Raw genomic sequence first — 226,660 nt, 5'->3', positions numbered from 1 at the left:
CCAGGAGGGGGCAGGAGGCTGACAATCCATCCAGGCTGAAGGAATTTTTGGAAAGCTTTGCTTGCCACTCCCTTGGAATTCTGGAATAAATCCCCTGAAGCCTGAGCTGGGAATGTTGAAGACTGTTCTCCAAGAAGGAATCACCATCCTGTCTTCTGTGGCTACAATCAGGACCAGCAACTCCTTGGGAATTGGTTAAATGAGGGAATTTTGCTGAATTTTCCTCCCAGGGAAAGAAATCTCACCTAAATCCTTCAAGGAATGATCCTGCAATATCCACAGAGTTTCTGCCCCCCAGTTACTGCCCAAATGAAACCCCAAGAGTACTCAGGGGATAAAATGATGCATCTCCATGGAAAAGTCCCCAGAAAGGTTTTTTGGTGTTGGGAATGAGCAGAGCACAGCCCTGATGCACTCCAGCAATATCCATAAATAACATGATGCAAACTGAAGTAAGAAGATAATCTGTTGGATTAAAGTTATCCAAATGATTGTGGATGCAAACAGAACGTGTCTGCAATGTGAATGCTGAATTTTAACAGCTGGGCCTCAATCTAACACTGCAGACCATCTGTGAAATCCATATCCCAGCAAAACCACACCCACATGTTGGATGGGAGAGAAAAATTTACATCTTTGGGCCTCAAAATTAGAGATGTTTCACAGAGAAATTATTAAAATGTGTTGTTTAGAGTCATTCTAATGAAGATATTATATTCTTTTTGCCTCATGTTGTCTTTCCAGGCAGGCTGCACTGCCAGTCCAGGACACTGAGCTGTTTTTTGATGGAAATAATTCAAAAATCAGCAGGTTGCTCCATGTGCATAAATAATTCAGGATGGTTTTCCTCATCTGTTCTCCACAAAGTCTGCAGCCCTGCTGTCTCCTGAATGATGGAATCACAGAATCATGGAATGGTTTGGGTGGGAAGGGATCTGAAAGCTCATCCAGTTCAAACTCTGACACCGCCCAGCACCCCCAGTTCCTCCAACCTGGCCTTGGACACTTCCAGGGATGGAGCAGCCCCAAATTCTCTGGGAATTCCATCCCAGCCCCAAATTCTCTGGGAATTCCATCCCAGCCCTCCCCACCCTCAGAGGGAGGAATTTCTTCCTCATTTCTCTGCATTTACTGGAGTAGCATCCATCCAAACCAAGCTGCTCCAGCACCAAATCTCAGCTGGGCAGCACCTCCCCTTTAATTCAATATTTTCTCTTCTCCCTCCTTCCCCAAGAACAGGTATTTCACAGTTTTTAACTCCAGACTAACTTTTTTGGTGAGGATTCTCAGGGTCTGGAGGTTATTTCAGCCAATTTCCAACAGCAGAAAAGCAAAGCTGCAGCACTCAGCACTCTTCCCATGCATTAATTGGGAAGATGTGGTGAGATGAGGACAAAACCCAGATTTTACTCAGGAAAACCTGTAAATTTACCTGGAAGTCTGGGTGAAAACCAAAGAATGTTTCTCTCAGTGTCCCACACAAAATCACCCTGTACTGTGAGCAATAAAGCCACAACAGAAACACAAGGTGAGCTTTGGCTGAACCTCAGGAACAACCTCCCATATTTTGGTATCATGGAATTCTTCATGAGGTGGGTTTGGGGGAAATTTCAGTCTTTGGAAAGAGATTTTTCCTTTTCTTTCATGATTAGAATTCTACAGCCAGCCTGTAGGTTCTGAACAAACACTGGCTGAATTTATTGAGATTTTAAAAAAACATTTTTCAAAGAAATTGTCCATGCCAATATCAATTCCTTTTACCCAATCAAGGAATTGTAAACAGGCCTCTCCATTCATCAGACAACAATACAGAACAGAAAACTTAAGACTGAGAATGCCTCAATTTAGTCCAAGGGATTAAATGAAAATTAATTTATGCTTCTAAATAGAGGAATTAAGGTAATTAGTGGGCGACTTCAATTTTTAACCATTTTTAAACTGCTGTTTCTAAAAAAAACATGTGTGAACACAGCAGCTGTAAATTAAAATTTCAGATTCATCAGGCAACACTCTCCCTTCCATTCAGTGCCAAGTTAATGAGGTCACAGCTGAACGCTACAGGGGAGGACAGGGGCAAAGAATTAAAAATAATTGCAATTGTATCCCACTTTTCCACTGGCCACACAGCTGTTATCCACCTCTGAACAGCCAATCCCAAAATCCTCATCAAAACTGAGGACAAACCCAAGCCCCTGACTTGATTTTTTCAGTTAATAATTCACCAGATAAACATTTGCAGGAATTCCCACAGTGCCTTCACTGATTTGTTTCTGCAGCACCCTAAAAGGGTTTTTAAATGCTCTCCAAATAGATTAATGAATATTTTGCCCTCAAAAGTCCAGGATTTTCTCCCTGTTGAGGCTGGGAGTTTGTTCCCAGCTCTCTTCTGTACCAGTTTTGGGGAAAATCTCTGGAACACTCCCAAGTAGGATGAGGCCAAACAATAATGGGATTAATAAGAGGGAGGGGAGGGAAAAAAGAGAAGACAAAAAGATTATGCAACTGCTCTGCAGAGGACAATTCCAAATTCTTTCCCAGTTAAACAGAATAAAGAAAAGCAAATATCTGTGGATGAACCCCTGGGAAACCTTTTTAAAGAGTAAATGACCTAAAAATGTCAGGATACCCTGCAGGTGAGTCTGGAAGGGGGAAATCAGTGGGGTCAGACTACAAAAGCAGGGAAGGCTGCACTGAATCCCTTAAGGAAGATGGCAAAGGCAAGAGCAGAGTGTTTTCTCACAGAATAACTGCAAAACCCCTTTGATGTGTCGATGAAAGTGCCCAAAAGGCCGGGAAATGCAGCGAGGGAAGAGGGGCTGGATGGGGCAGCAGAGTGGGGAGGAGTGTCCGCGCATCCCTTAATGAGCTCAGCTCTTCCCTCTCTGCCGGCTCCCACTGCTTCCCAGCTCAGGGATGAGCACCGACAGCCAGAGATCAAAAAACGCTCCTCGAATCCATCGCAGGGCTCCTTTCTGATGGATCAGCTCCTTTCTGATGGATCGGCTCCCTCCCAGGACATCCCCAAGGCTCGGATCCCTCCCCGGCCGGGCTGCGGCTCTCCCGAGTCCCCTCCGTGACCCTGGAACCTTCCAGGCGGCCACTGCGAAGTGGGAGGGGAGGCAAAGGAGAAATTTTAAAAGCCTGGAAGTTTGTAATTCCCAGACAAAAGCGGCCAGCCTCCCGTGGTGCCGGGGAAAAAAGGGGCCGGTGGAGCCGGAGAATTGTCTTTTTTTGTGATGCCGCTTAATGAAGGTTATTGTGAGGAATGGTTTGCGAAGGAAGAGAAAATGTCTGAGCGCTCTGCAGTGTTTTAACCACGAGATCTGGAGGACAGATTCCCAAATAACTCCTTTTTCTTGGACGTGAGGTAAAGAGGAATTGGATCATCTGTCATTCAAAAAGCCACGGAGAAAAACCTGGAGGCAGAGTGACTTCCCTGTCCTTTAACTCATTTCCATCAAACCTTATCATCTAACACATTTGCAAAACGCTCAGATAAAATGTCACCACCCCAGGATATTTTTGTTTCCTCGCCTTTTTTTTTTCCCCCTTCATTATTGACAACAAGCAGCAAACCTGAAATCCAAGGTCAAACTTTATCACCTCATTATCCTCTGCAGTTCCATCTCCTGTCGCACCTGCACCGTGAGGGTTAAAAAACGGAATAAGGAGGAGAAAATGAATTCTCAGGAGCAGGAATCCAGCACTGGCTCTGCTGATTCTCAAGGACACGCAATTCACCCACTCCCCCACAAAGACAGAAGGCAGATAATTGACAATGTGATTGAGTACCTTATGGAGTGGGAAATATGGAATAAATGCGAGTTTTCCGAGAGAAATGTTAAAAACGTGAGTGATGTTTTCGGAGCTGTGAGGGGGGAGAGGAAAACGAGCGGCTGACCAGAGTTGTCTCCCTGAATGTATAAATTTAGCAAGAAAGATGTTTCTCCTCGCTCAGCGCCACGGACATGACAACTTTTGTCCTACAAATCAAGAAACAGGGAATATAAACAAGTTTACAAATTGAAAGCAACTTTCAGAAGATAAATTTCGGGGTTTCCACGCCGCACAAAGATGAACTACAAGGAGCCTTCCTCCCCTTGTTCAAATTCAAATTAAGCAGCCCTTTGTGCTTCTCTTTTCAAATTTCCTTCCCTGTTTCCATGGGAACCCCCCGGCTGACAAGCCTGGGATGGAGCAGGAGGCCAAGCTCAGCGAGGGGTGTGAAAAGGGGAGGGAGTCAAAGGGCAGAATTTGGCTCGGGAGGACCGAGATGCCAACCTTTGTCCCCCCACAAAGGGGGGGTAACCATAGGAACAACTCGGCGGGACACGGGAGGAGCCGGGGGATGAATCCCGGCCAAAATCGCGAAATGGGAAGAAAATGGGAAAGGTGTTGCTGAAAACACGATGCCAGGACTTGCTGAAGTCTTAAAAAGAAACCAAAATGAAAGAAAACTTGAAGGGTTGAGCATCCAACTTTGTGCTGGTTCTGTGTCCTGTTGATTGCATCAAATTGGGTGATAGAAAATCACAAAGAAACTGGGAAGAAGCGATTCCCAAATCTGACAGAATTTAAAATTCTCCTGTGAAGATGCTGAATAATCCCTTCCACTGAAGGGCTCTGGAGGTGTTTTGTCAATCAGTCTAGGAGCAATGCACCTCATCCATCTACTCCATAAAACCAGAAATAGCTGCTCCATAAAAATATAAATATGGCACCTTCTGATTATTGCACCTTGTAAAAGAGACAGAGGGAGGATGAGCTCTGTAAAACCACTAATGACACAGAAAGGAAAACTTGTTGTGTCTTCAGCAGGAAAAGCAGCAGGTGTTTTATTGAAGATTTAAAAAAAAACCAAAACAAACCAAAGAAACAACAGCAAATTCTTCACGCTGTGCTTGGTTCACGTCACTGCCGGTGATTTGTGTGGAAGCTCTTTTGAATGTCAGTTTGGGGAGAAAATGAATAAATTTGGGGAATATCACCAATATATTCCTGTACTGAACATGGTTCTGGTGCTCCCAGAGTAAGGAGGACATGGAATTGCTGGAGCAGGAATTCCCAGAGAAGCTGTGGCTGCCCCTGGATCCCTGGAAGTGTCCAAGGAAAGGTTGGAAGGTGTCCCAAATCCATAAAAACCATCTCAACTTCCTCTCAACTCACCAGTGTCTCCCAAAACAAAGAAGGAAACTACAGCCAGGCCAGCAAGACAAATATTTCTGACAGCTGCTGAAGTAATTCCAGATTTATTCCTTGTCTTCTCCCTCTGGTGTGATTTTCCCTCTGGAAACTGGAACCAGCATCAGGCACCAGAAAAAGCAGGGAAAAGGCAATTTCCAACACAAAAAGCACATCCCAGCCAAGCCACCCTGCTTTTAAGCAGCCAAACATTATTTATTGCCTATTTTCTGCATTAAAAAATCACACAAAGATGGGAAGGAATATCAGTGACCTCTTAATGGGTGAGAGTGCTAAAAGACAAAACAAAATTCCCAAAACGCTCCAGCACCACGACATTGTCTGGCACCTAAATTGACATTTTCCAAGCCACAACTCGAGTGCTTTGTAATTGAACTGTTGCAAATAAACCCGGGCGTGTTCCACCTTTCCTAATCATTCCTCCTTAAGGCTGCAGCAGCTGCTGCAGAAGGAGCCACAAGGCAGAGCCATCTGCCTCCCTGACCCCGAAAACATCCCCCTGTGAATACATCTTGATTAAGATGTGCAGCATTGACTTTCAACTGAATCTTTACAGAAAAGTCTTTTTATTTTTTTTTTCCCCCTTCCCCTATGTTTGCACTAAGCCATTGAGGCTTAACTCGCTTCTCCCATTTCAGCTGGGATCAGGATTAATCTGGGATTCAGGCAAATATGGACGTGGTGGTGACTGAGTTCATCTCCAGCACTGCTTTGGCATTTTAACAACAGCCCAAAATGGGGTGCTGTTGTTTTATTTTATGGTTGTTATATTTATTGTTGTTTTTTATTTTATTCTCTTTATTCTCTTCTTTTTTTCCTCTCACTGCCACAGTCAGCATTTTAAAAATACTCACGTGGCATTTTGTTCTCATTAACCAACATAAAAGACTAAAAATCATCAGTGTTTCCTAAATTATTCTTCAGGGTTTCTCACACCTGTGATTTTGCTTTAATGTTTGGGCACTGGAGATCTCCAGGCAGGAGTTTGACCCCTTGTGTGCTTTGTGTGTGTGTTTCAGAAGGAAATCTCTTTTTGGTGCTGGTGTTTTCAGGCTGCCCTGTGAAGCTGGGGTGCCTTTCCCAGGTTTCTTGGAGTGCAGGGATTGAAGGAACATTATTTTTATGTTTAGATTTCTCCACCTGATTGTTCCAGTCAGGAAGGATCCAGATCCATCCCACCTGGAAATGCCAGACAGGGACGCCTCCCTCTGTTCCAGGCTGCTCCAACCTGCCCTTGGTCACTTCCAGGGATGGTGCAGCCACAAATTCCCTTGGAATTCCATTCCAGGGCTTTGCCACCCTCACAGGGAGGAATTTCTTCCCAACATCCCACCCAACTCTGGCAGTGGGAAGCCATTCCCTGTGTCCCCTCAGCTTTTGGAATCACCACATCCCCCGAACACAAATCACTGCACACAGCAGCAGCAGCAGCCCAAAATTCCAGAATTTATTCCTGATCATTTTTTTCCTGGGCATGACTTTGTCTGGATGAACTGCTTCCAAAGATTCTTCTTCCCTTTCTTCCTGCAGCCTTCCCCAAGCTCAGAGCAGATCCCTGGAACACACACCCCAGTGTTTTAGCTGAGAGCAAATTATCCCCTCCCGTGGCTGCTCCTCCTCTCCAAACCACCAAAACGATTCCCTGCTCATGGAATTTGCAATATTCCCTCAGATTATCTCAGAGTCCACTGGATTTTCCTGTGAAAGGGATGCAGCTGATGGCTCTAACACGAGGCACTGCTCCCTCGTTTTACAGAATTGTCGGATCCCGCTCGTTTTTGTACGAAACCCGCTCGGGGATGTAACAGCTCTGCTTCTTCCCAGGTTCTTCTTTCCCACCAAGGATTTCACCTCTGCATGACATCCCTGCCCTTTGCAGATCCAGCCTGAAGCAGAGGCTGCTGCATTTCAAACAGATATTCCTAGAGCAGGAATTCCCAAGGATATGATCAGGAATTCCTGGGCTCTGCCAGCACCTCTGCGATTCCGGCTTTGCTTTCACAATAAAACAAATCCAAAAGCTTCACGTGGCTGTTTCCAAGGTAAAAAAATTCCAGCTGGAGATGAGAGAATATAAAATTAATGAAATTGAAGGCTTTAATCAGCTGGTATCCCTGTGATCCTGCACAGCTCCATTGTTCTGAGGGGATCACAATCACATGCACTAACGAGAAAATTAATCCTTGCTGCAAATGAGTGCCTAAGATCAGGCTGCTTACAAAACAGCAGCTGATTAAAACCCCCTTTTCCATCAGCTCTGTGTGCCTCTGCTTCCAGGAGCTTGGGAGGCAGAACTGAGGAATGCAGAAAGCCAAGGAGAAGTGTGAAATTTGGGATATGGTGAACAGGGAAGGCAGAAGAAGAAAAGGAATTAAAGGGGGTAAGAAGTTGAGGATTTCCCACTCTGCGTTCTCCCCACCCTTGGGGATTATGAGGAAGGAAACAGCACTAAATGAGCCACTTAATACCTGACCTACCTCTGCTGGAAAAATTCCTCTTGTCCCAGATGTTGAGACTGGGCTGGGAATAGATATAGCTCTGCCTTCTGTTAATGCCATTTGAAACACACTCTGGTTCTTTTCTAATTTAAAAAAAATGTGAAAAAATGGGCCAGGACTCCAAAGGTGACAAAAATAGAGCTGGCAAGGGCACACAGACCTTGGCAGGTGAGTGGAATTGTCCTCTGTGAGCACCAAAACAGGCAAGAAACCACTAAATCTGAAAAATCAGATGTCCTCAGGTCTGTAGTTGGATATTCTGTGGCAAATTAACTTCTAAATATTCCAAAAATCTGTGCCTGGGGGGTTTATTTATATCAATGCCCAGGTTCCCTGGAGGGATCAGCACACAAATGGACATTGTGCTGCTCTTGCACCTTCTTCCCTCATGCTGCAAACCCCAAGTCAACTTCAGGACAACCCAATTCCTCCATTTCCCCCTTTTCCATCTCCTGGCCAACCCAGCTGCATCCCTGAGTCCCAAGTGCTGCTCTTTTTTTATAGGGAAAATGGGAATGGAAGGCAGAGGAAGAGCCATTATCTCCCTGGCCATATGGTGACTGCATCAGCTCCTTTTTAGAGCCTTTGACCTCCAGTTTAATCCCCAAAGAAAACTCAGATTCAGCCCTCAGCCACGTCTGGCTCCTGTCCTTTAAAGCCTCTTTGATCCCCACCATCATTTGTGGGGTCCTATAAAAACCAGGGTGAGGAAAAAGAAGTGGTGACAGCTGATTTAATTCAAAAAGCTTGGCAATCATCAAATTAAACTGTGACAAAAGCTGTCATTGAATGGTCACAGGCTTCAACAGGCCACCAAATTCCACGTTTTTCTGATCAAAATGTTTGCCCACAACAACTGCACCAAGGCAGAAAAACCTCACTGCTCCCACCATCAGCAAATCCTTCAAGGGCAAAGGAGATATTGAGTGGAAAAAGGGACAGGAGATCATTCTTTGGAGCAATAATAATCCAAAGAGATGGGAAACAAGGTCAGCTCCCTTGGGGGGAGAGGGGTAATGTGACTTTTCCACCAGCCCAGGATTTATGGGACACACGGAGCCGTGGGAGCGGCGCCGTCCCCACGCCGCAGCACCTCGGGAAGATTTGGGAGGGAAAATTGGGGAGGGAGGGTCTGGGAAGGAAGATTTGGGGAGGGAAAATCTGGGGAGGGAAAATCTGGGGAGGGAAAATCTGGGAGGGAGGTTTTGGGAAGGAAGATTTGGGGAAGAAGATTTGGGAGGGAAAATCTGGGGAAGGAAAATCTGGGAGGGAGGTTTTGGGAGGGAAGTTTTGGGAGGGAAGCTTTGGAAAGGAAAATCTGGGGAGGGAAAATCTGGGAGGGAGGTTTTGGGAAGGAAGATTTGGGAGGGAAAATCTGGGTAGGGAGGATTTGGGGAGCGAAGATTTGGCAGGGAAGACCTGGGGAGGGAATATTTGGGGAGGGAAAATTTGGGAGGGAAGATTTGGGAAGGAAGATTTGGGGAGGGAAAATTTGGGAAGGGAATATTTGGGGAGGGGAAAATCTGGGAAGGAAGATTTGGGGAAGGAAGTTTTGGGAGGGAAGCTTTGGAAGGGAAAATCTGGGGAGGGAAGATCTGGGAGGGACGTTTTGGGAAGAAATATTGGGGAGGGAAAATCTGGGGAGGGAAGATTTGGGAATATTTGGGGAGAGAAGATTTGGGGAGGGAAGATTTGGGGAGGGAAGATTTGGAGAGAGAAGATTTGGGGAGGGAAGATTTTGGAAGGAAGATTTGGGAGGGAAAATCTGGGGAGGGAGGTTTTGGGAAGGATGATTTGTGGGGCAAGGATTTGGGAGGGAAGATCTGGGAAGGAACATTTGGGAGGGAAAATCTGGGGAGGGAGGTTTTGGGAAGGACGATTTGGAGGGAAGACTTGGGAAGCGAAGATTTGGGGAGGAATATCTAGGAAGGAATATTTGGGAGCGAAGATTTGAGAGGGAAAATCTGGGGAGGGAAGATTTGGGGAGGGAAGATCTCTGAAGGAATGTTTGGGAGGGAATATTTGGGAGGGAAGAGTTACCAGCAGTGCTAAACCAGCTATTCCTGATGGCCACTGCCGAAAGCAGCCTGTCAGCAGGTCACAGAAAATGTCACAGCCACCTCAGAGCTGGGTGTGACAGCACCACGGGGAAGGAGGAGGGACCCTCAGGAATCCCTGGACAGCTCCCAGCTCTGGACAGCTCATCCCAGAAATTGCACAGGAGCTGGGAAATTCCTGCCCTGGACAGCAGCTCCTCAGCACTGGGGGACTCCCACTCCTTTCAGAACAGCAGAGGCAACATTTCTGTGCAGCAGAGGCGAAATAATTCTCATTTCATTCTCTGCTGGATTGGTGTTTGTCCCCTGCCAAAAGCACCGAGATCCTTCAGGGATATTTGGGAATTGAACAATGCTCCAAGCCCCTGGATGCAGCAGCCCTCCCCCAGCTCTCTTGGATTAAAGCACAGAGCTGAAGGAATTCTCTCTCCCAGGAGTGAGGCAAGGAGCTGATTTCAGCAGCAGAGGGACCCTGATGGATATTCCATATTCAAGAGGCTGAAAAAAGGGAGATTTACAGGGAAAAAATCCTTCCCTGGGAAGGTGGGGAGGCTGTGGAAGAGAATTCCCAGAGGATTTGTGGCTGTCCCATCCCTGGAAGTGTCCAAGGCCAGGCTGGAGCAAGCCTGGAGTAGTGGGAGGTGTGCAGTTGGAACTGGATGAGCTTTCAGATCTCCCTTATTATCCCAAACCTTCCTGGGATTCCCTGATTTTGCTGATTCTCTAACCTGCTGATGTGACTTTAATATTATTATGAAGGAATTACATCAGCTTAAAGTCTGAAAAAGGCAACTTAACTGATTTTTTCAAGAAATAATAATTGAGTTTTTAAGCAATCAGCAGTTTTAGAAGAGAAGTCCACAGAATTTCCTGATGGCAAAACAACAGCTCAACAATAATTCTCATTTTTGCTTCACCTCCACTCTTTGTTTTATTGCACCCTTTTCACTATGAACCAGCTGAATTTTTCTTGGGTTTTCTTCATTTTTTTTATCAGGAACTGCTGTGAAAAAGAGGTTCTGGAAACAAGAGATTTACAGGGCCTTCCCTCCAGTAGACAAAATGAATCCCCCTGATTCTGATTCTGTTTCTGCATTATTTTCTGTTCACAGCAACCAGGGAGGTGACTTGGAAACCAGAGATGTTCCCAGAAAATGCCACAAAGCAACATTAACATTTACCAGCCCAGCATCTGAGAGCTCCACCACGACTGAGTCATGAAATAACACCCAAAAAGCCAAATAATAAAAATATTCCCTCTTCTTAAGCGGATGTTAAAGTTAATAAAGGAATGGGAATGCCTTTATGAAAAGCTGTGAATTTTCTGTCTTTTTTTTTGCTGCTCAAAACTCTGAATTGTGAGAATTCAATCCTGCTAAAGCTTTGTTTTCCTCACAGCATTCACCTTGAGTAAGAAATCGCCCATAATCCATCCCCAGCCTGGAATTACCTCCTTAAATGCTGATTTTATTGGCAAAAAGGGAGTGTTAAACACACCCACACCACCCACGCACCCGTGCTAAGCCTAAGAACGGCTTTGGTGTGAATCGCAGCTTTTTGTGCCCGGTAATTTCTGCTTTTAACTCGACTTTTTGCACCACAGAGGGCAAAGAAGCAACGCTGAGCCCTCCTCAGTTCCCCTCTCGGTGGGAAAAAGCTCCCACAAAAATCGGGATAATTGCACCAGGATTGTTCTGGCTCAGGCTGGAATTATTCCTTTCAGCAAATGGGTTTTAAATAAAAATTACGTTTTTGACAGTTGGCTGAAAGCACGAGTTTAAAGTGCAATAAAAAGGCTGAAAAACGAGCAGGATGTTGGCAAAAATGGGATTTTAAATCAGAAATGGTGTTCACACCCTGGGTGATGTGCCCTGGACAAGAACAAGGCCAGGAAAAAAAGGGAGAGGGGAAGGAAATTCAAATTATCCCAGGAATGAAGCAGCAAAAGTGCAGGAAGGAAGGGCAGCACCTGGAGAAGGGCACTGCAGGGAGAAAGCTGGAATGACTCCACCTGCAGAGGGAAAATTGAGGATTCCAAAAGCTCAGGAGGGTTTGACTGCAGCACAATCCAAAGGGGGATTGAAGGAAAGCAGCAAAAAATGGTTTTAAATAGGTTAGAGGATAAATAAATGAATAAAATCATTAAATTCCAGCATGGTTTGGGTGGGAAGGGGCCTTAAATCCCAGCCCAGCCCAGCCCTGACACCCCCAACATTTCTTTGGGCACTCCCAAGGATCCTCTGGGAATTCCCTTCCACTGCCTCAGAATTTGCCAGAAGCAATTCCACAACAAAATTCTCTCATTTTTCTCCATTTCACAACAAAATTCTCTTTTTTCTCCATTTCACAACAAATTTCTCTCATTTTGCTCAATTTCACAACAACAGTTGCTCCCTTTGCTCTGTTTTACAATAAAATTCTCTAATTTTGCTCCATTTCACAACAAAATTCTCTCCTTTTGCTCAATTTCACAACAAAATTCTCTCATTTTGCTCCATTTCACAACAGAATTCTCTCATTTTGCTCAATTTTACAATAAAATTCTCTCATTTTGCTCCATTTTACAATAAAATTCTCTCATTTTGCTCCATTTTACAATAAAATTCTCTCATTTTGCTCCATTTCACAATAAAATTCTCTCCTTTTGCTCTGTTTTATAATAAAATTCTCTCATTTTGCTCCATTTCACAATAAAATTCTCTCATTTTGCTCCATTTCACAATAAAATTCTCTCATTTTGCTCAATTTCACAATAAAATTCACCCTTTTTGCTCCATTTTACAATAAAATTCTCTCCTTTTGCTCCATTTCCAGGATAATCAGCACCTGCAGACCCATCCAAAGGAGCCTCTGCAATTCAAGCCCAGAGCTCCTCCAAAGAAATGGAAGGGAAAGAATCTCAATTTTTTTCAAAAATCCACCAGATTTCATTTCAAACTCTTCCACAGACAAACCACACAAAGCTAAAGCTTTAAATTATCTAAAAAGAACAATGAAATACAGGTTTTGTGCTGTCAGGAAGATGAAAATAAAACAATTATTCTTTCATTTCTCACACATTTACCCACAAGGGTTCCCAGGTACTTTAAAAAATACAAATAAACCAAACCTGCAAGAACCCCTCATGGAATTGTGAACAGGTTGAGAGCAAGAACTTGATTAATACTCTGAATTTCCATTCATTTGAGTCTCATCACAGAATATCAAGTGAGGAAACTTCATGGGAAGGAAAACAAGACTGAAAAAGTCTTGAATAAATCAGATTTTAGGTGTTTAAAATAACAAGCACACTCAGTGATATTCAATTAGGCAGAATCTGTAGCCATGAAATATTTTGACTATTTAGAATATGATATTTAGAGTTATATTTGAATTATTCATTACCTTGATTTTTTGGATTCTCTTATTAATTATTGGTAAACTAAAGGCTGAAATTAAATACATAAAGAAGCCTTGTATAAATCAGATTTTAGGTGTTTAAAATAACAAGCACACTCAGTGATATTCAATTAGGCAGAACCTGTAGCCATGAAATATTTTGACTATTCAGAATATATTTGGGGTTATATTTCAATTATTCAGTACCTTGATTTTTTGGATTCTCTTATTAATTATTGGTCATCTAAAGGCAGAAATTAAATAGAAAAAGAAGTCTTGAATAAATCAGATTTTAGGTGTTTAAAATAACAAGCACACCCAGTGATATTCAATTAGGCAGAATCTGTAGCCATGAAATATTTTGACTATTTAGAATATGATATTTAGAGTTATATTTGAATTATTCATTACCTTGATTTTTTTCCCCCTTTGGATTCTCTTATTAATTATTGGTCATCTAAAGGCCGAAATTAAATAGATAAAGAAGTCTTGAATAAATCAGATTTTAGGTATTTAAAATAACAAGCACACCCAGAGTATTTCTCACTCAGTGATATTCAATTAGGCATTTTGATTAATTAGAACATGATATTTGGGGTTACATTTGAATTATTCATTGCCTTGATTTTTTTCCCCCACTTTGGATTCTCTAATTAATTATTGGTCATCTAAAGGCCGAAATTAAATATATAAAGAAGCCTTGTATAAATCAGATTTTAGGTGTTTAAAATAACAAGCACACCCAGAGTATTTCTCACTCAGTGATATTCAATTAGGCAGAACCTGTAGCCATGAAATATTTTGACTATTCAGAATATATTTGGGGTTATATTTCAATTATTCAGTACCTTGATTTTTTGGATTCTCTTATTAATTATTGGTCATCTAAAGGCAGAAATTAAATAGAAAAAGAAGTCTTGAATAAATCAGATTTTAGGTGTTTAAAATAACAAGCACACCCAGTGATATTCAATTAGGCAGAATCTGTAGCCATGAAATATTTTGACTATTTAGAATATGATATTTAGAGTTATATTTGAATTATTCATTACCTTGATTTTTTGGATTCTCTTATAAATTATTGGTCATCTACAGGCTGAAATTAAATAGATAAAGAAGTCTTGTATAAATCAGATTTTAGGTGTTTAAAATAACAAGCACACCCAGTGGTATTCAATTAGGCAGAACCTGCAGCCATTGAATATTTTGACTATTCAGAATATGATATTTGGGGTTATATTTGAATTATTCAGTACCTTGATTTTTTGGATTCTCTTATTAATTATCGGTGAACGAAAGTCCAAAATTAAATAGATAAAGATATATTTATGAACATAATAAAGAAATATTAATGAAAACAATGTAAGAAATGAATATGTATTCATGAAGAACAGTTGGGTTTTACCTCCATGGCCAGAGCTGCAGTTTGCTGGTCGTAGTGGTTGAGGAGGTTGGGCATGAAGGTGCTGTTGTAGGGCAGGTCCTGGCACATCCTGAGGATGATGGGCTCACAGGAGAAGAGGCTGTGCCCCCCTGTGGGGAGCACCCAGAGCCCCAAGAGCCCCAGGGAGCAGAGCAGCCAGGCCACAGCCATCCTCCCAGCCCAGCAAAGGGGCCAGCAGATCCTCCAGCTCCTCATGGATCTGAGATTTCCTTCACCAAAATATTTCCAGGCTTTGCTTGAGGTTCCTCCCAACTGGAAGAGTTTCTGTGTTCAACATCCTCAGCTCAATCCAGACAGGTTCCAGAAGAAATCTTCCCCTTTTTTTCCCTTCTCAGTCCTCTGGGGCATGAATTAAAATTTGAAATTTCAACCACATTCCCACACTGTGGAGCCCATGGTGACAGGGCAGCATTCCAGGGGCTTCCTGCTTTTTTCCTGGAAAACCTGGAGCACAAAACACAACAGACAGAAGACACTGAGAAACCTGGCAATAATGAAATTATTACAATATTTTACCTCTCAGTTCCTAAACTGGCAGACAAACTGCTTCAAGTTCTCCTATGAGTTTAAATCCTGATTTTTTTTTTTTTAATTTCTGGAGGAAATGAATGGAAGAATTTGATGGAAGATGGAAGAAAAGCACCCAGAAATGGTGAAGACACGGGGATCACCCTCATTGTGACAGAACATTTTTAGCAAAGCCCACACTTTCAGCTTGGCCACACTGAAACCAGGCTGTTTGTGACTCACCCACCCTGATAGCATCTCGTTCCCTGCACGGCCTCAGAGCTCCTGAGGAATAATTATAAAACAAAAACACAAATCCAGTCACCAGCAGCACCAAGCCCACAAGTCCCAGCTCGCCACTGGCCTGCCCAGGGAGGTTTGGCTACCTGGGCTCAAATGTGGCAACTGAATCTGCTTCTTTTTGTTATTGTTGTTGTCCCAAGCCCATTTTAATTGCACACATCCATCCACAGGTCCACAGAGTACAAAGAAAAGCCCATTTTTAACAACAAATTTGTCTTGCAAGGGTAAAATTTGCAAAATCCAGTCTCTAAGCAGCTGCTGTAAAGTGAATTATGGTTAAAGAAGGAAATTTAGAAAACCCCAAATATTCCATCAATATCCCCAAAAGCAGGCAAGCACGGATCTGACCAGATTCCCAATCTTGAGAGAACAGAGTTTTTCCTCAGAAAAAGTTTTTCCTTTTTGCCTATAGTGAGAGATAGGAAGGATTTAATTACCAGACATGTGCTGCTATGCACATTTTTATTTACACAGGCCCATCTTATGGTCAGAAGAATTAAGATTTTAAAGCCTCAGTGCAGTTTGTGGGTTGGACTGGATAATTTTGAGAGGTTCCTTCCAACCTAAACAATTCTGGGTTTTTCTGGGAGAGGGGAAAGGGTTTGGCTGGAGCTTTTTGGAGACAGGCTGGTTAAAAACAAAGATGCCAAGAGGTGGGGGGGAAAAAAAAGACCAAGCTGCTAAAGATAACCACGTTAAATTGAGTTTATTGACAGCTTTGCTTTCACAGGCTGCTTCTCCCTCTCACAGGGGAAGCCATGGCTGAGGTAGCACTGAAATAAGGGAAAAAATAGAAATAGGAAAAGCTCCAAAGCCAGGAAAAACAAAGCATGAGCCAAACAAAAAAAATAAAAAGGAGGAAAAGAGAACTACCCACACCCCTGAAGTGGTAGAAGCAACAGAGCTCAAATCTCAGCTGGTATTCTGAAGGAAATGGTGCAGGGAAGAGTCAACACACCGAGTTTAAAAAGATCCAAATCAACCACAACATTTAACACATGTTCTGTGTAACCACACCTGGGGGTAGGCCAGTTTCAAGATGATATGAGCTGGAAAAGTTGTGTCCTTCTGAGGGAAAAAATGTCATTTTTCAGACTGACTTTTCAAGATGATATGAGCTGGAAAAGTTGTGTCCTTCTGAGGGAAAAAATGTCATTTTTCAGACTGACTTTTCAAGCTTGAAAAGTTGTGTCCTTCTGATGGAAAAAATGTCATTTTTCAGACTGACTTTTCAAGCTTGAAAATTTGTGTCCTGATTTAAGAAATGTCATTTCTCAGATTGCCTTTTTGGTAATTTGGCAGCTCTGGGAAGAAAGAAGGAGCTGAACTGCTCCATCTGCCAGGGAGCATCCCCAGCCTGGAGCCTTCCTGCACTTCCCAGCTCCTGAGCAGGAGGTCAGGAGTCACAGACAGATAAAACCAAGTCCTGCTCTGTTCTGTGAAGTTCCCTGGCAGAAATATTGGAAATAAATGGTCCCTTCCAACCCAAACCTGTCTGTGATGCCATGATGGACAAGGTGCCTAATCCCCCTTGGAATCCATTCCCTTGGGTTTAACATTTTATTAAAAGTTATCCCCCCAAAAAAATGTTTTTGGAGTTTCTGCATTCACAATTTTCTTTTGCTTCTCCTAAATTAACTCCCAAGGATTTTATTCCCCAATTTGAGTGAGGTGACCTTGCAGAGTGGATGAGGGACTTTTTTTGTTTTTTCTCACTGGAATTGAGGTGTAAAGCAGCAATCTGTAAAAAACCTTCCCAAAAAATGTTCAGAAATAACCTGGGATGAACTGTGCTCACACCAGTTAATGGCTGCACCACAAAAATTGGGCAAATCCAGGTCAGGATGTGGAGTTTTAGGAAGAAGTCCAAGAATGCTCCATAGAAATCATATTAATGACACAGAAAACAGCAGGATGCAAACACATCCACCTCTCCTTTGCCTTCCCCACTACCTCAAGCTGAAGAAAACGTGCAAAAACAAAGATTCAACGAGCCACAAAGCAAAAGAACAAAAAGTTTAAACTATAGAAAAAGCAGAAAAAAAATTCATATTTAAGCTAATCATTCCAGTATCACAAATAAAATGAAGAATGTATTTTTAGGAGGTGGGAAATCACATCAAAATGGACAACCTGGCCCTGGGAAAAGTGCAATAATTCCGGGTGGAATGAAGCAAAAAGAGAAGGATTCCATTGCGAAAGGAGCCCCGGGTTGTGCCAGGCAGCCTATGGATGATCCATTAATTGGTGCAGACAGACGAGTGCTGTAATAAGCAACCCTCGGTGGCAGGAGAGCTCCTCACCACAGATCCAGTTTGTGCACTCTTTGTTAAGCCTCTGCATAGGAGATTTTGCGGTTCTTTTTGTATGTATAGAAAAACAAAACACTTTCGATGACACCGGGGATGAAAAGAGGAGGGGAGGCCTCCCCTCCCACCACAAGCACAGGAAATAAAACGCAGGCAAGAGGAGCAGTTTGTTGCTGTGGTTGTGGATTTTTAGGTGATTTATCAGCAGGAGAAGCCCATCCAATTCTTGCTGGAAAGGATTAATTAAGACGTGCACGGACAATTATCCTCACCAGTGAAAATCACAAGGAGAAAGGGTTGATTCCCACAAGGAGGGTTTTTTAAAAAAAAACCCTAAATTTAAAAGTCCCTCAGGGAGCAATGAGGAAAAAGAAAAAAACTCATCAGGCTTTAGAATGAAAGGATGGGCTTAATTCCAAGTTATCTATCCCAGAAAAATGGGGAGATAAAACAACAAACCAGACTCCTCCTGGAGGAGAGGAAAATGTCCTCTCAGCCATTCCCCACCCAATTCTGACCCTGGAGAAAGGAGAGGAACTCATCCATTGCACTTCCCCAGCCCTTTCCCACCCACAGAAGGAGAATAAATTATTCTCCCAACTCCATTCTAATGAATTACTCAGTGGAAAAGAAACCCCAGCGCTGTTCCACACCGTAATCCCCCACATCCCTTATTTCAATTAGGAGCAAAGAGGGAGGATGGAAAGGCAGAAACAACCCAATCATTTTCCCATGACCTGCATGGAATCATGGAATGGTTCGGTTCGGAGGGGACTTTGAAGCTCATCTAACCCCAAGCCCCGCACCGTGGGCAGGGATGGAGGGACAGGTCTGTCACCTCTCTCCGCGAGTTCCTATTCCATGGGAAGGGCCTGGAGAGGGAAATCCTGCAGCTCCCCGGCACGGGAAAGCAGGCAGGCTGAGCCAGCAGCCCTCAGGAAAGGCACAAGGAACAAGTGCACCGGCGGCACCAGCATCCATCCATCCCCTCCATCGCTGCCGCACGGCCCGGGCGCAGCGGATCCGCGCCCGAGCACCCGCACGGCGAGCCCGGAGGGATCCGGGGAGCGCCCGGACAGCGCCGGCATCGCCCGAGCCCTCAGCGAGGGGCGGCGAGGAACCAGCACCCTCCGAGCCCTCAGCAAAGGGCGGCGAGGAACCAGCACCCTCCGAACCCTCAGCAAAGGGCGGCGAGGAACCAGCACCCTCCGAGCTCTCAGCAAAGGGCGGTGCGGAACCAGCACCCTCCGAGCCCTCAGCGAGGGGCGGTGAGGAACCAGCACCCTCCGAGCCCTCAGCAAAGGGCGGCGAGGAACCAGCACCCTCCGAGCCCTCAGCAAAGGGCGGCGAGGAACCAGCACCCTCCGAGCTCTCAGCAAAGGGCGGTGCGGAACCAGCACCCTCCGAGCCCTCAGCGAGGGGCGGCGAGGAACCAGCACCCTCCGAGCCCTCAGTGAAGGGCGGCGAGGAACCAGCACCCCCGAACCCTCAGCAAAGGGCACTGAGGAACCAGCACCCTCTGAGCCCTCAGCAAAGGGCGGCGAGGAACCAGCGCCCTCCGAGCCCTCAGCAAAGGGCGGTGAGGAACCAGCACCCCCGAGCCCTCAGTGAAGGGCGGTGAGGAACCAGCACCCTCCGAGCCCTCAGCAAAGGGCGGTGAGGAACCAGCACCCTCCGAGCCCTCAGCAAAGGGCGGTGAGGCTCCTGCACCCCCGAGCCCTCAGCAAAGGGCGGTCAGGAACCAGCACCCTCCGAGCCCTCAGCGAAGGGCGGTGAGGAACCAGCACCCTCCGAGCCCTCAGCAAAGGGCGGTGAGGAACCAGCGCCCTCCGAGCCCTCAGCAAAGGGCGGTGAGGCTCCGGCACCCCCGAGCCCCCAACGGAGGGCACTGAGGCTCCGGCATCGCCCGAGCCCTCAGCAAAGAGCGGTGAGGCTCCGGCATCCCCCGAGCCTTCAGTGAAGGGCGGTGAGGCACCGGTACCCCACCCCCGAGCCCTCAGCGGAGGACATTGAGGCTCTGGCATCCCCCGAGCTCCCTGTGAGGGGCGGTGAGGCACCGGCACCCCCGAGCCCTCAGTGAAGGGCGGTGAGGCACCGGCACCTCCGAGCCCTCAGCGGAGGACACTGAGGCTCTGGCATCCCCCGAGCTCCCTGTGAGGGGCGGTGAGGCTCCGGCATCGCCCGAGCCCTCAGCAAAGGGCGGTGAGGCACCCGCATCCCCTCCCCGGGGCCGCCGTGCCGGGTGAGGCACCCGCATCTCTTCCCCAAGGCCGCCGTGCCGCACTACGACACGGGGAGCCCGGGCCAGCATTCCCGGCCTCACGGGGAGCGCAGCCGGCCCGTTCCCGGCGCTCAGGGCCGGCATCCCCCCGTCCTCCACCCGCCCGCCCGCCGAGCGCAGCACCGGCATCCCGCCAGTGCGCTACCGGCCGCAGGGCGCTGCATGGCCGCCCCGCTGCACGGCCGCCGAGCCCCGCGGCCGCCTATCCCCAGGACGGGCAGGACGAGCCCCTGAGGGCGGCGCGGCCCCGCCGTGTCCCCGTTACCTGCGCGGCTCCCGCCGCCCTCACGGTCCCGCGCGCGCCCCTCGGGTGGCGGCGGCGGCGGCGGCAGCGCCCGGCCACGCCCCCATAAGACCACGCCCCCCGCGCCATCGCGCTCCGCCCACTCCTCGCTGCCCAGCCAATCAGAGCGCGTCATGCTGGTTGCTAGGTAGATCCGAACCCCCGGCCTCTCTAACCCCACTGGGGGGCTCTGATTGGCTGGCGCCCCCCGGGGTTGCCGTGGAGACGGGATGCGGACGGGCGGGAGGAAGAGGCGGGATCTGATTGGCTGACGCCGCCCCCCCGGGTTGCCATAGCGACGGGATGCGGAGGGGGGGGAGGAGGAAGAGGAGGAGGCGGCGTCCGCAGGCGGGAGGAGGAAGGTGAGAGGACACGGGGGGACACGGGAGACACGGGAGCCCCGGGAGGGCTTGGGGAGGGGGTGTCGCTGCGGTGAGGCACGAGCGGACACATCCCAGGGGACACTGGGGGTGTCACTGTCATCACGGGGGGACAAGCGCAGCGTGGCACGGCGGGGCGGGGATAGAAAACGCGCTGGGAGGTGGCACAAACTCCGTCGGGAAGGCGGAGGGGATAACGGATTCGGGGTGCGGGGAGGAAGGTGGGAAATGTCAGCGGGAGCTCTGCACAGCGGCGGAGCGGCGGTGTTCCCAATGTTTGATCCCGATGGACGGGACAAGAAGGACACTGAGGGGCTGGAGCGTGTCCAGGGAAGGGAACAGAGCTGGGGAAGGGACTGGAGCACCAGGAGGGGCTGAGGGAGCTGGGAAGGGGCTCAGCCTGGAGAAAAGGAGGCTCAGGGGGGACCTTGTGGCTCTGCACAACTCCTGACAGGAGGGGACAGCCAGGGGAGGGTCGGGCTGTGCTCCCAGGGCACAGGGACAGGAGGAGAGGGAACGGCCTCAGGCTGGGCCAGCGGAGGCTCAGGTTGGACGTTTGGGTGGTCAAGCACTGGAACAGCTGCCCAGGGCAGGGGTGGAATCCCCATCCCTGGAAATGCCCAAAAACCACAAGGATGTGGCACCTGGGGACACGGGTCAGTGCTGGATCAATGCTTGGACTTGCTGATGCACCTCAGAGGTTTTGTTTCTGTGGTCAGAAATCGTTCCTGAAGTGGTTCTGCTCCTGCAGGGGCTGTTTTGAGCAGGGTTAAGCAGAGATTAGCCCAGGTGAAGGAAATTCTTCCAGCATTCCTGGTTAGTGGGATGTGATCATTATGGATTGCTGAACTCTCTTCAATGGAATCCCTTCTTTTAAAAACCATTCTCAAATTCCAGCTTGCACTGGAACCACAGGAGGTGTTTCCAGTGGTTTCCAAGTGAAATTTTCCTGCTCTTGGAAGGCACCATTCCTGTCTCCTGCCCTGTGAAATTTGTGCCTCCTTCATATCCAAATCTCTTGGCTCCTCCCATCCCAACCCTGAACCATTCCGAGGGGCTCTGGCAATTTTGCTCTTTTTAACCCTGTACAAACTCACCAAACTTGGGGTTTTTTTTCCCAAATCTCTTTTGTTTTATATTTTTATTTATATTTACCATACCTGCCTCCTGCTCCTTCATTTCCTTTTCATTTTTTTACAATGAAAATAGATTTTTTTGTTTTTTGGAATTGTGTTTCAATACCTTTTCCTCTTTGGGCAACATTTTCCTGATGTCTATTTGGACTTTTCCCAGGTCCTGAATTTTCAGACAGATTTTTCCCAGATCCTGAAGTTTCAGACTTTTCCCAAATCCTGAACTTTCACACTGACTTTTCCCAGATCCTGAAGTTTCAGAATTTTCCCAGATCCTGAATTTTCATACAGACTTTTCCCAAATCCTGAAGTTTCATTTTTTTCCCAGATTCTGAAGTTTCAGACTTCTCCCAGATCCTGAGGTTTCTGACAGACTTTTCCCAAATCCTGAAATTTCAGACTTTTCCCAGTTTGTGAAGGTTCAGACTTTTCCCAGATCCTGAAGTTTCACACAGACTTTTCCCAAATTACAAAGTTTCAGACTTTTCCCAGTTTGTGAAGTTTTGGACTTTTCCCAGATCCTGAAGTTTCACATTTTTCCCAAACCCTGAAGTTTCAGACTCTTCCCAAATCCTGAAGTTCCAGACTTTTCCCAGATCCTGAGGTTTCACTCAGACTTTTCCCAATCCTGACCTTTCAGACTTATCCCAGATCCTGAAGTTTCAGAGACTTTTCCAGATCCTGAATTTTCACACAGACTTTTCCCAGATCCTGAAGTTTCACATTTTTCCCAAATCCTGAATTTTCACAGACTTTTCCCAAATCTTGAAGTTTCAAACAGACATTTCCCAAATCCTGAACTTTCAGACACATTTTTACCAAATCCTGAACTTTCACACAGACTTGTCCCAGATCCTGAGGTTTTAGACAGACTTTTTCCAGATCCTGAATTTTCACACAGACTTTTCCAGATCCTGAAGTTTCAGACTTTTCCCAAATCCTGAGGTTTCACACAGACTTTTCCCAAATCCTGACTTTTCAGACAGCCTTTTCCCAGATCCTGAATTTTCACACACTTTATCCAAATCCTGAATTTTCACACAGAATTTTCCAGATCCTGATGTTTCAAACTTTTCCAAGATCCTGAAGTTTCACACAGACTTTTCCCAGATTCTAGTTTCAGAATTTTCCCAGATCCTGAGGTTTCACATTTTTCCCAAATCCTGAATTTTCAGACTTTTCCCAGATCCTGAATTTTCACACAGACTTTTCCCAGATCCTGAAGTTTCAGACTTTTCCCAGACCCTGAATTTTCACATTTTTCCCAGACCCTGAAGTTTCACATTTTTCCCAAATCCTGAATTTTCACACAGACTTTTCCAGATTCTGAATTTTCACACAGACTTTTCCCAAATCCTGAAGTTTCACATTTTTCCCAAGCCCTAATATTTCAGACAGATTTTTCCCTAATCCTGAATTTTCAGACTTTTCCTAGATCCTGAATTTTCACATTTTTCCCAAATACTGAATTTTCCCACATCCTTTTCCCAGACCCTGAAGTTTCACACTTTTCCCAGACCCTGAATTTTCACATTTTTCCCAAACCCTGAACTTTCCCACATCCTTTTCCCAGACCCTGATCCCCATTTCTGCCTCTTTAGGCTTTCCCCAGGCTCCAACCCTCAGAGCTGCTTTGGGAACCCAAAATTTGGGATCCCAAATCCCCAGGACCCCAAATCCATCAGGAGAGCTGTCCCAGGGACGTGGGGTTTGTGATTTATGGCCACAGCTGGCCCTGAAAAACAGGACAGGGGTGCCTGGAGCTGTTCTTTGGGCAGCTGAGCAACATTTCTCTTCCCTGGGCACTGGAATTGTAGGGAAACAAAACAGAAAATCCACCCCAAAATCCTCACTTGCACAAGGGAAACCTTGCTTTAAAAACCTTCAGCTTTTTGAAATTTGGAGAGGGAGTTTGGGGTTCAAGGAGCTTTAGCTCATTAAAAAACAAAAAAATCAAATTTTTGTAACAAATTTATTTCCTGAGCATGGAGAGGAAAATGCAACAGATTTTTCTTTGGGGTATTTTTAGGGGTTTTTTGGGTTTTTTTTGGTTGTTTTGTTTTATTTTCTTTTTTTTTTAAATATATTTCTTTGACTCCATAATGACTTAAGAAAGGAAGGAAAAATGAAGCAGAAAATTGTTGTGCCCAGACAAATCCCACAGTGATTTTTGAAGCTGAATCCATTGAAATCATGAGGAATTTTGTCTGGGTCAGGAATAGGGGTTGGGAGTAGCTACAAAACCCTTTTTTTTTGCTTTTTTTTGGGTGGTTTTGATGTGCTTGGGTTCAACCCAGGCTGGTAACACAATATAGGATTTAATTCATGGATTTGCTTTTCTTTTGTCCCAAAAATCCCATTATCCATCCTGCCACTGGGAAGCTTTAAAATGATCTGAGGTATTTAGAGAAAAAAAAAAAAAAGCTGAATAAATTTATGCAGGGAATGGAATTTTTTTTTTAATGTGGTAAAGAAATTATTTGGTTTTCAGGCAGCTTAAGGCTCCAGCCTGGAAATTGGAGAGCTGAGGAATTATCCTGCAGAATCCAAGATGAAGGGGGGAAAAAATCCCTTTTCTTATGTTTGGGCAGGGATTTATGGAGAAATTGCTTTGAACAAAATTCAGATGTTTGGTGTCCCAAAAAGGGGAAATTTTGAGAAATTTTGGTAAATGTCTGATTTTGGGGAGATGTCTGATAGCTCCATATTTCTGGAGATTTGGGTAAATGTGTGATTTAATTGATGTGGAAATTCCTGCAAAAATCACAGAGCTGTTAAGGCTGGAAAAAACCTTTGGGATCATCAAGTCCAACCATCAACCACATCCACATTTTTTGGCTAAACTTCCAGGGTTTGTGATTCCACCTGCTCAAAGAATAATCATTAACAAGGGAAAGACCTTAATTATGAATTAATTATTAATTATTTATTAGTGCACGGAGGTTCTAGTGGGAAATCCCAGAATCCCAGGATGGTTTGGGGCTGGAAAGGGATTTAGGGCTGATCCCATTCCACCCCAGCCACGGGCAGGGACAATTTCCACTCTCCCAGGTCACTCCAAGCCCTTTCCCTCTGTTCCTTGGGCATTTCCAGGACTTTAATCTCATGGATATTGTGGATCCACAAAATAAAAAAGCTTCAGCCTTACCTGATTTTCAATTATTTCTCCATTTTGTGTCACTGATGTGCTACAAAACCATTGGATTCCTTCTGAAAATCATTTTTTTTTCCATGATGGAAAATGGAATGGCACAAGGATAACACCCATTTCTGTTCCATTGGATTCCTTGCTAAAATTCTATTTTTTCCCATGAAAATGAAGGAATGGCACAGGGAGAACATTCACGTTTCTTCCATGAAATCACTGAATTCCTTGTTAAAATTTGATTTTTTCCCATAAAAATGAAGGAAGGGCAGAGGGAGAACATCCATCTTCATCCTATGGAATCACAGAATTCCTTGTTCAAATCATTCTTTTTTCCATAAAAAAACCCAAAACTGCTTTGAAACCACTGCACGTGAAATGCTGTGCAATCATTGGATTCCTTTAAATTATATTTAAATTGTTTTTAAAAATGCTAAAAAATCGTTGAATTCCTTGTTAAAATTCTAATTTTTCCCAAGAAAAACAAGAAATGGCACAGAGATAACGTTCATGTTTCTTCCATGAAATCATTGGATTTCTCATTAAAATTCTATTTTTCACATAAAAACGAAAGAATGGCACAGGGATAACGCCCATCTTTGTTCCACTGCATTCCTTGTTAAAATCTATTTTTTCCAAGAAAACAAAGGAATGGCAGAGGGAAAACCCCCATCTTTGTTCTATGGAATCATTGGATTCCTTAAAATGATATTAAAATTGTTTTTAAAAATGCTACAAAATCGTTGAATTCCTTGTTAAAATTCTAATTTTTCCCATGAAAATGAAGGAACAGCACAGGGATAATGTTCATGGAATCGATGTTGTTTTATGGAATCACTGGATTCTTGTGAAAATCTTTCTTTTCCCCATAGAAATTAAGGAATGCCACAGGCATAACATCCATCTTTGTTCCATTGGATCCCTCACTGAAATTCCATTTTTCCCATAAAAACTAATGAGTGGCACAGGGATAATACCCACCTTTGTTCCATTGGATTCCCTGTTAAAATTCCATTTTTTTCCATGAAAATGAATGAATGGCACAGGGATAACACCCTTCTCTCTTCCATTGGATCCCTCATTAAAATTCTATTTTTTTCCTTGTCAAAATTCTATGTTTTCCAATAAAACCAAAAGAACGGCACAGGGATAACACCTATCTCTGTTCCATTGGATCCCTCACTGAAATTCAATTTTTCCCATAAAACCAAAAGGATGGCACAGGGATAACGCCCACCTGTGTTCCATTGGATCCCTCGTTAAAATTCAATGTTTTTCCATGAAAATGAAGGAATGACAAAGGGATGATACCCACCTGTGTTCCATTGGATCCCTCACTGAAATTCCATTTTTCCCATAAAAACAAAAGAATGGCACAGGGATGATACCCATCTTTTTTCCACTGGATTCTCACTGAAATTTCATTTTTCTCATAAAACCAAAAGAACAGCACAGGGATGATACCCATCTTTGTTCCATTGGATCCCTTGCTAAAATTCAATGTTTTTCCGTGAAAATGAAGGAATGACAAAGGGATGATACCCACCTTTTTTCCATTGGCTCCCTCACTGAAATTCCATTTTTCCCATAAAAAACAATAGAATGGCACAGGGATAACACCCACCTGTGTTCCATTGGATCCCTCACTAAAATTCCATTTTTCCCATGAAACCAAAAGAACAGCACAGGGTTAACACCCCTCTTTTTCCCATTGGATTCTCACAGAAATTCCATTTTCCCCGTAAAGCCAAAAGAACAGCACAGGGATAACACCTATCTCTGTTCCATTGGATCCCTCACTGAAATTCCATTTTTCCCATGAAACCAAATGAACGGCACAGTGATAACACCCCCCTTTGTTCCATTGGCTGAAATTCCTTTTTTCCCCTAAAACCAAAAGAACAGCACAGGGATTTCGCCCCCCTGTGTTCCATTGGATCCCTTGTTAAAATTCCATTTTTGCCAAGAAACCAAAAGAACGGCACAGGGATAATGCCCCTCTTTTTTCCATTGGATTCTCACAGAAATTCCATTTTTCCCCATGAAACCAAAAGAACGGCACAGGGATGATACCCATCTTTTTCCCATTGGATTCTCACAGAAATTCCATTTTTCCCATAAAACCAAAAGGATGGCACAGGGATAACACCCACCTTTTCCCCATTGGATCCTCACAGAAATTCCATTTTCCCCCCTTTTTTTCCCGTTGCAGCCCCGGCAGAGGAGGCCCCGCCCGGCCCATGGCGTTCGCGGCTCCCCGACTCGCGGGCGGCTCCGAGCTCCGCCTGAGCGCCTGGACCCCCCTGCACCACCCGCTCAGGAACGACCAGGCAAGTCCCCAAACCCCAAAATCCCCAGAATTCCAGGAATCCCAAAAATCCTGAGCCCCCTCGAGGATTTATTCCCTCAGGGTCACTTTGGAATGGTCTCAAAATCCGAAATTTCACCAATTCTCAAGCCCGAAAAAATTTAATTTTTCCCCATGGGGGTCATGGAAATGGAATAGGAACATGGAGAGTATGATATATAAAGATATAAAAAATGTAAAATATAAAAATATTTTCAAATATAAAATTAAATCGATATAAAATCTTTATGATATATAAAGCTATAAAAAATCTAAAGTACAAAAATATTTAAAAATATAAAATTAAGTATATATAAAATCTTTATGATAAAGATATAAAAATGTAAAATGCAAAAATATTTTAAAATATAAAATTAAATCTATAGAAAATCTTTATTATATATAAAGATATAAAAAATTTAAAATGCAAAAGTATTTTAAAATATTAAATTAAATCTATATAAAATATTTATGATATATAAAGATGTAAAAAATCTAAAATACAAAACTATTTTAAAATATAAAATTAAATCTATATAAAATATTTATGATATATAAAGATATAAAAAATCTAAAAAAATACACAAAATAGATCCAAAATCTATATAAAATCTTTATGATATATTAAGATATAAAAAATCTAAAATACAAAAATATTTTAAAATTTAAAATTAATCTAAACTAAAATCTATATAAAGTCTTTACGATATATAAAGATGTATAAAAATTTAAATAAAAATATAAAAAATAGATAATAAAACTTAAATCAATATAAATCTTTATGATATATAAAGGTATATAAAATTAAAAATAAAAATATAAGATATATAAATCTAAAATAAAATCTATATAAAATCCTTCTGATATATAAAGATATATAAAATTTAAAAAAATTAAAATTATAAAATAAATCTAAAATAAAATCTATAGATAATCTTTATTATATATAAATATATAACATTTTAAAATATTAAATTATAAAATGAATCTAAAATAAAATCTATATAAAACCTTTATGATCTATAAAGATATTAAAAACCTAAAATAAAAATATTTAAAATTATAAAATAAATCTAAAAAAAGTCTATATAAAATTCTTGTAATATATAAAGATATATAAAATCTAAAATAAAAATATTTTTTTAAAAAAGGAATCTAAAATAACATCTAGATTAAATCTTTGTGATATATAAAGATATATAAAATTAAAAATTAAAAGTATAAACAATATAAAATTAATCTAAAATATAAAATCTTTGTGATATATTAAGATATTTTAAAAATTAAAAATATTAAAATAATCTAAAATAAAACCTATATAAAATCTTTATGATATATAAAGATATATAAAATTTTAAAATATATTAAAATCAAAAATAAATCTAAAATAAAATCTATATCAAATCTTTGTGATATCCAAACCTACATCAAATCCAACAACAACAAAAAGGCAAATTCTGATTTCCCTATTTAAAGCAAAGCAGTATTTGATTGAAGTGCTGCCATTTTGCCAAATAATTTGCTTTTTTTAAAAAAAAAGTGGATTTTTTTTCCTGAAATTCACAAAATTGGGCTTTTTTTTTGTACCAAAAGCCTCCAGTTTCACCCCAGAGTGTGAGTCAAAGGTGGTGACAGGAAATGGAAAAAGAATTTGGAGATATCAGACACACCAATTCCTCCTGATGTAGAAATATATATCAAATAGACACATTTTATATCAAAATTGTATCAAATCATTTTTAAAATCTAACAAAAAAAAGAAAAATTCTGATTTATCCATTTAAATCAAACAAGTTTTTGATTTAAATCCTGCTATTTGCCAAATTAATAGCTTTAAAAAACAAAAAGGTGGATTTTTTTTTGGCTGAAAGTCACAAAAATAATTTTTTTAGGGTGGGGTGGACAACTGTCATCCCTTAAAAAATTAAAATTTCACTTCCTTAATAATTTTCTCATGACAAATCCCTTATACCATAACAAGATGAAGCTTTGTCTCCTGTCTGGATTCAAATTCATTTGATTTTTCCTTTGCTCCCTAATTAAACCCCTCTGACATTGAAATTAATTTGATTTTTCCTTTGCTCCCTAATTAAACCCCTCTGACATTGAAATTAATTTGATTTTTCCCAGCAGCTTTTCCCCTGTGCAAGGACTTTTACCCCACTTCAAGCCAACACTTGAATTTATTTTTATTTCTGATAAACTGAAGAGATTTGAGCTCTTTGAAGTCTTTTTCAACCTGGCAAATCCTCCAGCCTTTGAATCATTTCCTTAAACCCTTCCAGAATTATTTCTGCTGATACAAATCACTGTGTAATAAAGGGTGACCTAACCAGAAATTCTAAAAAAAATTTTAAAAATTAAATTTTCCCACTTTTTTTTGGTTAATCCTCCGCTCTTCAGGCACTTGGATTGAGCTGCAGGAAAACTTTGAGGGATGAATGTCGGATTGTTGAATAATCCAGTGCTTGGGGATGTTCCAGGTGGGGAGGAATGGACAAGAATATCCCAGAAATCAGCAGAAATAATTATTAAAAAATGAAAAAATGAAAAACTGAAGTGGAAAGGCCTTTGGCACACGGGGAACGTGGTGGTGCTGGATTAACGGCGGCACTCAGCCACCTCAGAGGTCTTTTACAACCTTGAAGATTCCCAGAAATTCAGAATAAAAGATATTTCCTTGTTTCTGATCCAGGTTTTAAACCACTGACCTTATTTTTAATATATTTTATATATTTTTATATTTTCCTTATTTTTATATTCCTATGCTGCTTGCTCTGTGGCAAAAAAAAAATTTAAAAATTAAAAAATTAAAAATAGCTGCTCCAAAATGAGCGGTGAGGGTCAGAGTCAGGAGATGTTGTTGGGGTATGAATGAGAATTTCTGGATGGAAGGAATGGGAATTTATGGATGGAAGGAATGGGAATTTATAGATGGAAGGAATGGGAATTGATGGATGGAAGGAATGGGAATTTCTGGATGGAAGGAATGGGAATTGATGGATGGAAGGAATGGGAATTTCTGGATGGAAGGAATGGGAATTTCTGGATGGAAGGGATGGGAATTTATGGATGGAAGGAGTGGGAATTGATGGATGGAAGGAATGGGAATTGATAGATGGAAGGAATGGGAATTGATAGATGGAAGGAATGGGAATTGATAGATGGAAGGAATGGGAATTGATGGATGGAAGGAATGGGAATTGATAGATGGAAGGAATGGGAATTGATAGATGGAAGGAATGGGAATTGATGGATGGAAGGAAAGGGAATTTCTGGATGGAAGGAATGGGAATTGATGGATGGAAGGAATGGGAATTTATAGATGGAAGGAATGGGAATTGATGGATGGAAGGAATAGGAATTGATGGATGGAAGGGATGGAAAAAGCAGGGATGGATGGAAGGGATGGGATGGGATGGGATGGGATGGGATGGGATGGGATGGGATGGGATGGGATGGGATGGGATGGGATGGGATGGGATGGGATGGGATGGGATGGGATGGGATGGGATGGGATGGGATGGGATGTGTGGGAAATGAACTCATCACGACAGGGAGTGAGGGGCAGGAGCGATGGAATTCAGAGCTGATCCCAGGTGGAAATGTCAGAATTCCAGAGCTGGGAATTGATGGTGTCCTAAATTTGCTGCTTGACAAATCTGGGGTAATTCTGGGGGTGCTCCTTTGGTAGCTCCTGTAGATTTCCCTGGATTTTCCAACGGGGTAGGAGTTCACTTAGCACAGAATTCCAGAATGGTTTGGGGTGGGAGAAACATAAATCCCACCTTGTTCCACCCCCTGCCACGGGCAGGGACAATTTCCACGACCCCAGGGTGCTCCAGCCCGGCCTTGGGCACTTCCAGGGATCCAGGAACAGCCAGAACTTCTTTGGGAATTCTCTTCCAGGAATTCCTTCCCCATATCCCATCCATCCCTGCCCTCTGGCAGTGTGCAGCCATTCCCTGTGTCCTGTCCCTCCATCCCTTGTCCCCAGTCCCTCTCCAGCTCTCCTGGAGCCCCTTTAGGCCCTGGAAGGGGCTCTGAGCTCTCCCCTGGATCCTTCTCCTCTCCAGGTGAGCATCCCCAGCTCTCCCAGCCTGGATCCATGGGAATTCTTCTCTCCTGGACACGCAGGGATGGGAGGTGCCACCTCATTAATTCAGAAATTCCATTAATCCCGACTTGGAGGCACCTGCAGGGATTCAATCCCAGCCCAGAGAAGCTGTGGCTGCCCCTGGGTCCCTGGAAGTGTCCAAGGCCCGGCTGGAAAGGGCTGGGAGCAGCCTGGGATGGTGGGAGGGGTCAGGGTTGGAACTGGGTGAGGTTAAAGGTCCCTTCCCACCCAAACCATTCCATGATCCCATGGTCTAAAGGCAGGATCACCACCAGGGACTGGCCAAAGTCAAGGAGGCGGAATCAGGAACCCCCAAATCGTTCAGGGTGACAAAACCAGGGAGGAAATCCCAGACACTCCAGGGTGGGGATGCAGGTGAGGATGAAGCAGCAGCAGGAGATGGAGCTCCCTGCAGACTCCATCTGGGAAGGACTGGAATCTGGGAGAGGATTTGGGCAGGATTCAGGCTCCAGAGGCATTTGCAGCGAAGGATGGAGGGATTTTCCAGCCACTTGAACATCTTTAAACCCCCCCAAGGCATGGATGTGAGGCAGCAGATCCCAAAATCACCCTGGAGTGTCGGAACCCAGGACATTCCTCCGGCTGCCCTGGGTGATTCCCGACCCTGGCAGGGGCTCAGAGACCTTGGCACGGAGTCAAACACATCTGTGCCTTTGATCTTAGCCCATGGAAACAATCACCAGCTTTGTGTGAAGGGTTACAGGCCACAAGGGTTTGAGGAGCATGACAGTGAATTTGTCACAGGGTGAAAAAGTGGAATTTTGGGGTTTTAGAATGGGGGTTCAAGAGGCAAGATGGAGGGACCTGGGCATGTCCTGTCCTTCTTCTTCTTGTCTTCCATCTTCTGCTGTGATGGTGGCACTTCTGGATTGGTTAAGAGTAGAGACAGACTGTCTGACATAGGTGATAGGTTAGTTCTTTAGTCTAAAAAATAACACTGCCCCAAGGGTGGTCAGTGTGCCTCAGCCCGACCTGCCAGACAGACCTCAGCGGGACAGACAGACAATGTCACAGATAAGAGCAAACCAACAACCTCGAGAATGAGAGCCAAGGAATCCTGACTTCTTCTTCTTCTTTGGTCTTGGCTGGGAAAAAGAGACTTTGCAACACCTCAGGGTCACCTCGGCAGCAGAGACCTCGTCACCGGGACACAGCACGGGTGTAGCCCCAAGGCCTTGGAGCAGAGGACATGGGCTTGGTTATTACACCCAATTTGGGCCATTCTGGTGCCAATGAACGCTCCCAAGCGCCTGGAGAGGCAGAACCTTGGGAGAGCCTCAGCTCAGATGTGTCTCCAAGAACGCTGAAAGCAAATCCACGTCTCTCTTTGATCAAAGAGCATAAACAGCTCCCTCCTCCCTGGAATCCTCCAACCCAAATCTCAGATCTCTGACGATTCATCACCTCCTTGGGGCAAATCCTTTTTCCAAGTTCAGCTCGTTAGGTTTGTCGGGTTTTTTGGGGGTTTTTTTTCCCCCCTCCGTTTCGTTTCTCCAACGTCCCTCACGCAAATAAAGCAAATAACAACTGTCAATGTGCAAATAAAAGAAATGTCATTTTCCAGCCCTCAGCAGAGACGCTCCTGCTGGGAGAGACAGAGCTGGAGCTGTCAGCTGCTGCAGCAGACATCAGCACTGCTAATGTCCCTCTCTGCAGGAACCACCTCGGAGCAAGAGCCTGTCTGCAGCTCATAATGATCCAGCGTGTTTTCCCGCTCGCCGTTTAATCGCCGTTTTATAAGCCGGGCTTTTCCCCCCACCCCGCTTCCTCTTTGATCTGTCTGCTGGAAAAATCCCTTCCAGCATTTCCTCACTTCCCAGGTCACCCTCCCCGAGGTTGAAGGAGGGTTTGTGGTGGTGGGGAGCCACGTGTTGGCGCTTTGGGGTGCAGCTCCCCAGGGATAAAGGTCAGGATCAGAAATCCTCCTCTGGGTTTTGATAGGGATCGTCCTCGGTGGGAGCCGTCACTGCAAAGTGGCCGGGGAACAAAGGCTGCTCCTGTCAGCCCCTTCCTGAAGGTTCTGCTGAGTTGGGATTGAATCCATGCAGGATTTCAAGCAGCCAGGATTCATGGAATTTCTGGAATAAAGAGGAGGGAAGTTCAGCTACTGTGGCACCTCCCATCACTGCGTGTTCAGGAGAGAACAATTCCCATGGAGCCAGGCTGGGAGAGCTGGGAATGTTCACCTGGAGAAAAGAAGGACCCACAGAGCCCTTCCAGGAACTTTGGGTGCTCACCTGGAGAAGAGAAGGATCCAGGAAGACCTCAGAGCCATTCCAGGAGCTGGAAATGTTCACCTGGAGAAGAGAAAGACCCTCAGAGCCCTTCCAGCATTCCCTCACTTCCCAGGTCACCCTCCCCGAGGTTGAAGGAGGGTTTGTGGTGGTGGGGAGCCACGTGTTGGCGCTTTGGGGTGCAGCTCCCTAGGGATAAAGGTCAGGATCAGAAATCCTCCTCTGGGTTTTGATAGGGATCGTCCTCGGGGGGAGCCGTCACTGCAAAGTGGCCGGGGAACAAAGGCTGCTCCTGTCAGCCCCTTCCTGAAGGTTCTGCTGAGTTGGGATTGAATCCATGCAGGATTTCAAGCAGCCAGGATTCATGGAATTTCTGGAATAAAGAGGAGGGAGGTTCAGCTACTGAGGCACCTCCCATCACTGCGTGTTCAGGAGAGAAGAATTCCCATGGAGCCAGGCTGGGAGAGCTTGGGGGGCTCTCCCCCCAGGGAGAGCTCAGAGCCCCTTCCAGGAGCTGGAAATGTTCACCTAAAGAAAAGGACCCTCAGAGCCATTCCAGGAGCTGGAAATGTTCATCTAGAGAAAACAAGGACACTCAGAGCCCTTCCAGGGACCCTTCCATGACCTTTGGATGTTCACCTGGAGTAGGATCCAGGGAGAGCTCAGAACCTCTTCCAGGAGCTGGAAATGTTCACCTGGAGAAGAGAAAGACCCACAGAGCCATTCCAGGAGCTTTGGATCTTCACCTGGAGAAGGGAAGGATCCAGGGAGAGCTCAGAGCCCTTCCAGGAGCTGGAAATGTTCACCTGGAGATGAAAAGGTTCCAGGGAGAGCTCAGAGCCTTTCCAGGAGCTGGAAATATTCACCTGGAGAAGGATCCAGGGAGAGCTCAGAGCCCCTTCCAGGAGCTGGAAATGTTCAGCTGGAGAAAAGAAGGATCCTCAGAGCCCTTCCAGGAACCCTTTCAGGAGCTTTGAGTGCTCACCTGGAGAAGGATCCAGGGAGAGCTCAGAACCTCTTCCAGGAGCTGGAAATGTTCACCTGGAGAAAAGAAGGACCCACAGAGCCCTTCCAGGAACTTTGGGTGCTCACCTGGAGAAGAGAAGGATCCAGGGAGAGCTCAGAGCCATTCCAGGAGCTGGAAATGTTCATCTGGAGAGGAGGAGGATCCAGGGAGACCTCAGAGCCCTTCCAGGAGCTGGAAATGTTCACCTGGAGAAGAGAAAGACCCTCAGAGCCCTTCCAGCATTCCCTCACTTCCCAGGTCACCCTCCCCGAGGTTGAAGGAGGGTTTGTGGTGGTGGGGAGCCACGTGTTGGCGCTTTGGGGTGCAGCTCCCCAGGGATAAAGGTCAGGATCAGAAATCCTCCTCTGGGTTTTGATAGGGATCGTCCTCGGTGGGAGCCGTCACTGCAAAGTGGCCGGGGAACAAAGGCTGCTCCTGTCAGCCCCTTCTGAAGGTTCTGCTGAGTTGGGATTGAATCCATGCAGGATTTCAAGCAGCCAGGATTCATGGAATTTCTGGAATAAAGAGGAGAGAAGTTCAGCTACTGCGGCACCTCCCATGACTGCGTGTTCAGGAGAGAAGAATTCCCATGGAGCCAGGCTGGGAGAGCTGGGAATGTTCACCTGGAGAGGAGGAGGATCCAGGGAGAGCTCAGAGCCCCTTCCAGGAGCTGGAAATGTTCACCTGGAGAAGAGAAAGACCCTCAGAGCCATTCCAGGAACCCTTTCAGGAGCTTTGAGTGCTCACCTGGAGAAGGATCCAGGGAGAGCTCAGAACCTCTTCCAGGAGCTGGAAATGTTCACCTGGAGAAAAGAAGGACCCACAGAGCCCTTCCAGGAACATTGGGTGCTCACCTGGAGAAGAGATGGATCCAGGGAGAGCTCAGAGCCATTCCAGGAGCTGGAAATGTTCATCTGGAGAGGAGGAGGATCCAGGGAGAGCTCAGAGCCCTTCCAGGAGCTGGAAATGTTCACCTGGAGAAGAGAAAGACCCTCAGAACACTTCCAGGAGCTTTGGGTGCTCACCTGGACCCTCAGAGCCCTTCCAGGAGCTGGAAATGTTCCCCTGGAGAAGAGAAAGACCCTCAGAGCCCTTCCAGCATTCCCTCACTTCCCAGGTCACCCTCCCCGAGGTTGAAGGAGGGTTTGTGGTGGTGGGGAGCCACGTGTTGGCGCTTTGGGGTGCAGCTCCCCAGGGATAAAGGTCAGGATCAGAAATCCTCCTCTGGGTTTTGATAGGGATCATCCTCGGGGGGAGCCGTCACTGCAAAGTGGCCGGGGAACAAAGGCTGCTCCTGTCAGCCCCTTCCTGAAGGTTCTGCTGAGTTGGGATTGAATCCATGCAGGATTTCAAGCAGCCAGGATTCATGGAATTTCTGGGATAAAGAGGAGGGAGTTCAGCTGCTGAGGCACCTCCCATCACTGCGTGTTCAGGAGAGAAGAATTCCCATGGAGCCAGGCTGGGAGAGTGGGAATGTTCACCTGGAGAGGAGGAGGATCCAGGGAGAGCTCAGAGCCCCTTCCTAGAGCTGGAAATGTTCATCTGGAGAAAAGAAGGACCCTCAGAGCCCTTCCAGGGACCCTTCCAGGAGCTTTGGGTGTTCACCTGGAGAAGAGAAGTTTCCAGGGAGAGCTCAGAGCCCTTCCAGGATCTGGAAATGTTCACCTGGAGAAGATAAAGACCCTCAGAGCCATTCCAGGAGCTGGAAATGTTCATCTGGAGACTAGAAGTACCTTCAGAGCCATTCCAGAGGCTTTGGGTGCTCACCTGGACCCTCAGAGCCCTTCCAGGAGCTGGAAATGTTCACCTGGAGAGAAGAAGGACCCACAGAGCCCTTCTACCAGCATTGGGTGTTCACCTGGAGAAGGGAAGGATCCAGGGAGAACTCAGAGCCCCTTCCTAGAGCTGGAAATGTTCACCTGGAGAAGAGAAAGACCCTCAGAGCCCTTACAGAGGATTTGGGTGCTCACCTGGACCCTCAGAGCCCCTTCCAGCAGCTGAAAATGTTCACCTGGAGAAAAGAAAGACTCTCAGAGCCCTTCCAGGAGCTTTGGGTGTTCACCTGGAGAAGGGAAGGATCCAGGGAGAGCTCAGAGCCCATTCCGGGGTCTAAAGGGCTAAAGGCTGGATCCAGCCCTGGTTTAGGCAGAGAATCAGCCAGGAAAAACCTGGATTATTGGGATCCCTGATCTTCTTGCCATGCTGGTGGTGGATCTCGTGTGCCTTGGAGCTGAGCTGATCCGTTCTGGGGGTTTGATCCTGGAGAAGTTTGGGATTGGGAAGCACAGGGAGCCAGCAGAGCTGCTGGGAGAGCTGGGAATGTTCAGCTGGAGAAGGGAAGGATCCAGGGAGAGCTCAGAGCCTGAATGGGCTCCAGGAGAGCAGGAGAGGGACTGGGAACAGGGGATGGAGGGACAGGACACAGGGAATGGCTCCCACTGGGAAAGGGGAGATTTGGGTGGGATTTTGGGAAGGAATTCCTGGCTGGGAGGGTGGGGAGGCCCTGAGATTTCCCAGAGGGGTTGTGACCTCCTAATCCCTGGATATTTTGTGTCGGAAGGGACCTTAAAGCTCATCCAGTTCCAACCCTGACACCTCCCACTATCCCAAGCTGCTCCAAGCCCCATCCAGCCGGGCCCTGGACACTTCCAGGGATGTGGCATCGGATCCAGGAGGTTCCAGGAGTGCACTGATGATAAATTCCCAACAGGATGGCCAAGGAATGATCAAGGGAAGAGTGCAGGTGGCAGGAGAAGGGATGTGGATTCTTTCCCTCTCCACAGGAAAGGTCGGGAATTCTGGGCCCATTTCTGGGCTCCCCAGTACAAGAAATTCACAGATTTATGGAATAAATCCGTATAAAATATGGAAATATCCAAATAAATAAAAATGGATTGATGGAATAAATCCAGCACAGGAGTTTAGGAATGATGAGGGAAGGGAAGAACCTGAGGCTTAGGGAAGTTCTGGAATTTTGATGCAATAAAATACCCAAAGCTCCTGGACATGTCTGAGCTCTTCCTTTAGCTGATCCTGTCAGGGAGTTTGGATTAAAGATCTCCATAAATTTTTTTTTCCAAAATCATCCATTCAGCAATTCCACTGATATTTTGTCAATTGTTTTTCAAGCTGGATTTTTCTCAGCACGTACTGAGTCCCCTCTAAATACTCAATTTTCTTTTTTTTTTGGTGTGTTTTATAGGTATTTGAAGAAAGAAGAGCCCTGCTTGGAAAATGGGTAAATTTCCTCTTTAAATAAATGTTTGCTACAGGCAGGTTTTGGAAGTGATCAGGAGTTTATCTCATGGGAATGTGAAATTTCTCCTCTTTGGAAAAAGGGATTCACTTTCCCTGATGTGACTGCTCTGCTTTTGAGGAGAGTAAAGCTGTCAGTTCCCTCAGTTCCCACATTCTGTAGGTTTTGAAGTTGGGAAATCATATTCCATCCTTGGAATGAGCTGAAATGAGATTAAAAAAAAACCCAGGAAATGTCTGTGAAGTCTTCAAAGGAGATGCTGGATGTTCAGATGCTTCCATGGCCCGCTGGAGGGTCTTTGAAACCTGTAATAAATGACATTTTATCTACCAAGTACACACAGAGATGGGTTTGGGTTGGAGCTGATTATTCTTTGTGCTCAATAAGTCACTTGTGAATTTTTTTTTTGTATCTCAGATGGTCTTTACAGGCAAATATTTTGATGTTAAGGATTGTTTGTCTTTATAGGAAATAATCTGTCAATAATTTGCTGTGTTTTGATAATAAGGAATTTCAGGGATACCAAGGAAATTAAATAATTGAATGGTTATTGTTCCAAAAACCAGCTTTTAATGGGACAGGCAGCAAGTGGAAAACATAAAACCCATCTCTTGGAAACTGCTGGATGTCTAAAAACGCCAAAATCTGGGAAGAGCCTTCCTCCAGCCACCCTCACCAGTGCCGAGTCATCTCTGCAAAGGTCACATTCCTGATCCATGACCTTGGATCAGCAGCTCTCAGGAGGCTCCTCCAGAGCTGATTTCCTCCTGCCAGCCAGCATTCCAAGGAAGGGAAGCACAAAAGCTGCTCTCAAGTCCCCAGCAAGCCCAGGGCTGTGTGAGAGGAAGAGAAAGCTCAGTGCTCCGGGCTGGATTTTCCACCTTGGCTCCCATGACCTTCTCCAAGTGGTCTCGGGAAATTTGGGCTGAATGGAGCAGCTGGAGCTTGGATTTCCTGGCTGGGATCACACTCAGGGCAGCTGTAAAGGATTTGTTCTGAAAGTGGAAGGCTGTCCTAACTCCTGCTAAGCATTTTCAGCAAGGTCCAGGTGATGGAATGGAAGAGAAATCCTCATTTAATGGTTGGACTCGATGATCCGAGAGCTTTTCCAGCCTTGATGATTCCTGAGTTTTATCTGCAGACAATGCCAGGCTTGGAGGGGGTTTCCTGAATTTTAGAATTTATGGGGTTTTCCTGAATTTTGGAATTTTTTAGGGGGTTTAGAAATCAGGCTGGAAAGGTCTGCAGCCAGATAAGGGTGAGGGAAAAGTGCTGCACGAAAGAGTGACACCAAAAACTTCACTGCTGAGAGAACCTGAGGATGCAGAAGCTCTGCAGAAAAAAATGACTGGGAATGAGGGTGGATCCCAAATTGGACAGAGACTGAAAGTGTCTTAATGAAAAGGGGAATATCCCAAAGGCAGAGGCACTCCCAGTTCTGCTCCCTGCTTTTTGGGAAAGCTGGGAACGAGTCAGAGGAGAGAGCAGGTCCAGAAAACAGGGAGAACATCCCTGTGCTGCAGGGAAGATGGAGAAGAGGCGTGAAAACATATTTTAATGAAACACAGAAGATGTCAAAAAAAGAGGAAGGGAGTGATGTGATCCCTGAGCTCACTTTGGAGAGGGCAGGAGATGCCAGGCTCACAATCTAGACACAAACAAAATCCAGTGCTGCAGAGAATTCCCTGCTGGAACAGCTTGCCTGGGGACTGAGGGTGGAATCTGGAGACTCGTGAGGTTCCAGGAATGGTTCAGGGAGAGCAGATCCTGCCTGGTGAGAGCCAAATCAGTGTCACTCAAATTTTTCCATGGAAAGAACATCCAACCTCCTGGAAAAGCAGAACAGGAAACTCCTGATGTGGCCTTGCCACAGTGGTTTCCCTTGATTTGGTTTTTCCAAATAAAGATTGGATTAAACGTGGGAGGCTCGTTGTTTATTTAATTCTCGCTGATTTTACTTGCACACATCCAGGGATTTACATTTTCATTTTGATTTTTTTTTTTTTGTCCCCTCTGGTGCCACAGGACATCTTTGATGTCTCCCAGGGTGTTGTGGTCCATAAAACACAGGGTGAGAAACAAGGAACGAGGTGACCTGAAGGGATTTAATTTCTGTTTCTGTGCACCTGACAGGAGCCTGCAGGAAAAATCCTTTATTCCCTTTTTCCAGGGAAGAAAGGACAGGAGGAGAGGAAACAGCCTTGGGCTGTGCCAGGGGAGGGTCAGGCTGGACATCAGCAGGAATTTCTCCATGGAAAGGGTGCTCAGGGAGGTTTGGAGTCCCCAGGGAAGGACTGGAGGTGGCACTGGCCTGGGAGGGGTTTTCCAAGCCCAAGGATTCTGTGATTTAAGCTCTTGTTTCTCCTTGTGTCACCTCTCTGCGTGGGGCTGAGCCCTTCCAGGTGAGGGACACTGTTCCCATGTGCTTGGGGCTGTTGGATTATGCTCTTTTCTGACTTAGAGATGAGGAAACTGAGAGGCATTTAAAAACTTTTTATTCTGTTTTCAGTCTCATGTGAAGGGTGAGACGATACAGATGTTATAATTCCTGCCACCACAATCAGAAATTAACTATTTCTTAATTACAATCTATTATATTATTTCTTGGCCTATTAGCTATGCTATGTTGTAAATGTTTTAAAGCTAACCATCCAAAATTACTCTTTGTGAACGCATTTTTCATGGTTTTATTTCTCTAGATAAAAATCCTCTGCCAATCCATCTCCTACAGGAGCCATCTCCGTTCACATTGCAGCAGAGCACAAGAACACTGCCCCAAAATCTGCTGATAATCATTGGTCTTCCTGTGGCAGGATCGTCCCTGGCCTAATTTTCATTTTTACCACCCTATCAAACACATAAACCTGGCATTTTACAGAAAGATTTGGGTGGGAAGGCACCTTAAAGCTCCTCATTCCACACCTTCCACTATCCCAGGTTGATCCAAGCCTCATTTCCAAGAGGAATTTCCTGGGAAGATTTGAGGAAGTGGCCTGGTGACAAGAAGGAGCCACTGCATTGTCCCCTGCCATGGGCTCAGCTCCTGGAGGGACAGACTTGGAGCTTTAATGTCCTTCCAACCCAAACCTTTCTGTGATTCTCCTGGAAAATCTCAGGATTCTTTGTGTGACTGCAGAGGGAAAAGTGAAACCAGACAGATCCTGGGGGGAAGAGTTCCAAACTGCCGAGCAGGAGCTGAGATATTTGGGATTATTTGGGTGGATTCAGGTTTTTTATGGATATCAGGTGCTTTCTCTGCTTCTCACCTTCTCAGCCAGCTCCTGGCTCTCCAAAAAATCCTTTCAGCAGGACTGGGAGAGGGCAGTGGGGAAGGAGGCTGGGAAAATCTCTCTTGAGGTTCTCTTGGTGGGGAGAATTTTGTAAAGTTTGGTGTTGGGATTGAGAGATGAATGGGACTTTGGGGTTTTTTGGGTTTTTAGGTTGTTGTTTATTTTCTTTTATTAACAGCTGAGTACGTTGTTTATACATTAGATTTGGTGTATAAAAGGTACCAAAAAAGTGACAAGGCACACAGGTTAAAGGTCTTTTAAACCTATTTTGTCTAATTAACTTTTAGAATGTATTTTATTTCTGCTTTTCTACAAATAATTATTTGTCTGTTTATGTAATAATTGCATTGCCTTTCTAACTAATCACTTTGTGCTACCAATACTGTAGAAAATGGAGTAGATGAAGAACAAGAAGGAGATCAGACAATGCTTAAAATCTTTTATCTTGTCTTCTATTTACTTCTAGACTAAAAACCTAAACCTCTGAGTTTTTCACCCTGTGATAAACTCTATTACTATCTATTTTACACACTTGTAGATTCTAATTTATCCTGAAGTTTTGGAAGTTTTCTTTATGGACAAATATTCTCTGTGCCCTGGGTTCCTGTGGGTTTTTTATTTGTTTTTTTAAAATTTTTGTTGGGGTTAGGATTGAAAGTATTTGAGACAATGGTTTGTGTTTAGATTTAGGTGTTTATTGTTTTTTATTAGTGTTATACTTTTATTATTGTGAGTTTTGTAGTCTTTTATCAGTAAGGTATAAAATGGTTAACTATTTCTCGTTATAAGCTCTTTTAAGATTCAACCATCTAATTTAGAAATGATACTTAGATTATTTTCCCTTTTAACTCAATAACTGATCCTTCAAAGTCCACATTGCAGATTTTTTTATCTAAATACAAAATACCAACCAAACCCATGAAGAAGAAGGAAGAAGGAGGTAAAGAAGAATAACCTGCTTCCAACCCTAAAACCTCCATCTTGCTTCATTTTTATTTCTATATCCTAAACCCCTAAACTCTAGGTTTTCCACCTTGTGATATTACACACCTCTAACTAACCACACACTCATAATCCCCATTTTATTGATCAATTTTGGAAGAAGAAGGTAAAGAAGAATAATCTGTCTCCACCCTAAAATCTTTATTTCTTTTTCCTAAACCCCTAAACTCTAAGTTTTCCACCTCGTGATATCACACACCTCTAACCAAGTACAGACTCATAATCCCAATTTTATTAATCAATTTTGGAAGAAGCAGGTCAAGAATAACCTGTCTCCACCCTAAAACCTCCAGCTTGCTTCTTTTTTATTTCTATATCCTAAACCCCTAAACTCTAACTTTTCCACCTTGTGATATTACACACATCTAACCAACCACACACTCGTAATCCCAATGAAATTAATCAATTTTGGAAGAAGGTAAAGAAGAATAACCTGTCTCCAACCCTATAACCTCCATCTTGCTTCTTCTTTATTTCTATATCCTAAACCCCTAAACTCTAATTTTCCACCTCATGATATCACACACCTCTAACCAACTACAGACTCATAATCCCAATTTTATTAATCAATTTTGGAAGAAGCAGGTAAAGAATAATCTGTGTCCACCCTAAAACCTCCATCTTGTTTCTTCTTTATTTCTAAACTCTAATTTTCCACCTCGTGATATCACACACCTCTAACCAAGTACACACTCATAATCCCAATTTTACTGATAATTTTTTGAAGCCTTCAGCCAAATGCAGCGTTCTTTTGTGGTTCTGTGCCTCTTAGCACGGGAAGTTTGAAATTCCCAGCATCCAGGCTCCCAACAGGCTCCAACAGGAGGGGAACCTGGTTTGTCTCCTGGGGAATCCATTCCTCATTTTGCAGGCACAGGGATCTGTCCCTCTCCGGTGGGAGCCAGTGAAACCAGCAGCAGAGGGGCCTCTCCCTGATGTCAGGCCGGGTTATTTGTGCGTGTGCACTCATGGATTAATTGCAAACCGATCCAGCACGGCCTGATGTCACCCAGTCCCCGCGGTGACATTGTTCGGGGAAGGCCCCGGCCGGGGGAAAAGCTGCCGGGAGAGGGAAGGAGAAGCGAGGGGAATCCAGTCCGACTGGTTGGGCTGCTGTAACCGCATCCAAGGAAGCAGCCAAATGTGGGATGGGGACTCGTTAATGCTGGAAAAGAGACAAATCGTGCCAATTTAACCCCTTGGCTGCTGCTGCTGGGTGGGGAGGAAATCCATTCGAGCATAGATTTGGAGTGGGGAGGAAGCAGAGGGAAAAAAAATAATCTGCATTTCTAATCTGCCTTTCGAATCCTAATTTCATTCTGGCAGGGAAAAGAAGGGACGGTGGACATTAAACTATTTATTTACCCCTAATAATAAAAATACCCAGTGCTGTGGCACTGGTTGAAATGGAGTTTAAACGCAGATGGAAGGAATTCCCCCACCGGCAGGGCGGGAAGGGTTAAAAAGGAGCAGCTCTTCCGTCTGCTGGGAAGTGAAGCTGGATTTGTTTTGACTGGTTCACTTAATCTCTTGATGTGGAAGAGACTGAGCCAGCTACTCGCTCCTCCCCGGAGCTCACAGAGAAATTTATCGGCGCAAATTGGGGATCGGGGATTGTTTTAACGAGCAGAGGATGGGGCTGGGATCGGGGATGGGCGGCAGAAGTTTTCCCCCTTCGTGTGACAGAGAAAATCTTCCATTTCAAGGGGTTTCAAACCTTTTATTTCAAGCCAAGGGTGAGGAGGGGACAGGCAGAATCTCCTCTGTCCCCCTCTGGAACATCTTTGATTTTCTTCTCAGGGAACATTCCTCAATCCCAAATCCCCAGGTTCCCCTTCAGTTTTCCCTTAATACCCTGCTAAGCATCATTAGAATTGAGAAAGTGATATGAAAAACAGGGATTTAAAAAAAAAGGGAATATTCCTTCATTCACTGTGTCTGAAAAGACAGGGAGCTTTTTCTCTTGGGGTTTTAATCTCTCCAGAATCCCAGGAATGCCAATCCCACACTCTCTCCATCCTGACCTTCCTGAAGGCCTCGAAGAGGTGTTGGTGAGAAGGAGAAGAGCTATTTGCATCCTGGAGTTTGTTCTCCAGCACTGGAATTCATCCAAGGGAAAATAAATAAATAAAGAAGGAGTTCTTCAAAAATGATCAGGAAAGAAAATGCTCCTCAATGACCTTCATCAGCACAGTGCATTTTAAACTATTATTCTGCCAGTCCTCCATTTCAGCATAGATTTGGGGTGGGGAGGAAGCAGAGGGGAAAAAAAATTCTGCATTTCTAATCTGCCTTTTGAATTCTGTTCCTAATTTCATTCTGACAGGGAAAAGAAGGGACACTGGACATTAATCTATTTAATTACCCATAATAATAAAAAGAAGAACATTGGGAGAACTTTTTTTCTTATTTTTCAAAATAGTAAACTTCTATTTCTATTTCTATTTCTATTTCTATTTCTATTTCTATTTCTATTTTGGAGGTCACATTTAACAAAGGACTGAAGGCTCATCCCATTCCACTCCCTGGCATGGCAGGGACACCTTCCCCAATCCCAGGCAGCTCCAGCCTGGCCTTGGACATTCCAGGGATCCAGGGGCAGCCACAGCTTCTCTGGGAATTCCATTCCAGGGCCTTCCCACCACACAAGGAAGGATTTCTCCCTAATACCCCACCTAAACCTCTCCTTTTGGAGTTTAAAACCCTTCACTGTTGGAACTTTGGATATTGAGAATTTTAGATTTTCTGTGCTGACAGGCACCGACCCCCAAGAGAACAACACTACGTTTGACCTGAGGCCATGCAGAAAGCTTCCAAAATTAAACTCTAGAACTGGGATTTATGGGTGTGGAGTTTGAATAGAAGTGTGTAATATCACATGGTAGAAAACTTATAATTTAAAATTTTAGAATATAGTAATATATATAAAGTAAAATGGAGGTTTTAGGGTGGAAACTAATCCTTCTTCACCACCTTCTTCACGGGGTTGGGTGGTATTGTGTAATTAGATGAAAAAGTCTGCATTGCAGGCCACAAGTAGTTACTCATTAAGTTAAAAATAAAAATAATTTAAGTGTAATTTCTTAATTAAATAGTTTATCCTTAAAAAGCCTTGTGGAGGGAGATCTACAACTCCATTTTTAGTTCGTTAAAGCGTAGTGCTGTAGAACTCCCAGTCTGTGAGACAGTAATATAAATAAGAACTAATAAATATCTGAGTCTGAACAAGAAAAAAAAATTTAAATAATTAAAAAAAAATTAAAAAACCCCCCACACTTCCCCTTGTCCCATCTGCACACACTCTGGTAAGACGGGATGAAGTCAAATCCACATTTCCCCTCAGTAAAACCCTCTCCAACCATCCCACCCTTCCCACTGGGAATTCCTGCTGCTCCTGCCCCTGGCCAACCTGTCCCAGGGCTTTTCCTCCCTGCTGCCACCGGGGCTGCAGGTTTGGAGCCAGATTTGAGCCATTTGAGCCATTTGTGGGGACAATTTGAGGCATTTGTGGGGACAATTTAAACCATTTGTGGGTTCGGCCTCCTCCCAGCTGACGGGTCCTTGTGTCACTCCCACCCTGTTTTCCCAGCTCTGCAAAGCTTCCCTGAATTCCTCCCACACGAATTCAATCCTCCTCTTTAGCTACCTGCCATCAGCTGTGGAAAAATCTTCCCGACTCTGCTGCCATTGCAGATTTTTCCTCGTTTGGTTTCCCTCTGCGCCGCTCCTCGTAGCCCGTGCGGGGGGATTGTGAGGGAAAAATACTTCAGAAATTGTGAGGCACTCTGAGATGGCAGCAGTGGGGGCTGTGGAAGCCTCAGGGGAGAAGGAATCAGCAATGGATTCATCACTGGGGCCTGCTCAGATAAATAAGAACCCATCTGAGTCTCCTCTTTTCCGTGAGGGAAGCCAGTCCCAGGAGCGTGAGGGAGTCCTGGCCTAGGCCGTCATGGATCCTTTGAGGGTTAGAAAGTGTCAGAGAAGGAATCAGCAATGAATTCACCATTGGGGCCTGCTCATATGGGGTTTTTTACCTCTTTTCCATGAAGGAAGCCAGTCCCAGGAGCATGAGGGAGTCCTGGCCTAGGCCATCATTGATCCTTTGAGGGTTAGAAAGTGTCACAGAAGGAATCAGCAATGGATTCATCACTGGGGCCTGCTCAGATTGGTAAAAACCCATCTGAGTCTCCTCCTTTCCGTGAGGGAAGCCAGTCCCAGGAGTGTGAGTGAGTCCTGGCCTAGGCTGTCATGGATCCTTTGAGGGTTAGAAAGTGTCAGAGAAGGAATCAGCACTGGATTTATTATTGAGACCTGCTCCTGTAAAAACCCATCTGAGTCTCGTCCTTTCTGTGAGGGAAGCTGAGACTCAGAGCTGGTCCCATGAGAATGAGTTAGTCCTGGCCTAGGCCATCATGGATCCTTTGATGTTTAGGAAGCATCAGGGGAGAAGGAATCAGCAATGGATTCATCACTGGGGCCTGCTCAGATGAATAAAAACCCATCTGAGTCTCCTCCTTTCCGTGAGGGAAGCCAGTCCCAGGAGTGTGAGGGAGTCCTGGCCTAGGCTGTCATGGATCCTTTGAGGGTTAGAATGTGTCAGAGGAGGAATCAGCAATGGATTCATCATTGGGGCCTGCTCAGATGGGGTTTTTTTACCTCTTTTCCATGAAGGAAGCCAGTCCCAGGAGCGTGAGGGAGTCCTGGCCTAGGCCATCATTGATCCTTTGAGGGTTAGAAAGTGTCACAGAAGGAATCAGCAATGGATTCATCACTGGGGCCTGCTCAGATGGGTAAAAGCCCATCTGAGTCTCCTCCTTCCATGAGGGAAACCAAGGCTCGGAGCTGGTCCCAGGAGAATGAGTTAGTCCTGGCCTAGGCCATCCTGGATCCTTTGAGGATTACAAAGTGTCAGAGAAGGAATCAGCAATGGATTCATCACTGCCTGCTCAGATTGGGAAAAGCCCATCTGAGTCTCCTCTTTTCCGTGAGGGAAGCCAGTCCCAGGAACGTGAGGGAGTCCTGGCCCAGGCCATCCTGGATCCTTTGAGGGTTAGAAAGTGTCAGAGAAGGAATCAGCAATGGATTTATTATTGAGACCTGCTCCTGTAAAAACCCATCTGAGTCTTGACCTTTCTGTGAGGGAAGCTGAGACTCAGAGCTGGTCCCAGGAGAATGAGTTAGTCCTGGTCGAGGCCATCATGGATCCTTTGATGTTTAGGAAGCATCAGGGGAGAAGGAATCAGCAATGGATTCATCATTGGGGCCTGCTCAGATGGGGGTTTTTTACCTCTTTTCCATGAAGGAAGCCAGTCCCAGGAGTGTGAGTGAGTCCTGGCCTAGGCCATCATGGATACTTTGAGGGTTAGAAAGTGTCAGAGAAGGAATCAGCAATGGATTCATCACTGGGGCCTGCTCCTGTAAAAACCCATCTGAGTCTCCTCTTTTCTGTGAGGGAAGCTGGTCCCAGGAGCGTGAGGGAGTCCTGACCTAGGCCATCATGGATACTTTGAGGGTTAGAATGTGTCAGAGGAGGAATCAGCAATGGATTCATCATTGGGGCCTGCTCAGATGGGGTTTTTTTACCTCTTTTCCATGAAGGAAGCCAGTCCCAGGAGCGTGAGGGAGTCCTGGCCTAGGCCATCATTGATACTTTGAGGGTTAGAAAGTGTCAGAGAAGGAATCAGCAATGAATTATTGAGGCCTGCTCCTGTAAAAACCCATCTGAATCTCCTCCTTTCCCTGAGGGAAGCTGGTCCCAGGAGCACAAGTTAGTCCTGGCCTAGGCCATCCTGGATCCTTTGAGGATTAGGAATCATTCTGTGGCTTCAGAGTTCCTTTTCATGTAGCCTCTCCGTTTGTTCCCAGCGCTCTGTTCCCTCAGAGTGAGTCACCACAAGCTGCTGCTCCTGTGCTTTCCATCACCTCATTTTATTTTAAGAAGCTGAATTTCTGGTTTCTCTGCACCTGAAACTCCTAATTTTTTTTTTTTTTTCTTTCAGTTTGACAAGTGGACAGATGGCCAGAGGAGGAGGATCCTGGTGGACCTGCTGGAACGCTGCTCCCTGTCCCAGCAGAAATTCTGTGCCCAGCAGCTCCAGCTCCGAGTCCCCACCGAGGCCGTCGATTTTACCACGAGGCTCCCTCGAGTCCTGTCCTTGTACATCTTTTCTTTCCTGGATCCACGGAGCCTCTGTCGATGTGCACAGGTAAAAAAAGGCAGCACCTGCCTGGGCTTCAGAAAGCCAGGATAAAATAGTTAAAAAACAACAAAAAAAAAAAAAAAAGGAAAACTGATTTTTGGTAAAGCCTTAGGTGAATGCTTAGTGATGCTCCTTCCTCAGATCCTAAATTAAGCCAGATTGGCCAAGATTCATGGAACTGATGAGTAATTTTAAATGCTCGGTTCTAAAGCATTTTAAAAGTGGCATTTTCAGCGCTGATTATACCCAGAAAGGAAGCCTGGTACTTCCTAAAAATCACATTGCTCTAAAATACCTTGCACTGTGTGCAGAGCCCTTAATTCTTTGAGAGATTTTGGCTTGTGCTTTTGCAAAGAACACCACTTGATCCTGTACGGAAAACAGACCCTTTAAAATGCCTGAATGTCAAGTGTCGGATGTGGAGAAGCAGAAAATTACAGATGGGCTTTGGAGCAAAATGATTAAGACTCCAAAAATCTGAAATGCTGTGAGATGATGCCCAAAGTGGTTTTAAATTACTAAGTCAGTTTTCAGTGACATTGTTACTGTGCTAATGTAATATTCTGTCTTATTAAGAATATATCATAATCTCAGCATGGCTAAACCTTGCTTTAGTAACTTTCTCTAGCATGCAACTCCAACTCTCCATGACAACAGGTTAGAAAGTTCCTTAGAATCACAGAATATCTTGAGTTGGAAGGGCCCCACATCATGAAAGGTCTAAATGCTTTAATCAAAGGTTTAAATGGAGCATTAACAACACAGAAGAACTCAACTCATTTAAGATTATGTGGGAATGACATCCAAAATCTCAGGATGCTTTAAACCCCAGAGTTTCCAAGTGGCTGGGAACTGATTCACAGGTGAGCTGGCACTGGAAGTACCTGTCAGAGCTGGACCAGCTGTGGATGCTGAAGTGCCTGCGTTTCGGGTGGCTCCTCAACTTCTGCCCCACGCCCTTCGAGCAGGGCGTCTGGAAGAAGCACTACATTGAGATGGTCAGGGAGCTGCGCCTCACCCGGCCCAAGGTACGCCCCCAGCTGCTGCCTTCATCCTCAGCTCCCAGATTTTCCACTTCCTCTACTGCTTTAGTGTCCTACCAGTGCTTTGGTGTCCATTCTTTCACTTCTTTCCTCTGCCTCTGTCGAGGCTGGCATTGAAGCACTCGAGATTTTCGTGTTCAGGCTCAAATGTTTATTTTTTATTATCTGTGTTGCAGTCTCACAAGCAGTGAGTTCTGCAGTGTTTTACTAACAAGGTACAAAATGTCTGGCTGACTTTCTCTACAAGGTCTTTTGAGCTAAACTACCCAGTTAAGAAATGACACCTAAATTATTTTCACTTTTAACCCAATATTCACTCAAATTCCACAATGGGGACTTTTCTGTCACCACCCAAACCCGTGAAGAAGAAGGTGAAGAAGGACCAGCCCACCACCCTAAAACCTCCATCTTGTTTATATATATTTCTATATTCAAAAACCTTAAACTCTAAATTTTCCACCATGTGACATTACACACTTCTGCTCAAACTCCATAATCCCAGTTCTAGCATTCAATTTTGGAAGATTCTCCACAGCCTCAGGTCAAATGTAGTGTTCTCTTGTTGGTCTGTGCCTTCCAGCACAGAAAATTTAAAGTTCTCAGCATCCAGGGCTCCATCAGTGTTTAACTCAATAAAGAGTGTTAGCAAGTTCTCCTCACAGCTTAGTTAAAACAATCCTTTTCCAACCCAAGAACCAAGGTCACCTTTGTAGCTTCAGGCCCCAAAAAGTGTAAATTGATGGGAACAAACAGGCAGGATGTGACTTCGTTACCTGAGGCTGTAATTGAATAATTAACCCCCAATATTCAAATGGCCCAAAACTTATAAAAGTGTGAAAACTCGTGTCCTGTGGGAAATGGATTTGTAGAGAATTCTCAAAGCCTGACAGAAAGCTCACACACCTGTGTGCAAACTTTGAGACAAGAAATGCTGACTTAGAAATACCATGGAACGGGACAGACATGGCTGAGAGAGAAATGGAGCTAGAAACAAGTTTCAAAAGATAACATTACAAATAAGACTAGATCCTTTAGAGAAATAGAACTATGAAAGATGCATTGTGGTGAGACACACTGCTAATGGTAATTTTAGATGATTGGTTTTGAGGTATTTACAGTAAAAGTTGATAGGTTAAGAAAGACTTACAATGTATTTTATTAAGAAATATTCTGATTGTGGTGGTGTGAATTATAACATCTGTATTGTCTCACCCCTCACCTGAGAGTGAAAATAGAATAAAAGTTTTTAAAAGGCCTCTCAGTTGCCCATCCCTGGGTCAGAAAAGGGCTTAATCCAACAGTGACCCATTGTCCATCTTGGGTGTAGCCTTGGCCAGGCCCTTGCACCACTCAAGGTGTATCCTTGGAAGGCCTTTTTAACAAATACTTGTTTATTTCTCTAACTCTTGTTTTATTTCTCTAACTCTTGTTTTATTTCTCTGACTCTGTCTAGCCTCTGTTCTAGGTAGCCTCCCCAGCCATCACACCTCCTCCATAGGTGTTTGTCCCCACTGGGAAAACTGAGGGGGTCTGGCTCCCAGCCCCTCTGCCTCAGGATCTTTTTGGGATCCTCCTGCCCTGAATTCAAAGCTCAGCCCTTTAATTCAAAGCAAAGCCTGGCTTTAAATCAGGCTGTCTGTAGTTGATAGAAAGAAGCTGATGCAGCTCAACAGCAGCTCAGCTCATGGATTATAGGGTTTGGGTGGTGACAAGCCTGGCCAAGGCGCCTCTTTCTGTCCACTGACCCCAATGGAGCCCGCAGAGACCAATTCTGAGTTAATCCCCAACGATTATAACTCTAAATTTATCCCAACCTGACTTTCATCATAGGCTAAAACTCATTTTCCTCTTTCCACCTCTCCAATTAGACTCCTTCCAAGGACGAGTTCATAGTCATCGACGTGCAACCAGTAAAAAGCAACGTCCCAGAGAGGAAACTTTCTGTGCCAGGACTGGGGGCGAGCAGGGGGAGAAAAGAGCTCCGTCCTTGGCGCTCATCCGACAGGAACCCCAGGGACACCATCCGCTACAACTACCTGGACAACCACCACCCCATCGAGCAGGCCAGGCAGGCGTAAGAGTGTCTCACCTCTTCTCCTTTTTCCCTGTGGAACAAGATTTTCCATGTCCTGTTCTGGTTGCAAACCCGTTTCCTGCTCTTTTTGGCTTTTTTTTTGATGGGTTTTGGGCTGAAGCTGTCGCTGCTTTGTGTCCCCTCTGCACAACTTTTGGTGTAATTATATCTCAGTTCTGTTTTCAGAACTGAGTTCAGGGTGGAACTCCTGGGGGATGTTACAGAGCTGGAACAGGAGGAGTCAGGCCAAGGGTTTGTTGGAGAGTTTTTTAAAGCAAGCTGCCAGGCTGAGAGGAATGTGTGGGTTTCGCAGGGGCAGAGGAAGAATGAATTAATTGTGATGAAATGTAATTCTATCTCTCGGAGGATCTCCTGGCTGAGAGAGGCTGGGATGATTGAATTGCAGGGCAGGTGTAAGAGGATGTCAGAGCATGGAAGTGATGAATGGTATTTGTGTCTGCCCTGCCTGGATCCATCACTTCCTGGGCTCCCAGGTTTATCCACATGGGGAAAAAAAAAAAAAAAAAAAGGCATTTCCCTCCCAAAGCAGAGCTTTGCACATGGATCTGTGTTAGAACTGCCACAGGTTTTCCTTTGTCACCTCTGGCATCAGAGATTTTCCCAATCTTAGATCCGGGCTCAGCTTTCTGTTCATTAACAGGCCCAGGGGGAGTGTGGGAGTGACCTGTGGGAAGAGCTCACCCTTTCCTGGTGTAAATCCCTGGAAATGCCACCTCTGACGTTTTCCAGGGGTCACCTCAACCCAGCTGGTGTGAGAAGGGTGAGGCTGCCACTAATCCAAGCCTGGCAAAGAGGCAATGGATCCTCTTGAGCATTCCCTGTTCTCTGTGGGAATCCACGGGCTCACCGCGCCGAGCAGGAGATTCCTCTGGGCCGTGCCAACAAAAACCTTGGGAACTGACAGAGCCAGGACAAAAAGCACCCAGGTTTTGTTTAAATAAATACCAAACAGAGCCAAGATTATCCCTGCACTCAGGAACAATCAGCCCAGGAATTACCCCAGCCAGGGATGGTTTGGCCAAGCACTCTGGGAGCTCTTTCCCAAACCCACCGCTGCTCCGGGCTGTTCCACGGAGCTCCCCGAGCAAAAGCCTTTTATGAATCACGTTTTAATCCGCGTCCCCTGGTCCTTGGATGTTGCACTACTTCAAAGAGCTTCCCAGTTTCCACCTCACCCTCTTTCTGTGGGATGTTTCCCAACTCCAACACCACTTTTGGGTCGCGTTCTTTGAGGTTTTTAAGTGAATATTTTCACCGAACGCTTCCTGCTGCAAACGAACCTGGTATTGTTTTCCAGCTGTGCTCAATGGTTTGGTGCAGCAGCTCGCAGAGGTTTCTGTGAGGTTCAGGATTCTCTTGTGCCATTTCTGTGAGGTTTAGGATTCTCCTGAGCCATAAAAAAAGTGGGACAAGCCTTGTCTGAAGAGTTTAAAACTTGCCTGTCCCAGCGTTGAGCAGTGGAACCAGGTGAGAACAATTCACCTGAAATAATGAAACAGTAAATAATAAATACACTCCCTGTTTGCCTCTCCCAAGTGAGATCCCAGCCCGTCTCCATTTGTGGGGAATGTTTTAATGCCAAGTGTTCCTGCAAATCTGCCATTTATCCTCAATTACAGAGGATTATTTCCAGGAGAGAGAGGAATTCTGTGAGATTTGCCTGTTTATTGAGGATCTGCCTTTAATATCCCTTAAGCTGCAGGTAATTGCTGCTGCTCAGGCTCATCTGTGCTGATTATTCAGCAGCACAGGTGGCACATTTCAGGTGCTGACCCAGCCTCCCACTCCCACAACGACGTCCTGGTGCTTCTTTTCCAGGGACACGTTGCTGTGCCTTCCCCAAAATCCTCCCACTGAGGCTCTGTGTCGTGTTCTCCACCTTTTTGGGAATGGGAATTCAGCTCTTCAGCCGGATCCCTGGAGCAGGGGGACACCACCTTGGGTGTCCCCCAGGTTTTGGTGGGGGTGGCAGGTCACCCTTGTGTCCCTTTGGGGTGCCAAGCCTTGCTTTGGAGCCTCCCAGGAATCCACCCCAACGCAGGCAGCCCCTGCCTGACCAGGGCTCAGCTGGGAAGGCAGAACAGAATCCCGAGATAAAAATCTCCGACCCCGCCGGCGATTCCAGGTTCTCCTTCAGACGAGCCGGATTCCAGGAGCTCAAGGGCAAAACCACCTCTCCTCATGAAAAATGGATGTCAGGAGGAAGGAGATGGCTGTAAAACGAGACCCTGCAACAATAGAAGCGATTTCCCGGGGTTCGCCAAAGGGAATCCGGGAGGGGAAACGGCTTTTGCTGCGGTCTGGAAAGGAACAGGGGTTTCCTTCAGGCCGTGGCAGAAACTCAAAGTGATGGTGGAGAGAAAACCACTGCAGGGAGCTCTTCTAGCCCAGCACCTTGCCTGGGAGCCCCTGAGCCAACAAAACCTTTTTTTCCCATCTGGGTGCCGAGGAAGCTGTGGAGAATTCCTTGTGAATAAACAGGATCACATCAAAGGAATACCTGACGCCACCATCAAAGCGAGGTGTGAGACGAGTCACTGGCTGCTGCCTCGACTCCAGGTTAATCTCCCTAATTCCAGGTTGAATTTTGCAGAATTTGAGAGGTAATCAACCAAAAATAAGTTTTTCCTAGTTCTTGGGCCTGGTTAAAATCCCCTCGGAGCCTGACCTCGCTCTGCAGTTGTTTTCTGGTCCAAAGAGAGGGGAGTTCTCTGCTGTTCATCACATCAAGGTGAAATATTGACATTTAAATGGCAGAGTTCATGGAATTCCACAATGGTTTGGGTGCAAAGAGATATTAAAATTCATCCAGTTCCAACCCTGACACCTCCCACCATCCCAGGCTGCTCCAAGCCCCGTCCAACCTGGCCTTGGACACTTCCAGGGACCCAGGGGTAGCCACAGCTTCTCTGGGAATTCCAGCTCAGCCCCTCCCCACCCTCACAGGGAGGGATTTTTTTCCTAATATTTAATCTAAATCTCTTCTGTTTTAGTTTAAAACTGCTCATGGAAAAAGTCACTTCACTTCTTGTCATCTGTGATGCTGAAGAGTTTTCATCAGTTTCTTGGCTGGCCTTTTTGAGTCATCAGCTGCCTTCTCCCTCCCACAGCAGCACCAAAACAACACTGCTGAGAATTCATTCCTAGCAGGGAACTCATCCTTTTTTAGCAAAAAAAAAAGGGAAATACGGGAAGCAGAAGGAGCTGCAGTCAATTCTCGATTGGGCAGCGCGGTGGAAATGGAGTTCTCTAAGTGGAAACTGCATTCTGCAGGCTGTGAGACCATAATTGGCTCCTTAGCTTTGAAAAACAGATCAATACATTTCCAGACAGCAGCTGGGCAGTGCTCACTGGGGAGAACAACAACACTGGCCCACAGCTGGGGAGCGCCCAAAAAACGGGGTTCATTTGCAATCCGGATGATCACTGAAACCTGGTTTTTGTTTCTGCTGGATTTCTTTGCTGGTTGCTCAGAAAGGCAGGAGTTTGTACCCTAAAAGCTGTGCCCAGGAGCTCAGTGAAAACCCCCCTGAGGGAGTGAAGGAGATGGGACAGAGATCCCCCAGTAAGTTCCCTGGGAGGTTTTGGGTTTAGTTGGGACAGTGTGGGAAAACTTCCCAGCCACTGAGCAGGGAAATTAAGAATAGCAAGGATCAGACGTGCAGCCAAGGGAGTGGTGAGGTGATAGAGAAGAGATACAGACAGGCTTGCATTACAAATTGCCTGGAAGGGGTTATCAAAATCCCTCAATAGAATTATAGCTGTGACTATCAGTGTTGTAATTTATCACAGCCATGATTTCTGGTAGGTCTGGTTTGTTTTCTGCCTGAATTGTCCAAGCAGCTTTTTGCTGTAGACAAAATAAAACAAAAAACAAAACAAAAACAAACCCCTCCAGAGATCAGCAAGGAAGGATTTGCCTCTCTGGGCACAAAGAAGTATTGCATAGGGGAAGTGAAAGATTTTTATCTGAAGCGCGTTAGGAAATTTTTCTGCGGGGCTCTGATCTGCCTACAGAGGCCCAGGAGGGCGTTTCTGTCAGGCCCTGCGCGCTCGCTTCTGCTGGAAGGCATCTGCTGTTTGTGCTGCTGCTTGCCAATAAATCAAAAGATTTGCCTCCCACTTGATCATGAATAATGAATTCCAATTCCAGCGAGCGCTGGAGCCGCGCCAAGGCCGCGGCCTCGTGCCTCAAGACGGGGCCCTGCTCCTTCTCACGACAACGGCTCGGCCAAAACGCCGCGTCCTTCCCCCCTCCCCAGCCTGGGGTAATTTATGGCCGCGGGCTGGCTCTGAAAAACAGTTGCATATTGTCCTGGAGTGTTTACCGACGAGAAAATAATTGCTTTGGGTAATTGTTCTGCTGGGAGCAGGCCCGGCTCGCTCGCGTGAGAAGGACTCGGAGCCGCCCCGTCCTCCCTCGTCCCCTCGTTCCTCTCTCCCTCTTCGTGCTGCTCAAAATCCAGCCCGGGTCCATGTGGGCGTGTGAGAACCAAAAATATTCCTTAAGAGAGGAAAAAGGGGTGAGAAACAGCGAGTTCAGCACTGGGAGTGAGACCTGCTGTCCTTTCTCCTCTCCCTCGCTCATTCCGTTTTCCTGACCTGGAGCTGGGGCTGTGGGGGTGGCCTGACACCGAGATTTGGACACCAGAAGACACCTAAATTTACACTAATAATTTACACTAATAATTTACACTAATAATTTACACTAATAATTTACAATGATATTTTACAATCATATTTAACAATAATATTTGCAGTCACAAGGCCAGGGCTGCCTTCTACCCAAAGGTCACATCATCATTTAGGATGGAAACCATTTTTTTAGGATCACAGAGTCCAACCCTAACCTGGACACTGCCAGCTCCTCCAAAATGATCAGTTCATTCCCAGCTGGAATGTTCTGGATGGAATTTTCTCCCTTGGATTTTTTGTGTTTATAAACAGGTTGTGGTTTTCCTCAGTTTCCTGTTGGAAATAATGCTGGGTTTGACTTTATGCTCCTGGTCTGGGATGAGGGAATACTGAACACGTGCTGGTGGTGGGATCCTGTTTTTCTACAGGATAAAAGCTGCTTTTAGAATCCATTTTCACCCTTTATATCCTTTATAGGTTTTGTATTCCTACTGTGTTTTTTTAGCTGCCCACAGACACTGGGAGAACCCCTCAGAGCTTCTGCTTTAAATTCCCAGATTCCATTTCATGGAATTTGAATGTGGAATGAATGCCTTTGGATAATGAACCTGCCTGAGTGCTTAGAAATAATAATGCCTCAGAGTCTGAATTTTACTCCTGATATTGGAAAAAAAATGTGGCTACTGGCCATATTCCAGTGCAATTCACTTTAATTTTCACAATCTGGAATATTCCTGTTCTGCCAGTTAATTGTGTTGAATTTCATAGCAGCTGCATGTATACCAAAAATATGCAAATACATGTGTAGAATGATTTGGCTACAAAAAGCATCGAATAAACCTTGTTGGAGGGGCAGCCCCAGCCTCTTTTACACTACAGGTCACACAGACTTCACTGAAAACTCCCAAATCGATTCAGCTCAACTTATTTTCTGTGAATTTCCCCAAGGAGCTGTAACAATCTTAGGAAGACTTAGCTTAAATCACTGAGCTTGTGTTTGAGTGCCAGAGTTTATCACAACTTTAAAAAAAAAAAATCAAGTTCCCACCTTCCCCTGAGCCCTGGTGGCTGATTGTGCTCTTTGGGACAAGATAAAAAATGTGTTATCTCAAGCCACGTCTTTTCAGGCGGCAACACCCCAAAGGATTTGACTTTTATCAGCCCCAGGGCAGCAAGTGCACAGCATTTATTGAAATTATTGCGTTCTGCTCTGCAGGAGGAGCAAGGGAGGAGGGCACACCCCGGACCTGAGCAGGCAGGCGGCCGAGAGGAAGAAGAGAGGAGGTCGTGGATCCGCGCAGCTCCGGAAGGTGAAATCCCTGGCAAGTGTCACCAAGGGGGTGATTCCAGGCACCCCCAGGGATGGTGGAGCTCAGGGAAAAATCTGGGCAGGAGGAGGACACCAAACCCAGGAGATTTTCCCTCAGGGAAAAATCTGGGCAGGAGGAGGATGCCAAACCCACCGTGGCTGGCTGCTCCAAGGCTCCAAGGGTAGGAAAGGGACACCACTGTCAGTGCAGAGAGTGACCCTGTAAATTTATTAATTTACTTCTCCTCTAGCCCCAAAAATCCCTTTCCATGCTTTTTACAAAGTGCTGCCACAGTTCTTTCATGACCCCTGCATCTCTTCCCAAAATTTCACGACTTTGGATCGCCGCGGTTCGACGTTCGTTCATTCTGCGCGCCCCGAGCCCGAGCAAAGCTGCCCCAAACCTTCACACTGAGAGCTCTTTGTGCTCAGGGCTGCTAAAATAGGACATCCTCCCATGAAAGGAGCCCAGGGAAGTCATTCCAGAGAGCTCCACGGGTTGTGTGGCTCTGGAAACAAAGGAGTGCCAGGAGAAGGCCGTGCTCAGCAGCGTGTCGGGGTTCTGGGAGCAGACCTGGCATTCCCCGAGCACAGAGGGCAGGGAACGCCTGGGAGCTGGGCTAAAAAGGGGTTACAGAAAAGAGAGGCATTGTCTCCCAGATGGGGAGGCATCCTCCTGACCCAAATACAGCCTTGCGTGCAAGGACATCGATTCTGGCGCTGCCAGAGCACGGAAAATGTCATTACTGAGCCCCTGTCCTGGGGTCTGCACTCCCTGCAGATCAGCGTCCTCACACTGCCAGCCCTTCACTTCTTTCTGCCAGGGTCAGGATTAAATGCTCAAGGTGGCATTTCTTGTTTGGACTCAGAACTTTATTAATTCTTTTCTATTTTACAGTCTCACAAGCAGTGAGTTCTGCAGCACTTCACTAACAAACTGAAAACGGAGCCCTGTCTCTCACTCTACAAAGCCTTTTAAGGATAAACTGTCTAATTAAGGAATGACACCTAAATTAATTCTGCTTTTAACCCAATAACCAACCACCCATGGCCTGCAATGTGGACCTTTTTATCCAATTACACAAAACCACCCCAAACCATGGAGAAGAAGGTGAAGAAGAAGGAGCAGCCTCCACCCTAAACCCTCCATCTTGCTTTTTATATATGACTATATTCTAAATTCCCAAACTCTGTTTTCCACCATGGGATGTGACACAGTTCTATTCAAACTCCCAAATCCCAGTTCTAGAATTTAATTTTGGAAGCTTTCTCCACGGCCTCAGGTCAATGCAGTGTTCTCTTGGGGGGGTCAGTGCCTGGCAGCACAGAAAGTCTGAAATTCTCTCTCTCCAACAGCCCACCACAACCTCCCAATTTCCTATTGTTTTACTACCAGGCCAGAAGTGGAAGGGTCTCAGCTCAGAGTTAAAAAAAAAAAAAAAAGTGAATTTGGTTTCTTTCCCTGGATTTTAGCAAAGTTATGTGATCTTCAAGTTAATTAACCTGCAATCCCAATCAGGAAGCATTTAAGTGATAAAAAAATCAGAGAATCACAGAATTGTTGAAGCTCAAAAACATCTTTAAGATCATCCAGTCCAATCATTCATTCCCTGCCACCACTGATCTCTGTCCCCAAGTGTCACTTCCATAGGATTTTTAATCCCTCCAGGGATGGGGAACTCCACTGGAGCCCTGGGCAGCTGTGCCAGGGCTGGGCAGCCATAAATGAGCACTAAAAACAATAAAATTGAAGTTAAACCAGGCTGATGCATAAGAAAAAAAATATAAATATAATTCTCTAGGAGTAATCCAAAATTAATTTCCATTTCTTATTAAAGGTAGCATTGGGAAACCTGGTTGAAATGAAAGGCCTTTGAAAAGGCTCTTATTTAATCAAGTCTAAATAAAGAAGCTTAATGTGCAAATCTTTCAGCAAATCCTTAGAAGAAGAATAGCCTGGGATGAAAGAATAAATGCCCGAGGCGAGCAAACACCGAGTTCAAATTAAAACGAAAGCCTCAAACAGATCAATGATCCCAGCGCAGAGTGTAGGTGAGAATAAAGAATATTCCAGCCAACAATGAAGATGTAAAAAGGGGTTATTAGCTGGAGCTCCCAGCTCGGGAGGCTCCCCCAAAACAACAATTAACACCTAATTAAGGGGACTTCCACTGGCTCCACGCTTCCACGGGGTGAATGAGCAAACCTGGGAGGGTTCGGAGTTTGTTACTGATCGTGGAGAGCAGAAAATGTGACCAGGCTCGCTCTTCACTGGGAATAAATGAAAGTCAATCGGCCCAATTAGAACAAAGAGTAAATGACAGCGAATGGAGTTAATTAGGTTTCTAATGAAGGGCCGCGTTCTGCACGTGGAACCCCCAGGTCCGTGCAGGGGCAGGGAATTCCTGCCCGCTCTTTATCCAAGGAAAAGCTTTAAGGACGCTCCGAGGGTGCCGCTCCCACCCGGAGCTGCGATTCCCGAGCCCAGCTCCCTCCCCGCGAGTCCTTCCCAGGAAATTCCCGATATTTGACGGGGAAGCTCCAATGGGCGGATCAACGTCAGCTGCTCTGCCGGCTCCAGACACTGCCCCACCCTCACAGCTGCTCCCCAAGTATTTTCAGCCTTCTAAAAGTTATTTTTAGTCCTTAAATAACTTCTTGTTGACAGGATCAGTGGTCCCTGCTTCCCTGCCTGTGTCCTAAGGTAAAAAGATTGTAGGATTTGAAGGCAGGAGTGCATTTTTTTCCCATGGTGTTTTGATGGGGAGTTGATATTCTGAGTGAAAATCCCATTTCTGGGAGGTGGGAAAAGCTGGCAGGAAAATCCGAGATTCCCAGCACACGGTCCTGTGCAATGTATATTTATATTTTATAAACCTTACTCTGAATTTTCTTTATTCATCATAATAATGTTTGCTCTCTATTCTTACTACATAGCTTGGATCAGTAAAAAAAAAACCCCCAAAAAACCAAAACCCAAAAAACCCCCAAGCTGTTCTTTCCCAGAATCTGGGGAATTTGTTTTAATTTTGGGGATTTTTCTCTTGGTTGTTAAGATTTTTTTTCTTGGCTTACTTTTATCCTAAATAAAAGTTAAAATAAACTTCATCTATTACACTTTTGAGTCTTCAAACACTGAGCAAGATGGGGGAAGTGCACAGGGGAGAATTTGGCATTAACATATTAATTGGTGTGGAGAATTAATTTTTGTGGGTTCGGCTTTACTGGCACCAATTTCTAATTGAGTCCTTCTGTCCTTAAGGCACCACAGCACAGCTCAAATAAAGCAAATTATGGCTTTATTTTTTAGGGATATCATTTAGGAATAAAATGTAAAGAATCAATATTTATTGATATTATTTTATGGAATTGATAGAATAGAATTTGGGGATACAATTTATAGAATGTATAGAGTTTCTCAGTGGATTCCAATGTTTTCAGTCCCTCTGAAGCTGTTGGGGATGATTGATTTCTCTCCTCTTCTCTTCTCTTCTCTTCTCTTCTCTTCTCTTCTCTTCTCTTCTCTTCTCTTCTCTTCTCTTCTCTTCTCTTCTCTTCTCTTCTCTTCTCTTCTCTTCTCTTCTCTTCTCTTCTCTCTCCTCCTTTCCCCTTTCCTCCTTTCCCCCTTCCCTTTCCCCCCTTTTCCTTTCCCTTCCCTTCCCATTTCCTTTTCCCCTTTCCTTTTTCCCTTCCTCTTTCCTTTTCCCTTTTCCCTTTCCTCTTTCCCCTTTCCCTTTCCTTTTCCCCTTTTCCCCATTCCCCTCTCTTTCCCCTTTCTCCTTTCCCTTCCCCTTTCCCTTTCCCCCTTCCTCTTTCCTTCCCCTTTCCCCCTTATCCTTCCCCTTCCCCTTTCCCCTTTCCTTTTCCCCTTTTCCCTTTCCTTTCCCCTTTCCCCTCCCCTTTCCCCTTTTCCCCTTTCCCCTTTCCCTTCCCCTTTTCTTTTCCTTTTCCCCTTTCCCCTCCCCTTCCTCTTGCCCCTTTCCCCCTTCTCCTTCCCCTTTCCCTTTCCCCCTTTCCCCTTTCCTTTTCCCCTTTCCCTTCCCCTTTCCCCTTTCCCCCTTCTCCTTTCCCCTTTCCCCCTTCTCCTTTCCCCTTTCCTTTTCCCCTTTCCCTTCCCCTTTCCCCTTTCCCTCTTCTCCTTTCCCCCTTCTCCTTTCCCCTTTTCCCTTTCCCCTTTCCCTTTCCCCTTTTCCCCTTCCCAGCTGTCCCTCTCTACAGATCCCGAGCCCGTTCCGAAGCCCCCGGCCCGTCCCAGCTGGGCCAGCCCTGCCCACGGCGGGGCGCCGCCCGCCAAGGCTCTGGCCCAGAGCCGCCGCTGGAACGCCGGGATCCGCCCGGGACCCGTCCGAGCGCCAAAACCGCGGCACAGAGGGGCTGAGGATGCCACCAGGGGGGACACCGGGTCCCCGTGTGAGTGCCATGCCCTGTCCTCGGGGAGGCTGTTCTGGAGACAGCGCCCAAACCGAGGAATCGTGGAATCTTGGAATGGTTTGGGTGGGAAGGGACCTTAAATCCCATCCAGTTCCACCCCCTGCCATCTTCTGCTGTCCAAGCTCTGTCCAGCCTGGCCTTGGACACTCCGGGGGATCCAGGGGCAGCCACAGCTTCTCTGGGAATTCCAGCCCCTCCCCACTGGCCCAGCCAGGAATTTCTTCCCAAATCCCACCCAAACCTCCCCTTTCCCAGCAGGAAGCCATTCTCTGTGTCTTGTCCCTCCATCCCCTGTCCCAAGCCCCTCTCCAGCTCTCCTGGAGCTGCTCTTGGGGGTGGAGGACAAGGACGTGCTCTGGATGGTGGGAGCCCAGGGAATGCAGAGCACAGGGCTTCCAAAACCAAGGGGGCAGAGTGACCAGATCCCAAACAATCCGATGCCATTTCAGTCTGGGGTTGGCTTTGGAAACTCTTCCTGGTGCATCCCGAAGCTGCTCAGGGTCAGGAGCCTGCTGGGAAAGCCTTTTGGGGTCTCTGGGAAGTCCTGGTGCTTCACCCAGGGGTTGTCACTGTGAGGGTTTCAATCTTAGACCCCTGCTGGCTTTTTGTGCAAAAATGGTGAAGAACCTGGAGGGAGCAAAGGGAAAGAGGATTTTGATGGAAAACTGTTGGGATTTTAGGGTAGACACGGGGCAGAGTGATGGGAAATCCTACAGGTAAATGATTATTGGTGATCCCATCTCGATGGGAGATGATGGAGCATCTCCAGGATCCCTTTGGATCTCCCAAACCTTGCTCATTTAGCAGATCCATGGGGTTAATCTCCACAAGGAGGATCCACAGTGCAAACCAGCGATCCCAAATCCTTGTGACAAGAGAAAGGATCCAAGAAAGAGATCAGGAAAGCTCTGGATTGGGCTGGATTAGGGATTGGATTAAAGGAATTCCTTCACTGGAAGGGTTGTCCAGCCCTGGCACAGCTGCCAGAGCAGGGGTGGAGCCCCCATCCCTGGAGGGATTTAAAATCCATGTGGATGTGGCACTTGGGGACACGGATCCATGGTGGCTGTGGCAATAATTGGACTCAATGGTCTTGGAGAACTTTTCCAACCTTAACAATTCCATGATTCCATGAATGAGGCCTAAGGAAAGCACAAGTAGGAAGCAGAACATAAACACATCCTGGCCATCAAGGCAGCAGGATCAGGCTGGGAAATCCCATTCCCTCATGGGGCTGAAGCCATCCAAGGTTTCCATAAAAAAGGCCCCTGATCCTGGAATCCCACAGCGTGGATAATGGGGAGAAGGTGTTTGAGTCTCTCTGAACTTCTCCATGAGGAGAATCCCAGTGCTGTCAGAGAGGATGTGGGAGAACAGGGGATTCCTGCAGGGATGGGATGTCCCAGGGGATGGGACATGGAGGATACTGGGGCAGGCCAGGATGTGCCAAATCCCATCCCAGCTGCATCCAGGAAAATTAAAACCTGTGGAAGAGGAAGGGGTTAGGAGGGAAAGGATCTGCCCACACCCCTGCTGAGGGGCTGCACCTGGATTAGGGGGGTTTTGCAAGGAAAAATGGTGGTTTGGGGTTTTTTTGTGTCAGAGAGAGACAAATCCTGTCACAATTCCTTCAGTGAGCTCTCCCAGACCTCTGTGAACTCCACCAGGCTCTTCCCAAAGTAAACATCCCAATTTTGGATCCTGCTCCAGCTGGGATTTGCCAGGCGGTGTTTGCAGGTTGTCAGGAAGGGACAGAAAAAGGAAAAATGTTTTGATTGATGATTGTTTTCCCTATAATGAGACCACGAGTGGGAATAACCTTCCCACTCAATCCAGATTTGGAAAGGTATTTGAGGTATTAAACGCCACACAAATCCCAAGGGCTGGCTGAGCACTTAACTGCATTTAAAACCTGAATTCTCTGAGTTCATCTGAATTCTCTAAATTAGTCTGATTTTTACCATTTCTCTCTCATGCAGCACCTCCTCTGTTTGAGGCTCAGCCCTGGCACATTCCTTCATCCAACCAAGGATCTGACACGGAATGAGAGAGGATCCACAGCATCCTTCATCCAAGCAGAACTGAAATTTATCTCCCTGGCACTGGGGAAACCACAGCAAAGTTCCTGCTGGCTTTGGGATCTGAACCTGTTTTCCTGTAGCTGGTGCTACATTCCCTGTTCCTTCTGGATACACCCAGAATTTCCACAATTTTGACCTTGGAGGAGCTTCCTTAGATCCTTGCCAGAGCTGCTGGACCTGATGGGGGATTTCCTGTGGATCATTTGGACATCCTGGAGCACATCCCATGGGAGATCTGGAGACAGAATTCCTTTCTCAGGTTAAAGCAACTCCATCTTTTGCATTGTGACAGCCAGAAGGGAATCAAATCCCACGCTCTGGATTTGCACGTGGATCCACGAGGAGCTGGGATTTAAGAGATTGGGAATCCCACGGTCTCTGTCGTTGGTCTTCTCTGCAACTTGGAGATTGCCAAAAAATGCAACAAAGAGCAGGTTTTGAGAATTAGGGGATTCAAGAGACTTGAATTTACCCCAGAGAGCTGGGACAAAACCAAACCTTTCCACACATCCAGAAGAATCATGGCAAGCACACAAATCCTCAGCATTTATGGACAAAAATCACATTTGAGAGGAAATTCCAACCCCCAGTCACAGAGTCACAGAATTATTAAGGATGGAAAAGACCTTTTAGATCACCAAATCCCTGCCCATTTCCTCAAACCATGTCCACAGGTGCCACATCCGCAGGTTTTCCAGACAGTGGAACGAAGATTCCATTCTTTCCATGAAGAAATTGCTCCTAAAATCCAACCTGGTCCTGCCCTGGTGAAACTCAAGGACCCTTCAGTGTGGGTTAGGAGGAAACTTCTGCTCTGTGAGCAGATTAATCTGTGTCACCTGAGGGTTTCATGGATTTTGGGAACACCATGGCATGCCATGGACTGAGAGCATCCCAGTCATTGATTTTACAGCTCAGTGCATTCCCTCTCCCAGACTTTGGGACTTTTCCCTGGTTTTTCTGGGTGCTTGGAAGGATGAGTTCATCCCAACCAACGTGACAGCCTAAACCCTGACAAATCTGAGCTGCCACCTCCCAGAAAAATCAGCCAGGAACTTGCAGATGGGAATTGCTTCCTGTGTCTTCAGATCTGTTAATTATGCAGGAGAACAGACTGGTGGATTTTAAAGAAGAAAGTGAAATTTTGAGGATTTTAAGTGAGGTGGAACAAACCAAAGCATTCACCAGCATCATTCCCTGGAATAGCAAATCTCTCTTCACCAGCCTTTTTTTAACATTTTTCCTCCCAAAATTCCCTAAACCAGGACAGTAGGAAACTGAGTTAAACCAATTACTCCACGAGTGTTTCCTTGGCTTCATAAATCCAAACTCCTTTTTTTGTTTCCATTAGGCAGCAGTTGAGGGTCAGATCCACTTTCCAAACACGGAAATTATGTCAATAGTTTATCTTTCCCCATCAATATTCCCTGGAATTGTACAATTCCCAGCATCTGAGTGGTCTTGGACAGGCTCTGTGCCTTTACTGGATCTCAAGTGCTCACTGAGCATTTTAAAACTTAAACCTTCTGTGATTTGTGATGTTTTTTTAATTTAGTTTTGTATTTTATTTTAAAAAGTTATAAATCAGAGAAGATTTAAGCTTAAAAATGATGTTGTAAAATAATAAACAGAACTGTCCAGGAGCGTGTTGAGCCAAGTCACTTATCCTTGGAATAGCAGCAGACCTAGAGAAATTAATCAGAATAAAATCAGATGTACTTATGCTGTCTGTAAACATATTTTACATCATTCCTGTGGTCTGCAATTTGAAATGGAGAGGGGAAAAAAAAAAATCTCCATCAGCTGCTCGGGGCCAAACACATCGAGTGCCTGGAGCTGCAGATGGTGCCTGCCCCAGTGCAGAGTTCCCAGATAAGGAATTGCCAAACTGCAGAGCAGGGACCGTGTGCCTTTGGAGATGCGAATTTCCCTGCCCTGCTCGGTCTCCAGGTCCTGCCCGACTGGAACGGCCCCAGCCCGGGATTAAAGGCACCTCTCAGAGCCGCGGGGCCGCTGAAGCAGAGATCAGAATGCCAGCCCGGGGCTACGGCCCCGCTCAGATGTGGGCAGCAAAGCCGAGCAGCCGGGCTCCCTCTGACTGCATCCCAGAACTCCACCTGCACTTCCCGGTGCTCCCTGCCCGAGGAACGGCAGAGTTTGGTACCTCTGTTACCAACGAGGAGCGTGACCAGGCCAGGATTGCAGCAGCAATCAATTTATTAATGAATATGGTGAAGTGTGAGCAACACAGCGCTGGGTGCAGGGGGGAAGTTTTCCCTCCAACCCCACACTGATAGTTGGGGCTCACAGGTATTTATGGGGTGCTCTGAAGCTTTCTCAGCAGTTTTCCTTCCCAATTTTTACCTCACAATTCTATACACTACTGTAATTTAGTCTTCTCAGGATGTACATCCCAAAAGGAGTACCCCAGCTGGTGAGGTCCAGCTTCCAGATGTGGGTCCAACCTTTAATTTCAAGGACTATAAATTTAATGCCAGTGATGTCCAGCTTGCCTTGGTCGAAACTATCAATCATTGAGTTGATGTTCATCTTCCTTTCTCAAGCTGCCTTTTGTTAAGGCCTCGAGATAAGCATGCTTCCTTTTTATATATTCTAAAGCTATAGTTTCAGAGATCCTTACTACAAGCAATATTGTAAAATTATACTTCAAAAGGTTATTATTGCAAAACTCTTTAAGGCAAGCAAGAAAGTTCTTGTCAAAAAGCAACATCTTAAAACTTTAATTCAAATGCTCCTAAATCAACTTAAGACTTATAAAGGTTAATTGTGAACAAAGGATAGGTTCAAAGACCTTCCTCCATGCTTTACTTTCCTCAGTTATTTATTAGAATTCATCTTTATAACTGTCCCACACACATCACAATCACAAATACACAAATACACACCTGTATGTACCTGACACGAAACACAGCTTTGTGTTTCACACTCGGGAGCCAAAATGAAGATTTCCTGATTATTCCGAGCTAAAGAAGCAGAAATTTGGGGGAAGAAAAATGTGTGACTTATGTGGATGGGGGCAGCAGGTGTGAGGATTTTTGGGAATGCCAAGATGGGGGAGAGGTGGGAGATGAGGGAAGCTGAGCTGCTGCTGCTGCCAGGGAAGTGGGAGCAGGAGGAGAGCAAAGCCTCAGCAGCGGTGTTGGGGGGTGAAGGGTTAATGGATGGTTCTGGAAGAGCGTGGAGACCTTGTGGCAAAGGGAGTGCAGCCAGGGAGAGGAAATAAATGCAAGATAAAAAGTTGCTGTAATCAGTGGATGAAGCTGATAAGGAGCAGGGAGCACAGCTCAGCTCCAGGGCTGAGTGAGGAGCTGTTTTTAGGGAGGCACAAGGACGGGGGAATATTTGAAATCCACCCCCTTGTGCCTGCTGGAGGAGGATTTCAACTCCATTTCAACCTGTTCCACCCCGGGATCTGATTTCCAAATGCCCTTGTGCTAACCTCAGGCACAGAGCAGGCTCTGGCTGCCTTCTAAAACTTCCCACCGGGTGGAAAGAGCTCCTGCCTCGTGCCCTTCTCCTCCCTGCAGGCCCTGCAGCCCCCAGCCATGAGAGGGGTACCAAAACCCCTCACAGCAGCCCCTGCATGGGGAGATTCTCCAAGAACGTTTCTGACCATCCCACAAATCCCCACAGCAGCTCATGTGGCCATTACCAGCATCTCCCTTCAGTTTATCTGTAATTTAGGGGGGTTTTCCCCTTGCTGCCTGTTCTCTGCTCCTCCACAGTCCTGTGCTTTCATCCAGGTCCCCACCAGAATCCAGGACTGACCAGGATGCACCAACCAGGGAGGAGATTTGGGGGCTGGTGCCATCAGCAGGGACCTGGCAAACAGCACCAGCCTGCCTGAAGCTCCTTTCCCACATGAAACAACCTCTGCACAAAATCTAAACTCAAATAAAGAATTGCCCAAGAAATAAATCCTCCAGAATCCCAGGCAGATCCCACAGCACCCAACAAGGAAAACGCTCTCAGAACTCCTCTCAGCCCCTGCTGGAAGTGCTGAAGGAGCTGAATCCTGGCCACAAAAAGAAATAAACTCAACCTTGACTGTTCAGCTCAAGTGCCACTGACCATCCCAAGCAACGCTGCAGTGACACGGCGCAACAGCCCAGCTCCAGAAGCACAAAAAGCAAAAGCTCTGATTCATCTCCAGCCCCATTTTCTCCACCTCTCCAACACGTAGGAAATGCAACTCCAGTAACTCCCACAGAACTCCATTTACCAAGCACTTAGAGTGAGTTTTGTTGGTTTTTTTCTTCCAGGCAGCATTTCCTCTGTGCTCACAGGTAGGTTTGTGACCCACCAGAATCCAGGGATTTACCAGGATGCCACCAAGGAGGAGATTTGGGAGATGGCGGCATCAACAAGGACCTGGCAAACAGCAACAACTAAAAAGTTGCCAATTCCCCAACTAAAAAGTTGCCAATTGCCCAAACAAGGGCCGAGGAAATCCCTGTCTCCAGAAGCTTATGTGAGTTTTAGAAATCGCTGGATATTCACAGAAGAATCCCGAGCTGATTTTATAGGATTGATGCAGAATTTGGGATGCAAGAGACCCCAGGAGACCTCTGGTCCAAACTCCTGCTTTAAGCAGGGTCAGATCTGGGATCATCCCAGGCTGCTGAGGGCTTTAGGGCTTCCAAATCCTCCCAAGGGGGAGAGGGCACAACTGCTGCGTGTGGGACATTGTGACACTTTGGGAATTACGGAAAATCCTGAGCTGCAAGGATCATCAAATCCAACTCCTGCACAGACACCCCAAAATCCCTCCCTGGGAGCGTTGTCCTGGGGACTTGGGAATGTCACCATTCCCTCAGGATCCTGTTCAGTTCCCGACCTTTTAGGGAAGATTCCAATAAACCTTTTCCCAATATCCAGCCTCCCCCTCAGCTGTGCTGGGTTTGCATCCAGGGACCCCCTCAGCCTCTTCCCCGCTCAAACACCCCGTTCCCTTTCCCTGCTCCCTCCTCCGTGCACTCCCCAGGAACCCGCGGGTCTCCAGGAGGGATTTTTCTCTTTTTGTCAGAAAAACCCAGCCGGTTTTTCCCTCCTGGAATCGATGTTTTGCTACCACCTAGCGCTGAGGGGGCGCGGCCTGCTCAGGCCCGCCTGGTTCCCCTCAGGGAGGATCCCAGCATCGGCACGAATTTGGGAACTGGGGAAAAACTGGATTTTAATGGGGAAATAGGATGATCCCACTACTGAGAATTTCAGAAATTGTCCCATTTTCAATCGCTTTTTCCCTCCTGGAGTCGATGTTTTGCTATCATCTAGCACTGAGGGCGCGGCCTCCTCAGGCTCTCGTGGTTCCCCCTGAGGGCAGATCGGAGCACCGGCGGGAATTTGGGAACGACACCCCGAGGAAATAGGATGATCCCACTACACGGAAATTCAGAAATTGTCCCATTTTAATAGGTTTTTCTGTCCTGTAGTCGATGTTTTGCTACCACCTAGCGCTGAGGGGGCGCGGCCTCTTCAGGCCGGCGTGGTTCCCCTCAGGGCGGATAACAGCAGCAGCGGGAATTTGGGAACGAGACCCTGGGGAAAACTAGATTTTAACGGGGAAATAGGATGATCCCACTAGTGAGAATTTCAGAAATTGTCCATTTTCAATCGCTTTTCCCCTCCTGGAATCGATGTTTTGCTATCATCTAGCGCTAAGGGCGTGGCCTCCTCAGGCTCTCGTGGTTCCCTCTCAGGGAGGATCCCAGCACCGGCGGGAATTTGGGAACGAGACCCCGGGGAAAAACTGGATTTTAACGGGGAAATAGGATGATCCCACTGCTGAGAATTTCAGAAATTGTCCCATTTTCAATCGTTTTTTCCCTCCTGGAGTCGATGTTTTGCTATCATCTAGCACTGAGGGCGCGGCCTCCTCAGGCTCTCGTGGTTCCCCCTGAGGGCAGATCCCAGCACCGGCGGGAATTTGGGAACGAGACCCCGGGGAAAATTTAAATTTTAACGGAGAAATAGGATGATCCCACTACTGAGAATTTCAGAAATTGTCCCATTTTCAATCGCTCTTTCCCTCCTGGAGTCGATGTTTTGCTGTCATCTAGCACTGAGGGGGCGTAGCCTCAGGCTCTCGCGGTTCCCCCTGAGGGTAGAGCTGAGCACCGGCGGGAATTTGGGAACAAGACCCCGGGGAAAATTTAAATTTTAACGGGGAAATAGGATGATCCCACTATTCGGAATTTCAGAAATTGTCCCATTTTAATAGGTTTTTCTGTCCTGGAGTCGATGTTTTGCTACCACCTAGCGCTCAGGGGGCGCGGCCTGCTCAGGCCCGCGTGGCTCCCCTCAGGGAGGATCCCAGCACCGGCACGAATTTGGGAACGAGACCCCGGGGGAAAACTGGATTTTAATGGGGAAATAGGATGATCCCACTACTCGGAATTTCAAAAATTGTCCCATATTCAATCGCTTTTTCCCTCCTGGAGTTGATGTTTTGCTATCATCTAGCACTGAGGGCACAGCATCCTCAGGCCCGCCCCGTGGTGGATTGGATCACCGGCGGGAATTTGGGAACGAGACCCCGGGAAAAAATTGTATTTTAAAGGGGAAATAGCACGATCCCACTACTGAGAATTTCAGAATTTGTCCATTTTTAATCATCAGTTGTAAGAGCAGCCACCAGGATGGTTTTATACCCTGTGAGTGCTGTGTCCAGGTCCGGGGACAGGAGGAACCTGGAGCAGCTCCAAAAAAGATGGGGAAGGGCCTGGAGCATCTCCCTGTCCAGGAGAGGCTGTTCAGCCTCGAGAGGAGCTGAATGAGAGGGAACCTCATCCCTGGCTATCCCTGGGTGTCCCTGGGTGCAGAGAGGAGCAGCCAGGGCACAGCAATGGCACCAGAGCCACAGGCAGGGAATGTTCCCAGCAATTCCACCTGAACATGAGGAAGAATTTCTGCCCTGGGCAGTGCCCAGCCCTGAGGCTGTGGAGTCTCCTCTCTGGGATATTCCAGAGCCCTCTGGACACATTCCTGTGCTCTGGGATGGCCCTGCTGGGTGGAGCAGGGAGGTGGCACCAATGACCCTCTGCGGTCCCGTCCTGCCCGACCCATCCTGGGGCTCTGAGAATCTGCAAAGCTGGGATTCCCTGGGGATGGGAGCCTGAGACCCTGTGATCACCTGAGTCCGTGACTTCGTGACTTCATGAGTCTGTGATTCCCTGACTTTGTGATTCTGCAATGCCATGATTCTCTGATTCTGAAGTTCTGTGATTTTGTGAGTCTGTGATTCCATGATTCTGTAATTCTTTGATCCTGTAATGCCATGATTCTGATTCTGAAGTTCTGTGATTTTGTGAGTCTGTGATTCCATGATTTTGTGATCCTGTAATGCCATGATTCTCTGATTCTGTAATTTTGTGATTCCATGATTCTGTAATGCCATGATTCTCTGATTCTGTAATTCTATTATTTTTGTGAGTCTGTCCTTCCATGATTCTGTAATTATGTGAGACAGTGATTCCATGATTCTGTAATTATGTGAGACAGTGATTCCATGATTCTGTCATTCTGTAATTCCACGATTCTGTAATTATGTGAGACTGTAATTCCATGATTCTGCCATTCTGTGATTCCATCATTCTGTGAATCTGTTATTCCATGATTCTGTCATTCTGTGACACTGTGAGTCCATGATTCTCTGATTCTTTGAGTCTGTGATTCCATGATTCTCTGATCCTGTGATTCTGTGACTGATTCTGTAGTTCTGTGATTATGTGTGTCTGATATTCTGTGATTCTGAGATTCAGGGAGTCTGTGAATCCGTGATTTTGTGATTCCATGATTTCATGATTCCATGATTCTGTGATTGAGGCTGAGACTCTGTAATTCTGTGACTCCATCACTCCGCAATTCTGAGATTCTGGGACTCCCTGACACTGGGATTCCATGATTCCATCACTCTACAGTTCTGGGAGTCTGTGATTCCATGATTTTGTGATTCTGACTGTGTGACTGTGATTCTGTGATTCCATGATTCCATCACTCTACAGTTCTGGGAGTCTGTGATTCCATGATTTTGTGATTCTGACTGTGTGACTGTGATTCTGTGATTCCATGATTCCATCACTCTACAGTTCTGGGAGTCTGTGATTCCATGATTTTGTGATTCTGACTATGTGACTCTGTGATTCTGTGATTCCATGATTCCATCACTCTGCAGTTCTGGGATTCTGAGAGTCTGTGATTCCATAATTTTGTGATTCTGACTGTGTGACACTGTGATTCTGTGACTCAGATTCTGTGATTCCATGATTCCATCACTCTGCAGTTCTGGGATTCTGAGAGTCTGTGATTCCATAATTTTGTGATTCTGACTCTGTGAGATTCTGTGATTCCATGATTCCATCACTCTTCTCTCTGAGCCAGTGATTCCATGATTTTGTGATACTGAGATTCCGTGATTCCACGATTCCATCATTGTACAATTCTGGGATTCTCAGAGTCTGCGATTCCATGATTTGGTGATTCTGACTCTGTGATTCTGAGATTCCATGATTCCATGACTCCATCACTCTTCTCTCTGAGCCTGTGATTCCATGATTTTGTGATTCTGAGATCCTGTGACTCTGAGATTCCGTGATTCCATCACTCTGCAGTTCTGGGATTCTCTGAGACTTGAGTCCATGATTTTGTGATTGTGACTCTGTGGCTCTTTGATTCTGTGACTCTGAGATTCCGTGATTCCATGATTCCATCACTCTACAATTCTGGGATTATGGGAGTCTGTGAGTCCATGATTTGGTGATTCTGACTCTGTGGCTCTGAGATTCCGTGACTCCTTTATTCCATCTCTCTACAGTTCTGGGATTCTCTGAGGCTGTGATTCTGATTTTGTGATTCTGACTCTGATTCTGAGATTGTGTGACTCTGAGATTCCATGATTCCTTTATTCCATCTCTCTCCAGTTCTGGGATTCTCTGAATCTGTGATTCTGATTTTGTGATTCTGACTCTGTGAGATTCTGTGACTCTGAGATTCCATGATTCCATCACTCTACTCTCTGAGCCTGTGAGTCCATGATTTTGTGATTCTGACTCTTCGGCTCTGTGATTCTGTGACTGAGATTCCGTGATTCCACGATTCCATCATTCTACGGTTCTGGGATTCTCTGAGTCTGTGATTCTCTGATTCTGATTTTGTGACTCTGACTCTCTGATTCTGTGATTCTGTGACTCTGAGATTCCATGATTCCATCACTCCACTCTCTGAGCCTGTGAGTCCATGATTTTGTGATTCTGACTCTTTGGCTCTGTGATTCTGTGACTCAGATTCCATGATTCCACAATTCCATCATTCTACAGTTCTGAGATTCTCAGAGTCTGTGATTCTGTGATTTTATGACTCTGACTGTGACTCTGAGATTCCATCATCCTGTGATTCCACAGTTCCACATTCTGCACTTCTGAGACTCTGGGACTCTGACACTGTGATTCTGTGATTCCATGATTCCATCATTCTGCAGTTCTGGGATTCTCTGAGACTTGAGTCCATGATTTTGTGATTCTGACTCTGTGATTCTGAGATTCTGTGACTCTGAGATTCCGTGATTCCATCACTCTGCAGTTCTGGGATTCTCTGAGCCTGTGAGTCCATGATTTTGTGATTCTGACTCTGTGATTCTGAGATTCTGTCATCCTGTGATGCCACAGATCCATCATTCTGCACTTCTGAGACTCTGGGACTCTCTGACACTGTGATTCCGTAATTCCGTGATTCCATCACTCTGCAGTTCTGGGATTCTCTGAGACTTGAGTCCATGATTTTGTGATTCTGACTCTGTGATTCTGAGATTCTGTCGTCCTGTGATGCCACAGATCCATCATTCTGCACTTCTGAGACTCTGGGACTCTCTGACGCTGTGATTCCGTGATCCTGCGATGCCTTGATTCCCTAATTCCATGATTCCTTGATTGATTCCTTGAAAGATTCCTTGATTGATTCCTTGATCCGCGCGACTCTGCCTTCACCAGACACCACAACTTTCCACAAACACCATCCACCCGAGCATCTCAACGTGGGCGGCCGGGCAGGAGGACCGGGGGACCCCGAAGCCCCTCCCCAAACCCGGGGGGACCCCCAGAACCCCCCAAAACCCGGGATTTTCCCCCCAAACCCGGGATTTTCCCCCAAAAACCCCGGCGGGCCGTCCCCGGTCCCCCTCTCGGTGCGCTCCCGGCGCCCCCTGGTGGCTGCTGGTGGAACGACACCCCTAGTGCTGCCCTACGCTTTACGGCGCTTTCGCGACGGCGCGGGGCGGTGTTGCTTTACGGCAGCGCGGCGGGCCCAGGCCGCGGGATCCGCCGGGATGAAGCAGAAAAGGAAAAACGGGAAAGGTAAAAAAGAAAAGGAAGAGACCTGAGGGGCTGGAGCGTGTCCGGGGGAGGGAATGGAGCCGGGGCACGGGCGGCTGAGGGGGCTGAGCGTGGAGAAAAGGAGCCTCGGGGGGACGTTGTGGCTGTGCAGAACTCCCTGACAGGAGGGGACGGCGTGAGGGGAGACGGCCCCGAGCTGTGCCAGGGGAGGCTTAAATCGGACAACGGGAGGGATTTCCTCCCCTAAAGGGCTCTCCAGGCCCGGCACAGCTGCCCGGCCGAGTCCCCATCCCCGGAGCGATTTAAAATCCCGTGGAGGTGGCGCTCGGGGACACGGGTGGCATTGCTGGGCACGGTTGGACTCCGCGCTCTTTTCCAGCCTGAACCATTGCACGGCTCCGTGGCGGGGATTTCAGGCTGGGTTATGGCGAGCAGGAAAATCTCTGATTTTGCCCTGGTTTTGCCCATTTCCCGGCGCAGGGGAGCCGAGCCAGGCCGAGCTGATGGTGATGACCATCGCCGACATCATCCAGCAGCTCCTGGAGGCTCACGAGCAGGGCAAGGACGTGGATCTCAACAAGTGAGTGCTCGGCGCTGGGCTCACCCTCAGCTCCCGTTTATCACAATAAATTCCTGACAATAAACCCACCAAGACTGGGAAATTCTGGGCTGGGTTCCTACCGAGTCCCAAACGGGAGGGATTGCTGAAAAACTCCAGGAAACTCTCACTGCCTTTTTATTTTTAATTTTTCTATCCCTCACTAGTGCCAAATCCATCAAGGAAAGGAGACATTAATGTAGAAATAATATGAAATCAGATTTTTTAGCAGTGTGTCACACCCAAATTCGTTTACAGAAACTTTATTGTTCTTTGGATTTGTGGAGTAAAAAAATCCTGAATTTGTTCTTTATAGAAATTTCTTCCTCCCTTATTTATGTGGAGTAAGAAAACCTGAATTTCTTCATTATAGAAATTCCTTCCTCCCTTATTTATGTGGAGTAAGAAAACCTGAATTTGTTCTTTATAGAAATTTCTTCCTCCCTTATTTATGTGGAGTAAGAAAACCTGAATTTGTTCTTTATAGAAATTTCTTCCTCCCTTATTTATGTGGAGTAAGAAAATCTGAATTTGTTCTTTACAGAAATTTCTTCCTCACTCCTTTATTTATGTGTAGTAAGAAATCCTGAATTTGTTGCTTACAGAAATTTCTTCCTCCTTTATTTATTTATGTGGAATACGAATTCCTGAATTTGAATTTACAGGAATTTTTTCTTTATTTAAGTGGAGTAAGAAAACCTGAATTTATTCTTCATAGAAATTTCTTCCTCCTTTATTTATGTAGAGCTTTAGAACCTGAATTTGTTGTTTACAGAAATTTTTTCTTCCTTTATTTATATATGTGGAGTAGAAAATCCCAATTTTGTTGTTTGGAGTAAGAAACCCTGAACTTGTTCTTTATAGAAATTCCTTCTTCCTTTACTTATTTGGAGTAATAAAAGCTGAATTTGATGTTTATAGAAATTCCTTTATTTATGTGGAGTAAGAAAACCTGAATTTTTGACTTCCAGAAACTTTTTCCTTCTATATTTATGTGGACTAAAAAACCCTGAATTTGTTTTTTACAGAAATTCATTCTTCCTTTATTTATTTATAGGGAGTAAGAAATCCTGAATTTGTTGTTGACAGAAATTCCTTCTTCCTTTATTTATGAAGAGCAAGAAAACCTGACTTTTCCCCACTTTTGCCCCTTCATTGACATAATTATGAACTTTTCCCTGGAAATTCCTGCCAGGAATTGCCTTGGAGGTGAGCTCAGCTCCAGGCTGGCTGTGTGGGGTTAAACACCTGAATTAATCCCCACCAGGAATTAAACATCAGTCAGGAATTGTGCCTGCAGAGGGGCCAGCAGGAGCCTTGGAGCCTGCACAAAGTCAGGGTAAAACCAAATTTAGGGGGAAAACACAGAAAATAAAATCCAGTGACAAAATAAAAACCAGCTGGGAGTGGATTCTTGGTGTTTCCACTCACACTGCAGCTGCTTGTGTAGTAGAACTGGAGGAGCCTGCCTGGATCTGTGTGGCACAGGTGGAAGGGAGGGCAGGTTTTGGTGGTTTTGGTGATTTTTGGTGATTTTGGGTGTTTCTGGCTGCAGGCTGAAGACCAAAGCCTCAGTGAGGTACGGGCAGTTGATTTTTGGTGTTGATTTGGGAGTTGATTTTTGGTGTTTCCACCCACACTGCAGCTAGTTGTGTAGCAGAACTGGAGGAGCCTGCCTGGATCTCTGTGGCACAGGTGGAAGGGAGGGCAGGTTTTGGTGATTTTAATGATTTTTGGTGATTTTAGGTGATTTTAGGTGATTTTTGGTGATTTTTGGTGATTTTGGGTGTTTCTGGCTGCAGGCTGAAGACCAAACCCTCAGTGAGGTACGGGCAGCTGGGAGTTGATTTTTGCTTTTTTCACCCACACTGCAGCTGCTTGTGTTTAATTCTTCTTCCTGGAGAAATCTGCCAGGATCTGTGTGGCACAGGTGGAAAGGAGGGCAGGTTTTGGTGGTTTTGGTGTTTTTTGGTGATTTTTGGTGATTTTAGGTGTTTTTTGGTGTTTTTTGGTGATTTTGGGTGTTTCTGGTTTCTGACTGAAGACCAAACCCCCAGCCAGGTACAGGCAGCTGGGAGTTGATTTTTGGTTTTTTCACACACACTGCAGCTGCTTGTGTTTAATTCTTCTTCCTGGAGAGCAGAACTGGAGGAGCCTGCCTGGGTCTCTGTGGCACAGGTGGAAAGGAGGGCAGGTTTTGGCAATTTTCATTATTTTAGGTGATTTTTGGTGATTTTGGGTATTTCTGGTTTCAAACTGATGACGAAAACCTCAGCCAGGTATGGGCAGCTGGGAGTTGATTTTTGGTGTTTCCACCCACACTGCAGCTGCTTGTGTGGCACAACATGAAGAGCCTGCCAGGATCTGTGTGGCACAGATGGAAAGGAGGGCAGGTTTTGGTGATTTTTGGTGATTTTGGGTGTTTCTTGTTTCAGACTGAAGACCAAAACCTCAGCCAGGTACAGGCAGCTGGGAGTTGATTTTTGGTGTTTTCACCCACACTGCTGCTGCTTGTGTTTAATTCTTCTTCCTGGAGAGCAGAACTGGAGGAGCCTGCCTGGGTCTCTGTGGCACAGATGGAAAGGAGGGCAGGTTTTGGTGGTTTTCATGATTTTTGGTGATTTTGGGTGTTTCTGGTTTCAGGCTGAAGACCAAACCCTCAGTGAGGTACGGGCAGCTGGGAGTTTCCCCACAGACTGCAGCTGGTTGTGTTTAATTCTTCTGCCTGGAGGAGCCTGCCAGGATCTGTGTGGCACAGGTGGAAAGGAGGGCAGGTTTTCGTGGTTTTCATGATTTTTGGTGATTTTGGGTGTTTCTGGTTTCAGGCTGAAGACCAAACCCTCAGCGAGGTACGCGCAGCTGGGAGTTTCCCCACACACTGCAGCTGGTTGTGTTTAATTCTTATTCCTGGAGGAGCCTGCCAGGATCTGTGTGGCACAGGTGGAAAGGACAGCTGGTTTTGGTGATTCTGGTGTTTTTTGGTGATTTTGGGTGTTTCTGGTTGCAGGCTGAAGACCAAAACCTCAGCCAGGTACGGGCTGCCGGCGCAGCCGCGCCTCGTCGACATCATCGCGGCGGTGCCGCCGCAGTTCCGGAAGGTTCTGCTGCCAAAGCTCAAGGCCAAGCCCATCAGGACGGCCAGTGGGGTGAGAGAAAAGGGATTTCCCCTCCTTCCCCCAACCCCTCCCTGCTCCCAGCCCAACATTTGGGTTTAATCCCCCCCAAAAGCAGTTCCTGGGGTTGCCTTTTTGACACAGGGAGAAATTAGGGGGGAAAGTTCCTTCCTTGGAGGTTTTCCTGTGGTTGCTGCATCCCTGGAAGTGTCCAAGGAAAAGTTGGAGCAGCCTGGGATAGTGGAGGGTGTTGGGATTGGGATTTAAGGTCCTTCCAATCCAAAATATCCTGAGATTCCCTGAGGAGAAAGGGGGATTGTGTCCCAAGTCACTGTGGATCTTTACAGCAGAGCAGTTAATTCAGTTTACTGTAAATCACCTAAATCTTCATATCAGACCCCAGTTTATTCTGAAACCACATAAATCTTCAGATCAGACCCCAATTTATACTGAAACCACCTATTTTTTTATATCAGACCCCAATTTATTCTGAAACCACCTACATTTCCATTTCAGACCCCAATTTATACTAAAACCACCTAATTTTTTATATCAGACCTAATTTTTAATATCAGACCCCAGTTTATACTAAAGCCACCTAAATCTCCATATCAGACCCTAATTTATACTGAAACCACCTAATTCTTGATATCAGACCCCAATTTGTACTGAAACCACCTAATTTTCTATATCAGACCTAATTCTCCATATCAGATCCCAGTTTACAGTAAACCACTTAATTCTCTATATCAGACCCCAAATAATTTATTCATTAATTTATTATTTATTTATATTATGAAACCTGAGAACATCAAATAATATTAAATAATATTTAATAGGATTCATTAAGGATTCCTATTTCCCTCTGCCTTTGTTTTCCCCTTCAAGGCTTAACCCACATCTATTTTATCACAGAACATCCCTAAAACAACCCCACAGATGCCCCCAGCACCCCCAACCCTGCAAGAAACCCCTGAATTTGGGTGATTTTGGGGGTAATTCCTGCAATTTCTCTGGCAGATCGCCGTGGTGGCCGTGATGTGCAAACCCCACCGGTGCCCCCACATCAACTTCACAGGGAACATCTGTGTGTGAGTACGGGCAGGGCCCAGGAACCCCTGGCTCTGCAAACAAAATTCTGTTTGCTGGGATTGTTAGGAACGGGCTTTTGTGATTTCTGAGCTCCTCTGTTTTCCAGTATTTTCTCATTCCATGGTTATGGCCATGGGAAGGTGCCATCAGCTCACATCCCAGGCAGCAGACAAAGAATTCAATGTCACAACTCACTTTAAAATATTTTCACCAATCACACAGAGCAAAATCACACTGACAGTGGTTCTGTCCATTGTTTTACCTTTGGTTAAACAGTGCTTGCTTATTTGGAATCCAGTTCCTGCTTGTGAGCCTTAAGCACAATGCACAGAGCTCCATAATTAAGCTCAAAACTTCCTAAATCTCACCAGATAAACTTTCCTGCAGCTCAGGGAGTTATTCTAGACAAGCATTAATACACAGAGCATTGTTCAATTTGTCCTTTTCTACTTCTTCCATAATTTCTCTGCTGATTTATCTCATGGCTGCTGCTCAGCTCTGATCACAGTTCTGCTGTCTCTGAGGCCTTTTGCAGCTTTCCCAAACCCCTCTGATTTTATGGATCCCCACACTTTGAGCTCTTCTATTTTCCAGCAAATATTTTCACCAATCACACAGAGCAAAATCACACTGACAGTAGCTCTGTCCATTGTTTTACCTTTGGTTAAACAGTGCTTGCTTATTTGGAATCCAGTCCCTGCTTGTGAGCCTTAAAACACAATGCACAGAGCTCCATTATGAACCTCAAAACTTCCTAAATCTCACCAGATAAACTTTCCTGCAGCTCAGGGAGTTATTCTAGACAAGTATTAAAACACAGACCATTGTTCAATTTGTCCTTTTCTACTTCTTCCATAATTTTTCTGCTGATTTATCTCATGGCTGCTGCTCAGCTCTGATCACAGTTCTGCTGTCTCTGAGCCTGCCTTTTGCAGCTTTCCCAAACCCCTCTGATTTTATGGATCCCCACACTTTGAGCTCTTCTATTTTCCAGCAAATATTTTCACCAATCACACAGAGCAAAATTACATTGACAGCAGCCCTGTCCATTGTTTTACCTTTGGTTAAACAGTGCTTGCTTATTTGGAATCCAGTCCCTGCTTGTGAGCCTTAAAGCACAATGCACAGAGCTCCATAATTAAGCTCCAAACTTCCTAAATCTCACCAGATAAACTTTCCTGCAGTTTAGGGAGTTATTCTAGACAAGCATTAATACACAGATCATTGTTCAATTTGTCCTTTTCTACTTTTTACATAATTTTTCTGCTCACCAATCTCATGGCTGCTGCTCAGCTCTGATCACAGTTCTGCTGTCTCTGAGCCTGCCTTTTGCAGCTTTCCCAAACCCCTCTGATTTTATGGATCCCCACAATTCCCCCTTTGGGTTCACCTAAAAGGAAACCTTTGTAACAGTCTCATTTATTGGCTATTTTGCATTTCATAGCTTGACTATTATATTTCTGCTTCTTACTCCAAGCATCTTTTTGCCTGCCCTAAGCCTTGCTGTATTCCAGCCCAGCAATTTTAATGCTGTGAAAGTTTATTCAGTTCAAAGTGCATCAGCCATGCCTGACAAGAATTAAATGGACCTAAATTAAAAACTTCCCTTAGCCAAGGTGCAAAGTTTTATTTTTGGAAGGAATTATCCAACCAGCCTCCACCACCTTCCTTGTTTTGAGCTGTCAAATCTTTCAGCTTTTGTGGGTGGCTGAGGGAATTTCTCCTGGCTGGAATCCCCAGGTGGGGTTTGGGTTTCTCCCAGGGAGAGGGAGCAGCCTCTCCCCATTTTTTAGCCTCTGGAATTTCATTAATTCCCTTTTATCTGCAGTGATATCTCCCTGAATTTTTCATTTTTCCAAACTCTTTCCTCCCTGTTGTCTGGTGAAAGTTTTGGGGCTGAATTATTGTGATGGCTTTAACCAAAATCGATGAGAGGGAGCAGCCTCACGTTGCACCAGGGGAGGTTCAGGTTGGATTTTGGGAACAATTCCTGCCTGGAAAGGGTTTTCCATCCCTGGAGGGACTGCAGATCCCTGGGGATGTGGCACCTGGGGACACAGGGCACTTGGACTGGATGCCCTCAGAACTCCTTCCATCCTTTCTGGGATCCCATCCCCCAAAAGTTCCTTTTCCCAGCCCCCCTGGGTAACCCCAGCCCTGCAGGAGCAGCCACACCTCACCAAAACCTGATTTTTTCACCTTTTCCTCAAGGGAGAAAAGCTCCTCCTTTCATGACCCAAACCCACCCTTCCATATTAGATTCCCACCTCTGTGATTATTAATTTATTATTATTTTCTTAATTAATTTATTATTAATCTTCTTGGCCTCCAGCTGCCAAAATCTCCTGGAATCAGCTCAGTTTTATTCAAATTAAAGAACAAGAGCTTGGCTTACATTAAATTCTCTTCCTCACTTTGGCTCCATTCCCTTGAAATCTGATTTTGGTCATGCTTTTCCATCTTTTCATTTATTTCCAAGCATTCAATCCATGAAATTTTCCAGGTAATTCCTTGTCCAAACCAGCTTGGACTGCACAAACCCTTTACCAGCAAATTAACGTGGGCACGGTGATTTAATCATTAATTTATAATTAATTTTATAACGATGGTGGATGAGCTGGCAGTGAGGAAATAAATCAATTATCAGGGAATAAAATCTCAATTATCCCAAATTGATTGGTGGAGGTGGGAGAATTCCCTGGATGTTCCCTCACCTTTCCTGAATTCATCTCTGGAATATTTTGTTTATCAAACAACACATCCCTAAGCTCAGGAAAAAAAACACAGCTGGGTTTTCTGACCATCAAAATGATAAAATTCCCTAAAATTCTGGAAAAGTGGATGGGTGATATTTCAATTTTACATCTCTTTATGCCAAAATAAATAAATAAATCATATTCTGCATGGAATAAAGTGATGCTCTTGAGAGAATCATGGAAAACAATCAAATTGTGAAATAAATATTTTTTAAAATCAATTAATCTCTGTGTAATTGTTGCCCCAAAACATTATGGCTTCTCCCAAAAATAATGGAATATCCCAAAAATATTTTCATGGATTTTGCTTCCAGAAAATCTCTCTGGGTTATTTCAGTCTGAGCTGGTTTTGGACATCCCATTCTCATTAAAATGAATTTAAATGAATTAAATATTCGGAATTTGGAGTTGAATTTTGAGTTTTTTCTGTTTTTTTACCCTGCAGGTACTGCCCAGGGGGCCCTGACTCAGATTTTGAATATTCCACCCAGTCCTACACAGGATATGAGGTACAGATTTCTTTATTTTTCCCTTTTTTTTTTTTTTGTAATTCCAACATTCCTTAAGCCTGGCTTTGGCTTAGGCTGGGCTTTATTTCTGCAGCTCGCTCCTATTGCAGGAATAAAGCAAAAAAACCCCACAAAAATCAAACCAATAAAACCAAAATCAATTTTCATAAACTTCAGGTTCCAAAGCAGCTCAAAGTTTAGGAGTGAAATTCTTAATTACAGTAATTAATGATAAGTTAAAATTATAAAAATTGTGTAAGGAAGGTCTTCATACACAGATATGCAGAGGTTCCTACAGCATTTAAAAATATATATAAAATTTTGGTTTAAAATCCTCATTAATACCTCTGAAATTAAATTAATTCTCTTTTTTCTACAGTGATAAATTTAAATTTTTATATTTCCAATCTATTTCCTCCCTGTTGTCTGGAGAAAATTTGGGGGCTGAATTCTTGTGACTGATTTTAACCAAAAAACTCAAAAGCTGTGGTAGGAAAATGAGGTCAAATCCACCTGGATTAATTTGGTAAAAATTCCTTTTAAATAGGAATTTTGTCTGTTAACTCAGTGATTTAAATCTTTAAATCCATGAAGGAAATGGGAAATAATCAAGGGAATCCAGGGTACAAAAGGTACTTGAAAATCTCTTTAAAATATTATTAATAAGCTTCCATCAACTGCTGATAAAAAAAAAGAATTTTTATGGATTTTAATGGAAGGAATAAGTTTAATTTAGGAGTATTTGAAACCCAGACTGAGTCTAGGAGATGCTGCCTGAGTAATTTGTAAAAACACTTTGTGGTTTTGGTAACACTTTTGTGACTCACTGCAGAGGTTTTTTAACTAAAAATGGAATAATTTGGGTGGTTTTGGGTCATGTTGTATTTTTTAAAGGATTTTAAAGAGACAAATTAATATTTACAATTTTACAGAGTTTTGGTTTGTGGCTTTGGAGGCTTTGGGTCAATCAGGATTTGAAGTTTTCAGCATTTTGATTTTTTTACACAGTTCTTTTGAGGGGAAAACGTTTCTAAAATGAAATTTTGGGTGTTTTTTCAGCCAACCTCCATGAGGGCCATCCGGGCTCGCTACGATCCCTACCTGCAGACCAGGCACAGAGTGGAGCAGGTACAGCTTCCCCCAGGGTTTGAGATCCAAAAAAATCAGAATTATTTCAATTTCTCGAACTGCTGGGCTTGCAGAAATTAATAAATTCAATTCCCAGAGCGAAATTTATACACATTTTCAATTGTCCAACTCTTATTTCCATGAAAGAATTGCTAAATTTTGAAGTTTCCCTGATTTTTCACAATCATCCCAAAATTCCTTTATTTGGGGCTTTGTGGGAGAGTTGGGTGTGAAAAGTTTCTCAGTCCTGTTCTGCTTTGATCAGTTTTTTCCTTTGTTTCCAAATCCATTGGAATATTCTCCATGAATTCAGTGTTTTCTCCCTCAGGATTCTGAGGAGAGTTTGTTCTAAAGGAGATTCAAGGAATTTTTTTTTTTTTGCTTTTTTGGCCCAATTTAGGTCATTTCAAACTGGAACCCGCAACTCAAATAATTCTGATTTTTCAGGAAAACTCTCTACAATCCCTGCACTGACTTCTTACAGTAAAAAAATTACTTTTGAGGGGTTTTTACAAAAGAAAGTGATTATAAAAAACCTATACAAAACCAATAATACCTCACTCATAAAACAACCAAAAAAACCAAACGCAGCTTGAGAAAAATCGAGGATTACAGAGAATAAATCCCCAACTGATGGTTTTCCCCTGATATTTTTAATTTTTCAGCTGAAGCAGCTGGGCCACAGCGTGGACAAGGTGGAATTTATCGTGATGGGTGGGACTTTCATGGCCCTGCCTGAGGATTACAGAGATTATTTCATCCGCAACCTGCACGACGCCTTGTCGGGTCACACCTCCAACAGCGTGGCAGAGGCTGTCAGGTGGGGAATTGCTCAGTTACTCCCAGTTTAAATTGTTTCATCTTTGAAAACAATGAGGAAAATCCTATTTTATTTTATTTTTTTTTAAAGAGATGTGGTTTTTGGTGATGTGAATATTCCCAGCTCTGCAGACCCCCCTGGAAGCGCAGGAAAATCCCAACTTTTCCCGCTGATTTTTTTTTTTTTGGCATTCCAGGCGGCTCTGTCACGCCTCACCAGCCTGATTTGGGGTTGTGACGAATGCCAGGGCCACGGGATTTGTCCTTTATTTATTCTTTATTTATTGCCTGCAGCTGGGGAGGGGGAGCTGCTCCTGCCTGGGACGTCAGGGATGACTCAGCCCCGAGAGCGTCAGCGCTCCCGGCCCCTTCCAGCCCCAAACCAGCTCCTGGGGTGGCACATTCCCACTGGAACGGCTCAGAAACCTCAGCCTGATCCATCCAGGGGCAGGAAATTCTGAATTTTCAGTGCTTGGTGGAGAGAAAAAAAAAATAAATAGAGGTTTGATTGTTTTGGAGTTGTTAAACCAGCGAGCGTCCCTTGGGTGGGTCCCTGTGCTGCTGTGCGGTTGAGGGTTTTTATTTGTGACATTATCCAGCCCAAGGGAAGTGATTTTAGAGCTGTCACCTCCAAGAGAAATGATTTTAGAGCTGTCACCTCCAAGGGAAGTGGTTTTAGAGTCGTCACCTCCATCAGAAGTGGTTTTTAGAACCAGTCCTTTGTATCTCAAAGCTGCGACTTAATTCGGTTTTTCCTCTGGAGGGCACCAAACACTTCAGCTGCTTTTATTTGCCTTTTTTTTTTTCCCCCTCCCACCTCTCGTCGCTCAAAGACCGAACAAAAAGCACCCTGCTGCTCTTTCCAAGTGGGTTTTATCGAGATAAAATAGCAAACAAGTTGGGCAAAGAGTTTCTGAAGGACACAGCTCCTCAGGGAAGGAGGGTGGTGGTTGCACGTTGTCCATTCAAATTGCTGCTGTGATTCACGGTGTGGGAAGTCCATCTTTTTTTTTTTTTCTGCTGCAGGTGTCTTAGCTGATTTTATTGGGCCTAAAATAATTTTTCAAGCTGCCTGGCCTTTGCTCTGCAGATAATAAGGGAACTATTTCTGCCACAGCAATTTTAAAGCCAAAGTGACTCTGTGGATTCAGAGCTGGGTGACAAAAATCCTGCCCTGGCAGCGTGTGGGTTCCTCAGCAGATAAATAAAGGTTTATATTTTTAACATAAAACTCACTCTGAAGTGCTTGGTAAATGGAGTTCTGTGGGAGTTACTGGAGTTGCATTTCCTACGTGTTGGAGAGGTGGAGAAAATGGGGCTGGAGATGAATCAGAGCTTTTGCTTTTTGTGCTTCTGGAGCTGGGCTGTTGCACCGTGTCACTGCAGCGTTGCTTGGGATGGTCAGTGGCACTTGAGCTGAACAGTCAAGGTTGAGTTTATTTCTTTTTGTGGCCAGGATTCAGCTCCTTCAGCACTTCCAGCAGGGGCTGAGAGGAGTTCTGAGAGCGTTTTCCCTGTTGGGTGCTGTGGGATCTGAATGGGATCTGAATGGGATTCTGGAGGATTTATTTCTTGGACAAATCTTTATTTGAGTTTAGATTTTGTGCAGAGGTTGTTTCATGTGGGAAAGGAGCTTCAGGCAGGCTGGTGCTGTTTGCCAGAGCCTTGCTGATGGCACCAGCCCCCAAATCTCCTCCCTGGTGGCATCCTGGTCAGTCCTGGATTCTGGTGGGGACCTGGATGAAAGCACAGGACTGTGGAGGAGCAGAGAACAGGCAGCAAGGGAAAACCCCCCTAAATTACAGATAAACTGAAGGGAGATGCTGGTAAATGGCCACATGAGCTGCTGTGGGGATTTGTGGGATGGTCAGAAACGTTCTTGGAAAATCTCCCCATGCAGGGGCTGCTGTGAGGGGTTTTGGTACCCCTCTCATGGCTGAGGAGTTCTGAGAGCTTTTCCCTGTTGTGAGCTGTGGGATCTGAATGGGATCTGAATGGAGGATTTATATCTTTGGGCAAATCTTTATTTGAGTTTAGATTTTGTACAGAGATTGCTTCATGTGGCAAAGGAGCTTCAGCCGGGAGAGAGTCACAGGATCCTGGCGTGGTTTGGGTTGGAAGGGACCTTAATTCATCCCTGCACAGAGAGGGACACCCTCCACTCTCCCAGCCTGCTCCAAACCCCAATTTCCCCCCTTTTTTCCCAGTAATTTTGGGTTTTTGTCCCAACCCTGTGCTCTGCTGTCACGCTGACAGCGACCTGAGGGATCACCAATCTGGCACCCTCCTGCCAATGTCATTTTCAATTTTCTTCTTGTGATGCTTCATCTCCATCAGCCCTCTGAGGCTCCTGGTGCCAGCTAATCTGATAAACAGGATGTGATTCCTTTTTATCCACTTCCCAGCACAGCAGCACGGCCGTGGAGGTGGATCCTGTCCCTCACTGGGACAGGGTAAAGAAATTATCCCTCAAACCAGCTTGGATGTCACCTGAAATCTCCTGAAATTCTGGTTTCCTTGCAGATAAATGTGTGAACTCATTGACCAAAAGTGTGATTTTGCAAAGATAAACAGGGAAACTTCCAGAGGGGAGGAAGGAAATGAATTCCCTGGGTTTTAATATTTCTGCAGCACCTCCCTTTTGGGGTAATAAACGCTTCTTTACACCCTTCAGACAGAAATCTTTGCTCGAGGTGCTTGGGTTTGGTTGAGAAATAGCTTGGCCGAGGAGCGGGTAAAGAATTGCAGAGCCAGGGGGGATCTTTGTTTCAGCGTGCTGAGAGGACTGAGAAGTTTTAATTTTTCTGACTGAGAGCACCACTTAAGAATTTCTGGGCCCTTCTGGGTGCCTGTCAAGCCGGGGCTGCGGGCTCGCTGATAAGCTGCCCTTCCTCAGGAGCAGTTGGCAATTATTCAGGATTTTATTCAGGATTTCACAATCGCCAAAGAAGGATTTTTCTCCCCCTGGAGAAACTCATCTTTGCCCGGGAGCAGCTCCCATCAAGGCCCCGAGTGTCGAGTTGATTGCGGCTGCTTTTGCTCTTTGCCGAGGACAATCAGAGCCGGAGAAGGTGTAAAATGCACATGCAAATGAGAATTGCTGCTCCTCTCACCTGACCCGTGAGTCATGAGGGGTGCTGGGCTTATTGAGCTGCCACCACCGTGAGTCACCGCAGCAGCAGCAGCAGCCGGGAGCTGACTCCTAATGAGGGAACAGACCCGAGGAGAGCTTGGGGAAGAGCAGGGAAATCAGGGAGTGCGTCCCTGCTGCTCCTGGGACTGCAGCAGCAGCGCTGGCTTCTCCTCTGAGCCCAGCTGGGAGAGCTCAGAGCCTGAAGGGGCTCCGGGAGAGCTGCAGGGGATGGGGGGACAGGACACAGGGAAAAGAGGCTGAGATGGGGTTTGGGGAGCAATTCCTGGCTGAATAGAATTCCCAGACACTGCCCCTGGATCCCTGGCAGTGTCCAAGGCCAGGCTGGAGCTGCCTGATTGAAAGGAAGGTGCCTGCAGGTGGTTGGAGTTGGATCATCTTGAAGGTCCCCTCCCACCCAAACCATTCCATGATCTTCATGATTTCTGTGATTTCAGTATCTTAAGAGACACGGAAATAATTTAATTTTTTTAATTTTTTGCTTCAAGAGTGTGGTGGGTTCCCTGATGTTTGATAAGGCTGCATGTGACAGAGGGAGGAGATAACCCCCACTCTCTGATGTTCCTGAGAGAGCATCCAGGTGCAGAGCAGGCACAAACACTCCCAGAACAGATCCCAAACTGGGCCATCAGTCCCTTAAAAAGCTCATTTCCCATATGGAATCCCAGAACTCTTGAGGTGTGATTGCTGCCTTTGTTTCCTGGTGGAGCAGCTCCCAGCTCCACCTTTTCCTCGGATTTCCATCGATTGCCTGTGCCAGGAGTCCTTTTGTGTTCCAGCATTATCTGTGTCCTCCCTGAGCTGGGCAGCAGGCAGCAGTTCACCACAATTATCCTGGTGGGGAGGGAACTTTCCTCCAGCCATCCTAAAAGCCGGATTGATTTTTTTGGGAACAGGACAAATCCGAGCTCTGCTGAAAGAGAAGACACAGAGGTTGTAAATAATCAGAATTTAGGAGCTCTTAATTCATTGAGAGAGAACAACAAACCCTGGCAGTTCCTGCAGTGCTTGTTTGGGATGTGGAGCTCCAGATTCCTTTTTAAATCCCAGCTGGAAATCGAAGATCCCAGCAGAAGTGCTGGCTGTGATTATCAGAGGGTGAGGTTTGTGGGAAGATCCTCGTGTAGGGAAGGAAAAACTTGGGGCGTGACAGAGCAGGGAGGTTCTGGAGATCCTCAAATCCCACCTGGATGTGATCCTGCTCCACCTGCTCCAGGCTGGGGGGTCTCCAGAGACCTCTCAAATTCCCACCTGAATTTCAGATATTTCAGCCTCTCTTCTGATGGAAGCTGCAGCAGCTCCAAGAAATGCTGGTGGCTGCAGGCAGAGGGCAGGACTGGGTGGGATATCGGGAGGGAATTCTTGGCTGTCAGGGTGGGGTGGCACGGAATTCCCAGAGAATTTGTGCCTGTTCCTGGATCCCTGGAAGTGTCCAAGGCCAGGTTGGAGCGACCTGGGATAGGGGAAGGGATTGGGGTTGGAACTGGATGAGCTTTAAGGTCCCTTCCCACCCAACCCAGTCTGGAATTTTGTGATTCTGAAGGTTCAGCAACGCCTGAATTTGCTTTTCAATATCGAGGAACAAACCTGCTTTTAAAAAACGGTGCTTTATAAAGTTGAAGTGTGTTCTAAACTACCCAAATAAGACTTCTCGATTTTTTTCTGGGAGACAGGTTCCTGCAGGGCAGTCTGGGTGCTGTATTTTAACCAAAATTCAGCCTTTTTGCTCAGCTTTTAGGATGCTGTGCAATCTGTGGGGTAACAAACAAGCACATCGAGCCTGTGCCTGTATTCCACTGACCCCGGAGTGAGAAATCCTCCTGGCCAGGGGTCGGAGCAAACCCTTTTCACCTCGTGGCTCCTGCAGGCAGCGAAGAAGCCGCCCTGCAATTCCGGAGCTCGTTCCACTAATGTCTCTTAATTGAGCTTCCCGAGTGCTAATTGTGACTCCAGCAGCAAACAAGCCAGGCTTTGAGTCACTCTGCAGTGATTCATGCTGGGGCCATCGAGTGGTTGCTGTTCTCCTTTTATCTACCTTGACCCTCTGCTCCAGGTGATGCTTCCAGAGCGGGCAGCTCCTCACCCTTCATCTGCCGCAGCTCACCCCGGGGTAAATCCGCGGAATTGTGGGCAGGAGAGCGATTTAAGGAGCTCAGTCTCTGCCCGGGGGGAGCGGGAAATTAAAAATTGCCGGTGTTTGACAGTCAGCTCCCACCCCTCACCCTGCCATAATGAGTGGGTGCAGTGACAGGGAGGCTCTTGAAGCTCCAAATTGCCGGGTTCAGCTCTGATTCCAGCAGCAATTTGGGGATGTGGGGACTCACCGGCCCCGTGTCCCCTGCCGTGCCTGGCTCCTGGCAGGAGGAGGGGAGTAGCAGGAGGCAGCAGCGCTGGAAATTGGCGTGGCTGGATCCATCCAGGCTTGTCTGTCAAATCCCTCCGGACATCCAGCAGGCCAGGCAGGAGATAAGTGGCTGTTGTCTTAGTGCCAGATCGTTTACAGCAGAAAATCTGCCCAAATTCCCTTTTGTTCCCAGAGATTTGCAGCCGAGCTCCTAATAATTCTGGAAAAACAGGCAGGTTTTCTTTGTTTCCAGCTTTGCATGTGGTGAGGCACAGATTTCCCAGGGAGGTTGTGGTTGCTCATCTCTGGAAGTGTCCGAGGCCAGGTTGGAGCAGCCTGGGAAGGTGGAAGGTGTTGAGGTTGGGGTGGGATGAGCTTTAAGGTCCCTTCCCACCCAAACCATTCTATATTTGCCATTAAAGCCTGTTTGTCACTGAGTGTTTATTCCTGACTGCCTTCATAGGTCTTGCAGAATTTATGGAGTTTTTTACCCCAAAGCTGTCTGGCCTTTGTTGCTGCTGATTTCCTGCTGCATTTTCCAACTTTTAACTGCTGGAGTTGATGTTATTTGGAAGCTGTCTAAGCAAAAAGTCATTTCATCAGATCCTAATCTCGTGGCAGGGAGCTTTCCATCTTCTTTCCCTCCTCAGCCATGGAATGGGATTGCTTATCCCGTTATCTGCCCTATTGCTGCTCCTGCTGCACGGGGAACATTCCAGTTTGGAATGGAACACATGAGCAAACCAAACCCACACGTTTTTGGCCACGTGTGCTTTTGGGTTTCCCACTGGGGATGCTGGAACCAAACCCATCTCCCTCCAAGGATTCCGAGATGTTTCCTCAGCAATTGGGGCCACCCCAAAATTAGCAATATTTGTAAATTCACCTTTTTATCCCGTGCTGCTGGAAACAGCATCAGCCTTAGCGGTCATGACATTGTCAGAGCTAAATAATGAATTTCCCTGCTTTCTCCTGTAGGTTTTCAGCAAATTACTGCTGAACACCTGCCAGAGGGAATTCTTTGCTCCTTCTTGCTGTGTAATTTGGCAAAGCACAACAAGTTCTCCGGTGACCTGCACTAAAATGTTAATGGTGGGGTGGGATCCGAGCGGCCAGCTGGGCTGGGTGGCTGGAGATGGAGCTTTATTCAGGGCTTGGCCACCTGTGTGAGTGTGAACCTGCCCCGGCGGTGATTAGATGGTTTTCATTCCAATTGTGCCGCTGATCCAGAGGTAATGTCACGAAGAGAGCGGGGTGCTGCGCGTGAATAACATTTTTGGGTTAATTCCCTCATTATTTACGCCATCCTGGGGTTAATCCCTTCCTCATTTACACCACCCTGCAGCCTGCAGGAGCAGCGGCTGTTGCATTCTGGTTTTCCAAGCGGGCACAAACTCAACCATCGCCAATTTCCCCGAGCTGCAGAAGGGTGAGAACGATCCGAAGCGATCATCCCATGCCCTGAAGCGCTGACAGGGGACCCGCACTCCCCTTTTCCAGCAGAGATTGCTTTGCAGCCCGGATGGAAATGAGCTGGTGAAATAGGGAGATGTGGTTTATGGTTCCCTCAGCTGTGCTCTGCTCGCCTCATTGACGCTGTAAACCCGGAGCCGCCGCCTTTCAACGGCGCTAAATTAATTTGAAAGAAAACTCATTTTCTGGTGACATGGTGGGTGCAATCGGCGTGGAAAGAAGGGAAAAAAGGAGGTTTAATTTTCATACTTTTCCAGGGGGGTGTCGAGCAGGGGTTTTGTTGCGGCTTTGGGGAGCGCTGTGCCCGGCGGAGCAGGGGCTGTTTGGTTTGAAATACGCCTGGCAGCCCCGGGAGCCGGCGCTTTTCATGGCTCAGAAGTTGGGCAAGTTGGACGCTCAGAAGCTGTAGATACAGAGCTGAGGGGGGAGTTTGTGCAGCCTCGGTTTGCTCTCCCTCTGTCTGGGCCTTGGGTTGTGCCACGACCTCGTTTTTTAACTCTCTCTGCGGAGACGGTTTGTGCGCGCTCTGAAAATGGGGAAACCCGCGGGAATTTGTTCCTTGGGTAGGAAAATCCTCCCCTTTTCTCTCAGGCAGCTCTGGGGGGAGGTGTGGGTTCAGCTGGCAGGTTCAGAGCTCTGCTCAGATGTTCCTGGTGAGCCCTTACAGGAGGTGCACTCAGAGGATCCCACCCCGAGCCATTTCCACCTCCCCTCTCGTTTCTGGCTCCTTGAGCTCGTGCCAATCTTTGCTTTATGGACGATGCTCCTGTGTCTTCCGGAGTTTGGTTCCATTCTCTTTTCCAGATCATGGAATCATGGAATTAGAAAGGACCTTTAAAGTCATCAAGTCCAGCAGCACTGAATCACATCCCCAAGGTGCCACATCCATGTTTGTGAGCACTTCCAGGCATGGTGACTCCACTAAACCCCAAGGTGCCACATCCATGTTTGTGAGTACTTCCAGGCATGGTGACTCCACTAAACCCCAAAGTGCCACATCCATGTTTGTGAGCACTTCCATGGTGACTCCACTAAACCCCAAGGTGCCACATCCATGTTTGTGAGCACTTCCAGGCATGGTGACTCCACTAAACCCCAAGGTGCCACATCCATGTTTGTGAGCACTTCCAGGCATGGTGACTCCACTAAACCCCAAGGTGCCACATCCATGTTTGTGAGCACTTCCAGGCATGGTGACTCCACCACTGCCCTGGGCAGCTTCTTCCAGCCTTTCTAGGGATGGAATTATTCCTGATGTCCAATCTAACCCACCCCTGGCACAGCTTGGGGCCCTTCCCTGTCCCTTGTTCCTTGGGAGGAGAGGCCAGCAGCCACCATCTCTGCTTTTCCCCACCTCTGGGAAGACACAGGTGATCTTTGGCTGTCTCCTCTCTGTATTTCTGACTAAAATCCAGTTTGTGCCATTTGAGGGGATTTTAGCCATCACAGGGAATATTTCACCTCAGCCCATCCCAGGAAGTTGCTCCTGGGGACAGCACATCGTCCCTGGAGCTGTGAGGGATGGCTGTGCCCGAGGATGATGCAGTTCTGCAGCAGCTAAAAGCTGAAATCATTTTCCAAACAATGACTCAACCACCATTAAAAGTTGAGTAAAACCATAAAATCGGCTTGGCCAGGCCCTTAAAGCTCAGCTCCTTCCAGCCCCGTGCCGTGGAGGAGGAGCTGTCAGCACCTTGGAGCTCTCCGGGAGGGAGCAGACGGGGCTGGGGCAGAGGCACCGGGAGTTCCTGGAGCTGCTGCAGCAAACCCAGGAGCGTTTTTGTGGGGAAAACGAGGATTTGCACATTTTTCACTTTTTTTCCCTCCCTTTATAGGTGAGGGACTTGCTTTGGCAAAGAGATGGAGATGAGCTAAACCCCTCCACTGGCAGTTCTGGCTGATGGCTGCTTTTTATTAGCTCTCTTTATAATTTTATGGATACAATTCCTTCGTTTCCTCAAAGCAGCAATCAAGCTGTTTTCCTTCCTCGAGCTAAATGTTTTCTCTGGTGGAGTCAGCTGGGGACGAGCTCAGTCTCATTTTAGAGGTGGATAAAGAAACTGAAAAGCAAAAGGGGCTGGGCTGGACACTTTGATTTATGCAGCAGCACTTTGGGGGCATTGAGTTTGTGGTGTTTTTCCTCAGGAACAGCTGAGAAGTTGGTTGTTTTTAAGAATATGCAACTTTCCTTAGGCTGCAGTGAGTCGATATCAGAGCTGAAATTGGAGCTGGGTGTTTTGAGATCCGATATCTGATCTGAAATTGGAGCTGGGTTTTTTCAGAGTCCGTGTCAGTCTCACCCAGCTCCATCTCTCTCATCAAGCACAACAAGAAAAAACTCGAATTTCAGGGCGGATTTAATAAAAGAGGTTGTCGTGTCGTTTCTTCCGTAATTTTAGATGTAAGGATTTTATTTTTTTTTATCTTTTTCTTCCTGCATCCTTTGTTAGCCCACGCCTGCCACTCAGTATTGACTATTCCCTGGGAAACTTGTCTTTATAGTTATGACCTAATGGTTGATTGTATTGATTTGGCAACAGGCAGCAGAATGGGTTGTTGGTTTTTTTTTTTTTTCCAAGTTTTTCCTGAAGTAATTGCACGGCAAAGATGAGAAAAATGAAGGACAAATCTTGGGCATCTCCTCATGGAAGTTTTCCACCAGGCTGAGAGTGTCACTGTGGTGAAGAGGTGGCAGAGCTGAGGGAAAGGAGACCAAAATGAAATCTTGACTTGATGCTGCCCAAACCTCCTGCTTTTCAAAGAGACACTTGGGAGTGTTCATGCTGGATTCCTGCACAGGAATGAATCCTTGGATTGCTCTTCCCTGGCAGGGGGGAGGCCCTGGCACGGCTTTCCCACAGAAGCTGTGGCTGCCTCATCCCTAAAAGTGTCCCAGGCCAGGCTGGACAGGGCTTGGAGCACCTGGGACAGTGGAAGGTGCCAGGATGATCTTTAAGGTCCCTTCCAGCCCAGACTGCTCTGTGATTGTGTGATTCTCTGAAATCCCCAAATTGTTCTGGGAAAGGCATTTGGTTCTGTCTGAAACACCAGGGCTCCAAACATCTCCAATTTTCTCTCTTTGTGCTGAGCATTGCTTTGTTCCCAGCTTTCCTTCTGCATCACGAGCCAGAAACTGGTTTGGGAAATCATCCTGCTTGGGGTTGTTATCCCTGACAAAAGGGATTTTTCCCAGTTCAGCTTGGTAGCCTGGCAGGGCTGGTCCTTACCTTTAAAAGGAAATCAGTTTGGAAGTGCTTGGGACAGGGGTGGGTGCTGGGCTTGGCACTGCTGGTTGGGCTTAAAGGGCTTTTCCAAGCTTCAAAAATTCTCAATTGTGTGATTCTGGATCAGGGAGGAGCTGCAGGTTGGCACAGGAAACCTCACCCTTTCAGATCTTCACAGGGCTCTCAAACTCCTGGTCCTCTGAACCATTTCTTCCTTTTTTATGGCTTTGTCACATCTTTCAGGGTGACTTTTTGGCTTCTCCTCTCTGGCTGTCATTGCTCAGTGCTGCTGGTGGGAGTTGAAGGAGATGGGAACTCTGTGGGAGCACCGTGGGAGCAAGGAGAGGAGCTTTGGGGTGTCTGGTTGAAACCATCCCGTGGTTTTTAAGCTTTTCCAGGCTTCAAAAATTCACAATTGTGTGATTCTGGATCAGGGAGGAGCTGCAGGTTTGGCACACAAAACTTCACCCTTTCAGATCTTCACAGGGCTCTCCAACTTTTGGTCCTCTGAACCATCCCCTCCTTTTTTATGGCTTTGTCACATCTCTCAGGGTGACTTTTTGGCTTCTTTTCTTTGGGTGTCATTGCTCAGTGCTGCTGGTGGGAGTTCCAGGAGATGGGAAATCCGAGGGAACACCCTGGGAGCAAGGAGAGGAGCTTTGGGGTGCCTGGTTGAAACCATCCTGTGGTTTTTAAGCTTTTCCAAGCTTCAAAAATTCACAATTGTGTGATTGTGGATCAGGGAGGAGCTGCAGGTTTGGGACAGGAAACCTCACCCTTTCCAGATCTTCACGGGGCTCTCAAACTTCTGGTCCTCTGAACCATCCCCTCTTTTTTATGGCTTTGTCACATCTTTCAGGGTGACTTTTTGGCTTCTCCTCTCACTGTCATTGCTCAGTGCTGCTGGTGGGAGTTCCAGGGGATGGGAAATCTGTGGGAACACCCTGGGAGCAAGGAGAGGAGCTTTGGGGTGTCTGGTTGAAACCATCCTGTGGTTTTTAAGCTTTTCCAGGCTTCAAAAATTCATAATTCTGTGATTGTGGATCAGGGAGGAGCTGCAGGTTTGGCACACAAAACCTCACCCTTTCAGATCTTCACAGGGCTCTCAAACTCCTGGTTCTCTGAACCATCCCCTCCTTTTTTATGGCTTTGTCACATCTTTCAAGGTGACTTTTTGGCTTCTCTCACTGTCATTGCTCAGTGCTGCTGGTGGGAGTTCCAGGAGATGGGAACTCTGTGGGAGCACCCTGGGAGCAAGGAGAGGAGTTTTGGGTGCCTGGTTGAAACCAACCCGTGGTTTCATCCCTGATCTCTTTGTCCCAGCTGGGATGATGAGTGGTGTGCTGGATTTCCCATATCTAAGATGAATTGTTGGGTTTTTTTCCCTGACATTCACATATCGATCAGAGATTTAAACTCTCTGCCTCGTGGTGAAGCAGAGCCTGAGCCCTCCTCACCTGATAAATTGAATATGGGACATTTTACAAGCACCCTGCGTGTTTTCCTCTCCCAGACATATTACAAAATGTGTTTAGCTGATGTGTCAGGGCTCAGTTGTATTTATCAGGACAAGATTTTGTTTTCTTCAGCTGCAAAAACCCCAGAGCCACCTCCCTCTTTACGTAGATGGAGTACAGAGAGGTTCTTGTTCCCATCCTGTGGCAGATGAATTCCTGCCCTCTGGCTACCAGAAATGCTTTCAACAACACATTGGGGCTGGAGCTTTCTCTGAAGCCTTTGACAAATCTCAGGGACTTTGCCTGGATTTCTGAAAACCCTTCACTGGGTTGTTGGAATAAGAGCGGAGGTTTTGCATGCAGAAATTACTGGAAGTTATGAAGAGATGGATGAAATGATCAATTAACCCAGCAGAGGGAGGTCATTAGTGGTACCTCTCTGCTGGAACAGGTTGTTTTGACCTGTTGTGAAAGGGCAGGAGAAAATCAGTTTAGATATAAAGCATTGATTATAAAAGAGATTTTTCCTGTTTTTTTTTTTGACTGAACAACGATCTCCAAGTTGGCTGATGCCACTCAGGAATAGGATTTTAAAGTTTTACTTGGTAACTGTGAGAAACACAGCCCTGGTGCTTGGTGTTAGTTAAAAAACCAGCTCAGTGTGAGGAATTACAGTGATGGGAATAGAGAGAGAGCTGGGAAATGATGTCGTGGAGCTGCCTCATGCACAGCTTGAACCTTGCTCATTTCTTCCCTTTAAAAACCAGGGAGGAGGAAAATGATGCTGTGGAAGCAGGGAAAAGATATTTGAGAGGGATGTAATAGAGATTTATGAGGTCCTGAGTGGCACAGAGAAAAGAAGGATAAATGTTGATTTTTCTCTGACACAACAAGAGCTGTTGGTGAAATGGGAATTAAATCCAAAGGAATAATTTCCATGTTCAGGCTGAGAGTGACCAAACACAATTCTTGGGAGAAATATCCAGTGGGAACTGCCTGATCCTGAAAGACACCACAACCACTAAAAACATCAGGGAGTGCAATTCCAGACTCTGATCTCCCTAAATTTCAGTGTGAGGAATCTGGGACCTCATGTTGCTGCTGGGAGAAACGTGAAGCTGTGATTTCAAAACTGTAATTTGGCTCTGCTCACTGGGAAAAGCAGAGAGCTCACATAAGGGAGGAGGAGATAAGCACTGCCTTGCTTAAATTAGCCTTGTTTGGGTTTTTTTTTCCCCCCTCTAAACATTTATTTTTTTATGGGGGTGGGTAAAAAAAAAAAAGAGCTCACAACTCAGCTCCTGTTCCTGCCACACATTTTCCTTGTTGGAAATATTTCACTCCAGCATATGTTAATTAATCCTGGTGTTTGCAGTCACAGCTGGCTAATAATTTGTTGCTGCAAAAAAAACCAAAAAAAAAAAAAAACCAAACCAACAACAACAAAAAAAACTTCTCCAAATTGCTATTGCCGTGAACTTGATGGATGGGAGCTCAGAAAACACCGCAGGCTCAAAAAACCCAGCAGTGTGAGAAGGTCTTGTCAGGGTGGTTTTTTTTTGTTCAATGTCCTTTTTTTCCTTTTTTTTTTGCTTCCTGAGCAAAGACAGGACCTGCTTGGCTGTGTCTGAGAGCAGGCAGTGATTATGGCTTTTGGGATAATGACGCATTTATCAGCCCAGCATGGCAGGAGCGGAGCGTGGCTCCGGCCTGCTTGTCAGGAGAGGCAGGATCCCTCCAGACCTTGCCCAGAGGTCCTTGATGGAAGCTGTGAGGGAAATAAAAATAAACCAAAGCACTCTTGCCTCTCCAGCAGCCTCTGTTCCTGCTCCTCGTTACAGCCAGGCGGTTAATTAGTCCATGCAAACATCCTGTTTGGATCGGGCCTGAAGTGTGGCTGAGCTGAGCCACTTGGGCTCGTGCTGGGCAATTTTTCCAAGGGTTTTCAGTGGTGGAGCTGTTCCTAGGGATTAAAACTTGGTAAAGACATGAAAAAAGAGAGTAGACAGGTCTGTTTTAGGGTTTTTTTACCTCAGAACGGATTGGGCCTGAAGGGTGTCTGAACTGGGCCACCTGTGCTCGTGCTGGGCCTTTTTATCAGAGGGTTTTTTGGTAATAGAGCCATTCCTTAGGGTTAAAACCTGGTAAAAATACTGAGAAAGAGAAGGAAACGGGTGTGTTTTATGGGTTAAAATGTGATAAAAACATTGAGAAAGGGAAAATAACTGGTGTGTTCTAGGTTTGGTACCTCAGAATGGAGGAGGCCAGAAGTGTGTCTGAACTGAGCCACTTGGGCTCGTGCTGGGCAATTTTTCCAAGGGTTTTCAGTGGTGGAGCCATTCCTAGGGATTAAAACTTGGTAAAGACATGAAACAAGAGAGTAGACAGGTTTGTTTTAGGGTTTTTTACCTCATAATCGATTGGGCCTGAAGTGTCTCTGAACTGAGCAACTTGAGCTCATGCTGGGCCTTTTTTTCTTGGGAGGGATTTTGGGTGGCAGAGCCATTCCTTGGGGTTAAAATCTGGTGAAAACATTGAGAAGGAGAAGGAAAAGGGTGTGTTTTATGGGTTAAAATGTGGTAAAAACATTGTGAAAGAGAAGAGAACTGGTGTGTTGTGGGGTTTTTACCTCAGAATAGATGAGGCCTGAGGTGTGTCTGAACTGAGCCACTTGTGCTCCTGCTGGGCTTTTTTTTTTCAGAGGGTTTTTGAGTGGCAGAGCCATTCCTTGAAGTTAAAAAGTTGTAAAGACATAAAAAAAGAGAGTAAACAGATATGTTTTAGGGGTTTTTTACCTCAGAATGGATTGGGCCTGAAGGGTGTCTGAGCTGAGCCACTTGTGCTCCTGCTGAGCCTTTTTTCTGAGGGGTTTTTGGTTGGCAGAGCCATTCCTTGGGGTTAAAACGTGATAAAAATACTGAGAAAGAGAAGGAAACGGGTGTGTTTTATGGGTTAAAATGTGATAAAAACATTGAGAAAGAGAAGAAAACTGGTGTGGTTTAGGGCTTTTACCTCAGAGTGGATGAGGTCTGAGGTGTGTCTGAACTGAGCCACTTGTGCTCCTGCTGGGCCTTTTTTCAGAGGGGTTTTGGTTGGCAGAGCCATTCCTTGGGGTTAAAACCTGGTAAAAATACTGAGAAAGAGAAGGAAACGGGTGTGTTTTATGGGTTAAAATGTGATAAAAGCATTGAGAAGAAAACTGGTATGGTTTAGGGCTTTTACCTCAGAATGGGTTAGGCCTGAAGTGTCTCTGAGCTGAGCCACTTGTGCTCCTGCTGGGCCTTTTTTTTGAGGGGTTTTTGGTTGGCAGAGCCATTCCTTGGGGTTAAAATGTGATAAAAATACTGAGAAGGAGAAGGAAATGGGTGTGGTTTGCGTTTTTTACCTCAGAATGGGTTAGGCCTGAAGGGTGTCTGAACTGAGCCACTTGTGCTCCTGCTGGGAATTTTTTCCAAGGGTTTTCAGTGGTGGAGCTGTTCCTAGGGATTAAAACTTGGTAAAGACATGAAAAAAGAGATTAAACAGGTCTGTTTTAGGGTTTTTTACCTCAGAATGGATTGGGCCTGAAGGGTGTCTGAACTGGGCCACCTGTGCTCGTGCTGGGCCTTTTTAACAGAGGGTTTTTTGGTAATAGAGCCATTCCTTGGGGTTAAAATGTGGTAAAAATACTGAGAAAGAGAAGGAAACGGGTCTGTTTTATGGGTTTAAATGTGATAAAAACATTGAGAAAGGGAAAATAACTGGTGTGTTCTAGGTTTGGTACCTCAGAATGGATGAGGGCCAAAGTGTGTCTGAACTGAGCCACTTGTGGTCATTTTGGGCCTTTTTTCCACGGGTTTTCACTGGTAGAGCCATTCCTTGGGGTTGAAATGTGGTAAAGACATGAAAAAAGAGATTAAACAGGTATGTTTTAGGGTCTTTTACCTCAGAATGGATTGGGCCTGAAGTGTGTCTGAACTGAGCCACTTCCACTCATTTTTTGCCTTTTTTTCTGATGATTTTTGGGTGGTAGAGCCATTCCTTGGAGGTAAAATATGGTAAAGACATTGAGAAAGAGTAGAAAACTGGCGTGTTGTAGGGTTTTTACCTCAGCAAGAATTCCATAGTGGATTTAAAACTAAGTGACACAGCAGGAGGGAGCAGAATTATCTGTTGGTGGCATCTCATGGAGGAGAAAAAAGTTGTTCTCTCTTATCTTTTAGCAGGCATAGATACTGTTACCTTATCAAAAGTGGAAAATGGTGTTTTAGTCAATAAATGGCTGTATTTTTAGTACCTTTTTTTTCAGGATTTGAAAGCTTGAACCTTGGCTGCTAAGAAACCAAGCTGCTCTGTCGTAGTCCTGGTGCTGGTGATAAAGAAAGCACTGAAATGTTGTAATAAAAATGTTGTAATAAAAAGGGAGCAGCATAAAGTCAAATAATTGGCATTTGAGCTTTGAGAAATGCCTGCTCTGGGCAATCATCAAACCTGCAGCTTTTGAAACGTGTCAGCTGAGTAAGATGCCACCTGCTTTGTCAGAATATTCCCTGATTCTGGGTTTATTCACCGGGAATTGTGGCTGCTGAATGAATTCTCGCTGGCTGTGTTTCACAGGCTGCCCTGTGATAAAGCAGAGTTGGTAAAGATCAAGATCAAGGAGGTAATTTAAGTAATGGGTGAGGAGGATGTGTTATATGAGATCCTCGTGGGTTATAGTGACAGTTTTCCCTTCAGAAACCTGTGGGGTCATTTTGGGCCTTAATTCTGCATTTATGGATGTCACTGAGCAGTGTCACTGTGTGACACCCAGACCTCTGCTGCTGCTGCTGCTCAAGGGCACCAGAAAGGGTTTATTTATGACATCTTCAATCTGTTTGAGGTGCTGGATGGTCCCAATCTTTGCTCTTCCCCAAGTTAGGACCAGGAACTTTCCTGGCCCAGGACTCCTTCAGCTGCTGATTAAAATTCTTGATTTTTCACACCCACCCCTCAAACATTCCAGTCTTTCCACAGGACTCAGGATCTTTTCTAAGGATGTTTCTGTCCTCCCAGAAGGGCATGGAGGGGCTGTGCCATGTCCAGGGAAGGGTTTGGAGCCCCAGGAGGGGCTGAGAGAGCTGGGAATGGGGCTCAGCCTGGAGAAAAGGAGGCTCCAGAAGGAATTTTCCTCTCTGGAATTCCCTGAGAGAAGGGGACAGCCAGGTGGGATCAGGATTTCTCCCAGGGAACAGGGACAGGATGAGAGGGAACAGCCTCAAGCTCTGCCAGGGCAGGTTCAGGTTGGACATTGGGAACAATTCCTGCCTGGAAAGGGCTGTCCAGCCCTGGCAGAGCTGCCCAGGGCAGGAGGGGAGTCCCCATCCCTGGGGGGATTGAAAATCCCTCTGGATGTGGCACTTGGGGACATGGATCAGTGGTGGCCTTGGCAGTGCTGGGGCATGGTGGGACTCCATCATCCTGGAGGTCTTTTCAAACTGAAATGATTAAGTTTGCAAATGTTTGCTGGTTTGTTTTTGTCTGGAGTTTTTTGGGGTTTTGGGATAGGCCAGGGGAGGATGAGCAGCTTCCCCTGCCCAGCTGTGACCACTCACCGTGCTGGATTTGGGTTTGGAGCATCACTTTTTGTGGGAATTGGGATCCACTCCATTACCAACAGCAGTAATTTCAACATCCCCAGAATTTATTCCATCTTTGCCTTGAGGAATCACAAAATCCTGGAATGGTTTGGGCAGGAAGGGACCTTGAAGCCCAGGGACACCTTCCACAGGACCAGCTGGAAGCCCAACCTGGCCTTGGACACTTCCAGGGATGGAGTAGTGCTGGAATGTCCTGCAGACAATTTTTTAGGGTGGCTGAGTTGGTTTAGATCCTTCTTTCCAATTTTTAAGGGCGGCTGAGTTGGTTTAGATAATTCTTTCCAATTTTTTAGGGTGGCTGAGTTGGTTTAGATCCTTCTTTCCAATTTTTTAGGGTGGCTGAGTTGGTTTAGATAATTCTTTCAAGTTTTTTGGGGTGGCTGATTTGGTTTAGATCCTTCTTTCCAATTTTATGGGCTGTATGATTTAATTGAGATCCTTCTTTCCTAAACATTTTCTGGTGATCACTTCACTTCTGCCTTTGAGCCTCTTCTTCTTGCAGCTCCTGCTGCTTCCTGCACCTCTTCCTGCTATTTTTTTTTTTGGCTTTTTGTGTTCTCTGCTTCTCCAAAATCAGAAAGAGGAAGGTTCAAGGTGTGGCGTTCTCAGCGTGAGCCCACCCGCGGTGCTGCCGGCGCCGCCTGGCTCCCGGCCATGCCCATCCCGGCCCGGGATTGGGGATTTGGGATTTGGGATTTGGGAAGCTGCCCCGGCCGGCTGTGAATAATTGAGTCTTTGATCTTCAGGACTCTCAGCTGAGGAGGCTTTTGTCTGGAGAGCAGAGTTTAATGGAGAGGCTTTGTTAACAGAGCTGTTCGTGCCAGCGCTGCGCTGTTTTTTCTCTGAGGGAGAAAGTGTTCGAGACCCCGTGTCTGGTGGAGGAGTAGCTGCCTTGTAGATGTAAAAAAAAATGAGTTTATTGAAGAGGCAGGTTCTGATTCAAAGGTCTGTTCAATGCAGCAGCGTTCTGTGCAAATTCACTCAAGATTTGCCAGTGATTAAAATTAATTATCTCACCTTTATTTCCCTCTATTTCAGACAGTGCTGTAATCACTGACTTCACAAAATCTGCCCGCACAAATCTTTTTAAGGCTTCTGCTGATCTTAATTTGCATGACTTGGCAGCTGCCTCGTTTGCATAATGAACCTCTGTGGTCAGCCTATTATTAAAATTGCCCCTCTCTCATCTCGTGCTGTTCTCTTGTCTGGATTCCTGATTATTCCTGGGATGATGCGGGGGATCCTCAGCAGTGCTGTGGTACAAACACCGAATCATTCTGTATTCCAGGGAAGGAGGAGAAATATTCCGAGGGGTTTGTTGGTGCTTGAGAAGGTAAAATTCATCTCCTGTGGAGCCAGGCTGGGAGAGCTGGGAATGTTCATGTGAAAAAGGATCCAGGGAATCCTCAGAGCACCTTCCTGAGCCTAAAGGGGATCCAGGAGAGCTGGAATTTGGGAAAAGGTTGGAGGGTCAGGACACAGGGATTGGCTTCCCACTGGGAAAGGGGAAATTGGGGTGGGATTTGAGAAGGAATTCCTGGCTGAGATTGAATTCCCAGAGAATCCCTGGGAGTGCCCAAGGAAAGGCTGGAGCACCCTGGGATAGCAGGAGGTGTGGAGATTGGAATGGGATGGGATTGAAGGTCCCTTCCCAGCCAGCCCAGGCTGGAATTCCAGGATCCCATGGGATGGGAAGCCCATGGAAGAGAAGATGGAAGCCCAGGCTGCAGGAGCTGCTCTTCCAGCAGCTTGGATCCTGCAGTGGAGAAATTCTGTGTCCATGGAAAGGGTTGGGGCAGGAGGAGCTGGAAGGTCCCTGAAGGAGGGGAGGGAGGAATTCCCACCCCAAATCCTTCCCTTCCCGACCTTTTCCCAGCACAGGGATGAAGCAAGGAGGGAGAAGTGGGATTTGCACAGGGAAAAAATCCTCTCCAAATTTCAGGGGAAATCCCAACGTAGCTGGGAAAGGGGAGATGGGGTGGGAATTCCTGGCTGGGCTGGAATTCCCAGAGAATCCCTGGGAGTGTCCAAGGAAAGGTTGGAGCACCCTGGGAACGTGGGAGATGTTTGGGTTGGAATGGATGGGATTGAAGGTCCATGAATCCCACCCAGAGCATTCCAGGATTATGAAATTCCACGGTCATGGGGGGGCTCTCAGCTCAGGTCCACCGAGTCTCTCAGGGTTTTCTCTGTCTAATTAGTAAAGTTCAATCAGTAATTCTTCATCAGGTCTCCTGAAGTCCCTCCCTTCAGAGCTCTCTGTGTTCACTTCCCAGATTTTCCTGCTTGGAAAGAGTCAATTCCCTCTTCCCATCACCACAGGATTCCTGCAGGATCTGTGCCTGGAGCTCTGTTGTTTATAAAGATCCCGTGCTGGCAAATCCATCGTGTCCAGTGCCACCATAAATCCCCTGGCTCCTGTTCCTGGGCTCAGGGGGGTGGGCAGAAATCTGGAATATCCCTAAAATCCTGCAGGGGCTCTGCCCCAGAGCAGATGTCAGACACCAACAACGAGCCCGGCGCCGCCCTTCACCCATTCCACGGATTTCCACAGCGGAAAACGATTGTCAGTGACCCCGGTGGTTCCTAATGGGATTCTGCTGTTCCTGCCCCTGGGCCTGTGTTTCAAATCGTGTTCACATCCTCATTTCTCGGGGCTGGCAGCCGCCATCCATCCCAGAGCTGGGATTTATCCCTATAAATCCACGTCCCGCGGTAAACCGCGACAGGATGGAAAAAACATCCGGCGGTTTTTCTAGGAACGGGGCAGCGTTCTATTCTGAGCAGCACCAGAAATCTCTGGAAAAAAATATTTTGGGTTGAAGTCACAGAATCATGAGCTTTCTGTATGATTCAGCAGCCAAATTACCCCTGACTGCATAAATAGTGGGAAATTGGATGGGAATAGGCAAATCATGTCCCAGCTGGATGCGGCTGCGGCGCGGCTGCGGGGCTGGGCGGCTTTTTTTGGTAGCAGAAGGGCACAAAAAGCTGAGAATAGGGGTGGGGATGATGCAAGAATTCCAATTTGGGAGCGAGGATATGGGATCAGAAAAGGATGAGCTTTGAGGGCCCTTCCAACCCAAGCCATCCTGGGATTTTGGGGATAATTAATGGACAGGAGGCAAAACTCCTTGGGTCTGAGTCCCTGATTCCTCAGTGGAAACACAAACTAAAATTGAGGAGAGTCCTGGAGGGAATTTTGTTGGATTGTTGGCAGAGAGATGGACAAGGGGGGAATGGCTTCCCACTGGGAAAGGGGAGATTTGGGAAGGAATTCCTGGCTGGGCTGGAATTCCCAGAGAATCCCTGGGGAGCGTCCAAGGAGAGGTTGGAGCACCCTGGGATTGGGATGGGATTGAAGCTCCATGGATCCCATAATCCCAAAGCATTCCAGGATTCTGGGATCCAGGACACTCAGGATCCATCCCCAGGGATTTTTATGGAATTCAGGGATGGAAAAGGGAAGGGAGACCCTTCCTGGAGTCCTGAATTCCCAGGGAATTCCCAGAATTCCTTCCCAAAGAGGAGCTGGGATGGGGATGGATCCAGTGCCAGGCTGGGAGAGCTGGGAATGGAGGGAATTCCCTGGGAAAGGGGAAATGGGATTTGGGAAGGAATTCCTGGGGTATCCCAGTGATCAAAAAAAAACCCCAAATCCCATAAAACTCCCAATCCCCACCCAAAAAACCTCAGAAAAATAGGAAGGAATTCCTCCCTCTGAGGGTGGGGAGGCCTTGGAGTTGAATTCTCAGGGAATTTGTGGCTGCCCCATCCCTGGAGAGTCCAAGGCCAGCCTGGAGCCACCTGGGATGGTGGAAGGTGCCTGAAACAACCTTCAAGGTCCCTCCCAACCAAACCATTCTGGAATTTTTGGGATTCAAAAGCTTTTTCCCACTGATGAAGGTGTTTTTCCAGTTTTCCTGTGGTTTGTTTTCATTTCTGCTGTTTCAGATCTGACCATGCTTTCAACTGAGAGATCCTCACAATTTGGTTAAAAAAACCCTTAAATCCTTGATGTAAATCCAGATTTTGGAGATGCCCCTGGCCCAGTGTTTCCTGCCCTTCCCAGCTCACTCCTGGCACTGAAAAATGTGAAAATTGAATACAAAACAGTATCAGATCAATTTTTTTTTTAAAGTAAAATATCAAATGTAATTTAGTTGTATAATGCAGCTTTGTGCTGGGTAATAATACCCAGTTCAGCTTTCATGGGCACTCTGTGATAATTCCCTCCAGAAAATGGCAGGTTATGTAAATCCACTAAAGCTTTTAATTCGTGTCCACTTCTGATATTCCTTGTGTTTGGCTTCTAAGCCAATAAAATCCCTGCCTTTGGTGTCAGGTTTTGAATGAAATAGACTTTAACTTTCCTTTTGCAAAGAGGAGAAAATGTTGAATATCCAAGTGAACCTTTTGAATTGAAGAGCGGAGAAAAAACACCAAAAAAAAAAAAAAAAATCAAATTTCACTTTCTTTCTTCTGGAAATGACGGTGATTTAATTCTTTTTATCTCCTTTCTCTATTTCCACCCTGAGTTTTGCTGTTAATAGGAGCAGGTACCTTTTGTCCCAAGTTATCTGAAGACTTTTTTTTTTTGCCTCTTTCACTCCAATTTCTCTTTTTTAATTTTTGCAACTCACGTCTTGCAAAGTGGGTGTTTGGGAGTCTGCTGTTAATGAATCACACTTTGGCAATGTTTTCCCTGACGTGATAAACAATTGGTGCTCTTGGGCTGTCAGATTAGTGAGCCACAAACTTGGAAATGTTTCACATAGTTTTGATTTTATTTTTGTTTTTTAAATGCTTTTTTTGACAGCCTGTCCCCCAAATATCTCTGTATTTATATAGATTTGAACAGTTGGAAGGGAGTTCATATTTTTTTAATGAGTCTGAACCCACTTGGGGATTTTTTTTTGAAGTTTGAAGGATTTTGATTGGGGTTTTTTTTTGGGGGGGGAATTGTGTTGTGTGCTGCTCTGAGAGCTTTATTTCCATTCAAAAATTTCCAGCAGTGTGATGATGAATCTTTACAGACTCCTAATAAAGAGCTGAACTTAGTCATCCTTTCAATTTGGGCATGCAGGTATGGGAATTACATCCCTCTCTTCCTCAAGGTGTCCCCTTTTCCAGCAGCATTTCCTATTCAATGATTAAAAATCATCATTTGGGGCCATTACAGAGACTGATTTCCCCATCAACATCCTGCTCTGGGACTCAGCCAGCTCTCCTCTGCTCTTCCAAAAGAAGTTTCTCCTCTTCCTGCTGTAAATTTGTGCTCCTGGGCTGCAGTTTTGTTACAGAATAAAGTTCAGGCAAAAAAGCTGCAGGGAGTTGATTCCCCTGTGGAAAGGAATTTTCTCCTGGCTGCTGATGGTGGGATCAATTATTTCCTTTTGTAACTTTTGGTTTAGGTTCTTTTTTTTTTTTTCCCTCTCTCACAGATCAGTGACTTCCCATTTGTCATCAGGAGTGGGGTGTTTTACCAGCTGGAGTAATTAGTCTTCCTTAGACCTCCAGTGATAAAGGGCACAAAAAGGAGAAAAAAAATCCAGAAAAAAATTTGGGTTTTGTCAGATTCCCTCAGTGAGGTTGGGAACTGCTCACTGCCAAAGGGATTTGTGGGATTTTTCATGGATATCCTTGTGAATTCCCTCCAGGCTGCCACGGTTCTTTGTGACCCAAAACAACCCCCAGACTGTATTAATTACAACCCTAATTAATTAACACAACCCAGATTGTATTAATGTGTATTTCTGTGCATCGTTTCACTCAGGGATCACCAAAACACCACAGGGAATTTTCACCTTTAATCCTTAAAAACCCTCACCTGGAAAATGCCAGAAACCCTTCCTGAGTTCACTTAGAACCCAAAACTGGTGGATTTTACCCAAGGATGGGATTTTTCCGTGCAGGAGAGGAGTAAAGGATAAATTTAACTTTTATTCCTTAAAATTCCTCACCTGGATGACACCAGAAGCTCCTCCTAAGTTCACTTAGAACCCAAAACTGGTGGATTTTACCCAAGGATGGGATTTTTACTTGCAGGAGAGGAATAAAGGTTATATTTTAACCTTTAATCCTTCAAAGGATGCCAGAAACTCTTCTCTGGTTCACTTAGAACCCAAAACTGGTAAATTTTAACCAGGGATGGGACTTTTCTCTACAGGTACTTGGAAAGGAATAAATGTGGAATTTTAACCTTTAATCCTTAATCAACCCTCACTTGGAAGATACCAGAAACTCTTCCTGAGTTCACTTAAAACCCAAAACTGGTGGATTTTAACCAGGGATGGGATTTTTCCATGCAGGAGAGGAGTAAATGTTAAATTCAACCTTTAATCCTTAAAATTCTTCACCTGGAAGACACCAGAAGCTCCTCCCAAGTTCACTTAAAACCCAAAACTGGTGGATTTTACCCAAGGATGGGATTTTTACTTGCAGGTGAGGAATAAAGGTTATATTTTAACCTTTAATCCTTCAAAGGATGCCAGAAACTCTTCTCTACTTCACTTAAAACCCAAAACTGGTAAATTTTAACCAGGGATGGGATTTTTCTCTACAGGTACTTGGAAAGGAATAAATGTGAAATTTTAACCTTTAATCCTTAATAAACCCTCACTTGGAAGACGCCAGAAATTCTTCTCCAGTTCACTTAGAACCCAAAACTGCTGGAATTTAACCAGGGATGGGATTTTTCCATGCAGGAGAGGAGTAAATGTTAAATTTTAACCTTTAATCCTTAAAAACCCTCACTTGGAAGATGCCAGAAACCCTTCCTGAGTTCACTCACAACCCAGAACTGCTGGAATTTACCCAGGGATGGATTTTCCCTGCAGGTACTCGGAGAGGAGCCTGACCAAGTGCGTGGGGATCACCATCGAGACGCGGCCGGACTATTGCCTGCGGCCGCACCTGAGCGCCATGCTGGCCTACGGCTGCACCCGCCTGGAGATCGGCGTGCAGAGCGTCTACGAGGACGTGGCCAGGGACACCAACAGGTATGGGGGACAGCAGGGCTGGGACAACATCCCAGGGACACCAGCAGGGCAGGGACACCAGCAGGGCAGGGGGGCCATCCCAGGGACACCAACAGGGCAGGGGCTCCATCCCAGGGACACCAGCAGGGCTGGGACAACATCCCAGGGACACCAGCAGGGCAGGGACACCAGCAGGGCAGGGACACCAGCAGGGCAGGGACAACATCCCAGGGACACCAACAGGTCAGGGGGGCCAGCCCAGGGACACCAGCAGGGCAGGGACAACATCCCAGGGACACCAGCAGGGCAGGGACACCAGCAGGGCAGGGACACCAGCAGGGACACCATCCCAGGGACACCAACAGGTCGGGGGGGCCATCCCAGGGACACCAACAGGGCAGGGACACCAGCAGGGCAGGGACACCAGCAGGGCAGGGGGGCCATCCCAGGGACACCATCCCAGGGACACCAACAGGGCAGGGGCTCCATCCCAGGGACACCAGCAGGGCTGGGACAACATCCCAGGGACACCAACAGGGCAGGGACACCAGCAGGGCAGGGACACCAGCAGGGCAGGGACAACATCCCAGGGACACCAACAGGGCAGGGACACCAACAGGGCAGGGACACCAGCAGGGCAGGGACACCAGCAGGGCAGGGACAACATCCCAGGGACACCAACAGGGCAGGGACACCAACAGGGCAGGGACAACATCCCAGGGACACCAACAGGTCAGGGGGGCCATCCCAAGGACGCCATCCCAGGGACACCAACAGGGCAGGGACACCCTCCTAGGGACACCAGCAGGGCAGGGACACCGTACCAGGGCCACCAGCAGGGCAGGGACACCATTACAGATCAGAGACACCATTCCAGGGAATCCCAACTGGCCAGGGACACCAACAGGTCAGGGACTCCATTCCAGTGACACCAACAGGTCAGGGACACCATTCTAGCTGTCCTGGGACACCATTCCATGTCAGGGACACCATCCCAGGTCAGGGACACCATTCCAGGGAATCCCAGCTGGCCAGGGACACCAGCAGGTCAGGGACACCATTCTAGCTGTCCTGGGACACCATTCCAGGTCAGGGACACCATTCCAAGAAATCCCAGCGGGCCTGGTTGGGATGGGCCCCAGTCCCAGCTCCTTCCATCTCAGAGATTGATCCAAGTCCTGTCCAGACTTTCCTTGGACACTCCCAGGGATTCTCTGGGAATTCCAGCCCAGCCAGGAATTCCCACCCCATCTCCCCCTTCCCAGCTATGTTGGGATTTCTCCTGAAATTTGGAGAGGATTTTTCCCCTGTGCAAATCCCACTTCTCCCTCCTTGCTTCATCCCTGTGCTGGGAAAAGGTCGGGAAGGGAAGGATTTGGGGTGGGAATTCCTCCCTCCCCTCCTTCAGGGACCTTCCAGCTCCTCCTGCCCCAACCCTTTCCATGGACACAGAATTTCTCCACTGCAGGATCCAAGCTGCTGGAAGAGCAGCTCCTGCAGCCTGGGCTTCCATCTTGTCTTCCATGGGCTTCCCATCCCATGGGATCCTGGAATTCCAGCCTGGGCTGGCTGGGAAGGGACCTTCAATCCCATCCCATTCCAATCTCCACAGCTCCTGCTATCCCAGGGTGCTCCAGCCTTTCCTTGGGCACTCCCAGGGATTCTCTGGGAATTCAGTCTCAGCCAGGAATTCCTTCCCAATCCCACCCAATCTCCCCTTTCCCAGTGGAAGCCATTCCCTGTGTCCTGGCCCTCCATCTGTTTTCCCAAGTCCCTCTCCAGCTCTCCTTCCCCTCAGGAAAAGGCTCCAAGGATTCCCTGGATCCTTCCCTGCTCCAGTTGGGCATTCCCAGCTCTCCCAGCCTGGCATTGGATCCATTCCCACCCCAGCTCCTCTCTGGGAAGGAATTTCAGGAATTCTGTGGGACCTGGGGATTCCAGGAAGGGTCTCCCTTCCCTTTTCCATCCTGGAATTCCATAACAATCCCTGGGGATGGATCCTGAGTGTCCTGGATCCCAGGAATGGTTTGGGATTATGGGATCCATGAACCCTCAATCCCATCCCAAAGTCCCAGGGTGATCCAAACCCACCCTGGGACACTTCCAGGCCTCCAAGGATTTGTGGGAATCCCATCTCAGCCAGGAATTCTTTCCCAGTTCCCCCAACCCCAAGCTCCCCTTTCCCAGTGGGAATCCATCCCCTGGCTCCATCCTTCCATCCTGTCCCAATTCCCAGCTCTCCTGCAGCCCCTTTAGGCTCAGGATGGGGCTCCAAGGATTCCCTGGATCCTTCTGGATTCCTTCAGCTCCTCTTTCCTTGGCTCATTCCCATTGCACAGAAAATTCTGGAACATTTCATTTATTTCCTTGTCAAAAGAAATGAACCCCAGCCCCTTCCCAGCCTCCTTTGTGGGCAAAAATGGAATTTTGTGGGTTCCTTTCCTCAGCAGGAGAAAATGGAATTGTGATGTTTTAGTTGGGACTCAAATCCTTTCCTTGTGTTGTACATTTGGTTTTTTTAATGTGTTTTTCCCCTGTTTTGTCCAACTCTTTTTTTTAATGTATCTCTTCTTTCCCTTTTATAGTCTTTATTTTTAATGTATTCATTCTTCTCTGTGTTTCACACTTTTTTTTCAATGTTTCCATTCTTCCCCTGCATTGTCCACCTCTTTTTGGTTTTATTTATTCATTCTTTCCCTGTGCTGAACACCTCTGTTCCTAATGACACCATAAATAAATTCAATTTTGGGAGGTAAAACCCAGGGATACCCCGCAATTCCCACATAAATCACAATTCACAACCTTTATTTTTGGGCTGTTTTCCACCTTTTTCCCTCCTCCAGGTGCCTTTTTGGGACAGGAGAGGTGACACTGGCCAGGAGTGCCCGTTGAGAGATTCCCCAAAGTCATTCCAGGCACGCAGAATCCTTGGGGATTGCAAAAAAAAAACATTTCCAGGAGGAAATATAATTCATTCCTTGTCACTTTAGCCCAAAAAAACCATTGTGCTCTGTAGGAAAATGTGAGATATTTTCTTCACCCCATCCCCCAAATAAATAATTTATTTATTTCAAGCCTGATAATTCTGAGATTTAAAGAAAAAAAGCTTTTTTTCATAAATCACAGGCAGAGAGATGCTGGCTCCATGGGCAAATCCCATTTCTGTCCATTCCCCCCTCAAAGGCACCAAAGCAAAGCTGAAAACTTTGGGGGCATTTTCTGCTCAGAGACCCCAAGCAGGAATCCCAAAGGAATTGGGATCTGGATGGTCCCAAAAGCTGAGAAAATCCATTTATTGAGGATTTCAAACTCCTGTTGCCAGGTGGTTCCCTCCTCTGGACAGGGCAGGGTCTCACTCTGAATTATTACAATTTATCCATTTAACAATGAATTCCTCATCAGCTCTTAAACCCCCTTTCCCCCCCTAAAAATCCATTTTTAAATCTTAAAATAATTCTCTTTTCCACCTCAAATTGGATTTTTCAAGGCTTTTCCCAGAGCTCCTTGCTCTGAATTTTAGAATTCCTAAAAGGCTCCTCAACTTTTTGGAGCAGTGACTTGAAATCCACTTTAAGAAAAAAAAGGTGATTCATGTTTTTTTTTTTTTCTCCTCTGTTGAAACGACCTCGTTTTGCTTCTGTTGTGCTTTGTGTGTGTGTGGGGGGATGTTGTTTTTTTGGGCTTGAAACTTTTTAATATTTCCCTGGTAGCAAAATGTCAGATTACAACCAATTAGGGTAACAGTTTGGAAATTACTTTCTATTATGTTCCATAAGTCATTAGTGAGGTTTCTGAGTGCTTGCAGTGGCTGTGAGGCAGAAAAATATTCAAGAACAGAGCTAGGCATCAAATAATCAAGTTATTGATGCAGCTCAAATTCCACTTCTAATAAGAAAATAATTTTTATTTATGAAGCAAAGCTCCTGTTTGCTCCCCTCAGGCTACTCAAGGTCTTGAGTGATGCTGTCCTTGAAGAGTCTCAGAAAAACACTGTAATACTCCTGAAAAAAAAATCAGAAATAAAGCTGGGTTTAAAGCTGCACAGGGGGGCTGAATCTTCTGGCAGAGAGAGGAAAAGATCCTTTAAAAGATATATAAAATAAAATTAATTCAGGGTAAATGAACACAGGGGTGGCCAAAGGGAGGTGGATTTTTTTATCCAGAGGGATTTGGAGGAGGGGGAAAAAGAAAATCACCTGCAGAGTTCATCTGGGTGCCAGGAATTCCAGGAGTTGGGAGGAATTAGGATTGGAATTGGAAATGGAAATGGAATTGGAATTGGAAATGGAATTGGAAATGGCAATGGAATTAGGAATTGGAATTGGAATTGGAATTAGGAAGTGGAATTGGAATTAGGAACTGGAATTGGAAATGGCAATGGAATTAGGAATTGGAATTGGAATTGGAATTAGGAAGTGGAATTGGAATTAGGAACTGGAATTGGAAATGGCAATGGAAATGGAATTGGAAATGGCAATGGAATTAGGAATTGGAATTGGAAATGGAATTGGATTTGGAATTAGGAACTGGAAATGGAAATGGCAATGGAAATGGAATTGGAATTGGAAATGGAATTGGAAATGGCAATGGAATTGGAAGTGGAATTGGAATTAGGAACTGGGATTGGAAATGGAAATAGAATTGGAATTCAAAATGGAAATGGAAATGGAATTAGGAATTGGAATTGGAATTCAAATTGGAGTTGGAAATTGAATTGGAATTAGGAATTGGAATTGGAATTGGAATTGGAAATGGAAACAGAATTGGAAATGGAATTCCAATAGGGAGGAACTGGAATTGGAGGAGTTGGAACTGGAATTGGAGTTGGAGTTGGAACTGGGAGGAACTGGAATTCCAGGAGTTGGGAGGAATTGGAATTGGAATTGGAAATGGAAACTGAATTGGAAATGGAATTCCAATAGGGAGGAACTGGAATTGGAGTTGGAATTGGAATTGGAGTTGGAGTTGGAACTGGGAGGAACTGGAATTCCAGGAGTTAGGAGGAATTAGAATTGGAAATGGAAATGGAATTGGAATTGGAAATGGAATTCCAGTAGGGAGGAATTGGGAGGAACTGGAATTCCAGGAGCTGGGAGGAAAACCGGGATGGGAGGGGATGGAAGTGCCCTGGAATGTCCAGGAATGTGGCAGAGTCAGGATTTTGTGGGAAGATTTTTCTCCTGTGCTGGGAATCTCCTGATGGGAGACCCAGAGGTAGAAGGAAAAAGGGATTTTCTCCAGAACTGTGGGAAATTCGCCCTTTTTTGGGGCTCCAAATCCCCCCAGGATTTGCTCCTGCAGGTGTGGGGTTTGGGTTGGTGGCAGTGTGGCAGAACCTGGAACCCTCCTGGAATCCCAAAATTTGGGGAGTTCATGGAGTTCATGTTTCTCCAGAAGGGATTTTCAGGTTGGCTGCTTTTCCTTGTTCCCATCCCTTCTCCTCTCCTGCTGTTTTCATTGTTGTATTTATGTTTTTATTCCTGTTTTTTTCTGAGGGACCCCAACCTGCATTTCCAGCCTGGATTTCCATCCTGGATTTCCAACCTGCATTTCCAGCAGCTCTCCCAAATTTCTCCCTCTGTCTGCAAAACCCAGAGCAGCTCCTTTCCTGCAGAATTACCAATAATTTCAGTGCTCACCAAACCCCCTTTAGGCTCAGTTTTACCTCCAGCCACAGCCCAGACTCAGCCTCCCAAGGGGATGATCCCAGCTGGACACAGGAATGGCTTCTCCTGCTTTTCCTGCTTTTCCTGCTTTTCCTGACCCTTCTTCCCTCTCTCCCCAGGGGTCACACAGTGAAGGCTGTCTGTGAGTCCTTCCACCTGGCCAAGGATGCTGGTTTCAAGGTGGTGGCCCACATGATGCCAGACTTGCCCAACATGGGGCTGGAAAGGGACATGGATCAGTTTTATGTGAGTATTTAAAAAAAAAAAAAAAACATCAATTCCCACTTTTTTCCCCATGGAAAACTCCCTGCTCCATTACCAGATTTGTTTCTAAAGGGCAAACAATTTAAAAATATTTTTTTTTTAAAAAAAAAAGAAGGTGGAAAAAAAAAAAAAAAGAGATTTGTTGAACTACTTCATCCAGAAAATTATATCCCTGTCTCATGCAAGCCTGAGTCACTGGGGTCCCTGTGGGAAACAGCTCTTCCCAAATTTACTGAGGCTCCTGCTTTTTTCCAAGGTGCTTTTCCCTCTTGGATTTAGAGTAAAAACACAATTCCAAGTTGAAAAAATCCTCTCTGGAAGGTAATTAATTGCAAATTAATTACAAAATTAGAGAGTGTGTGTGTGTTACAAAGCGTTTTGGCTCGGCGCTGTTCAGTTTCTTTGTCAATGATGTAGAAGGAAATATAAAATTATTCCTGGGGAAAATTGGAATGAGAGGAATAAAGAGCAAATAGTGAGCAGTGCAATGATTTAACCACTTTGGTAGATTTTCAGGTTTTGTATTTTTTTTCTTATCTGAGTCAAAATTGGATGGTTTTTTTTTAAAATAGTGCAGAAATTGGAGTCGTGCTGGAGGAATCCCAGGGGAAGGTTGGGCTGGGTGCTGTCTGGCACTAAAAAATATCAGTGTAATGAAATATATTGATTAAAAATACAGGCAGAAAGCAAAAAAAAAAAAGCACTTCTGGAATAAAAAAAACCTGGAAAATGCAGCTGTACAGGGCAGGAAGGGGATCCTGAAAGCTGGGGCAGGAACCTTTTTTTGAGGGATTTTGTGCAGAATTCCTTGAGTTTCTCCTAAATAAAATGTCTGGATTTTTGGCCAAGGTGAGAGACTGGAAATGATGAGCATAAAATTCCAAATTTCTGCTCCAGGAATTATTTATATTATTTATATTAATTATCCCGCTCCTGGATGATTTTTTTTTTTTTTTGCCATGCTCTGGGAATTGGAGTGTGGACATGAACACAGAATTTTCTTGTAATTCTTTGTGATTCAGAACCCAGCAAAAACCTTGAATCCTTCTTCCCTTGACATCTCATGGAATTGCAGCTGGAATTCTGTGGGATTGGTCTGGAATTTGTGGTGAAAAAATGAAAATAATGACCAAAAAAATGGGAAAAGCCAATCTTGGGCAGGATCAAACAAAGAGGAGACCAAAATCCGAGGTGGAAAACTGAGGAGGGAGGAATGACTTCAATTTTTTTTTGTAATTAATTTAATAATAATTATCCTTTGCTGCTTATTGGTGATGAGTGGTTAAAGAACTTCTGCTCTTGGAATTGCTCCTGGTTCCAAATTTCACTGCAGGAAATCTGGGAATCTGTTGGGAAGGTTGAATTTCTGGGCTGTGATGGGAAGGATGGTGCCATTCTGAGTTCCATTTGTGCACTAATGACAATTTTCCCAGAAATTGGAGAGGCAGGAGGGGAAGATTTTGGAATTGGGGGACGAGGATGAGGCTGGAATTGGGAGAGGAGGAATTTAAAATAAAGGTGGGGAGAAGAGTTGAGGATAGAAAAGGAACAGAAGGAAGAAAGGTCATTACCCCTTTCTCATCTTCATTTAAATGCTTTATAATTCATTTTTTAAATTAATACCAGAGAATAAAACACCAAACCAAACTGATTGATTTGTTTCCCAGAGCGCTGGTGAACATAAACCCAGATAAATTCCTGGAATTCCTTTATCCCCAAGGATTCAGTCTCTCTTTCCTGCCTTAAAATTTTATATCCTTGTTTTGAGTTGATAAAACTCAAAAAACTCAAAAGAGTCAGAGCCTCTGTACGTGTTGGGCTGTGTAAATGTTACCCCAGGCTGGTGAATATTTGAACATTTCTGCTGCAGAAATTAACGAGGATCCGAGTGCAGGGGACTTCTTAAAGTCATGGAATGGTTTGGGATGGGATTTGTGGGCCTTCAGTCCCAGCCCAGGGACACTTCCCACCGTCCCAGGCTGCTCCAGCCTTTCCTTGGGCACTCCCAGGGATTTTCTGGGATTTTCAGCCCAGCCAGGAATTCCTTCCCAAATCCCATTTCCCCTTTCCCAGGGAATTCCCTCCATTCCCAGCTCTCCCACCCTGGCATTGGATCCATCCCCATCCCAGCTCCTCTCTGGGAAGGAATTTCGGGATCCAGGGGCTTCCCTGGGAATTCAGGACTTCCTGGGAAGGTCTCCCTTCCCTTTTCCATCCCTGAATTCCATAAAAACCCCTGGGGATGGATCCTGAGTGTCCTGGATCCCAGAATACCGGAATTGTTTGGGATTATGGGATCCACAAACCCTCAATCCCATTCCAATCCCACCATCCCAGGGCGCTCCAACCTTTCCTTGGACACTCCCAGGGATCCAGGAGCAGCCACAGCTTTTCTGGAAATTCCATCCCAGCCTCTTCCCACCCTCCCAGCCAGAAATTCCTTCCCAATCCCACCCCAGTCTCCCCTTTCCCAGTGAGAGCCATTCCCTCCATCTCTTATCCCAAGTCCCTCTCCAGCTCTCCTTCCCCTCAGGAAAAGGCTCCAAGGATTCCCTGGATCCTTCCCTGCTCCAGTTGGACATTCCCAGCTCTCCCAGCCTGGCATTGGATCCATCCCCATCCCAGCTCCTCTTTGGGAAGGAATTTTGGGATCCAGGGGCTTCCCTGGGAACTGGGGACTCCAGGCAGGGTCTCCCTTCCCTTTCCCATCCCTGAATTCCATAAAAATCCTGGGGGATGGATCCTGAGTGTCCTGGATCCCAGAATCCTGGAATGGTTTGGGATGGGATCCATGGACCTTCAATCCCATCCCATTCCCGCCCCAACACCTTCCCTGATCCCAGATTGCTCCAACCTTTCCTTGGACACTTCAGGGATCCAGGGATTCTCTGGGAATTCCAGCCCAGCCAGGAATTCCTTCCCAAATCTCCCCTTTCCCAGTGGGAGCCATTCCCTGTCCCCAGTCCCTCTCCAGCTCTCCCAGAGCCCCTTCAGGCTCTGAGCTCTCCCTGGATCTTCCCCTCTTCAGGTGAACATTCCCAGCCCTCCATTTTTTGTCATTTTGGGGGGACAATCCCAGGTCTTTCCAGGGATCTTTATAAATCTTTTGAGGTAGTTCTAATTAACTTTGGACAAAATAATTTCATTTTTTGTGAGCCCTCCCCCTCTCCAGCCACTTCCAGCTCAGCACAAAGTCGGACACAAAGGAGCCAGCTTGACTTTAGAAGTTGTGAGCACCTTCAGCACCAGTTGAAATAATGATAATAAATCCAGGGGCTTCTCCTGGGAGGGGAATAACTGCTGATGGTGCTGACCTTGGCCAGGGAACGCCGGGCAGGTGATTACGGCGCGGCAGAGCGAACGTCCCCTCTGTCCCTGCTGCCCGATCGATGGCCGGCCCCTGCTGCTGCTGCTGCTGCTGCTGCTCCCAGCACGGCCTGGCCCCTGCTCGGGGCTCGGGGTGGGAGAGCAGCTGCTGCCTGCATCCACAGTCCTTCAGAATGCTCTCATGGCTGAGGGTGGATGTGTCGTCTGTAGGTTTTTTGTTAATTATTTTTGCACTGAGAGGACCTTGATTGCATCCCTGTGGATTGCATCCCTGTGGGTTTCATCCCTGTGGGTTCCATCCCTGTGGGTTCCATCCCTGTGGATTGCATCCCTGTGGATTGCATCCCTGTGGGTTCCATCCCTGTGGAATCCATCCCTGTGGGTTCCATCCCTGTGGAATCCATCCCTGTGGGTTCCATCCCTGTGGAATCCATCCCTGTGGGTTACATCCCTGTGGGTTACATCCCTGTGGATTTTATCCCTGTGGGTTCCATCCCTGTGGATTGCATCCCTGTGAGTTCCATCCCTGTGGGTTCCATCCCTGTGGATTTCATCCCTGTGGAATCCATCCCTGTGGGTTCCATCCCTGTGGTTTCCATCCCTGTGGTTTCCATCCCTGTGGATTTTATCCCTGTGGGTTCCATCCCTGTGGTTTCCATCCCTGTGGATTGCATCCCTGTGGATTCTATTCCTGTGAGTTCCATCCCTGTGGGTTCCATCCCTGTGGATTTTATCCCTGTGGGTTCCATCCCTGTGGGTTCCATCCCTGTGGATTTTATCCCTGTGGGTTCCATCCCTGTGGTTTCCATCCCTGTGGATTCCATCCCTGTGGGTTCCATCCCTGGAAGTGTCCCAGGCCAGCTTGGAGAGGGCTTGGAGCAAGCTGGGATAGTGGAAAGTGTCCCTGCCCGTAGGAATGGGATGAGCTTTAAGGTCCCTTCCAACCCGAATAATTCTGGGATTTTTTTGCACTGAGAGGTTGTGGGTTCCACCCCTGTGGATCCCATCCCTGTGGGTTCCACCCCTGGGATTCCATCCCTGGGATTCCATCCCTGTGGAATCCATCCCTGTGGATTGCATTCCTGTGGTTTCCATCCCTGTGGATTCCATCCCTGTGGATTCCATCCCTGTGGTTTCCATCCCTGTGGATTGCATCCCTGTGGATCCCATCCCTGTGGTTTCCAGTCCTGTGGGTTCCATCCCTGTGGATTCCAGCCCTGGAAGTGTCCCAGGCCAGGTTGGACAGGGCTTGGAGCAAGCTGGGATAGTGGAAAGTGTCCCTGCCCGTAGGAATGGGATGAGCTTTAAGGTCCCTTCCAACCCGAATAATTCTGGGATTTTTTTGCACTGAGAGGTTGTGGGTTCCACCCCTGGGATTCCATCCCTGTGGATTCCATCCCTGTGGATTGCATTCCTGTGGTTTCCATCCCTGTGGATTGCATCCCTGTGGATTCCATCCCTGTGGATTGCATCCCTGTGGATTCCATCCCTGTGGTTTCCATCCCTGTGGATTGCATCCCTGTGGATTCCATCCCTGTGGTTTCCATCCCTGTGGATTGCATCCCTGTGGATCCCATCCCTGTGGGTTCCACCCCTGGGATTCCATCCCTGTGGGTTCCATCCCTGGAAGTGTCCCAGGCCAGGTTGGACAGGGTTTGGAGCAAGCTGGGATAGTGGAAAGTGTCCCTGCCCATGGGAATGGGATGAGTTTTAAGCTTTAAGAATCCCAGGTAATTCTGGAATTCTCTAATTCCACGATTTTCCACAGAAAGTGCCTTTTTCTCTGCCTCCACTGCAAAATTTCAGTTCCCTTTCTCTCTCTGATCCTGTGTCCCACTTCCACTCTGTTTTTTCTTCCCTCTTCCCCTTGCTTTTTGATCTTTTTATATCCTTGGAGGATTTCCTTCCTCCTCCAGGTCTTCCCCACCCCATTCCACACACCGGGAGAACGCCACGGGGCGGCAGGGAACGCGCTCCAGAAAACCTCAATGACCACAAACCCCCCAGAAAAACCAAAAACAAACCCTCCCAAAAGCAGACAAAGCCCAGCAGAGCCTCACCAGGCAGGTGGTCAGAGAAAATAATTAGAAAAACGGGCAGGATAAATCAAGGGCTCAGCGGGAATAATGGAATTGTCACCGGAGCGGGCGCCTCATCTCGGCTCCACCCCGGGGAGGGATGAGGCTGCTCTGGGGGGGAAATGCTTGGGAGGATCCATGAATCACATTTGGCAAGCAGAACTTGGGATTGGAGCAAAAATTAAAAAAGAAAAAAAATCCAAAATTTTGGGAGGCTGGAGAATTCCTGAGGTGTTAAATGCTGGCTCGGTAGAAATGGGAGAATCAAAGATTTGGCTGCTCTGGGGTGAATATTCCTAATAATGCTGAAAAATATGTATATATCTGTTATTTATAATATATTTTATACATTAATATATATTTATACATTATAAATAACAGATTTATTAATTGGGACAATATTGCTGTGCCTGCCTTAATTTTATTTTTATGGGATTTGCTTGAGCGTGGTTTATTGGTGCTTTTCCTCCTGGCTTTGAGCCCATCTCAGACAAACCCCTCAGAGGTGAAATAAATCTGGGAGAAAGGAAAAACAGGGAAGAGAGGCAGAAAATTGGGAGTTTGGAATGTCACAGGAGGGGGTGGATGTTGCCCAGAACCATCAGATAGAAAAAAAAGTTCTTTTTTTTTTCCTTGAGGAAATCCCATGTGTCCATCTAAAGCCTCACATAAATAAATAAATAAATAAATAAATAAATAAATAAATAAATAAATAAATAAAATTTAAATGAATAGTCAAATATAAAAAATAAATTAAATTATGAGGGCAAAACCACAGGCAGGGCCATTTCATGAGGACAAGTATTTAGCTAAGGAGATTTTTTTTTTTATTCCCATCTGCAGAGCCTCTCCTGTGTTCTTTAAATAAAACACAATCACTGAATGAGTTCAGCCTGAAAATTCCTTCTCTTAGTCATGTGTCAAGATGGGATTTTTATATATTTTTTTTTTCTGGAGGAATTGCAAAATAAGCAATTTCCCAGAAATGAGCTAATTTTAGTGCCAGGCCTGATGCATCTGGGATCCGAGTGATGCAGAGACCTCCTTGTGTTGAACAGGAGGGGGAGAATGAGAGGGAAATTATCTGAGGGGAAAAAATAACATTAAATTATCTGAGGGAAAAAATAACATTAAATAATCTGAGGGAAAAAATAATATTAAATAATCTGAGGGGAAAAAATAGGGTAAAATAATCTGAGGGTGAAATAATCTGAGGGGAAAAATTAAAGGTGAAATAATCTGAGGGAATAATTATGGTGAAATGATCTGAGGGGGAAAATGAGAGGGAAATGATTTGAGGAGAAAAATGATTGAAAAATAATATGATTGAAAATAATATTATAAAATAAAATAATAAATTATTGAAGTAATTTGAGAGGAAAATGAGGGGGAAATAATCTGAGGGGGTAAGAATCTGAGAGGAAAATGAGGGTGAAATAATCTGAGGGAAAAAATTAAAGGTGAAATAATCTGAGGAAATAATTGTGGTGAAATGATCTGAGGGGGAAAATGAGAGTGAAATGATTTGAGGAGAAAAATTATTCAAATAATATGATTGAAAATAATATTATAAAATAATAAAATATTGAAATAATTTGAGAGGAAAATGAGGGGGGAATAATATGAGGGAAAATGAGGCTGAAATAATCTGAGGGGAAAAATAAAGGTGAAATAATTTGAGAGGAAAATGAGGGTGAAGTAATCTGAAGGGAATAATTATGGTGAAATGATTTGAGGGGGAAAATGAGGATTAGATAATCTGAGGGGGGAAAATGAGGGTGGAATAATCTCAGGGTGAAAATTTAAGGTGAAATAAACTCAGGGGGAAAATGATGGTGAAATAATCTGAGGGAATAATTATGGTGAAATTATCAGGGGGAAAATGAGGATTAAATAATCTGAGGGAAAATGAGAGTGAAATAATTTGAGGAGAAAAAACAGGGTGGAATAATCTCAGGGGGAAATGAGAGTGAAATAATCTGAGGGAATAATTATGGTGACATGATTTGAGGGGAAAAATGAGGATGAAATCATCTGAGGGAAAATGAGGATGAAATAATCTGAAGGTGAAATAATCTGAGGGATTAATTTTGATGAAATTAACTGAGGGGAAAATAATCTGGGAAAAATGAGGGGGAAATAATCTGTGGGAAAATGAGGATGGAATAATAGGAGGAGGAAAATGAGGGTGAAATAATTGTCCTTTCTTTTTCCAAAGTGGGTGACGTTACCTCCAAACATTTCCAGCTGTAAATAAGATCTTGCTTTTCCTGAGGGCTCTGGTTTTTCTCAAGGAGATGAAATCCATAATGAAACTAAAATATTGCACCTCTATCAGGAGCTTTTAATAACTGTAATAAAAGACAGTTCAAGTGCTGATCTGCATTGATTTTTGCTCCTCTGGGGAGACAGTTCCCTGTGTTTTTAAATATAGCTCCAGAGTGTTTAGTGAGGTAAACGATTTTCCTTTCACTTCCCTCTAAACATCTCACTGAAAAGCTGTGATTTGCAGGTGGTTTTATGTCTGAAAATGTGGCTTTTTCCCTTTTTTTTTTTTCCTTTTTTTCCTTTTTTTTTTTTTTTTTGTGGGTGTTTAACACTCAGTCCTGCAGTTCCTCAAGCTTCTCCTGGAATCTCAGGAAATATTCCTGCTCAGAAGCTGCCTCAATTCAGAAACATTTATGGTGCTGTGAGCTGTGACCAAGGCTGGGGTAATTTTTATGTTAATGAGGGTGGTGGTAGCAAGGAAGAGGCTATTTCTGGAAACTCTTTTCACACCTAATTGCTCTCATATTTCTGTGGGTAAATCACCCACTCCTGCAGAATTGTGGGCTCAGGAACTTTGAGGGTTGAGCTTAAATCAGGAGAGGCCAAGGATGGGGTTTTGGTAGCAGAGAGATCTTTTTGTGTTGCACAGAAGCAGAAAAATTTGGGATGTTGTGGGAGAAGGGGCTGGGATTGTTCACCTGGAGAAGGGAATGATCCAGGGAATCCTTGGAGTTGCTTCTAGAGCCTCAAGGGGCTCCAGGAGAGCTGGAATTTGGGAAGGGCTGGAGAAGCCAGGGAGTGGCTCCAAAGGGGAAATTGAGGAGGAATTCCCAGAGGAGCTGTGGCTGCCCCTGGATCCCTGGGAATGTCCAGCCTGGACAAAGTGTTGGGCTTGGAAGGGGATCATCTTTCAAATCCCTTCCCACCCAATCCATTCCACCATTCCACCATCTGGAAAACTCTGTGGCCGTGTGGGAAATTCTGCCTTTATTCTGCTCTCAGACTGCCGCCTTTGTCCCTGAAAATCAGGATTTCTTTCCCCTCACAAACCAGCAGAGTTAGGAAAATGCCAATCACTGCCTGCCTGCAGCCTCCCATTCACAAAAAGCTCCTGCTCAGTGAGAAGGAGCAGCTCAGGCCCTTTTCCCACCTGAGCCAGGGATGATTTCTGCACTTTGCAGCCCCCACGCCCCGTGGGTTGCTCAGGCTCATTCAGCCACTCTCTGTTCTGGGGCTTTTTACACCAGAAAAAGCCAGAATTTCTTTCTTTCTTCCTTCCTTTCTTTTTTGATTTTTTTTTTTTTTCCATTCACAAATTGTTTTCTGGGGTTTTTTTTGGTTTTTTATTTTTTCACTGAGGCCCCTTGCTGCTGAAGTCAATGACGAACATATGGCTGGCAAAAATAAAGAAATAAAAGGATGGAAAGTGCAAATTTTCCAGGCATTTAGGCAAAGACAGCATCACTCAGTAAAATACCTATTTTAGTACAGATCACCATCAACTACCGAGTGGAGAAACCACAAGAGCTAAATTAGATTTTTGAGGGCTTAATTGTTGCTTTTGTGTGGGTTTGTATTCTTATTTTTGAATTCAAAAAGCAGAATGGTTTTGCTGTCAGCATTTGGGGGGGCTGAGTGAGATTGGGGTTGTTTTTAATCCAAACCAGGATGGAGTCGCTGTGGATTTTTTTGGGGGGGAGAGGAGACTTTTGAGGGATCCACACTGTTTGAGACAATGAAAAATGCTTTATTTCCTGTGCTGAGCCCAAGGGGAATGCTGACCCTCCTAGAAAGGGGAAAAAAAAAAGCCAGGAGATGAAAGCAAAGGTGGGAGTTGGGAGCAGATTGATGGAGGAATTCCCCCGGGTGTCTCGGGGATGGATGGAGGCGGGCTCGGAGCACCTGCAGATGGGGCAGCTCCGGGCGCTGAGCGCAATCTGGACAGCTCTGCCTGCACCTCCAAGGTCAGCCTGCTCCTGCTCCAGGAATTTTCCAAGTGTCTCTCCTGGTTATTTCATCTCCAGCTCTCCTGGGTTGTGTCCCAGCAGGGCCAGGATCTCCTGGTTTGGGAGAGGAGAACTCCCCGGCGGGGTGGGATCCCGATATTCCAGGGGGGATCAACCCTGGAAGGGCAGGGATGGGAGGCAGGAGCGTCTCTGCTCAGTGTTTGCTGGGTTTAATATGGAAAATGTTCCTGCTGCAGCTGGAGTTGGTGGGGATTCACCTTGGAGCTTGGAAAAGCTCCCTTCGACCTGGGGGTTTGAGGGTTTGGGGGCTGCTGGGGAAGGGAGGGGATGGAAAAGCTTCCAAGGTTCTTCATACAGCAGGGAATCTGCTCTTCTTACCCAAAATATTTCAAAATGTGGGAAATTCTGGAACAATCTGAGGTGTTTTAGGTGCTGGTGACCCTCAGTCACTTCTTCTGTCACTTCTTCTTTGGCTTGGTGGTTTCCCTGACAGGAAATTCCAGGCACTGGAAGGGTTTTGTTGTCAGGCCGTGGATGGCCAGGAAAGCTGCAGCAATTCCCTGGAGTGTTGTCCTCCCTCCCTCCCTTGGTCATGGAATAGTTCACAGGAGATGGAAATTTTTGGATCTTTGGGAGTTCCTCCCCTCAGTCCCATCCATGGGAGGTTTTGCTGTGAGTGCAGATGTTGAGAGGAAACGATTTGGGATTGTTCAGGTTGGAAAAACCCCTAGGGATTGAAATCCCTCCAGGGATGGGGATTTCACCAGGGATCCACATCCCCCAAATCCACATGGATTGAAATCCTGAATCCATGAGCCCTCAAATCCACATGAATGTGAAATCCCTCTGGGGATGGGGACTCCACCACGGATCCACATCCTCCCGGATCCACATGGACTCTAAATCCTGGATCCACATCCCCTCAAATCCACATGGACTTAAATCCTGGATCCACATCCCCCCAGATCCACATGGATTGAAATCCTGAATCCATGAGCCCCCAAATCCACATGGATTGAAATCCTGAATCCATGAGCCCCCAAATCCACATGGACTTAAATCCTGGATCCATGAGCCCCCAAATCCACATGGATTTAAATCCTGGATCCATGTCCCCCCAAATCCACATGGATTTAAATCCTGGATCCATGTCCCCCCAAATCCACATGGATTTAAATCCTGGATCCATGTCCCCCCAAATCCACATGGATTGAAATCCTGGATCCATGAGCCCCCAAATTCACATGGATTTAAATCCCTCCAGGGTTGGGGACTCCATCATGGATCCACATCCTCCAAATCCATGTAGACCTAAGTCCTGGATCCACATCTCCTCAAATCCACATGGACTTAAATCCTGGATCCACATCCCCCCAAATCCACATGGATTTAAATCCCTGCAGGAATGGGGACTCCACCATGGCCCACATTCCTCCAAATCCATGTCGGTTTTCAATCCTCCAGGGATGGAGACTCCATCACAGATCCACACCCCCCCAAATCCAGGTGGACTTAAATCCTGGATCCTCATCTCCTCAAATCTACATGGACTTAAATCCTGGATCCACGTCCCCCCAAATTCACATGGACTTAAATCCTGGATCCATGTCCCCCCAAATTCACATGGATTTAAAATTTCTGCAGGGATCGGGACTCCACCACGGATCCACATCCCCCAGATCCACATGGATGTGAAATCCTTCCAGGGATGTGGACTCCACCACTGCCCAGGGCTGGAAAACCCTTTCCAAGCAGGAATTATTCCTGATATCCAACGTGAACCTCCCCACGTGTAGCACGATGCTTTTTCCCCTCTTGTATCGCACTCCTGGAGGGAATTTTAACAGAAACACTGGAATGGACAGGAAGGCTTGCTCTTTGAGCATGGAACTAAAGATAAAATGGTACAAAACCAACCTCCCACCTTCAGATAAATCTGCCAGGTGAACCCTCTGTTGTGAAAGTCCGAGGTCGCATCCTTGAGAGGTCCCGGAGTGTAAAATGTCCATTTCCATTTCCAGCCCGGCAGGTGCCGAGCGCTGCCCCAGGCCCTGGGTGTTCCCGGGCTGCTCCAAAGGCACGGCAAAGGCACCCTGGAATCTGCATTTCTCGGTCACTGGGCCATTGTCTGCGCCGCTGAATGCAGATCCTATCGTTAGGGTTTTAATTAGCCCGGCATTGACGGGGAAATGCAAATGGGGCCGGGAAAATGGAGCCGCCTTTTGGAGGCACGAGCTGCTGTTAATGCACGTAATTAAAGCGCTAAGTGATTGTTCCTTCCCCGCGGAGCCGCCAGTGTCACTCAAGGCTGGAGCTTTCAAGTGCTATAAATAATCCAGCTGATGGAGATAAGGGATGGAGTATGGAGAGCTCAGATAATGCTCGTCTTATTCACAATTTGAATTTAATCATCTCCTTTCAGGCGGGGGCTGCAGCGTTGAAGGAGCGGGTTGAGGGGCACAGTCCATCTCCAGTGGCCGTTCTGGTCATTCAGAAATAGGTTTTTGGTGACCTTTAGTCTGAGCAAATCCCGGCGTTTTAGTAAATTGCTTTCAGAAATTGCTGCTTTTATCCCCTAACCGGTATCTCCTCCAGCAGTTGGGCACCTGGAGAGCGAGGAGATTAAAGGTGGCCAGTGAATCTTGGGGCTGTGAAATGTTCCAGTGGAATCCCATGAAATCACCTTGCTTTTCTCCTTTTGGTGAGCTGCAGCTTTCTGGGTTTTGGTTTTGTTTTTTTTTTTTTTTAAGCAGATTTCTCATTCATTGCTTGCCCAGCGTGGTCAGGAAAATCCGATTAAAACCTCCAGGGTGGAATCTTTGAATTTTGGCTGATGCTGAATTTGGGGGTGGGGCCGTGGGGATCCCAGATCCTCAGACCTTTCCCGTGGGTCGGGGTTTTTCTGACTTAAAAGGTTTTTGCACAAGCACTGGAAAGGGAAAATACTGAAATTCAGGGTGTCATCTCCTGAGTCCATCTCCTGTCCCCTCCTTGGAATGAAAGGATCTTCCCCAAAACAAACTGTTCCACGATTCTGGGGTTGTATTCTGATTTAACAGAACCTTTGGTTTCCTCTAATCCCAATTCAACAATTGCAATGTCACTGAAAGCTTTTGGTGGGAGTTGGGAAAAAAAACTTCCATGGTTATTATTTACTGTGAAAAAATCCTCAGGTTTTGTCTAATTGAGGAATGTTGTGGGGAAATTATATTTTAAGGTATGGAGGGGTCCATATGAACCTCCAGGTTTGAGTTTCAGCTGATCTGACCTTTATTAACTTTATTTAAATTTAAATTTTTACTTTAATTAAATTGCAGTAATCTCTCATATCCTGCCCATTGGCCAGACCCCCAAATTTACATTTACCTTCAGTAAATCTTAATTATCTAAAACTGTTAAATGCCTCAAGGGGAGAAAACCCCAAGGAGGATTGATTTAGCAGCTTTGAATTTGGAATATTCTCTGTCCTCTGGGATTCAGAAATTTGGGATCTGCCCTCCCTGGGTCATCTTTAACCTCTCCCTGTGGAGCAGCCATGGATTAGCCCTGACTCAGCCTGGAGCTGATGGAAAACCTCCAGAGCTGCCATGGATGGTGGCCTCTGGAACAAATATTTTCAGGATTCAATTTGTCTTGGCAGGAAACAGCTCCAGAGGGTTTTTATCAGCCCCAGACACCTTTAAAGGTGTCTAATTAAAAAAAAAAACAAACCAACCACAAGAAAAGGCTACAATTGCTCCTAAAGCTTGGCACGTGTTGGCATTTTCTCCTTCCTTTGTTTCAGGAGGAACTGAATCAAAAGCAGTTTGTGAATGGGGAAAGGTGGAGCCTCGAAATGTTGGGATTTGCAGGGAAAAGGGGCTGGGGAGGAGCAGCACTGCCACTGGAATTAATTACTTGGGGATCAGCTCAGGAGAGTTCTGAGGAATTAACAGGGGAATCTGTGGGTTTGTAAAGGCCAGAATGATCAGCTGGGTGCGTGTTCAAACGTCAGAGGTGCACAGCAGTGAAGGGACAGAATCCAGGCTGGGGTGAGCTGGGCTTTGTGGGAATGTTGGTGAATCATTCCCACTTTGGGATGACAGGGAATATTCACCCAGGCCCTGCCTGGAGTCTCTCACTGACCCCATCCTCACCCAGACTCCTCCATCCTCCCCTGCCTCAGTGCCAGAGCACTCAGCCCGCTCACATCTCCGTCCTTCTCCTCATTTTCCATCAACCACCCACAAAAAGGGGAATTCAGCCCCTTTGGGGCTGGCTGAGGGCAGCCAGGATCATTTTCCTGGCCCTTTGGGAGTTGAGTTTTCCTCTCTTTGCATCTGGGGCTCGCTCAGAAGGAACTGAATTGACCCAGAAATCCAGCAGAAGCCTTGGAGTTACCCCTGGATCCCTGGGGGTGTCCAAGGCCAGGCTGGACGGGGCTGGGAGCAGCCTGGGATGGTGGGAGGTGTTGGGCTGGGATGGGATGAGCTCTGAGGTCCCTTCCCACCCCAACCACTCTGATCCCACTGACTGTCCTTGCTCCAGACCTTCTTTTGTCTCCCAGGCTGTGTCTGAGGGCTGAGCTGCCTGGAAAACCCAATTCCATTTTCCATCTCTGTTCCCTGGAGCTGCAGAGGAGCCTGGATGCTCCAGGCTGGGTCCAGCCCTGGTTTGGGCAGGGAATCAGCCAGGAAAAACCTGGATTATTGGGATCCCTGATCTTCTTGCCGTGCTGGTATGGGATCTCGTGTGCCTTGGAGCTGAGCTGATCCGTTCTGGGGGTTTGATCCTGGAGAAGTTTGGGATTGGGAAGCACAGGGAGCCAGCAGAGCTGCTGGGAGAGCTGGGAATGTTCAGCTGGAGAAGGGAAGGATCCAGGGAGAGCTCAGAGCCTGAAGGGGCTCCAGGAGAGCTGGAGAGGGACTGGGGACAGGGGATGGAGGGGCAGGACACAGGGAATGGCTCCCACTGGGAAAGGGGAGATTTAGATGGGATATGGGGAAGGAATTCCTGGCTGGGCTGGAATTCCCAGAGAATCCCTGGATCCCTCAAAGTGTCCCAGGAAAGGTTGGAGCAATCTGGGATCAGGGAAGGTGTCAGGGTTGGGATGGGATGGGATTGCAGGTCCATGGATCCCATCCCAAACCATTCCAGGATTCTGGGATCCAGGACACTCAGGATTCATCCCCAGGGATTTTTATGGAATTCAGGGATGGAAAAGGGAAGGGAGACCCTGCCTGGAGTCCTGAATTCCCAGGGAAGCCTCTTGATCCCGATATTCTTTCCCAGAGAGGAGCTGGGATGGGGATGGATGCAATGCCAGGCTGGGAGAGCTGGGATGGGATTGGATCTTGGGAAGGAATTCCTGGCTGGGCTGGAATTCCCAGAGAACTCCTGCATCTCCCTGGCAGTGTCCAGGGAAAGGTTGGAGCACCCTGGGATAGTGAGAGGTGTTTGGGTTGGAATGGGGTGGGATTGAAGGTCCCTTCCCACCCAAACCATTCCATGGTTCCATGATTCCATGACAATTCATGACAATTCATCCCAGCACAGCCCTGGAGCAGCAGCTGGGGAGCCACAGCAGCCATTGACTCACCTGATCCTCCAACTGGGAATTCTATTCCTGCAGGAATGCTCTGCTGGAGAGGGATCAAGTGAGCAACCAGCAATAAATCCAGGCTCAAAGCCAGGATCAGATCTGGTGCCCTGAGGCCGTGTCCTCGCTGAAATCACTTTAATCCTTTCTTGGTTCAGGGTGCCCTGCCTGGCTCCTGGTTTCACTTCTCCTTTAAATCCATTTCATCCTTTCTTGGTTCAGGGTGCCCTGCCTGGCTCCTGGTTTCACTTCTCCTTTAAATCCATTTCATCCTTTCTTGGTTCAGGGTGCCCTGCCTGGCTCCTGGTTTCACTTCTCCTTTGTTGGAATGATTTAATTTTAATCGTCAATTGTGACATTTAATCTGAGAAAAACCCAGCCTGGGTGCTTGGTGTGGGACTCAGGCAGGGAAATCAGGGCCACATTTCATCCTGCTGTTCTCAGGGCTCACTCAGAGTGGAAGGTAACACAGAGAAACAGAACAAATCTGGTTTTCTCCATTGCTGCTCCAGAGCTGTGTGTCCCAGACACGTTGATGAATCCCAGACCGCGGCGTGCCGAGATGGAGGATCAGCACGCTCATCCCTTTTGTTCTAATTCCTGGGACATTAAATGGTGCAAGATCCGTGGGATTCCCACTGGAAAACACAAGGAAAGCACAGATTTGACTCGTTCTGTTGTGTGGCTCTTTGTTCCTCCTGTGGCTTCCTCTTCAAATCCAGAACAGACTTTTCCTTTCCAGAAACACCGTAAACCCATAAATCCTCACAGCTCACCCTAAGCCGGGAATTCTCAGTATTCCCAAATTTACAACCACAAAACCCCTCTGGAAACGAGTCCAGCCAAGGCTCCCAGCCCTAGGGAATGTTTGCTTTGCTCTTTATTTTTGACTTTTTGTGCCTCTTTTTGATCCAACTTGTTGGGGAAGAGACAGGAAAGCCTTAGCACAGGATGGTAATGGAATGATTCTTACAGGCTGTGTGTAAATGCTGTAGGATTTGTATTGTACTAGATTGGGTAGTGGGAATTAGAACTTTCAGCACAGAAGAAAATTTATTGTATTTTAATGGGAACCTCGACCTCTTATTCTTATCCTCTCATCCTCTCTCTCATCCTCTTTACCACGCTCTTGCCTTGTCTCTCTCTCTTTCCCACTCTCTTTACCCCTCTCTCTCTCTTTCCCACTCTCTCTATTTCTCTCTCTCTCTCTCTCTTTCCCACTCTCTTTACTTCTCTCTCTCTCTTTCCCACTCTCTCTGTTTCTCTCTCTCTCTTTCTCACTCTCTTTACCTCTCTCTCTCTCTTTCCCACTCTCTTTCCCTCTCCCAGGCCTGCTCCAGCAGTGGCTGGCAGCTCCCAGCAGGTCCCTGCACCCCGGCCCTTTGCAGTACACCCCAAGTTCCCCGCCCTGGCTGCGCAGATCTCTCCTCTCCATCCTTCCCTGTTGGGGAAGATGAGACAGGAAAGCCTTATAAATACGATTCCCTGGCGAAAGATTTTGAGAATATAGAAACAAAAGCGGGATTGAAATGAAAGCAAGCTCTGAGATCCCTGAGTTACTGAACAAGGGGAGACAATGGTGTGGCCACTGAAGGTGATCCCCTTTGGATGGAACAACACCCTCTGCTTGCAGACAGCTCCAAGGGGCAGAGCAGACCCCACTGGCTTGGCAGAAGGGGCCCAAAGAGGAGATTTTAGGGTTTAAAATGGAACACAGGATGGTAATGGAATGATTCTTACAGGCTGTATGTAAATGCTATAGGATTTGTATCTTGTACTAGATTGGGTAGTGAGAATTAGAACATTCAGCACAGAAGAAAATTTATTGTATTTTAATGGGAACCTTGACCTCTTATTCTTATCCTCTCATCCTCTCTCTCATCTTCTTTACCACGCTCTTGCCTTCTCTCTCTCTCTTTCCCACTCTCTTTACCTCTCTCTCCCTCTTTCCCTCTCTCTGTGTTTCTCTCTCTCTCTTTCTCTCTTTCCCACTCTCTTTCCCTCTCTCTCTCTCTTTCCCACTCTCTTTACTTCTTTCTCATCCTCTTTACCATGCTATTGCCTTGTCTCTCTCTTTCCCACTCTCTCTATTTCTCCCTCTCTCTTTCCTACTCTCTTTACTTCTCTCTCTCTTTCCCACTCTCTCTATTTCTCTCTTTCTCTCTTTCCCTCTCCCAGGCCTGCTCCAGCAGTGGCTGGCAGCTCCCAGCAGGTCCCTGCACCCCGGCCCTTTGCAGTACCCCCCAGGTTCCCTGCCCTGGCTGCGCAGATCTCTCCTCTCCATCCTTCCCGGCCGTCCTGCCCCCGTCTCTCCCCGCCCTGGCTGCACAGATCTCTCCTCTCCATCCTTCCCGGCCGTCCTGCCCCCATCTCTCCTTCACAACTCTTTTTTTCTGTTTGTTTCCCAGGAGTTTTTTGAGAACCCGGCGTTCCGGCCCGACGGGATGAAGCTGTACCCGACGCTGGTGATCCGCGGCACCGGGCTCTACGAGCTCTGGAAGAGCGGCAGATACCGGAGCTACCCCCCCAGCGCCCTGGTGGACCTGGTGGCGCGGATCCTGGCGCTGGTGCCACCCTGGACGCGCGTCTACCGCGTCCAGAGGTAATTCCCGCTGCCCCGGCAGGGATGTGGCTTCCATTCCTCCATTACGGCCTTCGTTAGCGCCCAGCCTTAATTGATAATTAAGTGAAGATATTGGAGCTGTTCCCCCTCTGTGCGGCTGGGAAAGGCCAAGCGGGATGGGGAGGTGGGAAATTGGGAAAGGCATGGAAAATTCCAGGGACAGCTCCCAGGGCTGGGAGGATCCTGAGGGATAATGGTGGATCCTGTGGTGGGTGATGAATGGGATGGATCCTGTGGTGGGTAATTAATGGGATCGATCCCACGGTGGGTAATGAATGGGATGGATCCCGTGGTGGATAATTAATGGGATGGATCCTGTGGTGGGTAATTAATGGGATGGATCCTGTGGTGGGTAATTAATGGGATCGATCCCACGGTGGGGATAATGAATGGGATGGATCCCGTGGTGGGTAATGAATGGGATGGATCCCGTGGTGGGTAATTAATGGGATGGATCCTGTGGTGGGTAATTAATGGGATCGATCTCACGGTGGGGATAATGAATGGGATGGATCCCGTGGTGGATAATTAATGGGATGGATAATGAATGGGATGGATCCCGTGGTGGATAATGAATGGGATGGATCCTGTGGTGGGTAATGAATGGGATGGATCCCGTGGTGGATAATTAATGGGATGGATAATGAATGGGATGGATCCCGTGGTGGATAATGAATGGGATGGATCCCGTGGTGGGTAATTAATGGGATGGATCCTGTGGTGGGTAATTAATGGGATGGATCCCGTGGTGGGTAATTAATGGGATGGATCCCGTGGTGGGTAATTAATGGGATGGATCCCTTGGTGGGTGATGAATGGGATAGATTCTGTGGTGGATAATGAATGGGATGGATCCCGTGGTGGGTAATTAATGGGATGGATACCGTGGTGGGTAATTAATGGGATGAATGCCATAATGGATAATTGGATGCATCCCAGGTTAGATAATGGGATGGATCCCATGATGGATAATGGGATATATCCCATGATGGACGATGGGTGAATCCCATGATGGATAATTAATTGGGTGGATCCCTTGATGAATAATTAATTGGATGGATCTCATGATGGATAATGGGATGGATCCCATGGTGGATAATGGGCGGATTCCATTATGGATAATTAATTGGATGGATCCCATGATGGATAATGGGATGGATCCCCTGATGGATAATGGGCAGATCCCATTATGGATAATTAATTGGATGGATCCCATGGTGGATAACTATTGGGATGGATCCCATTGTGGATTATTATTTGGATGGATCCCCTGATGGGTAATTGGGTGGATCCCGTGGTGGATCATTAATTGGGTGGATCTCATGATGGATAATGGTTGGATCTCATGCTGGATAATGAGTGGATCCCATGATGGATAATTAATTGAATGGATTCTGTGATGGATAATGGGTGGATCCCATGTTGGATAATTAATTGAATGGATTCTGTGATGGATAATGGGTGGATCCCATGATGGATAATTGGGTGTGTCCCCTGATGGCTAATTAGCTGGATGGATTTAATGATGGATAATGGGATGGATCCCATGATGGATAATTGGATTGATCTTATGGTGGATAATTAATTGGGTGAATCCATGATAGATACTGGGTGGATCCCCTGATGGATAATTAGCTGCATGGATTTAATGATGGATAATGGGATGGATCCCATGGTCTGTAGTTAATGGGATGAATCCCATTATGAATAATTAATGGGATGGATCCCATGGTGGATAATGGGTGGATCCCACAATAGATAATTAATTGGATAGATCCTGTGATGGATAATTGGATGGATTTCATGGTTGCTAATTGGATGGATGCCATGCTGGATAATGGGTGGATCCCGTGATGGATAATTAACGGAATGGATTCTGTGGTGGATAATTAATTGGGTGGATCCCATGATAGATAATTAATTGGATGGATCCTGTGATGGATAATTAATTGGGTGGATCCCATGATGGATAATTAATGGGCTGGATTCTGTGATGGATAATTGGGTGGATTTAATGATCCTCTCCCAGGATTCCTCACCTGCCTGGACTCTTTTCCTTGATTTTTCCCTGGAATTGTGGCAGGGTGGGGATGAGCAGAGGGAATTTGCAGAGGAGGAATCAGCTGAAGGCGAGAAACACTGGGGGAAAAAAGTCAGGATTTAGGGATAAAAGTGGAGCTTCTAAATTATTTAAAAATTAATTTTAGCTCAAAATTCTGTTGATTTTCAAGGATAAAGTGAAAGGGCTGGGAAGCATCGTTGGGAAAGAGGCAGGAAGTGAGAATGGGGGATGCTGGGATGAGAGGGAGTTCAGGGAAGTTGGAGATCCAGAATGAGGGGAAATCCAGGGAAGTTTGAGATCTGGAATAAGAGGGAGTCCAGGGAAATTGGAGATCCAGAATGAGAGGGAATCCAGGGAAGTTGGAGATCTGGAATGAGAGGGAATCCACGGAAGTTGGAGATCCAGAATGAGGGGAAACCCAGGGAATTTGGAGATCTGGAATGTGAGGGAATTCCAGGGAAGTTGGAGATCCAGAATGAGGGGAAATCCAGGGAAGTTGGAGATCCAGAATGAGAGGGAATTCCAGGGAAGTTGGAGATCCAGAAAGAGAGAGAATCCAGGAAGTTGGAGATCTGGAATGAGAGGGAATCCAGGGAATTTGAAGATCCGGAATGAGAGGGAATTCAGGAAGTTGGAGATCCAGAATGAGAGGGAATTCCAGGGAATTTGACATCTGGAATGAGAGGGAATCCAGGGAAGTTGGAGATCCAGAATGAGAGGGAATTCCAGGGAAGTTGGAGATCTGGAATGAGAGGGAATTCAGGAAGTTTGAGACCCGGAATGAGAGAGAATTCCAGGGAATTTGACATCTGGAATGAGAGATGGGATGAGAGGGAATCCTCCCACATTACTGTGGAGGTGGAGAATGACAGGAGGAGCATCACTCACCTCCAAGGGTTTCATTTTTCCTTGGATTTCGGTGTTTTTACGGATCTCCCTCTCACTCTGATGATGGGGAGGTGGAAAACCGAGGAAATCAAATCCTTCCCTGGGAATGGCACAGAACTGAGAGCCAGACCCAGAATTTCCCTGGAACTTCCAATCAGCTGCTCCACAAGAAAGCCAAGGAATGGGAATGTTGGGAAACACTTCCCAAATGTTGGGAAAACAGGAGATGAAACGAAGCTGGCTGCCAGAGGCTCCTTGGCTTTACCAGGGGCAGCGTTTGCCCCCTGTATCCTGAATTTATTTGGCATTTTAACCAGTCCCAGCCACTGTATCCTGAATTTATTTGGCATTTTAACCAGTCCCAGCCACTGTATCCTGAATTTATTTGGCATTTTAACCCATCCCAGCCACTGGAGCTGGGCTGGATGCTCCTCTGGGCATGGAGAAACCCTTTCCTTGCTTTTTTCTTCCTTCAAAATCTGCTTTTTCCATCCATATTTTCATTTCCTCGGTTGTAATCCCCCTTTTATTTTGGGATTTTGGTTACAATTCTCTGGGTTTTAGCTAAAAACCCGGGTCAGGAGCGTATCAGGATATTTTATCTCTGTTCCTGGAGGGAAAATCTGCCCAGCCTGGAGTTTTTGGAGCTGTTCCATAATTGTTATTCCCTGGATTATCCCTGTGGAGCCAAGTGTCCTTTTTTCCCCAAATTGCAGCTTTTTGGTGGAAATTCTGTAGCCTCTGCAGGGAATTTATTTACTCAGAGAATTCCCTGGATAACAGCTCTGGGTAAGGAATTTTTCTTGGGCAGAATCATCCCCAGATCCTGTGGATTTATAGGAAAAAAACAAATCCTTTTTTCCTTTTGCCTGGGAATGGGATGGGGGCGGATTTTGGGAAGGAATTTGAGGAATCTCCATCCCTGGAATTGGATGGGGCTGGGGTTAGGATGGGATTTTAGGTCCTTTCCAGCCCTTAAATTCTATAAAATAAAAGAAATTTGGTTTTTTCCCCCTTTTCCCAAGTTTAGGACCCTTTAATTCCTTTATTTTTTTCCCCAGTTCCTTCCAAACCCAGGAATTATCCATGGCTGGGAAGGAAAATCCAGCAGGAATTCCTTCCAGGGAGCTGCTGGGTGGAGTGGGAGGACAAACCAGCATGGATGGACTCATTAATCAATTAATTAATTAATTAATTAATTACATTCATCATCATCATCAATTAATTCATTAATTAATTAATTACAGCCCCAATTCCCTGAGCATCCCCAAGCCCTGGGGAGAATTTTTGGGATATTCAGCTGAGGAAAAGGAAGGAAAACTCACCCAGGAATGGTTGGGACCAAGCTGAATTCCCTGTCCCTGATTTCCCTGGAAATCTGAGGGATTTTGGGATCAACAGGTGGAATTTTGGGGGATTTTGGGATGAACAGGGGGAATTTTGGTGGAAATCTGAGGGATTTGGGAAAAATAAGTGGAATTTTGGTGGAAATCTGAGGGATTTTGGGATGAACAGGGGGAATTTTGGTGGAAATCTGAGGGATTTTGGGACAAATAGGTGGAATTTAGGTGGAAATCTGAGGGATTTGGGTGAAAAGGTGGAATTTTGGTGGAAATCTGAGGGATTTGGGTGAAAAGGGGGAAATCTGGGGGATTTTGAGATGAACAGGTGGAATTTTGGTGGAAATCTGAGGGATTTTGGATGAACAGGTGGAATTTTGGTGGAAATCTGAGGGATTTTGGGGTGAACAGGGGGAATTTTGGTGGAAATCTGGGGGATTTGGGATGAACAGGTGGAATTTTGGGGGATTTTGGGATGAAAAGGTGGAATTTTGGTGGAAATCTGGGGGGTTTAGGGTGAACAGGTGGAATTTTGGTGGAAATCTGAAGGATTTTGGGACAAATAGGTGGAATTTTGGTGGAAATCTGAGGGATTTGGGGTGAAAAGGTGGAAATCTGAGGGATTTTGGGAAAAATAAGTGGAATTTTGGTGGAAATCTGAGGGATTTTGGAATGAACAGGTGGAATTTTTGTGGAAATCTGGGGGATTTGGGATGAACAGGGGGAATTTTGGTGGAAATCTGGGGGATTTTGGGATAAACAGGTGGAATTTTGGGGGATTTTGGGACATTTAGGTGGAAATCTGAGGGATTTGGGAAAAATAAGTGGAATTTTGGTGGAAATCTGGGGGATTTTGGGATGAACAAGGGGAATTCTGGTGGAAATCTGAGGGATTTTGGGATGGTGGAATTTGGTGGAAATCTGAGGGATTTGGGGATCAACAGGTGGAATTTTGGGGGATTTTGGGACAAATAGGTGGAATTTTGGTGGAAATCTGGGGATTTTGGGACAAATAGGTGGAATTTAGGTGGAAATCTGAGGGATTTGGGAAAAATAAGTGGAATTTTGATGGAAATCTGAGGGATTTTGGGTGAAAAGGTGGAATTTTGATGGAAATCTGGGGGATTTGGGGGTGAACAGGTGGAATTTTGGTGGTAATCTGATGGATTTTGGAATGAACAGGTGGAATTTTGGTGGAAATCTGAGGGGTTTGGGATGAACAGGTGGAATTTTGGTGAAAATCAGGGATTTTGGGATGAACAGGTGAAATATTGGTAGAAATTTGAGGGATTTGGGAACAAATAGGTGGAATTTTGGTGGAAATCTGAAGGATTTGGGGTCAGGTGGAATTTTGGTGGAAATCTGAGGGATTTTGGGATGAACAGGTGGAATTTTGGTGGAAATCCAAGATTTGGGACAAACAGGTAGAATTTTGGTGGAAATCTGGGGGATTTTGGGACAAACAGGTGGAATTTTGGTGGAATTTAATTTTTCTTCATGTCTCATTTTTACTTTTCCCTTCATTTTCCTCCTCCTTTTATTTATTTATTTATTTTTTAAATTTCTAACTCAACCAAAGCCTTGATACCAAATGTGAGAATTCATCCCTTTGGAATTTGGGCCTGATGATGTTTTTTGGGGTGAATTCTGTGCTGATTGAGCTGTTTCAAATTTGGATTTTTGCTCTTTTTGGCAGGGATATCCCCATGCCCCTGGTGAGCTCTGGGGTGGAGCACGGGAACCTGAGGGAGCTCGCCCTGGCCAGGATGAAGGACCTTGGAACCCAGGTAAAATTAACAAAAAAATAATAATTATAATCATTTTAAATGTTTATTAAGTGATTTATATTTGTTTGTAATAAAATAGAATGAAATATTTCATAGTTGTTTTTAAAAAGAATAAATAATGAAGATAAATCCTGGCTGGTTGTGTTGAGGGAGAGATGATGGCTCCACCCAAATCAGGAGATAAAAACACAAAAGAACCAGATTTGGCTTAAAAAAAACCCAAAAAAATCCAGATCTGGCTTAAAAAAAAAAAAAAAACCAAAATAACCAGATTTGGCTTAAAAAAAAAACCAAAAAAATCCAGATCTGGCTTCAAAAAAAAAAAAAAAAACAACAACAAAATAACCAGATTTGGCTTAAAAAAAAGGCAAAAAAACCCATCAGATCTGGCTTCAAAAAAACCAAAAATAACCAGATTTGGCTTTAAAAAAAAGCAAAAAAACCACCAGATCTGGCTTCAAAAAAGCCCAAAATAACCAGATTTGGCTTAAAAAAAACCAAAAAAAAACCCAGATCTGGCTTAAAAAAAAAAACCCAAAATAATCAGATTTGGCTTTTTAAAAAACCAAAAGAATCAGATTTGGCTTAAAAAAAAAAAAAAAGAAACAAAAAGAACCAGATTTGGCTTTAAAAAATCCTAAAAGAACTAGATTTGGCTCAAAAAAATACCCCAAAATAATCAGATTTGGCTTAAAAAAAAAAAAAAACCCAAAACACCAAATAATCAGATTCAGCTTTTAAAAAACCCACAAAAATAACTAGATTTGGCTTTTAAAAAACACTTGAACCAAATTTGGCTTAAAAAAAACCCAACAAAAGTACCAGGTTTGACTTTAAAAAAAAAACCCACAAAATAATCAGATTTGGCTAAAAAATACCCCAAAATAACCAGATTTAGCTTTTAAAAAAAACCCAAAATAACCACATTTAGCTTAAAGAAAACCCCAAGGGACCCAGATTAATTTTTAAAAAAACAAAATAACCAGATTTAGCTTAAAAAAAAAACCCCAAGAGAACCAGATTAATTTTTAAATAACCAAAATAACCAGATTTGGTTTTAAAAAACACCAAAAGAAGCAAATTTGCCTAAAAAGGCTTTTAAAAAAACCCCAAAAATCCAAATTACTGAGCAGCAGCAGCTGACTGAGAAGCTGCATTTTGGGGGAGAATTTCACTTTGGCCCTGCCACCCTCTCCTGAAGGCAAAGGGAGAGTGGGAATCCCTTCTTTTCCTGGTTTTCCCCTTTTTTTGACCAATTTTTCCCAATTTTGGAGCAGAATTGAAGTCCTGAAATCAGAGGGAAAAGGGAGGAAAAAATTCCTGTTTGAGTTTTCCTGCCTTTCCCTTTGCCCCGGGGTCACCGAGGGAGGAGCTGGAGAGGAACTCTCACATCTGGATCCCAAAATCCCAAAGAATTCCGGGATTCTGGGATCCAGGACACTCAGGATCCATCCCCAGGGATTTTTATGGAATTTCTGGGGATGGGAAAGGGAAGTGGAGCCCCAAATTCCCAGGGAATTCCCGCAATTTCTTCCCAGAGAGGAGTCAGGGGTGGGAATGGGATGGGGTTGCAGGTCCATGGATCCCATAATCCCAAACCATTCCAGGATTCTGGGATCCAGGACACTCAGGATCCATCCCCAGGGGTTTTTATGGAATTCAGGGATGGGAAAGGGAAGGGAGACCCTGCCTGGAGTCCTGAATTCCCAGGGAATTCCCAAAATTCCTTCCCAGAGAGGAGTCGCGACGAGGATGGGATGGGATTGAAGGTCTGTGGATCCCATCTGGAGAACTCCGGGATTCTGGGATCCAGGATCCATCCCAGGGGTTTTGATGGGATTTGGGGATGGGAAAGGGAAGTGAAGCCCCAGATTCCCAGGGAATTCCCAAAATTCCTTCCCAGAGAGGACCTGGGATGGGGATGGATCCATTGCCAGGCTGGGAGAGCTGGGAATGGAGGGAATTCCCTAGGAAAGGGGAAATGGGATTTGGGAAGGAATTCCTGGGGTATCCCAAAAATTCCCAAATCCCAGAAAAAGAACCTGAAATCCCCAAGAAAAGACAAATCCCCAAATTGTGCAGGAAATGTGAAAACCCCCAAAAATTCCCATAAATCCCAAAAAACGCTTCAAACTTGTGAGGAATTTGGAAAGGAATTCCTGGCTGGAAAGGGCTGGAAAAGAATTTCCAGAGAATCCCTGGGAGTGCCTGAGGAGAGGTTGGATCGGGGTTGGGATGGGATGGGATTGAGGGTCCATGGATCCCAAAATCCCAAACCATTCTGGGATTCTGGGATCCAGGACACTCAGGATCCACCCCCAGGGATTTTTATGGGATTCGGGGATGGGAAAGGGAAGGGAGACCCTGCCTGGAGTCCTCAATTCCCAGGGAATTCCCAAAATTCCTTCCCAGAGAGGAATTGGGGTGGGGATGGATCCAACGCCAGGCTGGGAGAGCTGGGAATGGAGGGAATTCCCTGGGGATTTTGAGAAGGAATTCCCAGCCGGATTGGAATTCCCAGAGAATCCCTGGGAGTGTCCATGGAAATGTTGGAACAACCTGGGACTGTGGGGTTGGGATGGGATTGCAGGTCCATGGATCCCATAATCCCAAACCATCCTGGGATTCTGGGATCCAGGACCCTCCGGATCCACCCCCAGGGCTGTGTAACCCCGGAACGTTCTGGAATTTTCCACGCTCACGGTTTCCCTTCCTTTTCCCCCCGTTCCTTTTCCCAGTGCCGCGACGTGCGGACCAGGGAGGTCGGGATTCAGGAGATCCACCACCGAGTGCGCCCCTACCAGGTACAAACAAACCCCCATTCCCGAATTCCCCAATTCCTGGGAATTCCCTGCGGGTGCTGGGAGTCACAACGGGGAATTTGGAGAATTTTGGGTGAATTTCCGTGGGTTTTAGGCAAACTGTGTGTGTTTAAATGTGAAAAAATGTGCCTTAAAATGTATGTATCAATGTAAAGAAATATAGATTATGTGTTTATATTATATGCACTTTATATATTATGTATTTATATAATATATGACTATATTATATATTGGATATATTTTTATATATATCCAATATATAATTATCTATTATATCTATAATTATATATAATTATATCTATAATTATATATATTATATATATATCTATATATAAGATAGATATAATATCTATCTATATTATATATAGATATATATATATAATATATTATATATATAGATATATATTAGATATAATATATTAGACATAATATATTAGATATATATATTAGCTATAATATCTATATATATAGATATAATATAAAATATATAATAATATATAATATAGATATAATATAAAATTATATCTATTATATATATAATTATATATATTTATATATATTATATATTATATATAATTATTTATCAAAAATACATATATATAATTTTAAATATATATATGTATGTATATGTATGTGTATATTATATATAAATATATATTTAATATACAATACATATTATATCTATAATATAATTATATAGAAAATATATATGATATATAATTATATAGCATAATTATATATATTATATATTTTGTAATACATATCATAATATATAATTCTATAATTATAGATAAATATATTAAAATATAATATATAATTATATATAAATATATGAATATATATAATTATATACAATTATATATCTATATTATTATAGATTATTATATTATAGCTATATAATAATTATCTATATTAAATATATATAAAATTATATATTTTTATATCATTTTGTATATAGATCAAATATATATAATTATATATATTTAATATATAAAATGTATGTAATATAAATATATATATTATTATATCTATATAATAATTATATATATTCTTTATATATAGGATTATATCTTACATATAATGTATACAATATATGCATATAGATAATAGATAATATATAAATATATATTGTATAGAATGAATAATATATTTAATATATGTACATATATCAATATTTAAATATATATTTATAAAGTGCATTTATATGTATAAATACACTTTATAAATATTATTACAGACATAAATAAATACATATATTAAATAAATACCCATATATTTAATACATCTATTAATACATAAATGCACACATTACCCATACATACTGAGATAATTCTGTTTCCATGTGCATTTTTAGGTGGGTGAGTTCATTTTCCCACATTTTTGGGGTGGTTTCCATCCCCACATCCCAGAACAATCCATGAAGAGAGGCTTTGGATCCTGGGGGAGAAAGGAGAGAGCGCTGCTGGATTGCAGCTGCCCCGGAGGAGATTCCAGAGCTGGGAATGCTCCGGGCTGCCAGGGATCCTCCTGGCAATGTTCCTATCCCAGGGACTCCCATGTCCCAGGGATTCCCATGTCCCAGGGATTCCCATATCCTGGGAATTTCCAAATCCTGGGAATTCCCATATCCCAGAAATTCCCATGTCCTGGGAATGTCTAAATCCTGGGAATGTTCCTATCCCAGGGATTCCCAAATCCCGGGATTTCCCATGTCCTGGGAATATCCAAATCCTGGGAATGTTCCTATCCCAGGGATTCCCATGTCCCAGAAATTCCCATATCCCAGGGATTTTCAAGTCCTGGGAATGTCTAAATCCTGAGAATTCCCATATCCCGGAAATTCCCATATCATAGGAATGTCCAAATCCTGAAAATTTCCATATCCTTGGAATTTCCATATCCTGGGAATGCCCATATCCTGGGAATGCCCATATCCGGGGAATGTTCATATCCCAGGGATTCCCATTTCCCAGAAATTCCCATATCCCAGGGATTTCCATTTCCCAGGGATTTCTATATCCCAGAAATTCCCATATCCCAGGGATTTCCATATCCTGGGAATGTCCAAATCCTGGAAATTTCCATATCCTGGGAATTCCCATATCCTGGGATCTCCATATCCTGGGAATATTCAAATCCTTGGAATTTCCATATCCTGGGAATGCCCATATCCTGGGAATGTTCATATCCCAGGGATTTCCATATCCCAGAAGTTCCCATATCCTGGGCATTTCCCTATCCTGGGAATTCCCATGTCCTGGGAATGTTTGTATTCCAGGGATTCCCATATCCTGGGAATGTCCAAATCCTGGGAATTTCCATATCCTAGCAATTCCCATGTCCTGGGAATGTTTGTATTCCAGGGATTCCCATATCCTGGGAATGTCCAAATCCTGGGAATTTCCATATCCTAGCAATTCCCATGTCCTGGGAATGTTCGTATCCCAGGGATTTTCATATCCCAGAAATTCCCATATCCCAGAAATTTCCATATCCTGGGAATTTCCGTATCCTGGGAACTTCCATATCCTGGGAATATTCAGATCCTGGAAATTCCCATATCCTGGGAATATTCAAATCCTGGAAATTTCCATATCCTGGCAATTTCCATATCTTGGGAATTCCCATATCCTGGGATTGTTCATATCCCAGAAATTCCCATATCCCAGGAATTCCCATATCCCAGGAATTTCCTCTTCCCGTTCCTCCGCTGCCGTTCAGGACGGCCCGAAGCGATTCTGGATTTTCCTTCCAACAGCTTCAATTCCAACAGGAATTGTTGGTGTGCTGGGAAAAGCTGGATCGGGGAACCTCTTCCAACCCCTCTCCCCATCCCAATTCCCAAACTGAGCCACGAATTCCTGCTTTGGAATTCCTCAGGCTTCAGGGATTTTGGAGAACATCCCCAAGTTCAGCAGCAGGAAGGTTTTTCCAGTCAGAGATTCCAGGGAATTTCATTCTCCTTTATGATGAGGACAGGAACGCCCCAAAACCCCCAAAACTCTCCCCATTCTTCCCAGATTCCCGCGGGATCCGAGGCTGCCCGGACTCGGGAATCTCTTCCTGGATTTCTGCAGGGATCTGATTTGAATTGCAGATTTGGGGAGGGGGAGCTCATCCCGGGCTTTTCCAAGCGGAAAATTCCCTTTGTTGGGCCGAGTGAGCGACAGGCAGCGGCAGGAATCCCGGGAAGGAGCGTTTTTCCAGGGATTTGTGGGGTTTGTGAACAAACAGCATCATCCCCCCCATGATGGGAGAGGGATCCTGGCACACGGCTCAGGTTAATTAATTAATTAATCGCCGCCTCTAATTAACGGCTGTAATTAACGCCTTTCTGTCCGGGGCGGGGCTCTGTGTCAGAAATGTGAATTTTGGGGCGGATTTTGCGTGTCTGGGTTTTTGTGGAGCTGTCAGGTTGGGAAGGCTGGAAAATGAAATTCTTGCTGTGAGGGATGGATCCGAGCAGGGCCCGATCCCGATTCCTGGAAAACAGAGGGATCCCATCCCTTGGGAGAGTGAGGGATGAATAAAGCACGTTGGGGGCTGGTTTGGGATTTCACAGGGAAGGTTTGGGAACAGGGAATTGTCCCTGAGGCGTTCAGGGACAGCCCAGACAGGGCCTGGGATCAGGGAATGTGTCGGGGTGGGAATGGTTTGGGATTGAGGGTCCACAGATCCCATAATCCCAAAGCATTCTGGGATTCTGGGATCCAGGACACTCAGGATCCATCCCCAGGGGTTTTGGTGGAATTCAGGGATGGAAAAGGGAAGGGAGACCCTGCCTGGAGTCCCCAATTCCCAGGGAATTCCTGAAATTCCTTCCTAGACAGGAGCTGGGATGGGGATGGATCCAATGCCAGGCTGGGAGAGCTGGGAATGGAGGGAATTCCCTGGGACAGGGGAGCTTGGGATGGGATCTTGGGAAGGAATTCCTGGCTGGGCTGGAATTCCCAGAGAATCCCTGGATCCTTGGGAGTGTCCAAGGGAAGGCTGGAGCACCCTGGAATGGCAGCAGGTGTCCTGGGAATGGGATGGGATTGCAGGTCCCTTCCCACCCAAACCATTCCATGATTCTGTGCCAGAGGTGGGATCCCCATCTGGAATTAAATTTGCTTTAGGGAATCCTTTCCTTGTTTGCTGGATCTATGGATCCATGGAATCAGCTTCACTCCCACATTTTCCTTTTCCCCTCCTCTCAGTCCTGGCCCAGGTGGAGCTGATCCATTGGGATTAAGTGGCCAATTCCAAATTCCCGTCTGGAACCAAACTGGCTTTAAGGAATCCCTTCCTGTCTGCTCACATTTATGGATCCATGGAGCTGGCTTCCCTCTCACATCTTCCATTTTCCTTTTTCCCTCCTCATCCATCCCACTCCCAGACCAGGTTGAGCTGATCCATAGGGATTACATGGCCAATTCCAAATTCCCCCCTGGAATCCACCTGGATTTAGGGAATCCCTTCCTGTTTGCTCTGAGCCACATTTGTGGATCCACGGAATCGACCTCACTCTCACATTTTCCTTTTTCCCTCCTCGTCCATCCCACTCCTGGACCAGGTGGAGCTGATCCATTGGGATTACATGGCCAATTCCAAATTCCCACCTGGAATCCAACTGGCTTTAAGGAATTCCTTCCTGTTTATTCTGAGCCACATTTATGGATCCACAGAATCAGCTTCATACCCATGTTTTCCTTTCCCTCCTCACCCATCCCGCTCCCACACCAAGTGGGGTTGATCCACAGGGATTTTGTGGCCAATTCCAAATTCCCACCTGGAATCCAGCCAGCTTTAGGGAATCCCCTCCTGTTTGCTCATGTTTATGGATCCCCAGAACCGGCTTCGCTCTCAGATTTTCCTTTTTCCCTCCTCATCCATCCCACTCCTGGACCAGGTGGAGCTGATCCATAGGGATTACGTGGCCAATTCCAAATTCCCACCTGGAATCAAACTGGCTTTAAGGAATTCCTTCCTGTTTGTTCTGAGCCACATTTATGCATCCACAGAATCAGCTTCACACCCATGTTTTCCTTTCCCTCCTCATCCATCCTGCTCCCACACCAGGTGGGGTTGATCCACAGGGATTATGTGACCAATTCCAAATTCCCACCTGGAATCAAACCGGCCTTGGGGAATCCCCTCCTGTCTGCTCATGTTTATGGATCCCCAGAACCAGCTTCACTCTCACATTTTCCTTTTTCCCTCCTCACCCATCCCACTCCTGGATCAGGTGGAGCTGATCCATAGGGATTACGTGACCAGTTCCAAATTCCCACCTGGAATCAAACCGGCTTTAGGGAATCCCCTCCTGTTTGTTCTGAGCCACATTTGTGGATCCATGGAATTGACCTCACTCTCACATTTTCCTTTTTCCCTCCTCGTCCATCCCGCTCCTGGATCAGGTGGAGCTGATCCATAGGGATTACATGGCCAATTCCAAATTCCCACCTGGAATCCAACTGGCTTTAAGGAATTCCTTCCTGTTTGTTTTGAGCCACATTTATGCATGCACAGAATCAGCTTCACTCCCATGTTTTCCTTTCCCTCCTCATCCATCCTGCTCCCACACCAAGTGGGGCTGATCCACAGGGATTACGTGACCAATCACAAATTCCCACCTGGAATCAAACCGGCCTTGGGGAATCCCCTCCTGTGTGCTCATGTTTATGGATCCCCAGAACCAGCTTCACTCTCACATTTTCCTTTTTCCCTCCTCATCCATCCCACTCCTGGATCAGGTGGAGTTGATCCACAGGGATTATGTGACCAGTTCCAAATTCCCACCTGGAATCAAACCGGCTTTAGGGAATCCCCTCCTGTTTGCTCATATTTATGGATCCCCAGAACCGGCTTCGCTCTCACATTTCCCTTTCCCCCCGCTCCAGGTGGAGCTGATCCGCCGGGATTACGTGGCAAACGGGGGCTGGGAGACGTTCCTGTCCTACGAGGACCCGGAGCAGGACATCCTGGTGGGGCTGCTGCGCCTGCGGAGGAGCTCCCCGGAGTCCTTCCGCCCCGAGCTCAGGGGCGGCGCCTCCGTCGTGCGCGAGCTGCACGTCTACGGCAGCGCCGTGCCCGTCAGCAGCCGCGACCCCGCCAAGTTCCAGCACCAGGTGCTCCAGATTTCCCTCTGTTCCAATCCCATCCCAGCCCCAGGTGCTCCCAGCATTCCCACATTTCCATCTGCTCCCAGCCTTCCCACATTTCCCTCTGCTCCCGCCCCATTCCAGCACCAGGTGCTCCCAGTGTTCCCAGATTTCCCTCTGCTCCCACCCCATTCCAGCACCAGGTGCTCCCACCATTCCCACATTTCCCTCTGCTCCCAGCATTGCCACACTGCCCTCTGCTCCCGCCCCGTTCCAGCACCAGGTGCTCCCAGCATTCCCAGATTTCCCTCTGCTCTCATCCCATTCTCCCAGCATTCCCACACTGCCCTCTGCTCCAGCCCCATTCCAGCACCAGGTGCTCCCAGCATTCCCAGATTTCCCTCTGCTCCCGCCCCATTCCAGCACCAGGTGCTCCCAGCGTTCCCACATTTCCCTCTGCTCCCAGCATTTCCCAGATTGCCTTCTGCTCTCATCCCATTCCAGCCCCAGGTGCTCCCAGCATTCCCAGATTTTCCTCTGCTCCCGCCCCATTCCAGCACCAGGTGCTCCCAGCATTCCCACATTTCCCTCTGCTCCCGCCCCATTCCAGCATTCCGTCCTTGTTCCAGCTCTTTCCCCCCCCAAAAAAATTGGAGTTTTATTTAATTCTGTTCGTTTGCTCTGAGTTGGGAATTTCAGCACCAGGGAGTTGGGAATTGCAGCACCAGGTGCTCCCAGCATTCCCACATTTTCCTCTGCTCCCACCCCATTCCAGCACCAGGTGCTCCCAGCATTCCCACATTTCCCTCTGCTCCCACCCCATTCCAGCATTCCATCCTCATTCCATCTCTTTCTTCCCCCAAAAAATTGTAGTTTTATTAAATTCCTCTCGTTTGCTCTGAGTTGGGATAGAATCAGGATGGGGTTTGAGCTCCTTTTTCCTGGAATTCTGTTGCTTCCCGGTTTTTTTGGGTGTTTTTTCCGAACAGAATCACGTTCCAGCCATTGCAGGAGCTCTGAGATGTAACAAAATTCCTTGAGATTTAAAAAAATTCCATCCTGGAATTTTAAAAAATTCCTTTCTGGGTGCTCCTGGAGCTGCTTCATTTGGATTTCCTTTGTCATTAATTCCTGCCCAGTGGTGGAATTCCATTGGGATTTCCTGGAATTTCCAGCAATTCCCTCCAGGATGGGGAATTTGGTGCTGCCTGGGTTCCTTCCAAAGGGACTTTTGTCCCTTTGGATGGGTTCTTCCTGCTGGATCAGAATTCCCAGGAATCCCTGGCTGCCCCTGGATCCCTGGGAGTGTCCCAGGAGCACCCTGGGATTGGTCGGGGTTGGAATGGGATGGAATGGGATTGGAGGTCCCTTCCCAAACCAGCCTGGAATTACAACACCCAAATTTCCTTCCTTGGACACTCCAGGGGATCCAGGGGTTCTCTGGGAATTCCAGCCCAACCCCACCCTCCCAGCCAGGAATTCCTTCCCAAATCCCTCCCCAAGCTCCCCTTTCCCAGGGAATTCCCTCCATTCCCAGCTCTCCCAGCCTGGCATTGGATCCATCCCCATTGGGGACTCCAGGCAGGGTCTCCCTTCCCTTTTCCATCCCCAAATCCCATAAAAACCCCTGGGGATGGATCCTGAGTGTCCTGGATCCCAGAATCCCGGAATGGTTTGGGATTATGGGATCCACGGACCTGCAATCCCATCCCATCCCAAACTGCTCCAGCCTTTCCTTGGACACTCCCAGGGATTCTCTGGGAATTCCTTCCCCACATCCCAACTATCCCTGTCTCTGGCACTGGGAATTTCCAGTTTAAAATTCCAGGATGATTTCCCATCGGGGGATTTGACCCCATCCCTCTGCTGCCATGGAGAACCCCTCAGACCCTGGAAGTTCCAGTGGATAATTCCACCATGAGGAAAAAATTCCCTGAGGGATTCCAGTGAATAATTCCACCATGAGGAAAAAATTCCCTGAGGAATTGATTGCTGATCTCAATCCTGCAATATTCCCAATCATTCCAAAAATCCCCATCTTCACATTCTGCCTTCTTGCTCATCTATTTTAACAGAATTCCCCTTTTTTCCCCCATTTTTTTCCTGCCATTCCAGGGGTTTGGAATGCTGCTGATGGAGGAGGCGGAGAGGATCGCCAGGGAGGAGCACGGGGCTCGGAAAATTGCCGTGATTTCAGGTATTCCTGTTCATCCCTTGGGGATTTTTTAGGATATTTTTATCTTGATCTGAAAATAATCCCAGTGCTGGGAGCATTCCTCAGGTCAGGGAGGATTCCTCCAGGATTATCCCAGAGAAAGGAGCTGGGAGAAAAAGCTGGAGCCTTTCCTCCTTTCCTGTTTTTGCTGGGAAATTTGGGACAGCAGAGGGACAACTTTGGGTCGGATTGGTGGGATTTTGGGAGCTGGAGGGAGCTTTTCCAGGTGGGTGGAACTGTGGAATATCTGGGATCCAGCTGGTGGATTCCCTGTGGCCATTCCCTGGGGAGCTGTTCCACCCTCTGGAATGCAATAATTTCATATAAATCACAATTCTGGGGAGGGGAATTCTGGTTGCCAGAAGGATTTTAGGGAATTTAACAGCAGAGCTCTGATCCAGAGGGTTTTTGGGGACAAAAATTCCTCAATTTCTGCTGCCCCACCCAAAAAAACCCCAAAAAGCAGAAATGCTCAGCTTGGATCCGAGCTGCTGATCAGATCTGGAATCCTGGGATTTTCCTGGGATTTTCATGGATGAGGGCAGAGTGGGAGTGGGGACAACGTGCAGGAGGAGCCGGATGCTGCAAGGGAATTCCCTGGATTCTCTGGATTCTCTTTGCTGCTTGTTCCCACAGCAGCTGTGGCTGCTCCATCCCTGGAAGTGTCCAAGGAAAATTTGGAACAATCTGGGATCATGGGAGGTGTCCTGGGAATGGGATGGGATTTAAGGTCCCTTCCCAGCCAGCCCCTTCCAGAATTCCATGATTCCGTCTCCCAGTGATTCCCCAGTTTCTGCTGCTGTTTGGAGTCAGTCTGAACTGGGTTCTGGAATTCTGTGATTCCATCTCCCAGTGGTTTTCCACTTCTTGTTTGGTGTCAGTCTGAACTGGGAATCCACCTGGATTCTGGAATTCCATAGTTCCTTCTCCCAGTAGTTTCCCTGTTTCTGCTTGGTGTCAGTCTGAACTGGGAATTCCATCCAGATTCCAGGATTCCATAATTCCATCTCCCAGTCCTTTCCCAGTTTCTGCTGCTGTTTGGAGTCAGTCTGAACTGGGAATTCCACCTGGGTTCTGGAATTTTGTGATTCCATCTCCCAGTGGTTTTCCACTTCTTGTTTAGTGTCATTCTGAACTGGGAATTCCACCTGGATTCTGGAATTCCATTATTCCACCTCCCAGTGGTTTTCCTGTTTCTGTTTGGTGTCAGTCTGAACTGGGAATTCCACCTGGATTCTGGAATTCCATGATTCCATCTCCCAGTGGTTTCCCTGGTTCTGGTGCTGTTTGGTGTCAGTCTGAACTGGGAATTCCATCCAAATTCCAGAATTCCATGATTCTCTCTCCCAGTGGTTTCCCTGTTTCTGCTTGGTGTCAGTCTGAACTGGGAATTCCATCCAGATTCCAGGATTCCATAATTCCATCTCCCAGTCCTTTCCCAGTTTCTGCTGCTGTTTGGAGTCAGTCCGAACTGGGAATTCCACCTGGGTTCTGGAATTTTGTGATTCCATCTCCCAGTGGTTTTCCACTTCTTGTTTAGTGTCATTCTGAACTGGGAATTCCACCTGGATTCTGGAATTCCATAATTCCATCTCCCAGTCCTTTCCCAGTTTCTGGTGCTGTTTGGTGTCACCCTGAACTGGGAATTCCATCCACATTCCAGGATTCCATAATTCCTTCTCCCAGTCCTTTCCCAGTTTCTGTTCCTGTTTGGTGTCACTCTCAACTGGGAATTCCACCTGGATTCTGGAATTCCATGATTCCATCTCCCAATGGTTTCCCTGTTCCTGTTTGGAGTCAGTCTGAACTGGGAATTCCACCTGGGTTCTGTTTGTATCCCTGGGGTTCCAGGCAGTTGTTCCACAATCCTCAGGTTTTCCAGCTGTTTCCTTGGAGATGCTGAATTCCAGCCCTCCCGGAGGTTTTACCTGGAATCAAAACACCAGGAATCAAAGCCAGGAGCTTTTCCTCCGTCAGAGGGCAGAATTCTGGGATCTGAAATGCAAGTTTTAATACAGGAGCCTGCTCAGAGTTGCATTTCCAAAAGGAAAAACGTGGAATTTCGGGGCAGGGCGGCGTGGGGGGCTCTGAGCCAAGATCCAGGCTCATCCCTGGGTTAAAAACGAGCAGAAATCCTCATTTCAGGGAGGGAAATCATCCTCCCAGGGGGCTGGGAAGGAGCACCTTGGAATGCCTTTTCCAGCTCCAGGTCCTGCAGTTGGCTGGGTCCTGCTCACCTGGAGGGGAGGAATTTGGGAAGCTGGAAAAGCCCAGAGGAATCCGGGACTGACGCCGGTTTGGGAGCGCGTTTTCCTCCATCAAAGGGAGGGAAATTTGGGTGGAAAACAGGGAGGAAAGGGAAATCCTGACATTTCCTGGCATCTCCAGCTGTTCCCATGGGAATCTCCTCCATCCCTTGGCCCCCTGAGCCGGGTGTCCTTTGGAGGAGGATTTTGGGAGCAATCTGCTCCATCCCCTCGGCGGTGAGATTCCGGAATTTTTATCTTCCTGCGGTGAAACCCCTGGATCCAAAGCTGGAGATGGGAATGGAGAAACCCCTGGATCCAGACCTGGAGATGGGAATGGAGAAATCCCTGGATCCAGACCTGGAATGGAGAAATCCCTGGATCCAGACCTGGAATGGGAATGGAGAAATCCCTGGATCCAAAGCTGGAGATGGGAATGGAGAAATCCCTGGATCCAGACCTGGAGATGGGAATGGAGAAATCCAGTGGAGAAATCCCTGGATCCAAACCTGGAATGGAGAAATCCCTGGATCCAGACCTGGAGATGGGAATGGAGAAATCCCTGGATCCAGACCTGGAATGGAGAAATCCCTGGATCCAGACCTGGAATGGAGAAACCCCTGGATCCAGACCTGGAATGGAGAAACCCCTGGATCCAGACCTGGAATGGAGAAAACACTGGATCCAAACCTGGAATGGGAATGGACAACCCCTGGATCCAGACCTGGAGATGGGAATGGAGAAATCCTGGATCCAGACCTGGAATGGAGAAATCCAATGGAGAAACCTCTGGATCCAGACCTGGAATGGAGAAAACCCTGGATCCAAACCTGGAATGGGAATGGAGAACCCCTGGATCCAGCCCTGGAGATGGGAATGGAGAAATCCCTGGATTTAAACCTGGAATGGAGAAATCCCTGGATCCAGACCTGGAGATGGGAATGGAGAAATCCCTGGATCCAGACCTGGAATGGAGAAACCCCTGGATCCAGACCTGGAATGGGAATGGAGAAATCCCTGGATCCAAACCTGGAATGGAGAATCCAATGGAGAAACCCCTGGATCCAGACCTGGAATGGAGAAATCCCTGGATCCAGACCTGGAGATGGGAATGGAGAAACCCCTGGATCCAGACCTGGAATGGAGAAATCCCTGGATCCAAATCTGGAATGGAGAATCCAATGGAGAAAACCCCTGGATCCAAACCTGGAATGGAGAAATCCAATGGAGAAACCCCTGGATCCAAACCTGGAATGGGGAAATCTCTGGATCCAGACCTGGAGATGGGAATGGAGAAATCCAATGGAGAAATCCCTGGATCCAGACCTGGAATGGAGAAATCCCTGGATCCAGCCCTGGAATGGGAATGGAGGGGTCACACTGGGGTGGCTGTGCCAATGGGAGGTGCCACAATCCCAAAATTCCAGGGCATGGAGGGTTCTTCCAGTCCCACAAATCCCTGTTTGAATCCTTGGCTATTCCTGGGAATGAGAAGCCACAGGAGGTGCCCCCACATCCCAGAATTCCAGGGCATGGAGGGGTTTTCCAGGCTCTGAAGTCCCTGGATATTCCTGGGAATGTGAAACCTCAGGAGATGTCACAATCCCAAAAAAACTGGGAATGGGGGGCTTTCCCAGGCTCCCAGATCTTGGGCATTCCTGCAGGAATCTGCCATCCTGAGGAGAAATGGAACTAATTCCGGGTTTTTCTGGGATCTGGAATGGCTCATTCCAGTGGCTGACTCCAGGGTTCCTGTGCTGGAGGAAACCAGGAAGGGAATTCAGAATTCCAGCTGATCCCAGGCTGTTCAATCCCCCCAGAACCAGGAATTTCCATGGAGAGCAGCTGGAGGAAGCTCCTCATAAATCACAGGGAGAGCTCCAGGGCAGCCTCATTTCCTGCCCCAACAGCCCTGGGAGGAATAAACCACCGGAGAAACCGGGACCAGATTCCTGGAGGAGGAGATTCCCGGGATTGACGGCTCTGGGAAGGCTCCTGGAGCATCCCCTCCATCCTGGAGTTGTTGTTTTTTTTAGGAATGCCAATCCCAGGGCCGTGGATGAGATCAGTGAACAATGAACTGACTCTGATGTTTGTCTGCTCTGGGTTGGTGGCCTTTGGAAAAGGAATTCACTCTGGGATTTGGGAAAGGACAGGGATGAACCTGGAGCAGGGAATTCCTGCTGTGTGCGAGCCTCCATTCAGGATGGGCTGGAATTCTGGAGGCTGGATGATGTGACAGCTCTGGAAAGGGGTTAGTGTTGGATTCCTTGGGATTTTGGGGCAGGAATGTTGGCTGTCCTTAAGGAAGGAGGAGTTGGGATTCTCCAAAGTGTCCTGGCAGGAAGTTTTTATATCAATATCAAAATTATCTGTATTTAACACAGAGTTGGAAATGTGGGGAAGCCTTCCTGCCTGGAATCCTTCCTGGAATCCTTCCTGGAATCCTTTCTGGAATCCTTACTGGAATCCTGGAATCCTTCCTAGAATCCTGCCTGGAATCCTTTCTGGAATCCTTCCTGGAATCCTTTCTGGAATCCTTACTGGAATCCTGGGATCCTTACTGGAATCCTGCCTGGAATCCTTCCTGGAATCCTTCCTGGAATGCTGGGATCCTTCCTGGAATCCTTCCTGGAATCCTGGAATCCTTCCTGGAATCCTTCCTGGAATCCTGGAATCCTTCCTGGAATCCTTCCTGGAATCCTGGAATCCTTCCTTCCTGGAATCCTTCCTTCCTGGAATCCTTCCTGGAATCCTGGAATCCTTCCTGGAATCCTTCCTTCCTGGAATCCTGCCTGGAATCCTTCCTTCCTGGAATCCTTCCTTCCTGGAATCCTGCCTGGAATCCTTCCTGGAATCCTTCCTGGAATCCTGGAATCCTTCCTTCCTTTCTGGAATCCTTCCTGGAATCCTTCCTGGAATCCTGGAATCCTTCCTGGAATCCTTCCTGGAATCCTTCCTTCCTCCCTTCTCTCCCAATCCACAATTTTTGACCTTAGATTGGTTAGGAATTATTTAGAAATCACATTAATCACTTCCTTCCTGGGGATTTGGAATTCCCAGCAGTTGGAAGTGGGTTTGGATCAGAGCTGTGAACATTTTCCAGGAATTTCAAAGGAAATGTTCTTCCCTTCCCTGGGAATATTGAGGGTTTCAGTCTTGATCTCTGAGCTCTGAGTGTGGCCTTTGGCGTGTCCGTATCCCGAATTTCCTGCGTGTTTGCAATCCAGGAATTCCTGGATTAATGTCCAGTGGGATTTGTCCATTTCCCTGGATGCTGATATCCCTGGATCCCATTTTCCCTGGATCCCATTATCCCTGGATGTTTTTTCCCTGGATCCTGTTATCCCTGGATCCTGTTATCCCTGGATGTTTTTTCCCTGGATGCTGATATCCCTGGATATTTTTTTCTCTGGATGTTTTTTCCCTGGATCCCATTATCCCTGAATGTTTTTCCTGGATCCTGTTATCCCTGGATGCTGATATCCCTGGATCCCATTATCCCTGGATGCTTTTTCCCTGGATCCCATTATCCCTGGATCCCATTTTCCCTGGATCCCATTATCCCTGGATGTTTTTTCCCTGGATCTCATTATCCCTGGATCCCTATTTTCCCTGGATCCCGTTATCCCTGGACGTTTTTTCCCTGGATCCCATTATCCCTGGATGTTGTTTTCCCTGGATCCCATTATCCCTGGATCCCATTATCCCTGGATCCCATTATCCCTGGATGTTTTTTTCCCTGGATCCCATTATCCCTGGATATTTTTTCCCTGGATATTTTTCCCCTGGATCCCATTATCCCTGGATGTTTTTTCCCTGGATCTCGTTATCCCAGGATCCTGTTATCCCTGAATGCTGATATCCCTAGATCTTATTTTCCCTGGATCCCATTATCCCTGGATCCTGTTATCCCTGGATGCTGATATCCCTGGATCCCATTATCCCTGCATGTTTTTTCCCTGGATCCTGTTATCCCTGGATGTTTTTCCCTGGATGCTGATATCCCTGGATCCCGTTATCCCTGGATGTTTTTCCCAGGATGCTGATATCCCTGGATCCCATTATCCCTGGATCCCATTATCCCTGGATGTTTTTTCCCTGGATCCCATTATCCCTGGATCCCATTATCCCTGGATGTTTTTTCCCTGGATGTTTTTCCCTGGATCCCATTATCCCTGGATGTTTTTCCCTGGATGTTTTTCCCTGGATCCCATTATCCCTGGATGTTTTTTCCCTGGATGTTTTTCCCTGGATCCCATTATCCCTGGATGTTTTTTCCCTGGATGTTTTTTCCCCGGATCCCATTATCCCTGGATGTTTTTCCCTGGATCCCATTATCCCTGGATGTTTTTCCCTGGATATTCTGAACCCCTTCAGGTCCATCCTTGCCCCAGACACATCCAGCCCTTTCCCCGCCCCCTGAGGATGAGCATTCCCAGTCAGGGGCTGGGAGCGGGGCCCTTTTCCCGGGATCCCGAGCTGTTCCAGCCGGGAGCAGGGAGCCGGGGCTGCCCCTCCCCTCTCAGAGCAGCGGGTTTCGAGTTTCGCTGCTCCCTTTGCTCCTTTCGGGTCATTTTCTGCTCCAGCGCTGCCTTTGTGCCGCGGGGCGGGGGCTCGGGATCGGCATTCCGGCGGGAGCCACCCCGGAGCCCTGAAATCCCTGTTTATCCCATTCCTGAAATCCCTGCTGTTCCCAGCCCTGAAATCCCTCCTTATCCCAGCCCTGAAATCCCTGCTTATCCCAGCCCTGAAATCCCTGCTGTTCCCAGCCCTGAAATCCCTGTTTATCCCAGCCCTGAAATCCCTGTTTATCCCAGCCCTGAAATCCCTGCTGTTCCCAGCCCTGAAATCCCTGTTTATCCCAGCCCTGAAATCCCTGCTTATCCCATTCCTGAAATCCCTGCTGTTCCCAGCCCTGAAATCCCTGCTTATCCCATTCCTGAAATCCCTGCTGTTCCCAGCCCTGAAATCCCTGCTTTTCCCATTCCTGAAATCCCTGCTTATCCCAGCCCTGAAATCCCTGCTGTTCCCAGCCCTGAAATCCCTGCTTTTCCCAGCCCTGAAATCCCTGCTGTTCCCAGCCCTGAAATCCCTGCTGTTCCCATTCCTGAAATCCCTGCTTTTCCCAGCCCTGAAATCCCTGCTGTTCCCAGCCCTGAAATCCCTGCTGTTCCCATTCCTGAAATCCCTGCTGTTCCCATTCCTGAAATCCCTGCTTTTCCCAGCCCTGAAATCCCTGCTTTTCCCAGCCCTGAAATCCCTGCTGTTCCCATTCCTGAAATCCCTGCTTTTCCCATTCCTGAAATCCCTGCTTTTCCCAGCCCTGAAATCCCTGCTTTTCCCAGCCCAGCAGCTGGAATTGCTGGCTCTTTGCTCTGCCTGTGTTGGGTTTTTGGGGCGGTTTTTGGGGTTGTTTCTGACAGTTTTATCTGCCCTGAATTTGCTTCTTTTTGCCCTTTTCAAAACCCCTCCCAAACCTGAACGGGGCAGTTTCAAAATCTGATCCTCTGGTGTCCACGAGGTGTGGAAAATAGATAAGGAATCCTTATGGAATATGGAGAATTCCTTCCTGAAATCCTTCCTGGAATCCTTCCTGGAATCCTTCCTGGAATCCTGGAATCCTTCCTAGAATCCTTCCTGGAATCCTGGAATCCTTCCTGGAATCCTTCCTGGAAGCCTGGAATCCTTCCTAGAATCCTTCCTGGAATCCTGGAATCCTTCCTTTAATCCTTCCTGGAATCCTGGAATCCTTCCTGGAATCCTTCCTAGAATCTTTCCTTCCTTCCTGGAATCCTGAAATCTTTCCTGGAATCCTTCCTGGAATCCTTCCTGGAATCCTTCCTTCCTTCCTGGAATCCTTCCTAGAATCTTTCCTTCCTTCCTGGAATCCTGGAATCTTTCCTGGAATCCTTCCTGGAATCCTTCCTGGAATCTTTCCTTCCTTTTTGGAATCTTTCCTGGAATCTTTCCTTCCTTCCTGGAATCCTTCCTGGAATCCTTCTTGGAATCTTTCCTTCCTTCCTGAAATCCTTCCTTTCTTCCTTCCTTCTTTCCTGGAATTTTGGAATCCTTCCTGGAGTCCTTCCTGGAATCCTTCCTGGAGTCCTTCCTGGAATCCTTCCTTCCTGGAATCCTTCCTGGAATCCTTCCTTCCTTCCTGGAATTCTTCCTCCCTCCCAATCCCCAGTTTCTGAACTCAGATTGGTTGGGAATTATTTATAAATCACATTAATTATTTCCCTCCTGGGGATTTGGAATTCCCAGCAGTTGGAAGTGGGTTTGGATCAGAGCTGTGAACGTTTTTCCAGGGATTTAGAAGGAAATGCTTTTCTCTTTCCTGGAAATCTTAAATTAAGGGTTTCAATCCTGTTCTCCTCACCCCTTCCCATGAAATTCCCGTGGATTTTCCACCCTGCCTGGAGCTGGGGAGGAGGAGGAGGAGGGAGGGGATGAGGTGCGGGTCCGGGTGAAGGTGGCCGAAGGACAATCCTCTGTTCTGGAACCTTCCCTGTCCCCTCCCTGACCTCTGCCCTCGGGTGAAGGTGGCTGAAGGACAATCCTCTGTTCCGGAACCTTCCCTGTCCCCTCCCCTCCGCCCTCGCCCTCCCTTTGAGCCCTGACATCCCATAATTATCCCCCAATCCCGGAGCAAACGCTTCCAGCTGCTCCCTGAGAGCTGCACCAGGGTGTGGGAAAGGCGGGAGCGAGTTTGGGAATTCCGGGGGTGCTCCGAATGTCCCGGATCCCCTGCGTGGCACCGGGACACACGGGATGTCACCAGGACACACGGAATGTCATCGGGATGTCACCGGGACACACGGAATGTCACCGGGATGTCACCGGGATGTCACCAGGACACACGGAATGTCACCGGGACACACGGAATGTCACCGGGATGTCACCGGACACACGGGATGTCACCGGACACACGGGATGTCACCAGGACACATGGAATGTCACCGGGATGTCACCGGACACACGGAATGTCACCGGGACAGACGGGATGTCACCGGGACACACGGGTTGTCACCGGGACACACGGGATGTCACCGGGACACTCGGGATGTCACCAGGACACACGGAATGTCACCGGGACACATGGGATGTCACCGGACACATGGAATGTCACAGGACACACGGGATGTCACCGGACGCACGGAATGTCACAAGGACACACGGAATGTCACCGGGACACACGGGATGTCACCGGGACACACGGAATGTCACCGGACGCACAGAATGTCACCGGGACACACGGGATGTCACCAGACACACGGGATGTCACCGGACACACAGAATGTCACCAGGACACACGGGCTGTCACCGGACACACGGAATGTCACCGGGACACACGGAATGTCACCAGACACATGGAATGTCACTGGATGCACGGAATGTCACCGGGACACACGGGATGTCACCAGACACATGGAATGTCACTGGATGCACGGAATGTCACCGGACACACGGGATGTCACCAGGACACACGGGATGTCACCGGACACACGGAATGTCACCAGGACACATGGAATGTCACCAGGACACACGGAATGTCACCAGGACACACGGGATGTCACCAGACACACAGAATGTCACCGGGACACACGGAATGTCCCCGGGACACACGGGATGTCACCAGGACACACGGGATGTCACCAGGACACACGGAATGTCACCAGGACACATGGAATGTCACCGGACACACAGAATGTCACCAGGACACACGGAATGTCACCGGACACACAGGATGTCACCAGGACACACGGAATGTCACCTCTCCACGTGCCAGCGGGCTCCCCGCGCGCTGCCGGCTCTGGGATCTCCCAGGATTCTCTCGGGATGGTGCCAGGGCAGTGTCCAGCCCTGCCCTGCCCGTGGGCTCCGCATCCCCCCTGGCCTGGGAATGGTCCCCTGGGGAAGGGCAGGATCCAGGGAGAGCTCAGAGCCCCTTCCAGGGGCTCCAGGAGAGCTGGAGAGGGACTGGGGACAAGGCATGGAGGGACAGGACACAGGGAATGGGGAGATTTAGGTGGGATTTGGGATGGAATTCTCAGCTCTGAGGGAGGGGAGGGCTGGGCTGGAATTCCCAGAGGAGCTGTGGCTGCCCCTGCATCCCTGGGAGTGTCCAGGGCCAGGCTGGACGGGGCTTGGAGCAGCCTGGGGCAGTGGGAGGTGTTGGGGTTGGAGTGGAATGGTCCATAAAGGTCCCTTCCAGCCCAAACCACCTCCGGGATTTCGTCCCACTGATTGTCCTGGGCTCCCCTCTGTGTCCCTGACTCAGTGAATCCAAACTGGGATTCAGCAAATCCTAACTGGGATTCAGCAAACCCAGACTGGGATTCAGCAAACCCAGACTGGGATTCAGCAGGATGCACTGCCAGGACTCCTCCATGGGCCAGTTCAGCCCCAACACTGCCGATTCCTTCTCCCGCACTGAGCCCAGCTCAGTAAATCCCAGGAAGGGCTCGGGGCCGTGCTGACGTCTGTCTGTCTGTCCGTCCGTCAGCGTTATCGGGGCCGCCGGCCCTGGCTGCTCCCAGCTCTGTTCCTTATCTCCCCTCCTGCGAGTCCCTCGCCCTCCCCTCACCCTCCCCTCGCCCTCGCCTTCCATCCTCGCAGCCGCAGCCGGGCCTGCCCCTCCCTCCCGGGGCCGGAGCTCCTTTCCCTGCTCGGAGCTCCTTTCCCTGCTCGGAGCTCCTTTCCCTGCTCGGAGCTCCTTTCCCTGCTCGGAGCTCCTTTCCTCGCTCGGAGCTCCTTTCCCTGCTCGGAGCTCCTTTCCCTGCTCGGAGCTCCTTTCCTCGCTCGGAGCTCCTTTCCCTGCTCGGAGCTCCTTTCCCTGCTCGGAGCTCCTTTCCCTGCTTGGAGCTCCTTTCCCCGCTCGGAGCTGTCAGGGAGAAAATGAGCGTGGCCCCGGGCCAGGGATGGTCACGGGAGAGTGGAAGGGAAGGAGCAGGGATGGATTCCTCGATGGGAGGAGGGAGGAGCAGGGATCACCCCGGGAGCTGGGAGAAAACATCCAGGAGCTGGGAAAATACACCCAGGAGCTGGGAAAAAAAACACCCAGGAGCTGGGAGAAAACATCCAGGAGCTGGGAAAAATACATCCAGGAGCTGGGGAAAACATCCAGGAGCTGGGAAAAATATCCAGGAGCTGGGAAAAAACATCCAGGAGCTGGGAAAATACATCCAGGAGCTGGGGAAAACATCCAGGAGCTGGGAAAAATATCCAGGAGCTGGAGAAAAAAACATCCAGGAGCAGGAAGAAACATCCAGGAGCTGGGAAAATACATCCAAGAGCTGGGAAAAAACTACCCAGGACTGAGGTGCTCCCCACCTGCTCCGCTCAGAACAGCAGAAATTTGGGAGAACTGGGATTAATTTATTTTAACTCTGTGAATTCCTGGTGGTGTCACCATCTCCAGCTTGGGGTCACCCCGGGAGCTGGGGAAAACCTCCCAGAGCTGGGCTGAGTTTGTTGAACTCCCTGAATTCCTGCTGGGTCCCGCTGGAGCTGCTGCTCCCGGGCAGCGCACGGGCTCAGAGCTCACAGAGCCCAAAGGGTTCGGGCTGGGAGCGACTCCAGAGCCTCTGTCCCACCCTCTGGAGGAGGATCCACACTCCCAGCTGCTCCAGCCTTTCCTTGGACACTCCAGGGCAGAGGGATGACAGAGCCAAACCAGAGGAGTCCTGGGGTTTTCCCTCCTCGCTCCTCTGAACCAGCAGTTTTGTTTTGGGAGCTGCCTGGAGTGGAGCCTGGCACAGAATTCCCAGAGAATTCGGGGCTGCCCAGTCCCTGGAAGTGCCCAGTCCAGGTTGGAGCAGCCTGGGGCAGTGCAGGTGTCCCTGCCCCTGGGCAAGGACGTCCCAAGGTCCTTCCCAGCCCTGTGATTCCCTGCTGGAGGAGAGGGGCCGGCTCTCAGCATCGCTGAGTTTATCATCCCGGAGCCCACAGGGAAAAAAAGGGATCATGGATGCCTCACATGCTCGGTGACTCATCCCAAATCCATCTCCCAGCTTGGATATTCCAGCCACCACCTCTGGAGAAGCCTCAAAACTCCCAAACACTGGAATTGGGATGGATTTGGGGGTGAGGAGCAGACTCACTGCCCTGTCCCCATCTCTCCCTGGCAGCAATTCCTTAAATCCTCACAGAAGTCATGGAATTATCCCCTAAATATTTCATTTTGCTTGGATTGGAGGTGGAAATCTGCCAGCTCTGCCCTTCCCTGGAGCTGGGGGTGCTGGGTAGGGCAGGGCTGTGTGGGCAGTGAGGAGATGAGGATCCCATCCTGAAGGGATCAGTGAGATGGAATCTCCCCATCTGGAATCTCTGGGATGGCTCTCACCTGCAAAAATCAGTTCTGTGATTCTGCATTTCCTCATTTTGTTGGGACTTTCCCAAAAACGCCGTCAGGTGCTGCGGCTTCTTCTGGGCTTTTTGTTTCTCTGGCTGAGAAGTCGGAGCAGCCCCTCAGGAATGTTCTGGACCTGAACATTCCCAAACCCATCAGGAATGTTCTGTCTCTGAACATTCCCATCAAACCCAGCCCCATCAGGGATGCTCTGCACCTGAACATTCCAAAACCCAGCCCCATCAGGAATGTTCTGGACCTGAACATTCCCAAACCCAGCCCCATCAGGGATGTTCTGCATCTGAACATTCCCAAACCCAGCCCCATCAGGGATGTTCTGTCCCTGAACATTCCCAAACCCAGCCCCATCAGGGATGTTCTGCATTCCACATTCCTAAATCCAGCTCCATCAGGGATGTTCTGCATCTGAACATTCCCACCATACCCAGCCCTTCAGGAATGTTCTGTCCCTGAACATTCCCATCAAACCCAGCCCCATCAGGAATGTTCTGCTCCTGAACATTCCCAAATCCAGCCCCATCAGGGATGTTTTGCACCAAATCCAGCCCCATCAGGAATGTTCTGCACCTGAACATTCCCAAACCCAGCCCCATCAGGAATGCTTTGCATCTCCAATTCCCAAACCCAGCCCCACCAGGGATGTTCTGCACCTGAACATTCCCAAATCCAGCCCCACCAGGGATTCTCTGCCTCTCCCCATTCCCAAACCCAGCCCCATCAGGGATGTTCTGCCTCTCCCCATTCCCAATCCCAGCCCCACCAGGGATTCTCTGCCTCTCCCCATTCCCAAACCCAAACCCCCTCTGGATTTGAGTGGAGCAGGGATTTTGGCAGGCTGGAGGCCGATCCCAGGGGTGCATCCCGGTTTTTCCGCCCCCGGCTCAGGGTCAGGACCGCTCCCATCTCGGCTCCCCGGCGTTCTGCATTGCTGAGCTGACGCTCGAGGCCCAGACTCCCAAAATCTCCTTTTCCATCTCAGATCCGTGTTTCACATTCCCCAGCCGTGACAGAGCCTGGCTGCCAGGCACAGGGGCTGTGAAAACAGTCATTTACAGCCTCCAGGAGGCATTCCCAGCAGGAAAAAGGGAAAAAAGCATCCAGACAAATCCCAACTTGTGTTGGCCGTTACAAACCGGGCACAGGTGGGGTTTGCTGCCGGTTCTGGGCAGGATTCTGGTGTTGGGATCGTCATCCCAGCAGTGGGAGTGCAGCAGGGTGTGCCTCAGGCACAGCCCTGATCAGCTCCTGCACCTGCTGTGGCTCTCCCATCCCTGCTCCAATCCCTTGGGAATATCCATCCCACTGGGGATCCCCATCTGCGGGGAACAGCTCCAGACCCCGGCGCTCGTGGGTGAGGAAAAAATGTCCAGAATCGCTCCCAGAGCTGATTTAAGGCAGATTCTGTGCCATTAAATGGGGTTTTAATTGTCTTTTAAATAAATAATCGTGGATTCCTGTTTGCTCAGAGGCAGTGAGGCCCCGGCACAGGTTTCCCAGAATTTAGGGCTGCTCCTGGATCCCTGGAAGTGTCCACGGCCAGCTTGGATGGGGCTGGGGAAAACCTGGGATAGTGGGAGGTGTCCCTGCCCCTGGATGGAGCTGGATGAGCTTTGGGGTCCCTCCCAACCCAAACCATCCCGGGGTACTGGGGAGCATTTCCAAAATCCCCTGATTTCCAAGGATTTTTATCTCCTCAGTATCTTCAGGGACTTCCAGAAAACACATTGCCAGTTTTCTGATTTAAAACAAAAATCTTTGCTGTAGGGATCATTCCTTGGTTGCTTAAATTCAGAACTTTTCCAGGATTGCTCTGAGGTGCCAAAAGCAGGATTTTCCCCCATTTCCTGGGTGCTGAGAAGGCAGGTTGTGGTTATCTCTGATTCTTTCCCTGCTCCCTGTTGGGATTTGTTGGGATTCACATGAAACAGCCTCGTGTTTTCCCTGGAGATAAATCCCAGCCTGCTGGGAAGCAGAAATGCCAAAGGAAACTCGGAGAAAATCCTGGCTGGAGCTGCTGCGCATTCCCAGCTCCGATTCCCAAACTCCTGGGTTTTCCAGCAGCATCCAGAACGCAACAGACAAGGAAAAAAATCCTCCCTCTTCCTGTTTTCCTACATTTCCATGGATTGAAAGCCTGGATTTGGCCCTTCAACTCATAAATTGGTGCTGCCAGCTTGAAGAGAGAGGTTTTGCTCTGAAGGAAACACTGGGAGGCCCACAAGTGTCCTGGTGGCCATCCCAAATTCCCATAGGCATCCCAAATCCCTGTGGCCATCCCAAATCCCCGTGGCCATCCCAAATCCCCGTGGCCATCCCAAATCCCTGTGGCCATCCCAAATCCCCGTGGCCATCCCAAATCCTTGTAGCCATCCCAAATCCCCGTGGCCATCCCAAATCCCTGTGGCCATCCCAAATCCCCGTGGCCATCCCAAATCCCTGTGGCCATCCCAAATCCCCTTGGCCATCCCAAATCCCCGTGGCCATCCCAAATTCCCATAGGCATCCCAAATCCCTGTGGCCATCCCAAATCCCCGTGGCCATCCCAAATCCTTGTAGCCATCCCAAATCCCTGTGGCCATCCCAAATCCCCGTGGCCATCCCAAATCCCTGTGGCCATCCCAAATCCCCTTGGCCATCCCAAATCCCCGTGGCCATCCCAAATCCCCATGACCATCCCAAATCCTTGTGGCCATCCCAAATTCCCATGACCATCCCAAATCCCTGTGGCCATCCCAAATCCCCGTGGCCATCCCAAATCCCCTTGGCCATCCCAAATCCCCATGACCATCCCAAATCCCTGTGGCCATCCCAAATCCCCGTGGCCATCCCAAATCCCTGTGGCCATCCCAGATCCCCGTGGCCATCCCAGATCCCCGTGGCCATCCCAAATCCCCGTGGCCATCCCAAATTCCCATAGGCATCCCAAATCCCCTTGGCCATCCCAAATCCCCGTGGCCATCCCAAATCCCCGTGACCATCCCAAATCCTTGTGGCCATCCCAAATTCCCATAGGCATCCCAAATCCCTGGAGCATTTCCAGGGATGAGGATCCCAAGATTCCCTGGATTTGCCGTTTCCCGTCCCGTTGGCTGATCCCTTTCCCAGCCCCCCAAGGACAGCCTTCCTCAGCCCAGATCCCACAGCTCATCCAGCGTCCCCTGGGATATCCAGGCTCCCTTTCCCACGGGCAGAGCCCCAGGCCAGGTGGTGACTCCCAGAAAAACCTGGAAAACGGCAGCTCCACCTCCGTGGGCTGCGGCGTCGGCCGAGCTCGGCTGGATCGGGTTATCCCTGGAATACCTGCGGGGGGAGGGAATCCGTGGAGCCCCTCGAGTCTGGGCGAGTCTCTGCCGCCGAGGTTTGATGAGCCATCAGCAGGTCGTTAATGATGCTGAAAAGAAGCTCATTTCCACTCATTTCCACTCATTTCCACTCATTTCCACCCAGTTCCGTGCCCGGCCAGCCGCGGCCGAGGGATCCTGGAGGATGCTCGAGCGCGGCAGGGCTGAGTCAGAGACGGGGATTTATGGATTTAGGGATTTACGGGCCGGGTCTGCCGCGGTCCCGTGCCTGCTGTCCCTCCAGGGACAGCCACTTCCCTCTGTCCCCTGCTCCAGGCAGGCTTCCTGAATGGATTTCTTTAATTTTCGGGATGCAAATTCCAGGTTTTGGGGGTTAATCGGCAGATTTCACCGCGATTCTGGCGCTCCAGGAGGGGATTAAATTTGCTGTTGTCTCAGGATGTGTCACTCGAGGGGAGGGGGACGCTTCCAGAAAGTCTCCTCTGGCTCCTGGCTGTGGGTGTCCCTCCAGGCAGGTGGGATGGGAGCCTCTGGACCTGGATGAATCCCGCTCTGCCAGGCTCAGCCCGAGCTCTGCCGTGGCTGGATGCGGAATATTTCACGTTCAGTCCCTCTCCTGGAACTGCAGGGTGAGGAATTGGGCCAGTTCTGCCTTGGAAAGCTGCATTTCTGGTCTTACTTTTCCAGTCCTGCAGGAGAGTTCTTTTGGGATGTTTCTTGGAGGGTTTATTTTCCCTTTTGGTCCTGCTCTTCCAGCCCTGCAGGAGAGTTCTTTTGGGATATTTCTTGGAGGGTTTATTTTCCCTGGAAAACGCGGGAAGGGTTCTGCCAGCTCTGGGGTGTTTGGGGTAAATTAGAGCAGAAGAGATTTGGGAGGAGATCCTGTGCCCTGGAGAGCTTCCAGGAGTGCTCCTGGCCATGGGTTTCCATCCAGGCAGGTGGGATGGGAGCCTCTGGACCTGGATGAATCCCGCTCTGCCAGGCTCAGCCCGAGCTCTGCCGCGGCTGGATGCGGAATATTTCACGTTCAGTCCCTCTCCTGAAGCTGCAGGGTGAGGAATTCAGCCAGTTCTGCCTTGGAAAGCCGAGCTTTTGGTCTTGCTCTTCCAGCCCTGCAGGAGAGTTCTTTTGGGATATTTCTTGGAGGGTTTATTTTCCCTGGAAATTGTGGGAAGGGTTCTGCCAGCTCTGGGGTGTTTGGGGTAAATCAGAAGAGATTTGGGAGGAGATCCTGTGCCCTGGAGAGCTTCCAGGAGTGTTGGGCATTCCAGGGATCTTCCCCAGCTCTGGAATCGCTCTCTCCATGGGGACACAGGTCCCTGCTCCAGTCCAGGCTCCCCACTGAAGGACATTTGTGGAAGGGGTTCCTGCCGTGGGCAGGGCTGGGTGGCCGTGGGACACGGGGACACGTCGGTGCCATCGCTGGCCTGGACCCCTGGCTCCCCCTCCTGCCTCTGCCAGCTCTGGGATTCATGGAGCAGCCTCAGGTGTTGCCTTCAAAGCCCCCACATTTCCCAAGGGATAAAGGGAAAAGGGAATTTTTCCAGAGCTCTGATGGAGGTGTTTCTAAACCATCAGCTCAATTATTTGGTTGTCCTTCAGTTTGAGGTGTTGCTGACTCTTTATCCAGGTGTTTGGGGTTCTGGATGATCTTCCAGAGCCCAAAATCCGTGTTTTGTACCCCAGCTGCTCTGCTGATGAACCCAGGGGATGTTTTTTTGGCAAGATGTTGTTTAAGGTCGTGGTTTCCTCCAAGCCAGAGGTCCCAGCCCTTCCAGGCAGAGGTCAGGAACAGGGGGATGGATGTGTTGGCTTTTTTTGGGCTATTCCTTGGTTTCAGGCTCCAAAAGCAGAGGGAATTTGGGTCCCTCCGGAGCGTTCTCAGTCCAGGCTCAGCTGGGACTTGGCCACTGCTTGGAAGGGAATTTGCTGAGGTCTTTGCCAGCTTGGGGCTCCTCGTGGTTTTCCAGGAATGGGGGGCACGAGGACATTTCAGGTCTGGGGTTCAGGTGCCTTTTCCACACCTCAGGTTTGGAATGGTGGGATGAACCCACGAGAGGTCGGGCTGGAAGGGACCTTAAAGACCCTCCAGGTCCAAGCCCCGCCGTGGGCAGGGACAGGGGGATGCTGGATGGGAATTTTTTGGGATCTTAAACCATTCAGGAACTCTGAAACGTTGAGGAGCACTTTAACCAAACCTGTCTGAGCAGCCACAGGGCATCACCATGGGCAGGAAAGGGTTACCAGGGTCATTCCCTGCCCATTCCTGGAAAGCCCTGGAGTTTCCAGGAAGGCTGAAGAGGGATGAGACAAAGAGGGCAGCTCTTCCTGTCCTCTCCATGCTGTGCCCGGTGACCCCTCCTCCCTCCCTGATGAGTAATTACTGCACCTGCAGTAATTAGCTGAGGTGGGAAGGACGGAGCTGGGCCTGTCCTGCCTTTCCCCCTCCCCTGGGCAGGAGGAGAAGGGCAGGGAAGAGGAGAACGCTGGGAGCCGTCCTGCTCAAGGAGGAAATTGGATTGTGCCCACTCGAGCAGCTGGAGTGGAGCTGAGCTCATTCCTGGAGCCCTGGAACAGGGAACAGCTCTGGGGCTCAGGGCTGGAGTGGAGCTGAGCTCATTCCTGGAGCCCTGGAACAGGGAACAGCTCTGGGGCTCAGGGCTGGAGTGGAGCTGAGCTCATTCCTGGAGCCCTGGAACAGGGAACAGCTCTGGGAATGCAGGGCTGGAGTGGAGCTGAGCTCATTCCCAGAGCTCCAGGGGCTCAGGGCTGGAGTGGAGCTGAGCTCATTCCCAGAGCTCCAGGGGTTCAGGGCTGGAGTGGAGCTGAGCTCATTCCTGGAGCCCTGGAACAGGGAACAGCTCTGGGAATGCAGGGCTGGAGTGGAGCTGAGCTCATTCCAAGCTCCAGGGGCTTAGGGCTGGAGTGGAGCTGAGCTCATTCCCAGAGCCCTGAACAGCTCCAGGGCTCAGGGCTGGAGTGGAGCTGAGCTCATTCCCAGAGCCCCTGGAACAGCTCCAGGGCTCAGGGCTGGAGTGGAGCTGAGCCATTCCCAGAGCCCTGAACAGCTCCAGGGGCTCAGGGCCCTTCAAGAGAGGCCGAGCTCCTTCAGCTCGCGGTGCTGATCCTGCAGCTGGGCCCTGTCAGAGCCCAGGGAATTCCTCTGGCTGCCCCAGAGGGCTCCAGGCCCTGCCCAAGGCTCAGAGACCCTCACACAGAGCCCAGGACCCTGTGCCTTTGATCCTCACCCATGGAAAAAATAACCAATCTTTGTATAAAGAACTACAAGCCACGAAAAGTTTAAGTGGAATGATAGTGAATTTATCACAGGGTGAGAAATAGATTTTTCAGGTTTTTAGAATGGGAGCTTGGGGTCCCAAGATGGGGGAATCTGGGCCTGCCTTGTCCTTTTTCCTCCTCCTTGGCCTCCACCTTCGGGGTGGTGTTGGCACCTTTGGATTGGTGTAGAGCAGAGGCTCCCTGTGTGACACAGGTGAGTGATGGCTGTTGGGAGTTCTGGTAAAAATTGCACAGGTGGCTTTTAGTATGAAAAGGTGACACCACCCTGAGGGCACAGAGAAAGAATTTCACAGATAAACAACAACCAACAGCCTTGAGACCGAGAGCTCCGAGTCCTCCTCGGAGCCCCGGGCAGGGAGAGGAGGCTCTGCCCCGCTTGGGGTCCCTCTGCCCCGCGGGGATCCCCCCCGAGGGCCCTCCCCGTGCCCGGGGCCGCCTCCGGAGCTCACTCCCGGCTGCTCCAGCACAAAGGACACGGGCACGGTCCAGGGCAGAGGGAGCAGCTGCAGCTCCCTAATTAGTGCAGCTGCTAACGAGCGACCGCCCCCGCTCCGAGCCGGGAGAGACCGAGCTCCTTCCAGCGCCGTGGAGGGGACTGGCCTGGCTGGGCCTGGCTCTTCCAGCTCTGTGCCCGGGAATGAAACCTCGTTAGTTAAACCTCGTTAGTTAAACCTCGTTAATGAAAGCTCGTTAATGAAAGCTCCCCGTTCTCCTCCTCGCAGGTGTGGGCACCAGGAATTACTACAGGAAGATTGGCTACGAGCTGGAAGGGCCCTACATGGTGAAATGGCTGCAGTGATGATCCTGGAGCTCATCCTGGAGGAGCAGCAGGAAGGACCCGACCTCATCCCGGGAATGACGCCCAGGACTTCGCTTCTGCCAGAGCCCAGGCTGCAGAGAGCTCTGGATGATCCTGGAGGTCCTTCCTAATTCCAGGATTTTAGGGAATAGGGCATCATCTCCTCTGGGAAGAGCAGTCTGGGATCATCCCGCTCCCCCCGAGGCTGGGGACATTCCCGGTGTCCCTCAGTCCTGCAGCGTCCTCACCCTGAGCTCCAGGGGCTGCATTTGGGGATGAATGTCAGGATTTGGCCTTTTCCTGCTGCTGTCAGCCTGTCCTGGCTCTGGGGTGGAACTGGGCCTGTCCTGGCCAGCAATAAATTCTGATTGTTTGTTTATTTATTTATTCACACCGGGCTCGGCCGCTGCTCTGCATCCCAGCCATTCCCAAACCTGATCCTTCCCCGGGAGGAGGAGTCGGGATTGGAGCCCGGGGTGACACAGCCAGGAAGGAGCTGAGGCTGGCAGGGATTGGAGCCTGAGATGTCCCCCTGAGGTGACACAGCCAGGGGGGGCTGAGGCTGGCAGGGATCAGAGCCCGAGCTGTCCCTGGAGGTGACACAGCCAGGGAGGAGCCCCAGCTGTCCCCCTGAGGTGACACAGCCGGAGGAGCCGAGGCTGGCAGGGATGGGGATCCCCGGGCTCTCCCCTCCAGGCGGCTCCGGCTGGGTCGGGATGGGGATCCCAGGGGATCTCCAGGGCTGCTGCCGTCACCTCCCCGTTCCCAGTGGGAATTGGGGCCGATCCCTGCTGGCCTCGGGAGGGTGCTGCCAGCTGGGATCAAACTCTGCTGCAGCCTCCTGCTTCCCAAAGGATCCTGGGCTCTTTTTCCTCTTGGGAAAAAAAAGGGGATGGGATTGCAGGTCCTTGGATCCCATCCCAAATCATTCCGGGATTCTGGGATCCAGGACACTCAGGATCCATCCCCAGGGGTTTTTGTTGAATTTGGGGATGGAAAAGGGGAGGGAGACCCTGCCTGGAGTCCCAAATTCCCAGGGAAGCCCCTGGATCCTGAAATTCCTTCCCAGAGAGGAGCTGGGATGGGGATGGATCCAATGCCAGGCTGGGAGAGCAGGAATGGAGGGAATTCCCTGGGAAAGGGGAGCTTGGGGAGGGATTTGGGAAGGAATTCCCAGCTGGGAGAGTGGAAGAGAATTCCCAGAGAGTCCCTGTGACACTGCTGTGACACTGCTGTGACACTGCTGGGACATTGCTGTGACACTGCAGTGACATTGGTGTGACATTGCTGTGACATTGCTGTGACACTGCTGGGACATTGAGGAAGGCTCTGGCTGAGGATGAGGAGGAGCAGGAATTCCATGAGGAAGGCTCTGGGTGAGGAGGAGGAGGAGGAGGGAGAATTCCATGAGGAAGGCTCTGGGTGAGGAAGAGGAGGAGGAATTCCATGAGGAAGGCTCTGGGTGAGGAGGAGGAGGAGCAGGAATTCCATGAGGAAGGCTCTGGGTGAGGAGGAGGAGCAGGAATTCCATGAGGAAGGCTCTGGGTGAGGAGGAGGAGGAGCAGGAATTCCATGAGGAAGGCTCTGGGTGAGGAGGAGGAGCAGGAATTCCATGAGGAAGGCTCTGGCTGAGGAGGAGGAGCAGGAATTCCATGAGAGGGAAACGCCCACACATGGAGGATTAACCCTGGCTCTGGCTGAGCCTGGATCTGTCCGAGCCGGAATCTTCTGACAGCGCTGGGAGGGGATGCAATTCCTGCTGGGAATGGTGGAACCTTCCGGAACGTTCCTTGTGCTGTCGGGGCTGGCATGATGAGAGGGAGGGGCTGACGTGGGAGCCCTGGGGCAAACACTGGGAATGATCCTGGAGGGAATGATCCTGGAGGGAATGATCCTGGAGGGGATGATCCTGGAGGGGATGATCCTGGAGGGGATGATCCTGGAGGGGATCCTGGAGGGGATCCTGGAGGGGATCCTGGAGGGGATCATGGAGGGAATCATGGAGAGGATCCTGGAGGAAATGATCCTGGAGGGAATGATCCTGGGGGGAATCCTGGAGGGAATGATCCTGGAGGGGATCCTGGAGGGAATGATCCTGGAGGGGATCCTGGAAAGAATCATGGAGGGAATGATGGAGGAAAATATTGGAGAGAATCCTGGAGGGGATCCTGGAGGGAATCCCAGAGGGAATCCTGGAGGGGATCCTGGAGGGAATGATCCTGGAGGGGATCCTGCAGGGAATGCTGGAGGGAACCCTGGAGGGAATCCTGGAGGGGATGATCCTGGAGGGAATATTGGAGGGAATGATCCTGGAGGGAATGATCTTGGAGGGAATATTGGAGGGGATCCTGGAGAGAATCCTGGAGGGAATCATGGAGGAAAATATTGGAGGGGATCCTGCAGGGAATATCAGAGGGAATCCTGGAGGGGATCCTGGAGAGAATCCCAGAGGGGATCCTGCAGGGAATATTGGAGTAGATCCTGGAGGGAATCCTGGAGGAAAATATTGGAGAGAATCCTGGAGGGAATGATCCTGGAGGGAATCTCGGAGGGAATGATCCTGGAGGGAATCCTGCAGAGGATCCTGGAGGGAATATTGGAGGGAATCCCAGAGGGGATCCTGCAGGGAATCCTGAAGGGGATCCTGGAGGGAATCCCAGAGGGAATCATGGAGGGGATCCTGGAGGAAATGATCCTGGAGGGAATATTGGAGGGGATCCTGGAGGGAATCATGGAGGGAATCATGGAGGAAAATATTGGAGACAATCCTGGAAGGGAATATTGGAGGGAATCCTGGAGGGAATCCTGGAGGGAATCATGGAGGGAATCATGGAGAGGATCCTGGAGGGAATCCTGGAGGGAATGATCCTGGAGGGAATCTTGGAGGGAATCCTGGAGCCAATCCTGCAGGGAATCCTGGAGGGATTCCAGGAGGGGATCCTGGAGGGAATCCCGGCTCCATCCCCCCTTTCCCCCCACCCTCCCTCCAGGTGAATCCGTTTCTTTCCCTTCCCCCGGGTTTGTTTCCCGCTCCCCATTCCCGGCCGGTGCCTCCCAGGCCGGGCTCTCAGGGAATGCGGGAACGCCGCGGGAGGGATCCCCGGAAATGCGGCAGGAATTCCGGAATTCTGCCGGGGCTGGGGTAAGGGCAGGGCTGGAAAACCCTTCCTGTCAAAAAAAACCAGGGAAAATTTCCATTTCCAGCTCCCCTGAGGGTTTCTCCTCATACCCTGCACATCCAAGGGATTTTTTCCTGGAATTTTGGGTGATTCTTTACGGGTTTTGCTCCATGAGGACGAGAATTCCGACTCTTGGGAATTCCTTACGTCCATGGGGCAGCAGCCTGGAGCTGCTGACAGCCAGAGGAAAGGAAATTTCAAGGAAAGGAAATTTCAAGGAAATTTCAAGGAAATTTCAAGGAAATTTCAAGGAAATTTCAAGGAAAGGAAAGGAAATTTCAAGGAAAGGAAATTTCAAGGAAATTTCAAGGAAAGGAAATTTCAAGGAAAGGAAAGGAAAGGAAATTTCAAGGAAAGGAAATTTCAAGGAAAGGAAATTTCAAGGAAAGGAAATTTCAAGGAAAGGAAAGGAAAGGAAAGGAAAGGAAAGGAAAGGAAAGGAAAGGAAAGGAGAAAAAAGGGGAAGAGAAGGAAAATGGGAAGGAAAAGGGGAGAATCCTCTCCATGGGTTTGAGCCCCACGGCCTCACCCAGAGCCCGCAGAGAAACCCCAAATCTCCCCCCAAACCCCAAATCTCCTCCCAAACCCCAAATCTCCACCCAAACCCCAAATCTCCTCCCAAACCCCAAATCTCCCCCCAAACCCCAAATCTCCTCCCAAACCCCAAATCTCCACCCAAACCCCAAATCTTCCCCCAAACCCCAAATCTCCCCCCAAACCCCAAATCTCCCCCCAAACCCCAAATCTTCACCCAAACCCCAAATCTCCACCCAAACCTTCCCATTCCTGCCCTCGGGAATGCAGCTCCTCCCTCCCCTCCGGAAGGGCTCGGGCCGTGGGAGCCTTCCCTCCAGGGAAACCAAAGCCACCAAAATCCATCAGAATCCATCAGAATCCATCAGAATCCACCCAAAATCCACCCAAAATCCACCCAAAATCCATCCAAAATCCATCAAAATCCCTCCAAAATCCATCCAAATCCACCCAAAATCCACCAGAATCCATCAGAATCCAGCCAAATCCACCCAAAATTCATCCAAAGTCCATCAAAATCCATCCAAATCCATCCAAAATCACCCAAAATCCACCCAGAATCCATGAGAATCCACCCCAAATCCATCCGAATCCATAAGAATCCATCAGAATCCAGCCAAATCCATCCAAAATCCATCCAAATCCATCATAATCCAGCCAAAACCATCCAGAATCCACTCAAAATCCATCAGAATCCATCCAAATCCTTTCAAAATCCACCCAAATCCACCAAAATTCATCAAAACCCACCCAAAATCTATCCAAATCCACCCAAAATCCATCCAAAATCCATCATAATCCACCCCAAATCCATAAAAATCCATCAAAATCCACCCAAAATCCATCCAAATCCACCCAAAATTCATCCAAAATCCATCAAAATCCATCAAAATCCATCTTAATCCAGCCAAAATCCATCAAAATCCACCAGAATCCATCAGAATCCAGCCAAATCAGCCAAATCCACCCAAAATTCCCCCAAAATCCATCAAAATCCACCCAAAATCCACCCAAAATCTACCCAAATCCACCCAGAATCCATCAGAATCCACCCCAAATCCATCCAAATTCCATCACAATCCATCCAAATCCATCAGAATCCACCCAAATCCACCCCAAATCCATCCAAAATCCACCAGAATCCATCAGAATCCACCCAAAATCCACCCAAAATCCATCCAAATCCACCCAAATCCAAAAATCAATGTTAAAAAACTGCAATTCAATATCTGCAAAAACTGCAGTGAAACCCTGGAAAATTCCAATTAAACAACAACAACAAAAAAAATTCAGATTAAACACCAAAAAACTCCAATAAACACCAAAAAAAAATCCAATTCAATACTGGAAAAAATTCTGATTAAACACCAAAAAATACCCAATTAACCACCAAAAAAACTGCAGTTAAACACAGAAAAAATTCCAGTTAAACACCAAAAAAACCCCTGCAATTAAACACTGGAAAATTCCAATTAAACACCACAAAAAACCTGCAATTAAACACCAAAAAATCTCCAATTAAACACCAAAAAAATTCAGATTAAAACACAAAAAACTCCAATAAACGCCAAAAAAACTCCAATTCAACACTGAAAAACTCCAGTTAAACACTGGAAAAAATTCTGATTAAACACCAAAGAAACTCCAATAAAACACCAAAAAATCTCCAATTAAAAACCAAAATATCTCCGAGGAAACACTGAAAAAAAATTCTGGGTAAACACCAAAAAAACTCCAGTTAAGCACAGAAATATTTCCAATTAAATACAAAAAAAACTCCAATTAAATATCATAAAAACTCCAATGAAACACTGAAAAATTCCCAGTAAATGTAAAAAAAAATTCCAATTGAACACTGAAAAATCCCCCTTAAACACCATAAAAAATTCAGATTAAACACCAAATGAAATTCTGATTAAACACCAAAAAAACTCCAATAAACACCAAAAAAATTCCAATTAAACGCTGAAAAATTCCCCTTAAATGCACAAAAAAAATTCAGATTAAACACCCAAAAAATTCCAATTAAATACCCAAAAAATTCCAATTAAACACCAAAAAATTCCAATTAAACACCCAAAAAATTCCTATTTATCACCAAAAAAATTCCCATTTTTCACCCAGAAACCCCCAAAAATTCCCAATAAATGGAATTTCAGAGGAGGAACAGAAACATCAACACAGCAAAAATTTGGATTAAAAAATCAGATTTTTTGGGGGTTTTTTTTGGTTTTTTGGGAGTTGCCCTGGGTACAAATAAATAAAAATTTTGTCCATGGAAGGAAAAGAGAGAAAATCTGAATTTCCAGATGGAAAAAAAAATGGGAATCGGCCCCGGGAGGGAAATTCCGGATCCTGCCGGGAGTCAAAGCCTGAAAAGGAGAAAAAAATTAAAGAAAAATTCAAAATTTAATTCAGGGAAAAAAATTCCATTTTTGGGGGGTTTAATCTCATTTTTAGGGGTGTTTAATCTCATTTTTTTGGGGTTTTAATTCCATTTTTTTGGGGTTTTATTCCCATTTTTGCGGGGTTTTAATCCCATTTTTAGGGGTTTAAATTCCATTTTCAGGGGGCTTTAATCCCATTTTTTGGGGGGTTTTAATCCCATTTTTAGGGGGCTTTAATCCCTTTTTTGGGGGTTTTATTCCCATTTTTTGGTGGTTTTAATTCGATTTTTAGGGGATTCATTTCCATTTTAGGGGGGTTTTAATCCCATTTTTAAGGGGTTTTATTCCTATTTTTTGGTGGTTTAATTCCATTTTTAAGGGGTTTTATTCCCATTTTTGCAGCGTTTTAATCCCATTTTTAGGGGGTTTTAATTCCATTTTTTTGTGGTTTTAATCCCATTTTTAGGGGGCTTTAATTCCATTTTTTGGGGGGTTTTAGTTCCATTTTGAGAGGGTTTTAATCCCATTTTTAAGGGGTTTTATTCCCATTTTTGGGGGGTTTTAATCCCATTTTTAGAGGGCTTAAATTCCATTTTCGAGGGTTTTTATTCCAATTTTTTGGTGGTTTTAATTCCATTTTTAGTTTTTTTTTTCCCATTTTTAGATGGTTTTAATCCCATTTTTGGGGTTTTTATTTCCCATTTTTGGGGGTTTTATTCCCATTTTTAGGAGGTTTTAATCACATTTTTAAGGGGTTTTATTCCCATTTTTGCAGGGTTTTAATTCCATTTTTTAGGGGTTTAAATTCCATTTTCAGGGCGCTTTAATTCCATTTTTTAGGGGGCTTTAATCCCTTTTTTGGGGTGTTTAATCCCATTTTTGCGTGTTTTTAATCCCATTTTTAGGGGGTTTTAATTCCATTTTTGGGGGGTTTAAATCCCATTTTTAGGGGGTTTAAATCCCATTTTTGTGGGGTTTTAATTCCATTTTTAGGGGGTTTTAATCCCATTTTTAAGGGGTTTTATTCCCATTTTTTGGTGTTTTTAATTCCAGTTTCTGGGTGTTTTAATCCCATTTTTGTGGATTTTTATCCCATTTTTTGGGAGTTTTAAACCCATTTTAAGAGGGCCTTAATTCCATTTTTAGGGGTTTTTAGCCCATTTTTGGGGGGTTTTAATTCCATTTTTAAGAGGCTTTATTCCCATTTTTTAATGGTTTGAATTCCATTTTTTAAGGGATTTTATCCCATTTTTTGGGGGGTTTTCATCCCATTTTAAGGGGTTTTACTCCCATTTGGGGGGGGTTTTATTCCCATTTATAGGGGGCTTTAATTCCATTTTCAAGGGATTTTATTCCCATTTTTGGGGGTTTTAATTCCAATTTAGTGGGGTTTAATCCCATTTTTAGTGGGTTTTAATTCCATTTATTGAGGGGTTTTATTCCCATTTTTAGAGGGTTTTAATCCCATTTTTAGAGGGTTTTATTCCCATTTTTAGAGGGTTTTATTCCCTTTTTTTTTGGGGAATTTTGGAATTTTTTGAGGCTTTGATGTTTTCTTCAGGATTTCCATGGAGGAATTGAATCAAAAAATAAAAATAAAAATCTTTGGGAATGAATTTTCCAGATTTTCCAGGGAATTCTGGGGCTCCCCAAATCCAGGAGACTCCTCTGGAACCAACCCAGGATTTTTGGAATTGACCAAAAAAAGGAGAAAAAGCTGAGAAAAAAAATCAGGATTTTTTTCCAATTGAGTTCATTAAAATCAATCCATGGATCTGAGTTGGTCTCACACAAAAAATCAGGAATTTTTTTTCCCCGATTCCAAATTTTCTTCACCCGTTAAAAAGGCAAAAAAATCCTCAAAATTCAACCAAAATTTGGTCCAAAATCCTTAAAACTCCACCAAAATTCTGTCCAAAATCCTCAAAACTCAAAGTTTGGCCAAAAATTTCTTAAAACTCAACCAAAGTTTTATCCAAAATCCTCAAAACTCAACCAAAGTTTAGTGAAAAAATTCTCAAATCTCAACCAAAGTTTGGTCCAAAATCCTCAAAACTCAGCCCAACTTTGGTCAAAAATTCTTAAAATTCAACCAAATTTTGTCAAACTCAACCGAACTTTAGTGAAAAAATCCTCAAATCTCGATCAAAGTTTGGTCCAAAATCCTCAAAACTTGGCTGAAATTTTTGTCAAAAATGTTTAAAACTCGACCAAACTTTGCCAAAGCCTTTTCTGCTGCTTTGGGTTTTTCCCAGGGTGATTTTCCCGGTGGCTCCAGGTCCTGCCCTGGAGATTCCCCATCCCTGGAGCTCGGCCTCACCTCCCGCCCTCGGAGCTCGGGCTCACCTCCCGCTCTCGGAGCTCACCTCCCGCTCGCGGAGCTCGGGCTCACCTCCCGCTCGCGGAGCTCAGGCTCACCTCCCGCCCTCGGAGCTCACCTCCCGCCCTCGGAGCTCCCGCCCTCGGAGCTCACCTCCCGCCCTCGGAGCTCCCGCCCTCGGAGCTCACCTCCCGCTCCCGGAGCCCAGGCTCACCTCCTGCCCTCGGAGCTCGGCCTCACCTCCCGCCCTCGGAGCTCACCTCCCGCCCTCGGAGCTCGGCCTCACCTCCCGCTCTCGGGGGTCACCTCCCGCTCTCGGAGCTCACCTCCCGCTCCCAGAGCTCGGCCTCACCTCCCGCTCTCGGAGCTCACCTCCCGCTCCCGGAGCTCGGCCTCACCTCCCGCCCTTGGAGCTCACCTCCCGCTCCCGGAGGTCAGCCTCACCTCCCGCTCTCGGAGCTCGGCCTCACCTCCCGCCCTCGGAGCTCGGCCTCACCTCCCGCCCTCGGAGCTCACCTCCCGCTCCCGGAGCTCGGCCTCACCTCCCGCTCTCGGAGCTCGGCCTCACCTCCCGCCCTCGGAGCTCACCTCCTGCCCTTGGAGCTCACCTCCCGCTCCCGGAGCTCGGGCTCACCTCCCGCTCTCGGAGCTCAGGCTCACCTCCCGCTCTCGGAGCTCGGGCTCACCTCCCGCTCTCGGAGCTCACCTCCCGCTCCAGGTGACCATTCCCGAGGCCCTGAAGAGGGCTCTGAGGAATCCCTGCATTCCTCCCTTCTCCAGGTGACCATTCCCAAGGCCCTGAAAAGAGCTCTGAGGAATCCCTGCATCCTTCCCTTCCCCGAGCCGGACACCCCCGCCCCCTCAGCCCACACCTCCCTCCATGCCCACCTTGACCACGGGCCCGGCGCGGCCGTGCGCCACCAGGATGTTGTCGGCCTTGAGGTCGCGGTGCACGACGCGCCGGCGGTGCAGGAAGGCCAGGGCGCCGCTCAGCCGCCGCATGAAGCTGCCGTGGAGGCGCCAGCAGGAACTCGTTCATGGTGCCGCCCTCGGCTCGGCGCAGCTCCGGCCCTTCAGGCACGTCTGCACCAGCAGCAGGTGGCCGCCCGAGCCGCGGCTCTCCAGGGGCTGCAAGAGGCGGCCGCGCTGCAGGACGCACTCCTCCAGCCGGATCACCTTCTGGTGCTGCCCCCAGAGCTCCTGCAGGGCCCAGAGCTCCTGCAGGGCCAGCTCCGCGTTCTCGGGGACGTTGCAGGGCATCCTCTTGACGGCCACTCGCCGCTCGGTGCGGTTGGCCACGGCCTCGTAAACCCCGCCGTAGCTGCCGCGCCCCACCTCCCGCAGGACGCTGTACTCGGCCTCCTCCTCGGCCATTCCGCCCGGGAATCAGGGCCGGGTGGGACTCATGGCAGCAAAACCTGGCAGAGAGAAAAAACAAAATAAACTTTGCGACTCAAACTCTCCTTCTCCAGACGGTTTCCTGAGGAGAGGCGGCCGCTGCCATATCCATGGTAACTCGGCGGGATCCGGCCGCCCGGGGAGTGCCATCGATCCGGCCCCGGCGCGGGGGGCTGCGGGAGGAAGGAGCAGGGCTCTGCGGGCACGCTCCCTGCACGGGGGGCAGAGCGAGGGCCGGACCTCCTGGGCCACCGGAATCGACTTTTCAATCAACCGAGCTGGCCACAAGCGCTGCCTGGGCTCTGTGTCACGGCCCCGCTCTCCCAGCGCCAATTCCCTGCTCCTCGTCCCTCTCCCCACCCCTTCACAAGCTCACTCCAAATTTCAGCTTCCCGCTCCCAGACCCTCATTCCGGGTTATTCCTCTCTCCATTATCCACTGCAATCCTTCCTTCCCTGCTTCCTTCATTCCCCTTCTCCCTGTGCTCCTTGACACCATCCCATATTTATCCCTAAAACCACATTAGTTCCTACCCCAATCCCTCAATCCTTCCCCTCTTGAACTTCTTACCCCACCTGCTGCTGCTGCTGATGCCATCAAAGCCCCCATTCCCAAATCCCCCTCCTTCCCCAAAGCTCCTTTCCCCAATCCCATTTTTCCACTCAGCTCTCAGCCCCTCACTCCATTCCAGAGCAGCTCCAAAACCCAACTTCCAATAAAAAAACACCCCACTCAATCCTTCCCCTTCCCCTCCCGCTGTCCTTCAGCCCCAGCTCCTCCAACACCTCAGGACCCCCTGCCCACCTCAACCTCCAGGCCCCTTCCTCCCCTCCACCACCTCCTTCCTCAGGCCCAGCTCTTCCCCATTTCTCTCCCAAGACCCCTTGGCCACCTCAGGTCCCTTGGTCACCTCACCCCCAGCCCCTTTTCCACCCTCACTCACCACTCCCTCACTCTTTCCCTGCCTCTTGCTTAAAGCTTCTTCCCCTCCCAGCCAAGTCCTTGTCCCCTTCCCCAGCTCCAGCAGCCCCTCAGGCCCAGCTCCCCCCAGGATCTCACCTAAACCCCTTCCCCTTCCCCATCTCAGCCCCGTTTCCTTATTATTTACAAATAATTCCTATTTCTAAATAGGAAATTTCCTATTTCTCCAGCAGCCCCTCAGGCCCAGCTCCCCCCAGGATCTCCCCTATTCCCCCTCCCCAGCCAAACCCCGTCCCCTTCCCCACCTCAGCCCTTTCCCAATCCTAACTCCGCTCCCTTCCACCATTCCGTCACTCCCAGCTTCTCCCTGCTCCTTTCCTAAGAGCCTCAGAGCCTTCTCCTCACCCTCAGGCAGAGCGGAGCGGCTTGGCCGCCTCAGCCCCTTCCCCACCATGCCCTCAGCCCCGGCACTCACAGCGTTCGGGCCGGGCAGGTTCCCCTTCAGTCCGGCTCCCCCTCAGCCCGGTTTCCCTCAGCCCGGCTCCCCTCAGCCCGGCTCCCCTCAGCCCCGTTCCCCTCAGCCCCGTTCCCCTCAGCCCCGCTCCCCTCAGCCCGGCTCCCCTCAGCCCGGCTCCCCTCAGCCCGGTTCCCCTCAGCCCGGCTCCCTTCAGCCCCGTTCCCCTGAGCCCGGTTCCCCCTCAGCCCCGTTCCCCTCAGCCCCGTTCCCCTCAGCGCCGTTCCCCTCAGCGCCGTTCCCCTCAGCCCGGCTCTCCTCAGCCCGGCACCCCTCACAGCCCGGCTCCCCTCAGCCCCGCTCCCCTCAGCCCCGCTCCCCTCAGCCCGGTTCCCCTCAGCCCGGTTCCCCTCAGCCCGGCTCCCCTCAGCCCCGTTCCCCTCAGCCCGGCTCCCCTCAGCCCCGCTCCCCTCAGCCCCGCTCCCCTCAGCCCGGTTCCCCTCAGCCCGGTTCCCCTCAGCCCGGCTCCCCTCAGCCCCGTTCCCCTCAGCCCGGCTCCCTCAGCCCGGTTCCCCTCAGCCCGGTTCCCCTCAGCCCGGTTCCCCCTCAGCCCGGTTCCCCTCAGCCCGGTTCCCCTCAGCCCCGTTCCCCTCAGCCCCGTTCCCCTCGGCCCGGCTCCCCTCAGCCCAGCTCCCTCAGCCCGGCTCCCCTCAGCCCCGTTCCCCTCAGCCCCAGCACTCGCAGCCGCTTGCCCGAAGCCCCTCGGGCCGGTTCCCTTCAGCTCCAGCTCACTCCGGTTCTCATCGGGCCGGTTCCGCTCACTCCGGTTGCCCTGGGCCGGGCCGGTTCCGCTCACTCCGCTTCCACTCACTCCGGTTGCCCTGGGCCGGGCCGGTTCCGCTCACTCCGGTTCCGCTCACTCCGGTTCCCCTGGGCCGGGCCGGGCCGGTTCCGCTCACTCCGGTTCCGCTCACTCCGGTTGCCCTGGGCCGGGCCGGTTCCGCTCACTCCGGTTCCGCTCACTCCGGTTCCGCTCACTCCGATTGCCCTGGGCCGGGCCGGTTCCGCTCACTCCGGTTCCGCTCACTCCGGTTCCGCTCACTCCGGTTGCCCTGGGCCGGGCCGGTTCCGCTCACTCCGGTTCCGCTCACTCCGGTTCCCCTGGGCCGGGCCGGGCCGGTTCCGCTCACTCCGGTTCCGCTCACTCCGGTTGCCCTGGGCCGGGCCGGTTCCGCTCACTCCGGTTCCGCTCACTCCGGTTCCGCTCACTCCGATTGCCCTGGGCCGGGCCGGTTCCGCTCACTCCGGTTCCGCTCACTCCGGTTCCCCTGGGCCGGGCCGGTTCCGCTCACTCCGGTTCCGCTCCCTCCGGTTGCCCTGGGCCGTTGCCCCGCCCCCTCTCACCGGTGCCGCTCGCGCCGAACTCTCCGACCGCCGCAATTCCCGCCACGGCCTCTAACCCCGCCCACCACCCGCCTCTCAGCCAATCAACGAACGCATCCTCCTCCGCGCTCCGGCAAGGGGCAGCGCTGCGCGTGCGCAATGGCTGTGCTAAGTGATAAACTACAACTCCCGGCAGCCTCTGCGGCCGGCGGCGGATGCGCGCTGAGGACAAATCTCTGCAAAACGCGCGGCGCGTGCGAGGAGCGCCGGGCTGTGATTTCTACGTCCGTCCGTCCTTCTGTCCCTTTGTCCTTCTGTCCCTCTGTCCCTTTGTCCGGCGACGCGAACGGACGAGGCAGGGGAATGCAGCGTCGGTTTATTTAAAAAAAAAAAAAAATTAAATAAATTTATAAATAAATGTAACTACCATAAATATAGACATAAATATAAATATAAATTAAAGATAAAAATAATAAAATCCTGGAATTTGGGGATGTTTGGACTCGGGAGAAATTAAAACCCTTCTCATTCCAACCCCAGCACTTCCCACTATCCCAAAATTCCAGCCCTGGGGAATTCCCAGCTCTTCTCCTAATTCCCAGGATTTTGGGGCAGTGCAAATGCGATTTTTTTATTTTTCTTTTCCCACCCAATTTCCTATTTCCCGAAATTTCACATCCTTTAAAGGAGCATTAATTTTCTAACTAAAATTAAATTTTTAATTAAAAATTTTTTCATTTTAATGCCTCGATTTTCCCAGAACTTGGAGGAATTTTCAGATATTCCATTTCCAACCATTCCTGGATTTGGTCATCCCCAATTTGGGTAAAAACAGGAATTATTTAAAACGCTAATTAATCGGGTTTCAATTATAATTAAACTCCCTTTAAACGATCATTAAGTCAGGTTAAAATCTTTTCTCTCTCAAAGGACCCAAAAATCGCCGGGTTTGGGGTTTTTTTTGGGGGGGGGATTATTCCCAAGGATTCTCTGGGAATTCCAGCCAGGAATTCCTGGAATTCCTCCCCAAATCCCTCCCAGATTTTTTTTTTTTTTTTGGGGAACTTTTTGGGATTTGACTTTTCTGCAGGATTTGGGGATATTTTTGGGATGGGGATTTGGGGTCATTTTTCTGGGATTTGGGGTTTTTTTTGGGATACCCCAGGAATTCCTCCCCAAATCCCATTTCCCCTTTCCCAGGGAATTCCCTCCATTCCCACACTGGCATTGGATCCATCCCCATCCCAGCTCCTCTCTGGGAAGGAATTTTGGGAATTCCCTGGGAATTCAGGACTCCAGGCAGGGTCTCCCTTCCCTTTTCCATCCCTGAATCCCATAAAAACCCCCGGGGGTGGATCCTGAGTGTCCTGGATCCCAGAATCCCGGAATTCTCTGGATGGGATCCATGGAGCTTCGATCCCAGGTGGATCCAAACCCTCTGGAATGAAAAATTCCAGAGGAGCAATTCCCAATTTAAACCAGGAATGCTGAAAACACAAATTGACATTTTTCCCTCCTCACCCCCAGCTCGGATCCCTCCCAGAAATTTGGGGAGAAAAGGAATTTTTTTGGCAATAAACCCCTCAAAAAATGGCAATTTTGGGAATGGAGAGGCTGGGAAATGATCCCAAAAAAGGAGAAAAAAATCCAGGGAATTCTTGACAGCCCAGGGGTTTTGGGAAGAGCTGGAGCAACGTTTTTAATGAAAATGGGGTTTTTTAAAGGAAAAAAATGAATTTAAATTAATTTTGTTGTTTTTTTATTTTTAATGTGTTGGGATCTCCCGGGAACGCGCTGGGGCCGGCACGGGGAGAGTGCCCAGCCCTGGAAACTTCCCAAAAAATTCCCAAATCCCGGCTCCCATCCCACCCTGTGTTCCCCAAAAATTCCCAAATCCCGGCTCTTGACCTGCTCTTTTTCAGTTCCCAATTCCTGATTCCCTATTCCCAATTCCCCATTCCCAGTTCCCTGTTCCCAATTCCCCATTCCCAAATCCCAGTTCCCCATTCCCAATTCCTGATTCCCTATTTCCAATTCCCAGTTCCCATTTCCCATTTCCCTATTCCCTATTCCCTATTCCTGATTCCCTATTCCCAGTTCCTTATTCCCTATTCCCAATTCCCTATTCCTGATTCCCAATTCCCCATTCCCAAATCCCTGTTCCCAGTTCCCCATTCCCAATTCCCAGTTCCCCATTCTTAAATCCCAAATCCCGACTCCCCATTCCCAGTTCCCAATTCTCAATTCCTTATTCCCAATTCCTAATTCCCAATTTCCAGTTCCCCATTCCCTATTCCCAATTCCCAAATCCCTATTCCCAATTCCCAGTTTCCAATTCTCAATTCTCTATTCCCAATTCCCAGTAACAAACTCCCTGTTCCCAGTTCCCCATTCCCAAATGCCAAATCCCACATCCCAGTTCCCAATTCCCAATTCCCCATTCCCAGTTCCCCATTCCCCATTCCCAGTTCCCCATTCCCAAATCCCCATTCCCAGTTCCCCATTCCCAGTTCCCCATTCCCCATTCCCAGTTCCCCATTCCCCATTCCCCATTCCCCATTCCCCATTCCCCATTCCCAGTTCCCCATTCCCCATTCCCCATTCCCCATTCCCAGTTCCCCATTCCCCATTCCCCATTCCCCATTCCCCATTCCCAGTTCCCCATTCCCCATTCCCAGTTCCCCATTCCCCATTCCCCATTCCCCATTCCCCATTCCCCATTTCCAGTTCCCCATTCCCAATTCCCAGTTCCCCATTCCCCGTTCCCAGTTCCCCATTCCCCATTCCCCATTCCCAGTTCCCCCTTCCCAATTCCCCATTCCCCATTCCCAGTTCCCCATTCCCAAATCCCCGTTCCCAGTTCCCGGATCCAGAGGGGCCGATCCCGGTTTCCTCCTCGGGCCGGGCATTTCCCTCATCCCTGCAATTCCCAGGCTGGAATTTCTGCTCCTCCAGCAAATCCCAAATCCCCGATTCCCACCCCGGCGCTCAGGAGCGGGGTCTGAGCTGGGGAAATTCCCTTTGGGAAGAGTTTGGGATCGATCCCGGCTGCTCCACACGGCGGGAAGCGGCTCCGCGGGGTTCGGGATGCGGGGAGGGTGCGGGATGTGGGGTTTGGGATTTGGGATGAGGGATGTGGGATTTGGGATGTGGGATGAGGGATTTGGGATTTGGGATGTGGGATTTGGGATGTGGGATTTTGGATGAAGAATGCAGGGAGGATGTGGGATATGGGATTTGGGATGACGGATGCGGGGTTTGGGATGTGGGATAAGGGATGCAGGATGAGGGGAGGATGCGGGATGAGGGATGTGGGATACGGAATGTGAGGAGGATGCGGGATGTGGGATGTGGGGAAGATGCAGGATGAGGGATGAAGGATGCGGGATGAGCGATGTGGGGAGGATGTGGGGTTTGGGAAGGATGCGGGATCCAGGGAAGATGCGGGATGAGGGGTGCAGGACGCGGGAAGGGCGCTGGATGTGGGGTGTGGGATGAGGGATTTGGGGATGTGGGATTTGGGATGCGGGATTTGGGATGAGGGATTTGGGATGAGGGATGTGGGAAGAGCGCTGGATGTGGGGTTTGGGATGCGGGATTTTGGATTCGGGATGCGGGGAAGATGAGGGATGTGGGATGTGGGATGCCGAGAGGGAGGCAGAGAGGGATGTGGGGTGCAGAGAGGGATGTGGGGTGCAGGGAGGATGCGGGATGAGGGGTGAAGGATGAGGGATGAGGGATGCGGGATGTGGGGTATGGGAAAGATGCGGGATGCGGGGCGGATGCGGGGTGCAGGATGCGGGGTGCAGGGTGCGGGGTGAGGGGAGGATGCGGGATGTGCAGGGCAGGACTCAGGACTTTGGATACGGGCTGCGGGATGAGGGGTGCGGGGAAGATGAGGGATGAGGGATGAGGGATGAGGGATGAGGGATGAAGGATGAGGGATGAGGGATGAGGGATGCGGGGTGCGGGGAAGATGCGGGATGCGGGGTGCGGGATGTGGGGAGGGCGCGGGACAGGGGGTGCGGGAGGATGTGGGATGTGGGATAAGGGACGGGGGATGCGGGATGGGGGGAAGATGCGGGACAGGGCGGGGGATGAGGAATGCGGGATATGGATGTGGGGAAGACGGGGGGTGCGGGGAGGATGCAGGGGTGCACGATGAAGGGCGCAGATGCGGGATGAGGGATGCGGGGAAGATGAGGGATGAAGGATGAGGGATGAGGGACGCGGAGCGCGGGGAAGATGCGGGATACGGGATGAGGGATGAGGGATGCGGGGAAGATGCGGGATGAGGGATGCGGAGTGCGAGATGTGGGGAGGCTGCGGGGAAACCGCGGGAAGATGCGCGACGCGGGGAAGGCGGTCAGTCGGTGGGTCGGTCGGTCTGTCGGTCTGTCTGTCGGTCTGTCTGTCAGTCGGTCTGTCAGTCGGTCGGTCGGTCTGTCGGTCTGTCGGTCGGTCTGTCTGTCAGTCGGTCTCTCTGTCTGTCTGTCAGTCGGTCCGTCGGTCTGTCTGTCGGTCTGTCCCTCCGCCCGCCGGCAGCCCCGGGGGTGGGCTCAGCCGCGCACGTGGCCGGGGCGGGGGTGCGATCCCGGCCATAAAAACGCGAGCGGCTCCGCCGGAGCCGGGCCAGCCGAGCCGCCGAGCCGCCGCCAGCTCAGCCAGGTAGGAATTCCTCCTTTCCCTCCTCTCTTCCCTCCTCGCTTTTCCCGCCGCATCCTCGCCCCCAGCCCCGGGGCTCGCCCGCAGCCCGGCCCGGGGGCGGCCGGTGCCGCTCTCCCGGCGGAGGAAAAGTTTCGCTCTCCAGCCCCGAGCCGCGGCCGAGCGGAGCCCGGGGATGCAACAAGAGGCGGCGTGGCCTGCCCGGGGCCGGGGGTGCAGCCGCGGGAAATTCTCATTTCTATTTTATTTTTATTTTATTTTTATTTTTATTGAGTTTTTTTTTAATGGGGGGAGCAGCCCCGCCGCGGTTTTGCCCATCCCGGAATTCCCGCTCCTTTCCCTTCCAGTCGCGACTTCCTCGGGATATTCCCGGCTCAGCCACCCCCCCCAAAAAAAAAAAAAGAAAAATCGCACAAAAAAGGACGAGCGTGGGGGGTTTATTTCATTTCATTTTATTTTATTTTATTTTTTGCTTTGTTCGCTTCAGAGCCCCCCCAAAAACCGCAGGGAAGGAGCGGCTGAGGATGAGGAGATTGGAGAGGGGAGGGAAAAAACCCACAAAAAAATGTTATTCCCGATTTTTTCCCCCCTCCGAGCAGCCTTTTCCCGGCTCCCATCTGCTTTTCCAGTCACACCGCGGCGCCTCATTTGGGCCAATTATCCCCAATTACCTGATTGAGGGGCACCGCGAGGAGGCAGCGCCGATTTTTTTATTCCGCCGAGGATCTGGAAACCACCCCCACCTCCCCCCCGGCTTCCACCATCCCCAAATCCCCGCGATTTTCCCCGAAATCCCCCCAAAAAAATCCGCCGGCACCGAGGCGGGGTTCGGCTGGGCCCGCTCTTGGAGGATAATTTGATTTTTTAATGAATTTAAAAAGCTTTTCCCCTCCTTTTCTCCCGATCCCACGGATCCTTCTGGATCACCCTCTGGATCAGGCCTCGGCTGGAAAGGGAGGAAGGAAAAAAAATTAAATTAAATTTTAAAAAAAAGGGGGATTCGGGATGGTTTTGCTGCTGATGATCCCAAATGGGAGTTGGTTTTTTTTTTGGGGTGTCCGGGGCCATCCCAAATGCGGGAGAATCCCACGGGAAGAGGGGCCGGGAATGGCCTCAAATGGAGCGGATAAAATCCCATCTGAGGCAGCACCTGCTGCCCCTTCCCGCTCCTCTCCCGCGGTTTTATTCCCCTTCCCGCTGCTCCCACAATGGATTTTCCCACCTCATCCCATAAAATCCGGGATAAACCCGCCCTAAGCTGGATTTCCATATTTATTTTTAAAAAAAAACCCGACCCAAAGTCATTTATTTTGATTTTTTTTTTTCTTTATTCTTCTCCACCGAAATGATTGAGGGTAATTCCCACCGCGTGGAAAAATAAAAATAAATCGGATTTCACCCTCGGGGTGAAAAGCACTGCGGGGTTGGAGGGGGTTGGGGGTTTTTTTTGGGGAGGAAAAGGGAGATTTTGGGTCCGGGAGGAGGCGCGGGGGAGTGGGACCGGCCCGGGAATCCTTCGGGAAAGAGGGACCAGGCTGGGCTCCCCCAGAGGGGAAATGTGAATTTTAAAGGGGAAAAATGAGGGGAAAAGGGAAAAAGAATGGGGGGAAAATGGGAAAGAATGAGGGGAAAATGTGAGGAAAAAGGGAAAGAATGGGGGGAAAATGGGAAATAATGAGGGAAAAATGTGAGGAAAAAGGGAAAGAATGAGGGAAAGAATGAGGGGAAAAATGAGGGGAAAAGGAGAAAAAGAATGGGGGGAAAATGAGGGGAAAAGGGGAAAGAATAAGGGGGAAAATGGGGGGAAATGGGAAAAAGAATGGGGGAAAAATGTGGGGAAATGGGAAAAAGAATGGGGGAAAAAGGGGAAAGAATGAGGGAAAAAATGAGGGGAAAAGGGGAAAGAATGAGGGGAAAAAGGGAAAGAATGAGGGGAAAATGGGAAAGAATGAGGGGAAAAATGTGGGGAAAATGGGAAAAAATGAGGGAAAAAGGGGAAAGAATGAGGGGAAAAATGTGGGGAAAAGGGAAAAAGAATGGGGGGGGAAATGTGGGAAAAATGGGAAAGAATGAGGGGGAAAATGTGGGGAAAAGGGGAAAGAATGGGGGAAAAAATGTGAGGAAATGGGAAAGAATGAGGGAAAAAGGGGAAAGAATGAGGGGAAAAATGTGGGGAAATGGGAAAAAGAATGGGGGGGAAAATGAGGGGAAAAGGGGAAAAAGAATGGGGGAAAAATGTTGGGAAATGGGGAAAAGAATGGGGGAAAAATGAGGGGAAAAGGGGAAAGAATGAGGGGAAAAAATGTGGGGAAAAGGGAAAAAGAATGGGGGGAAAATGTGAGGAAAAAGGGAAAGAATGAGGGGAAAAGGGGAAAGAATGAGGGGAAAAAATGAGGGAAAGGGGGGAAAATGTGAGGAAAAATGGGAAAAAGAATGGGGGAAAAATGTAGGAAATGGGAAAAAGAATGGGGGGAAAATGGGAAGGAGTGAGAAAGAAATGTGGAGAAAAATGGGAAAGAATGAGAGAGAAAAAAACGAGGGGGAAAAGGGAAAGAATGAGAGAGAGGGGAAAAATGTGGGGGGAAAGGGCAGGAGTGGGAAAAAATGAGGGGGAAGGAGGAAAGAACGAGGAGGGGGAAAAGTGGGGAAAGAAAGAAAGAAAAAAAATGTGAGGAAAAATGGGAAAGAACGAGAGAAAAACGGGAGGAAATATTGGGGAAAATGGGGAAAAAGCGAAATTTTTGGGGTTTTTTTAAATTGGATTTGTGGCTGGGAAACTCAGGAGGGGCTCGGAGACGTCACCCCCCAAAAAAACCCCAAAAAAACCCCCAAAAAAACCCCAAAAAATCCCCAAAAAGGGCGCGGGTGGAATTTCGGGGCGGGGGCTGCAGGGAGCGCGATCCGCTCGCTGTCCCCGACCCCGCGGGGCCCCTTGGGGACACGGGGACAGCGGCGGGGACAGGGAGGTGGCACCGCCCCGGGTTTTTTTTGGGGGGGTTCGGCCTCTCCCGGGGCTGTGACTCACCCGGCTCCGGTCGCGCTCTTATCAGCGTCCCCCGGACCCTCCGGCGGCGACAGCGACAGCGACAGCGACGTGTCACCGCTGTCACCGCTGTCACCGCTGTCACCGCCCGCGGCGACACAAGGTGACCGTCATGCCCGGCGGGGCGGGTGGCCCTGGGAAGGGGCGGAAATTCGGGATCTCCCGAGGCCGGGGTGACATCCCGGCTCTGTCACCTCTGGTCCCTGGATTGTCCCCTCCCCTGGTGCCACATCTGGATCTGTCACCTCTGGTCCCTGGATTGTCCCCTCCCCTGGTGCCACATCTGGACCTGTCACCTCTGGTCCCTGAATTGTCCCCTCATCCTGCTGCCACATCTTCCTCTCTTGTCACTTCTCTGGTCCCCTCATTGTCCCCTCTCCTGGTGCCACATCCCTGTCTCTGTCACTTCTGTCACCTCTCTCTGGTCCCCTCATTGTCCCCTAATCCCGGTGCCACATCTCCCTCTGTTGTCCCTGTCTGTCCCTTCCTGTCCCTTTATTGTCCCCTTCAACCAGTGCCACATCCCCCTGTCTGTCCCTCTCTGTCACCTCTGTGTGGCCCCTGGATTGTCCCCTAAACCTGGTGCCACATCCCCGGCTCTGTCACCTCTCTGGTCCCTGGATTGTCCCCTCCCCTGGTGCCACATCCCTGTCTCTGTCACTCCTGTCACCTCTCTCTGGTCCCCTCATGGTCCCTAACCTTGGTGCCACATCTCCCTCTCTTGTCCCTCTCTGTCACCTCTGCCTGGTCCCTGAATTGTCCCCTACACTCGGTGCCACATCCCCATCTCTGTCCTTTCCTGTCACCTCTCTCTGGTCCCCTCATTGTCCCCTAATCCCGGTGCCACATCTCCCTCTGTTGTCCCTGTCTGTCCCTTCCTGTCCCCTCCACCTGGTCCCCTCAACCCAGTGCCACATCCCCATTTCTGTCCCCTCTCTCTGGTCCCCTCATTGTCCCCTAACCCTGGTGCCACATCCCCATCCTGGAGGTGCCACGGTCACCTCTGCCTGGTCCCTGAATTGTCCCCTCCCCTGGTGTCACATCCCCATCAGTGTCACCTCTCTGTCCCCTTTGTCTGGTCCCCTCATTGTCCCCTCCCCTGGTGACACATCCCTATGTCTGTCCCTCTCTGTCACCTCTGTGCGGTCCCCAAATTGTCCCCTACACCGGTGCCATGTCCCCATCTGTGTCACCTCTCTCTGGTCCCTGAATTGTCCCCTAAACCCGGTGCCACATCCCCGTCTGTGTCACTCCTGTCACCTCTCTCTGGTCCCCTCATGGTCTCCTAACTCTGGTGCCACATCTCCCTCTGTTGTCCCTCTCTGTCACCTCTGTGTGGTCCCTGGATTGTCCCCTACACCCGGTGCCACATCCCGGTCTCTGTCACCTCACTCTGGTCCCCTCACTGTCCCCTCCCCTGGTGTCACATCTCCATCTCTTGTTGCTCTCTGTCACCTCTGTGTGGCCGTTGAATTGTCCCCTCCCCTGGTGTCACATCTGGATCTGTCACCTCTGCCTGGTCCCCTCATGGTCCCTAACCCTGGTGCCACATCTCCCTCTGTTGTCCTTGTCCGTCCCTGTCTGTCACCTCTCTCTGGTCCCTGAATTGTCCCTCCCCCAGTGCCACATCCCCATCTCTGTCACCTCTGTCTGGTCCCCTCATTGTCCCCTCCCCTGGTGCCACACCCCCATCCTGTCCCTCTCTGTCACCTCTCTCTGGTCCCCTCATTGTCCCTAATCCCGGTGCCACATCTCCCTCTGTTGTCCCTGTCTGTCCCTTCCTGTCCCTTTATTGTCCCCTTCAACCAGTGCCACATCCCCATCTCTGTCACCTCTCTGGTCCCTGGATTGTCCCCTCCCCTGGTGCCACATCCCCCTGTCTGTCCCTCTCTGTCACCTCTGTGTGGCCCCTGGATTGTCCCCTAAACCTGGTGCCACATCCCCGGCTCTGTCACCTCTCTGGTCCCTGAATTGTCCCCTCCCCTGGTGCCACATCCCCATCTCTGTCCCTTCCTGTCACCTCTCTCTGGTCCCCTCATCGTCTCCTAACCCTGGTGCCACATCTCCCTCTGTTGTCCCTCTCTGTCCCTTCATTGTCCCCTTCCCTGGTGCCACATCCCTATGTCTGTCCTTCTCTGTCACCTCTGTGTGGTCCCCAAATTGTCCCCTAAACCGGTGCCATGTCCCCATCTGTGTCACCTCTCTGTCCCCTCTGCCTGGTCCCTGAATTGTCCCCTAAACCCGGTGCCACATCCCCGTCTGTGTCACTCCTGTCACCTGTCTCTGGTCCCCTCATGGTCTCCTAACCCTGGTGCCACATCTCCCTCTCTTGTCCCTCTCTGTCACCTCTGTGTGGTCCCTGAATTGTCCCCTTCACCCGGTGCCACATCCCCATCCTGTCCCTCTCTGTCCCATCTGCCTGGTCCCTGAATTGTCCCCTACACCCAGTGCCACATCCCCATCCTGTCCCTGTCTGTCCCTCTCTGTCCCCTCTCTCTGATCCCCTCATTGTCCCCTCCCCTGGTGCCACATCCCCATCCTGTCCCTGTCTGTCCCTGTCTGTCCCCTCTCTCTGATCCCCTCATTGTCCCCTTCACCCAGTGCCATGTCCCCATCTGCGTCACTTCTCTCTGGTCTCTGAATTGTCCCCTCCCCTGGTGTCACATCCCAATGTCTGTCCCTCTCTGTCACCTCTGTGTGGACACTGACTTGTCCCCTACACCCAGTGCCACATCCATGTCTCTGTCACTCCTGTCACCTCTCTCTGGTCTCCTAACCCTGGTGCCACATCTCCCTCTCTTGTCCCTCTCTGTGGCCCCTGAATTGTCCCCTTCACCCGGTGCCACATCCCCATCCTGTCACTCTCTGTCCCCCTCTGTCACCTCTGCCTGGTCCCTGAATTGTCCCCTACACCCAGTGCCACATCCCCGTCTCTGTCACATCTGTCACCTCTCTCTGGTCCCTCATTGTCCCTAATCCCGGTGCCACATCTCCCTCTGTTGTCCTTGTCTGTCCCTTCCTGTCACCTCTCTCTGGTCCCCTCATTGTCCCCTTCATCCGGTGCCACATCCCCATCCTGTCCCTCTCTGTCATCTCTGCCTGGTCCCTGAATTGTCCCCTAATCCCGGTGCCACATCCCCATCTCTGTCACCTCTGTCACCTCTGTCTGGTCCTCTCATGGTCCTTGCCCCCAGTGCCACATCCCCATCCTGTCCCTGTCTGTCCCCTGCTGTCACCTCTCCCTGGTCCCCTCATTCTCCCTAAACCCGGTGCCACATCTCCCTCTGTTGTCCTTGTCTGTCCCTTCCTGTCACCTCTGCCTGGTCCCCTCACTGTCCCCAACACCCGGTGCCACATCCCCATCTCTGTCACCTCTCTGTCACCTCTGTCCGGTCCCTGAATTGTCCCCTCCCCTGGTGTCACATCCCCATGTCTGTCCCTCTCTGTCACCTCTGTGTGGACACTGACTTGTCCCCTCCCCTGGTGCCACACCCCCATCCTGTCCCTTCCTGTCACCTCTCCCTGGTCCCCTCATTGTCCCCTTCACCCGGTGCCACGTCCCCATGTCTGTCACATCTGTCACCTCTGTGTGGCCCCTGGATTGTCCCCTACACCCGGTGCCATGTCCCCATCTCTGTCACCTCTCTCTGGTCCCCTCATTGTCCCTAATCCCGGTGCCACATCTCCCTCTGTTGTCCCTGTCTGTCCCTTCCTGTCCCCTTCACCCGGTGCCACATCCCCATCTCTGTCCCCTCTGTCCGGTCCCCGAAGTGTCCCCATACCCCATGGCCAGGCCAGCTGGGACCCCGAATCCTCCGGGAATTCTCCGGGATTTGAACTCCCGTTCCAGCCGTCCTGGCTGCACCCTCCTGGGACAGGGACAGGGATGGGACAGGGATGGGACAGGGACAGGGACAGGATGGGGATAGGGACAGGGACAGGGATGGGACAGGGATGGGGACAGGGATGGGACAGGGACAGGGATGGGACAGGGACAGGGATGGGACAGGGATGGGGACAGGGATGGGACAGGGACAGGGATGGGACAGGGACAGGGATGGGACAGGGATGGGGACGGGGACAGGGATGGGGACAGGGATGGGGACAGGGATGGGACAGGGATGGGGACGGGGACAGGGATGGGACAGGGATGGGGACAGGGATGGGACAGGGACAGGACAGGGATGGGGACGGGGACAGGGATGGGGACGGGGACAGGGATGGGACAGGGACAGGGATGGGACAGGGATGGGGACAGGGACAGGGATGGGACAGGGACAGGGATGGGACAGGGACGGTGACAGGACGGGGACAGGGACAGGAATGGGACAAGGACAGGGATGGGACAGGGATGGGACGGGGACAGGGACAGGACTGGGACAGGGATGGGACAGGGATGGGACGGGGACAGTGACAGGACTGGGACAGGGACAGGGATGGGACAGGGATGGGGACAGGGATGAGGACAGGGACAGGGATGGGACAAGGACAGGGATGGGGACAGGGACAGGGATGGGACAAGGACAGGGATGGGGACAGGGATGGGGACAGGGATGGGACAGGGACGGGGACAGGGACAGGGATGGGGACAGGGACAGGGATGGGACAGGGACAGGGATGAGGACAGGGATGGGGACGGGGATGGGACAGGGACAGGGAGGGGACAGGGATGGGACGGGGACAGGGATGGAGGACCAGGGACAGGGACAGGGGCAGGGAGGGGACAGGAACAGGGATGGGATGGGGACGGGGACAGGGACGGGGATGGGGACAGGAATGGGACGGGGACAGGGATGGGGACGGGGACAGGAATGGGACAGGGACGGGGACAGGGACAGGGAGGACAGGGAGAGGAATGGGACAGGGACAGGGATGGGGACGGGGCTGGGCTGGGGACAGGGCCGGGGCCGGGGACAGGGATGGGACAAGGACAGGGATGGGACAGGGACAGGAATGGGACAGGGACAGGGACAGGGACACGGCCAGGGCTGGCACGTCCCCAGGGCCGCCCCGGGGTAGGGACAGGGATGGGGACAGTGACACGGACAGTGACACGGACAGGGACAGTGACACGGCCAGGGCTGGCACGTCCCCAGGGCCACCCCGGGGCAGGGACCGGGATCTGTCCCCGTGTGGGAACAGCTGGGAACGCGCGGCACGGCCCGGGTCAGGTAACCCCGGGGCCACCCGGGACAGGGACAGGGACAGCGACAGGGACAGGGACCGGGACAGGGAACGCGCGGCACGGCCCGGCTCAGATCGCCCCGGGGCCACCCGGGACAGGGACAGGGACAGCCCAAAGGGACAGGGAACACGCGGCACGGCCCGGCTCAGATAGCCCCGGGGCCACCCGGGACAGGGACCGGGACAGCCCAAAGGGACCGGGACAGGGACAGGGACAGGGAACGCGCGGCACGGCCCGGCTCAGATAGCCCCGGAGCCACCCGGGACAGGGACAGGGACAGACCCGGGACAGGGACAGGGACAGACCCGGGGAAGGGACCGGGACAGGGACCGGGACAGGGACAGGACCGGGACAGGACAGGGACAGGACAGGGACAGACCCGGGACAGGGACAGACCAGGGAAGGGACCGGGACAGACCAGGGACAGGGACAGACCAGGGAAGGGACCGGGACAGACCAGGGACAGGGACAGACCAGGGAAGGGACCGGGACAGACCAGGGACAGGGACAGACCAGGGAAGGGACCGGGACAGGGACAGGACAGGGACAGGGACAGGGGCAGGGACAGGTCAGAGGGACCGGGACAGGGACCGGGACAGACCCGGGAAGGGACAGGGACAGGGACAGACCCGGGAAGGGACTGGGACAGGGACCGGGACAGGGACAGACCCGGGACAGGGACCGGGACAGGGACAGACCTGGGACAGGGACCGGGACAGGGACAGACCTGGGATGGGACCGGGACAGGGACCGGGACATGGACAGGGACAGGGACAGGTCAGAGGGACAGGGACCGGGACAGGGACAGGGACATGGACAGGACAGGAACAGACCCGGGACAGGGACAGGGACAGGGACGGGACAGGGACAGACCGGGACAGGGACGGGGACGGGGACAGGGACAGGTCAGAGGGACAGGGACAGGGACAAGGACAGGGACAGGACAGGGACAGGGACAGGGACAAGGACAGGGACAGGGACAGGGACAGGGACCGGGACAGGGACAGACCCGGGACAGGGACAGGGACAGGGACAGGACAGGGACAGGACAGGGACAGGACAGGGACAGGGACAGCCCGTAGGAGGCAGCCCGGGCTCGGCTCCTCTCCCCGCGGGGCCGTTTGGGGTTTGTGGGGTTTTCTGGGCATTTTGGGGTTTTCTGGGGGTTTTGGGGTTTTTTGTGGGGTTTTGCGAGATTTAGGGAAGTTTTTGGGGCATTTTATGGGTTTTTTTCTGGGGGTTTGTGGGGTTTGGGGGGGATTTTGGGGCATTTTGTGGGATTTTGGGGGGATTTTTTGGGGTCTGACCTGAGACACCCCAAAACCTTTTGGGATCGGCTCCTCTCCCCGCGGGGCCATTTGGGGTTTGTGGGGTTTGTGGGATTTAGTGGCGGTTTTGGGGTGTTTTGTGGGGACTTCGGGGTTTTTGGGGGGGGATTTTGGGGGCGATTTGTGGGGTCTGACCCAGGACACCCCGGAGCCTTTTGGGATCGGCTCCTCTGCCCACAGGGGGCGTTCGGGGTTTGTGGGGTTTTTTGTGGGGTTTTGTGGGGATTTTGGTTTTTTTGGGGGGATTTTGGGGTGTTTTGTGGTGATTTTGGGGGTTTTGTGGCATTTTTGGGGTGTTTTGTGGGGACTTTGGGGTTTTCTGGGGGGATTTTGTGGGTTTTGGGGGGATTTTGCAGGGATTTGTGGGGTCTGACCCGGGACACCCTGGAGCCTTTTGGGATCAGCTCCTCTCCCCACACGGGCGTTTGGGGTTTGTGGGGTTTTTGGGGTTTTCTGGGGGGGTTTTGTGGGGTTTGTGGGGTTTTGCAGGGATTTTTGGGGTTTTGTGGGGTTTGTGGGGTGTCTTGTGGGGTTTTGGGGTTTTTTGGGGGGGGATTTTGGGGGTTTTTCAGGGATTTGTGGGGTCTGACCTGGGACACCCCGGAGCCTTTTGGGATCAGCTCCTCTCCCTGCGGGGCCATTCGGGGTTTGTGGGGTTTTTTGTGGGGCTTTTCCTGGATTTCGTGGGGTTTTAGTGGGATTTTGAGAGGTTTTGTGGGGTTTGTGGAGTTTTTGGGGTGTTTTGTGGGATTTTGGTTTTTTTGGGGGGGGATTTTGGGGTGTTTTGTGGGGTTTGGGGTTTTTTGGGGGGGGATTTTGGGGGATTTTGCAGGGATTTGTGGGGTCTGACCCGGGACACCCCAGAGCCTTTTGGGATCGGCTCCTCTCCCTGCGGGGCCATTCGGGGTTTGTGGGGATTTGGGGTTTTTGGGGGAGGATTTTGTGGGGTTTTGCAGGGATTTGTGGGGTTTGGCCGGGATTTGGGGGTGTTTTGTGGGGTTTCCTGGGGTTTTGGGGATGTTTTGTGGGGTTTTGGGGGGGAATTTTGTGGGTTTTTGCAGGGATTTGTGGGGTTTTGTGGGGTCTGTGGGGTGTTTTGTGGGGATTTGGGGTTTTTTGGGGGGGAATTTTGGGATGTTTTGTGGGGTTTTGGGTTTTTTGGGGGGATTTTGTGGGTTTTTGCAGGGATTTGTGGGGTTTCATGGGGTTTTGTGGGGTCTGTGGGGTGTTTTGTGGGGATTTGGGGTTTTTTGGAGGATTTTGTGGGGTTTTCTGGGGATTTTGTGGGGTCTGACCCAGGAAACCCCAAAACTTTTTGGGATCGGCTCCTCTGCCCAAATGGGCATTTGGGGTTTGTGGGGTTTTTGGGTTGTTTTGAGGGATTTGGGGATTTTGGGGGGATTTTGTGGGGTTTTGTGGGGATTTTTGGGGTTTTGTGGGTGGGATTTTGTGGGGTTTTGTGGAATTTGAGGGGATTTTGTGGGGTTTTGTGGGATTTTTAAATTATAATTTTGTAGGGTTTCACCGGATTTTGTGGGGTTTGAGGGGATTCTGAGAGATTTTGTGGGAATTCCTGAGATTTTCTGGGATATTTTTGGGATTTTTTTAGGATTTTGAGGTTGGGTTTTTTTTTAATTTCAAGGAATTTTGGGATTTTTCAGGATTTTTTGGAATTTTGAGGAGTTTCACAGGATTTTTTTAGAATTTGATGGGATTTTTTTTGGATTTTCAGGAAATTTCTGGGATTTTTTTGGGATTTTCAGGAACTTTCTGGGATTTTTTTGGGATTTTACAGGGATTTGAGGGATTTTTTTTGGGATTTTGTGGGATTAATTTTGGATTTCACAGGATATTTTTAGGATTTCCCAGGACATTTTTGGATTTTCCAGGATTTATTTTTAATTTTGTGTAATTTTAATTTATTTTGCCAGATTTTTGTGGGATTTTGCCGAATTTTTTTGTAATTTTGTGGGATTTTTGTGGGATTTTTTGGGGAAATTCACTGAATTTTTGGGATTTACCTGCAGTTTTTGGGATTATTTTGATTTTGTGGGATTTTTTAAATTTTGCCTGATGTTTGAGAGATTTTTTAGGGATTCCTCAGGATTTTTTGGGATTTTTTTGTGATTTCCCAGGATTTATTTTCAATTTTGTGGGATTTTTTCCAGATTTTGCAGTTTTATGGGATTTTTGTGGGAATTTTTTAGGATTTTTCTTCTTTATTTTGTGGGATTTTTTAAAAATGAGATTTTGCAGAATTTTTTGGGAATTTCCCAGATATTTTTTTTGTTTGTTTTTTGGGAATTTTTTTGGATTTTGGGGAGTTTTTTTGGGAATTGAGGATTTTATGGGATTTTTGAGGGGTTTTAGGGGTTTTTTGGGGGTTTTGCTGCAATTTTTGGGGGGATTTTTTTAGGATTTTATTTGGGATTTCCTGGGATTTTTTTGGGATTTTTGTTTGGGATTTCCTGGGATTTTTGGGGAAATTTTGGGGGATTTTTATGGGGATTCTTTTTTATTATTTATTTGGGATTTCCTGTGATTTTTGGGGGATTTTTTTTTTTAATTTATTTGGGATTTCCCAGGATTTGGGGGGGATTTTGTTGGGGATTTCCTGGGAAATTTGGGGGGATTTTGGGGGGAATTTTATTTGGATTTATTTGGGATTTCCTGGGATTTTCGGGGGATTTTGTTTGGGATTTCCTGGGATTTTTGGGGAAATTTTGGGGGAATTTTTTGGGGATTTTTATTTAGATTTATTTGGGATTTTCTTGGATTTTTTGGGGGATTTTTTTTTTTATTTATCTGGGATTTCCTGGGATTTTTTGGGGAAATTTTGGGGGATTTTATTTGGATTTATCTGGGATTTCCCGGGATTTTCTGGGGGATATTTTTTTGATTTTATTTGGGATTTCCCAGGATATTTTGGGGATTTTGTTTGGGGGATTTCCTGGGATTTTTGGGGAAATTTTGGGGTGATTTTTTTATTTATCTGGGATTTCCCAGGATATTTTGGGGATTTTTTTGGGGGATTTCCTGGGATTTTTGGGGAAATTTTGGGGGATTTTATTTGGATTTATTTGGGATTTCTCGGGATTTTTTTTGGGATTTTATTTGGATTTTGTTTGGGATTTCCCTGGATTTTTGGGGATTTTTTTTGGGATTTCCTGGGATTTTTTTTGGGGAAATTTTGGGGGGCGATTTTTTTTATTTATTTGGGATTTCCTGTGATTTTTGGGGGATTTTTTTTTGGATTTATTTGGGATTTCCCAGGATTTGGGGGGGATTTTGTTTGGGATTTCCTGGGAAATTTTGGGGGATTTTATTTGGATTTATTTGGGACTTTCCAGGATTTTTTGGGGGATTTTGTTTGGGATTTCCTGGGATTTTTTGGGGGGATTTTTTTGGATTTATTTGGGATTTCCTGGGATTTCTGGGGGGTTTTGTTTGGGATTTCCTGGGATTTTTTGGGGAAATTTTGGGGGATTTTGGGGGGGATTTTATTTGGATTTATCTGGGATTTCCCAGGATTTTGGGGGGGATTTAGTTTAGGATTTCCTGGAACTTTTGGGGAAATTTTGGGGGGATTTTTTTGGCTTTATCTGGGATTTCCCAGGATATTTTGGGGATTTTGTTTGGGATTTCAGGGATTTTTGGGGAAATTTTGGGGAAATTTTGGGGTGATTTTTTTGGGTTTATCTGGGATTTCCCAGGATTTTTTGGGGATTTTGTTTGGGATTTCCTGGGATTTTTGGGGAAATTTTGGGGGATTTTTTTGGATTTATCTGGGATTTCCCAGGATATTTTGGGGATTTTTTGGGGGATTTTTGGGGGGATTTTATTTGGATTTATCTGGGATTTCCCAGGATATTTGGGGAATTTTGTTTGGGATTTCCTGGGATTTTTGGGGGGATTTTTTTGGATTTATTTGGGATTTCCCAGCATTTTTTGGGGATTTTTTTGGGGACTTCCTGGGATTTTTGGGGAAATTTTGGGGTGATTTTTTTGGCTTTATCTAGGATCTCCCAGGATATTTTGGGGATTTTTTTTGGGATGTCCTGGGATTTTTTGGGGAAATTTTGGGGAAATTTTGGGGGAATTTTGTGGGGATTTTTTTGGATTTATTTGGGATTTCCTGGGATTTTTTGGGGGATTTTTTTTTATTATTTATCTAGGATTTCCCAGGATATTTTGGGGGGATTTTTTTGGATTTATATGGGATTTCCCAGGATTTTTGGGGAGATTTTGTTTAGGATTTCCTGGGATTTTTGGGGAAATTTTGGGGGATTTTTGGGGGATTTTATTTGGGATTTCCCAGGAATTTTTGGGAGGATTTTGATGGGGTTTTTTGGGTTTTGCTGGGACTTTTGGGGGGGATTTTTTTGGATTTTGTTTGGGATTTCCCAGGATTTTGGGGGGGATTTAGTTTAGGATTTCCTGGGATTTTTTGGGGAAATTTTGGGGGATTTTCTGGGGGATTTTTTTTACTTTATCTGGAATTTCCTGGGATTTTTAGGGGGATTTTTTTTTTTTTTAATTTATCTGGGATTTCCCAGGATATTTCTGGGGGATTTTTTTTGATTTATCTGTGATTTCTCAGGATTTCTGGGGGGTTTTGTTTGGGATTTCCTGGGATTTTTGGGGAAATTTTGGGGGATTTTTTTGGCTTTATCTGGGATTTCCTGGGATTTTTGGGGGATTTTTGGGGGGGATTTTATTCGGATTTATCTGGGATTTCCCAGGATATTTCAGGGGGATTTTTTTTGATTTATCTGGGATTTCCCAGGATTTTTGGGGGGATTTATTTGGGATTTCCCGGGATTTTTTGGGGGGATTTTTTTCTTAATTTATTTGGGATTTCCCAGGATTTCTGGGGGGATTTTGTTTGGGATTTACTGGGATTTTTGGGGAATTTTGGGGGGATTTTATTTGGATTTATTTGGGATTTCTGAGGACTTTTTGGGGATTTTGTTTGGGATTTCCTGAGATTTTTGGGGAAATTTTGGGGGATTTTATTTGGATTTATCTGGGATTTCCCAGGATATTTTGGGGATTTTGTTTGGGATTTCCTGGGATTTTTTGGGAAATTTTTTTGGATTTGTTTGGGATTTCCCAGGCTTTTTTTGGGATATCCTGGGATTTTTGTGGGGATTTTTTTGGATTTATCTGGGGTTTCCCAGGATATTTTGGGGATTTTGTTTGGGATTTCCAGGGATTTTTGTGGAAATTTTGGGGGATTTTATTTGGATTTATTTGGGATTTCTGAGGACTTTTTGGGGATTTTGTTTGGGATTTCCTGGGATTTTTTTGGGATTTTTTGGGGGATTTTTTTTGGGATTTTTTTTGGGGATCCCCAGGCCATTCAGTGTCCCTGAGGGCCGTGGTGTCCCCGCAGGTGGTGGCACCATGAGGGCCCTGCTGCTCTGGGACCTGCTGCTGCTGCTGCTGCTGCTGCTGGGGCTCTGCGCCCGCGCGCGCGGCGACTGCCGGGGGGACTGCGCGCACTGCCAGCGCCTGCTGCCCCGCCCCCGCTTCGACCGCCTCGTGAGTGACACTGGGACACTGGCTGGGGACAGCGGGGACAGCTGGGACTGGGCTGGGGACACCAGGGACACTGGCACCGGGCTGGGGACAGAGGGGACACCTGGCACCATCCTCGGGGCATTGGCCTGGGGACAGCGGGGACACCTGGCACCGGGCTGGGGACAGCAGGGACATCTGGCATTGTCCTGGGGACACCTGGCATCGTCCTGGGGACAGAGGGGACACCTGGCACCGGGCTGGGGACAGAGGGGACACCTGGCACCATCCTCGGGGCATTGTCCTGGGGACAGAGGGGACACCTGGCACCGGGCTGGGGACACCTGGCATTGTCCTGGGGACACTGGGGACACCTGGCACCGGGCTGGGGATACAGGGGACACCTGGCATTGTCCTGGGGACACCGGGGACACCTGGCACCATCCTTGGGGACAGCAGGAGGGACACCGGGGACACCCGGCACCCGGCTTGGGGGCAGAGGGGACACCTGGCATTGTCCTGGGGACAGAGGAGACACCTGGCACCATCCTGGGGGACACCAGGGATACCTGGCACCATCCTTGGGGACAGAGGGGACACCTGGCACCCGGCTGGGGGACAGAGGGGACACCTGGCACCGGGGTGGGGACACCAGGGACACCTGGCACCATCCTTGGGGACAGCAGGGACACCTGGCACCATCCTGGGAGACACCAGGGACACCTGGCACCCAGCTTGGGGACAGAGGGGACACCTGGCACCATCCTTGGGGACAGCGGGGACACCTGGCACCCGGCTTGGGGACAGAGGGAGGGACACCAGGGGCACCTGGCATCATTCTTGGGGACACCAGGGACACCTGGCACCATCCTCAGGGACAGCGGGAGGGACACCAGGGACACCTGGCACCTGGCTGGGGGACAGAGGGAGGGACAGCAGGGACACCTGGCATTCTGGCATTGTCCTGGGGGACAGCGGGGACACCTGGCACCGGGCTGGGGGACAGCGGGGACACCTGGCACCCGGCTTGGGGACAGCGGGAGGGACATCAGGGACACCTGGCACCATCCTTGGGGACAGCGGGGACACCTGGCACCATCCTGGGGGGCTGGGGATGGCAGGAGGGACACCACTGGGGTCTGGGGACAGCAGGAGGGACACCAGGGACACCTGGCACCATCCTGGGGACAGAGGGGACACCTGGCACCCGGCTGGGGGACAACGGGAGGGACACCAGGGACACCCGGCACCCGGCTTGGGGACAGTGGGGACACCTGGCACCATCCTGGGGGACACCAGGGACACCCGGCACCCGGCTTGGGGACAGTGGGGACACCTGGCACCATCCTCGGGGACAGCAGGGACACCTGGCACCGGGCTGGGGACACCAGGGACACCTGGCACCTGGCTCGGGGACAGCGGGAGGGACATCAGGGACACCTGGCATCATCCTTGGGGACAGAGGGGACACCTGGCATTGTCCTGGGGGACACCAGGGATACCTGGCACCATCCTTGGGGACAGAGGGGACACCTGGCACCCGGCTTGGGGACAGAGGGGACACCTGGCATTGTCCTGGGGACATCAGGGACACCCGGCACCCGGCTCAGGGACAGCAGGAGGGACACCAGGGACACCTGGCACCCAGCTTGGGGACAGCGGGGACACCTGGCACCATCCTTGGGGACACCAGGGACAGCGGGGACACCTGGCATCCGGCTGGGGGACACCAGGGACACCTGGCATCCGGCTTGGGGACAGCGGGGACACCCGGCACCATCCTGGGGGACAGCGGGAGGGACAGCGGGGACACCTGGCACCATCCTGGGGGCTGGGGACAGCAGGAGGGACAACATCGGGATCTGGGCTCTGGGGGACAGAGGGAGGGACACCTGTGTCACCTGGCACCATCCTGGGGGGCTGGGGGACATCCTGAGTGACACCATTGGGATCTGGGGGACATCAGGAGTGACACCTGTGTCACCTGGCACCCGGCTCGGAGTCTGGGGGACATCAGGAGTGACACCATTGGGATCTGGGGGACATTGTCCCCTTGTCACCACCCCTGGGGGGGTTGGGGAGCCTTGTCCTTCTGACGGAGACTGGGGGACACCAGGAGTGCCACCAGTGTCACCTGGCCCCATCCTCGGGGTCTGGGGGACATCAGGAGTGCCACCAGTGTCACCTGGCCCCATGCTGGGGGTCTGGGGGACATCAGGAGTGCCACCAGTGTCACCTGGCACCATCCTCGGGGGCTGGGGAACACCAGGAGTGCCACCAGTGTCACCCGGCCCCATGCTGGGGGTCTGGGGGACATCAGGAGTGCCACCAGTGTCACCCGGCCCCATGCTGGGGGTCTGGGGGACATCCTGAGTGACACCCTGTCCCCTGGCCCCGTGCTGGGGGTCTGGGGGACACGGTGACACTGTCCCCTGTCCCCATGCCCGGGGGGTCTGGGAGCCCTTTTCCTTCTGCTGGGGAATGTGGGGGGGATTTGGGGTTTGAGGGGAAGGTGCCACCTGCTGCCATTGTCATTGTCACTGTCATTGTCACTGCCACTGCCACTGTCATTGTCACTGCCATTGTCACTGTCATTGTCACTGTCACTCCTGGGTGGGCACCAGGACGGTCCCGAGGGAAGGTGAAGATCCCAAATCTGGATGAAGATCCCAAATGAGGGTGAAGATCCCAAACCTGGATAAAGATCCCAGACCAGGATGGTCCCAAACCAGGATGATCCTGAGGGAAGCTGAAGATCCCAAACCAGGGTGAAGATCCCAAATCAGGACGGTCCTAAGGGATGGTGAGGATCCCAAACCAGGGTGAAGATCCCAAATCTGGACGGTCCCAAATCTGGATGAAGATCCCAAACCAGGATGGTCCTGAGGGAAGGAGAAGACCCCAAATTAGGGTGAAGATCCCAAACCAGGGTGAAGATCCCAAACCAGGATGAAGATCCCAACTCAGGGTGAAGATCCCAAACCAGGATGAAGATCCCAAACCAGGATAAAGATCCCAAATGAGGGTGAAGATCCCAAACCAGGATGAAGATCCCAACTCAGGGTGAAGATCCCAAACCAGGATGAAGATCCCAAACCAGGATAAAGATCCCAAATGAGGGTGAAGATCCCAAACCAGGATGAAGATCCCAAACCAGGGTGAAGATCCCAAACCAGGGTGAAGATCCCAAATGAGGGTGAAGATCCCAAACCAGGATGAAGATCCCAAACCAGGATGAAGATCCCAAATGAGGATGAAGATCCCAAACCAGGATGAAGATCCCAAACCAGGATGAAGATCCCAAACCAGAGTGAAGATCCCAAACCAGGATGAAGATCCCAAACCAGGGTGAAGATCCCAAACCAGGATGAAGATCCCAAATGAGGATGAAGATCCCAAACCAGGGTGAAGATCCCAAACCAGGATGAAGATCCCAAACCAGGATGAAGATCCCAAATGAGGATGAAGATCCCAAACCAGGGTGAAGATCCCAAACCAGGACGGTCCCAAACCAGGATGAAGATCCCAAACCAGGATGAAGATCCCAAACCAGGATGAAGATCCCAAACCAGGATGGTCCCAAGGGAAGGTGAAGATCCCAAACCAGGGTGAAGATCCCAAACCAGGATGGTCCCAACTCAGGGTGAAGATCCCAAACCAGGGTGAAGATCCCAAATGAGGGTGAAGATCCCAAACCAGGATGAAGATCCCAAACCAGGATGAAGATCCCAAATGAGGGTGAAGATCCCAAACCCGGGTGAAGATCCCAAACAAGGGTGAAGATCCCAAATCAGGATGAAGATCCCAAATCAGGATGGTCCCAAGGGAAGGTGAAGATCCCAAACCAGGGTGAAGATCCCAAACCAGGATGAAGATCCCAAACCAGGGTGAAGATCCCAAACCAGGATGGTCCCAACTCAGGGTGAAGATCCCAAACCAGGGTGAAGATCCCAAATGAGGATGAAGATCCCAAACCAGGATGGTCCCAAACCAGGATGAAGATCCCAAACCAGGATGAAGATCCCAAACCAGGATGAAGATCCCAAACCAGGATGAAGATCCCAAACCAGGGTGAAGATCCCAAATGAGGGTGAAGATCCCAAACCAGGGTGAAGATCCCAAACCAGGGTGAAGATCCCAAACCAGGATGAAGATCCCAAACCAGGACGCTCCCAGGACCCCAACCACGCCCCCCTTCCGTCCCATTTCTGCCTCCCCCACCCCAAACCCCCGAGGACCCTCCGAGGTCCCGCCCGGAGCCCCGGCCGGGCGGGGGGAGCTCGGACACCCCATGGCTCCTCCCGAGCTCCGTTCGTGTCCCACCCGCCAGAAATTTTGGGGTTTTCCAGGAATTTTGGGGTTTTCCAGGAATTTTGGGGTTTTCCAGGAATTTTGGGCTTTTCCAGGAATTTTGGGGTTTTCCAGGAATTTTGGGGTTCTCCAGGAATTCTGGGGTTTTGCAGCTCCTCAATCCTCTCTTCTCCCCTCCCTGAGCCGCGTTCCCGGTGGATCATCCACGTCCCCCCTTCCCAAAAAGAGCGGCAGCTCGGAAGCCCCCAGGGTTGGGAAATATCCCCAAAAAAAAACCCCAGGAGAAACCAGAAACTTCCAGAAGATGCTGGAGCCACCCCAGTGCCACCAGGTTTTGGGGTGCCACCACCCCAGAACGCTGAGGGCACCAGAAGCTCTGTGAGATCCCCTTGTCCCACCGGGTCCTGTCCTGGAGCTCCAGCCGGAGCCTTGGGGACATCCCGGGGGGTTGGTGGCACATGGACCCCCCAAAGCCAGGGCAGGGGGAACCGGGGTTTGGGGTGTCCTGGTTTGGGATGGAAGGAGCCTCCTGGTGGGATTTGGGATCTCTTAAGGCTGGAAGGAGCCTCCTGGTGGGATTTGGGGTCTCTTAAATCTGGAAGGAGCCTCCTGGTGGGATTTGGGGTCTCCTGAGGATCATTTTGGGCTGGAAGGAGCCTCCTGGTGGGGTTTGGGATCTCCTGGGGCCGGAAGAAGCCTCCTGGTGGGATTTGGGATCTCCTGGGGTTTGGGATCGAAGGAGCCTCCTGGTGGGATTTGGGGTCTCCTGGGGTTTGGGATCGAAGGAGCCTCCTGGTGGGATTTGGGGTGTCCTGGGTTGGGATGGAAGGAGCCTCCTGGTGGGATTTGGGGTCTCCTGGGGTTTGGGATGGAAGGAGCCTCCTGGTGGGATTTGGGGTCTCCTGGGGTTTGGGATGGAAGGAGCCTCCTGGTGGGATTTGGGGTCTCCTGGGGTTTGGGATGGAAGGAGCCTCCTGGTGGGATTTGGGATCTCCTGGGGTTTGGGATGGAAGGAGCCTCCTGGTGGGATTTGGGGTCTCTTGGGGCTCAGAGCCTCCTGGTGGGATTTGGGGTCTCCTGGTTTGGGATGGAAGGAGCCTCCTGGTGGGGTTTGGGATCTCCTAAGGCTGGAAGGAGCCTCCTGGTGGCGTTTAGGATCTCCTGAGGATCATTTTGAGCTGGAAGGAGCCTCGTGGTGGGATTTGGGATCTCCTGAAGCTCTGGGCTGGAAGGAGCCTCCTGGTGGGATTTGGGATCTCCTGAAGCTCTGGGCTGGAAGGAGCCTCCTGGTGGGATTTGGGATCTCCTGAGGATCATTTTGGGCTAGAAGGAGCCTCCTGGTGGGATTTGGGATCTCTTGGGGCTGGAAGGAGCCTCCTGGTGGCGTTTAGGATCTCTTGAGGACAATTTTGAGCTGGAAGGAGCCTCCTGGTGGGATTTGGGATCTCCTGGGATTCAGTCTGGGCTGGAAGGAGCCTCCTGGTGGGATTTGGGGTTTCCTGAAGCTCAGTTTGGGCTGGAAGGAGCCTCCTGGTGGGATTTGGGATCTCCTGAGGATCATTTTGGCCTGGAAGGAGCCTCCTGGTGAGATTTGGGATCTCCTAAGGCTGGAAGGAGCCTCCTGGTGGGATCTGGGATCCCTTGAGGATCATTTTGGGCTGGAAGGAGCCTCCTGGTGGGATCTGGGATCTCCTGAAGCTCAGTTTGGGCTGGAAGGAGCCTCCTGGTGGGATTTGGGATCTCTTGAGGACAATTTTGAGCTGGAAGGAGCCTCCTGGTGGGATTTGGTATCTTCTGAAGCTCTGGGCTGGAAGGAACCTGCTGGTGGGATTTGGGATCTCCTGAGGCTCAGTTGGGGATGGAAGGAGCCTGGTGGAATTTGGGATCTCTTGGGGCTGGAAGGAGCCTCCTGGTGGGATTTGGGATCTCTTGCGGATCATTTTGGGCTGGAAGGAGCCTCCTGGTGGGATTTGGGATCTCCTGAGGCTGGAAGGAGCCTCCTGGTGGGATTTGGGATCTCCTGAGGCTGGAAGGAACCTCCTGGTGGGATTTGGGATCTCCTGGGGCTCAGTTTGGGCTGGAAGGAGCCTGGTGGTGGGATTTGGGATCTCTTCAGGCTGGAAGGAGCCTCCTGGCGGGATTTGGGATCTCCTGGGGCTCAGTTTGGGCTGGAAGGAGCCTGGTGGTGGAATTTGGGATCTCTTCAGGCTGGAAGGAGCCTCCTGGCGGGATTTGGGATCTCCTGGGGCTCAGTTTGGCCTCGAAGGAGCCTGGTGGTGGGATTTGGGATCTCTTCAGGCTGGAAGGAGCCTCCTGGTGGGATTTGGGATCTCCTGGGGCTCGGTTTAGGCTGGAAGGAGCCTCCTGGTGGGATTTGGGATCTCTTGAGGATCATTTTGGGATGGAAGGAGCCTCCTGGTGGGGTTTGGGATCTCCTGAGAATCATTTTGGGCTGGAAGGAGCCTCCTGGTCAGATTTGGGGTCTCTTGGGGTTCAGTTTGGCCTGGAAGGAGCCTCCTGGTGGGCTTTGGGATCTCTTGAGGATCAATTTGGGCTGGAAGGAGCCTCCTGGTGGGATTTGGGATCTCTTGAGGATCATTTTGGGCTGGAAGGATCCTCCTGGTGGGCTTTGGTGCCACCCCCACCATTCCCAAAGCGCCGTCCCAGGCAGTCCCACCAGCTCAGTGCAGCCGGAGATCCTGGAACTGCCGGTGCCAGGGAGGGCAGGGAGCGGCTGCTCCTCGGGACGGGGGTGGATCCCCCCTGTCCTGGTCCCCGAGGCCACCAAAGCCACCAACCAACGACGGGACAGAACCTCCCCGGGCGGTCGGGGACACTGCGCACCGAGGGCGCCGACCTGCTCCCAGCTGGGGACAATTCCAGGAGAATTGTCACCGAGGCCCGGTGGCAGGGATGTCCATTCCAGAGGGTGACAGGACCTTGGAGCTGTCACCTCAGCCCAGTGGCCCCCGGGATGTCCATTCCAGAGGGTGACAGGACCCTGGAGCTGTCACCTCAGCCTGGTGGCTGGGATGTCCATTGGGGTGACAGGACCCTGGAGCTGTCACCTCAGCTCAGTGGCCCCCGGGATGTCCATTCCAGAGGGTGACAGGACCCTGGAGCTGTCACCTCAGCCTGGTGGCAGGGATGTCCATTCTGGATGGTGACAGGACCCTGGAGCTGTCACCTCAGCCTGGTGGCCCCCGGGATGTCCATGCTGGAGGGTGACAGGATCTTGGAGCTGTCACCTCAGCCTGGTGGCCGGGATGTCCATTCCAGAGGGTGACAGGACCCTGGAGCTGTCACCTCAGCCTGGTGGCTGGGATGTCCATGCTGGAGGGTGACAGGACCCTGGAGCTGTCACCTCAGCTCAGTGGCCCCCGGGATGTCCATGCTGGAGGGTGACAGGACCTTGGAGCTGTCACCTCAGCCTGGTGGCAGGGATGTCCATGCTGGATGGTGACAGGACCCTGGAGCTGTCACCTCAGCCTGGTGACCAGGATGTCCATTCCAGGGGGTGACAGGACCTTGGAGCTGTCACCTCAGCCAGGTGGCCCAGGAGCTGGGATGTCCATTCCAAAGGGTGACAGGACCCTGGAGCTGTCACCTCAGCCTGGTGGCCGGGATGTCCATTCTGGAGGGTGACAGGAGCTTGGAGCTGTCACCTCAGCCTGGTGGCTGGGATGTCCATTCCAGGGGGTGACAGAACCCTGGAGCTGTCACCTCAGCCCGGTGGCCCCCGGGATGTCCATTCCAGGGGGTGACAGGACCTTGGAGCTGTCACCTCAGCCTGGTGGCAGGGATGTCCATTCTGGAGGGTGACAGGACCTTGGAGCTGTCACCTCAGCCTGGTGGCAGGGATGTCCATTCCAAAGGACCTTGGAGCTGTCACCTCAGCCTGGTGGCAGGGATGTCCATTCCAAAGGACCCTGGAGCTGTCACCTCGGTGGGATCTGTCACCTCCAGCAGCACAGACCCTTCCAAAACCCTGCAGATGCCAGGAGAGGACCTCGGTGGCTCCGCATGGCCCCATCCTCGTTTGGGGACAATTCTCCCTCTTTTGGGATTCTGGGACGAGCCCTCGCCCCCCTGGGTGTGAGCAGGTCCCCGTTGTCCCACCCCAGGGGAATTCCTTGGGGTTATGGGGTAAAAAAAGGAGGTTTTGGTGCATTTCCAGGAAAAAATCCCAAATTTGTTGTCGGGAGGAAGAGCCATGGGAAGGACGAAGCCGCTGTGAGGAACGGGATGGAGAGAGGGGAGGTTTGGGGGGAAAAAGGATAAAAAATGGATTTGAGGGTTGGAGGAGAGGATGGGAATCTCCAGCTGGGGTGGAGCCAGCTGGAGATCAGCGCCTGGAGGATCCCACCGTGCTGGGGACGTCGGGATGGAGATGAGAACAACCCTTCCCTCCTGGGCGGCTCCTCCCAGACTTCACCCAGTTTGGCTCTTCCACCATTTTCTCCTGGATGGTTTTCCCTGGATGCTGGGTTGGGTGGCACCAAGAAAAGGACTCTGAATGTCCCATCTGGCCTGGAAAGGGACGAGATCCAACCCTGGTGGGTTTGGTGACACCAAGAAAAGGATTTTCCATGTCCTGTCAGGCCTGGAAAGGTTTGAGACCCAACCCTGGTGGCTTTGGTGGCACCAAAAAAAGGATTTTCCATGTCCTGTCTGGCTTGGAAAGGGATGAGACCCAACCCTGGTGGGTTTGGTGACACCAAAACCCCACAGCAGGGACAGGGCCGTGTCCAGTCAGGCCTGGAAAGGGACGAGACCCAACCCTGGTGGGTTTGGTGACACCAAAAAAAGGATTTTCCATGTCCTGTCTGGCTTGAAAAGGGATGAGACCCAACCATGGTGGTTTGGTGATGCCTGGAAAGGGACAAGACCCAACCATGGTGGGTTTGTGACACCAAAAAAAGGATTTTCCATGTCCTGTCTGGCCTGGAAAGAGACAAGACCCAACCATGGTGGGTTTGGTGGCACCAAAAAAAGGATTTTCCATGTCCTGTCTGGCCTGGAAAGGGACAAGACCCAACCATGGTGGGTTTGGTGATGCCTGGAAAGGGACAAGCCCCAGCCATGGGGGGATGAACCCTGGTGGCGAAGGGACGTGGTGGGAACGGCCGTTCCTGGGGCTGGAGGAGCTGGAGGCCCCCCTGCCTTTGAGGAAGATCTGGGAAGCGTCCTGAGAATCCCTGGAGAGGCGTTGGAGCTTTTCCATCCTCACCCCCCGAGCTGTTCCGAAGGTCACCGGGAGCAGCCAGCGCGGATTCCCGGAGGAGCGGCGGGGCCCGACCTTCATCCCGGGGTTCTGGGACATCTTGAGGACAATCCTGGAATGGGCCAACCTGGAGCACCAGGATCCTTCAGGATAACGGGGCAGGAGAGCCTCAGCAGAGCTGGGAGGGCTGTGGGACCCCACAGGCGTCTGCTGCCGTCCAGGGAACATTCCCGGCTGGAGAAACCGCGGGGAGAGCAAAGTTCTGCCCTGGGGAGGAAAAACACCGGGAACAAGGACCTGCCATGGGAATGGGCCAGAGGTCCCTTCCACCTCTGCTGTCCCTGCCTGCCTCCACTGTCCCATCCAACCTCCATCCTGTCCCATCCAACCTCCATCCTGTCCCATCCCACCTCCTACATGTCCCATCCAACCTCCATCCTGTCCCATCCAGCCTCCATCCTGTCCCACCTTCACCATCCCATCCAACCTCCATCCTGTCCCATCCAGCCTCCATCCTGTCCCATCCAACCTCCATCCTGTCCCATCCAGCCTCCATCCTGTCCCATCCAACCTCCATCCTGTCCCATCCAACCTCCATCCTGTCCCAACCCACCTCCATCATGTCCCATCCAACCTCCATCCTGTCCCATCCAGCCTCCATCCTGTCCCACCTCCATCCTGTCCCATCCAGCCTCCATCCTGTCCCATCCCACCTCCATCCTGTCCCATCCAGCCTCCATCCTGTCCCATCCCACCTCCTACATGTCCCATCCAACCTCCATCCTGTCCCATCCAGCCTCCATCCTGTCCCACCTTCACCATCCCATCCAACCTCCATCCTGTCCCATCCAACCTCCATCCTGTCCCACCTTCACCATCCCTGCCCACTTCCATCCCGTCCCACCTCCAGCCCCTCCTGTCCCCCTTTCTCCCTCCCTTTCCACCTTCACCATCCCATTCCACCTCCACTCTTCCTTTCCACATCCATCCTGTCCCACCTCCACCATCCCATCCCACCTCCACCATTCTGTCCCACCTCCACCCTTCCTTCCCAATTCCACTGTCCCATCCCACCTCCATCTTGTCCCACTCCCATCCCATCCTGTCCCACCTCCATTCCTTCCTACCTCCATCCCTTCCCAACTCCACCATGCCATCCCACCTCCATCCTGCCCCACTTCCATCCTGTCCCACCTCCACCCATCTGTCCCACCTCATCCTGTCCCACCTCCACCCCCTCTCACCTCCATCCCATCCTGTCCCACCTCCACTCTTCCTTTCCACATCCATCCTGTCCCACCTCCACCATCCCATCCCATCCCTTCCCACTTCCATCCTGTCCCACCTCCACCCCCTCTCACCTCCATCCCATCCTCTCTCACCTCCACCATCCCAGTCGATGATTTCTGGGCCGTGGGACCCTGCAGAGCTCAGAGTGACCGAGCAGAGCTCCGGAATTCCATGGGACAGCGTGGGGCGTGCCTGGGAGAGCTCGGAGAGCGCTGCTGAGCATCTCCAGAACCTTCCATCCTGCTGGGAGAGCTTGGAGAGCTCTGCTGAGCATCTCCAGAACCTTCCATCCCGCTGGGAGAGCTCTGCTGAGCATCTCCAGAACCTTCCATCCCTCTGGGAAAGCTCTGCTGAGCATCTCCAGAACCTTCCATCCCGCTGGGAGAGCTCGGAGAGCGCTGCTGAGCATCTCCAGAACCTTCCATCCCGCTGGGAGAGCGCTGCTGAGCATCTCCAGAACCTTCCATCCCGCTGGGAGAGCTCGGAGAGCGCTGCTGAGCATCTCCAGAACCTTCCATCCCTCTGGGAGAGCTCAGAGAGTGCTGCTGAGCATCTCCAGAACCTTCCATCCCTCTGGGAGAGCTCTGCTGAGCATCTCCAGAACCTTCCATCCCTCTGGGAGAGCTCTGCTGAGCATCTCCAGAACCTTCCATCCCTCTGGGAGAGCTCAGAGAGCATCTCCAGAACCTTCCATCCCTCTGGGAAAGCTCTGCTGAGCATCTCCAGAACCTTCCATCCCTCTGGGAAAGCTCAGAGAGCTCTGCTGAGCATCTCCAAAACCTTCCATCCCTCTGGGAGAGCTCTGCTGAGCATCTCCAGAACCTTCCATCCCTCTGGGAGAGCTCAGAGAGCGCTGCTGAGCATCTCCAGAACCTTCCATCCTGCTGGGAGAGCTCAGAGAGTGCTGCTGAGCATCTCCAGAACCTTCCATCCCGCTGGGAGAGTTCTGCTGAGCATCTCCAGAACCTTCCATCCCTCTGGGAGAGCTCTGCTGAGCATCTCCAGAACCTTCCATCCCTCTGGGAGAGTTCTGCTGAGCATCTCCAGAACCTTCCATCCCTCTGGGAGAGCTCAGAGAGCGCTGCTGAGCATCTCCAGAACCTTCCATCCCGCTGGGAGAGCTCTGCTGAGCATCTCCAGAACCTTCCATCCCTCTGGGAGAGCTCAGAGAGCGCTGCTGAGCATCTCCAGAACCTTCCATCCCGCTGGGAGAGCGCTGCTGAACATCTCCAGAACCTTCCATCCCTCTGGGAGAGCTCAGAGAGCTCTGCTGAGCATCTCCAGAACCTTCCATCCCTCTGGGAGAGCTCTGCTGAGCATCTCCAGAACCTTCCATCCCTCTGGGAGAGCTCAGAGAGCGCTGCTGAGCATCTCCAGAACCTTCCATCCCTCTGGGAGAGCTCTGCTGAGCATCTCCAGAACCTTCCATCCCTCTGGGAGCCCAGCACGGGCTTGGGCAGGAGGCACCTCTGGGGAGGGAGGAGGCCGGGGATGCGCTGAGGAGCTGCCGGCACCTTCCATGGGCGCTTCCAATGGGATGGGTGTTGGTGTTGGGTTGGGTGTTAAGATGGGTGTCGGTGTTGGGTTGGGTATTGGTGTTGGGTTGGGTGTTGGTGTTGAGATGGGCGTTGGGTTGGGTGTTGGTGTTGGGTTGGACATCAGGATAGGTATCGGTGTCGGGATGGGTGTTGGGTTGGGTGTTGGTGTTGGGTTGGGTGTCAAGATGGGTGTCGGTGTTGGGATGGGTGTTGGGTTGGGTGTCAGTGTTGGGTTGGGTGTCAAGATGGGCGTCGGTGTTGGGTTGGGTGTTGGTGTTGGGTTGAGTGTAGAGATGGATGTTGGTGTTGGGTGTTGGGATGGGTGTTGGGTTGGACATCAGGATAGGTGTCGGTGTTGGGATGGGTGTTGGGTTGGGTGTCAGTGTTGGTGTTGGGTGTTGGGTTGAGTGTCGAGATGGATGTCGGTATTGGTGTCAGTGTTGGGTTGGGTGTTGGTGTTGGGTTGGGTGTTGGGTGTTGGATTTGGTTGGGTGTTGGTGTTGGGCTGGGTGTTGGGTTGGGTGTTGGATTTGGTTGGGTGTCGGTGTTGGGTTGAGTGTCGAGATGGATGTCGGTATTGGTGTCAGTGTTGGGTTGGGTGTTGGTGTTGGGTTGGGTGTTGGATTGGGTTGGGTGTCAGTGTTGGGATGGGTGTTGGGTTGGGTGTCAGTGTTGGGTTGGATTTTGGTGTTGGGTGTTGGATTAGGTTGGGTGTCAGTGTTGGGATGGGTGTTGGTGTTGGGTGTTGGATTGGGATGGGTGTCAGTGTTGGGATGGGTGTTGGGTTGGGTAACAGTGTTGGGTTGGATGTTGGTGTTGGGTGTTGGATTAGGTTGGGTGTCAGTGTTGGGATGGGTGTCGGTGTTGGATTGGGTTGGGTGTCAGTGTTGGGTTGGGTGTCGGTGTTGGATTGGGTTGGGTGTCAGTGTTGGGTTGGGTGTCGGTGTTGGATTGGGTTGGGTGTCAGTGTTGGGTTGGGTGTTGGTGTTGGATTGGGTTGGGTGTCAGTGTTGGGTTGGGTGTTGGTGTTGGGTGTTGGATTGGGATGGGTGTCAGTGTTGGGTTGGGTGTTGGTGTTGGGTTGAGTGTCGAGATGGATGTCGGTATTGGTGTCAGTGTTGGGTTGGGTGTTGGTGTTGGGTTGGGTGTTGGATTGGGTTGGGTGTCAGTGTTGGGATGGGTGTTGGGTTGGGTGTCAGTGTTGGGTTGGATTTTGGTGTTGGGTGTTGGATTAGGTTGGGTGTCAGTGTTGGGATGGGTGTTGGTGTTGGGTGTTGGATTGGGATGGGTGTCAGTGTTGGGATGGGTGTTGGGTTGGGTAACAGTGTTGGGTTGGATGTTGGTGTTGGGTGTTGGATTAGGTTGGGTGTCAGTGTTGGGTTGGGTGTCGGTGTTGGATTGGGTTGGGTGTCAGTGTTGGGTTGGGTGTCGGTGTTGGATTGGGTTGGGTGTCAGTGTTGGGTTGGGTGTTGGTGTTGGGTGTTGGATTGGGATGGGTGTCAGTGTTGGGTTGGGTGTTGGTGTTGGGTTGAGTGTCGAGATGGATGTTCGTGCTCATGTTGGGTGTTGGGTTGGCTGTTGGGTTGGGTGTCAGTGTTGGGATGGGTATTGGGTTGGGTGTTGGGTTGGGCGTCAGGATGGGTGTTGATGTTGGGATGGGTTTTGAGACGAATGTCGGTGTTGGGATGGATGTTGGGATGGCTGTTGGATGTTGGGATGGATGACAAGATGGATCTGGGGATGGGTGTTGGTGTCAGGTTGGGTGTTGGAAAGGGTGTCAGGATGGATGTCGGGATGGATGTTGGATGTGGGGATGGGTGTTGGTGTCAGGTTGGGCGTTGGAAAGGGTGTCAGGATGGATGTCGGGATGGATGTTGGATGTTGGGATGGGTGTCAGGATGGATGTTGGATGTTGGGATGGGCATCGGGATGGATGTTGGGTTGGGTGTTGGATGTTGGGATGGATGTCGGGACGGATGTCAGGATGGGTGTAGATGTCAGGATGGATGTCATGATGGACGTCGGGATGGATGTCGGGACGGATGTTGGGACAGATGTTAGGATGGATGTGGGGATGGGCGTCGAGGTGGATGTTGGGATGGGTGTAGATGTCAGGCTGGATGTCAGGCTGGATGTCGGGATGGATGTTGGAATGGATGTCGGGATGGATGTCGGGATGGGTGTTGGTGTCAGGCTGGGTGTCGGGATGGATGTCGGGCTGGATGTCACAATGGATGTCAGGACGGATGTCGGGATGGATGTCGGGATGGGTGTTGGGAGGGATGTCGGGATGGATGTCAGGATGGATGTCGGGATAGGTGTCAGGATGGATGTTGGGATGCGTGTCAGTGTCAGGTTGGATGTTGGGATGGATGTCAGGATGGATGTCGGGATGGGTGTCACAATGGATGTCAGGCTGGATGTCAGGATGGGTGTTGGGAGGGATGTTGGGACAGGTGTCAGGATGGATGTTGGGATGTGTGTCAGTGTCAGGTTGGATGTTGGGATGTGTGTCAGTGTCAGGTTGGATGTTGGGATGCGTGTCAGTGTCAGGTTGGATGTCAGGATGGATGTCAGGATGGATGTCGGGATGGGTGTCACAATGGATGTCACGATGGATGTCGGGATGGACGTCATGATGGCTGTCGGGACAGATGCCGGCACCGCGGTGCCGCCGCCGTTCTCTCCATCCCTCCCACCCCCCGGGGACGCCCCCCTGACCCCCTCCCCCTTTCCCCCCCGCAGATCTGCCTGCTGGAGTGCGAAGGCCAAGCCGTGCCCCGCGCCACCTGGGAGCTGTGCCTGGCCGCCGGCCGAGCGGCCCCGCGGCCCCGCCGCCTCTCCGGCCGCGCCTGGCCCTGGGGCGGATCCGCCGAGGCGCCGGGCGCCTGGCGCGAGGAGGAGGAGGAGGAGGAAGAGCGGGAGGACATTTCCCGGCGGCCGGGAGCGGGCCGGGCGGCCAAGGGGGTGCAGAAGAGGTACGGGGGCTTCATCGGGGTGCGCAAGTCGGCGCGGAAGTGGAACAACCAGAAGAGGTTTAGCGAGTTCCTGAAGCAGTACCTGGGCATGGCGCCGCGCTCCAGTGAGTACGGCCGCGGCGGCGGCGCCGGCGACGCCAACGAGATCTAAGCGGGATCCAACCCTCCACACCCCGCCCGCCACATCCCATGGGTGCCATCCTACAAGGGGGCCATCTCCAAGACAGCAAACCCATTCGGAAACGCGGCTCGGAAACGCCGGCGCCGGGAGGGACGCGGGGACGCCGCGGGGGAGGGACACGGGACACCCTGGGGGCGGCTCTGGGGCATCTTTGGGGCACCTTGGGGACACCTTTGGGGAACCCTGGGGACACCTTTGGGCACCTTCAAGGTCACCTTTGGGTCACCCCCAGATTGCCCCCAGTGTCACTCTTGGGGTCACCTTTGGGGCACCTTGGGGACAACTTTGGGGACACCTTTGGGGAACACTGGGGACACCTTTGGGGGCACCTTTGGATACCTTCAAGGTCACCTTCAACGTCTCCTTTGCATTGCACCCAGTGTCACTCTTGGGGTCACCTTTGGGGCACCTTCAAGGTCTCCTTTGGGTCACTCCCAGGTTGCCCTCAGTGTCACCTTTGGGCCACCCTGGGGTCACCTTTGGGGCACCTTGGGGTCACCTTTGGGGCACCTTGGGGTCACCTTTGGGGGCACCTTTGGGCACCTTCAAGGTCACCTTTGGGTCACCCCCAGATTGCACCCAGTGTCACTCTTGGGGTCACCTTTGGGGTCACCTTTGGGCACCTTCAAGGTCACCTTTGGGTCACCCCCAGATTGTCCCCAGTGTTACTCTTGGGGTCACCTTTGGGGCACCCTGGGGACACCTTTGGGCACCTTCAAGGTCTCCTTTGGGTCACCCCCAGGCTGCCCTCAGTGTCACCCTTGGGGTCACCCTGGGGTCACCTTTAGGGGCACCTTTGGGGCACCCTGGGGACACCTTTGGGGGCACCTTTGGGCACCTTCAAGGTCTCCTTTGGGTCACTCCCAGGTTGCCCTCAGTGTCACTCTTGGGGTGACCTTTGGGGAACCCTGGGGACACCTTTGGGGCACCTTGGGGGCACCTTTGGGGAACCCTGGGGACACCTTCTGGGGCACCTTCAAGGTCACCTTCAAGGTCACCCCCAGATTGCCCCCAGTGTCACTCTTGGGGCACTCTGGGGTCACCTTTGGGCACCTTCAAGGTCACCTTTGGGTCACCCCCAGATTGCCCCCAGTGTCACTCTTGGAGTCACCTTTGGGGAACCTTGGGGTCACCTTGGGGACACCTTCAAGGTCTCCTTTGCGTTGCCCCCAGTGTCACCCTTGGGGTCACCTCTGGGGCACCTTGGGGACACCTTTGGGGTCACCTTCGTGGTCACCTTGGGGCACCTTCAAGGTCACCTTTAGGTCACTCCCAGGTCACCCTCAGTGTCACCCTCGGGGTCACCTCTGTGGTTGCCCTCAGGGTCACCTTTGGGGTCACCTCAGGGTCACCTTTGGGGTCACCTCAGGGTCACCTTTGGGGTCACCTCCGGTGTCATTTTGGGGTCACCTCCCAGGTCACCACTGGGGTCACCCTCAGGGTCACCTTTAGGGTCACCCCACCTTCGAGGTCACCTTCAGTGTCACTTTTGGGGGCACCCTCAGGGTCACCATTGGGGTCCCCTTTGGTGTCACCTCCCAGGTCACCACTGGGGTCACCTCAGGGTCACCTTTAGGGTCAGGATCACCTTTGGGGTCACCTTTGGGGTCACCTCCGGTGTCATTTTGGGATCACCTTTGGGGTCACCCTCAGGGACATCTTTGGGGTCACCTCTGAGGTCCCCTCTGGTGTCACCCCCAGGGTCACCTCTGAGGTCCCCTCAGTGTCCCCTCAGTGTCCCCTGCTCCACGTCCAGCAGGGGTCGGTTCCCCCCAATAAAAAATTGGGAAAAAAAATCAAATTTCTAAATAAATACAGGAAATGTTCCCAAAAAAATGGAGTTTTTTATAAATAAAATTGAAAAATTTAATTTAAAATTTAAAATTCCATCGAGATTTAAAAGAATAGAATTTGGAAATGATGTTAAATAAAGAAGAAAATGCATTAAAAATTCAAATTTCAAGAGATGAAAATCAAATAAATTCAGGAGGTTTAAAAAGGATAAATGGGAAATATTTAAAAGAAATCAAAATAAATTTTAAAAAATTTTAAAGAAACAAAAAATAAGCTTAAAAAATTTAAAAGAAATAAAGGATAAATTTCAAAGTTATTGTAAAGAAATAAAGAATGAATTTCAAAAATATTTTCAAAGGAATAAAAAAGAGATTTCAAAAATATTCTAAAGAAATAAAGAGGAAATTAAAAAAATATTTAAATGGAATTATTGAAAATAAATAAAAAATGATCAAAGTTATTTAAAAGAAGTTTAAAAAATGAGTTCAAATATTTAAAGTAAATGGGAAAAAAGCATTTAAAATAAATTTTAGAGGTTAATAAAATCTGAATTAAGTTCAATTAAAATAAAGAGAAATATCTAGAAAAAATTAAATAAATTTTTAAAGTGCAAGAAAGAAAAATAAAATGAAGAAAAATGAAAATAAATTTTAAAAGAAATATTAATAAAAAGAAATCAAATCCAAATAAATTAAATAAAATTTCAAGAACTTCAAGGATGAGCCCATTTCAAACAAACCAGAACTCTCCAGTCCCACGCTGCAATTCCCAAATAAATTTTAAAAAATCTCAAATTTGGGAGAATTTTCCCATTTTTCAATCAAATTTTTTCCTTTATTTTTTTTCCCCCCACTCCCTGGGTGGAATCTCCCAAAATCCTGGGAGAGAAATCCCAAAATTCTGAAATTCCCAAATTCCAAAATTCCCAAATTCCCCTGTCCTGCTCTCGCCTCAGCTGCTTTGGCCTTTTTCTTCTTTTTTTACCATTTTTTCCCCACTTTTTAATTTCTTTTTCTCTTTTTTTCCCCCCTCTTTATTTCCCTTTTTTCCCCTCACTTTAAATTTTTTTTCTCTTTTTTTCCCTTTTTCCCCTCTTTTTCCCCCCCTTTTTTCTCCCTATTTTTTCTCATTTTTAAATCTTTTTTTCTATTTTTTCCTCTTTTCCCCTCACTTTTTCCTTTCCCCCCCATTTTTTCCCTTGAAAATATTTTCCCTTTCTTTTCTCTATTTTATTTCTATTTTTTCCCATTTCCTTCCCCTACTTTATTTTCTATTTTCTCCCTTTCTTCTCTCTCCTTTTTTCCCTCTTTCCTCTACTTTATTTTATATTTTAAATTTTTTTTCCTCCATTTAATTTCTTTTTCCTTTTTAAAATTTGTCTTTTCCCCCCTTTCTTTTTTTTTAATTTTTCCTTTTTAATTTGTATTTTTTAAATCTTTCCCTTCTCCATTTCATTTCCTATTTTCCTCCTTTCTTCCCTCATTTTATTTCCCTTTAAAAATTTTTCCTCTTTCATTTCTCCATTTCATCTCCCATTTTATTCCACTTTCTTTCCTCTATTTAATTTTATTTTTAATTTCCCCCCCATTTTATTCCCTATTTCCCCCCTTCCTTCCCCCATTTCACCCCCTTATTTTTTTCATTTCTCCATTCTTCCCCCAATTTATTTTTTATATTTCCCCCCATTTTATTTTCCATTCTTTTTTCCTCTTTTCCTTTTATATTTGATTTTTCCCCCCGTTTTATTTGATATTTTCTGTAGCGTTCCGGCACCGCCTCCCGGCCCGGCCGAGGCCAAATTAACCCAAGCCCGGCTCGGCCGCGCGCGCTCCCGGCGGGACCCGAAGCGCTTCGGCTCCGGAGCCCCGAGGCCGCCCCGAGGCCGCTCCTCGCCCGCCGCAGCTCCGCCCGCCCCGAGCCGAGCGCCCCCGAGCGCTCCCGACGCTTCCCGAAGCGCTCCCGAAGCCTCCCGAGGGTTCCCCACACGGTTCCTGACGCTTCCCGAGCGCTCCCGAAGGCTCCCGAGGGTTCCCCACACGGTTCCGACGCTTCCCGAGGGTTCCCCACACGGTTCTCGCCAAATCCCACCGGCTCCCGAGGGCTCCCCCGACGGTTTCTGCCGGTTCCCGAGGGCTCTTCCGCCGGTTCCCGAGCTCTCCTGAGGGCTCCCGACCCTTCCCGAGCGCTCCCGACGGTTCCCGAGGTCTCCCCACACGGTTCCGACGCTTCCCGAGGGTTCCCCACACGGTTCCCGAGGGCTCCCCACACGGTTCTCGCCAAATCCCACCGGTTCCCGAGGGCTCCCCACACGGTTCCTGCCGGTTCCCGAGGGCTCTTCCGCCGGTTCCCTCCAGATCCCGCCGGTTCCCGAGCTCTCCTGAGGGCTCCCGACCCTTCCCGAGTGCTCCCGACGGTTCCCGAGGTCTCCCCACACGGTTCCCGACGGTTCCCGAGCGCTCCCGAAGACTCCCGAGGGTTCCCGAGGGCTTCCCCACACGGTTCCTGCCAAATCCCACCGGTTCCCGAGAGCTGCCCACACGGTTCCTGCCGGCTCCCGAGGGCTCCCCCGACGGTTTCTACCGGTTCCCGAGGGCTCTTCCGCCAAATCCCGCCGGTTCCCGAGCTCTCCTGAGGGCTCCCGACGCTTCCCGAGCGCTCCCCACACGGTTCCCGACGCTTCCCGAGGGTTCCCCACACGGTTCCCGCCAAATCCCACCGGTTCCCGCCGGCTCCCGAGGGCTCCCAAAGGCTCCCCCGACGGTTTCTACCGGCTCCCGAGGGCTCCCCCGCCGGATCCCGCGGATTACCGAGAGCTCCCGCCGATTACCGAGGGCTCCCCCGCCGCTTCCCGCCGGCTCCCGAGCGCTGCCCCGAGGGTTCCTGAGGGCTCTTCCGACGGTTTCCGAGAGTTCCCGAAGGTTTCCGAGGGCTCCCCCGCCGGCTCCCGAGCGTCCCCGAAGGTTGCCGAGGGCTTCCCCACCGGCTCCCGAGCGCTCCCGAAGGTTGCCGAGGGCTCCCCCGACGGTTTCCGAGAGTTCCCGAGGGCTCCCCCGGCGGCTTCCGAGCGCTCCCGAAGGTTGCCGAGGGCTTCCCCGGCGGCTCCCGAGCGTTCCCGAAGATTGCCGAGGGCTCTCCCGACGGATCCCGAAGGTTTCCGACCGTTTCCGAAGCCGCTCTGAGGGCGGGCACGGAACCGAGGCCGAACGCGAGGGGAAAACCGGGAATTTTGCCCCCCCAAAAATGGGAATTTTGAGCAAAAAAAGGGGATTTTTGTGGGGAAAATTTGAATTTTTTCGGATAAAAATATTGAATTTTTGCCCCCCCGACAAAAATTATGAATTTTTGCAAAAAAAGAGCGGAATTTTTTGCCCAAAAAAAGAGGAATTTTTACAAAAAATCAAAAATTTGCCCCAAAACCCCAGACATTTTGCCGCAAAAAATTTGAATTTTTGCAAAAAAAATTTGAATTTTTGCCAAAAAAGTGGCATTTTGGGAGAAAAAATTTATATTTTGTGGGAAAAATTGGATTTTCACCAATAAATGATGGATTTTTGAAAAAAAAAATTTGAAATTTGGCCCAAAAATTGGAAATTTTTGCCCCAAAAAATAGAGGATTTTTTTGTCAAAAAGAAATTTGAATTTTTTACCCCAAAAAATTTTGAATTTTTGCCCAAAAAAGAAAAAATTGAATTTTAAAAAAATTGATTTTTTGCCCCCCAAAAATAAGATGAATATTTTCAAAAAAAATTGAAATTTTGCCCACAAAAAAAGGAATTTTTGTCCAGAAAAAGAGGAAATTTTTTTTTGCCAAAAAAAGGGGAATTTTGCAGGAAAAAAATTTTGCATTTTCGCTGAAAAAAATTTAATATTTTCCAAAAAAAATTTTGAATCTTTGAACAAAAAGGGTATTTTTGAAGAAAATAAATTGAATTTTTACAAAAAAAAAAAATTAATTTCCCCCAAAATTCTGGAAATTTTTGGTTTTTTTATTCCTCTTCAATTTTTCGAACCCCAAAAAATAAAAAAATTCCACGAACCCGAAGCTGATCCCAAAAAAAACCCCCAAAAATCCCCCCCAAAAAATGAGAATATTTTGATAATTCCGATGGGAAAACGGGAACAGAACAAAAAAAAAAAAGGGAAATTCCAGGATGAGCCCAAAATTTTGATTTTTTTTTGGTTTTTTGGTTTTGTTGTTGTTTCTGAGATTTCTCTCATTAAAGTTGTACAGAGCAAAAAAAAAAAAACAACAAAAATCCAAAATAAATCCAGTTATGGTTTCTAGGAGATGATTGCACTGTGCCGGGAATTCCGGAGGGATTTGGGATCTTCAGAGGGATTTGGGATTTGTGGGATTTGTGGGATTTGGGAATTCCAGAGGGATTTGGGATAGGTTGGATTTGTGGGATTTGGGAATTCCAGAGGGGTTTGGAATTCTGGAGGGATTTGGGAATTCCAGAGGGATTTGGGATGGGTGGGATCCAGGGGATTTGAGAATTCTGGTGGGATTTGGGAATTCCAGAGGGGTTTGGGATAGGTCAGATCCAAGGGATTTGGGAATTCTGGTGGGATTTGGGATGGGTCAGATCCAGGGGATTTGGGAATTCCAGAGGGATTTGGGATGGGTGGGATTTGTGGGATTGGGGAATTCCAGAGGGGTTTGGGATGGGTCAGATCCAAGGGATTTGGGAATTCCAGAGGGATTTGGGATGGGTTGGATTTGTGGGATTTGGGAATTCCAGAGGGGTTTGGGAATTCCAGAGGGATTTGGGATGGGGTGGATTTGTGGGGTTTGGGAATTCCAGAGGGATTTGGGAAGGGTTGGATTTGTGGGATTTGGGAATTCCAGAGGGATCGGGAAGGGTTGGATCTGTGGGATTTGGGAATTCCAGAGGGATTTGGGACGGGTTGGATTTGTGGGATTTGGGAATTCCAGAGGGATTTGGGATGGGTTGGATTTGTGGGATTTGGGAATTCCAGAGGGATCAGGATGGGTTGGATCCAGGGGATTTGGGAATTCCAGAGGGATTTGGGATGGGTCGGATTTGTGGGATTTGGGAATTCCAGAGGGATTTGGGATGGGTCGGATCTGTGGGGTCTGGGAATTCCAGAGGGATTTGGGATGGGTTGGATCCACGGGATTTGAGAATTCCAGGGGGATTGGGATGGGTTGGATTTGTGGGATTGGGGAATTCCAGAGGAATCAGGATGGGTCGGATCCAGGGGATTTGGGAATTCCAGAGGGATTTGGGAATTCCAGAGGGGTTTGGGATGGGTCGGATTTGTGGGATTTGGGATTTCCAGAGGGATTTGGGATTTGTGGGACTTGGGAATTCCAGAGGGATTGGGATGGGTTGGATTTGTGGGATTGGGGAATTCCAGAAGGATTTGGGAATTCCAGAGGGTTTGGGAAGGGTGGGATCTGGGAATTCAGGTAGGATTTGGGATGGGTCGGATCCAGGGGATTTGGGATTTCCAGAGGGATTTGGGATTTGTGGGACTTGGGAATTCCAGAGAGATTTGGGATGGGTGGGATCTGTGGGATTTGGGAATTTCAGAGGGGTTTGGGAATTCCAGAGGGATTGGGATGGGTTGGATCTGTGGGATTTGGGAATTCCGGAGGGTTTGGGAATTCCAGAGGGGTTTGGGATGGGTTGGATTTGTGGGATTTGGGAATTCCAGAGGGATTTGAGATGGGTCGGATCAGTGGGATTTGGGAATTCCTGAGGGATTTGGGATGGGTCAGATCCAGGGGATTTGGGAATTCCAGAGGGATTTGGGATAGGTTGGATTTGTGGGATTTGGGAATTCTGGAGGGATTTGGGAATTCCAGAGGGGTTTGGGATTTGTGGGATTTGGGAATTCCAGAGGGATTTGAGATGGGTTGGATCTGTGGGATTTGGGAATTCCTGCGGGATTTGGGGTGGGTGGGATCTGTGGGGTTTGGGAATTCCAGAGGGATTTGGGAATTCCAGAGGGATCGGGAAGGGTTGGATTTGTGGTATTTGGGAATTCCAGAGGGATTTGGGATAGGTTGGATTTGTGGGATTTGGGAATTCCAGAGGGATTTGGGATGGGTTGGATCCAGGGGATTTGGGAATTCTGGTGGGGTTTGGGAATTCTTGAGGGATTTGGGATGAGTCGGATTTGTGGGGTTTGGGAATTCCAGAGGGATTTGGGATTGGTTGGATCTGTGGGATTTGGGAATTCCAGAGGGGTTCGGAATTCTGGAGGGATTTGGGAATTCCGGAGGGTTTGGGAATTCCAGAGGGATTTGGGATGGGTCAGTTCCAGGGGATTTGGGATTTCCAGAGGGATTGGGAAGGGTGGGATTTGTGGGATTTGGGAATTCCAGAGGGATTTGGGATTGGTTGGATTTCTGGGATTTGGGAATTCCAGAGGGATTTGGGATGGGTTGGATCTGTGGGATTTGGGAATTCCAGAGGGGTTCGGAATTCTGGAGGGATTTGGGAATTCCGGAGGGGTTTGGGAATTCCAGAGGGATTTGGGAATTCCAGGGGGGTTTGGGAATTCCAGAGGGATCGGGAAGGGTTGGATTTGTGGGGTCCGGGAATTCCAGAGGGATTTGGGATGAGTCAGATCCAGAGATTTGGGAATTCCAGAGGGGTTTGGGATGAGTCGGATTTGTGGGATTTGGGAATTCTGGTAGGATTTGGGGATTGGTTGGATTTGTGGGATTTGGGAATTCCAGAGGGATCTGGACAGGTTGGATCTGTGGGTTTGGGAATTCCAGAGGGATTTGGGATGGGTTGGATTTGTGGGATTTGGGAATTCCAGAGGGATCAGCTCCGATCCGCGGGATGAGCTCAGCAGCGCAATGAACCTTTCCAAAGCCAAATCCCGAATTTCCGTCCCCACCACCCCATGGAATTCTCCAGGGTGGAAAAGCGGGAAAAGCCAGAAAAAACCCGGGAATTTTCCTGCCCGGAATTCCCAGCCAGGAGCGGGGTCGGGATTCCCCCGCGGGATCGGCCTCGAGCTTGGGGCGGATTTGGGGAATTCCCGGCGGGAAAGGGAACGGAGCAGGCGGGAATTCCAACCCCGAGCCCCGCGGGATTCCCGGCTCGGGGAACTTCGGGAAAAGGAGGGCGGGAAGAGGCGGACGGACAGACGGACGGACAGACAGACGGACAGACGGACGGACAGACAGACGGACGGACGGGCGGTGGCAGCGGTGGGCGGACAGTGCGGCCTGGCGGCGGCAGCGGCAGCGACAGCGGAATTCCAGAGGGGAAAGGGAAGGGAAAAGGGAAAAAGGAGGAGAAAGGGAGGGGAAAGGAGGGAAAAACCGGGGGGAAGGAGGGGAAAAAAAGATGAGGAAAGGAGAGGGAAAAAGGAGGAGAGAAAGGGAAAAAAGAGGGGAAAAGGAGAAAATAGAAGGGAAAATGGAGGGGAAAGGAGGGGAAAAGGAAGGAAAAAGG

At 48.7% G+C, this 226,660-nt stretch overlaps 5 protein-coding genes across 6 annotated transcripts in view; 3 read left to right on the top strand and 2 right to left on the bottom strand.

The window, feature by feature from the left end:
* FZD3 (frizzled class receptor 3) overlaps positions 1-14,663 on the bottom strand; it is a gene marked incomplete at its 3' end in the record, with an annotated part of 48,815 nt that extends 34,152 nt beyond the window's left edge. The window contains exon 1 of the mRNA XM_084201610.1: positions 14,541-14,663. Coding sequence (XP_084057736.1) covers positions 14,541-14,627 — 87 coding nt within the window. The 5' untranslated portion in view covers positions 14,628-14,663. The remainder of the gene's footprint in view (positions 1-14,540) is intronic.
* Positions 14,664-20,396: 5,733 nt separating this feature from the next.
* On the top strand, positions 20,397-63,953 carry FBXO16 (F-box protein 16; the record flags this gene model as incomplete). The annotated part of the gene is made up of 10 exons (XM_084201655.1): positions 20,397-20,410; positions 20,559-20,624; positions 27,133-27,250; positions 37,848-37,883; positions 48,193-48,399; positions 49,257-49,421; positions 51,305-51,510; positions 57,383-57,476; positions 61,678-61,885; positions 63,886-63,953. 10 exons carry the CDS (start codon positions 20,397-20,399, stop codon positions 63,951-63,953), a joined length of 1,182 nt encoding a protein of 393 aa, XP_084057781.1.
* Positions 63,954-74,274: 10,321 nt separating this feature from the next.
* On the top strand, positions 74,275-169,970 carry ELP3 (elongator acetyltransferase complex subunit 3). Of its 2 annotated transcripts, XM_084203664.1 has the most exons (15): positions 74,275-74,354; positions 74,814-74,913; positions 77,939-78,077; positions 79,065-79,135; positions 82,338-82,401; positions 83,461-83,529; positions 84,195-84,349; positions 108,455-108,616; positions 114,381-114,507; positions 132,152-132,345; positions 138,353-138,443; positions 141,182-141,247; positions 147,148-147,375; positions 149,464-149,545; positions 169,509-169,970. In XM_084203664.1, the coding sequence occupies exons 1-15, from the start codon at positions 74,327-74,329 to the stop codon at positions 169,583-169,585; spliced, it is 1,653 nt and encodes a 550-aa protein (XP_084059790.1). In that variant the 5' UTR covers positions 74,275-74,326; the 3' UTR covers positions 169,586-169,970. The 2 variants fall into 2 exon arrangements, with proteins under 2 accessions (XP_084059790.1, XP_084059791.1); XM_084203665.1 differs by lacking the exon at positions 147,148-147,375.
* Positions 169,971-178,866: 8,896 nt separating this feature from the next.
* LOC311151304 (serine/threonine-protein kinase pdik1l-B-like) lies at positions 178,867-179,379 on the bottom strand (the record flags this gene model as incomplete). Its single annotated transcript, XM_084201654.1, has 2 exons — positions 178,867-179,011; positions 179,087-179,379. 2 exons carry the CDS (start codon positions 179,377-179,379, stop codon positions 178,867-178,869), a joined length of 438 nt encoding a protein of 145 aa, XP_084057780.1.
* A 22,010-nt stretch (positions 179,380-201,389) lies between these two features.
* Positions 201,390-217,394, top strand: PNOC (prepronociceptin; the record flags this gene model as incomplete). The annotated part of the gene is made up of 2 exons (XM_084201653.1): positions 201,390-201,926; positions 217,011-217,394. The coding sequence occupies exons 1-2, from the start codon at positions 201,789-201,791 to the stop codon at positions 217,392-217,394; spliced, it is 522 nt and encodes a 173-aa protein (XP_084057779.1). The 5' UTR covers positions 201,390-201,788.
* Between the last annotated feature and the right edge of the window lie 9,266 nt (positions 217,395-226,660).

The sequence above is a fragment of the Fringilla coelebs genome, assembly GCF_963513975.1.
Source record: "Fringilla coelebs genome assembly, chromosome: 3".
Taxonomy (NCBI): domain Eukaryota; kingdom Metazoa; phylum Chordata; class Aves; order Passeriformes; family Fringillidae; genus Fringilla; species Fringilla coelebs.
The sequence above is the reverse complement of the archived record's forward strand: the minus strand, read 5'-3'. Positions and strand labels throughout refer to the sequence as shown.

Coding starts and splice junctions, on each gene's coding strand:
- ELP3 (XM_084203664.1), top strand. CDS start 74,327: ATGAAGCAGAAAAGGAAAAACGGGAAAG. Junction 141,248..147,147: donor ACCGAGTGCGCCCCTACCAG/GTACAAACAAAC, acceptor CCCCCGCTCCAG/GTGGAGCTGATCCGCCGGGA. Junction 147,376..149,463: donor CCGCCAAGTTCCAGCACCAG/GTGCTCCAGATT, acceptor CTGCCATTCCAG/GGGTTTGGAATGCTGCTGAT.